This window comes from Poecile atricapillus, chromosome 6, assembly GCF_030490865.1.
Source record: "Poecile atricapillus isolate bPoeAtr1 chromosome 6, bPoeAtr1.hap1, whole genome shotgun sequence".
In the NCBI taxonomy this organism is placed as follows: Eukaryota; Metazoa; Chordata; class Aves; order Passeriformes; family Paridae; genus Poecile; species Poecile atricapillus.
This window is the reverse complement of record NC_081254.1, coordinates 8,501,528-8,785,342: the sequence shown is the minus strand read 5'-3', so window position 1 is coordinate 8,785,342 and position 283,815 is coordinate 8,501,528. Positions and strand designations below refer to the sequence as shown.

Genomic DNA, 283,815 nt, shown 5'->3' with positions numbered 1-283,815 from the left:
CATGCAGCCAGAAGGGTCATTCCCATGTTCTCAGCAGGAAGTGGTCCCACAGCTAAGAACAACACCCAGTAGCTCTGCCTAGGCACCAAGAGCCTGGGTGTGTTCTGAAGAGTGCATGTGCAATGTGAGCATGGAGCTCCTGCAAACCAATGGTTCACTGTTTGAAGGGGACAGAGCATTTTCTCATGCACTGAGAAAAATTCTTCCCCTGGTGCATGATAAGGAGAAGTAAGGTCTGTAATGATTCACTTTCAAGTTCTCTTGATTGTTGTTTCCAGTCCTAGCCAGAGAATTAGTGAGAGCTTCCTTTCAGCTATTAAAAGCTGACTGTTCTGCTTTGAACACTGAAGGAATTAGTGAAGCATTATTAGTTTTACCTTTAAAAAAGTATTTTGATTCCTAGTTATGTCCTTTCTTATTTTATTCCTATGAAATATGACTTTTTTGTTAACAAAACTTTTTGAAGTCAAAATGTCCTTTATTTTGATACATAAATCCTTCTCTCAAGACATTATGCTAATGTCACTGTTTCCCTAGTTTTGAACTCAAAGGTGAGAACAGAACTTTTGAAGAGAGCTATCCATATAACAAAGAGTATTTTAAATACTTTTCAGTGTAAATGTGTTATTGGCAATTTAGCATTGTTTAGCACTTCAGACCTAAATCTGAGGGCTGCAACATTCCTGCTGTAGTGCTAAACAGAAAGGGACTAACTGTGGTTTATATTAAGACCAATGCTAAACAAAGACTTTTGTCCGTAGCTCTTTCTCTCCCAGATTTTGTAGAACCTCTTGGAAATGTTAAAGTGCTTTGAAGATAAGAAATAGTATAAGAACCTCAAGTTTTACTGTGATGATTTGTTAGCAGTCAGTCTTAGAACATATGCATAACAGCTGAGATAGTGCAGAAATCCAGTGAGCGAAGTCCAAATCCCACAAATCATATTTGTAACCAACTTTCTGCTGAACTAAATAATGCACCCAGTAAAGAGTAGACCTCGGGATTTTTGGGGAATGGGAAGGAGGATGGTTAGGAGACTGGGGGAGGGAAGATGAGTAAAAGGTAGACATAGCATCTCTCTAAGCAGTCGGAGTGTGAGTTCTGACACAGCATATGAACATCGAATTGAAGAATTCTTTAATGTCTTCAGAATGTTAATATGAAATGCAAAACATCATACTTTGGATAGATGGGTAGGAACAAAATGTTCAGATGCAATATGGTGCATTAGGAACAGTCTCCATTCTGTATTCCTGGCTTTCCCATTGGTTTAAAACAGGCTTGCTGTTTCTCCAGTTCTCTCATGTCATGTGGAGTTACTGCTGTAGTCATCTCTAAAAATAATTATGCTGTCATTCCTGGGACCTACACTTGAGGCTTTGATATTACTATCTTTGAGGTTTTTTGGGTTTTTTTGCCACATTGTTGATCTAACAAAGTTCTTTACAATGCATATACATAGCATAGTTCCTAACAGGTTCCCACCCTACAGAGCTCTCAATTTAAATCAGATAGATCTTGTAGAAATGAAGGGAAGATGTTTTGTGTTCTACCTTGTCTTCCAGAGAAGTGGTGGGCTTCCAGGGGCAGAGGACAGATGAAACAGTATAGTTTCTCCTGTATAAGGTATAATAGTGATGCTTTTTATCATCTTCATGGCAAAATCCTGGTCTTTACTAGAATTTTATAATGAGACAGTGAACAACTAGTAATTATCCTCTGGTAAAAGAAAAGCTCTATTTTCAGACAGTGCTTTTTTGCATTACACTGACAGTGTGATGGAAGTTTAGATGGAAAGCAGCTTTTCTAGTAAGAAGCTGGCTTGAAAACTATGGGAAAGGAGACAAAAAAAGAAGACAGTTTTTTACCTGTTTTACATGATCTTTTCTTCTCAAGCCTTTCTTCTCTTCTTTTGCACCAAATTTGATTTGAATTTGAAAATATCCACACTGCTTCCTTACTAAAATTGTAACTGCCATTCGTAGAAAAATTGTTTTGCCAGAAAAGCCACTGTGAGTAGGCTTCATATATAGCTTTTCACAAGTGTGAATAAGACATTTTCTTTAATAACCTACACTGCCAACCTGACCACAAAACATGGAGAAAATAGTCTCTGGCCTGTTTCAAGCAGGCTCTTCAGCACATGATCCAGCTGACCACTCAAACATACTCATCCAGATGGGTGTGTTGTACTTACCTGAAAAGCCTCTGGAGCACAGGTTTGGCCTTGGGTTGACCCAGAAGGATGGCGAAGATAACCACAGCTGGCACTCTAGGGATGGCTGTGTGTCCAAGGTGAAATCCCCTCTGCTTCTCCACTACCCTTCACAAGGAAGAGACAGCAGTGACAATACACTGTGCTGCTTGCCACAAGCAGCTCCAAACTTAATGTTTGGAATGAGCATTTCAGCCCATTTTGTTGTGGTATTTTAAGTGTGCAGAGAAAACTTCAGGCTCTAGCAGTTCTGGATTCAGATCACATGTACCAAATAGAAAAAAAAAAATAAAAAGAATCAAAGGATAGTTGCAGTGACTCATGTAATTGCAAGTTCCATTCAGATGCAGAGCCTTAAACAGGACGTGGAACTACTAATGCTGCAGAAAGAACGGAATGTAAAATATTTCCAGAGTAGAAACAACCTGACATTTTACATAGTAGACTGCTTTAAACACAGTAGTGCTACTTTAAAGCCTGTGCTGTTGTTGACTCAACAGAGCATGCACTAAACAGAAGGTTTGTTCATGCAGAATTCCTCACTCACAGAGTTGCCTAGGCGTGCTGGGAGTTGTGTTTATTTTGAATGTGTTTTTGAATGTTTCTGACTCAAAGAACAGAAAAGGAAAAGGTGAGTTTCTACAAGCATCCCAGCGAGGTAGGGTAGGGGGAACAAGAGGGGAGATCTGTGGCCTTGACATCAGGAGGCTGTGAGGAAGAATGGTCAAAAAATGTTATTCTCCTAAATAAGTATGGTACTTCTGTTTTCCTGGAGAAAGGCTGGTGGCGCTATTATCACTTCAGGATGCTGATTTGCATGGTCATTCATGATGAAGGAACTCTGGAGGTTCCTTTCAGCACCTTTTAAGGTGAGCCTATTCCTCTGCTTACTGCAAAGGTGGAATCTGGATTTTGCCTTCCTTCACTGAGGTTGGTCTACATGAGTATTTCAAAGTTTTCATTTCTCTTTACAGCCATTTCTGAAGAACTTTCATGCATTTTCCTGACATTTGAATCTTACATTTTTAAACTTCAGCCAAGAAAATTTTCTTGTCTATTTTTATGATTGTATTGATTGTCACATAAAAAATACCTTAGCAGAGCAGGATCCAAGTATCCCAGGTTGCTACCTTTGGCATTGGCTGTGGGAGATGCTTAGCAAAGGACATAGGAACAGGGCATCCTAAGGGCATACCCCTTCCATGGATTGGTGCTTTAGAAACTTGTGGAGCCAGAGTATTCACCCATCAATTGAAATTGAAGGAGTTCTGTCACAGTGGGGTTCTGAGACCTCTCTTTCCCGGTTTGGCTGGGTTGAGCATGGTAAAATAAATTGGGACAGGTACGATGGAATGCCAAAAGATAGATTTTAATGTTCACAGAGACCATGTGGTCCAAGGGGCTGCTTCCAAAGACCTGGGGGTGTGGTTAACCTAGAATTACATATGGTACCTGAGGGCAGGGTTCCAATCACTAACGCAGACCAGGGAGATGACCTATTATGGAATGACTCCACTAGCATCCTCCCAGCACTCCACCTCCCAAGGCTTTAGGAACCTGGTACAAGGTATTATCTATCCCAGCTAATTCAGTTCTCACATCTGCCCCTACTCTTCAAATTGAAAAGACCTTCAGTTAAGATTTCTGAAAAATCCGTAACAGACAACTTTTAAAACAGGGTGGCAACATAAAAACAACTACTACAAAAATCAGTAAACTCGTTTTGACTAAAGATAGAGTCCAATTAGATAAGTTCTCTTTTCTGAATACTCCATTGAACCAGTTGCTATCATCTTCTACTTGCAATTTCCTGACTCCTTCCTTGAGAATTGTGTATGGACTCACTGTGGTCTGAAAGATTCATGTAGTGCATGCCTCCAAAATCTTCACAACCATGTCCTTGGGCTAATAGCAGGAATTTTATTACATATTGCAATTCTGTTCTGTAGGGTGGCATACCTGATGCTATTAACATTCAGCAATAGCTTAGTCAGTTCTCAGGACATAGCATTGGTTTGCCTACTCAGCCAACACCCAAGATCTTCCAGCATTTTTAAAGCTTTTGCTCCAGCAACCCCAGGTGCCAATACTGAGGCTGCTATTCTCTTTCCTTTACTTCAAAAGTTAATCTCATCTTTGCAATCAGATTCAAATTGGATTCAATGGACAAATCTCTTATGCTTATTCTTTTAGTCATGAATTCTGGAAATCTGAGGTGGTAGCACAGCAAGCCTCCTCAAGCTACATGGTCTGCCCTTAAGGTGAGATGGAATGGCAGGCCATGCTCTATCTCCACAAATGAGAAATGTTACAGATGGTATCTGTAATGAGAAATCACTGGACCAGGTTTAAGTGGGGAGTATGGCATGGATCAGGATGGGTACAGCAATCAGGAGTCCCTTAAGGAGTCATGTCTGGTGGAATAACCTGTGGATAGGACTTTAAATATTAATAATGCTTATAGAGCTAAGAAACTGGTGGTATTAATCAGCAGTGGTTAAGAGACAAGAGAAGGCTATCCAAAAGCCTCAAGGTATCTTTTCTGCAGATTCTTCCTGGGGTTCCTCCTGTTAAACTTCTTAGTATTCCTGTAGAAGCTGCAGATATGGCTTGATATTTTTTGCTGGAACCCAGAGAGGTCCTTTATCTGTAGAGACACATGCATATCCCTTCCCCCAGGAAATCAGTGGGAAAGGCCCTAAAATTTTGCTGGTTTCTAGATGTCTAGTTAGGACTAGGTCTCTCTTTTAACTGTGCTTGGGTGATATTGGAAAAATGTCTGATAACTGGGGGGTTAAACTCCAAAAATGAGTTGTTCAAGAAATTAAAAATGTATGTAGCATTACTGAGCCTCCCTGTAGTGGTTGTGGTCTCCATTTTTCTTTTTCTTGTTCTCTTAAAAATAGAACAATCATCTACATGAAACTGAACAGAATAAACATTAACATTAGCATGGTCTAAATCTCAGTTTCCCATGGCCTAAGATTAAAACTATCCTCATAGGCCTGTGGAGGGGTCCCAACCAAACTTATTACATCTTCCTTCTGTTGGACTAAAAACAATGAACATAAAGAATTCCTAAAAACTTTTAACATACAGCTTAACAGCATGGTAACAACATTAACATTATAACAATAACTAAAAATATTAACAAATTTACAAACTGTTATCTAACTGCACAAATACTTTCCCTACTAAACCAAATTAGTAGCTCTATGTTTGCTTTCTTTTCAAGACTTTTCCATGTTTCACTGAAGTTGCCTTCGGTCTGAAAGGGATTGGCAACATCACGTATGCTACCCCCCTACCAGGCAACCAACTGGGTCATTCACAGGGTATTAGAAGTCTATGCCTTGGGTTTTACTCTGCATATTTAATAGGTTTCTTGTCAGTGTTGTTTCAATAACCTTCTAAGCTTTTAGAGCTTTGTTTGTACCCTTGGCTGGTTTTCCTAGATTTGTTAATTTGCCAGATAAACCGGAAATAGCCAACAGCTCCCATCCTTGAATATGTTAACACAATTTTTAAATGACTGAGAACAAAACTTAATTTTAGATTTGGAAGTCACATAACTAAAACGGTAAGATTTGTGGAAGAGGAAAATAAGACCTTAATATTTCTTTTTATTTTGAGGGTATAAACAACCCAGCAAGTCGCTGTGAATTTTATACAGGAAAAATTATTAAGTTAAATTAAGATCCTTAAATATTACACAGTATTAAACTGAAATTCAATGCACATTTGAAACTACAGTGTCTGGGACACCCCTTCCTGCTGCCCCCTGGCCTGATCTTTCCAGCACATCTGTAATGCACCTGACTAGGCTGCAGACAGCTGTTGCAGGGTTTGTCGGCGGTGGCGCCGGGCCCGAGCCACTGCAGGAGCGCAGCCCTGCTCTTCTCTGTTTAAAATTGGCCTGGCTGCACCATGGGCCCACCCCACTGCAGCTGCAGGAAGAAGAGACAAGATTCTTGGCAGCCGTCGGAAGAGCGCCTGGCACTGGGGGCCAGGGCAGCAGCGCCAGGCGGGGGCAGATCGCAGATGAGGCGCTCACTCGCTGCTGGTGGCTGCCTGGAGTGGCACGGATTGCGCCACGCCGTCCCCCCCGAGCGGCAGCGGCAGTGCCCCGTGAGTGCAAAGCTGTGCCGCTGAAAGTGGGGAGATGCTCACTCACCATCTATCCCTGGCTGAGGTCCCCTGCTCCCGGCACGCTGGCCACCGGCCATGGCTCGGTGTGGGTGAGCAGCCTGAGGTGGGAGGGGTGGCGGGGGGCGGAGCGGGGGCTGTGGACAGGGGCAAAGCAGGTGTGGCACAGCCCACCCTGAGCGGGAGAAGCGTCGCGGGCAGGGGTGGAGCAGAGGAGCTGGCACGGACGGAGCAGGCCCTGTGCAGCCTGCCACAAGGGCGGGCAGGGACAGAGCAGGAGCGTGACCCGGGGCACGGGGAATGGGGAAGCCAGAGGTTGGGCTAGGTGAGGAAGCCTGAGACATTGTGGCTGTAGTATATTGCAGAGAAGGAGCAGGGTTCTTAGCTGGCGTTGTTTCAAGTGAATAGTGGGGAGGATGGGTCATCAAAGGTACTGGGGTAGAGGAGAGGGACAGGGAGGGGGGCCGAGGGTTGCAGATAGCGTGGCCAGAGCCATCTTGAACTTTCGGTGTAGAAGGCAGAAAGAAATACATAGTAGCAGAGTAAAAGGGCAAAACTGATATTTCCTCCAAGTGCAGCAGCCTTTTCAGCCCCCTATTCCACTCCAGGGCAGTCCGAGGGGCAAGAAGGACGAGGACACGAAAGGACTGGAGTTGCAAATTGCACGGGCTCCAGTGTACATGATGATTTTTACTGTTGTGTTCTTATTCCAGGGTTAGAAGGGTTGGAAGCAGCCTGGGGTTGGGAGGTGGAGTTGGAATTTCGCCACTTTATCTCTTCGGCTTTAAGGGTGTCAAGAATCACGTGGAAGACAGGCAACAAGCAAGAGGCTTGCAGGTCCCTCGTTGTTAAGTCACACAGCCTGATTCCAACTTGTGATACTTGGCATGAATAAATTCGTGCTAAAGTTATAGTAATCTTGTCTGATAAAAATCCTAGTATGAATATTTGTTTACAAAAAGTGTATTTCCAGGAAATCTTCATCTGACGAGATTACAGTGATATGCACCAAAACCAGCATGAATATTCGTCTGTAAAAAGTGTATTCCAAGAGATTTGTCAGGCACCACGATAAGGAGAGGAACATGTACCAACATGCAAAAGAAGACAAGACCAACAGAAGAATGCAAAGGACCCCCAAAAAGCCTGGGAACATATAAAAAGGACCTTGTGATAGTCACATTTTGTGAAACACAGTGGAGCGGTGCCAGACAGACCCCCCCATCTCACCCAGCACTATTAGCCTGGTTCAGTGCCGATCTGATTTTTTTGCTTGTGGCTTTAACAATTATATTTTAATTATGGAATAAATTCTTTATATTGATCGAATTGGTTATCCATTTATAACACCACTGAATCTCAAAAATCCACAGAAAAGATAACACAGTCTGAGCGGTCTCCTGCGGCACTGTGTGGAGTGCCAGTGGCTGGGGATGCACTGGGGAGGTGGCAGCCCTGGGGTGGCTGGTGCAGGATGGCCAGGAAGTTTTGCAAGACCCATTTTAGCAGGGTCTTGAGCTTGCGGTTTTTAACCTTCCCGTGGTCTGCTAAAAGTTCTTAAAATTGTCCATATATGTCCCGTTCTAAATTGGACAGTCTTAGTCCCATCCTGCTAAACTGGGATCAGGGGGGATGTACCCTCCTAGTTGGGGTAGGTGCGATGGGAAGGTGTCCCCTTTCTCTGCTCACTTGCGTTTCATGCATGAGTCCTCTGAGACAGCTGGTTGTCCTCCCATGGCTGCTTACTTCTGCGTCAGGTGTGACTTATACCAGAGCAGAGTCCTATTGGTTTGCCAAGACCCAGCAAAAGCGAGTCCCCTAGAGGTCTCAGTATGAGGAGGTCCCTGTTTGAATGCCACGTGTCACAGTGGGGTTCTGAGACCTCTCTTTCCCAGTTTGGCTGGGTTGAGCATGGTAAAATAAATTGGGACAGGTACGATGGAGTGCCCAAAGATAGATTTTAATGTTCACAGAGACCATGTGGTCCAAGGGGCTGCTTCCAAAGACCTGGGGGTGTGGTTAACCTAGAATTACATATGGGTACCTGAGGGCAGGGTTCCAATCACTAACGCAGACCAGGGAGATGACCTATTATGGAATGACTCCACTAGCATCCTCCCAGCACTCCACCTCCTAAGGCTTTAGGTTTATTCCCTCCGTGTTAGGAACCTGGTACAAGGTATTATCTATCCCAGCTAATTCAGTTCCCACAGAGCTTGTCTAGTTGTTTTTTTTACCTCAGCTGTGCTCCTGCCCACCATGCTATTCAGTGGCAGTGAGTTCCACACTGTCATTTTTGTGTTGTTGATGAATTCCAGTGGCAGTGGATACTGAAGGCTCAAATTTCCTCAGCTCAGTGGCTTTCAAGATCCTCAGCTGTATCAGTGGCTTGTGTCTTGAGAGTGGATAACCAGGAAGACACTGGCTTTTTGTGTACAGCAGGAGCAGCTGAGATCCAGGTAAGAGAAAGCATCTGTCAGTCTCTATAAGACCCAGACAGTAGGTATGCACTGTAACTGTTTATCACTTCTTTTTGTGCCATATCTAACTTGGATTAACCCTCCTGAGCAGTGATGCGTCATTCAGTCTTCATCTGGGTGTCAAGGGACACACAAGTGGCCCTGCCTAAATGGAATGATACTGACAAAGGGAGGTAAAATGACCATCTTTGGTCTGTCAGGCAGACAGCAAAGAGTTTGCTGTTCTAATCATCAGAGCAGCAAGTTTCCTTGGAGCGTGTAAGTCGTGAATTACCACACAGCTCTGAAAGGAAACTTTGCCCTTTGATTGTTTTCTAAAGAAATGTCCTCAATTTCTTTTCTGCCAAATTCACATTACAGATCATGGTAACAAATTTTCCCAAGCCTTCTTGACCTTCTCTCTTTTTTCCAGTAGTAAAAGAAATTTCACTGATGGCAGGGAGATGTTGAAGATTGTTAAATTTTGCTAGTTCAGGAACTGAGTGAATGAAACAAGCTTAAAAATATGTAGATAGCACATTTCAGAATGCAGTTAGTTCCACTGGTAGGACAAATGAAACTTGTAATAATTCTGCTGTTTGACAGTGTGTTAGAAAATTGCCTGCTAATGGGTAGGTGGGAGGGGGGGGGAGGGTGCTGTACATGCTCCCTTATGATGAGGGCAGAAATGTGTATATGGCCCTGGGGAGCCCTGATTTGGGAGGATATTGGTTTTAGTTTATTTTTCTCCTTATTTTTCCCAGTAAATCTGTACCTGCTCTTGTCGAAGTAAGGCAAGGCAACAGCAATGCTTTGCTTCAAACAAGGTGTTTTACATTGATTGGAGCTTGGGGGGCTCAGTGTTTAGTAGCACCACTTCCTCTGTTACTGACTCATTTGTAAACAGCAGAGTGAGCCTGAGAGCCCTCTAGCCTGAGTTAGGATTTTGGGGTGTTTTCTGAATGAGCAAGGTGAGAGGAAGACACCCCTTTGCTGTACTTTGCTGCTGCTGACAGTTCCAATATACAATTGTCACAGGGCAGTTTTGCCACTAACCCAAATTTTTCACTAGAGTTTTCTAACCCAGCATCTGTCTGGATAAAAGAGGGATGCAGATTTTTTGTGTTGGTTTTGCTCTGAGATCATTCCAGCCTTTTTTTTTTGTCACATTTCAACTTAACAAATTGCTGGATCATGCAGCTCTGATGCCCCAGAAACCATTTTCAGTGACATACTACAGAAGCAGGACTGATACAGATCTCCTGACTGCATTTCAAAGACATACCTTTGGATTAAAGGGTTGCAGATGACTTTAATTCTGTAGAACTCAGTGGAAAGGTGTTCATTTGCTGCCAAAGTCTCTCGCTTAATTTTTTTATCTTCTACTCTAATTTTCTTTGAGTAATATAGATATGGGGGCTGATCTTCTATTGAAGTAAGGAAATCAATTATTCAAGTGAATTCTGTTACTATCAATGCCTGTATTTCTGTGAAATTATTATTATGTAGGGCTACATGAAGGTATGTCTTTGTTATATATGTCAGCTTTCAATACTGTCTCCCATATAAATTATGAGGATGATTTTTAAGCCCGTGATCTCAGATTCACTAACTCCCTACTCAGACAAAATGCTTCTTGATCTTGCTAGGCATATTTACCATGGTGTGAATCGTGTGACAGAGCCGGGCTGGGGCTGGGGCAGCAGCAGCCAAGTGATGAGCCAGGGGAGCTGGGCAGGAGCTGGGACAGCTGGGATGAACCCCTGCTCCTCCCACATGCTGAAAGGTGGCAGCTGGTGCTTCCAAACCGTGGGGAAACCTCACTTCTCCTCTCTGAATAAAAGCAGTTTTAAGCATGAATCCATCAGGCTCAAAGCAAGAATTGGATCTGTTTGCACATCCCTGCATTGTGTTCTGAGCAAGTTAAACGTGTGTGTGTGATAGTATTGAGAAACAGAGTGATTTAGATGGATGCACATTATTCCTCAACTCTCTGTCAACAATCAAAAATGAGCTTTTGGATTTATTAGTTCCCAATCCTGCACCCATCTTAAATCATTACCATATAATAAGGACTCTATATGGTGCATTGTCAATAAAACCTAATATTGAGAAGATTACCAATCGTCTAGTGCAAATGGAGAGCACTGTAAATGATTTAAAGAATACGTGTCAAACATTAAAGCTGTCTAATACCTTCTAAAGTAGGATGATACTCATAAATCTAAGATAAACGACCTGTAAAACCACTTAAGAAGAAATAATACTCATTTAATCAGGCTTCCAGTGGGAAAGACTGGGTAGGAGAGCAATTCATAAAGAATTATGAAATCTCTTCTAATTCAGGACTTTGTTGATACAGAATACATTTGAAACATACAGTTGATAAACTATTTTGGTTACTTGAAACTACTCTTGTAGTTTTAAATTATGTAAAATTTAAACTAAATTATGGCCCCACTGAAAAAAAGAAAAGATCAAATGGCATTTATTTTATGGTTTATTGAGCTCTTGTTTTTCCAGATTCATCACTGTGTGTGTCAGATATAAAAAGTATTAATTGGAAATCAGTTCTGCTTAATCACAAGGGATGTAATGTTGGATTGGCTTCTGTCGGTGTGGCTGTCCATACTCACTGAAAACAGTAGATTCATTATTGCAATTCCCTGGGAGGAGCAAGTCGTCATTTACTGGGACAAGCCTGGTAAAAAATACAGTGAAACAAACCCCATGTTTTCACAGAGCTGAGTGGTAACTTGCACTAACTTGATCTGTTTAGTGTCTTTTCTACTTTTTTTTTACCCCCAGTCCCACTTGAAAGGTGGAAATGTATGTGGCGGAAAAGTTAGGTCATGATTTTCACTACCAAAGGTCTAATTCTTCAGTTCTTGCGCAGACAAAACTTCCATTCTCTTCAATATGTTTTAAGGCCACTTGTTAATTCCTGTTCATTCTTTTGGCTTTATGAGTGCCCAGAGCTCAGTGTCACTGCCAGCATTTATTAAAAGCTGACACAGAGCTTTTCTTGAAGCAACTGTAGTGGTATTTTTAGCCATGGAGCAATCTTTCCAAAGAGCACTGTGCTGTGACTCATGTGACTCCACTGCTCTGCTGACCCTAGTGGACTTACTCATCGTTTACATAGCGGCAAACAAGATCAGGTTCTGGCTTGATGCCTTATTTCCCTTGATGCAATAAATGTGCTACTTGCACATGCATTTTACTTCAGCTCATGTTTGTTTAGATAAACTGAGAATCCAACTTCTTTTGTCTTACTGTGAAAAATAAGGGTGCTTAACTGCTTCTCTGAGTGGAATTGATGAATGAAATGCAAATGCAGCTCATCCCTGTGTAACTCATTTGTACTGCAAAAATAAGCACAGGATGGCATGGTTATGGTTAAAATGCTTTATCCATCACCTTCTTTCTCCCTTGCTCTCACAGAGTGTAAAACGTAGATTCGAGCACACCTGTGTGAAAGCTGTAGTCTCACCCAGTCATAATAGCAGTGGTATTTGGATTGGTTGGGTTTGTAATGGGTCAGGGGGCAACCTTGGCAGTGCATTCCCACTGGTGAGTTTTTGAGATACTGAAGTCTTTCTGGAAAAAAGCTTGTTGATTTACTTTCTCCTTTCTTCTCAGCTGGCATAAAGACTCATTTTACTAAAACACCAGTTAAACCGAGCGTCCGTTAATTTCAGAAATCTGTCAGCCTCGATAACCTTGCTTTTCTGTTTCCTGAGAATACTTTGGAGTAACTGGCTTTGCTACTCCAAAGCAGAACAGCTGTTGCATGTATATGTTGTATTTGCATTGTGTGGCAGGGTATTTGATATTAATTTTAAAAAATGAAAAATCAGAGGCAACAGCTGGACTGACTTTCACCTAGTGGTTACAGGAACTATTGTGTTTCACTGTTGAGAGAGAGCAGAGGAAAATTCACACATGATTGAGAGCTGGAGAAGCCTCTGAGAGCTGGGAGCTGAAGCCTTCAATTATGTAAAATGGCTTGTGAAGGGTGAAATTGCTTGGAGCTGATCAATTTTTTTTAGGTGTCAGTGCTTTTTAAAATCTATGGATTTTTTTAAACAAACTCTAAGGGACGATAGAAGGAGGGTGATGCTAGTTAACTGGTTATTAGTTATTTTATGGCAGTCAGATAACCAGTTAACCAGTTATTCAATGGCACTTAAACTGGGAGATGCAGATGGCTTGGGATTTGATGAGGTATCAGTAGCCTGTGTTGTTGAACCATGAAGAGCACTCAACAGGCAGTTGGGCTGGGGGCATCATGCACCAGCTGCAAACTCAGCCCCAAGGGGGCCTTAGAAGGACTGAGGACCTTCCCCTCCTCTGCCATGTGTGGGAGAGACCCCCCATTCCTAAATCATAAGCAGGCAAATCACATAGGCGCTCCTCAGTTTTTTTAATTAAATCAAAATCTCGCTAATTTGGCAGCATACCTATCATGTTCTTTCCTAGCAAGGAACTATTATTTCTTCTTTTATTCTTTTTTGCTTGAATCCCAAGCTATCAATGGTTTTCAAAGAAAAAGGAGGTTTTTTTCTTTAGAAAAAAATCTATTCATATTATTCATGATTTCTATCAAGAAGGAACCTTTCCTCTTTCAACTAGCAAAAAAAGGGGGGGAGTTTGATCTTCCTCAAAATCGTTTGAGAACCTTGTACCTTTCTTTCCAGAACTAAAACTTTCTTACAAAGCTTTGGATATTCAGTGGAATAATGCCTATTACATAATTGAAGCTCAATACAATACCGTGGGGCTAATAAATGGTCTCCTGATTCTATAGAAAATGTAACAAATCATAATAGTACTTACTGGGACTAGGCCAGGCACAATGACAAAGTTGCTTTTGAAAGTGAGTTGTGGCCAGAAATACTCTTGGACCAAAATCATTCTCTTGAAAGTCAGGAGGACGTTTGCTCCCTTTATTTTCAGCCTAGATTTTACGTTGATCCTGCACACTGAATAAAATCAAGCCTGACAGAGCTGCTACTGCACCTGTTACAGCTGTAAATGTGGAGAAGGCCATTTAAGACAACTCTGTTTCATTGACTATGTTATATGGAAAGTATGCAGATTATATTAAAAATAGCCTGATATGTCTTTATTGTGTGGCTTTTTTTTTTTTTTTGAGGAAGCAAAAGATTCTGCACTATTGAGCAGTTTATTAACATTTCTGATCACAGTTCTTTTACTTAGAAAATAATTGTTCTATTGTATTGTATTGTATGCCATGAAGCTGCCTGTAAACAACTGGCAGAGTACACTGGTTTGTATTCTGCATGAGGAAAAAATCAAATTCAATTGATTAATCAAAGGGGACATTCTTTGATGGAAGGGAACCTTTTGAAACTATTAAAAATCTTGAATAAGCTATGAGCGATCAAAGTTCATAATCTGAACTCCTGCTACTACTTGAATACAGTAAACCTTCAAAATAACTGATCAAGCAGGAGATGAGATGTCTAATAAAAAGAAATGCTCAGAATAGCCTATTTCCAAACCTCTGTCTTGATCTGGATCTTGGCTACACCATTGCAGTCCCACTGATTTTACTGGAGTCACCCTGTGTTTGCACTGGAGAGACTGGTAGTAAGTATTGAGCCTTGAACCTTTTTTCTGTGACCAATTTAGAAGTATCTATGAAAAGACTCCGTCTTTTCATTGAGTGTTTTTCTCTCATTCTGAAAGAAGAAATGAGATTGCAGTCAGCAAAGCTGAACAGCGATTAAAGATAATCTAGGTATGACCTGCAGTCTGATTGTCCCCTCTGCTCTAGGAAGAAAGCAATCATATGGCTAAATGCAGGATGGCTGATGGGAGTGAAGATGAGTGAAATGGAAATTCCCAGAGCTGCAGAGAAAACAGAACTCAAACAGGTGGAATAGCACGGCTCTATCTTGCAATCAGCACTGAAATCATGGGCCCTGTGTGAAATACATGTAAAGCTCAAGTGGGTTAGAAAATAAAGTGCTCATATTTAGCAGCAGGGAACAGTTACTGGTATTTTGATGTGAATTAAAAAACAAACCAATTGAGGATAATAGGATAACAATAACTGAAGGTATACAGGCTAAGTGTGAAGGAGAGCAAGCAAACACAATGATTGATCAGGGCACAGTAACTTAGTGTCATTTCAGCTGGGTCATGAGGTAGAGCACACTCAGCATGTCCATATTCTAGACAGATTTAGAAGGTCAGGCTGCACCTTGCAGGGGAATTTTCACAGCCACACCAGACAGGGAGATGGAGGTGGATACTTGCTGCCTGGGGTACCCTCTGGCTGGAAGGTGGGATGGAGAGCTGGGAGAGGATACCTGATAGTGCCCAGCACAGCCTGTCAAAGACCTTTGCTCTGAAGGAAGCAATTAATAATTTTTTTCGGAGTAGCACACCAGGCCAAATAGAGATTAAAAAAAAACAAACCAACAAAAACCTGAAACAAACTCCCATCCTGAGGGCTTTTGTTGGGGGAGGGTCTATCAGGAAAACCTCTGTCCCTTGTGGGCTCTTTGGAAGGGAAGCAGAGAGATTTGCAGTGAAGACCCTTTGACAGTATCCAGCCAGGGTAAATATAAAACTGCTAAAACTCTGATTAGTTGTTTGGGTCAAAAGAGATCATTCTCTTCCTACATGTCATCCCATCCTGTGCAGCACTGTTGTGGAAAGGCCTTATCCTAAATACTCCACTCTGATATAGCAGCACATGAAAAAGAAAAAATGACACTTTATTAAAAAAAGAAGCCCTTTCAAAGAGTGACAGATTAATGTAGTGACACATTAATATAAATTTTAAAACCTGAACATTATTCTCTAAGGGGAAAAAGCTCCTAAATACACATGCAAAACAAAAATGGCAAAGCAAAACCTCTGACAATGCTTTGCACAGAATCATTTACTAGGTCTGTGTAAGCGATTGTTAACACGAAACTTGCATTTAATCTAGTATCCAACCATTTCCTTTTATCTTCTGGCTCCATGTGTTCGTGGGAGACAGTGGTCCCTCAAGCTGATTTTTTCTCACTGGAGTGAATGTCCATGTGACATAGGTCAGAGAAGGGAATTTAAATAGCCCTTTTTCAAGCTCATCTCTCTGATTCTTGCTTAGTCCAAATGAGGAAAACTATCACCTCTGCTTTAGAGCTGAGCAAATTCTTTCCAAACCAAATAAACCCTCAGCTGTCCTGTCAGCAGTATAGTCTTTTGGGTCAAAGCACAGGGGAGCAGTGTGTGAGCTGGAGTGGGGTCAGGGGTGCACAGAAATATTACCTTCATTTCACTGTGTCGACATGCTCTTTCTGGGATGCTGGCAACAGCATGTGGGCTGGCTACATCAATTATTTACTTGAGCTGCTATTGCCAAAGCACCCAAGCAAGGGATTTCTAAACTAGCCCCAAGTATCTGCCACACAGTGATGTGTGGCCATCGCTGACATGGTTGCACTGTGAACTCAGCTCAATATCCTGGATTTCTGATGAAAACTTGCACACCTTGAGTAACATCTAAAGCCATCTCCTTGACCTGCTTCTAGGAGTACCTAGCTCAGGAAGGTTGGTATCATGTGAAATTGCCTCCCCTCTTACAAGAATGTGGCTCACTGCTTCTCTAGGCCATGTTGACACCTCTTGACAAATGTGGCTTGATGGCACAAGTATAATATTTACTTTGTGGGTGTCCAAAACTCTTAGTGTTTTTTTCCATGTGTATCCCTTTGTGATGCATGCCCAGCTGCCCCACCAGTCTGCACTGCTGATTTCAGTGAGTGACAAAAGCATTTCAAACTGAAAGGACATCTTTTAAATACAGTCAGGAACAACGTATGACTTCAAACAATCCCAAATTAAGTCCTTTGTTAGTTTCAGAGCACTTTCCCAGCTTGACACCTTTGCTTTTTTATATCCAATATGAAATTCAAAATGTTATATTCCAGGGCAGTATGTGGACCCAAAATATAAATATATTGAACTCCAAACTACTTTTTTTTTTTTGCTACTGCTTTGAAACAGGACCTGAAGTAAACTCAGTGTAAAGATTCAGAAAATTATCAAGAAAATTCTACTTATCAAACTTTTTCTCCCTGTGGTCTCATACATACAGAGCTTCCCTGAAGCAAGCATGAGGAGCTCTGATAACAGTGAGGGGCAGCCTGGGTGGGGATGGCTGTGGGCAGCAGCTCAGGACTGCTTGGGGATGAGCATGCTGAGATGCCTTAGGTGTCCCTTGCAAGGCTCAGAACAAGTCAGCCTTGCTGCTCAGGAGCAGGGGAGAGAGCTGGAGTGAGGAAGCACAGTCCCATCTCCCAGAGGAACATCCAGCTTTGTGCAGTGAAGGCCAACACAGCCCTGCAGGGCCTGGAAACTCCTGTTTCCTGACACGTTTTTCTACAATGCAGAAGTTCAGCGGAAATGGTCTGTTGTGGTTCTGTGCCCAAAAGGTTGATATCTGGTTTCTGCTTTTTCTTCTGCTAATTGCTGTTGTTACATGGCTTTGAAATTACCTCACAGTAACTGAGTGCAGGTTTGGAGCTTGTGTGTACACAGAAGTTGAAGTAAATCATCTCAGAGATGTTTGGAATAGGCATAGCTAGCAGCACGCAGCAAAGCGAATGGCTGGGTGAATTTGCATTTTGTTTAATACATAAAAAAAAAAGTTTTAAGCTGTGACTCGTAGAAGTCAAGCCAGGAGCAATAAGCTTGTCTGGAGAATTCTGGTCTTAGAAACGAAAGGATACAGAACCACATCCAAGGTAAATATTGACATGACTCAGGATGAACTTGTAAAATGCTTAATGAAGCTGAAAATAAGACATCTGGGATAGATGTTTATTGTTAAAAATGAAACATTTGAGCAAAAGTAGCATAGTGATGATGGAGGTTATTCATAGGGAAGCCAAGTTGGGGAAACAGTATCATCTGAAAAAAATTGACTCCAGATATTTGTGAAACATGGAGAAAAGAACTATAAGAGAGATAAAAACATAGGTGAATAGCAAGCACTTATTAAAGATATTCAGAGTGGATGTTGGAGACTGAATCATACCAAGGGAGAAATTACTCAGGTGTCCAGAATAACTCTTGGCTTTGACAGATTTCTTGGTATTTGCCTTTGTGTAATTGAGAGTTTACTCCCTTATGCCATATGAGAACTGAATATTAAGAAACTTGGAGGAAAAAAAGTTCTTTCATTCAAGTATCATTCTCTTGGTGACAGAGTAAGTCACATTAGCTTCACAAGGCATTTCAGGAACATATTAGGAGTTTTTCTGTTTCATGCAGCAGGAAAAGAAACAACCCTTGCCAAATGTGTGACAATAATCAGGAAGATTTCATTGAACAGGGCATGGGAATGAATTGGGCACCTATTTTGGAAGTCTTACACCTGAGTCTGTGGTGTTTCTGGAATGCTCTGTGGAAAAATCCATATTTGGGTGAGGCAGCACTACCTTCACATGCTCACCAGTTCTGGAGATACTGGGGAACTGATGCCAGGAGTTAGAATTGACTGTCAAGGTGTGCTCTATAAACCAGCTCTTTTCTACATTAGAAATGTAACCTTAACACGTAAGAAGTGATTGTGTGCAAAATGTACCTTTGATCTCTTCCCATTTACCATGCCTACAGTTGCAGTAGCACAAATCTCAGTTCAGAACTATCTGGTGATTATGCAGATGCACTTGCAGTCCCCCAGATGGCTTTGTAGTACAGTACAAGGGCACACATTCTTCCAGCCCCAATGCACAGGATAATCCACACAGCTGACCATGTGGCAGAAGGAGTAGAGGCAGGGGCACAGGAAAAGCAGGGATGGATGCCCAGGGAAGACAGTAAGTGGGAGAGCCTGTTGTGCTGAGGCAGTGCAAGTGCCCTTGCTCCTTGGCTGCTTCTGATGGATTCAGGAAAATTGTAATTGTAGTGTTCGGCTCTGCGCCATCTCTCAAAGTCTTTATCCAGGGACAAAGCAAATGATACAATCTCTCTCTCTTAGTCGTCCAAGCAGTCTTTTGGAAAGCTTAGGTCTAAAATAATTGAAAACTTAAAGTATAACCATCAGCTTCTTGGACTAGATTTAGAAAATCCACAGTCAACCCGTCCACTTCCTTCATCTCCTGTTCACTGAGGAGGTTTCCTTTGTCCAGTTTTCTTTTCAAGGCCATAATCAAATAGTAGTTGATGGTAGATTTTATTACTAACATAAACAAATAGCAGGTTATTTTGTTATTGTCCCAAGCTTCAAAGCTGGAGCTGGTCTTTGCATCAGTAGGCTCTACCAGTACTGATGTGCAATTGGAATACGAAGGGGATGTTGATAATATAAAACATACGTTGCTTATGCAAATCATTGAGCATCACTTCAGTGCTCTCTTCAAAGCTCCTCAGCCTATTGATCCTCCAGAAGCCTCAGCCAAAATAACCCAAGAGCTGCATGTTCTCTGAGCCACTGCACAGCAATGCAGCTGCATCCTAAAGGATGCACACCCTGCAGAAGGATGCTGACACAAACAGCAGGTATGTAGGATTGTATGCTGGTATTGCCATCTGAAACTCAGTGCAGAAAGGTCTTCTCTGGGCAGAGCAAGAAGGATTTAGTGGATATAAAAGCACATCTAAAGCAAACAAGGGATTTTTTACGGTAATTTATTGTCATTTTCCCCCACACCATTTTATTGGTTTTGTGCTCATAAAAACATTAGCTGATTAACTCATTATCAGAAAGAAAAAGCTGCTAACCAGAAGCTGTGTGCAAAACCAGATACATGCAGTGCCTTGATAGTGGTAGGGTGAGAATTCTCTTTTCCTGCTTCCTTACTTTTAAACCCTCGCCAATATAACTCTTTTCTGTCATCATAACATTTGGCACTATTCCCATATGTACAGATTGCAACATCTGCAAGTTTTAAAAATCAATATAAAGTTATGTAATTGTATAAGCCTTGCTCACTGTAATAGCTCTGAACGAGCAGCTCTGATGCAACCAAGATGCAACCAAGAGAGGAAGTGCTCTGCCTGTATCAAGCAAGTTGCTCCAATGAGGCAGGATGTCTGTGTAGTTGATGCTCATCTGGGTGATGATCACAGTGTAGGACTGTGCTGTGGAGGAACACAGAATGGACTTGAGTTGCTGGCACATAGAAATTCAGTAAGTTACTGGTAAGTGCAATCATGAGTGCCAAACTGCAAAACAATCACATTTGGTAGAGCTCATTTCTGTCACCCGCAATCCATGGAGATCCAGCACGAAGGTGTGAGGTTTCCTTTTGTCGATTTTAAAACCACATTGTACATGGCCATGTAGTTGACCTGTCATGGATCTTATTGAAAGCTGTAAAATGACTTAGTCATTACCTACCCCATAGATATGTTGGAAGTATATGGTTCAGTATTTCCAGGTTTGTTGAAATAATGGTCCCTTTTTTGTTTTTCTAGTGGCAGGCAAAGTAGAAACAGAGCTGTGAACAATAACATAAACCTTGCTGTTACCAAGCAGTCGGCAAGCAGTTTTAGGAATGCTTTACTTTTCCTGTGTGTATATAAAACCTTAGAGAACTCTGTGATTGTGGCATATTTCAGCATAAAGGAAGCAGAAATAAAATCAGGCTGTATAATTAATGTATTCAGTAATGGAGGACCAAAGCAGGAAGAGACAGGTGGTTTTCTGAAAAGAACGAAAGATCTCAGCAGCTGATTCATGGTGAAGAAATATGCTTTTAGCTGAGAATGTTTATTGTAGCTGAACCTCATGCCATCCCTCAAGCCAATATCTTAGATGAATCAGCAACTTGCAAGCTTTATCTCAGCTGTTCCAATAGAGTTTATAATATTGTTCTGTCAGTGCTATTTATACATCATCACATGGCTGACTGCTCCAGGCTGCGCTTTTTTTACACAGCCTTGGATGATGTCACTGTGGAGTAAGCAATTGTACTGAACAAAGGCTTTCTTCAGAGCAGCAACAGTTAAAGCTGATGGCAGAGTACAACACTGGAGCTGTTTCTATTTTATTTATTTTAATAAATACCTACTTTATTCTTTAATCTCTGTCTAGCCTCTGTTCTAGATCAGTGTCACTAGATCAGTGCCATGGCAATATAGAAACAAGCTCCCCAGTTTTAAGGTAGCTTTAGAAGGGCTTTCAGTCCTTCAGTAGCTGGTCAGACTGGGAAATTTCATGATGTCCTACAGCTGTCAGTGCCCACCTGGTCTTGGAAATGTGTCGGGAGCAGTGTGGTCTGAAGCCTGTAGCTTCCAGGGGGAGCACTTACTAACCATGTAATTGTTTGGGGAAGAAAGAAAGCAAGCTCCTCCAAGAAGGAAGATCTGAGGATCCATTCTTCATCATTCACTAAGAGAAACAGTGTCAGCCTGGAAGCCTGCAGCCTTGCCATGAGTGTCTTCCGAAAGCCAGGGGAATGATGTCCATTGTAGTATGAAGCGGTGAAAGGATGATTTGTAAAGGAGGAATTCAGCATCCTCAGTTGATTGCCTTTTTGTTTGTGATGTTCCAGTGAGCCTGAAATTCTTCATTCAATCCCTATTTCCCAGTGTATTGTGTGCCTTTCCAGCTGTTTATCATTATTCCATAAGGCCAGCAACATGTCAACATCAACAGCTGTGTTCTTCTCATCTGCTACTTGTATTGGAGCTCTTGGAGTTTAACCACCACCACTGTTGATCAGTGCTGTTCAAACATGGCATGTTGTCATGGAGTAGCTTTACTTTAAGACAGCTTTGAGAGCTAAAGAAGTTGAAGCTGCTGGTGGCTGATGAGAGTTTTTCCTCTTGACCAATTATCAGTCGTTTCTAAAATTGACAGCAGTCTTGACCATTAAAAAGTTAAGTCAACTTGTAAACACCCCCTTAAGATGTACAGTCAGAGGTCTCTTGCCCTCTCTTTAGTTTCCGGCTTCTGACAAGGTAACAAAGCTCTGTCTTGGCCTCCCCCCGCCTCCAGGCCGGACGGGGCCGCAGGGAGAGGCGGGGGCAGAGAAGCAGAGCCGACCATCCGGGCTTAGTTTTTCAGTTTCTGCTGCTGGACTGAAACCTGACACCATGAACCCTTGCAGCTTTTCTAAAGCTTTTAATTCTTTTACTACTTGAATAAACGTACAGATTACTCCTTTTTCTCAGAAAGACAGAAAAAGAGAGACAATCAACATGAAAAAGACATCATAGAACCACCAAAAACAGTGAAGAAAAGAGTCAAGTTTAAATAAGAAAGAGGGAATAAGGAGATGCTTTACAGCTGAAATATCTTTCTGTTAAAGCTATGGAGATAGACAATAGTAGTTTAAAAAGACTCCTTTAATTCATGATAGAGTATTAAGAGAAATAGAGTATTCAAAGTGTAGATTTTGAGCAAAGAAGAGAGTACTTGTGATACTGTGAGTTGCTGGAATTGAGTAGAGTGAAGATTTTAAAGCTTTGAGGGCAAAGAGAAAAATGTTTTCCAGGAAAGCTCACAGAGACAGATGAAGAGGACTTTTGCCTTTGAATGACTCATCCTTAAAATGACATCCCTAAACTCATAGCCCATACACACCTCAGAGTGATGTGAAATAGGAAGAGAAGATCTGATGGCAGATTTCCGGGCAGCTGACATCAGAGCAATAGAAACTATAACAGAAATAGTTTCCTTGTGAAAAACTCCATAAGTTAGCAGAAAGAAACTTCTGTTTCTCTACAAAGACTGATGAAAAGACTGTAGCAAAAATTTAAGACTGTTTTTGACCACCAAAGTTCTAAAGTTTTTTTGTCTCTATGTTGTTATGTGTACAAAGAAATGGTCAAGTGGTGAGAGATAAAAGGGTTTTCTAAAAGTTTATTCTACTGTTCTTATTCTTGTAGTTTGTTAATAAACTGTCTTTATTCCTTTTTAAGTTTTAAGCCTGTTTTGCTCTTGCTCTAATCCATATCTCACAGCAAGAAATAAGTAATTTTTTGTTACTGGTTTAAAACCATGACACATGTGTAACTCTTCCCTAGAAGCTGCTTCTCAGGAGCTCCCTCTGTATGTCCTTCAGCCAAGCCATGCCAAGCACATCACTGAGTCACAGATGGAGGAAAGGAAAAGGTGTTACCCCACACCTCTTCCTGTGCTTTGCAGAATGACTGCAATAAAAAGTGGTTTATTTCAGAAGTACTTGTAAATTGGACACAATTACTGGCTGTCTCAGAGACAGAGTTGCAGAGCTTATGCTGCAGGTTCTGACCTCCCTTGCTTTCCAGACATCTCCCTCCATTTTCCAATGCAGGTATAGACTCAGGTGTGGAAAAGTGCTGTTAATAAGGTTGGTTTTTCCCCATTCAGTTTCACAGATTCTCCAAGTACATTCCACAAACCCTCAGTGACCTTCATTTTCAGGCAGGAGAGCACTGGCCTACTCCTAGGGACTGGTCCAGTTGTTTTTTTGCTGTTACAGTGAACATCCCTCTCTAAGAAATGGCCATTCCCAGTGCTTTCACATTTTTTATATCTTAAAATTACTTCTTTCCAGAGCTTCCTTTCAAAGTTTGGCTCTGTGTGAAACATGCCAGCATCTGATAAAGGCTCAAAACAGAAACAGAATGGCATAAATAGAAATTAAGTAAATTAGGAAGAGATGCCAAAGCAGCAAAACCCTAGTGATAGCTGTGGCTGCATGTGCTGTGCAGCTTCCAGCCCCTGCCAGAGTGCCAGGTTGCCCCTCAGTATTCCTGGGAACATATGCATCCACTGTGTCACTGGCACTGCCTGCTTTACCTTGGGCTGCATCTTCTCATAGTCTCTAGAAAGTTGGGGTTTGTGCAGAGTTGGTGCCAGAGCCCCAGCCAAGCCAGCAGCAGCCCTCTGTGGCTGGATAATTTTTTCTCACTTGCTAAACTGCGCTTGTGCCATCTGGTCAATACAAACAGCCTTATCCCCTATCCAGCCACATTTTGTGGAAATTGTGGTCTACCTGCATCATCAGCTCAGCCATGATACTATACAGTTTATTTCCCTCAGGAGCCATAGGAAACCTGGGCCAGATTCCCAGCTGGTAAAAATCAACATGACTAAGGTGAAGTAATTTTGGACCATCTGATAGTCTTTGTTAATAGCCAGGGCTGGAAAGGTAGAGCACATTTTTTACTGCTTCCTCATTATTGATGCTGTTTTTCCATAAGACCATTGATCACAAGTCAACAGGAGATACATATGAGAGAGTTGTTCTCCTAAGTAGCATAACAACAGAGGGTTCTACACCGAGATCCTTCAAGAAATGGCTGTGTGTGGTGCTGTCTCTGCTCAGGTAGCTGAGTCCCTTGGCTAGGCTCCCACCATTCCCACAGAGCCCAGCTTGGTCCCCCAGAGCTATGTTGGAAATACCTAACCCAGCCTTATCTTGGTCTTGTTTTTTGAACCCTGGTTCTCTTTATTCCACAAGTTAGGACATTCTTAGCTTGAAAATACAAAGTTTTAGAAAACTTTTGGGATGAGAAGAAAATGCAGAGCCAGTTGAAAAGGGATGTAATAACCTGTCACTCTTGAGTTGCTCTGCCTATGCATATGTTCTTGGCCTTGCTGTATATTGAATTCTGGGGACCCGTGCTTTCGAGGGAGGAAACCTAGAAAGGGACTTTTATTAGGTCTTGCACAGAAATTTTTTTGCCTTTTGCTGCATCCTGATGCCCTTTCTCACCAGCTTGGCTTGCTGGTCTGTAGGAGGGGTGGCTCTGGGGCAAGGGAGAGATAAAATTTGCACTTCTGTGAAGACCTATTGGTCTGAAGATCACAGGAACTGCCAGGTATGAGCACAGTCAAACTGGAGTTGTTCTTCTGTAACACAAAACAAATGGTGAAGCTCTAGAGTGGTGGTTTAGAGAAAGATAATCTCTCCTGTCAAACCAGCTGACACACTCAGGAGAAAGGGGAAAAGTTTTGGGCACGTGGGTTTGTGTAATCAAAAAGACTGCACTGAATGAATGGGCCTGGAGTAATGGAGGCAAAAATAGAACCAGCCATGTATCAGTGCACTCCAGGATGGCTGATTGGGAAGCCTCATTGCTCAGCTGCTGAACGTCCTGCCTGTTTTTGTCGCGGAGTAGAGGCAGCCATAGCAATCTCTCCGCATGGGCTGGGCACAGCTCAGAACGATGGGGCGTCTGGGTGAGCTCCCCCAGTGCACTTCTGCAGCACCTGGGGTCCTGTTACGTGTGCCAGAGGCATCTCTGTCCTGAGGATCATCATCTTCCTGTGGTCAGGCAACTGGAGAAGTCCTCATGGCAGAAAAGGTAGGGAAGGACTTGAAGCAGGTTCATATCTGTTGTCTCCTCCTGCATGGGCAGGAGAATTTCCTTCACAGCCAACAGCCCAGCTGTAAAGGCTGGAACAGAGAGGAGGCAGCCCAGTTGGGGCTGTTGCATTTGTTCAAGGAGGAGATCATAACATTACTTTGAGACGTTACCTCTGCAAGTGGTAGTTAAGCATTATAAATATATATGTGGTGTGTATGTATGTAATGATTGATTTCATAGTCACCACACAAGTTGGAAACATTGCTAATGTGATGCTTATAGATAGGAGTTAGTCCAAATTAAAGGCAGGGAATTCCAAGGTATTGTTCTTATGGAAGCTGTGACAGTTGAATTATATGGGCTTGTTAAGGAACTAAAAATAAGCTCATTCAGAGTAGATAAAAGCATTATGTATGAGCAAGAAAACTGAATTACAATTGCAGTGGGAGCCATAAGTCTGAATATCTTGACTGTTGTGTGCAGTAAATGGAAACTCCACCATGCTGTAATATTAATTTGGTAGTTTTTATTTAGGAACAAATTTTCAAATTCTTCACCTTAAAAATCCAGTGAAGGCAATGGAGAGTTTCAAATACAGAAAGATCCAGACATGGGAATTCAATTCCTTGTTTGTAAAGGTAGGATGAACTTTCATCTTGACTGTTTCTGCTGTCATGATTTGGTGGTGGGTGTAACTGGGAAGTATCCTGCATTGCCTTCAGACTCATCAGGAGGAGACTGTAGAAAGTAAAAAAAAAAAATCTGGAATTTATTTCTTGCTGATCATGGCCTTTTCTGGGTCAAAAATCATGTCAGGATCTTGGAGAACAGAAGCCTGGTCTGGTAATATCCATGGCACCCCTCAAGGCCATGGTGCCCCTTCCCACTGCAGCACTGGTCAGCAGGGCACTGACAGGCTGTGTCCCACTTCCCACAGCTCTCCCTTGGGATGACCACTGGCATGAAGGACCATGGCTGCCACTAGCCATGCTGCTGCCCCCTTGCAGATGCCAGGCAGTTGGCTTGGCAGGAGATCTCTGGGAGCCCTTTGGGCTGAGGAGAGTATCCTCAGCCAAGTTTACTGCTGCCTTTGTTTGGGGAGCACTGAAAGACGCCCTGGGGTTCTGTACCTGCTGTCCCTGCTTAGTACCCATCATGAGGGGGCATACTGGCAGACACTAACTTTGCTCTAGGTAGGGATAAGCATACCTCTTCTGGCAGATTTGGGATGGGATGCTCTCCATTTAGCATCAAGCTGAAATTTTACAACATGAAAATCTGATAAAAACCCCCATATTTCACCTGGCCTTTCTTCATCCGGTATTTGAAACCTGGCATCTCTGTTGGCTCCACTTCTAAGACCCAGTGGAGCAGCTTTTGGAGATGGGTTGGGGCTAGACTGGGGCTCTGCCCCAGACCTGACAGAAAACAGTGGCTGGGTTTTCCAGAGTGGCCATCAGAGTTTTTCTGTAATTTTATTGTAACGTCTCTACCTTGACTCTAGTTTTCCTAAATTTTGTTGCCATGACATTACACACCTGGAATTTGAGACATTTTGCTTCTGCTTTGCTTTGTTTTAATCAGATTTGCTTGAAATGTCATATTGAAATGAGAAAAGCAGCAAGGCTGTAGAAATCTCAGCCACAGACTGCAAGGCAGTAACTGCATACAGAGCTTGGCAAGAGGCACTGGGGCTATCTGAGAGTACCTCTAATTACCACCTATAAATATCGAATATCAGTATATGTAGAAAAGGCAAGTGCAGAGGACAGAAAATAGTTTTACTCTATGCTGTAGTATGATTCATGCTTTTATAAAAGTCTCTGTTGGGTTCCAGACTATGATTTTATTTTCATTTACATCAAAGGATTTAAGAGCCTTCAAACCCCAGCATTTTTAAAAATAACTTTTAAGCATACTGTCTGGCAATGTGAGTCCCAGTTAGCATGGAAGAAGCCAGGTTCTCCTCATATAAAGCAAATAACCGAAAAATCATAATTTAAGAAATACCTTGTCCTCAATTTAACTCTGACAGCTTGCACTGTATTTTTGTTTCAGGAAAAACTTTATGAAATGTGGGCCTGCCTTGTAGCCAGGACATAGGCCTGGCTGATTAGCCCTACAGATCAGCAGAAACCATGCACCATAAAAGCCTGTGCTTTTACGCAGGGTTCAGAGCCTTAATTTGAATTTTTTGGGCTCGTTTGTATTTCAAAAGCAAAAGCTACTGAATTGCATCTTGAAAACCATATTTCAGGGCAGGTATCCTCAAAACAGAGCCCAGGTTTGATCAAAAGGTTCTCAAGTCTGCAAACCTTTTGACAAATTGAATGAATGTTTATACTTTCTAAGCAAACTCCAAACCTTAAACTGGCATCTTGCTGTGGAGTTTTTTTTCGATTTTCTCTCCCTTCCTCCTCCCCCCTCCCCTTCCTCTGGTTCATGCAAAAATCCAATCTTTCCTCTAGAACTGGACTTTCAAGATGGGAATTTTAATATTTTTATTGATAAACACATGAGCAGGCACAATAAATAAATATCAACATGCAAGCAAACTATTGAGCTGTATTTGTAAAATGCCAAATAAAAAACAGTTTTGTATTTTGGCTTTATTTAATGTCCATTCCTGTAGATCAAACTGCACAGAGTTCACTTGTCCAAACCACTAAGATAATCCTTACCACATATAAAAATAAATAGACTGTAATTACAGAGTGATAAATACTGTGTCTTTTTTTTTTTGCTGTATGCATTTTTCTATCAGCAGACAAAAGCTGACATTTATTTTACTGATACCCTATATTTCCTCTCCCTCTACCACCGCAGCAGAATTTCCCTTGCCTCAGGAAATTGAGAGGATCAGAGCACATCTGATGTTCCATTAATTTAAAACGGCTGCCAGGACTTGCATATTGTAGCAGCTTTAAAGTGATTGAATTCGGATTATTTCAAACTCTGGAAAGTCCTGCCTTGCCTGACAGAGGTGTCTTGAGTGACAAAATAAAATATGAATGTATTGTACCTGTACATCCTCATCCTCACATGCAGCATTGCAATAAGCACAATAGAAATCATAGAAAGAGCAACCCTATTTTTTTTTCTTTAATTTTTTTATTTTTTTCTAAATTTTGGTAGCAGGCCACTTTTTTACGCTGTAGCCCAGCTAAGTGGAGACACCTGGTGTTTGCTGCAGCAAATTCACTAAAAATATGTGAAAGGGGAGGAGGAGAGTGGGGGTGTCTGGGGTGCTGTGCCTTGGGGCACAGACAAAACATTCCTCTCCCCTTGCAGGGGCTCCTCCTGTGAATATAGCCCTGCCCTGACCACAGAACGGCTGCTACAGCCCAACTCATGTCCTGGGGGGAAGCTTCACCCTGTCAGGTGTTAAATAAAACACCAGCTTTTGGGCAGTATGTGTTTTGTAATGCTTAGTGGATAGCTTATGCAGCATAATTCCAAAAGCAGAAAAAGTTTATGCACGGCCAAAGGAATATTAAAGTTTCACTACAAAAGAAATATTGTGGCTGCCAAGGCCTGATTATTCATAAACCCCACAGCATTATCACCATCAATCACTGCTGAGCCTTAATGACCAAACTAAAAGGAGAGACATGAAAGGGGGGGGGGGGTGGAGTCGTTGTCGTTTCTTAAGAGTAAGATTCCCTAAATATAGGACCAATAGTAGAGCTCAACATAGTTTTTGACCAAAAAATCATTTGAATGAATCACAAAGCATATGTTATGTTTTGCTGTAAAAGCCATGAAGTTTGTGCAGTGCTCTATTATGGTGACTGCTTGGCTTTTAGTGCATTCCTAAATTACCATGTAATCTAAAACCTTGTTTTCAGCTGCTCTGTATTGGAAAGTCCCTTGCAATAATCAGGATGATTATAGTCTAGTGCAGAGAACAAAACTTGATTGTATTATTGTGAATAAAAATGTCATTTATCAGAAATTTTACCTTTTGAGGGGGAAAAAAAAAAATAAGTTTTCTCTTTTCCCTGGCTGGAAATATTTTAAGTATGGGATTAATTTTGGCCACTCTATGACTTAAAAACACATGGATACTTTGTAAAAAAATGCTTCTTTCCTGTTGGGACTTGACTCTTAATTGGTGTGTCAAAACTATCTCACAGAGATTTCAATTTCTTATCTACTTACATCATCTTAATGCGATTTTATTTTACTTTGTCAAAGTCATATTAATGTAAAAGTGTTCTTGATAGCAAACAGAGTTCTTTTTTCTGCTAAACAAGATTCAGCTGACTTTAATAAAACAGCTTGCAATCCATTAGACTGTAACTGTAATATAGTTATTTTGTTTCCTAAATAAAGACCATGTCAGAAAGCTGTATAAGGATTTTTGTCTTGTTTTTCCACAATAATTGCTTGGGTGGGGTTACATTCTGATCTTTAAATGAATAGTATCACTTGGAACAAACACTTCATATATCTTTTATCTTCCTCTTGCAATACAGTTCTGAGTTGTCTTTGAAAATGCAAAGCTACTTTTCCAGATAAGTCATCAAAATGTTTCCAAAGTATTTTAACTGCCAGATTAGCTGTATCTTGAATACAAAGATAGATGACTTACATTCTTTATGCAGAAATCCTGCCAATGCATAGCAACTAGCAACAAATTAATTTCTTTTGCAACAGTGGGAAGGAAATAAAAAAGAAACCCCGCTTTGCTATGCAAAGCTCAAAAAGGTAAATAGATATTTAAAAAGAAATTTAGGTTACTTGTTCTGAAAGGGTAATCTGTAAGCAAAGAACAGAGGATTAAACATACATTTGCTCTCTTTACAGAATCTGTGTTCCAGCCTTCTCTTAATATATTCAGCTAATTAAGGACTGCGGTGACCTTGTGGCAGATTCTGAAATCTAGGAATGTCTATTTTTTATTTTATTTTTATTTCTTTTAATGCTGCCTCTCCCACAGAGCTTAATACAATCTGTTTCAGGTCAAAGTCTGTTTATGTCAGCAATGTTCATACTACACAACTAAAATATTTTAATGCAATTATCAACTGAAAATATTGCAAACATTTAATTTCCTTTGATACAGACACAAAAAACCCTCTGCCTTCATTGCAAATTCTTGTTCATATGAATCACTCTGAGTAATATTTGCTTTAACTTTCGTGTGGTTCTACAAACAGCCTTTATATGGCTGGACTTCAAAGCTGGTAGAAATAAAGGTTAGAAATGTGATAGGAGTAATCTATTATTAGGCATGAAACATTAAACTACTTTTAGTTATAAGGCTTAAAACCTGAATAATATAGATTTTTAACTTGCTGCATATTTATTGTGTTTTCAGTTATTTAAGTCAGTTTGCAAGGAGGGACTGTTTGGAAGAGAAATATTTTCCATAGGAACACAGACCACAATTGTGTTTAATTTTTCCTAATATTTAATTTAGAAAAAACTGCAGTATGGTAACAGACATCTCATATGTCAAAGTTGAAACACTCTGCTTGGTGTTCCTTGCAGTGTAAAATTAATCTCTTACCAGCACGGTGACCCAAAAGGCAGGTTTTAGTGAAACAAGCATGGAGTGACAGGAGGGGTGTAGGAAGGGAAGATAAAATTTCCTTCAAATAGCAGGGCAGGGGAAAAAATTAACACAAAGGAATGTCATGGAGTCTGCCATTGACACCCAATGACATGAGCTGATCCAAATGTGTGTATGTGAGAGGGTTCTTTGACCAACATGCCCCATGTCATTGATGGTTCATCCCTGTCACCCCACAGTGGTTTGTGGGGTATCAGATCTGCAGGGGGACATTGCTGAGGAGGGGTGTGCCCATGAGCCCTCACCTTCACCCCTTCACTCCCCTTTTACATGCTCATGGTCCAAGAGGAGCTGGAGAGGGAGATTGCCATGGCTTTGGAGGACTTCAGCTTGTGCAGCCAATAGAGGCTGAACAGCATTGTTCTTGTTCTTGGTTAGGTTTGTGTACTAAGACAGGACCATAAAAATAAGCTGAAAACATGTAATAGTTCAAGCCAAACAGGTCAGCCAGAAATAAACTACCATTTAAAATCCAGAATTTTAAATCTTCATGAGCCTGGGAAAGAAGAGGGAGACAGCCTGGGCCCAATTGTGTTCCCACCCCGGCAGTGGGAATTTTAACATTGAGAACACAAGACACATTGCCCTTTTCTAAAAATCGAATATTTTTTCCTTAGGTCCAGCTCTTCCAGCTTGCCATGGCTGCTGGCTGCTCTGCACAAGGTGGAATAAGGGGATTCACTTGCTCTTTCCTGGTGGGTTCAGTAACAGCACAGGGACATCAGCCGCCTCTGGTCATATCACCAGGGAGACCTTGACAATGTGAAGGGATCCATTGCATCATGTGGAGTGGGTAATATCCAGATTTACAGCATGTGTGTGGGGCAGGTGGCATCTCTGAGCTGCCCTGCTCTCCCCTCGGTGTCACGAGGGTTTGAAGGATTTGGTGGTTTCCCTCCCAGCTGCCTGCAGGGCAGGCACAGTGGCACAGACCAGGTTCCACCTGGCCAGCTGTGAACTAGGGTCTTGGAACCTTTAGATCAGCAGAGCAAAGTTGTGAAAAGTGTGAAACTGGGGAAGCCAAGCAAAACCCCTCCAGCATGGAGTGGGGAATGGCTCACTCAGTGTTGTCAGAGAGTGGAAAACTCTCACTATTTATATTTTGGTCAATGGAAGAAAGGGTCACACCCATTAGTGTAAAAAAGCATTGACAACACCATAGTCCCCACCTTACCTTCTCCTATGCTTCTCCAGAGCACCTGGTCCTGTGCCAGAGGGTTTAATAGATTACTCTGCAAAGCCTGGGACTGTGGCGTTGTGCAAGGTTGCACATTCCCAGGAAGCATATGTGCACAAAGCTGTAACACACGCACACTAAGGAGCGATGGCCCTGGCTGGCAGTGGCGAGAGGTGCTAATATTGCTGGGAAAGGTGAAAACATAATTGAAACTGTTTATTTTGGGGGGAATACAGGACACAATGAGGCAATAGCTTCTGAGCAACAAATACCTGTAATTCACCTATCCTGGTCTTACAGACTTTTAATTAGCTCTACAAATTTGCAGAACATGTAAACACCCAGAATGGTACACAACAAACCATTAAACATTAACTTATTGTCGACTAAAAAAAAAACCCACTCATGATATTAAAAACATAAGGGGAAAGAGATGCCAAGCTGGTGAATGAAGCCAGCTGACTGCTGAGAAGAGGCTATGGGGTTTGCTCCATAGCTTTGCTGTTCTCAGTAATCTGACTCACTGAGATATTTTTAGACACAGTAACAAGTTCCATTGTTAAGTAATTTTTCATTTGATTTTTTCTCAAATTATGCTGTCCTCTTGGCCTGCAAATTCCTTTCTTCAGCAAGGCAGTGCTGCTCTCCACACCCAAGGAGGAAGGGGAACTGTGGAGGACTCTGATGATTTGGACCACGTGGTGGAACAAGATAGATCTCAGCATCAGGCTGGCAGGATATTTCCCTTTCTTCAAAGGTCTCCAAACCCAGCAAGATTTTCTTTGATATCTCTCCAAAGGGATTTATCAGCGTTGGGGCATACATTTGTTTAGATTGTTCCTGCAGGGTGGGTCTTTCAAAGGAGTAAAAGGTTGCCAAGTGCCAAATTCTCACCAAGCTCTCCATAAACATTTCCTTAGCTTCCTTTGGTAATGCTAGCTGTGCTCCCCATTGCTCTGTGCATTCCTGCTGGAAAGGTGCCCAACAGTACCCTCACAATGTGGGCATAAGGGATACAGGAAAGATTGTGGCATTTTAAAAAACAAGAGAAAGAACTGGCCTGAGAGGGAGGAAATGCATGAAAATGTGCAGGCTGAGGAGGAAATAAGGACGAAAAGGGAGACCAAATTCCCTAGATCCATCATTTTTCTTTTTTATTCTTCCTCTCTGCTTATTATTTCTCTCAGGTTTTCCCTGGCATGTTTTAGTTAAAACAAGAGATGAGCATCTACTGAGAGTATGCGCAGAACTCAGGCCCTGCAACCAATTGTGCTCATGCTCTGGGTTTGAGACACGTCAGAACAGACACAGGTGACCTGATGGCGCCAGGCATTAGTCTGTTCCCCCTCAGGGCTCCCATAGGAAAAGCAGATGCTGTGCCCTAGGACAGGGCCACAGGGAAGTTAGGGGTTTGGCAACTGGTTGTCTTATGTACTTTTCATGAAGCAGGGGCTAAGGCCTCCCTGACAGTAATGCACTGCCTCAGAAGTAAGTGGGAGATCTACAGGGGGCTGCATAGAGACATTCAGGCCAGTAGCTCCCAAATAACAAATTCACTGATGTCCAGGCAAGGACTGCCAGAGCAATTTGTTCTCCTGCCCTGGGGAAAGGGCCTGATGAGGGCTGTTTAGAGAGGATGTCAGAGAAGGAATTTTTATTTTAAAAGTAAGGAGATACAGAGGCTCTTTCTGATCTGTTATAAGTGCATTAATGGTTTGTGAGCTGCAGCAGGGTTTGTGGTCCTCCGGTTTAATTTTGCAGGCTGAGAAGATCCTTCCAAGTTCTCTAATACCATATTTGTAGTCATGTGCCTGGCTGTTTTTTTAAAACGGTAAGTACCTAGATTGCTGAGAGCTACAACATATCTTAAACTTAGTTTCTCCTTAATGCTTGTTGGTTTCTGTCGCCCTGAAAACTCAGCTTCTGAGCTTGCTGACATGGTTTTCTAAAGACTTTCCCAGGACAGTAACTGTAAACATAGATATGTGTACATTCTTTCTGTTACACGTCTTGTGATGGACATCTCTCATGGCCAGTGCTGTGAGAAAGTGTTATCCTGACCACCCAATCCCTGGCTGTGGTCAGGAGCCTATAAATCCTGGAGGGAAAAATAAACTCTCTCTTCTCTTCACCACACCTCGACCTGTGTCCGTGTGATCTGTTCATCTTCAGCGGCAACATCTGGTGAACCCCTACGTGTCTTGCGCGTGTGTTACAGGGTACTGTCTAGCCTGTGGCTATGGATGGTTTTGGGCTTCCTCTTACGGAGGGCCTGGTTTTGGAGATATGGCGTGCAGTGCATGATCAGAGAAGAACTGATGTTTCGTATGCTGACTTTCAGCAATTGTGTGAGTACGGGAAAACTGAGGGGTTTTTCCCTGTGGTTGAAGCGCTTTTTTCTCAGTCGGCTTGGGACTCTGTAGGCGATTCCCTGATCGAGGCTCTGCTGGTCGGTTATGAGCCCCGGGTGCTCCGGCTGCTCGGGATCTGGCGAAGGTGCGGCTTTCTGAGGCCGGGTCCCGAGGTCGCCTCCCCCGGGATCGCCGGGGCCCCCGGCGGGTTGAACGGGGCCGCCGCGGGACCGGTGGGCGTGACGCCGCCTCGGTCCGTGCCCCGGCGCTGTAAGCCTGAGCCTTGCCAAAGGGCCATCGGGGACGCCGCGGACCCGGGGGGTGTAACGCCGCCTCGGCCCGTGCCCCGGCGGTGTGGGCCCGGGGCGGGGTTGGATCCCTGCCCGGGGGCTGCCGGGGACGCCGCGGACCCGGGGGGTGTAGCCCCACCTTGGCCCGCGCCCCGGCGGTGTGGGCCCGGGGCGGGGTTGGATCCCTGCCGGCAGGCTGTCCGGGGCACCGCGGACCCGGGGGGTGTAACCCCTCCTCGACCCGCGCCCCGGCGGTGGAAGCCCGGGGCGGGGTCGCCGCCTCCGCGTGCCCTCCCGGCACAGACCGAGGGGGGGCTGCCTGAACGGGGGGCGGCGCCGGCCCTGGGGGATGCCTCGGAGTCCGTCCCATGTCCGTGCTGCGGCTGGGCCGTGCCCTGCCCCGCGGTGGGGGACGGGCCGGGCCCGGGCCCCATGCCGGAGTCGTGCGGCGGGGGCACGGGTGCTGCGGGTGCTGCGGACGCGGGGCTGGGTTCTGCCGGCCCCGTGCTGCCGGATTCCCGTCCTGCGAGCCCGGGTTGTTCCCTGGCAGCGGAGCGGGACGGTGCCGCGGCTCTGCCGGCTGTGCCTTTACCGGCGCCCCGGTCCCCCCCCGCGCCGGGAGCGGGCTGTGCTGAACTGCCTCCAAACCCCCCCGCCTCAGGTTCCCGGGCATGGCCCGAGCCTGCGGCTGGAGCGGGCCCTCCCCCGTCGCCTCCTGCGGCTGTGGCAGACCAAGGTCCTGCGCTGTTTACCACTGGCTCCGGTGGTGCTGCCGCGGGGGGGAAGGCGGTGGCCTTGACGGGCCAGGGGCCCCAGGCTGCTGGAGCCTCTTCAGCTGGCCTGTGGACTTTGTCCTCCTGTAAAATGACTGTGCAGCTGAGTGTATCAGGCATTCCATGTGCTTCCGAATGCTTTGGTCCAGTGGGTGAGGCCGTGAGTGCTCTTCTTGTGGCATGGTTGAACACCACTGCTCAAGGCACCATTGTTCACCTCGGGGACGTTGATTCAGATTTCCTGGGGTGCATTTCTGCCATGGGTTTCACACTCACCCCTCCTGTTCCTAGATTTGCTCACCTTGTGCCTTTTGAGTTTTATGTTCGCAGAGCTGAGAATCAGCTGCGGGGAGATGGTGGCTTCGGGTTCCCTGGACCTCCCTGGGTCACTGGACTGCTGTTCTGACAGCCAGGGATCATCCTGAACGGGTCTGCACCCAGTCCATCCTTGGTGAGATGCTGTCAGAGATTAGCTTCTGTGGGTTTTGACACTGGCATGGACATCACGATTGTCTGGTTTGCTGATGGACCCTTGGACCCGATGCTGAGACATTCAACACAAAGAACTTGAGACTGACTCTTTGTTCTGCAGATTCTGTTGTTCCTCTCTCATGATAGACTGGTCACCCTCCGTGACCTGATGCAAGAACAGTTGGATCACAGTGATCTGGAGTTTCAACCAGTCCCTGGGACATTCCTGTTTTCTGTATCAAGAAGAAGTCTGGGAAATGGAGGTTGCTACAACACCTCCAGAAAGTTACTGCTATGATGGAAAGCATGGGGATGTTGCAGGCTAGCATGCCTTCACCTGCCATGTTTCCTGTTGATTTGCTAGTCCTCATTGTGGATCTGAAGGATTGTTCTTTGCAATTCCTTTGCATCCCGATGACAGACCGAAATTTGTCTTTCTGGTGCCAGCTATTAATAATGCTGAGCCCACACAGAGATGTCAATGGAGGTTTTGCCATTTCACAAGGCTTGTGAAAATTTTCCGGCATTTGCCGATGATATGGGGCTCTAGCCCTCTCTGGAGTTTGCAAGCAGTTTCCTGTTGCTCGTCTCTACAACCTCCCTGAAATTATTTGAGGGGTAAAAATAATTTTGGGACAAACAGTCCCGCATTTGGAGGTGCAATTATTTATTTTTTAATTCAGTGCAGACACTGCATGAATGATGTCCAAATATTAATGGACTTTTACATGGTTGTGTCCTTATATGGGACTGACCACGACACAACTGTCTCCCTTGTTTGGTCTATTAAAGGGGGACTCTGATTTTAAAGTCACCTCTGACACTGACCCCACAGGTACAGTAGGTGCTGGAGGAGGTTCTGTGAGCAGTTTCTGCTCCTCAAGTTTATTACATTAATCTTTCCATTGATGTCGCTGTTTTGTTTTTTGGTTTTTTTTTAGAGAGTCATGAGGCTGGATCAGCCCAATTGATGGAATTACAGGCTGCTGTCATAGCATTTTATAAGTTTTCCCAGGCACCTTTCAGTTTGGCCATGGCTTTTGCTTCCGTGACCAAATTGAGAGCCATCCACAAGCAGGTGTTGATGTTGGACATTTGTTTAATTTAATTTTTTTGAGTTTTGTTGTTTTTCTGTTTCTTTTTAAAAAAAAAAAAAAAAAAAAAGTTTTTTTTTATAATAACGAAAGGGTGAGATATCACCCTGAAATTACAGCCTTCTGATTGTATGGAGTATTGTATTTTTCTATTATTTATTATTTTGATTGTTTATAATGTTGCTAGTTTCTTTGTTCATTTTTCTTTTTTCTTTTCTTTTTATTGAACCAAAAAGGGTGAGATGTCGCCCTGAAAACTCAGCTTCTGAGCTTGCTGACATGGTTTTCTAAAGACTTTCCCAGGACAGTAACTGTAAACATAGATATGTGTACATTCTTTCTGTTACACGTCTTGTGATGGACATCTCTCATGGCCAGTGCTGTGAGAAAGTGTTATCCTGACCACCCAATCCCTGGCTGTGGTCAGGAGCCTATAAATCCTGGAGGGAAAAATAAACTCTCTCTTCTCTTCACCACACCTCGACCTGTGTCCGTGTGATCTGTTCATCTTCAGCGGCAACAGGTTTCCAGATACAATTTAAGATGTTGATTTTACCCCCAAGCCCCCATGGCTTGGTGTTGCAAAGAAAAGAGGTTCTGCTAGAATTTGTCTCATATCATGAGCTAAGTAAACCTTAGCACATCCCTTCTCATCCTATGTTGATCCAAGGATTAGATGTCAGCTCCCTAATTCAGTGAGGACAGGGACAGAGCTGCTGCAGTAGCTCTGCCCGGTGCTTCTGAGGAGGGTGAGGCAGAGAGGTGACAGGGGCCCTTGAGTCCTTGTCTCTTGCAGAGAACTGGAGGGCAGAGGGAAGAGCCTGGAGAGACTCCCAGTTTGTCACTGGGGCACTGAACAGGGCCAGCAGCCAGCGTCCGAAGTCCTCAGATACCACCCAGGAATGGTTGTTGAAAATATATTCATTAGGTGCTCCTGACTGTAAGTTTTGGGAAATCAGAGTTTCACTATGATTTATTTCAAACATTCAGCTACCAAGAATAAAATAAGGACTTCTCATATGTGTTTTGGAGAGCTAATAAAACGTATTTACATGTCTGCAAAGTCCTTTGCCATGCACAGTTAAATCAGCATTGCAAATCTATCTGAACATGGTGCTGTGGCATTAGCCTCCAGATGACATGTAACATGTTTGCAATTTGATGGCCTTCACTCAAAAGGCTGGCTACAATTTTTTTATATTTAGATTTACTTTTTGAGTTTATGGTTGAAAGATTTTGGCTCTGGGCAGCCTTTCCCATGGCTTTTAGCAGCAACACTTGCAGTCATGTTTCACATAATTAAACAGCCAGCAATACTTAATTAAGAAATAAATAATGTCAATAAAGTAGTAAATAATTACATGCAGGCAAACACCAAAGACATTATCCATCAGGCAACAGCTCTGAGCATTAGTTTTGATTAATCAATGATGTTGTACAATAGGATCAGGAATGCTGGCCAGGCCTCTGGGGGGATCACCAACACTTTTCTAAGCAGCAAACATTGTGATTTTAAGCAGAACTTTCAACAGAATCTTTAATTAAAAGTAACAGCCAAGATCTCCTCCAGCAGCATTGCTGCACTTCTCAAAGCCCACTGAGCAGCTGGAGTTTAAAACAAGACCCATTTAAGGAATTTTCTGTTGCTGGGAAGGTTTCTTGGTATGTATGTCTGTGTTGGGGAATGCCAGTGGGGTACCACATCCATCAGCGAAGGCACTGTTGGGCTGAGGGTGCTTTGGTGACCCTCCTGGCAAGGAGCCAGTAGTGCCTCCTTGTGCCACCTGGGAAAAATGAGCTTTTGGCTCTGCCTCCAGCAAGGTGGCAGAGGGCATGCCTGCCGCACCTGCAGCTGGAGCCCACAGGGCCTCATCCCAGTCTGGGCAGCTCTCAGAGCAAGTGCCTCTTATGTATTTTGTTTCCAAATGTAAATACGGCTGAAATTTCCCACCCCTGCTGCAGCTCCTCAGGAATCTGATGCAGGCAGGTTCATGACAAAATCAGGAAAGCCTGGTTCATCCAAACTTCCTGGAAGAGGAGCCCTAATGAAGCTTCCAGGAGAAAAGGATTTCCTCCCAGGCATACCACTCTTGCTGAGTGCTCCTGCCACCAGCCCACTGAATTCTGTGGCACCGCTGTCTACTCGGGCAGGATCCCTGGATTGTGCTGAGAGGTTCCACCACAATCAGCCAGCCAGAGAATGGGCTTCTTCATTTCCTTTTTATTTTGTTGCAGCGTGGCAAAGGATATTGTTGCTGCTACCAGTCCTAAATGTCTCTTGAGAAAGCCGCTTGGGTTGGCACGGTCACTGTATCCAAAACTCACATGCACACCCAGATAAATCAGCGAAGAAAGACAGAAAGGGCCTCCTGTATGGTATTCCAGAGAGGTTTATTAGAACCCCACCAAAGGGATCCAGTGACAGAAAGACCAAGACTTCCTGAAGTGTCTCAGGTTAAGTATAGGGTCAGGGGTCAATAGTCTCGGGGCACAAGGGTGGCACAGGGGCAAGGCAAAGGTCACTGGCCTATAGAGGATGAGGTAAATTTACCCATTGTTGCATAGCACCATGTCTCATCCTAAGCAGTCAGGCTTTCTTGAAACCTGTGGCAGACTCTTCCAGAGCATCCGCCCAGAAATTCCCCTAGTAGGCTCAAGGGCTTCCTAAATTTTTTTTCCCTTCTTTAATATGTAAGAGCTTTACAAGAAGGTAAATAATTGAGAAAGGCTGATCACGGCACCAGATCCCAACTTAGATAAAAGGCCCAAGGTTTTATAGCCATTACCCCATTAAAGGAGAAAGAGAAGAAGGGACAGGAAGTATTTCTGGCATGTCAGGGGGCAGGTTTCCAGAGTCTGTGCCCACATCTTGATGGTTTGTTCCTCATGAAATCAATTGCTGATGACTTCTTGGCATCTGAAAAAGCAACAGCACCAACCACAATGCTTCCACCATGAGTCCAATGCTAGGGACACCTTCCCACCAGCAGAGACAGGAGCATGAGAAGGGAGTGAAGTCTGTAGCTTGTCTTGTCATGAACAAAACAGATGTGCAGACCCACTCCTGAAGGGTTACTTTAATTCTCTGACAGATGCACATAGGAATTTTGCAAGTGTAAGGCACATGGGTTTGTTGAGCTAAAAATGGCAAATCTCTGGAGAGGGATGGACAGGGAAAGCCCTTGGCTCCTGTTTGAGAAATGGAGGTTTGCAGAAGTCAACGGGGGAAACATCCGCATGACTTAAAAACTCAAACAATGCCCAAAGACCAGTCTTGAAGCCTTTTTTCCCAAGCCTTCTCAGCAGGAAAACCAGGAATAGAAATCTCACATGATAATTGCTGATACTGCAACAAACCCCAGAGGGTTTCCTTACCCGCTTCTCAACATGCAGGCACTAGTAAACTCCTGTGTTAACATTAATATTCCTGATAGTCTCTATAGGCTCCTTCTCCCAGATGTGAATCTCCTTAACATCTGTGAACCCAAAGCAAACCCAAAAGTAAATTTGTGGGCGTTTAAAGGTTTATCCTGTAAACTGGGGGGCTGCTCTCTGCTCACTGTGCCTCAGAGCACCTGCCAGCCAGGTATGGTAGCACTGACTGCACTTCTGGAGTCTGGCATGGCAAATGGGTACTGCCAAAACTACACAAATCTGGTAACATCTCAGATAATGCCAAGTGACAATTGCTCACATTTCTCCTTCAAAATCAGCAGATATAATTATGATTTCCTCCCTCCCTTGTGAAGGATATGTGGGGTGTTCCCAGGGGCACAGAGCACACATGTATATTTCTCTGTGAATGCTAAGGCTGGTGAGGACAAATTGACTGTGTTTATTGCAAAATAAAATCCCAGTTTCATGTTTTTAAATAATTAATACAGTGTAGGTAGCCTATAAAACTCATTGCTTTTCCTTTCCTTAGAAGACAGGAAAGCAATATCAGTAAGGCATAGGTAAGGGCAGGATTTGGAGTTCTTTTTTTTAGTTCTTTGTCACATTCATATTTATGGCAGATATTAATTTGTTCAATGAGATAAATTTCAAAAATACAGAAAAAGAATTAGTTTTTGGTAAGATATGGATCTCTTTCCAGGAAAGCAGCATCTTAATAACAGATAAGGTATGGACACAACTTCAGAGTAAAGACTTATTCTAGGTCCGGTTGTAATGTACCTTAAATACTACTTTTTCCTAACTGAAATAAGGCTTCTGCAGACCTTTTCTTCCCAAGCAGATAATATTTGGTGTCTTATGCACTGCAAAAGATAAGTGGATGATGTTCAGGTATTTCTCTCCAATCCTGTTATTCCTGCTTTTTTTTATTGAGATGAAGCTCTGGATTCCTAAACCTGGGAAGGGCAGATCTCATCAGGCCTCCTCCTTTCTTGCTGTCCTGAGCCTGTGCTTGCCACTGACTCTGCTCAGAATGCATTTTCCCCTGGGTTTTCTGGCAGTTTTGGCAGAGCACGGTGCCCAGTAGCCAGCTCTGGCCTCCCTGTGGTTGTCACCAAGGATCAGGCTGTCCTCTGGTTTCACCAAAATTCAGTGAGTCCTTTTTGAAGGACTGCAATTTTTGGATCCGTTTTTATTGCTAAGCTAGGTAAAGCACTTCTCAAAGTCATTATTCAAATGTTGTATATGTTTTGCTGTGAATTTTCAGTAGAAGTCTTTCCAGTGATTTCCAAAATAAATGAGACTTTGCATAGCACTTTTTTCATATTTAACGTTGCCTTGCTGGCTTTACGGCCAAGGCTTCCTTTTAAAGGCATGTGCATGAGATTATGCAATTGTGGTATCCGGACACCCAGAGTAATTAAAATAAATGAGACTAGGTGTAATGAAGATGAGCCAAAGCATCTGTTTCTCAAGAGGATTTTAAAAAACTCCACCAACACTGTCATCCACAGGGGCCAGAATCCATGGTGGTTAGACCTCAGAGATTCTTGTACTTCAGAAATGTGTCCAGCACTCACTTGGATAAGAAAAGGGGGAGCTGCAAAGAAGACTGTCAGGTATGGCAACTATCCCTGCTGCCTGGAAACAGCATCTGGATAACCCTGTGTGTTTGGCAAAGCTGGACTTGCAGATTAATTCCATTTCCCTTCTATTGTTTTAGTTTGACATGTGTACCTGGATAGAGAGGAGGAATGACTTCTGTATCCTCTCCAGTGTTTACCACACGCATCTTTTGTTTATAACCAGTAGTTATTGATGGTAGTGCCTCAGCAGGAGGTGCAGAAATATCCACCACCCCAATGCCAGTGCGAGGGAGCAGAGTGATCTGGGACACAGGAGCACTGGCTTATTGGGCCGCTTGTCCTGCGAGACAAGAAGGGGACTTCAGGCTGTAGAGTTGAGGTACCAGGAACTATTTTGATTTGTTTCCCTGTCCACTGCCACTTGGCACCAGGTGCCAAAAGCTGTTTTCAGGCAAAACCAGGAAGGGGGCAAAGTATGGAGCAGTCCACAGCAGGTTGTCTGCTGAGCTGCCTTGCTTAGGTAGGATGGCTCAAATACAGCTTAGCTAAATGTTAAATATTGCTAAACTGTACTGGATGATTGATTTATCACTGTTGTAACATTAGTAGCTCAGGTAAAGGATGAAGACATGGGAATAACTGCAGAAGAGACTGCTAGTGCTTAACAGGAAACAATCTTCATGCAAAGGAAAGAGCAAGTTGTGGCGATGGACACACCAGCCATGCAGGTAGTGAGGAATGCTTTCTCTGTGTCCATGTATCTTATCCTAGTGTTGGCAAGAAAGATCTCAATAACTGAGAGATCAAATGTTCTTGCACAAACCAAACTGGGGAAAATGGAAAAGCTCAATACCAAAACAGATGAGCAAGAGTTGTCATAAGCATTTGGGTGTTAGGAAGGCAGTTAAAGTCAGTAAGAAGGTGAAGTCCACTGTTTCCATTTGATGGCAGGGCAGAAAAAAGCAAAATTTAGCAAAATTTGGCTGGTGCATCCCCTGCCTGGGAAACCCACTTTGCCCTGACTTGCTCCTCAGCAGCACTGACTAGTCCCTCTGAGACAACTGCTTACCACCAAATTTCTTTTAAAAAAGGAATTTTCCCAGAAAAAAAAAAAAAAAAAAAAAAAAAAAAGACACGACAGCTCAGACCTGTGGAAAGAGGTCAGCTTGTTTACTTAAACAAATTTAAATCTGGCACACTGAGAATAGCAACTTGCTTTGACCACTGACTTGGGTAAATATGGCCTGGCATTTTTACAATGATATTTCCAGCCCCAGCTATCCTCATCATGCAGGGATATATATATATATATATATATACACACGCACAGGTATTTTTTCACTATGAACAGTTGAGGTAAATTATTTGACAGGAACTGGATGTGAAATGGCTGGTGTGGATTTACTATGCAGTATTTGGGAAGTGAAGCTCATCTAAAGTCCTACCAGGCAACGTTCTCTTCCAAGCTTTATGATTATAAAAAAAAAAAATAGTTCGGTCACATTTAGGAATATTTCCAGTGGAGAAATTTTTTCAGGATTTGGTGAGAAGGCAGCTATTTTCAGCAGGTAAATTAGCATATTTTCTGAAGTGATCCACACAGGAAAGGATAGCTAGGGATTGCTTGCTGGACAGTATCAGCGTTCTGGCTTTGAAATGACAATTCAGCCCCTGTAACATGAGATGAAATGATCTTCATCGCCTCGGTTCCCTCTTTCTTCCACAGCCATCCACACTACCACCACACGTAACAAGACATAATTTACATAAGTAGAAGACTGCTCTGAGCCAATATATGAGTTGTGCCTGATTGAATACTGCCATTTCAGAGCCACCATCTAATCACATTTTTCAGGCTGCGTGAACAAAATAATGTTGTTATAATTACACAGAGTGTTTGTGTGTATGTGCGCATGTGTATTATATATATATAATGACATTAGGATGATAATATAGCTGTTTCTATTAGCTCTGTGGTATTAATAAGGTATGACAGAAAGTTATTTGATACCATTTGAAATCCCACTTGCATTTTCATATTGCTCTCAGATGTAATTCAGGGACTTGATTTTTATGAGTTATGGCTCTGATGTCACTTGTATTTTTGCCCGTAATAGGTCCCACTAGAGCAAGATTCATCAAACTCAATTAACAGCAACTGAAAAGTGTATTTGGTTAGCAACTGATCAGGGAGAAATGGTGTGGGCTCTGTTTTAGCTGACCCATCACTCTGTGCCATTAGATGAAACCAGCTTTGCAGGCAGCAGTTAGCAGCCACTGCAGCTCATTTACTGTAAGAGTAAAGCAACTATTTTGGGGGCTGCTCAGCTGCTGGTTCTTCCTGTCCCATGGCTGCACACCTTGCTATTGGTCTCAGAATACTCTGCAAGCATCTGGACACCCTTCTTTCTGCATGTGCAGGTGATCTGTCCCATCAGTCACTATTTTATCTGTGAATATCTTGATATAATCAGTGATGATTATTTTCTTCAAAATAATTTATTTTATTTAAGCAGCTTCATCTGGGAGCCCTGAGGCAATGGGGTGCTCATTCCAGGCATGCTGCTAGCTATGGGAAACTTAAAAACACAATGCCAGAGCCACAAAAAGAAATGCAGGGTAAATTAAAATAATTTATAATTATATATAAATTATAATTATAATATAATAATGCACATATGAATTTAAGACTGGGGTTTGAAAGCTAATCTCATGTAGGGTTTTCTGTTCGGTTTGGTCACTTATTTGGGCTGGTGGATCTTTTGAAGGGAAGATAAATGCCCTGACTCCTGGTATTATTAATGGTTTGAGCTGGTGATTTGTACATCTGATCTAAACGGCTCCCAAAGTGAGAGACTGGTCCCAAAACCTGCTGAAGTGAACATGGAGCCTCATGGCAATTTCACAGGGCTTTACATCCCATCCGGTGTGCGGAGTGGGAACGGGGGCTGACATCACCCTCACAGCTCCTGCTCCTGCTGTGACTCCGTCTCCCACCCTCCTGAACACTCGTCATAAAATTTCTCCATGTCTTAAAATCCTGGAAGAGAAAAGCTGTGAGCAGAGAATCAGTAAGTGAACTGGAGCCTTCCAGCCTGCTGCACCCCCGCCCTGGGCAGGCACAGCACCATTGCAGCATGGATCAGCCTGTGCTCCCTTCCAAGCACAAAGCTGGGCTTCAAGACTCCAATTGCTTCCTGTCTCCCAACATGCCTGACCACAACTATTTTTAATTGCAAGGCATGAAAATAAAATTATTTAATAAATTAACACTTCAGATGCTTTTTAGTTCAACTTTGGCTGTTTATTAGGACAACCCTTATTTTGGCTTCTATGCAGTCATTTCCAGCTACCACTGTTTGATCACCATCTTATTTTCTTGGTAATCTACAGATCTTCTTTTCTTATTGTTGCTGTGTTTTATGGCTTTGCATTACTTTATTGACTCAGTATACTGTAGACTGCTTTTTTTTTTTTTTTTTCCCTCTTCACTGAAAATAGCCTTTTATGAGAAGCTTAAGCAAAAGCCTGGAATGTCCAAAAGAAGGCACAGCAAAATTACAACACTTTGCACATTTATTTTGGCCAGAGAAAGTTACAAAATATTCTTATGAAGAAACTTATTCAGTGCCTACAGGACAAAATCCAACTTTTGATAATACATGGATTTTAAATTTCTGCAATAAACAGGCTCTCTATTTTTTAATTTATTATTTTGAAGTATAAAGAGTTTTCTGGGGGGGAGGGGGAAGGCTCCTATAATATTCGTGTCAGAGCAATGATAAGTACACAGTGTCACTGCTGGGAATATGTACTCCTCTGCACTGCCACAGCCTCTACTGCTATCCCATTCCAAATGCTACCAATATTAGAAAATTTAACAGGATGCTGATGGTCCTAGCAGCCAGCAGCACCAAACGAAGTGACACCAAGGGCTGGGGGCTGGAGCTATGGGGATAGAGGATGAACCCTCCTTTTGTTCATGCTGGGCCCCTTCTCCTGCCTCATGGACGAGCTCCTCTACAGCTGAAGGTTGGTTGTGGTTTTGCGGGAGCTCAGTACATGTAGTAGTGACTTGGGTCATCCTGCATAACCGCTGCCTCGCAGCATGATACATGGATGGATAATCATCCCACTGCTGAGAGGACCAAAGCATACTGTTACCTGGTAATTCAGCTTCACCACCTTCTTCATAGTGATTATAACACCATGGCTTGGAGGGATGCTTGGAGGAAGACTGGCTGGTGGGAAGGATGGGGCTCTGCAACTATCAGAGCTGTGAGTGATGTTTCATGCAGTAGGGATGAGCTAGATGAGTAGGGATGAGGCTGGCTTAGAGGCTGCCAGCAGTGCCTGTGCCCCAGCTTCTGGGTAGAAGCAGAGGGATTTGGCCACAAATGGAGATGGGAAGTGCTCTTTGCTACTTGATTATATATTGTGGGAAAGGAGCAGCCCTACCTACCTGAGATACAGGCAACAAACAAATACAAACTTGTTTGTGCCCAAAATATTGCAACAATTGTTTGAGGATTGTTTTATCTGTGTGAGAATATAACCCTGATTAAACATGCCAAGGTCATTGAAAACAGAGGTGAATTGCTGAAGAAATGTGTGGTATTCTGGCCAGAAGTTCACTGGGGGTGAAATGGAGCAGCACTCCCTGTTTTGCAGGGATGTGTCAAGGTGTGGGTCTTACTTGCATCACCTCTGATACCTGTCCAGCCCCTGACAAACATCCTCCCCTGCAGGGGACTGAGCTCCCAAGCACAAAGTGACGAAATTTTAGTGGCCAAAAGGGCTGCTATTTGCAGGTCTCCTGAGCTGTTCTTCTGAATTTGCCCATGCAAGCCGAGCTGGTGCTGGATGGAAGCTACACCTGCTGGCTTCCTGCCGTCCTCAACAAGCATCCCAGGCTGTCCTCGGTGCTCTCAGTGTTCTCACCACTGTACAAGCCGTGAGGCCACAGACCGGACAGGCACTCAGGGCATCTCAGAAGGATGAAGGGCAGGAAAGGGTCTTACAAACTGTAAGAATTTGGTGATTCCTCTAGAGGAATCAGCAGAAAATCAGCCTGCCCCTGGAGAAGCACCAAGCACCCCAGCAGGCTTGAGCGCTTAAGTTGTCAAGGTGAATCCCTCACCTTCATGGCACCGGTGTGAACCTTACCCAAATTCCCTGGGCCAAGCGAGCCCCGCGCCTCGCATAGGGGTTCCCGCCACGGGTTCCTGCAGCGGGGTGAGCCCCTCGGTCCCAGCGGGATTTGTGCACCGACCATGGCCCACGGCCGAGGCAGCGGCAACCCGCCAGGGGGCGCCCCGGCCGCGGCGCCGCCGCCCGCACTTGTTGCTGCCCCCCGCGGCGCGCGCTGTGTCGTGATGCACGCGGCGCTGACGTCACTGCTGGCGTCATTATTAACGATTTTATTTATTTATTTATTTGCTCGTTTGTTTATTTGCGTGTTTAATTATTTTTTTTTATTTCACAGCACCACGTCGGGGCGGCTCCGAGCCTTTGCCCGCCCCTGCCCCCCTACCCTTGGGATCAGGGCCTCCAGAGGGGGCTTGGGAGGGGGAAAAAGCCAAAAATGGGGAAGAAAGTGCCACTACTGAGGAAAGAGGGGTGACGGGACTTGGTTCCCGCGGAGCCACTTGGTAGTGCTCCCTCCGTGCCCCGCGGAGCCGGGGTTGGCTGCGCTGGCGCGCAGTAATGGAGCCCCCGGGGAAAAAGGCGAGAAGGACAGAGCCCCCCCAGAATGACCCACCCGTCCCTGTCAAAGGGTGGGTGGATGGGGGCTCCGCGGGCGCGAGGAGCCGCGCAGCCCCCTGGCCGCAGCAGTAGCTACCTGCGGGGATACAGCTCCTAGAGCCCCGATGGGAACTTTCAGTGCCCGGCGCTGCGGGGCGGCACTTGCGCCGGTGCGGGACCGAGTGCGAAGGCGGCGGTGCCCGCCCCTCTCGCCGACCGGGACTCCCCGCGGCTGAGGCTCCCGGCGGCCCCCCGAGCTGCCCGCCTCAAGACAGCGGAGGCTGCGCGGGACGCGCAGAGCCGGCGGTTCCCCCCGACGTGGGGTGCCGCCGCAGGGGGCGGGCGGGGCGCAGGTAAAGGGCCGCCCCTCTCCGCGGGGCACGCAGCCACCTGTCCGCCGCCCCGCGCCCTTCCGCGCCCGCGGAGCCATCGCCCCACTGGCACATGCAGCTGCTCGCCCGTATCCGCGAGCGCAGAGAGCGCGCCCATCAACGCCGCCGCGCTCCCCCTCCCCCCGCGCTGTCTGTTCTGGCCGAGCCGCGTCCCTCCGCGCAGCGCCATGAATATTGATGTGTTTATATAATCGATAACCCACTTTCCACCCCTTCCTGGGGAACAGCGATAAATAAATTAGGGACGCGCCGCCCGCCCTCCGCGGCCGCCGGGGAGGCGACAGGGGGGAGCAGCCCCCACTCTGCTCTCCGCGGCTGCCGGGGGTGGGAGCGGGATCGGGCGGTGGGAGCGGGCGGTCCCGCCGGCCGCGCGCGGACGAGCAGCGCCCCTCGCGCCGCAGGAAATGGTCTTTATATTAGACATATACGGGCAGGTCCTGTCAGATCCGCAGCGCGCCCGCCCGCCCTTTCGGCCCCCCAAAAATCGCCGAGTGCGGACAGGAGCCTCACCGCCGCTTCGCCGCCTTCGCGCCGCCCCCCCGAGGCCGGCCGCCGCCCCACGGCATTTTTGCCGGACCGGGGCGGGCGTCAGGGGCCCGGCCGGCGTCGGGCGGCGCCGGCGGCGGGACGCGGCAGGGCGGCGGCGGGGCGGCGGAGCGCGGGGGGGGCGTCGGGGGGGGCGTCGCCGCGTGCGGCGGGGCGGGAGGCCGCGGTGGCGGCGGGGCGGCGCGGGGGCGGCCGCAGCGGGGGGTGGCGGGCGGCGGGGCCGGCTTCGCCCTGCCAGGACCTGCCGGGCTCCATTCACGCCAACAAGTTTGGGAGAATGTTGAGTTCAATCGCGCCGGAGCCGCGATGGAGCGCAGCGCACTGCAGGTACCGCGCCGCCCCGCGCCCCCGCCCCGCCCCGCGCCCCCCGCCGCTGCGGAGCCCCCTCCCTCCCTCCCGCGCTCCCCTCCCGCCGCCCTCTTCCTCCTCCTGCCCCTGCGCGGCGCGGCGCGGCGCGGAGCCGGCGCTGATGCCGCTGCCGTGTTGTTGTTCCCCGCAGTGGGTCGGCGCCCCGTGCGGCTCGCACGGCCCCTACGTCTTCTACAGGGCGTTCCGCTTCCAGCGCCGCGGCGGCGGCCGGGCGCGGGTCCTCTCCCTCGGCGACTTCTTCTTCGTGCGGTGCCGCGCGGAGGAGCCCGCCTGCATCGCGGAGCTGCAGCTGCTCTGGGAGGAGCGCACCAGCCGGCAACTTCTCTCCAGCGCCAAACTTTATTTTCTCCCCGAGGACACCCCCCAGGGCAGGACCAGTGACCATGGCGAGGTGGTAAACGCAGCGCCGGCCCCCCCCTTCCCCAGGGCCCGTCCCCATCTGCATGCCCGGGCTCGGCTCCCCGCTCTGCTGGCTCCCCCCACCCGCGTCCCCCTCCCCGCCGTGCGTGGCTGGGCATCGCGGAGGGGCCGCGCCGTCGGGGCGCACCGGTGCGCACTGACCGGGAACTTGTGCGGGCGGGGGGAAGGAGGGAGGGGGACGGGGTGCGGGGCAACCCCGGCCCGGCGGGCAGCGGAGTCTGTGCGGGGCTCTCCCTGTCCTTCTGCTTCCTTAACAAAAGAAAAACAACCCCAAAAAAGCCCAAAACCAAAACACACGGAAAAGCAGGGGGAAAAAAAACATGTTGGGGGAGATTTCGGTACTGTTCGGGGCTTTTTTTAAGTATTCGATATGTTTAAGAGGGCGGAAATTACGAAATGGAGGGAGATCAAACGCTCTCTTGCTCGCAGGGACGTGTTGAATAAAGTGATAAATGACAGGTACGGGAATAATACATTCAAATAACTTGCAGATATGCCTGGGCGTATTTCGGAGCCGCCGCGCTCTCGGCGCAAACGCGCTGCGCTCCGGCACCCTCCGCCGGCGGCCGCGCAGCCCGGGATGGGGCCGCGCAGCCCCGCCCCAGCCCCAAGCCCTCCCGTTATCTGCTTTTCAAATTCATTGCTTCAGTCTGTGGTCTGGGGTGGGGGACGGGTGAGGTACCCAGGCAGGGGGCTGCGGGAATGGAGACCAGGCGGGAGGGGGACGAGATGTTTTGGGGTAACTTCTACTGGAGATGCCGAGGGGGTGGGTCCAAGGGGGGGCTGTCCACAGCGTGGCTGTAGGTGCCGGCGTAGCCGTGTGCCCGCACACACGTGTACCCAGCCGAAACGCGTTTCAGAGCCACGTTCGCTCGCTTCCACCTCTTCACTTTAATTTTCTGTGCGTGCCGCTGAGATAAGGGAGCCTTTTCCTAAGAATCAGCGAGATGACAGTGAGCAATGGATGCTCTGAAATTGCCCGTGGTGACTATTTAAAACTGTGCCTCTGCGTGTCTTGTGTGTGTGTAAAATGAAAGATATTTGGAAGGGAGGGGGGCGGGGAAAGGGACACAAATCATTTTAATACGCCTTAATGATCAGCTCATATTACTGTGGTAGGAACATCAGAGAAAATTAGTCCTACCATTACGAGTAAAACACTGCTCCGGTACGAGAGTTCGTAGCTACATGTACCTTCCTAATAATACGCACAATTTTATTTATTTTTACATGCAAACACCGCTAGCAATTAGCCGTGTGATTATACTCGTGCATTTCATTGCGGTTTTAACTGATGTCATTCTGCATTATTCAACCATATGAAAACAATTTTCAATTAAGATAATGGCACGCCTTGAAATTATGCAAATGCTGGTCGTATTGTGTAGAATAATTATGACAAATGTAAAGCAGGTAAAAAGTTTCCTAATGCAGTTGTGTTTTACACCCCGGTGATGTCATTTCCCCTCTGGCCGAAGTTAGTCATTCATTAGCAGAGTAGCAGCAGCAGCAATAGCAACAGCTCTGAGTGATACTTCTCTGGCAGGGAGCCTACAGAAACCAGCGCTGAGAGCCAGGGCCTAGAGAGGGCAACATAACACTCCCATTAAGAAATGTACTTTGTTTTCATTTACTCCATTAACTTGTTTATAGACATAGGAATGATTTTTTATTATTGATTTTTAATAGTTTGGAACAATCCAAACAGTGCTTGAGGATGTGCAGGCAGCAGAGAGACAAAAGGCTGTGTGCTGGCTGGGTGGGTGTAACTGCTCTCATTGGGGTGAAGGGGCAGCTGTTTCCCCTTGGCACCCCAAGGTCCCAGACCCTTTGGTAAATGATCCAGATTGATCCCCAGATGGGCAGCAGGGCTTCCTGCCTCTGGACTGGGCTCCTTCTGCAGGAGGAGATGTGTCTCTTGAGTCAGATGCAGCTTACAGCCATTAGAGGGGACCTAATTTCTGGTGTGGGACTGCTGATGGGATAAAATACCTCATCTTGCATTCAATGAGTAGGGATGGAGTGAGCCTGTGCTTAAGCATGTATTGCAAATCTGTGGTGTCCGAGGCAAAGGGTGGCAGGAGTGCTTGCTGTCACTGAAATTGTTGGTGAGGGTAGCAAGTGGCTGAATCGCAGTCTTGTGATCAAACCCACCAGAGATTTAGGCACAGTCTCCAGCAGCTACCTGCGCTAGTGGCATGATTAATAGAAGCAGCTGGCTGCCTGTTGTCCGTAATAGCAGCACTGACACTATGGCAGTATTCAGCTAGTGGCTGTGAGGAGGGAAGAGAAGCAAGGAGGGATGTAATGCTTCTGTTACTCAGAATTTTCTGATGGCGTATTTTATCTGATTGCCAAATGTTTCAGCTAATCAGCAAGAAGTGTAAATATGAGTCTTTTTATAGCTAGCTGAATTCATCATCCAGATTGAAATATAACCCTGACTGCTGCTAAAACTGGATGTTTCCATGCACTGCCCAAATCCAGTTCAGTTCAAACCCAGGTGTGCTTCTGTTCAGTACCCTTCTCTCCACATAAGGCTCAGCATCCCCTTCACCACAGTGGAGAAACTCCCTTTCAGTGCCAGGGGATGGCCAGAGATTGTCTCCCAGGGAATCTCAGTGGATGTTGAATGTGGAATGAGGATACTCACATGCAGCAGGTATGCATGCTTCTGACCCTGATGCTCATTGCATCCTAAGGAGACATACCTGGAGAGGCTGGGACCAGCTCTGGCATCACACTCAGACCAGAGGTCTTGCTGCACAGGAACAATAGAGTCATTTTAGTAAAGAGCAACAGGGCCTGTGAGGCCACTGTTACATGAACTTGAAGAGTTTTGTGCTACTTCACTGAAAACTTTGTTGCTGCTTTTAAAACACTCTATCCTGAGGACGCTGCTTCCCATCTCACCATTAAGCCCACACACTGTGGCAGGTTCAACACTGGCCAGAGCAAGAGCAGCCTTCTCTGTCTTCCCTGCTGCAGGGGAGAAGTGATTCTCCTCCATCCCTACAGGGCCATTGCCAAAACAGTCTTTTGCTGGAGGAAGTCACCACCTTCCCTTGATTTTCTTATTCTCTCTGGTGCAGTCCCCTGTGTCACCTTCTGCATGGGTTGGGAAGACCTTGATGGCAGGTACCTCACACAGGGGTCAGAACAGGATGTCTGGAGGCCTATGAAGATCCAGAGGAAGTGCCTTTAAGGGCACCCCATTGTGTTTGAAACAGTTTCATGGGGGTGCATGGGGTAAGCAGGCCCGCAGCTTTTGCTGGCACCCAAGTGTGAGAAGCTGTGTGGTGTCAGAAAGTGTCTGCCTCGTCCCCTTGTGCAGTGCCCTGGTCCTCTGGCATTCAGGGGACATGAGCTGGGCTCACCCTCTAGACCACAGGGTCTTGGCCAAAGCCTTCTCCAGCTCATTTACATCTCTCTGCTCCAAGGGGTGATGTGGGGTTGTGGAATGACTGACCTTTGCAACAGCAGTTGTAGAGAAAAATGCTTGTTAGTGCCTTGTGCTTTTGTGTTTTTAAAGGTGTTGGTATTAATTAGTCTAGGCTTAAAAATATATTTCAAAGTTGATACTCATTAAATCCAGGTATGGTGTTTGATGTGATGCATACATCAAATACCTAATTAATTCCTAATAAATCAATTCCTAATAAACCCTAACCAAGCAACTAATTAATTTTGCATGGTATGACATCCCCTGCATTGCCCTGCATCGTGGTGAATGCTGCTTCCATTGAGGCTGGATTGTCAGTGGCGATCTGCCTTTGGTTCATTCATCAGGAGCAAAGTTTACTAGGAACTCATGTTGATTTCATCTCTTCTCCCAAACTGGGGATCTGATGCAATACTTTTCTCCTTGCAAATAATCCTTACTCATGCAAGTAATTTACATGAGTAAGCGTTGCTCATACAGAGGAGAGAGCTAGTTTCCTGTAATTATTTCCCTAAAAGTATTTTGCATTTTCAGACTAATTGGGGGAAAGGAAAAAACAGAAGTCACTCTATAAATGTGTGTCATTTATAATTGCAGAAGAGATTCTTCCAGAAAGTTAAGGGAATCAGTGAGTTTGTTCTCTCTTCATTTCAGGATAGATGCTGACAGCATCCCTTGAAAGCCTGGTTCATTTTGTAGGGGCTCTCCGCTTGCGAGGTTCCTACCCCAGTGCAGAAAGGTAGCATAAGCTGGCCCAGGCATGGTGTCTTATATCAACAGCGCTTTATGGCCACCCCCCTAGAAAAACGTGCTACTCCTTTGCACAGTAATAGATTTTGGTTTCTTTACAGACGTAGGATTCTGTATGCTCTTATTTGAAATAAGAATAGCCCTGTTTTAGTCTCCACGGTCTGTGCCTTATGCTCATATCTGTCAACACTGGTAATGGCAACACGTTTCAAACATGCAGATTATGATTATTAAAGGGTGCTTTAAAAATCATGCTAATAGCATCAATCTCCAATGTACACTTGTTCAAATTAATTCAGCTTTAGAAATCAGGCACACTGTAATAGCAGTGTTAGAGAAATGGCATTTGTCATAAAATATCGTGGGTTTGGTAATTGCATATCCACTCTGTATATTTTTATCTCTCTCACCACCAGTAGTATATGCTGGCAAAGAAAGGAGAGGGCAGTGATATTACTCAGAGAAGCCACATGTTGCTAGCCATTAGCCAGCAATCTGGAATATCTGGTCATTTAAGACAGGTTCCTTTAAAAAAACCAAACAACTTTTTATTTTATTTCCGTTCTTCCCTCCCCTTCCCTGTGTATTCAGACTAAAATACACCCACTGCTTTCCAGAGTTGCTGTTCCCAGTCTGATCAGTGGCACTAAACATTAAACTCTTGTCTTTGGAGAATAATAGGCCTCACATGGTACACCCTCAAGCATGTTGAGATACTGTGCAGGCTGGAAAATAAAAATGTTCTAATTGTGTCTTTTAAATAAGCATAGGAATGAATTAATTAGACTATATTTTGTCTTCAGTTGCTTAGTTACACAATAGTATCCTAAGTGCAAGTAAGATAAATTGGCTCTTTTTATGCTGTTTGTCCCTTAATCATAATTACTGTATTGCTCAGGAGAGTAACGCATACATAGGTTTTGCATTTTTAATAATATTCAAACAATATACGAATGATATAGAAAGTATGTTCTGGTTCAAGCTCTTGTATACTTTTATTTGGGAAGAAGTTCTACTGCTATGGAAGCAATATTTGCATTAGTTGCTCAGAGAAGTAGTTCTGGGAAATACATAATTGAAATATTCTTGCAATGCCTGTTCTAGCCCTTTCATATGCATTCAAAATAACAAAGTCTCTGAACAGTCATCCACTCTTGATTTAAAAGCATTTTTTTCTTTGTGTGTGTGTGTGTGTTTCTGTGTGTGCAGTGTGGGTTCACACCCAGTGTTAACCCTGCACAGCCTAGACTCGCATGATTCATAGTGTTGTATCAAGTTGAGATTTTTATTTGTAGCTAAAATGCAGTCAGAAGGTCAGATGAACATCAGCATTTTATGGCATTAATCCAATGACCTTAATGCTTGGCAGGCATCCATGTTTCTATGCAAAGATGCCAGGGCTACAGATAATAAAAGAGTTTGTTTTCATTTTCTGGATATTTTAATCTTTCTTTGAGAAGTGTTGCCTCAGATTTGGGGGCTTGGGGCTACTCCCAGGGGCCAAAACTTTAATGTCTTACTGGGTTGTTGAACGTTAGCTGCTAATGATGGGCAGATTGATACAGATACTGAACAATGGAAGGTTCTGGCAAGAAACCCCCTAGACATGCTCAGTGGATGTATGTGAAAATTGGCTCCATTGTTCTGCTTTATGAAAAGCAAGTAAATTATTTACAGATATTTGCTAATTAAAGCACATATTGTTTTACCAGCACAATAGAACACAATATAACAAAAGACAAAAGAATAAGCTTGCATAATTTAAACCTGCTAATGCCATGTACTCCTTGTTAAGAAAAAATATAATTATGTAATCTATGAGGAAAGCTTCTAGTACTGTAACTGTAGTAGACAAAATTAGGAATGAATTGCTTGTCAACTTGCCTAAACTAAAACAGCTCTTTGCGATCTGTGAGCTATCTGATGGGAAAACATTTTGACTGAAGCCTATTTTCTATTTGGTCAGAAGTTCTATCTGCAGTGACAGATATAAATTCAATTTGAACCTCTGGCTGGGAGTGGAAGGAGGGAGAATAAACACCCCAGTCACAAAGGAGGAGGTTCACATAGAAATGTCATGTCTAACTGCTCACAGCCATCCCTCTGTGCACCCATCTACACCCCACTTCTGGCCCCAGTGTACCAGTACCCCAAAAAGCACCCTACAGAGACGTGGTGTTCTGCCCCAGGTTGTTTTGCGTGTCTTGCTTTGGAATTACTGAGTCATGTGGAAAATGCTGCTTGCTAATACAAGGGAAAGCAAAAACCATAGGACTTCACATGCTTTAACCATGTCCTTTAACTTTTCTCTTGTTTTTTTCTCTTGGTTTTGGACTCTGGCAGAAGGGATGAACACATCAGTGTGAGTTTCAGACAGCTCTGTGCAGCTGTACTTAGGCTGGGGAAATACCTGTCATCTGAATTTAACAAGATCATTATAGCCCTTTAAAGTAATTAGGAAAGGATTAACAGATGAAAGGTTCTGCCATGGCCTGTTCAAAATTCTCTGGTGTGCCAGGTAAATTCCTGATCTATGCATGTTTCCCTTCTCAAAGTTTTCTCCATAGGTTCATGGGTGGAAAGCAGTGGTCTCTGTAGGTCCCTGTATGTGGACACCTCTGGGGTATAGGTCCAGACCCCAGTGGTCAGTTGTGCTCCACAAATACTTTGGGACACCTCTGTCTGCCCTGGGCTAGGCCATGCAAGGAGATGGCACCAAATGAGGACTCAGAGCAGGGTTAGGGGAAAGAGAGCTGCCCCTGCCTGTGCCAAGCTCTGGAGCCTCTTGTGAGGCTTCCCTGTCATTCAGTTATCCCACCTGCAGAGCATGAGGAGCAATTGCCACCTGGCAGAGCTGTGCCCTGGTCCCTAGGTCTGCAGCATGCTTACAAGGGTTCTGCTGAAAGAACAGGGGAGTGTGTGGCAGGAAAGTCCTTTGTGTGCCCTGTAAGGGAGGCTGAACAGAGCACATCTCAAAGCCAGGCCTCTTCCATAACACAGCAGGTTTTTTAGCCAGTTTGTGGTCCTGAAGTCTTAACTTCTCTATGTATTCCCAGCCCACCACTGGCAGAAGGGAGACAGGACCTTTTTGCTCTAGAGGAACTCTCTGAGAGCATATCAGTCCTGTACAAATGCTCTCTGCCTCTTTAGAGCTGGATATGGTCCCTGAAAGAAGTGCTGCTTTTAGGAGATGTTTCTGGAGACCTGGGTTCAGGTTCCTGAGTGACTTGGGGTGAAAGGGTTTCTGCTGCTGTCCCAGAGCGCTAATAGTATCTGTATGGCAGAGAAGAGCTCTAGACTACAGACTGTGATCAGGACCTTTTGTTTTGACTGTGCTGTCAAATAAAGCAGATGGTACTTCCCTCAAACATCCAGGTAAATGCCTTCCTACAGGAGAGGTGCTTATTGGCAACAAGCCCCCTCCTTCTATGTGTCTGTAGCATGACCTCCTGCTCCTCAAAGGAGTCTAGAGTAGAGAACGGGATTCCTGAGTCGAGAGCTGCCTTGTTACATACACATGGTATGGGAAGGTCTTTTACACTTAAATTGTGAAAACCCTAAAATATAAGTGGGGGTGTAAAACCAGCCCAGAATAAGAGAGGCCTTTATGCCCAAATGAAATAACAGTTCTGTTATCCCTAGTGAATGCAGTCCGTAAGAGTCATGCTGTATTTTTTGCTCCCACGGATGAATGTGTTTTCATCAGCAACGTACTGAGTTGTAAAATACGCATCCCCAGCTATCTACTGTGCTAAAGATTTCACAGAAAAGGCTTGAAGATGTTTTCTAATGCAAATCATACTGATCAGATAAATGATGTGCAGTGTCTCCTGTAATTATCAGCAGGAGTTTTTATAGTACATCTCCTGTTTCTCTCTAAGCCACATATTTTATGTTAGGAGACAGCCAAGCAGGTGTTTGACTCACTCATGCCCTCCAGAATTCCTTAAATGACCTGTGGAAGTACTGGAGTGAAAACAGTCTCAGCATGTCAAAATTTTGAGAAATCTCAGTTGCTGTAATTCTTTTAAGGCTGTCTCAATGTCTCTAAAATATAAATCTTTCCTACTTATTGGCAATGAGTAAGGAGTTGTGATGTACCATATGCGGGTGTGCAATCAAGATGTATGACCTACCTGTGCTCCCTGTGACTCCCTGCCTTGTAAGAGTTAATATTTCTTCTGAAAAATAATTATCTGCTTTAAACTATTATAACTACCTGACCTGTTTCCCTGAATATAAGTATTTCAACCATCTGCTGAGTCAGGCAATATAGCATTCTGTGCTTTCACGAGGCTGTGATGGTTGCTTAGACAACAGTGACATAATATTTAAGCATAATGGCTCTTGGGAAGATGCTGTCCTCTTCTCCCTGGATGACTTCTCTGGAAATGCAAATCCAGTATGCTCTTAAAAAACAAGAGGTGGATAAGAAGGGTTTGTGTCACCATCTTTCTTAACCATCTTCCCATTTTCTACTTGATAGGTAAAAGAATTTGCTTAGAAGTCTTGTAAGACATGCTAAAATTACAGGCTGATTAGATAACCATTTTTATAGAAGCAGCTAAAAAAGTGCCTCTTTCTATAGTCAGTGCTTATTTTGATATTTAGACAGCATTGTAGCTGGGACCACTGACTGATTGGTCAGGGCCAACTGATAAATCTCATTCCTGAGCAGAGTTGAAATCTGTGCTGGTTGTTTTCTCTTCTTGCTGTAGCAGGAAAAGATGGTAATTAAAGACTTAGCTGTGCAATGGATACCTCATAAACATGTCACTTCAGAGCATAGCTAATACATGATGAGTTGATTTTGTATAGATATATATATATGCACTGTTTGTGACGTGGGCGGTTCTTCATGTTTACCCAGGTTATACAGCAGATTTCTTTAATCTTCTAAAGGCTTGTTAGTCATGTGTCACCTTTTACCTGGTTTTTATTTTTACAACATTAATATTCCTCTGTCATCTTGTTGAAGGTGTTTCTCTGGAAGGGCTGTGGCAGTAGATTGTGGTTGATACCAAATGGGTGCAGGGACTGACAAAGCTCTTCTGCAGGTCCCAGAGCAACTTTTGTTGTGACACAAGGCTTAACCAAAAAGGAGAAGGACCCTTTTGTCACCTTTTTTCAGCTGTTGCTCAAAAAAAAACCAAACCCAAACATCTCAGTAGTTTGGGGCTGAGTGCTTGGAAAGGTTGCTTAAGAATGTGTGAAAGCTTGGCAAGGCACACTGACATTCCAGAGCTGGTGAGATAGTCGGGTGACCTCTCTTTGGGTGATGTGGCAGAAGGGCAGATGACCTCTTGTGTCAGCAAACTGCCAAGATGTGGGCAAGACAGCCCCACTGGAGCTGCCTGTGGCTCAGGCTCCTCAGTAAGCAGACTGGAGGCACCCTTGCCATGCCTTGCTGGGTGACAGTGTTTGTATGATGAGGCACTGGGGTAGAAATTCCCCTGGAGATTTAGTCCCACACTGGTGAAATCTATATTGGCAAAAGAGGACTGCAGTCTGATCTGCAGTGTTTGAGGAGTTGGGAAGAATGTGGACAATTCTGTGGGAATTGGGTCAAAAGTGAGTGGTGAGGGAAGGGAGCCAATCTGTCCAGTCCTGCTGTGTGACAGGCAGGGCAATCCAAGGCAGGCTCTGAAATGGTTCAGGTAATTTTTCCATTTCCCACCTTAAAATGGACTAGGCTGTGTTTCCCTTGTGCCGCTGTGGTGATCGCTGGCAGTACAAGGGGAGGAGAGGAATTTGTGGGCCAGCCTTATGCCCTTAAGGATGTAACTGCTGCAGGGGTGACCAGCTGTCCTTGGGGACAAAGCTGGTGTGGAGGTAAACCGGTGGCCCTGACAAGAGGCCATCACTTGTGGAGGGAGGTTTAGCCCAGAGCCCTTATCACAGCACAGGGACAGTGTGGACTCCTTCCGTATTTTGCGTTTGTGCTGGGTTGCTCCCTGGTGCCATCCTGGGCAAGCCCTTGCACTCTGTGGCTGTATTTGGAATCTTGGTGGCATTTTGCAAAGGGCTGGAGGGGAAATAGAGTGGTCTTTTTGCTGTGTCTTTCTTTCCCTGGCCCCTCACATCAATGTGGGGATGCTGAACACCCCATGTTCCCATGGCTGGATGTGGTGCTGCCACAGGAAACTCATGGCTCAGGTGTGCTTTCCCCAGATCGCCAAAAGGTCCCCTGCTCCTGCCTCTGCAGTTTGCCCTCCATAACAGCCTGGGCAGAGCGCACCATTATTTACCCTTGATGAAGTAGGGCCATTTTTTGGTTTGGTTTTTGGTTGTTTTTGTTTTGTTTTTGCTTTTGTTTTTTTTTTAATTCAGGGTTTTTTTTTTCTTCCTGCATATGCATCACACTTGTGTGTGCGGAGGTTGTATTCTCAAAAACAAGTTTATTCATTGATGATGTAATAGTGATTGTACTTTTCTTTTGGTTAATAAATTGTCTGCTCAGCTTACTTTGTATGCCAGCCAAAATTAGTCATACCAGTTCTTGGAAAGGATATGAAGAAACTAGTAATTGAAATCATAATCATTTGATCATGAGAACTGTTTGGAAAATAATATTTTAACCAGAAGCATGTCAGATCTCCAAGTCAGGTTTTTGTTGGGGTTTTTTTTGTGTTTTTTTAGCTGCTGCTAAGTAGATTTCTCTGGTATGGAGTATTAGAAATTGTGTAGTAGCTGGTGATGGAATTCAACATCCTAAGAGAGGACTTCATCCAGAAATTGCTGAGACTGTCTGCAGGCGGGCTGATATTTATATATATTATTTTTTTTTTCCATCCTGACATTTAATAATCACCATGTAATAGCTATAAAATGCATAGCAACTACAGCTTTTTTATTTCAAGTGGATGGTGTAATGAAATTGGGTGAATCCATCTATTGAAATTCTACTTTGTAGTACCCAGTGCTTGTTTACAAAGTATTGACATTTGTCATAAGCAGAGATTTGAAGTATCGCTGTTATTGTTTGTTGTTTGGTAGAGGCTCTTATGCTGTGCAACAATGACGGAGAAGATTTTATTACAAGCTTGCTTAGCATATAAACATGCTGTTCACTTCTGACCAAATATTTGTTGTTGCACTAAATGTAATGAAGGTGCCTGCTTATAAAAGGTTTTGTATTATATAAGGAAGAGTGAAATATCAGATCTTGTTTTTTACTAGAATTACTTCAGGTTTTGTATTGTGTGCAACTTGTCACAATAAAGCTTTTTTTTTTTTTTTCCCTTTTTTCCATTGAACAGTATTTATTGCCTAAGGAATGTGTTCAGTGGACAAAAAAACACACAGAGAGAATCAATTGTGCTTTTCCCTTTGTTTAATAACCCAAGTAATTTCTCTCCGCTTTGCAAATACTTATGTTTGTTTAAGAGAAAAATTTGATTCTGGTTTATTTATTTCAAGAATCTGTAACCTTAATTAGTGTTAGAAATGTGTGGTGTGCAAGGTGTGGTGTACAGCCAGCTCTTGTTACAACATTAATTATTTCTGTTTTAACCAAAAAATCTGGAGGTTATCTTGCTGGATATGTATGTATGTTTGTTTATTTTTTGAGTCTTTCTTGATCCTTTGCTCACTGGAGTCAGCTGTAAAATATTCTGCTTATTCACCATGACTGAGAGGAGTTGATTGTTTCCTGGAAGGTTAAAATCCACCAATTAGGACTGTTTAATTTGAGTGTATGTTCTGGAGGCTAAACCAAGTTTAAGTGCTCTTCTTAGAATGTATGTTTTAGAAGGGAGGAAAAAAATTACTGTTCTGATCTTGAAAAAGGTTTTAAGAAACATGAGAATGTGCAAGTTTCTTTTAGTGGGAAGCACATTTATGTAGTATTTCTTTTGGGATTACATCACAGTTTTATTTAATTTTAAGGACAAAAGTTAAATTCAGTATTTGTGTATAAGCCAAGGGAAAATGTACCATAAACATAGGAATTTTCTGGTGAGTCAGAGTTCCAAGAATCTGAGATTTACTTAGTCCATTTATTTCAGGACAAACTATAACCATTAGTCATCCAGCCATGAATTTTTATATTTGGAGCTAATTGTACCTAAAAAGCAAACTTTCCCTCAAGGCTTTGGGTTATACAAAATGTGATTTGGCAACCTGCATTTCAAATGCCTTTTAGGATCATTCCCTGGCTCTAGAAATTGTCTTTAGATCATGTATATTTGCTTCAAATAAACAACTCATATTTCCACTTAGGTGTCAAGAGGAATAAATTAAGCACTAGCTATTCTGTGATACAGAAAAATTACTTTTTAGGCTTTTGCAGGAGCCAGTGCAGAATGATATTACTGGTTTCTCAGTCATCAGGGAGCCCAGAGTGACATGTTGTATTCTCATCTGATCACTTCTTGCAGGATGAAGTTATTGCTGTTTCAGAAAAAGTTACTGTGAAGCTTGAGGACTTGGCAAAATGGGCACAGTCCGATTTCTCCAAGTGGAAGTGTGGTTTCCGGGCTGAGCCGGTCCAGCCCATGGATGTGGGGAAGAATGGGCAGAAAGAGGCCTTGACAAGATACAGACAATCCACACTGAACAGTGGCTTGAACTTCAAAGATATTCTGAAGGAAAAGGCTGACCTTGGTGAGTATCCCTTACTTTCTTTTGTGGGAAGGGGCCTGTGTGAGAGTGTCTTTGGAAGACAGATGAGCCTGATCCTGCCATGGCATTGCAGATTACCAAGGTATTTCTGAGCCTGGGACAGATGTGTGGCTGTGAGATACCTGTGTGGGATGAGTGGTGGTAGGGAGCTCATCGCAAGGTCTTTGCAGACTGGTGTGGGGTAACACTCTGATACCTGTTTACCCTGAGCACTGCAGCTCAAACCGTGAAGATGTGTATACGAATAGTTGTCACAGGCTCTCGCTGGGGCTCTGCAGGCTGGGGGATCAGGTCAGAGCTGTATTCTGTGGGGAGAGAAGGCTGACATGTCTTCCTGAGGCCTCCTGTTACAGGCAGGGATGAGCAAAGGCCTTTCAATTCCCATGTCCCATCTTACAGAAGCTCAGAGGTGCTTACCCTGACCCTGTACAGTTGGCTCTGTGTCTTGTTCAATAGGGATGTGTCCCTTCCATAGTGTTTCCTTGTCAGCTTTATGTTTCTATAGGGCTCTGTGAACACTCCACTGTTGTCTCCTGTGCTTTCTTCCTGTTGTTTTCAGAAAGGGAGTTGATAGCTCTCCTACTGCAGCTGTGGGACTCCTTTGTTGCATAGACACTCACACCTGTAGTACCTGTGGTGGGTTCCCAGGCCCAAGGGAGATGGGTCTCTTGTTGGTAAACATGCATGTTTGTGGTATTTGGACCTTGGATGTGTAACAGCTGTCAGAGATGGCACTTTGAAGTGCATACCAGAGACATTTCTCTCTTCTGCCAAGTTTTTATTAAATGTTCCATGTTTGAAGAGCATCAAGTTTAGGCCATAATGTGTGAAAAGGTAAGAAATTAAAAGCTAAACCTGAAGCATTTGAGGACATGCTTTTGTATCTATGTGAACAGGAGTGTAGGGCCAAGTTCAGTTTTATAGTGTTGTGACTAGGTTGGCATCAAAGCCAAAATACATGGAGCTTAAGATCTCTCTTGGAAGATTTATCTTCTGCATCTCATTTTTCTGATCTTATCAAATGGTGAAGTGATTTTGTCAATCTCACATTTTACCATTACCTATGTAGGTCGGAAGATTAAGGTACAATTGGAAGTTGATCTTATTTTTCATTACATGTCCAGGGAAAAAATAAGCCATGCAATTCTGTCTCTCTTTGCTTTTCTCTGTGGTTTCTTTTAGTTCATAATTACATGCGGTAATTTTCTCTGCTGTTGCCCTGGTATCTTCTTTACACACTACATTTATTTGCATTTGTTTGCTGTGTCAGAAGAATCTTAATGTTTTTCAGACAGAACTTTTGTGTGCTAATGTTTCCTTATTTTTGTTTTCAACAAAACACAAAACCCTTGTGGTAAGTTATGAAATTGCTGTTATCTACTCTAGGAGTTAGGGAAAATTATCTTTAAGCCCAAAGCTTATAGTTGGATGTTAAGCCTTTCAACGTAGGGGTTATACTAAAAATGCTCATGGAATGCAAACCTATATGATAAAATTTTGATAACCCCACATTCTGATGTTGCTGATTTTCAGTTGCCAGTGGCACTGGCTTTGTTGTTGGGTTGGGTTTTCTTTTCATTAGAAAAGGAAATTTTAGCTAATGTTTGGTTATGACTGCTTTTATCTTCATAATGACTGGTTGACAGAAGTGAAATCACAAAGACCTATAGCTGACTAGATACATTGATATAGACAATTGATCCAGCCTATTAAGGGAATCAAAGAAATTTCCTAAATCTAGTACTGAGATGATTTTTTTACTGTTTGAAAGAGCCAAGAATTTAATCTTGTTTTGCTTCCTGGATCTGACATAAAAACTCAGAAGAGTGGTGACCTTTGAAGCTTGTGGAGCAGCCCTAGTTGGTGTCCTGTAGGCAATCCATGAGCTCTGGTGTTTGTCTCATCTATGATGTTTAGCACCCATGAGAAGAAGAAGACTTACTTCTCTCATTCTGTGTGCTTGGTCAGGGTTGACATTGCTCTGGGAGTTATGTCTCTAGCTGGAGGCAAAGGCCAGGAGCATGATGTGCAGTGTCTGAGGTGTTTGAGCTGCTGGTGTTGTCTCTTCCCCGCTGTCAAATGGCAGCTTTACTGCCTATTAGGATGTGTGCCCACAGACCTTTTCCAATACTCAATGTCTCACCAACAGAGCAGCACTCAGCTGCAGTGATCACAAGATTAATTAGCAGTAACTTCTGCAGCAGGTCTCCAGCACAATGGAATGGGGTAGTCTTTCCTCTTAAAATAGGGAAAATAGGGTTGTATAGTGTAAAAAGAGCACAGTGCACTGTCATGCAAACATCCCTCATGTGATGCTGATGTTTAAACTTGGCTGTAAATGAGAAAGTTGCCAGGTGTTGAAAAGGCCTAGATAAACAACATCTTCTGGACCCCTTTTTTCCTATGAAATGGCATGTTTCCATTACAGAAAAATCCCATAAAAGTGAGTAGATTCTGCAGCTTTCCCTACTAGATGTTTTTGAATCAAGCTCTAGAAGGTAATAGGAAATTATATCCCTACAAAAGAGCTCAAAAAAGCTTTACAGAAGAAATAAAATCAGTTTTCACACACTATCCAGGAGTGGTGAGGAGTGAAATAACCTGGATTAAATGAAAACATGGCTGATACAGAACCAGAGAAGTGTCACTGTGCAAACAAACTTAAACATGCCGCTGGGAGTAGGGCAGATTCAAACAACAACAGGCAAAGTGAGGCCTTGTGAGCAATATGTTCAGTGGCAGTTGCTTAGCCAAAACTAAGGCAACACCTGGTTAATCCACAATCTGTAGAAACCATGAATTTATAACTGAAATTTGACCCAAATTCAAACAAGGTAGTTCTGTCTCCTTTTTGGTTCTCTCTTTATTCTCTTTTGTTCTCTTCCCCCTCTTTTCCCTGTTTTTTTTTCTTCTTTCTTTTCTTGTTCTTTTCTCTTTGCCCTTCTTTTCTGCAGAAACTGTTCGGTTTATTTTTTCTGTAAGATGCTGTTGTTTTTATCACTAGTGAATTATGCAGAACTTTTCCTTAGGACTGTATTAAATAAAAGATCTCACAATAGCATTTTTTTGTGTGAGCCTCAAGATTTCAGCCTGAAAAATGATTTTAAAGAATTATTTCTTTCTGCCTGTTGAGATATTTATGTTATACATTCTGTCCCTTTCTACAAATATGTCAATACTGAATGCTAGCAGTTTATGCCTTAAGACTATTTATAGCTTTCTGAATATTTCTTTCAAATGTTGGGGAAAAATAAAGAGTAACAACAATGCAGCATATAAAAATAGAGTTGCTCAGGAATGTATTATTCATAACGAACATGAGAACCTGTTTTTCCAGAAGAATTGGTCTGATAAAATCATTCACTACTGAGGCCGCTAGTTATTTATTTTTGTCTTTAGAATTATTTAGGGAATTTTTCTTTGTAATAAATGGACTTGTATACCCATATTTGGTAAACCAGTGGGAAGTCACCAAATGAGGAATTATTCCTTTTACAGAATGCTTAACAACTAAGCAGTGTAAACACTATCAGTTAAATATGGCAAAGTTGCATATTTGTATTCCTTGGGCTATAGTTTGAAAACAATTCAAATTATTTTATATAACATTGCTTCTTAGAGACTTCCTTTAAGTGAAGTATGAAAGCTGCAGTGTAAGCTTTATTGGCCTATAAATATGTCATTATAGTTGGACTACATTTATATGCTTTGGATTGTTGTTTAAGCCAGGAGAATATGTCTCTACAGGTTGACTTTTTATTGAAACCCTTTGAGGCATACAACAGAATGTATTTTAGGCCAAGGTTATTAAAACAGCATTTTCATTTTTGCAGCAGACTCATTGTCAATTATACTTCCACAAACTGTCTGTGGATAGGCAGTTATGAATGGTTTAATCTCTAAATGTGTCTTTAGAAAAAGAAATAAAAGATAGAGGAGTCAGAGCTGAAATTGAGAGAAGAGGCTGAGGGAAAAATGACTGAATTTAGTGCTCACCAGCTCTGTTGGTTTGGGTTAGGTGGGGCTAGGGAGCTGCCTGGGTTTGGCCATGTAACAAATGGCCTGTGCTGGGCCAGGGAGGTGGGAGCTGCTGCTACAGCCAGGCAGTCTGCAGCCCTCTGGCTCTGTCATAACTGAGATCTGGGTTTGGTCCCCAAGCTGGCATTGCCGCTCTTTTTATCCATTCTGTGTGAATATCATGCCAAAATGGGCGATTAAGGTTCCTGCACTGGCAATGTTAGTTAATGGGATGAGCAAGTTCTGGTGAACTGAAGGGGTTTTGCTGCACTTATTGTTTGTTCAGTTCCAGTGAGGGGAAACCCAAAGAAAATTTAGCAGTCAGTCCTGTCCTGCCTTTCATTTCCCACAGTCATGCATTTGAGGGTATAAAATCTGGATCTTTGTTCCCTGTGAAACCCAGGGAAATCAACTACTACTCCCAGCTGAAGTGTATATTTTAGTAGTCATGCTTTTCTAGTGTGTAGGTGGTTTCCCAGCAGTTGTTTCCTACTTCTTTCGTAGTAGCTCCTTTGAACTCTCCAGAGGAGCTTGCTGGGCAGAGCTGGGTACTGCAGGACTGGGTCACCCTCTTGGTTTCTCATCTTTACCAGTCTTATCATTTGCATGTCTTCACTTGGAAGATTGCAGTTCCTTACTAGATCTTGTGTTGCCACACAAATTGGCCAGTCCACAGCAGACTGCAGTGAGTTTGGAAGGATAGGCAGAGCAGGGGTGAGCTGTCTTTCTGGAAGATGCCAACCGCACAGTTACAGACCCCGCTGGGCACTGGGCTGTTGCATGGCCCTTCCGATTTAACTTGCCAGTGGCCTTCCAGCAGGTGTGACTTCACCAGATGAAGATTATCAAGTTATAATGTAGTCAAACTGTGACATTATCAAAACTGATAGTCTGCAGCTGTAGCATGTTCAGACAACTGCATTGACTTCTGGTCTGATACTGACTCTCCTTTTTTCACTGTTTGTTGCATGCTGCTCAGTTCAAGCTCACCTGCATCACTTGATGCAATAATTTTCTGACCAACTAATTGGCTATTTAGAGTACAGTCACTTTGTATACTTTGTGCCTAAGTCCTGCCTCTCTTCCCTTCCCATTCTCTCTGCACTCTTTGCCTCTTCTTGTGCCTTCCTGTCCACTTTGTCCTAGCTGAATGCCATTCTGATCTTGATAAAGCTCCTGTAAGTGTCCCATTATCCCATTTTCCCCTCTCTGCCCTTGTATACTGTATGTTGTTTTTTTGTCTCGTGTGTCAGACTGACCTCTCTAACTCATTTTAATCAGCCCAATTGATACAGTTCTTTTGCCATAGATGAGGCTAATACATGACATCTCTGTTGTGCTCCATGGAGCCTGAATGGAGAAGGATGGCTCCCTTGGGAAAAAAAAGAGGCTGTGGCTCATCTTTTTCTTCTGTGTTTGTGCAGCTTATAGCACACGCCAGCAGTACTGCTACAGGACAAGAATACCAGCAGGCTGTGGAGCAGGAAGCTCTGTTGGGATGACTATTCAGAGAGGCTGTGGAGCAGCAAGGCTTAATTTGATTTAACAACTGCTTTTGGTTTAATTACTGCTTACCTTTGGTGTTAACATGTTTGGGATCAGAGATAACCTGAGATGCTGAGCTGACAGACAGAGATAAATATTTGTTTTATTATTGGTCAACCAGTTGGTTTAACAAATACTTGTTGGCTTCAGTTGTTGGCTGCCTTTTAAGTGCTGAAAGGTGATGCAGTCGTTAAGTTCAGTGTCCTTCAGTAACTCAGTCCTGGGGATGACCCTATCTTCAGTAGCATTTTGGAGTCCTCCCTCCTCAGTTACCCCTCTCTCTTGAGCCACTGCTGGTTTCCCCTACATCTTCCTTCACCTCCCTGGAAGGAGGTTGGTGGGGTCCTTCTGAGGTTGTCTGTCCTTCTTGAGGCCATCTGTTTGCCTGAGCAGTGCTGAGATGTTTTAAGTGCTGTTAATTTCTCCCTTTCCCTGGGGAGAGCCTACTTCATTAGAAAAGAAAGCATATGAGGATGACAAAAATATTTTACTGTACAGCACTGGCTATGGAAGCCTTTCAGTCACCACTGGATTGTGTTGAGCCTCATTTATTTGTGATTCTTGAAAGAAGTTTTAACGCCGCACACCTCAAACTTCAAGCATGTCTTATCAAAGAGATCTGGATTTCTTATCAGGCTTTGACCAGAATTATAACTATATACCAGAACCTTTGAGCTTTTATAAAAAGGGAGTGAAATTGAGGATGTGAGTATTTTGTTCTTTGAAATGTGGAAGGTATGCCAAGAAATGTAAACAAAATTCCAGGTAACTTCCCTCTTGGTAGCCCCTAACTCACAGTGGCTTTTTACCACCCACCCTGTTCTCGTAGCAGGAAGAAGCTAACATGATTATCAGAATTGTGCTGGTAGCAGTTGTCACTGTGTCAGCATTTTCAATTATGTATTGGTATGACAGGGCACTTTGCCATTTGTGTAGAGCACAGCCATTTGCAATTGCAGTTCTTGTCTATTCAGAAACATCAGAGAAGGAATCACTACTGCAAACCAAGAGGAGGAGGAGTTAAATTTTACTGCCTGTGAAGCTAGAGAACTGCCCTGCATTCTCTTAAAGTTGAAGTTGCAGCAGTTTGCAATATCAATAACAGTTTTGTTGCAGCCTCTGGCTGGAACAGGATAGCCTACGTAATTACAAAATAAGTAGATAAAAAAATAAGGACCATTCACAGCCAGTGTCAAAGCAGCCAGTGTGAGACAGTATCCCTTTAAAAATGTTTGATGGCTTTTTAAATTTTTGTCTGTTTTTAGCACCAGGATTGACCTTGCCAGGCTGTGTAATAACCCACATGTGTCTGCTCTCCAGGATTTTTTCCCTTCTAGTCACTCTTGAATCTTGCATTTAATTCTTACTGGCCATGGGTTTTTGTTCCAGTAACTGGAAATGTGTGTGTCCTGGTGCAATGCTGCTGTGCTCTGAATCTGACTTTATCTCAGTGTATGCTTTTTTGGCGGGATTTTTTTTCCTTTCTCTTTATTTTTTAAAATAATTTGTTTAGAGGATGCTGTTTTCCTCCTCAGCCTTCTCTCTATCCTCCATCCTGCCCATACTGTTTTTGGGTCCCACGGGGACCCAGTTTGGGATGATTTGTGTTGCTGCGCTTCCCTTGCCCAGCACCATGGAGGGAGGTGATTAGTGGTCTCCTCTGTGTGCCATGGTTGCTGGTTAGATGTGATGATCCCTCACAGATCACTGATGCCTTTTTCCTGTGTTATATCCTTTCCACACAGCCAGCCAAAAATTCTCTGAGTACTAAAATCTGTAAACCCAACATCTATGTAATGTTGTGGTATGATTGGGTGGGCACCAAGGACATCCTCTTTTTCCTGTCTGGCTGCTTTCCTGTGCTGTAATTCTGTGCTGCTGGAGCCCAGGACTTAGAGTCTTGCAGTCATCTTTGACTCCAAGTGCTGTGTTAATCAAGTTGGAGCTGTCTTCATACCAGCCCATGAATCATGCTGGCTTGTGACCTTTGTGGCCATGCTGAGATGCTCAGGCTTTTCTGTGGGTTCTGTTGATACCATGGCCAGATCTGGGTGTCATTTCCTGTGTAGGGAGAAGAAGTAAGGTCAGAGCAAATTCATTCACCACCTCCCTTCCAAGTCTTCTTGAGTTGCTCTTTATTACTCCCATGCTCAGAAAGACAACTGGTCCTTTGTTTATAGGCACAGTGTGATGTGTCTGGCTTCTCAATACCTGTTTTTCTAAGTATCCTAGTCTGGTTCTGACTGTGTTGTTTTAGAAAGGCCAGTACTTTTTCTCTGAGATACACTATTCATCTTATAGACGACCTGTCTTGTGTTATGGGTGGTTGTCAAAGAGAGCATCCTTTGTGCATCTGAACTTGAAGATGGAGACTTGCATTTTATTCCTTTTCTCTTCTTTTTGTGAAACCATTTGGTAGGACAGAGGCACACAGGAGCAAAAGCTATCAGTGAATGGCCATGTCAGCATTTATGAAGATCTCAGCAACAGCAGGTGATGATGGCTCCTCAGGTTGCCAAGGTGGACCTTTGCTATGGCAAGCAAGGGAAAGTAAGAGGTGGGAACACTAGAAAGAAAAGGAAGTTGTTGGACAAGATTATGGGAAGGGGCTTGGCTACAGCAGCTGAGTGGGCAATAGCAAATGTGCCTTCCCAGCACCAGGATCTCCTCTAGCACTATGTATCACCTTTGTGAGCCCCAAGCAGGGTTCTGTGGGTACACAGGAGAAGACTATAGTTCTGGCAGGTTTACCTTTGTTAATTGAGTTTTAAGACTCTCAGTATCAGTTCTGACATCTTAATCCCTTTTGGTTAATTTGGGTCAGGCTTGCCTTTGCTGACTTGGTGATCCTTGTATGATGAGAGCATTGATAGATGAGGGTGTTTGGGAAGGAAAGGGTTAAACCTAGTGTGTGTACAAATTGCAGTGCAATTTCTGGGAGTGGGTGACAAAGAAACATATATTTAAAAACTGTAACAGCATGAATTGTAAGTTACTGGGTAGGTTTTGTTTTAGAGAACCTTGTGCCATTACCTTTTTTTACTTCATTTAGTAAAACCTGTACCATGTAAAGTAAGTTCCTCCTTAATTTTACTGCTAATAATAATTTGCTTGTAAAAATGAATCCTCAGCACTGTAAACCTTCAGCTTGGGTCTATCTTGCTCTGTAACATTGTGAAGGGCAAGTAGTTAATGGCACAAAGAACCTTTGTTAGTGATAGGTAATGTGTATGATTTTAGCAGGAGTATATTTTAGCAGCTTGTAAAAAATCAAGGTGATTTTTTACATCTGTGCACTGCTGCATAGTTGATATATGTAGAAGCTGAAAGTCAAAATAAGCTTCTAAGAGAGCCCACATTTGATTTTCCTAAACATTTAAATATATGTATCACACCCTCATTTTAAGATGCCGGTTAATGACTTTATGAACATGTTGGCAGCCAGAGCATTATATGTGGTTTGAGAAATGTGTCTGGATATGCTTGGTAAGCAGTATTGTTCTGACAGTGTACTAAAGGCCATCTTCAATTTCACTGTGCTCTACTTTGTTATGCTGTGAAAGAAAAAGGTAATTCAGCAGAGCTGAATTGTGCTGTCGGTGGGAGACGCCACACTTCAGAATACAAATATTACTAGGGATAAATGAATCATTAGAAGAACAGTAGCATAAAATATCTGATAAATGAACTCCAGGAGTCTGTGCTGGAATAAATTTAGCATTCACGGACAGTACCATAACATGTGAAATAATAGTATCAGTTCTACATTCAAATGCCAAAAACATTTATGGACCCAGAATAATTGTGAATTACAAGGCTATAAATACATAGAGAGGATTTGGTGATATCATAATAAACCATGAGAAATTTGCTAGGCTGGTTTCTAATGTTACCAGAACCTTGAGATATATTTACAGCCTTGTTCACACTCCTGCAGTTTTCGGGGGCAATTCTCCTCTCACAACACGTTCATCATTCCCATTAGTGACAAAGGGAGTTACGCATGTGTGTCATGAATGGAACAGATCCCCACACAATTCAAGGATCCTATAACGAACATCTCATTTAAGAAAAAGGTGGGAAACATTCACTCTCATCCTCCTCCAAGTTCCCCCACGTTCTGTTCTGCTCTTGTGATTGAGGCTAGTGAAGGGAATATAGGTGAAGGATGACAAAGTTGATGCTGTGTTCCTGAACATTTTATCCACAGCTTTATAATTTTTTCACTTTTTATTATTGAGAAACAAAACAACAAAAGCCCAGATGTTCTGGTCCCAGGTTTCTTTAAAGTGCAGGTCAGTGCATTTTAAAAGCATGTTATAAATACCCAGGGGAAGTCTGGGATCATCGGCCTGTCCTCCAAAATGAGGTTTCATTGTTGCGATACCAGATCCATTCCTGATAAGAGCAGTTAATTAGGAACTGGGGCTGAACCTGACATAGTATTCAAGAGCATGTTCAGCTTTCAGCATGTCCCACTGTCACCTGTTTGTAATTAAGCCTGGTGTCCCCTGCCTTGCTGAGTTGGGGTGGTGACAGTCTCTTGCAGGTACTTAGTGTCATTCACACCTCCTGATATTAGGTGAATTACAGCCCTTCAAGAGGGGAAGGTGCTTCAGGACCCTTCCCCTCCCAGCATGTCCCTGCAGCCAGCTGTGCCATGTTACCCGCCTCATCCTTCTCATAAGTCATTGGCAAAATACAGACATTCAGTGTGGTGCAGAGCAAGTCTGCTCAGTGATGCCATGTTCCTTAGTGCTGCAGGAAGTCTCTTGACTGACCAAGTGAGCTGCAGTCTTTCTGCTCATCCCTCTCCTGGCTGTACATCCAGCCATGCCAGGGGAGCATTTGTGGTATTCACAGTGGGAAGGGTCTGTGGCTTCATTTATGTCCTTCTACATGGTTCCTGTTTTAGTGTCTTGGTAGACTCACCCTCTATCAGTAGATGAAACACATCCTTAAGATGAATCCTGGACCTTCCATCCTTGTCAGCTGATGAAACAAAGGGAAGATAATTATAGGATCAAAAAAATAACAGCAGTGAAGTGGTCATCAGCAAGAGGGGTGTCCTTGGCAGCCTTGTAGGTGATTTGTAGGCTTTGGTGTGTCAGTGATAGGTCCTCACCCAGTTAGTCACTCAACCTTGCTTTGCTTTGATCACTGCCAGTTCATTTCATTGTCTTTCTCTCTTGAATTCAACTGTTTTTGCTGTGGCAAGGTCATGGGATTATTGATTATTTGTTTTTGTTAATTACTAGTGACTTGATATTCTTTGCAATATCTGTGTGAGCTCTTGTGGCAAACCCAGTAGACAGGGTACAATGCAGTCTTAATGCATGTTTTTCTCTTTAATTATTGTGAAACCACACTCTCCACTTTTCTTTCACACTGAGTATTTCCAAATTAAAAGCTTTGTGGAATGAAAAATTAAATGAGAGTTACTCTAAAAATCTATTTCAAGAGTCTCAAATGCTTCAGCTCCGTCTTTATTTTTAGTTTTCTTACTGCCTCAATGACCCTTACTTGTGACAGTGTTTATCACTATACACTTCCAGTCTTGTTGCACAAAGAAAATGGATTAAAAAGTCCTTTTATACTTGTGTTTTTAGTCCTCTGTTCAGATACATAAAAATGTGGCCCTGCAAGTTCTGTGGTACAGTAAAAAAGAAAAATAAACAAACCAACCCAAATAATTTTGGCAGTTCAAATGCAGAAACTAAAAATAATTTAATCTGCAGTGTGAACATATTTTCATATTTATACTAGCATCTGGCCTCAGGAATTGAATACTCCATTCTTTAAATAGCTTTACTCTGGCTCTTGAATATTTTGTGACTAGAACATTACCCTACAGTCATATACCTTGTTTACATATTTCTGTTAAAAGGCAAAAGAACTTACAGTACTTCAAAACATGGGTAAAAGCTCCCTCCTCCCTTCTTGCCTTGGAAAAGAGAAGTTAAAAAGAAAAAATGTGCAAGTGGTCTGAAAGTGCATTTTAAATTTAGTTCTCTCAGTTTACTACTGGGTACATATTTTACTGTCATGTGTATGAAAAACTGGAAAAAAAATTTTCCAAAGAAAATGTGTGCCTTTCCAGATACCCAGCACTAGTCAAACACAAATTTATGTACACTTTATTTGTCTGTTTGTTTTTAATCTGGCAAGTGTCTTTGTCTTTAAAATCACTTTGCCTAGAGACAGTGGGTGTTTTTTGTTACCTGTGTGACAGAAATAAAGATTCAGGTCCCTGCAAAGGAAAAATAGATAAGAATAATGATCTATTCAGAAAAAGAAAATTGTAATAATGTAATAAAAAGGTAACCACTATAAACAGGAGGCTAATGATTAGCTTCTTACAATCTTTAGGGACAAAGTATCTTTTTATAGTTTTATGATCCTTGCCCAGCCTGACTTTAGGAGGCACTGCATTTTCAGAATTATGTATTTGTAACTTCAGCTAAGCTTTACAAATTTAATAGATCACTATTTAGCGTCTGTTGGTGAATGTAAATCCGGCCTAATATTCTTACTGCTATTTTTTCGTTCACGTCTTGAGGTGAACCCAGGAGCAGAGGAGAGAAGATCCCATTTTTAAACCTTAATTCAGAATCCATTTGTATGAGTAGCTAAAACAAAATCATAGTGGTTTGGCTAAAAAAGGCTTCATGTCCAAAGGGAACATTCCTTAAAATGCTGGCACATTTCCCACAATGTTTCTTGAATGTGTTTTATATGTTGTCTTTGTGCTATTGTAAAACATTGAAGATTAGATGCTGGTTTTGGTGTGTGGGAGGCTCCTGGTATTTCGATGGACAGTTTGAATGAAGGCAGGGAGCATGTCCTCAGGAGGTGCTCAGCCCCCTGAGCTGCCTGTGCTGCTCTTCCTGTGGAGGAGCCTTCCAGCTCAGGTAGGGAGAGCATTTCTCATTCTTGTGGTAACTCTTCCATACTGCAGCATGGGCTTAGGCTTGCTGCTGTGGAGTTCAGAAACACCCTGCAGCAGTGTCAGAGACAGGGAAACCAGGCCTGTCTGCCTTTGTGAAAAAGTAAGTTGTTTTGTTTTTCCTACCCAGATATTAGAGCCCTCAACAGGAAAGAGCCTCTAGAATAATCATCCCACTTGGATTTTGGGAGGTCAGTGCTCATTTCTGTACATTTCAGACTAGCCTGGGACACTGGGAACGTGAATGCCAAGGCTGTACTCCAATGTAGTACTCCAGCTTTGATCCTCTCGTGGTGGAGTGAGAAGGAGGTGGGTGCAAAGCTGGATAGTAGCAGGGGTGAGGATGGTTGGAGACAGCAGTAAGGGCAGCTCCTCTGTTTTGCCACTGGGATTTTTGTTAGCCTTCTCTGCAGGAAGGGTTAATGCTCGTGTTTTACTTATTTTTTCAGACCTGAGCCCTCTGACATGCGTACAGTAGATGCAAATGGTGCAGGATTTAGGCTTTGATGACTTCACATACCATGTGATTCTAAGGCACAAAACATTTGATTTTTTGGGTAAAGCCTATTTAATGTCTTAAAAGCATAGAGTAGGAGATCAGATGTGAGCATAGCAGCCTTAAAATATGTTTCCTGACAACATGCTTAAGAATGTTTAGGTCTATATGAAATATACAGGAAATGAGGCCAATTTTTTCCCTGCTGTTTTGATGGCAGGGTCTGCAGGGGAGGCGGAAGGAGTGTGGACAGGAATTCATGTGTTTGATAATGTGAGCCTAGCATATTTGCACAAATGGAATAGGAACATTTTTCACCCTCTGCAGAAGAAACTATTAGTAGTTTCTCTGCCTATATGAGAGACTGTGACTTATCAGATATATCAACAAATCCATGTAAGTAAACCTGAAAAGTGATTCCCTCTTGTGTATGTGTATGGTGTTTGCACAGAGCAGTACCTCTGCCGTTTCTGGTGGCTTAGGGAAGCACAGAGAGTTAATTCTTAACAACCAGAGATGAAGAGAGGCTGCTGACCTCTATCAGACCCTTTTTCCCTCATCACCTTGTAGACCAAGTCAGTCTACCAATAAGAAAAGGTTTATTTACATTTACTGTGAAAATACTTGTTACATGTTCTAAATAGAGGGACTTTCATGAACAGTGAAGCAGAAAAGTAGTTGCCAGAAGGACTTGTAATGATTTCTGATCTTGCTAATGTCTGACCATTGTCTTCTGCTGCAAAATTAAATTTTCTCTTTTTTTTTTTCTCAAGAATGTCAGTCTGCTAAGTGTATGGCTGGTTTTCTTAAGCACTTAATTTTTTACTTTTTAGGAGAACAATGCAATTAAAGTTCTTATACAAAGAGGAAGATTGTGCCAACAGTGCTTGGAAATTATATTGTCCAGGCTATAAAAACATACTGAAAGCATTGTTTATACCTTGCTGGACATGTGGCAGATTTCCTACTTAGTCATGTAACACATCTTGAGCAGCAGATGTTTTTAGTTGGGCAAGTAATAAAAGTTTTGCAAATGTTTGTTTGGGTGGGTAGAAACTTGGAAAAAAACCTGTGGTTCAGTTTTCTCTAGTTATTACAGTGGTGTTGTCACTTATGCTTCTTATGGTTGTAGCACCTCCAGCGGCAGCACAAGCTCTCAGGAAACAAGCCCTTTACAGGTGGTGCAAGGAGTGCCTTAAGCTCAGTGGGACTGGCAGGACGCCTTTTCTTCATCACTGAAGGTTATTAAGACATGACAGAATGGGTTGGCAGTCATAGAAAAAATGGGATTCCAGTTTCCATTGTGCTTCTTTTCCCTCAGACCATGTTTGTATGGATTGCATGTGGGACAATTCTGTGTGTGCCTCCTTGAGATCTTTACTCCAACTATGCATAAGAATTTCTCACCGTGTCCATTTCTCAGTTCGTTAGCCAGGTTGCCCAAATCAAAATAGGAAACAAGGCTCCTTGAAGGAGCATTTCCTTTCACCTGGTAAAGTAACTCCAGGTCCATGCCAATGATTGCTGACTCCAAAGGCAGGAAACCCTCCTGTGTGTCATAGCCTGAGGGACACCAGACTTATACCAGAGAGGATCCTCAGTTTTCATTTGGTGCTAAAACTTCAGCCAGAATCTGTCTTCAGAATGACTAAGCTTTTCTTTTCAAATAGTTTACCTACATAATTGATATCAGAAGTGCAGTTGCACATAATAGTGTTGATTTTTCCTTTCCAGGATCAAAATGTTGAGGTGACAGTCACTGCTAGGTACTCTGAAGCTCAGGCCTTCCTGCCATAGTGTCTCAGAATTAATGTCCTGGTTTCTCATTCTGTATTGCTGGCTAAGTGCTGTGTAATTCCCATTGAACTTGGAGACTTAGTGCAGCAGAGCTCAGGTGATGTGCTTTTCCAGTGTTAATATATAATCCACAGAGCAGCAAAAAGAGCAGCTTCTTCAGTACTGTTGCTTGACTTGACTGTGAAGTTGGGAGTTTGCGAGAGCATTACTTCAGTCATTGCTTAACTGCCAGAGATAGTCACACTGAAGACATTGCTGTGGCACACTGGCTTTTGTAAGAAAGATTGGTTATTTGCCCTTTCCCTACTAATTGTGACTTTTCCAGATTTTGTATTCTGGATACCATCCCTTCCTGTTTTCAATTGATATTGTAGGCTTGAATTGCAAGAGGAGTTCAGCATCCTCAGGCTTGCCCTCATGCTGGTGCAGGATGAGGCAGCTCATGGGCCAGGAGGAAAATGCTCGGCATCTATCAAAAATTCCCATCTCACTTGTATCTGGTATAACTGCACCCTGCAGTTTATTCAGTTGCTCATCATGAACACTGTGGCTACTGTGCAGTAACTATTCTTCTGCATATTCTGTTCTTCCTGGGTATTGTAGGAATTACTGCATCAGTTGAGTACTGATGAGAGTGAAGTGTTACGGGTCATCAAACAAACAAACAACCCCACCTCCATTTTATTGAAGGTACCTATAAATCTCATCAGTTTTCTGCTTTATAGACAATTGATCAAGGATCTGTGTGAAAGGGCAGGCTATTAGCTTAAGGCAACTCAGACTGCTTTAAGTGGCTGTGAACTACTTTCACAGTGCTACCAGTCTATTTCATTTCCAGAAAGTGAAAGTTTGAAGTAGGTCCTGAATCTGGTTTCTCACATGTGAGATCATTTTTCTACCCATGACCTAGAAACCAACAATGAATGTGTAAATTATAGAGAAGAAAATTCAAAATTGACTGTAAGGTGAATGGAAGTTGAATAATTCCCTGAACTTCAACTGTGAAAAGAAGAAAAGATCACTGAATTTTAAAACAGATTTCAATATGGACAAAGAAAATGTTACTTTAGTATAGATTAAACTCATGACTAAGATATAGACAGATTATTGTATCTGTTTCAGATGTAATTTCATGCCTGAGAATTTGCATTGAAGGAAAACTGGTCTGGATCACATTAGTTAAGGCCCTGTTTTGCTGTCAGTTTAATTAAATGGAAGCTGCTGGCAAGGTGATCTCAGTAGGTTTATAGAAGCAGTACTATTTTGTATGTTGGAGCAGAAAACTGTTAGGTTTTACAGTTTGAAAGGGACACAGAAATGAAATCTGTGATTCATTCTTGTTTACAAACTCCCAGCAATGACCTTAGTAATAAATTAGCTGCAGTTACACATTATATGAGGTGAGCTTTACAATAGCTGCAGACTTCATGGTTATGAGAACCATGACCTTTGACAGGGAGGTTAGAACATGAAGTTTTTCCAAACAGTGCCTAGATATTCAAAAGTATTTGCATTTCCTTCCCTTTTTCATGTGAGTAGATTGACAAGATGTGTGGTGAGTGTTCTGTTTGCTTGCCACTAGATTGTTGTCAGGCAGAAACCGCCCAAAACAAAAAAGCCCACCCTTCAGGAGCACTGATTTATCTGTTAACTATGTCTGGCATGCTGCCTTTTGGCTTTGATTTCAGAGAGACACATATTTGGTTACTTTCATAGGCAAAAGCACTGAACCTGACTTTTAGGGGAAAAAATTGTTTTCTTTCCCTTTTTCAGTTCTGTTTATGAGATCCTGACGTACTGTATCGTAATTGTGCAGCAGTTCCAAGTTGGAGAAAAGAAAAGTAGAACTGGCTCCATCAGCCTTATTATTTGAGAGCCAGCTTTTCTGGGTGACTTAGTGGGACTGAAAGTGCATGTTTATGCCAGTTAATAACTATCCTGTGACACCAACTCAGATGATATAAAATGCCTTTTTGTTCTCAAGAATTGTTCATATCACCTATTTATATCTCCTCTCTTTTTTATTTTGTTTTTTTATCTTAGAAATTTTTGCTGAGCTGGAATTGACTTGCCTTTCCCCCCAGATCTGTTTGTTCACCTTTTTTTGCTTCTTTCAGATATACTGAAAGAGAAGGATTTTTTTTTTCCATATTCTTTGACCAAGGAAATCCAAGTCTTACCTTTTTTCAGCTACTTCTCCAATTTGATGTCACAGTGTGCAAGAGTAAAAGTTGAGAATTCGAGAAAGTTAAAATTTTTAATCATGTTACAGTAATTGTGTAATTTATTCTGTATGTACACACAAACAGAAGGTGATTACACAGACATATGGTGATGACTGCATAGTCACCTCTGGTGAAACTGCACATATCTCTTTGTGTGTGTACATGCAAGTGTATATGCTACTGAGCTCCAGTACCCATAAAGCACTTGGCCAAAAGATTGTGTTTTTGAAAGGCTTAACATTCTTCATGTAAGCATCAGAAGTAATAAAATACATTGTTTGAGACCTACAAAGATCAAAAGAGAAAGGAAGAAAAAGGGTTTTAAAAAAGACTGTAATAGCAGCAAGAGAAACAGAACAAGGAGATTTTTGGGAGACCTCTTCCCTGTGAATGCAAGTTTTTTTTTTCAAGGAAGCTGTAGGAGGAATCTGTGTTTGAATATTAACTTCAGTCATGCTGTAGCCCAGTGCCTCCAGTAAGCATGAAGCTGGGCATGGCTGGAAAGGTGGGTGGAGATGAGATTTGGAAAATGGTTACATAACTGTAGGTAAGGGAAGGGAAGAAACTCTTCAGTTGCCATCAGTGCTTTTGTCTTTCCCAGTAACACAATGCAATCCGTCCCAAAGCATTTCCTGGTGTTTCCCTACATGTGTGCTCACCTCTTCTTGGTCTTCTGCCTTAGCTGGGCGATGATCTACCGAGGCCCAACTACCAATGGCAGTTGCTTAGCAGTAATTAAAAATAAACCAACAAGCAACAAACTCTTTTCACATCCAGGGGCTGTCCATCAAAGCTGATCCCCAGCTCTTGCTTATGTGTGCTAGGGGTAGAAAAAGAAGAAAGTCTCAATTAGTTTTGATCCTGACAGTGGTGAGGTAAGGAGTGCAGAGAGGTTGGGGAGGAGTTAGTAAATTATTTTGTGTGGATAAGTAGCAAAATACCTAACATGGTGGGATAAAGAATGCTCAGTTTGCTTTGCTTCCACTGCAAGGAGGGACTTCAGCTGTCTCCCCCTAGAGCTTCTAGCTGGACACATTGTCCTAGGTGGCCCCTGTCCCATCAGGCGTTTGGCTGGCTGTAGAGAGCTCAGGTTTTGTATCTCTCAGCCTGGCTCCCTGTGTTACCCTGGTCTGCAATGCAGGTGCATCCTTCATACTGTGGAATTGCCGGGTTCCTCAGTACAGTTGTGTTGGAAAGCTGTAAGAAAGCAAAATCTTTGCGGAGGAAGTGCCTTTCATGGCAACTGGAAAGGAGAAAAGACTTTCCCAGTTGTAGTGGTGGTAAGACTCAAAGCTGGTAAAAAATTTCAGTCTCAAGAAAGTAAAATCAAATTCTTTAGCAGCTAGCTTATTTTAGTTTTTCCTTTCCTGTTCTGCTTCGTGACATAACTTTAAATACTTATGTTGATTTATGAATATAGGTATTTTAAATCTGTAGTATGCTGAAACAAAATTACTGTTTCTTGCCCTATCCAATTATACAATTGAATTTAGGCATGTAATAATGCATGCAACAGAAATATCCATCATGACAGATTGAATTTCATGAAGTACAACACAAGAATATTTATAGCTCCATTCTTAAAGCCTCTTCTGAATCAAAATATACCTCCTTGGTATGGCCTTTAAAAAGAGGAGAAAATCTGAAACATTTTAAGTTTAGCCCCAAACATACCACAACCCATTGCCTATACAGGAAAGGGGTGTAGGTTGATGATAAGCAGAAAATGATAGAATAATTATTTCTGCTAGAAACTGAGGATGTGACATTATTTGTACAGTAACACAAAGTCATTATCTGACTATGCCACTGAAATGAAACAATAAAGATCGTACTTAATTTTAAGTATTAATTCTGAGGAGATTACTTGCTCTCCCTCTACCATTTTAACTATTAAAACAAATTTGAATTGCTAGTCTAGTTTCCCACTGCTTTTTAGCAAGTGGGAAAAAACTCCCCTCCTCCCATCTCTGTTTAAATGTAGACCTTTGGCATTCCAGAAATCTGACCTTGTTTGTAGGGAATGGCTCGTTTTTTTATAATGTAATATGAAGCACTCTTGTGTTTTGATTCCATGAACTAGAGAGTTTAATGTTCCAGCTTTCCATGATAAGGATATGATCTGGTTATAGATAGAAACGCCAAAGGAAATTAGCTATTGTACTATTCTTTAACATATTTTTTGCCTAGCAGTTTCATTTAGAATCATTTGGAATAATCTTGGAGTACCTTTTTAACAGATTCTTTTTTTTTTCTTCTTTTTTCTTCTTTTTTTCTTCTTTTTTTCTTCTTTTTTTCTTCTTTTATTTTGTGGAGTTTTGTTGGTTTTGGGGTGGTTTTTTTGTTTGTTTGTTGTTGTTGTTGGCCTGGGTAAAAAGCAGGGCTTTACAATATTTCTTCTAAAATAAATGTGAGGCTGCCTCATTTATAGTCAGCGTGCCTTGATTACTTGCAGACATGCTGGAAATTTACATGTGCTTTTCTCCATTATAAAACACTGATCTGTTCAGATCATTAGCTCCCTCATGACTAGAGTTTGGCAGCATGCCAAGGTATGCTAAATCTGTAGCTGTAAATCGTGAGTTGAAATAGCAGAAAGTGGATTTCTAACTTAAAAAGTGTAAACAGTTTGGAAAATGAAGTAATTTTAGAGTATGATTGATTGCCTTAAGATTGCACTTTAAATTAGCCCAGGGTCTCCACTGCAGATACATGCACTAACTGCTCATTATATATTTTTGCTTTTCTTTGGAACAATAGCATTGTTGGTAGGCTTTGAAACAATGTATGTTTCTCCTGGAGTGACCTTTGAGGAGATGAATAGTTTTATTGTGTGTCCATTACTTTGCCTGAAACAACATTTTTGAGTTAATAATTTGCTCTGGTCTATAAATAAAGGAATCAAAATGCAAAGCAGCTGTATTATGCTGTATATAGTTTATCAAACTTGTGTTTAAACATCACTGTTTGAGATTGGTAATGCACTGTATTTTTTTTCCCCCTCTGAAAAGGAAGTAATGTTTTGCTTAGCCTGGAGATTGGTCTTTGAATTTCATAGAAGCAAAATTATTATTTTTAGCACAAACAATTGGTGAATGTTCTGCGGGACTGCTACACTGCATCCCTTCTTTCAAGGACTCTGCTTCACTTAACTGTGTCTGTGGGATATGGGCCTGTGAGCTGAAAGGGAAGGAGTCTTTGAAAGGCACATTCAGGATTGTGGAAAACGTTTGTTAGATTTGGAATGTTAAAAGTTTAGGGCATCATCTGCCCAGCTCTGTCTGCGCTGGTCAAGAGCAGTTAAGTAGTGGGTGATACAGCAGCCTAGTGATGGAAGAATGTAATATCTGGTGTCTTGTGGGCTCTGGCTGTTTGCAAATGGTGGCTGAACTATTTGCTGCTCTTTCCTAAAGAGACATTGATACTATTCCTGCCTACCCAGGATGTCTGAAGTCACAAAGGTTTCCAGTATGGAATATCACCTCAGCGTAACTTTGTGGGTGTGGGCACGTAACTTACATGTATGTGCTAAACATACAGATTATCTGCAGCCAGGACTGTGGGCTTTGACCATTCAAGAAATTAGGAATGTAAAGCTATTAAGCTGACATTAGTGGTATTTACAAACTACAGTAAATAGCTCTGACTGCTTTAATAGAATATATAATAAAAGCTTGTACGATTTGGTATTAGTGTGTTTTTCATCTCTTTCCATGTTCTAGATTTGGTATCTAGCATTCAGTAGATACATAGCTCTGTTTTGTTGTTCTTCTGGAAGCTCCTTTCCCAGACAAAATTTTTTCCCAGTGTTATTAGCCCTCCTTGATCTTTCCTTTCTCCCTCCACGTTTGAAATGAAGATTTGCACTTGTGAAAGAGGTATGGCTGAGAGGTCCGAGCACAGGTCTGGGAGCCAGGACCTGCTGAGTGCTGAGCTCAGTGACTCATTCCGTGGCCTTAAGCAAGTCAGAACATCTCTGATGAAGTTATTTCATATGTAAAACAGGGGAAATAAGACTTACCTGTCTACCTGCCTCATAGGAATACCCTGAGGACTAATTAGTGTCATTAAGTGCTTTGAAATAGTGCTATCTATTATTAAAACAAGTTCCAGACTAGTAGATAGTGGGTTAGGATTGTTTCTTACTTGGGAGCCTTCCTTTCTGCTGGGTGTGGGACCGAAGCCTGTTGGGAACAGAGCACAAGCCGCCTGGTGTTTCTGGAAGATTGGCAGGGTTCTGCCAAGCCCTTCCTAGGCAGTTTCATTACAGACTTAATGCTCTCACTGAAAAATTGGAAAGAGAGTTTGCCTAGAGAAAAGAGTGGGAGGATACTTGCTTGCACTCCTCAGCTCATAGGCATAACTTGTCCTGAAATCCTTTCTCACCCTGCCTCCACCTGAGGCTTTCTCTGATAATTCAGGTAGCACAGCTTCTCCTCTTTTCCAGGAATGGTTTCCTGGTCCTGCAGAAGAGGAAGAGAAATCCTGTATTAGTTCTCAGGAGAAGTGTGGGGCTGAGTTGTTATGCTCCCATCACAGGGAGCCCTTTCTTATTCAGAAAGCCATTCCTCTTTCTTGAAGAGCAAATGCTTATGTTCTTTCCCTTCACTGGATAACAGACTCCTTTGCACAGTCCTTAGAAGGCAAAATCTAATTTTGGGTATAGGATCCTAAATTCTGCAGGTGTGTGTCTGCTGAAGTCTGGGAGTCTTTCCATCATCATAACAAGGAGGGTTGTCATCTGACCGGCAGCTTCTTTTGTTCTCTGATGCATCTTCTCTCACTGTATATTTTTGTACCTCTCTTAGAGATGCCATAATAATCTAGTTCAAAGAACCCAGCCTTGTTCTCACTGAAGCCTACAAGCCTGGTCTTTCTACCAGTGAGACTAGGACTTGTTCCAAATTACCTGAGAGAAGCTTCCTTTCTCTCCATTTGCTCCACACGCATCTCTCAGGCCTTGAGTAATTTGCAATGAGACGGGAAAGCCTGAGTGAAATTTTCCAAGGGAATTTTCTCTATTTTAATAACATTAATGGAATTGCTTAACACTTGATCAGTTTTTGCATTGTATGTTGCTGGGATTTTGGTGCTTTCTGATTTTCCTTCGGTACCAGAAGGCCCTGACCTTAAAAATGGGACTGAGGGTGCATATGAGCATTTGGACCCATTGTTGAACCTCAGTCCTGCAGAAACGTTTTTGCACAAATATTGGTAGATATGATTTTGAGGAGGTTCTCTGCCTCTCTTCTTGTGCCTGCAAGAAGGGGAAGCGATCAGGAGCAATTGTCCCACAAGCTCTCACATGCCTGCAATTAATTCTTTTTCCATAGAAAATGAGGATTTGCCCCAGGAACACCTAATGAAACAGCCTTTGTCACACAGGAAGGCCCTGTCATTGCTGAATTTCAGCACAGTTACTTCGTTCATTTTATACTGCGTATCACTCAGTTTTTGGTCCCTGTATCATAAAAGGAGGTGTAAGTTAGGTCCCTCTTCTTTTAGACCGTCTTCCTATTACTCATTTTCAGCTCCAGTCCATTTTGTTGTGATGCAGAATAGGATTAAATGAGAAACCATAGATTTATGGGCACCCATAGACTTCCTCATATGCCTATAACAGCTTTTAAGGGTACATTAAAAGGCTGCATGTTGTTTATCAGAGCAACAGTTTGGGGGTTATTTGGTGCAACATCAGTTCGGTTAGCAGGTGAGGGTTTCCAAGTAGCTGGGGAAGTGTGGTACAGGGTGGTTGGGTAGTTGGCCTGGAGTATGGCAACTCCCATCTGGCCTTTCCTCATAGTCTTCATGTTGATTTTGATCTCTTCACCGAGAAGGAGGGGAACCTGAGTAGGGTTCTTTTGGGGAAGAGGTATGTGCTCCGTTGGGATGAGATAGAAGACAGCAAATTCTTGGAAAAGTATATATGACACGAGCATTTTTGTAATTGCTCTTTTAAAAAAAAAAAAAATGGCATCGTGTTTCCAATTCTGTGCCACTCCTGATTTAAGGAGATAATAACATGAGTTTATCTGTAAAATCCTTAAACTGTGATTTTTGTTTCCCAGCTTGACTTCTTTTTCTCTTGTTGTTTTTGATTGGCTTCCAAAAAAGTTATTAACATGTTGCAAAACAAATACAAAGGGCCACTGAAGCTTATTAAAAATGGTTTCTTTTGTTTATATCTGGCAGTTGACAAATTGTGTTGTGCTCTATCTTATCTGCTCCCCTGTAAAAGGTTACATGAGAAAATGGCTGCCAGTAAATTGCTATTGAATATTATTGAAGACTAAGCATACAGCTTCTCTATTAAGGACCGCTTTTAATGCTCTCTATTCAGTCTCCCCCCTGCATGTCTCTCTAACACTTGTCTGTTATATTATATTTGGCACAGAAGGAAACATTAAATAGAAAAGCAACATCTGACTGTGGTGTTTCTAGACCCTATTATCCCTCTGTCAAATGTCCACATGAGCAGGGTACAATTTTTGTCTGTATTGATGATGATTTTTGAAGGCTTTATGAACTGTCTTCATAGTGAAGTGCTAGAAACAAATGAAATTGAAAAGCATATTTTTACAGCTTTGGAAATCTTACTTAAATCAGTGTAATGAGCCGCACTCGGTAAAATGTAATTATTCTCACTTCTCCATGTGTCAGAGAAATCAGCAGTATGGTTAGGGAGAGGAGGGTTACAGTGAGCTTGTTATTTTTATAAAGAGGCAGATACTGCTTGTGTAGTAAATTGTAAATAGTAGTAATGCAGTTTTTATGTGTATTAAATACCCTGCAAGAATTAATGGGGTTGTTACTTCATTAAGGGTTTCAAAGAGGTCATAAACATCAAAAGCAGGGCTTGATTGTTTAAATCATTGGGCCATTTCCACCCTCCACCCCTCATGTTGGAGCTCTGGGACCAGCAGCTTCTGCCGCTGCTATTTCAAGGAGGGTGCAGTTCCTCCAAATTTTCAGAGTGATAATGAAAGAGCCCCGTGTGAGACACCAAAATAAGGCTTTTGACTCATACTTCTGGGTGCAGTGGAAAATGAAGGCGGTTGATTCTGCCGCAAGGAAAAGGTGATGAATCAGTCCCTTATACGTAGGGCTGCATTTCCTTGTCTGTCATTTATGTTTGAATGGTGTGCAGAAGTGAAAGAGAGAGGAGATGACAGAAGACCTGGTTAGTCTGGTATTAAACCCAGTAACTCGGTTTAACTCTCAGCAACTTCCATTTCTTTTCAGTTTTTCATGCCACACAAGTATGGATTTGTCGTGGGCCTCTTCAGCATAGGAGACAAATAACAGATCATGAGATTAAAATTCTTCAGTCCAGAGAATATTTTGAGGAAGAAACTGTTCAGTCCTGATTACTGGGTTGGGGAATCTGTTACATCTTTGAGCTCATTGTTCCAATGGTTAATTATCACTGCTGTAAAAATGTGTGCACCTCTCTTGCCAGGGGCTCTAGTTGCATGTTTCTCCGCCAGAGCAGAGTTCTTACTTCTCCAGTATTTTATCTCTACAGTGCTGCACGTCAGAAAGGGGGACCAAGACACACGATCATAGAAATAGTAATAATAATACAGAGGATGAGAAAGTGTTGTTGGGAAAGTTAGTGGATGTGAGGATGTGACTGCCCCCTCACAAGGGTGCTGTAGGGAATGTGTGACTTCAACCTCAGCTGTAGTACTTGTGTTCATAGCATAACCCCCATGCTCAAGTATTTACAGTATCAGGCTTTATGTGTAAGTACTGAAGTGTAGTTCAGTGGTATGTTGGATGGTGTTCAGAGATTGCTGAAAACAGTGCATTAAGTAGCACTTTAAATTGCAAAGTGCTGGTTCCATTTTTTTCTGTGAGAATGATAATGCTTATTATCTGATTGTTCCCTGTGCAAATCTTACCTCAGGAAAAATTAAATTATGTTTGAATTCAGCTAAAGCAAAGCATACAGTTATTTTCTTTTGTTATTAAAAGGGATTTTTACTATTGGTTTGTTAAAACTGGAGTAGCTGCCATGTTAGAGCCTGAGATGATTTAAAAGCAAATACAGAGGCAGAGCCATTTACAGTACAATTGGCTTGTTTAATGTGATTTAATTCCTCTTGTTGGCTTCGTCATATTACCAAATTATGTTTTCAGCTCCCCTCCCCTTTTTAATTCTCTCTTCTTTTTGTTGTCAGCAGAATTGAAGCTGCTTATCAGTAACCACGACAACCAGGATAAATACTTGTTTTAAAGCTGATGCACATTCAACCTGAATGGTTCGCATGACCCAGAACATTCAAGAGGACAGGCAGCATGTGCTCCCTTCTGCAATCAGTCTCCCCCTTCCCCCCCCACCCATCTCCATCTGCTTTAGAAAGCTAATAGGGCAGTTTAAAAACCTTTTATATCAGAGCAGTTTTCTGTAGCTGTCCATGGCTGTTTGGACATGGGCTGGCCCATGCTTGTGACCTGATGATTAAGGAGAGAAGGAAATTTTGGGAGGCAGTGAGGTGATTTTGCGGCCATATCACCAGTGTCAGCTTGCTTTTCTTGTGTTCCTCCAGTTGTCATGGCAGTCACCTGCCTTTGGCGGGAGGGTGAACTGCTGCTCTGCAGACCCTTCTTGAAGGGGGAGCTAATCCCAGCTGGACAACAGCTGAATAGAATTGTCCAGGACAGGGAAGATGATTGTGGTAAGAGAGAAGCCTCAGCACAGAGCCACCTGGTCCATGCCCCATCTCTGGCTGGGGCCACCAGAGGCAATTACTTCCCTTTTGAGGAAACAGGGATCTCTCACTTACCCAGAAATTTCCCAAGAAGAATTTCTGCCTGGCCTCTTTGCTCTCTCCCTTGCACTCTAAATTGTTTGATGCTGTAGAATAAATCCTTTAAGCTCTCTCTGTCTCAGTTTCTCTCTCTAATGGGGGATAATAATTTTTACTCATCTCCATAAAGCAGTTTGAGGCCTATGAATGGAAGGGTTATATAAAAGCTGGAAATTATGAGTGTCAGTCACTCTTCTTTTGAGTCTAGAAACACCTCAAAAGGTTTATGAGGCACTTCCTAACTTGCTGGAGATCCTGGGAGTGCAAGGTTGGAGCTGCAGTTATGAGGAGCTGAATATAGGATTAGGGTCTGGAAAAGGATGTGGAATACCTGGTTGGAAACTTTTGCATATTAAATTTCTTTTGTCTTCTTCAAAAATTGGATTTAAGATTTGAATTTTGAGTGATTTACTGAGATAAGTATTATAGAATATTTGATTATATGGACATACTGTCAGTCATTGATCAGGATGCTTGGGTTTGTCCCCATTAAGTAGGAGTAAAACAACTCTGATCCAAATGTTTTTCGTGCCATGTGCTTTAAGTAAGTATTAGGTGACGCTGTCTTTTTTTCTTTTTTCTAATGGCTGTATTGATGTTCAGTTGATCAGTAGTTTCAATCTTGAGTAGATTGTAAGTATTCTCTTTCTTTCAAATGTTAAACTAAGTTTAGGAATTCTTTGAAAGGCTGATGCTCTGCTGGCACTGTGACAGAAAACGAAGGGATGGGGAAGTGGTAGGAAATTCTGAGAATTAGCTCTGTCCCCTCCTTAGAAGGGGAGAAATATCTGACACATGCAGAAAGGCTGTACATTTTATTCTCTCACTATTGGCAGAAATAGTGAAAGGCAGAAACTTTGGCCTTCTGATCAATTTAAAAACGGAATCAGGCAGGCAAACATCCATGTCAGAATTACAGGCAACTTGCTAACACCTTCATTATCTGGTAAACATAAATGTAATCACTGTATTCCTTTCCTGCAACAGATTGCTTTTGTCTTGATTGCATTAGCATTCAAATAGACGGGGATTCTCAAAGCAAGGATGAGTAACATGGGTCCCGCTGACAATGAGGTATCCCCGTTGTGTCAATAATTTACCCAAATTTATTTAAAACCAAAACCACAGATTTCCTGTCCCATCTCATGTGGCTAAATCATTACTGTATTTGCATTTATCTGTGAGAGAAATACGATTCGTATATTAATGTTTTTAGATCTTGTGATTAATTAGCCAGCTGAGGCATACCAAGTATCTTTTCTGGAGTGAATAAAGACCGTGGGAATGAAAAGGCAGAGTGGATTGGAAGAGCTGTGTTTGAGAAGTCTTTCCTAACCACTGGAGAAAGGGTGGAAAGGGTGCTAAAAGTGTGCTTTGTGACAATGATGCAGCTACCTGAATTCCTCGACTGATGCTCTTAGTCCACAGCAGATTCCTACTGTGGGGCATGGATTCCGGCTGTGGTTCTTAGCTTGTGTCTGTGCAAAATTTTGTTGTGAGAAGTGGTCAGGCAGGAGCCAGGCATGAAGGAACCTCCCATGAGGGTTATTTCACTGGGAAAGCTCTCCTTTCCCACACAGGAGTCCCCAGAGGTGATGACTGTCATTGCTGCTTGGCCACTTGCAGTTATCTTGGAAGTTTAGAGGTGTTTGGCAGGTTATAGCTGGACTATGATATGGGAAGGTGTTCTCATAGCATCACTCCTCTTAAAGATTCCTCTTAAAGGTGTTGAGGTCATAAAGACCCAGTTTCTTATTCATCTTTGTGGTTGTTCTTTCATTGTTCTGCTGTTTCTCTTGCTTCTGGACCTTTTTAGAGATTCAGGGGTTTTAGGTAGCTGTGTGGTAAGTTCACTTCTGTCTGCTGAAAACTGTGCTCTCTTTCTTTGAGTTTTTATTAGAACGGGCAGCTCTAAGCTGTGTAGAGCCTATCTGACCAGCAGATACTGGTTTTGAAGGATGAGCTACACATCTTTGCTTCATCTACACTTGTGTTCTCGTGCCTATATTGCAGAAAGTCATTGCCAGAGGAGTGGAACAAGAGAAGGAGAACTAGACCTTAACAGCTGGAGAGTCTTGGGAAGTCAGTGAACATGCTGGCCTGCAATAGTCAGGAGACCTCCCACCGCGGAGGTCAGAACCATGTTCATTTAGCACTGCACCAGTCCCTCCAGACATCCAGATGTATGCTCCATTACCTCTGTATCACCAGCATATTGATTATCATGGTCAAAGCCATTGCATATCATTATGATATGTGAATCCTCTGGGAGACCCCCTTAGTAACGGAGGGTTATGAAGAAGGCAGAGGAGAGAGAGCACAATGTGGGAGAGGAACCTGATGGACAGAACCTTTCCACTTCCTTCATTTTTTCTCTGTATTCCAGATAGCTCCCTTGCTCAATTTGCTACCCACATGCCAAAGCAATGTCCCATTTTATCTGGTTCCCCGGATACTTCCATTGCTTATCTTACGAAAATCTGTGTGAACATTTATCAAAACAAATGGCAAGCCTGGGACCTTTTAAGTAGGCTTTTTTTCAGTTAATAAAAGCAATCTTCTGCTTCTGTTATGTTAAAAGTACATTATCTTTTTATTACAAACTCTCTACAGCTCTGTCTGTTTTCCTTCTTGGCAATTTCATGACTGCTCCAATTGATTGCTGTATGGAGAATTATAAAATCATCAAGGGTGGGGTTTTACCAGCTGAGTTACAATACAAGCCATTTCTGAAAATAACCACAACAGTGCAATACTGATGTGTAATTTACGTCACAGTGTGTTTTTATGAATAGTTTGTGGCATTTAGATCTAGAACTGAATATCTCTTCTTTTGCTTTTTAATCAAGCCTGCTGCTTTTTTCTTTCTTTTTGTACTTCCTTATATTTTCCACTCCAAGGCTTGGCTTTCCTCCAGCTTACCAGATACATGGAGGAGGAAAAAATTGATTTTTTTTGTTCTGTGGTTTTGTTTTGCTTTGTTTTGTTTTGTTTCATTTGCTTGCAATTTAACTGCAAGTGTGTTTCCCCTTTGATGTATACATTTGTGTTAACTACCTCAGAAGAAATGGTAGATGTGTGATAGAATATATTGCACGAAGGTAGAGCAGAGAATTGATAAGAGATGTAAAAGTTTGCAATTTCAAACCATACCAAGCAAGTGTTTCTATTTAGCTTCCTGTGCTGGTACATTTCCTTTTTAAAAATTACTTTCAGTATAATGTCTTGTAATTAGAACTGGAAATCACTGAGTAACTGTAAAAAGAAAAAGAGCACTTAAACTGAAAAGAAATTTACCTCCTGAGAAATTATATTCACAATTTTTTTTCCCTTTAATTTTCTTTTTCTTCCCTTCACATTACTGAGTTGTTAACGATAGTAACAGATGTACAGACCCTTATCTGTATCATTGTTCTGCTTGTGTTTTCAGGGGGGGCAGGGGGAAGTAATTTTCAGTAATACAAAAAATGAATGGACAGAAAATGGGAAAAAGCCTAATCACAAAAAAATATTCTGTGTCACAACAGAGTAGCAATTAAATTGAAACTTCAATATAATTATCAATAACAGTCGAGCCTGGAAGGGTGCCAGGTGCTTAAAGTTGGTACTCAGCCTTTATGTGGTTGCTAGGAGGATGGCAAAAAGTATAAAGCTTAGAGAAAGGAATGTCTAATGTAATAAAGTAACAGAAGGTAGCATAAATCATTGTGAGAGCAGTTCATATTGACATTATTTTACTTAAATTGGGTTGAAACTAGACATTTAGTCTTACAAGAGGCACAAATTCATATTTCTTCTGCAAGAATAACTCCGTGCTTCTGGGAAGAAGTGGAGTGTGCTTTCATAGCACCAGCCTCATACATATTTGGAATCTTTTAAGCAAAAATCTTAAAATGTTTGTTTCTGTTGGCATCCAAATGCATTTGCACTAATACGATTAAAAGAACTAAAGGGCAAAATACTTGGCAGCTTTTGCAGTTGAGGTAATTAGGTACAGGAAGAAACATGCATAGTTTTTCCATCAAGCTCTATAAAATCCTGGTGTGAAGGTATTTTTAAAGAGAAATAATGCTTACTGATGTTGAGGGTAGATTATGGCAATTAGCAATAACATTATAGGCTGATGTTTCTGAAACAGCAAACAAAAAGCATGTTACATTTTTTTTCCTCTGTTCTCTGTAAATAGTTCTAGCCCTAGATGGATTTGCTAGGAGTTCGTCCTTTTAACAGGCTTTTTTTTTGGGGGGGGGGACATTTAATTGTCTTGCCTTACGTATTAAAAATGGTTGTGCTGATTTGAAAAGTCAGTTCTTGCATAGATTCATTGTGTTTGGCATTTCATGCATCTCTTACTTACAAAGACAACTTGAAGAACATGTAATCCAACATAAATGTCAGGCTGTGCCAAATCCCAGCTCTCTTTACCCCTTACAAAGGGAACTGTTGGATTACATCTCTGCAGATATAGGCAGTGCTCAGAAGGCAGGGGTGGAACCTTGCTTCCTAATTACAGTTTCTCTGTTTTCAACCCTGAAATATAAAAATAAATGAAAAGTTGATGTTGAAGGGGGTTATTAAACCACACAATTATGATACAAGCTTAGGATTAGAGTAATTTCAGTTAAGCCTCACAAGCAGAATACTGTAGGTATTATCTTTTACCATGTTGTCTGTTGAAGCTAAAATGAAACTCAGAAATACAGCAACTTGGTTTCCGAATACCTCAGTTGTATGTTTATAGAAGTCATGTTGTTTTTTTAATTCTAATGGAATGTGATCCACATTTTGAGCTTTGTTTATCCTAAGAGGAAACTCTTTCTGATCATATTTCTGAAAATACTTGAAATATTCACTAAGTCCACCATTAAATGGCACGTGTGAGATTTTGATAAAAGCAAATAACAGTTCTTCAGGCTTGCATTTTATTAGGGATTGGTCTGCTTTGATTTCTCTTTTCTTAATGTAGGCGTGGTTGAGGAAAAAATCTTTGTTCCAGGAACACTGTGTTTGTCTTTCACTAAACAAATTTTCAGTTTATTCAGCCTTTGTTCATGCTTAGATGTATCTATTGAACCTGGAGTAAAAAAAAGGAAAGGAAACAAATGCATCACAAAATATGCACTGGAATTGCACAAGCATGTATGAAAGTGATCCTGTAAAAATTACTTGGTTTTAAATTATGCTGAGGGTTTGAGTTAAGTCGTCAGATGTCAGGGGTATGCAGTTTGTGTCATTTTAAGCAGGGACTTGCGGCACATTTGTCTAGAAACTAATGGTTTACTACAAAGGCATGTGGGACAGACATTTATATACACCCTGTTTAAAAAGCTGACCACATCCTGGCATAAGAAAAGTGCTGTCAGATTGACAGATTCAGCTCACCGCTATCTACACAAAGGTATAAAATAGTAATAACCATCAAACAGGCATACATTAAACTCCTGAAGGACCTGGAGGATGGATCGTGTGCTTGTTACTTCCTAGAACAGTTTTCCTGATCTGATTTTTAGAGTTTTCTAATAAAGAAGAGAGTACCGTATTCCCAGGAGCAGTTGGCTCAATTGTCCTGTTGTGCAAGCTTATGAGATACTTGTTGAAACAAAGAAAAGCATGACCACATTGTTATTGGCCAAAAGAGGTTTTAGGGTTATCAATCTTATTTTCTTAGAAAAGTAATGTCAGTGCTGTTTACCAAAATGCCTTTTCCTTTTCCTTTTCCTTTTCCTTTTCCTTTTCCTTTTCCTTTTCCTTTTCCTTTTCCTTTTCCTTTTCCTTTTCCTTTTCCTTTTCCTTTTCCTTTTCCTTTTCCTTTTCCTTTTCCTTTTCCTTTCCCTTTCCCTTTCCCTTTCCCTTTCCCTTTCCCTTTCCCTTTCCCTTTCCCTTTCCCTTTCCCTTTTCCTCCGCCCCCTTTTCCTCCGCCCCCTTTTCCTCCGCCCCCTTTTCCTCCGCCCCCTTTTCCTCCGCCCCCTTTTCCTCCGCCCCCTTTTCCTCCTTTCCTCCTTCCTCCTTCCTTCTTCCTTCTTTTTCTCCTCCCTCCCTCCTTCCTCCTCCCCTCCCCTCCCTTCCCCTTCCCTCCCCTTCGCTCCCCTCCCCTCCCCTCTGTGAGAATTCTGAGTTTTAAAAAGTTATGACTTTCAGGAGCTGTGATAGTAAAGATTGTGCTTCACAAGTCCTTTTGTCGTGTTGATTTTTTTAACAGCATTGCATTCATCTGCAGTGAAGACATTCTAGGTGATAGATCTGCTTCCAGAGACTTCTTAAAATTTAGCCTTTCATGTGTCAACATTTCCATTGCCTCACTTGAATCTAGATGAGTTTTGTCATCGTATTTAGTTGGGGAGAACTGATCTGACTTTTCTTTCACTGTCTGAAATTATTTTTACTTTAGGAGTAAGAATGATGATTTCAGTATTGGTAATGGGATTAATTAGTAGACCTTTTGTCTCTTGCAGAAGAAATAGCTGAGTTATTCAGTAATCAGAGTACAGAAGAAAACAAAAAGTGAATGCTGTTGCTTTCTCTTCATTGGCATGCTTGGAAAGCCATGCTCAGTTATGTACCTGAGGAGATAAATGAGCACAGAAAGAGGTGCTGTTGAGTACAGGCTGCATAACTGCAAATGAGTCATTTCTCATAGTTGTATCCCTAGTTGAGGTTGGTTTTTTTTTTCCTCTTAGGTTTCCTTCTGGTTATATGATGACACTTGATTGTGATATTTCAAAATCTGCCACTTTCATATGTGACAGCATCTAAACCATGGAGGAATGGAAAGCTCTGAGGTCTAGATTGCTTTATATTTTGAGCCTAGCAGCTCAAGCTGTTTGAAAATTCATTTGCTTGTTGTGCTCTGTAAGACTTTTATTGAGTCCTGCTGAATTTGCAGTTAATGTGAAGAAAGTTGCTTCCACCTCTTGGGGTTTAGCAGCAATGACCATGTCAAATCAGCCCACCTCCCCAGCCCAGAGGTTCTTCAGTAACTGCCAGTATCAGGTACTTCCAAGGAGAGGTAGTAGCTGTATGCTCTGAGGCTTGTACATCATTATTTTTAAAAGATGCTAGCTGATGTAAATATGAGTATAGTGGAGCTATATTGGGAACTGAGTAAAAATTACAGATAATGTTTCTATTGAAGCAGCCAAATTGGCTAAGTATGGAGGAGAACACAGTTTGATTCAGGCCCTTGGCCAGTTTCTGCAGAGGAGTGTTTTCTTGCTCATCCAGGTAGTCCTTGGTGGTAAGTATGGGAAAATGAACGGAAAGGCAGAAAATAACCTATTTAATAAATTTTCTTTAAATTTCTGTTTTTAACCTTTCTTTCAAGACTCACTGTGCTATAAAAGTTGGGTCTTGAGAAAAGACAAACTTACTTCAGAATAATTAATTTTTCTGAAATACTTGAATTATGGCTCTTGTTTTGTATTTTTCTGGTATACTAAGAGTATTTTTTTCTGTTTTTTCAGGTGAGGATGATGAAGATTCAAACCTTTTAATTCTCAGCTACCCACAATATTGTCGATACCGTTCCATGTTAAAGCGCATTCAGGACAAGCCCTCTTCAATACTAACAGACCAGTTTGTTTTAGCCCTTGGAGGCATTGCAGTAACAAGCAAGAACCCCCAAATCTTCTATTGTCGGGATACATTTGATCATCCTACCCTAATAGAAAATGAAAGTATATGTGATGAGTTTGGTAAGTCTCATTACAGCTATTTTCTTTTTCTCAGAAGTAAAGACATTTTTCATATTTTAAGTGTCCATTGATTTCCAAAGGGAAGATGTGATTCCTTTGAAATGAACCAATGCTATTTATGATTTAAATGTTCAGTACCAAATATGCTCTTTCTTCTCTAAGACTGAAGGCCTTTAGCCTCTGGTGATCTCAGTATTGCACTTGATTTCACAATCAAAGATAATGTTACATGGGTAGAGTGTAGTATAGTCAGGGTTTTTTGGTGTCAGACCATCCCAGTGATTGCAGACGTGTTTTGAATATGTGGCAGAATGCATGCTGTGTAGACACCTAGTAATGGGTCCAGTGTAGTTTCTTTAGCAGTGTACAGAATTATGTTTTATCCCCCATATCACCAGATGGATGAGTTCTGTGGCTAGTGCTTGCAAAGTCTGCTTGGTGGCGAGTATACCTTTGCATGCAAGACCCCTACATCTCTGCAAGGAGGCTCCTGTGGTCTCTTAGAGAAAAAAATTCTGCTGATGCCCTTAAACGTATAATAATGAGTGTAAGAGGGAATGTTTCTGCTGGGAGAGTTGTCTACCTGTTTTTCTGAACTCGAGCGCACTGGCTATGACCTTGGTTCCCAGCTCAGGCATTGTTGTGTCAGCAGAGAAACCCTGGCTCATCTGGTGACATTGGGACATTTTGTAAGGTAGTGCTCCTCTGCTGCTCTGCCACTCCACTCCCAAAAGGCAGATGAGATCCTTCCTCATGTGATGTTGTCACTGGAGCACATGACTGCTGGGAGTAGTTTTAGTTTTGTGCTGTCAAGATTTTTCAGACTCAGGCCCAAACTGTCAAGTCTGCTCACACTCACACAAAACATTACAGGCTTTGAGTGAACTGTGAATAAAAGTGTTGGTTGCTCTTAAGGGGTGGGGATGGTGAAAAAAATGAATTAAAGGCCCTGGAAGTTGGTCCAATGGCACAGTAGTATTGCGTTGGTTTTTATTTACTCTGAGCTCAAGCTCAGAATATAAAGTTCAGTTGTAATTGACTCTCCTTTTTATATGGGAAATATTATTTTAGGCTTGAAGGTGCTTGATGAGCCTACCATCTGCTTTCTGTTGAGTATTTTATTCAGGGTCATTCCTTGATTACAGGTTTGTTGAAATAGTTGGATCCATAATACAAGTATATCATGGAATATTAGTAATAGATGAATCAAAGAGATGTGGAGTGATGCAGAAACTATGCTTAGTGAACCATAGCAAGTGCTTTGTTCAGCCTCTGAAAGCAAACTATGCCATTCTCTTGACCTTTGTGAGGCAATTATCTCATTATCAACCAGAGCCACAGAAATCTTAGACACAGAAATTAATAATGTGTATTTAAACTTTAGTTTGGTTTAAGAAGCAGATTTTTAAAAAATCCTATTAAAAAAAGCCACAAAAATCCCCAAAAAATACTGTTTAAAAGTATTTATTATGAAAATAATGATGTAAAACTTTCAAGCCCTGTTGTTTTAAGAAGAAAAAACTGGGCAGTGTGTGGTTCCATATCTGTATTGCAAAACGTATGGTGTCAATTATGCTACCTTTTTGAAGACAACAGGCAGAGTAGTAGTTTATCCATTTCTTTGCTGGCAGGACAATAAAACATACTGTGCTTCATTATACAGTTTACATTGATACCGTGTAGATGGATGTCACATATGGAAAGTGATGACTGCTAAGGCTAAACAGAGGCAAGGTGGTACAGCAGATAAATAGATTACTCTAAGGCACTGGTATTTATCAGTCATATCTGAGGGGATACCAGATTACAAAAATGGTGAAAAAAATTCTGAAAAGGTGTCTATAAGGAGATCCAGACACATTTAATTTGAAGGTTTTGTCTCTCTCTTACCTTGCAAATGAAGTAAGTGTGCAGAGGGAACAAGATAGCATTTCACCATTTTTACCTGAATTTCTCCTAACTCTAAAGCAAATATGAAATTTGGGAAACACATTCTGGTGATGTCTTTATGTGGGAAGCACTGGAGCACTGGTTTCTGATATGGATGCCAAGTCGTCTTCAGAAGCATTGCTTTTTGAGGCAAGTCTTACACATTCTCTCTGTGCTGGAGTATTTTGCAAAAGATACAGCATGTCACAAATGAGACACCAGAAAAACCTTTACAAAGAATCCCCAGCATGTAAGCTGTTGACCTTGTTAGGCAGTTTTAATTGACCAAAATGTTTTTCCTGGAAATACACTCTCTACTGTCAATATAAATTTGTAACAAAAAAAAATTTGTTGAGCTCTGCCTTGTTCTCATACTCCTTGCCTCTTTTTCACTCTTCTGTAGGGTTTAATAAAAATAAATAAAGCTGGAAATGAGGAAGAGGAATTAAGTTTTGTTGACAATAAATAATGTTTTGGTGTAGGACTTTTTAAAGCAGATGTATGTAGATGCTGTCTGCGAGCTCCCACAGGTATGGCCGGAAGAGATGGAGCAAGGCTTTGGGGTTTGGATGTTCTGGGTTTCCATAAAGCCTGTGAGGCTCAGGCTGTGCTAAGTTTCCCCTCCAGCTCCAGCTTGGGCTGCCACAGATGCTACCATAACCACAGCTACCTGTGTTTGCCTCCACCCTGTGTGTCCACTGCTGTATTGCATGTGCCCAAGTGGTTTGGACAGGAATATTTAGGACCAGTTTTCTTGCACAGTCCTCTTCTGATTCTCGTCTGGTTTGGTTCAGTGTACCACAGTATCCCATCTAGGAGGCTGCTGGAGAAGTGGGCTGCTGAGAGAATGGGCTCAGCATCTGGAAGGCTCAAACATTTGCATGTATTTCTTTGCAGCCTGCCACAGAAGGACTTGCTCTACATTTACAGAGGAAAGACTGCTGGGAGTGGGAAGCCTCCTGTTCCCATTCTTGTTGACATAACTACTGATTAGTTAATCCAACAGCCTTGGAGAGTTTCCCTCCAGAATGCAAATAGGCTCAAGAGCTTGGTTCTGTTCAGAAAGCAGAAGACATAAACCATGCTTGGATGTCTTGGTAGCCCAACTTCCTGGCTATGACCACAGTCAAACTCCACACGTATCACTCTCCTGAAATAAGAGCAATTAGAGGTCCTCACCAACATGAAACAGTCCAGGTAGATTATGAAATGAACATGAGCAATAAAAATGAACATTTCTCTGGAACTCGAGACATTTTTCATAATCTTTTTCATTTATCAGCCTCTGGGGCTACTGTTACTGAGTAACTTTTGTAAATGCCTATCATTTACTGGCATCTGCTGTGTGGTCATACATGCTGCAAGGGAGAAGAAATGAAAAAATTAGGTTTCTAATAATTTTCATTATACACCAAAGTGATCTAGCTGGAGGCAAAACGCTCAAACGCCTGTGAGTGTTCAGAAGGTGTATCTGAAGGTCACTGCACATAAATCAGTGTTGCTATAGCAGCACACGTCCTCAGTGTTTGCTTGTCCAAAAAAGGTGACTTCAGTTACCAGGCTTGTGCCAGCTCCTTGGCATGGAGTGGCTTCTAAGGCACATCAGTGAGCCAGGATCCTTCTGTGATCCAGCTGTGGTCTGGGTGATGGTGAGTTTCGGCTCCATCAGCTTCAGCAGATAAAAATCTCACACAGAAGGATTTGTCATGGTTCTTTTCTAGATAAATGTTGTAAATCCTGTCTGGTAAAGATGAATCCAAAGGCTGTCTTTCATTCTGTGAGGATGGGCTTGCTTTTCTTTAAACAGGAGTGTGATATAAAACTGAATACCTTATTTCTTTTCAATTTTCAGAATCTGTTTGGTAAATTTTAAATAGTTCTGGATTATTTTTACAGCATGCTAGGTTCAATATGCCATTAAACAATCTGTTTGGTCCCTGGAGTATTATAAACACATATTCATGGCCAAAAGAAGGTTTTGGGCTTGCACGTAAAGCCCAATTTTTTTATGAAACATTTAGTACCGAAAAGAATCTACAACCTACTGTGGTATAAATACAATTTTTTCTCTGAAAAATTAATCATCTTAATTTGGCCATAACATGACCAATGCAGAGAGAAACTGCTCATTGAAAAAAAAAAAAACCTGAGCAAAAGGGCATTGCAGGCCCCACTTATCTCTTCTTCCCATCCCCCAAACCAAACTTAAAGATATATTTCTCACTAGGGGAGAAGTTATGTACATTAAAATGCAAACCTCAAAAACTTCAGCAGCTCATCTCTCCCTGTAAAACAATGTGAAGAAGGCAGTTTGTCTCACTTCCAGGGCTGGCAGGGAGTGGTTGAGAATGAGGGGTGACTTACCAGTCCTCCCAGCTGCTGGAGTTGCTGAGCCAACAGTTTCAGAAGGACTTACCCTCCTTCTTGTCATTGGCCAGGGAAGCCATGGAAGAGCATCATTGTGAAGGAGAAAGGACTTTTTAGAGATCATGTACCAGAAAAATGATGTGGCATGAAAGCTGGTTACTTCAGGATACAGAGTGGTACCATTCCCCTGGTATAGCTGAAATTTGTTCTTTGCTCTCATTATGCATCTTAGTTTACAGAAGTTTGTGACTCACAGATAAAATCAGTTGTTTGGGGGAAAAACATAACAAAATAAAACCTTGGCAGGGGATGAGTCTTTAAACAAACAAACAAACAAAAAAGACGGAAGAATGTTTTCAGTCTAAATGAAATACAGCTTTCCTGTTGGTGACTTACTTTATTTGTGTGAGTCAAAGAGTCTAAGTTGGCTTTTCTTTTTAAATTGTCTTCAGTACAAGAATTGTACTTGGGTGGACTGGGTGGTTTTTTAAAGTTTTTCATCTGATGTAAAATATCAGCATTATCGCTGTTGTCCGTTTTTGCTATCCTGCAGGGTAATTTATATCTGTGAAATTCAGAAAAACCTGAAGTTTCCATATAGATGCTTTGGGCTACTTTGTTTTAATATAGATGTGATATTGGAGTGGGATTGGTGCTCCTCTACAAAGACTTTTTTAAAACATTTAGAGCTGCAATAGGAGGAGTATGGAGACGTTTTATTAACATGGGTACTGGGAGCTCCTTAGATGGAGCTTTACAGTGTCATCTTCAACAGGCTGAAAAATATGCAAATTTTTTTCCAAGGTCTTCGGCAGGGTGGCTTAGCTCAATATTTCAAAATTTAGGTCTCTCAAAACAAAAACAGGATATAGCTGGAGGGGAAATAGTGATTAATGCATAATAGTGCTATATACAATATAGATGAATGTACGTTTCCTCTTCCTTCCCACCTCACCTCTGCAAACACAAGCTTTTAGCTTGTGTTTGCAGAGAAAGTGAATCTTTGCACAGAAATTCACTTTGCACAGAAAGTGAATCTGTAAATGTTCTGAATTCTGGTCAGATTTCTTTCTTATTTTGTTAATTCAACTATAGACAAGATATTAATGATCCCCAGATGTTGTTTATAATGATTGACTTTTCAGTTGTAAAAAAGTACTTGGAGGATTTTTTTTTATAAATTTGATATTTTCTAGTGTGTTTTGCACATTCGAATTAAAAGGCAGAGCTGTTTATGTGCCCAATATAATTGCTTCTGTTAAGTGATTTCTCCATTCTTAACATGTTTAGCTCTAATTGCTTTTTCCCCATACATCTAAAGATAAATATTTGCAGGTTTTGCATTCTTTCACTCATTGAAATGCAAAAAATATTTGTATACTCAAACCAAAAGGCACTGATAAGGGGTCACAGTATGCCTTCCTTAGTGGCGTAAATCCGGCATAACTCGATGCACTTCTGTGGCTGTTACTGAAGATTTTCACCAGTTAACCAAAGACAGAATCTCACCCAATGTTAACAGTAAGCTGTTAAGTAAACATAAGTAATGTGCAGTAAAGTAAGATAAAATACCTTCCTGTCTGCAAGAAGTTCAGTGGAAACAAATGCTGTAAGCTACTCCTTTCTGTTTTTTTAGTGCATTTTCACTAATAACCATTGTTGTAACCAGAATCAATAGTAAGATAGATTATTTTTCATTATGTAATCAAAACTCCTTGATGGAGAACACTCATTTTATTTGGGTTGTGTGTTCCTGCTGCCCTCAGGAAGGCAGCAGATGCTGAGTGGAAGGGCAGGTACTGCTTGAAAAACAGCCTCTGCCCATTCCCTCAGGCCCCCTGGCATCCCTCCTCAGCTGGGGCTGGTCATGGCTGTCAGCTCAGCACAGAAGAGCAGGGCAGCTGCCCGAGAGGCCTGCAGCATGCGCCGGTGTCACTTCGAGAGAGCCACTCCCATGGGAGAGTGCCTGGGAATTTGGTGTGGCTCCTTACTTCTTCAGGTGCCCTTGGGTAGCAGTCTTGGAGACATGGGGCTTGTGCCATGTGCCTGCAGTGACTACACGGGGCCATGACCGGGATCCTTAAGAAATGTCAAGGTGGTGAGCCATGGAGTGCCCAGTATGGCCTGGTCTAGGATAGCTCTGGGTTTGGGGCTCTCACTGGACAGGAGGTGAGAGATCTTCTCTCAAGAGTGCCTGGGGCCTGGGTGTGCCCAGAACTTTGTTTTATTTTTTAGCTTTGTGATTATGTGATGGTATTGTGAGGTTTACATGTTTTACCAGACAGAGCTCAGCAGAGAAATAATGTGTAGTTCCAGCAAATGAGGGTTTGCAAGTGAGCTGCTCTTCTGTGCCTGATAAATGTAACCCATAGCATGCATTTTGTCATCTGTTACACACACATCCATTTCATTGATGTGTTTCATTGATGTGTCCATTCAATAAATGATTGTAGATGTACATTAGTAATTCCTTCTATATAAGATTTCCCCTTGATGGCTGGTTTTACAATTCAGCTATCAAAATCATGTTTTGTGATCGTAGCTTAAAGTAAGCTGGGCTGTCTTCATCATATTTGTAAGCCATGTCCATCATAGGTTGTCTCATTTCTGGAGCCATCTCCTTTGCCTCATATGCCTTCATTAGCACATCCTTGTTTGACTGTTCCCCTGGTTTGCATGCCTCCCTTGGACCACCAGGCCTGCTCAGACTCTGGAGCTGTGCCCACTGGCAACCCAAGCCTCATGAGCAGCATCCCTGAGGTGTTGAGGCTCAGCAGTGGCAGTGATCAAGGGAGACTTTTATGGCCAGGGAAGGGCCCCTCTTCCCATACAACTGAAAAGTGAAGTGATTTTGTATCAGAATATGGTCACATTCTTCTGATTAAACCCACTCAAAAAAGACAACATTGTAATATTTTCCAATGACTGTTTATCATGAATTATGTCAGCCTTAGTTTAAATTGCTATTATTTCTCCTTAATGCTTCTTGGTGCCTGCGTAATTTACAACATTGGCAGCTGTGGGTCTATGAAATAACCTTTCACAACCGTCATGCAATAGTAAAGAACATGAAGTTTTTGTTGTTAATTATTATGGGACGCCTTTAACTTTTTTACAAAGTGGCATAAAATATTGTTGAGGTATTTATGGTTAAAACTACTTTTACGTGGATCTATTTTGTTTCTGGCTAGTTCTTAACTAAAATTTGTGGTTATTATGCCTAGGGAAATATTATGTCAGAACTGGTTTAACAGTATTACTATGCATTACATGTCAGCACTTGAGGCTGTCTTTCAATAAAAACAAATGTAATTTTAGTTAATGGTCTTTTAGGTATGGGCCATGTGTAAACTTACCTGAGTTCATTTGAAGGTATACTAAAAAGCTTTGTTCTCCACAAGTGCACTTAGATAATTTCATTTTGGCTTGAGATGTAATTTCCAAAATATTTATCATTATTTCAATCAGAGGGTGCTGCCTCTAAAAAGCAAATAGTTTCCCAGTACCTAGATGAATTTAATGTACACATTTTAAGGAGCTGTAACTGTTACTCATTACTTTGTTTACTTTTCTCCCCTTTGGAGCTCACACTTCCCAGGTTCCCTACTGGTCAGGCTGATAGGAGTATCCTGAGCAACTAAGCCACCTCATGATGATACTTTACTGTGTTGTTTAAATGAATAGTTTATACCTTCTACATAATCCGTGGGTATGTAGAAAAATCAGAGGAGGGAGAGAAATCAGAGGTTGAAGGTGAGTTTTAGGTTTCCTTGAAGTTGCATTTCAGATTTGGAAAATGCAAACTTACACGAAGTAAGCTTTGAATTAATGTGTCATTCCCCTTGGTTCCAAATACTGTGCATATTTTCCAGTACTTACTTACTTAAAGCAAGAAATTAAGCATATAGGGTGTGCCAGAAAGTTTACACAAAGAATGAAAACACATAAATGACTCATGAGAACTTTTTCTGTGGGTTTGTTTTTAGTTTTGTTTTTATTTTTATTTTGAGGGTTTTTTGGTTGGTTTTGGGTTTTTTTTTTCTTAATGTGTAGTTATTTAATTAGTGGTAGGCCCAAAAAAAAAAATAAAATGGTAATTTCTGTCTTTCCCTCTATCTCTGCCTGAGGACTATAAAAATGATCATAGCCTCTATTTGTCTCTAGTTGCATTTTCCTCCATAGGATTGCTGGTTTTGGTGACTATTGTAAGAAACTGAAACTCTGCTGGACAAAAAAATTCAGTAACTGTCCCCCCAGAAATGCTTGGACCAAAGAAGTGAAGATGTAAACATGAAACTGCAAAATCAAGCAAAGAGTGGGAGTGAGGATTTTGTGTGTTGCTAAGGTGAAATTTAATAAGAGGAACATAGAGCTAAACTTGCCTGGATGCTATGAGATTTTTTAATATTAGACAGCATGCTTGATTTCCCTGGAAGTGACTGAGAAATCTGAATTTAGAGTTGTTTGGCAGGGGGAGGGGGTGTTTTTCATTCTCTTTTTCAATCAGAGGCATTTCACAAGTCAATTGCATGTGAAAGGGGAATCTATCATGTAAGAATCTAACAAACTTTTCTGTTTAATGAATGAATATTAGCTATTTCAGTAGCCCATGGTAAAAAGATGGTAAAAGAGAGAGACAGAGCTGACGTCTGAGAGATTTTAATAAAGATTGAAGTTAGTAGTGAAAAGGTCAAAGTGCCATTTGTTGAGCCCCTGCTTCTGGCATGGTTTCAAAGCTCCCAGTGCTGACTGGGGGGCTGTGATGTGTGTTAATGAACAGTTGTGGCACTTAACTGAGATCATGGCTTGGTCACATGAATATATATAAAAGATATGAGTGAACATTTTACCCCTTTTTGCAGCAGCTTGGCTCTTAGAAGGATTGAACAATTAAAATAAATGTTTGAAATGCTTGAACGCCACATGAAGTCCCGTAGTCTGTAAGGAAAATGATCTATGAATAATAGAATACTGCTCTAGTTAAATATAATTAGTCAGAATTGTTTCTAGGTACATGTTATGCCGTTTTAGAAACTTAGACTAAATAATGTCAGATCTTGTTTGCTTTTTTAGTATGTTATTCATTTATTGAGAAATTCAAAATTTAAAACAGCTGGGAAAGGGTTTGGTGTTCACTAAGTAATCTTTAAATTGTGTACATTTCAGACTTACTCTTACAGGCCTGTTTAGAAATAACTGAATTGCATATTATATTTATAAAGTTCTGTAAACATACTCTACCATGTAGATGACAGGGCAACATGAAATAGGAAAATGAAATCATTTTGGAGCCAAATTTTGTGTGTTGCAGACTCGGTAAAACAGCAAATGGCTTTCTCAATTTAAATAATTTGTAACTTTCCAGGAATGTTCATGGTTGTTTTAAACAGTATGTCTAACATGGCAGCAGAAAATAATGTTCGTTCTCCTTTAATTCTCCCTTTGATGTTTATGTCAAAATGAAGGAGTTAATTTATCTAAGAATTTCACTGCATGAGTTGGACTGTACAAAACCAATCATGTAGAAATAATAGACTACCATTGGAAGTGCTGTACTATTGCAGTTTTAATAGCTCTTCAGTTCTGCTCAACAATTAGTCCATACATTTTATAGCTGTGTATTTAAGAAATTGGCACACTCAGCAAAATCACAGTAATTGGGAGATGATGCAATGTGGAGAGAAATAAGATTAAGAAAATTAATTGAAAAATAGTGTTTTGTTCAGGTTTGGGTTTGTTTTCTTTCAAAATTTTAAACACTGCAGTAGTAATTACTAGTGGGTGAGACTTCTGCAGAATTTAAATTCCACGTGGCTGGGATTTTGTGAATTTGCTTTTAAATCAAATTGCAAAAGAGGCATAATAGGTCATTAAAATTCTTGCTATAGTTTTCTCTTTCTGAAATAAAGTGAGGGTGTTGAGGGGGATCCAGAGTAGGGCTTTTTGTCTCTATTGACAATAGTGCTGTTTAAGTTCTCATTACCTGTCAGCATCTTTGTAAACCTGATTAAACAGTTCACGGGCAATTAGTTTATCATTTACAAGAATAGCTTGAGAGACCTCAGCAGTCTCTTTTTGCATGTGTTCATAGCCATTGGATGCTGGTATGTTTCTTCCTAGGACCTTGTTTTTGTGTGTAAGTCCTGAAAGTGAAGCTAATTTTAATAAAAGAAGTAGTGTGGAATTTTTTGTAGGTTTATCATCGGCAATTTTGACTTCTTTAGTGATTTTTTTTTTTTTTAGTTGATATATTGTCCATGATGGGCCAAATGTGAGTGAAGCAGTAATAGTTTATATTTCACCTGAAGTTTGGGCCTCAGTATTAGAGGGCCTCAGGTGTATCTTGGTCTTTTTGTGGTCTGGGAGCATTTCTGTGTGCTTCAGGGCTGTTGGGTTGGTCTTAATGGCATAAATTACTCGGGGGTAATGATAGATAACCAATTGACTGGAGTAGGAGAGCAGAACTGCTTCTTGAATTAATAAGCAAGGAACAGAGAGAGGAAATAGAGAGATGTTACTACTCTTGCCTCTCATGCTAGAGGAAATCATTATAAACCCCCTAAGAACTAACATTCTTGGTCAGTCAAATGATGATGGCTTGCTGCAAAAAGGGTGGTACAATTTCATGGAATAACTGCACTACCACTACTATTCTAAATGTACTATTCTAAACTATGGGCTTGTAGAGGAGCACAGAAGAGCAGAAAGAATTTTATTAGAGAGGTTTTTCCCTACTTCTATCTTTGTACCTGATTCTGATGCCTGTCCTTTGCATATTCAAGTACTGGACAGGGTTAAGGATGGGCCTAAAAAGCAGCTCATGGGACAGAAAACTTGCTTCTAAGTGAAAGACTAGAAAACATCACTCCAGTTAGTGCACAGAGGAGAAGACTAAGAAGGGGCCCATTCAGTCTGTTAGTACTTCAATAAGGGGGAGACCTGTGACAGTTGAGGTCTCTAATTTGGCAAACAGACACACAGCAAGATCCCATGCTTCAAAGTGGAAGCAGATAAATTAATGCCGAAACTAAGGTACAGTTACATAGCAGGGAGGGGTAATTAACCATGGTAACAATTTAGCTAGGAGTAGCATAGATTCTTTATTACTTGAATCCTTTAAATCAAGACTGCTTTGCAAAAGATGGGACCCTTACTCTAAGAAGAGATACTGTCTTCATCCAGTAGTCACTCAGCTGTATAGGCAGTATCTGCAGAAGGTAAACAAGGAGCTCATATCCTCCTAATTACTTCTGGCCTTAAAAATGGTAACTTTTTATTTATAAATATTTTATTTATATTAATACAAATTTTGTTAATATTAATATATTATTTATACTGTATATTATATTAATAATATAATTTATTAATATATGTCATTTATAGCATCAGGGCCAGTAAAGGCTATGCTGGATCTTGTGTCCATTATACAATAATTATACAATTATACAATACATTATATATTATACAATAAGATAAACCTTCAAAAATTTTTGTTTGCACTCTTAATTAGATGAGGCAGAGCTTTGCATCAGTTCTGTGGACAGGAGAATGAGGAGCAGGATTATGGAGGAAATATGGTATATTAGGAGCTAAACATCAGTGTCTCCATTGACCCACACTGGTGGCTGTTACAGCCTGTGTTTTCTTTGTTCTCCTTATCTGTCTCCATCCACCATGATCAGTTGCCTGCCTCAGAGCACTGACTGGGCAGTGTGCTCCTCTGCTCTGGTCTCTGGAGTCTGATGAATCCCTGGCCTGTTCTCTCTTCAGGAGATCGGCTCAGGGAGAATTTTAGGTCCATTTTAGGCCACTTTTAATAACTGCTGCCAAGGGCTTTCTCCTCAAGTGAAGAATGGAAAATGTAACTCAGTAGCACATCATTTAAATGTGGCAACACATTGCAAGATCTTCTGCTGACTTACAGTATCTACTTCATGAGTCTTCTCTGATGGGTCTTTCACAGACATCTCTGGTAACCTTAACTTTGTAGTAGGTTTAAAAAGATGTTAAAAAGATGTTAGAAATGAAGCAACTGAATAGTAGAAGGGAATGAATTTATTTGAAATCAGCAGTTTCAGGTCATAGAAAGGGTAAGAGAATATGTGAAAACACTAATGGTACTCATCCCACTAACGTAAGTGATATTCGCAGATGCTACTGCTGATTCACCAGAGAGGTACTGTGTGATCTTCCAGCTCTTTCATCACCCTCCTGTGTTTCACTCTGGATTTGCAATTGTAGTGGAAGGTGAACTCCCAGTGAAAAACAGCTGTTTGCTGTGGGGTGGCATGTTTAAGTAGGTGTCAATTCTGCTTTTCACTTCCCTGATTAAATAGGTTCCTTCACCTTCAAGTCTTACAAATCTCAGCTGAACCTTGTTGAGTTGAGCCTGTGTCCCACTATGAACTTTCACAGAGGTAGAGCACAAGTTTGAAAAATGGAAGAGGTTTTTCCTAGGGTCTTGAGCAGCTCTTAGCTCAGAACACCATGTTTAAAATTAGCAGCATAGTTGTCCTCATTCTTTTATAGCATCCCGATTTTGCAATGAACCATAGTCATTGTACTAATTTGCCAAAAAATGGTGGTTCTTCAGCGGGTTTTTGGTGCTGGTTGTTTTGAAGGGCAGCCTGTAATTTAGATGAATACGTGTACATTGTGAATGTTTAGTTATGATAGAGATGAGGTTTTTATTAAACAAACCCCCCCCCCCCCCCCAATAATTACCTAGCTGCAAATCCTTGAAGTTACTTAGTTTAGAAGTTTAAGTCAATTTATGGAAGTCTGTGTTTACTGTCTTTAGAGCATGATCATGACATTGGAATGTATTTTGGAAAAAAAGACCCTATAAAATGAAATCCACATTTATGGGTAAGAAGCACAGAGCACTTAGGATCAGCAGTAAGACTACAGCATCTCTTTGAAGTGTAGCTGAGAGGAGTACTTCCTGCTGCCATGTTTGGTTTAGAAGGTACTGAATCGATACACTCCCTACATTTTAACACTGTAACAGCAGCTGAACCCAACTCAATTAATTTCATGAAAATGTGGACTATGATATCCCAATGACAGCAGTCAGAAGATGAAACAAGATCTGAAGCACTTAATTTAAAATGAAACTTTATTAAAAGTCAGGTCTGCTAAGATGCTGCTTTTGTGCTGCGCTGCATGTGAGTAATCTGAGTGACTCATCTGGCCTCTGACATACTGCAGCCTTCAACATTCCCAGCCATGAGTGTTGCCCTTCATAAAAGAAATATCCTATTTTTGGTATGGCAATGTCCTCAGTTTTGAAGAATTTTCTTCTTTCAAAGTGCTCATACAGTTAATGTCTCATGCATGTATTCAACAATAGTTGCCTAGCAACCATCAGAAATATTCTGGAGAGCAAAGGAAGCCAACATGAATTAGCAGTAACATCAGCTCCCAGTTCAGGTGAGCTGGAGAAGGCATCAGGGCTGTCCTGACTGGATCTAAGCATGTAGATCCATGAAAATCAGACAGTCCCAAAGTAGCAAATACTAGCTCCAATTGGCATGTCAGTCAAAGGTAGAGATGAGGTGGGTCATGCAGCCAGAAGCAGTTGCAGGACGCTGAAGATGGACTTTCGCAGTTTCAGAAGCCTAGACCAAAGCAAGGTAATAATGGTTAAATAGATTACAGGAAGTCAACAAACACTCCTTAGTGGCTGAAGAGAGTTTTGCCACCTTTTCTTGCATTCCTGCAGCCAGAGAATGGGTGAGGTTCCTGCTTCCTTTGGTAGGAGCATTTGGCCATGGGTCTAAACTCCAGGCAAACCCCTTGGCTTGGCTCCACTCCTTCTCTTGCATTGCCCCTGGTTCCCACTTCTTGCTGCATTTTAATTCTGGCGTAACTTTTACCTCACATGAAGTTGTCTCAATCTACTGAGTCAAGTCCTTCATGCCTTTTTTTAGCACTTGAAGATGCCATTTAAATGAAATGGAAATTTTTTCCACAGTAACACCCCATAGTCACTATACGTCTGTTTGGGGTTTGGTCTTTTTTCCCCTTTTTTTTCTTTTTTTTTTTTTTTTTTTTTTTCATCAGAAAGGTTGAAATTAAATGCTTGGTCTGTGAGTGGAAGGATTAGATTTAATCATGGGATGACATACCCTCAGGGCTAATGCTGTCACAGCTGGTGCTAGTGTGGCTATGTCCTGTACCCATCCCTTTCTCTGGATGAGTTTTAGTGCTGTTCCACAATCTCCCCAGTGGTTGTACCATTACAGCAGCTGCAGCTCAGGGAACTCAATGCTCGCTATTCAAGCACAGGGCTTTGAGCCCACATTCATTTGGATGCACTGTCTTATCAAAACCATTTGAGATGAGAGTTAATCTGTGTAAGTATTTCCAGTTGTTTTCTTTTCATTAGACATGTTAAAATTAAAAAGCCTGTTAAGTGTTGCTCATAACATTTTTGACTGTCTGCCCGATTTGAAGAAAGTTATGAAATTCTGACATTTTCCTGTTGGATAGGAAAGCCTGATTTATGATCATCACTGCTTCAGAGGTAAAGGCTGGGAACAAGATTAGGATCTCCTTTCCACTCATGTAAATCCATAGGAGTCAATTACTTTGAATTGACAGTGCTGTGATTTAGAATCTGACATTAAAGCTTTTTGGGGCTTGCTCTTACACCCATTAGCTTCAGTGCCACTTGAGTGCTGAATCTTTGCTTTTGGTATGTGGTGGTGGTATTTGCATGTGGAAGGGTCTCAGGGGCCTCACATAAAACATTGTTTCACTAGTTTAATGGGATTTTTTTACATTAGATGTTAAAATGTTGAAGTCAAAATGTGTAGAGTGTGGTCGGGAAGTATCAGGTGCATAATGGTAATCAGAACGTGATTTTTGAGTTGTGGTATCTCATGACTTAGCTGAAAAAATCCCTCATGTATCTTGGAGCTCTGAGACTTTTACTCTTTGATTATAACAGGCATTTTATTTCTGGCCTTGATGGTTGATGAGATATCAGACTTAAAATATGCCATGATCCTATAATCTGGTAGTTTTCTGGCACTGGTCAGTGACTAAATATAGCCAGTTTAGAACTGCTGTGATAAACCTGGAAATAATGTTGAGCGGAAAATTCTCAGACAATTCCATAGATAAATGTGGAATATGAAATTACTTTTCTGGATCACATCTCATTTGTAGTATATATGCTTTTGTGTCCTGTGTCTCTCATCCCCAAGTTTTACAACAGCTATCCTACAAAAGTTCTGTGGTACAGCTAAATCTTAACTAAGGCATCTCAGTGGTTCATGTTGGTTCATGCTGAAGGAAAAAATAACATGGTTTTTAAACCCCAGCTATTTTATGCATTCCTTTTGGTTCCAAACCATTTTGCTTTGTTTTTACAAAAAGAAAGTTTATTTTAAAAAACCCACACATTTCCAAAAACCACTGATTGTCTTCCAGTGAGCATAGGCCAGAAACATGGAGATTCTTGCATTGTATTATAGGATATAATACACTGCAAGAATGAGTGGTATTCATCTGTTATGCATAATGTGGAGGTGATAGGGGAGAAGAACCTTTTAGAAAGGATTTTTTTGTTTGTTTGGGGTTTTAAAATTATTTGTTTGCATATATTTGTTTCCTTTCTCTTTAATTTGTCTTTTATTTTCTTTCTGGTTGTTGTTGTTGTTTGGTGGTGGTTTTTTTTTGTTTTAGCTACAGTTTCGTTTTTTTTAGTTTGAACTTCTACCAGGCTGTTTAATTTCAAGATGGTGTCTTTGAAACATAATCAAATGTAATGTCTTCCACAACCTCTTCATATGCATGACTGCATAAAGCTTGTGTAATAGTTTATTATTGTAATATTAGTATAGCATAGCATAGAGCAAACGGGACCCCTGGCCAGATGAACTGGGCAATGAATAGTTATATAAGGTTTTGAGGCACATGTGTTAGAACACAAGCGCCCTGTATTTTCTTCTCAATTGTCTGCTGTTTGTTAATGTTTCCCTTTCAATGTGATTGCATCTCAATTTAATAGCACTTGCCATTTCAGGGTTTACTGTGCCAGCGCTTGCACAGTTACATCCCCTCTGTGCTACAAAGCCTGCATGTATATTAAAACTGAACTAGGCATGGTTGGCTAATGGGTACTTTGAGAGATATGAACTTATAGAATTAAGTGATGTATGTAATTGTTAATTTTGTGTTAACAAGTTTGAAAAATGTGTTTCACCAATAATTGTAATGCTCCATTCTGTGCAAAGTGTGACATTTTAATTCTTGTTGAACAGTTTCCTACCTCTGCTCTGTGTTTTCATGGCAGGGTATTATTTTGCAATCAAGATAAAAGCATTATTTATTAAAGTTCTAAAATATTACATTGCTGCAAGTTATAACCTGCAGATCAATCTTCTCTCTCATAAAAGCATTTCATAGATTTTATTTTTTAATTGGCCTTTGAATTTAAACCAAAGTTCCATGTTATGAATTGCATATGATCCCAGAAGCAGAAAAATATTTTAGTGGAGACTTGATGCTGTTTTAAAGGCAGCAATGTACCTGTCACAGAACTGTGGGAAAGGCTTGCATTTGGCTTATGCAGCTTTGGGACTGTCAGATCCCAGCCTGCTGCATTTTTTGGCACAGGGAGCCCATTGACTTGGGCTGTGGGAAACCTACATTCAGCACTATCGGTCCTTGTGTCTTTCTTTGCGCCTCCAAAGGAATTTCTGTTAGAGACTTCACTTGGGAGTCAATTAACAACTCCTTCATGCTTTCAGTGGTGTGTGACAGCCTTTCCATGGTGAGAAGGTGCTCCATAGCATCTGGCTGCAATAGCCCAGATGTCTCTTGGTTACTCTTTCACCTGCCTTGGGACTGCTGGATTTAACTGCTTTCTGTATGTAATCCAAACACTCCAGAAGTGCAGATCCCCCTCGTACCTATTGCTTCAGTCCTCCTACTCTTCAGTTCCTCACCTTTGCCTCCCTTGGCACATGGTCCCATCCCTATCCCCATCCTGGTCCCTTTTGCCACACCAGGGCTATTTCTCCTGCGCCAGCCCTTGGTGGTTCAATCATATAATTTCACATGTGAGACCAAACCCTGCCTATTATTCCCTTCTGCAGTGAGTAAATTATTTATTCCAACCCTAGTAGGCCTCACTGTGAGACTGCACAAAGCAAGGCTCATGTTTTCCTTCCAGTCAGCAGGCATTTACTTCATTTGGCCCTTCTGTGTCATCTCATCAGTGTAGTCTGACCTTGTGCAGACTCACTGGTTGGCAACAGAGAGGAGAGGCAGTTGAGAAGGGGAGACCATCACCATCCTCCACAGAATTCAGAAGTGGCTGTGTCTTGGATTTGACTTCCCAGTGAGGCCAGTTTTTCTTACTTGCCAGTAAGATAAGGAAAGGGCAGAGTGGGATGAGCATAATAGGCTCAACACACAATAAAAATAGCAAAGGAAACAAACAGTTTGTGCCTAATTTGAAACCAACCAATCTCCATGGTGATTGCAACAAATCTGCTATGTTTGACTGTTTAGTGAAGACAAAAGGTTAGAAATAGGAATTCACCAGCTGTGCTGGACTGTTTGAATGAACATTAGACTAGGAGTGTTAAAACCTTCCCAATGACTGACTGGCTGTGTGAAGGTGCTAAGGGGAATTCTGGGAATAACCTCATTGAAAATCCAGAGGATGCAACTGTCTTCCTTCATAAAGCATTTTCGGAAAAATCAGCTTTTACAAATTACCTGGAATTTTTGCTTTCAGCAGCACTGTTGTGTGGAAAAGAGTCCATAACACTCTTGCTTCAGACAAAAGTAACGTGGTATAAAACCTTCAGAAAGGAGGCAGTAAGCTTGAAACCTTATATTAATAATAGGACTAATACACTTGCCACAGTGAATAATAGGACTCTAACTCCCCCAAACTCTTGTTTAGCGTTGTACCAGGGTAAATATTTGTGTGAAGCAGAAGCCAGAGATAAGATTTCAGTCTTAATTTACAGATATTTGAGACAGAGGAAGAAGGGTTAGTCCTTATCAAAGAAGAAATTCTGTTCAGGGTAGTCTGAAATACTGCTATATGATGAATCAGAAATTTTTTGTTGTTCACATCTTCAGCGTTCAGGACTACTGAGTTTTGGCATGCAGACTGGGCAGATAGCATTTGCAAATCAACATGTCCTTTTGCAGAGGCCATTGGCACAGAAAGCTTCCTATTTGTAGTGGGTGTGTTTGAGTTTCTGGTTTTTAAATATGAATTTTTGGGGGGAGAAGATACTTTTGCAGTATTTAGTCATAATGAAAAGATCTTCAGAGATAGCTGATGAAGACATTCAGAGTGTAGTGTCACACTGCATCAAGATTTAGAGTTTCTTGAATAAATATTGACCAATTTGACCTTTGATTTTCCTCTGTCAGCATTTATCTTTTGGGACAATGAATCTTCATATTCACCTTAGCTGAAGTCTTACTTAATAGTATACTTGGAAATCCAGAAGATATGATGATTTGTCTTGGTGCTACTTTCATCTGTTTAAAATTAGATATGTAGGTTTGGTCACCCATGTCACTTTCTCAGATTTCCTAAACAAAGTAGCTTCAGGTCTTGGCTGATGGGGAGGCTTCTAGGAAAAACGTAAATCCATCAGAAGGAAGAGTGAGTGAATCTGGAAATGGAGCAAACTCTTCATTGAAAATCAGGATGTGGGTTCCTGTACAATGTCAGAGGCCTTCCAGATGCTGTCAGAAAGAGAGGACTCACTAGGATTAGTCAACAAAATTCCAGCTGTGTATTTCATGAAGTAAGGAAGTTTTTTGAGCTTTCTGAGGTTACCACAGTCTTCCAGCAGCCTAAGCCAAGAGAGAACAACATCAGGTATTGTGCAGAACTATAGAAAGGTGGTGCCCAAGAGACCAGTCTGCAGACAGAGAGGGCAGTTGGCTTGCCAGGGGTCCCACTCTGCCCATGAAAGATGGGTCTGGGGGAAGGTGATCCCTGACATGGCCAGATGGTGCTGGGACCATACTATCCTCTTTATTATTTTAGTGGCAATTTCAGTATTTTGGGGCTCTGGCTTAAGTTGAAGCTGAGACATAACCTTCCTCTGAAAAGTGGGAGTGCTAGGGCAGCATGCATGCCTGGAACCACTTGGTCAGGGTGTCTGCTCAGGTCCTGCCACCTACTTGCCTGAATGCACAGGGTCACCTCTTCAGATTCCCGCAGCATCACTGGCTGCTGTTGGAATAAACCTCCTCTTACCAATTGGGGCAACACTTTGGACTAGAAAGTGTACTTACTGTGCTTGTGAACTCTGCTGTGAAAGAGAGAGCAAGAGATATGGAAAGTCCTGTTCAAGCAGTAGAGAAAGGTGGAGCCCTACAAATATCTGCTTATGCAAATCAAATAATTTGTCTTCTGAAATGTTAATTTTGCCTTTTCCCTGATTATATTTTCTGAATTGCCATATGTACTTCTTGTGATATTTCAGTCTTGTCAAATTAAGAAGAGAAGGCCTTATAACTAGGATATATACCAAATTAAATAATTTTTATAATTTTTACTGTGTAATCAGTCAATAGTATTACAGGTGGCTTATAAGTTTAAAAAAAATGAAAGTCTAAACTGTTTTTGTAACCTTACTACCATCAAAGGTATTTGTTTGGGGAGAAGGCATTGAGAAAGAAGAGAATTTTTAAATTACACAATTACAGTTTAAAAAGCAGAGCAGGCAACGTCATGTGTTTCTGAAAAGCACACTGTTTAATTTTATAGTAACAGTATTTTAAGAATGCTGACAGTACACAGGAAGGCAGTGAATAATTCTTATTGCAAAACCTTGATGGTTTGCTGTTCCCAGAATGTTAAAACTTAGTCAGGCCTGGATTTCTCTACAGAAGAACAGGACATTTGGGGGCAGGGGGGAGGGGAAGGCCAGTTGAAGCAGTAGTAATATATCATAGCAGCATTCAAATAAAATAGAGGTTTGGCATCCTTACTTAGAATAGACTGGAAAATGCATTTGTTTTCCTGTACCTTTTTTTTTCATGATGTGCCTGACTGACTTGTTTTAATACTGGTGTTATTTACATTTCAGGGATGGGCCTCTATTATGCAGGAAATTGCCCAAACCCTTACAGCTGTATTTTAAATTCAATTTTTTTTTTTTTTATTAAGTGATTGTGCAGACCTAATTTAGTAATCTATTATTAATTCTGTCGTTTCAGGCTGTATAAAGTCTTTATATAGAATGAAAATGGGCACATATGAAGATCTAGGCTATATATACACCTGGTTCTGTATATTAAATCTTTCACATATGTTGTCCATTTTCAGAAACAAATAAACTGCTGCTTTTGAAAACTCAGTTTCTCTTCCATATTAGGGAATTCTGCAGACACCCTATGTTCCTTAGTTTCAGTATAATGCTAAATCTGTTTGTACATGAGTCTATTTTTAGTTATGAATGAACTTTATGGAGTGCAGCACACAGAGTGATTTCAGAGATTCTCACTCATAAAACCCATGTGTCATGCGCGTCAATTACAGCTGTAAACATCATGCAAGCTCTGAGTTCCCTGGGCCCAAGCCCTGAAATTTCCAGGGGGAGAAAGCATCCCCATCCCCCCTCGCCCTTTTGTGTAAAATATTGGGCAAATAGTAAATCTGCCGGCGTGAAATCAGGTTAAATTGTGTGACCTTGGCGGTGGCAGGCGGGCTGCCTGACGTAGCAGCAGGGGGACACTAGAGGGCAACTGAGAGTTTTCTTTAAACCAGCCGAGCTGGAGTTGGTTTTAATATCAACTGTTTAAACTCAGTGAAGATTTATTTTCCCTGCAGATTTCACATAAGTAACCTTGGAGTTTCCATTGACAGAAAATAATAATCCGACTGAAGTTCTGTGGGGGGGAAATGCAGTGGGAGCGGGTCCGGAGCCTGCTTTTGCCCAAATAAGGCTTTTTTTGCAGACCCCATGGTTAGATAATGATCAACTGACAGTCGGTCATGAGTTAATAATGCTGGATGCTGAAATATGCATACCATGTGGTATACAACAGTTCTGCGGGGAGAGACAAACACAGCTATAATTAGATATCTGAAACACAAGGAAGTGTGTAAATTGTTTAATAGTCTTCCACTTAATTCACTCAGATAATTTCCTAAGAACCAGTATTGACTACAGAAGAATATTGCACAACTGACTGCATATTTAGTTTAAACCCTGCCATGCTCAGATAAATTTATGGATACAGCTCAGTTTTATTTGGATTTTTCTGAGTGCTAGAGATTTGATGGGGCCAAAATGCAGAGATGGGTTCAATTTTGTTTGTGTTGATGTTTGGAATGATTACACTGAGTCCATGGGGCTTGCACTCATTTAAACTGAGCACACAAACTTACAATCAGGACTTTAAAACCACCTTTTTTGGGGTGTTTGGAACTTACACAGATTCCCTAGCTGCTCTTACAAAAACTGGCAAAATTGCCAGAGTTCCAATTCCATGTTTTTCTAGTGAAAAAGTGTAGATCTCTTCCTGTGTTCAGCAGTGCTGGGCAGCATCCCCTCTGCACCTCAGTAATAGCACCCATGTCAGGTGAATGCAGATCTTCTAGGGTGCCAAGGCTTTATTCCCAAGATGTCTGCAGAAGAAGAATTGTCTCTGAACCCTTTGTTGACTCTGTGCGCTGTGGTGGGGGGGCCTGGCAAGCCAAGTGCTGCTGGCAAAGTTAGTGATGACACAGAGATGTGAATGGGTGCTGGGCTTAGGCTGTGGCTGCTGCTTCTGCCTCTGCCTAATGCCTTGTGGGGGCAGCTGAGTGTAGGCATCAAAGGGGAGAGTTTACCCTGTAGATTCTGCTTGTCACTTTGCTATATATCTTCACTAATATCTTCACGAAGATTGATTATGCCTAACAAATTTTGATTACTTTGCAATGCAATGACCAAGTGTGAAGGAAAAAAAAGGGAAAGGAAATTACAATATTCTTCCACCAAAAAAAAAAATCTTATATAATCAGTTACAAATCAGAAATGCAAGAGATTATTTAAATAATATATTTGTCATTTTCACATTATGCACAGCTTCCTACCTGACATTGTCATTCCTGAAAGCAAGGTCTTGGAAACTGTCCATTTTATCCTTCTGGCATGAATTTGTGCCTGTTTATAATCATGCACAGTGTCCATCAGTCAGTCCATCATATCCATCTATCTATGTGAATACAACTGGTTATGTATCTGTTGTATTTCTGAGGTATGTAGGTCATGTCTCCATTGGGTACTGCTGACTCTGCTAGACAGCAATTGTACAAGCACTGGCTTTTACTGGAGAGAAAAAGAAATGTTGTTAGCAAAGCTGCCCTAAAATTTACCTTTTATTTTCTACAGTCCTCTAATGGAAGGTCTTCCTTGAGTGTTCTGATGAGTTTTGATCAGACCAGGCTGACTTGCATGGGTTTGCTGTGCATTTTTACTTTTTGCTGCCCTGTTTGCATTGCTTTTGTCTTGGCTATTACATAGTCTGTTAGAATCTGCTCATTTGCTCACTTTCCTTTCTTTGCTTGCTTTTTTTTTTTAACCTATACTATATTGAGAAGTCAGACCTACACTTCTTGAGCATTGCTCTGACCCGCCAACAGAAACTGAAGCCCCTGTCTACTGGGTGCAGCTTCCCAGGAGGTGACCCTTGGGGATGGAGGACTTTGGGGCTGGAGATTTGACTGCAGATTTCTGAGGGAAAGGGGAGTTTGATGAACCCATGTCTGATTCTGTGATGCTGCCCAAGCACAGGGTGTTTCATGATCAGATTGGACAATTTCTTTGTTTAGGGCTTGAATGCTTCTTTCACATTAGTGACAGAGAGAGCCATGCTGGCTTGGATGTGTTCAATGCATAACACAGGCTCAGCCTCTAAAATGTGAATAGCCCGAGTTAGGTCATTAGAGGTCTTTGCATGCTCCGAGTCTTTATGAGTTAGGCATGTACTTTGCTGAATTAAGTCTTCAGCTCTTCATGTTCCTTGTTCTGCATTGCTCAGTACTTCACTGTGTTTGATCCTATATTCATGCAGTTTTTCACCAGAAGAACCACTGAGTCATCTAATCTGGTATGAACCCCAAGTAGTGGCTCATCAGCCAAAATTGCTGGCAATCTCTTTCATCCAGTTCACCACCTTTTTTCTAAAGGAGAAGGGAAACAGCTGTTTGAGCAAGGACCAGGGCCAGACAGCTGGACGCCTTGTCGTGCAGCCAGCCAGGCTGCTGCAGCTGCCTGCAGTGGCCAGGCTCTCCTGGCAGCAGCATGGGCTCAGCCCTTGCCATGCCTGAGGTGGGACACCCAGCTCCAATCTGATATCTCAACCCTCCAGGCCTTCAAATTCATGTGTTGCTTCCTGCACTGTGCACACCAGCTTGTGTCTGGCTCAGGCTTTTCCCAAAGGCCTTGAGAAAGCTGGTTTATATGTATGCCTCCATATTCTGGCACTGGATCAGGTATGGGGACTGCAGTGCCTGGGCATGCCTGGTTAAGCTTCCTCACTCCCAAGTAACAGCTTTTTCTCACCTTTGAAGCACTCCTCTTACCTAATAAAGTGACTTCTCAGTCATTTTTGCTCAAACTCAGCGCAGCTTGAGTTATTCAGGCCTCCCTGAAGGCAGATACCCATTGGCCACAGCATCTTCCTATCAGTGTATGTCGAATTTCCATTGGGGAGTGGCCTATGAATAGTCACCCTTGGTTTGGTCGATGGAACCTGTAATCCCTGTTTGCAGGTTTCATGCTGGAGGAGCATTGTGTTTTCCTGGTGTGTTTTCCTTCTGATTACTCATTTGTATGAGTCAGTCTTAGCATTGTGCCAGTCCTGGTATCAGTGTGAATGTAACTGTTAGGGGCTTTATGTTTATTTCACTGATGAAAATTTGTAATCCTTACAAGGTGAGGAGCAACCCCTGTGGAATCCTACCAGAAATCTTTTCATTTGGTAGAAATTCCCCTCTGATGCCTACATTTAGCCAGTTCTTAATCCATTCAATATACGCTTGAATAAAATTATGTAGTGCTGTTTAATAATCAAAGTATTATCTAATATTATATTAGCTGTCTTACTGAATGCAGGTAAGTTCCAGTGTGCAGCTAGTTTCGCTAACCCAGCTTGGAGTTTCAAAGTGTAAATAAGGTGCTTTGTTTTTCTTTTCTGTTGTTTTAAGATCTGTAAATCCAAGTCAATTGACTGGCTTTAATTATATTCTTTTGCAAGCATATCATCTGGCTTCTTTGCAAGTATGGAATAAATATTTACCAAACACCTCTGCCTCTCTGAATCATTAGTAATAATCCTGTCATCTGTAGCCAGTAATAGGCCTACACCGCATTTTTTTGTTGTTATTATTTTAATTTGCTCTAAGGTCTATTTCAGTGTCACATATTTGTCAAGTATAGATTTTTCTCTGAAGTCTTCAGGTTCCCTATTGCACTCCATAATTTCCAACACCTGTATAGATTTTGTCCAGAGGAAAAAAAAAAAAAAAAGCCACCCACCAAAAACTTTTCCATTTTTTTAAAACCCCATTAGTCAGCAGGCCATAAAGAAGTCCAGATCAAGGAAAAGTCTAAACATCCAACTGTGCTTAAATGAGGAAAAAGAGACTCCAAGCTTCATCTTGAACCTTGTCTACATCTTCCATGGAAAAAATAAACATACATTTTTTGGCAAAACTGGCCAACCTGATGTTTGCAGTGCCTCTAAATTTTCTGTTAAAAGTAAGCTAGTCTGAACTGTAATTCATGAAAAATACTACAATTTTGCTTTCTTCAGAGATTTAGTCAGGAGGGGGGTCAGAACAACAGTCTGCAGCAAGTCGTGTCTCCACATTAATCCACACAAGGAAGTGTCTGTTTCACTTATTTCCAAATGGGGAATGTTTTCTTTAGAGAGGTAGAAAATTGATTTTCCCCACATGAAACATGGGATATCTCATGTCCAAAACAAAACTTTCAGAAATGGCTACACAAGTCCACTCTTTCTCCATGTGGGTTTGAAAGCAGCATGATTCCTTAGTGTTTCCTGCAAGGTTGTTCACTACTGTGCTCTGGAGTTTCCAGGTCAGGCCTGGCATGTTCAGTTATAAAGAAAGGAATAAACAAGTGTTTCCATTTAGAAAAAGTCTAGTAAAAATAATTTTGGTATTCAATTTGTTTTATGTCAGCTTAAGCAAGCATGAGGGATGTGTGTATGTGTATACATGCAGAGAGGCTGTGTGACCTCCACATCTTGTTGAGAGATTGAGTTGTTGGTAGGTGCTCATCATTGAGTTCCATAGGTGTACTTAGGATCTTGTTGAGACTTTCCCCAGATTGAATTGATTTAGTTAGTTTCCTAAACACAAGTCTGGGGTTTTTTTAGCATAGTCTGATATTTTGCTTTATTTCCCAAGCACTTTAATTTCTAACCTTTCAGTGCAATAATAGGTTACTTACAGCTTGCTTCTCTTCATCAGTTCAGTGTGACTGGGCAATAAATGCCCCAAGCCCTCATTTCTGGACCCTGCTTCTGGTAGGCAAAAGCTTTTAAATCAACTTTCGGGGTGAAAGGAAAATAAATAAAATGTGGAGGCCCAAGGTCTAAATGCAGAAAAGGGAGGGGAAGGAGATAAAGAGATGGTGGTGATGGAGAAATCACGGAAGCAGCTGGGACTCTGCAAAGTATGCAAGATTAACTAAGTTTTGAACAGTTTTTGAGACTATGCTTAAATACAGCAGTACGCTTTTCTTAACTTTTAGATATTGCAGAATGCCAGAATCCCCCTAGAGGGGTAAGTGTTTAAGCCATTAAACTGGTTAACTTCCTATTCATTACATTTTAAAAGATGCAACATGTAACCATGCTTTTCAGCCAAGAGCTAACTTTTGCCAGGCTGCATTAGGGATATCCTCAGCAACCAGCTATTTGCCACTTGCTAACAGGCATGGTCAGTTTATGGATTTTGTGGAGATCTGGGGCCATTCTTCTCACCTTGACTTTGATGGCCAGGCACCTCCAGCTTCTGTTTGGCACCCAAATCATGAATATCTCTGGCTTCTGACACATCTTGCCATTTCCACCTGCCTCAGAGGGAAGATCTCCTAATCTGTTCTGTATGTACGGTTTTGCAGCCTAGGGCCAAGGATTCTGGTATCACAGCTTTTGTGCATGTGTGTGCAAACCAAAAGACATGTGAAGGACTGGCACAGTGCAGAAGGATTCTGTGAGGGGACACTGTGCAAGGTGTCCTTCAGGGAAGACTGGCTGTCAATGCATTTGGTAGCTGTGCTGCCACTGCCTCATGTCTCTTCTGAATCCAGCACTGTTCATCCCTGTTTATTCACTTCTTGCAGCATCCACTGCTCCACCTGAAGCCTGGTTTGTGATTACCTCCCTCTAGTACACTCTTAGCTCTACATTTAGAACTCACCTGACTCTGTGAGCCCACCCTAAATGTAGACCCAGACCTTCTGCTGGCCCTTCTTTGTTGATGGCCATGGAGATTTTTAGCAGTTTAGTTGATGGGGTTTTTTTAATTGATTTTTTGCATTTGGCAAATATGCTGTTGTTCTTCCTTCATCTTTCCACAGAAACATGGTCACAGAAAACAGCAGGCAGCCAGAAGAATCTGGTTGGCAGCATAAGTTGTAAGTCCATTAGCTGAATACATTGCTCAGCAAAATATGGCAATGGCCTTCTTTTTTCTTTTTTTCTGTTTTCTTTTTTCTTTTTCTTTTCTTTTTTTCCTTTTTTTTCTTTTTTCTTTTTTCTCTTTTTTCGTTCTTTTTTTTCTTTCTTTTTTTCTCCTTTTTTTGAAGTGTTTCTGAGAAACTGGAATATCAGCAAGCCAGGATCAAAAGTCATATCAAATAGGAAATAGTTACAGAGGTCAGAGAGGCCTAGAAAGGCAAGAACTTTGATCACAGGCATTACAATTCCTTAGATGTGCTCTAGAGTGAGAAATGTAGAGCAAGGAATTAAAAGATACATGTTTTAGGCATGAGTACAGTACTTGTTTACTTACATGGTTTGCTGAGCAGCCAATAAGGTCCAAGGTTATTTTGGGCTCAACATGAGTAAGTGATCCAGGTATGACAAATGAAGTAATGCATTCCAGGCACATTAAAAACTCTTGGCTACACCACTGACTTTGACAAAGTGCCAACATAGCTTGACCTCAGCTCTGTGAAGGCTACTATTTTTTTAACACCCTCCCTACAACAACAAATCTTTTGCATCAGCCAAAATCTGTGAATCTAGAGAACAGTCTTATTGGGAGGGCTGAACTCACTGGACTTCCAGTGGTAATCAGACTCATAAAAAAGAGGCAATTTTACAGTAAATGACCTGTTAAATTCAGGTACCCCAAAACCACAGCCATTATTTCTTGACTTATGCCCCTAGAAGTGGTCATGTGTACACAGTACGTGGCATTATCGGCATGGATGTAGCTCAGGTGAGGCTGACCTGATAACAGGAAGATGGTAAGCCCTGTGATCACTTTCCCATCCTGGACACATAGGAAAAGAAGGTGGCAGGTGGATGTGATGTCTTGTTATGGCAGCCTGTTTTTCCATTGTAAGTAGTATTACTGGTCATGGTTGACTTTGGCAACTCCCACTTTTGGGTACTTCTCTTTTCCCTGCATAGAACTTGCCTTTTTTGGGGTAAAACCAGAGCTGGCAGTGAGGCTTGGAAATGTTCCTTTTTCTCATGTCCTGTTGAGAAAGCAGTGTCTGTGAAAGTTGAACGACTGAGGGTGGTAGTGACTGGAGAACAGTAGCCACAACCTTACAAATTTTCTGAGTAGGTGAGCAGAGTAGCTACCCTCTCCCTCTCCTTCTAACCTGCCCCAATCACCTACAATATCCTGATGTTTGCAAAGATTGGTGAGAGTGCTGGAGGGGAAGATGTAATTTTTGAGCAGTGATGCTGTTTCTTGGCTTTATGAACAGAAAGAACTTTTGGCTTTGAGGAAACAGCTAGCTATCCTGAGCAGCATTATCCCTGACCACCTCTCTTTTCTGGGTGGTTCTCTTGGTGGGTCAGAGCCTACTACTGAGCTTATTGGCGATTCCTTGTCTTTAATTCTCTGCATGGATGCCTTTGAATTGTCCTTGTTTGATTACTGTAGTTCGTAGGCAGCTTTTGCAAGAGCAGTCTTTGGAAGCATCCTCTTATTGGGATATTTTTAGACAGCAAAGATTTGCCAGTCTACATCTTCTGATAATCTAGCTCATGCTATGCATGACACAGGCTTTGCATTTAACCTCTCAGGTGTAACAGTTTGGAGGCAAGTTGTAGGACATTTGGCAGTACAAAGCCCAGCCACAATTTGGGGACTCCTCCAGGCTCAAGGAGTGTTTGCTCATACTGTGTGCGTTCTGCTGCTGTGTTTTACCTCTCCATACCTGAAAGGTTTGCTAGGAGGCAGCAGGTAAAAGGAGTGGGAGAACACCACATGTTAGCAAACGGCAGTCACATCATCAATTACACAGGAAGGAAAGTTTTTTAACTGGTACTGTGTTGTCTCTCTCATACTCCTGTTACAGGCACTCACACTGAAGAGGTGGCAAATGATGCGAACTTTTTTCTGTATTTATTTTTTACTTCAATTTTCTTTGCTTATGCTCTCACCTTCTAGGAATATGCAAGTGGTCTTACTGCCACAAGTGCTTTCAGAAATGAATTTGAAAGCCGTATGCACAAACACATGAACAAAATGAATAATTTTGGATATTCTTAGGTAGTCATGCTAGAAGTCCTTCTCCACTAGAAAACGGAAAAAAACCCATAGGATACTCACTTAGCTGTCCAGTGCATACTGAATATCCAACGTCATCAGGAAAACTGAATGTAAATAGGCCACAAAACGTGTAAAATTGCTTTTAAATAATTATATTGAATTACATTACATTGAATACATTACAATAATAATTGAATTAAAAATTAAATAACAAATTCAAGACATTTGCAGTGTGCTCGTGAATATGTCAAAAAATTAAACAAAATATTGACAAAATTGAAACATGAATGTGACTTTCTTCAGTTGAATTCTTTCTTCAGTCATATATATTTCCTCGCTCACACGAACAAAACTAATGTCACTGAAATGCAATGATATTCAAATAATGCATTTATTTATAATGGTTTAGGGAGCAAATATTACTGGCTTTGTTTCAAGTGTGACAGGAACTACATCAAATGTTTTCTTTTACAGAGTAGATATTAGATGCCAGGACCTTCTCTTCTGATAATAATTCCTATTGCTGTTTTCTTGTTAATTGTGTGTCAGATCTGGAGTGGCTTTAGGGGATTTAAAATCATACCATGGGACATGTGGAATGGTCCTTGTGTGTGCTGCAGACAGACCTTCCCTACTGCAGCTCCTGAGCCACAGGGAGAATGCAAATACCCCATTTCATAGTGGGTTTGTGCCAGTTTTGCCATGGAAGGCTCCAATTCAAACAGTGTTTATATGCAAGCTCAATATACCTGGAATTTAGGAGAAAATGCCTTCTTGCTTCTAAAGCTTTTAGCAAAACATTAGCAATGCTTTATAGTCTGATGCAAAGTACAGTGGCAAAACTCAGGAGAACAAGTGTGTTTGAAAAACACTGAGCCTTGAACTAGTTCCTGTATTTGTTAAAAAGAACAGAATGAAGGAAAGAAAGAAAGGACAAATAAATCACATGCTAGTATATTTGATGGTAGCTCACCCACATGCCTCTTTGGCCATTGGCTGGGCCAGGCCTGGGGATCCTTTCATTCAGAGGTTAATCTTTTAGCATGTGTGCCAGAGTAGTAAATTGAGGGAACACTTCTATTTCCTTCAGTACCTTTTTAAAGAACCCAGCGACTGCCGAGGCAGACCGTGGTTAAGGATCTGTCCATCCCATCCAGGTCATGTGCCAAAAAATCCCTGCAGGCATCAGGAAGACATCAAAGGTTGAGGTTTATAAATAAGGCAGGGCAGCATGGCCAGAGCTGGCAGTCTGGCAGCCTGCACTGGAGTCCTCAGAGCTCATCCCACACTCCCACCGAGTCGCTCATCTCTGTTTATATGAGTAATGGTGCAGCTGGGGGAGGGGATTTGTAAGCACGGAGAAAACACTCTTGGTGTTCATTTTGTGTAAGACTGACATCCACACAAGTTGAGACTCCCAGCGACGTAGTGTGCAGTCACATGCTGTAGCATTCATGAGTACAGATATAAATCAGGCAGATGTTTGTCGACTGGAATGGGTAATAATTTCTTTCTCTCTTTGTTTGATTTTGCATGTTAGCCTCAAATGACAATTTCAGAATTGCTTTCTGCAGTACTTTTCAATAAGCAGAATGTGCTTCACTGGAGATAGATGGAGATATTTCTGTAGGGAGATGGATGTATTTTTAGATAGACACAAATATGGACTTACTCCCATATGCACATGCATATATATATACACATACAGATTTTTTTTTTTTTTATTTTTTTTTACCTTACACCAGTATTGGGGGAAGAAAAAGGATCTGACTTTTTATTTTAAACCCAAAGCTTTTCTTTTTCTCTGAGCAGACCAAATATGACAGTGTTACTCAAACTATAAAATCAAATTAGCACCATTTATTGTGTTAGCAAACTAATTAAAATGTAAAATGTCCTGAAACCACTGGCTTACTGTGTGACAAATGTAAGATTAGAAACAATTAGAAGATTCTCAAGAGGTTTGTGATGTTTAGGTTTCTGACATTGTTCTAATCATCCCTTTAAGTAATGAAAACAATGGTTACCTAAAACATGAAGGTTTAAGGGAAATTATCTTATTCAGTACAGTCATTAGTTAATGATTGTTTATCATTTTAAATGTTGCCATAGTAGTCAGAGGCTGACTTTTTAAATCTGAAAGCAGAGGGGACATGTAATAATGAGCAAGCATCTGCTTCATCTGTTATTTCTATATATGATAATAATTTATGTTGTAATAGCACTATTGAAAGATGAGCGTGGTATTTTCTATGATGATCAATATCCCATCCCTCATATGGCTCAGCACAGTTGGGATTTAGTCACTGTGTTATTTCAGAGCTGTTTTATCTTAAGAATTGGACAAAACTGAAAGTGAGTCACGTTAATTTGTATGTGTGATATGTAACCCTTATGAAAGAATCAATCACTTATTTCAGTACTTGTCAACTTCCAGAACTATTTGTTAAGGGGTTTTTTTGATCCATTTCAGGACTCAGGGTAACATTTTATTTTTTTCTTAAACTTTTTTAGAAAAAACTTTGACAAGAATGACGAGATATATAAACATTTCTTGGAACTGTAAGGAATTTCAGTATTTCAGAGCATTTCAAATGCCAGATGTCTCCCAAAGTTGAAAACAGCAGTTAGTACTCTGGCTTGAAGATTAGAAATAAAGACAGCAGGGTGATTAATGCAAAGTTGCCTATTAATATTAAATTTTGTTCTTTTTTGTACCAGGGAGAAATATTTTTGCTTTCTCTCCAAGTCCTTGGGAGACCAGTATTTGACTTTATATTAATTGGTTATGTGAAAGTAGAATAGATTAGCCCTGGGGGATATCCTATAGAAATGTATAGTGTGTCAAGATGTAACCCATAGAGGACAGGAAGCTCATAATAAGCATTTGCTGTAGACAGATGTATACATTTCTGTGACTGATTGTAGTGGAATTATTTATTATGCTTTTGGCTGTTAATAATCCAGTGTAAGACAATGTACTCAAAGTATTCTCCATTAATTTGCAGCGCCAAATCTTAAAGGCAGACCACGCAAAAAGAAGCCGTGCCCACAGAGAAGAGATTCATTAAATGGCATTAAGGATTCCAGCAATAATTCTGAAAGCAAAGCTGTTGCCAAGGTAAATTACTTAATAATACTCTTTTCAGCACTCTTCTTTTTTAGGTACAACCCTGCCTTTGTTTCCTAGCATGCGGTTTCACATTTAGAGTGTAATTTATTTTCTTGGGGAGATAAACGTAATTTTTTTCAATAGTTCTGTTTTTTCACTTTAAATCATGCCTGTTTTGAAAGTTACTAGCAATTATAATCACCTAACAACCTAACGCTATCAGCTTGTTGGTAACTGGTAGTGCTTAAGCTTTCTTGGCATCTAGTGTTAGTTTTCACATTCTGTGACACACAAACATAGTGTGTGACAGTATCTTTGAATTAAAAATAAACCTGGGAGCAGCTCACCCTGTTACAATGTACTTCTAAATATAAGTTTGAAGATAGACTATGAAACAAGAGCTGCCTCAGTAATGGTTTCTAAGAAGCAAACACCAGCGACATTACGCTAATGTTAAGATGTCGTCATTTTTAAATTGGAAAAAAAAAAAATAAATAAAGGCAGAAACTCAGAATGAAAGCTTAAAAAAAAATCTGGGCTGTTTCTTTAATACTTACTGCTTAGCTGCATGTTCTACAGTTTGCTAAATAATGCATGCTTTTACACAGTCTTCTGTATGTGCTGCAGTGCTTAGCCCATAATGCAAGTAAAAATTTGATTAGTGGTTATAGACTTAATCTTTAAGGTATTTATGGGTTTGTATCTTTTCCTTAGAATATTTTAAAACTGAGTTTCTGTAGTGTAAATTGCATCTTATTTTCTATGCTGTCTGAGTGGTTTTAGACAGGAATTTGGTTTTCTCTTAAAAAAAAGAGCATCACAAATGGCTCCTTTCAAGATGATTTAATTAGAAACTCTAAGATGCAAAGATGGAAAATTACTTAGAGTAATAGTTTATTTTTATCTGAGACAGAACTTTGTTGCTGATACTTTTAAACTAAACAGCTAAAGAGATTTGCGTATACTGAATTTTTACACCAACTCCTCCCAAATCTATTGTTTCAGTATATTAGATGGACACTTCCATTGTTGTGACCATCTCTTTAGGAAATACAGTGAATCTATAGATCCATTTGAGTTGGTATGGTTGTACACAGTGAATGTCCTGGGAGATTAGGAGGTTAAAGAGGTAAAGTGTTGTACTCTCAGTTTCTCATGGAACGGCAAATTAAATTCCACCTCCTCCTCCTCCCTAGAAGTTCAGTTAAAATTGTGCCTTCTGTTGATGACGATAAAAGAGGCTGAAGTTCATGATGAAACTCTACCCTTAAGTCCTTGTTTCTCTTCTTTTTATGCCCTATTGTGCTCAGTTGGAGTCTGTACTATCATATTAGACAGGCATGGTAAGAGGTGATGGAGCCTGGTGTGTTGAGTTGCAGGGTCCTGCAAGATACTATAGAGTTTGCCTGAATGTTTTCTCTGTGAAAGAATGTGCAAAATCATTGTGTGAAAATGTCTCAATTTGCCTCAATTCACCCTTTCCCCAAGCCATTTTTCGTGTCAAAATATTGCCAGTGCACTGAGGCATGGTGCATATTGTTAAAGCACCCCAGACTGTACCACAAGTAGTTCTGCTGCTTCAGCACCTGATATATAGGCATTAGATAATTCAAAACCACAGTAACACTTCATACCAAATTATTTATCCTCTCTGTTTATATTTGGGTTCACTCTACTAGTCAGATGGGAGGATATTTCAGATAAGAAGTAATTCCACCTATTTATCTAGTCATACTGTGCTCATCATTGTGCAGATATTAATAGCATTAATTATCTTGGCCAGCTTAATTTCATTATAAATAATAGACATGCTCATGGTATAATGTCCTTGCGTGTAGTCACACTGATTTCACAGTGGCTGTTCACATCAATCTATGTCTCAGTGCTGTGGATACACTTCCATGAGAGGAAGACAGTGCATCAAACCCTCTACAGCAGATGTACTGCACTTTGTGCGGACCTGTGTGTTAATGGGGAGGGAAGAGAAGGGTGTTTGGGGAAGGGGAGAAATAGAGATCCATCTACTGTCTTCTCATTGCTGGGAACTGTTTGGATCTGGTCATCTGAAGCTCCATGTTCGAGTTCACCATTGGCTGTCCTCTTGAGTGCTCCATGTCCAACTGATGCTGACAGTGAGTCCATAGAGAGGAGGATTGAACACTGCTCGTGTAAACAGGACGAATCCACTTGTGTCAGATGCTGAAGCGTTTAGCAGTCCTCCTGCCCATATTCTTGTCCCAGACAGAATCCCTTCTGACCAGAAATTGTGCTGCTTGCATTCTCAGATCATGACACTCAGTGTCTGGCAGCAGCCTCATTTCTCAGTGGTGGGGTGATGACTGATGGAGTTGCAGTAGGTGTATGGTTTGAATTGGGAAACAGCAAGAGGGTCATTCCAAAGGCTGTGTTTTTGAGCTTGTGGAGACCAATGCAAGCTGCACAGTTGTCAGATTTGCTGAATTTCGTGTTCTCAGCTGCCTGTGACTAGAAAGCTCAATTCTTAAAACCTAGTTCTCATCAGGCATGTTTGTTCTTGAGCTATCAGCAGATCGTTTTGAGGGTTCCACACTTACCTGACAAGGAAAAGTGGTTGAGTAGGAACAGCTCTGGGTCAATTCCAGTATAGGTAGCTTGTTAAAAATAGAGTGATAGCATCACAGACAATGTGGTGGACCTGCAGGTGCTGCCAGGAAAAATGGGTCTTTTGTCTGCCACTTCTTGCTTTTGCTGTCTTGATCTCTTTGGTAGTCACTGCATCAATTTTAGTGCCTCCTGGGGAAGATCCCAGGGGAGTTCCCTCCACAGCTGGGAAGGGAATACAAGGCCATCTACTCCAGCAGGATCAGCTCTCCTGGATATATCAAGCTCTTCTCTCAAAACACTCCTAGGACTGTGGAGGCTTTCATACTTGAAGTGTCATCAGTGCTGGTGGACAGGCTTTTGGGACTTGCAGGCTCCGGCAGATGACCCTCATTGTACCTGCTTCGTCTTCCGAGAGAGTGATTCCAATTCAAAATGTGTTCCAATGCTTTTTAAAACTGTCTGATCTGACCATTTTGAGGAACTGAAAGGATTAACTTGTTAAATACAGAAATTGTCCCCAAAGGAATCTATTAATTACATCTTCTAGTGCAAATGCTGAAGTAAACCTCTCACTTCATTTGTACAGCAAGATCTGAGAAATTAGTTTAAAAGTTGCAGGATACGCTTTTCCTGTGGCCACAGGTGGCCTGGCATGGTCTCAGACCTGGAGATTTATTCCCAGTGTGTCAGCCATTATCTGATGGAAACTGTAAAATGCAGGTCTGTTGTGGTCTGTGTTGTGTGTGACCTGTGGCAGGAGAAGACAAACACACAGTTGTACCCATGAGTATTCACTGGCCATGTTGTCACAGATCATCCACCTCTGATGGAACACACAGCTGGAGACATTCATGTTCCAGAGCCCATCTCATTGCACCCCCATTTTATCCAACTTAATCCAGCTGTGGCACTGGGTTTGTGTTTTGAAAGAGGAGGACAGTTGGTGGTGCTTGGAGCAAATCTGGCATCGTTCTCCCAATTCTCATCGATCTCTCATGATTTTTATATGTTTACGCTGGATTTACACTTGTGTTACCCAGAATGGCATTTGGCCCTTTTGGTTCTCATTTGGTTCTCATGACATTCATCCATATTGCCTGTCAGATGGTAGGGAGGTTCCAGAAGTGAGGCTTGGGCATCAAATGCTGAGCAGATGAAGCATTGTAGCCTTCACCAAAGCTTTGTTCAACCTAATGCTGCTTGGAGTCCACCCATAGCATTTTGACACCTCTGAGTTCCACAGGGGTTTTGACCTTACTTCTCTGTAGACAAAGAGAAGGAAGGTTGTGTGTACCACGGGTTTTTCCAGCTCCTGGTGGCTTTCTTAATATTACTTTGTCTCCTTTAGGGTAGTATTCCTTGCTGTTAGCTTGCTTGCACAGCCATGAGCTTTGATTTCACTTAAGAGTTCATGCCCACGTTGTTTTTGCAAACATAGTTCTGAATTGCCTGGTTTGAAAAAGAGAAGCCAAGCAAGTTGGTGACAAAACTGAAAAATTGTTCCTGGGTCCAGTGAATTTGTTTCAAATTTGCAACTCCAATAAAAAATCCTAAAATTATTGAAGTCATGCATTCCTTTTGGGAGTGTTAATCCAGTCTTTGGTGAAGCATTGAAACCTATGACAATGTAATCTAAATTTTGGAAGTTGTTAAATAATTTTTGTCAGGTGCCAAAGTAAAAAAAGTCAAGGAATTACAGCTCTGACCTGAAAAGTGGATGGGGAAGTCCAAAGTTCATTTAATCGGAAAAAAACCCAACCTATTAACTCCTCTGACTTTTGGATGAAACCTGTGATCTTAACAAAAGTTTAATCAACAAGCATATCTATCACTAAAATGTAAAGGATGGTATCTTGTACTATTGGAAGACAGCATCTCTTTGAACTGTGCAATTGGAGAATATCAAGCAGTACACTGGACATACTTCGGCAGCAAGTGATCAAGAAAAATCCTGCAAGAAATGCACCAGTCCCTGCTGCATTGCTTGGGAGGAGTGAGCCTGTACCCTCCAGTATGGAGGTTTTTCAGTAGCATCAGTTGCCATGGAAAATCATGACCACTTGTCCACTCTGCTTAGGAACTATCATTGCTTTGTCCAGCATCTGTGAAAAACTATGGAGCAGATCACCTGAACTCAGTACTCTAAGCAAAGTTAATACCTGGAGCAGTATAAAGGTTTTGCTTTCCCTGAGCCTGAAATGCCAGAGTATCTTTTATTAAGATAAAATAACTATACTGTGGTTGTGATCTTTCCAGTGGTATGTTTGTTGTTTGTTTACAAGCACTTATATAATGCTTTTCATAGCAGTTGCTTCCGAATTTTCAACAAATAACCAGAATGCACCTGGTTAAGAAGTGACAGCTCTGAAGGAGGGTCCATGGGTTGCTTGACCAAGAGTTCCTGCCTTCCTGCACAGCAGGATAACCTGCTCCCTCCGGGAGCACAAAGGACAAGTCTTTGAAAGCATTGAAGGAACAAAGAGGGCCTGCAGGATATAAGCCAGTATCACTGGGTATTTTTCCCTGTGTATGAATACTGGGGAGAGGTAAAGTGGTTCAAATATATTGATTTCCAGACTGCCACATATCTGCTGGGAAGTCCAGTGGGAGACCTGGAGATCTGGGACTTAAGTGCATTGGGGATGCCAGAGTCTACCAGAGAAGTCTCCAGCTACCTGCCTGTCCCTTCTGCTAAATGCTTAGGGCTGTGCTTAACTTTAAGCAGATGTTCAGATACACTTGACTTGAGTCCATCCTACAGCAGAACCTCCACTCACGTGCTGAGGGCTCTGCCTGGATAAAGGTTTGCATCTATTTAGGTGGGCCAAAGGAGAGAAAAATGTGTCATTTCAGAGCTGGCTGCTGAGCATTCCTGGAAGGGGCTGAGCACCCTCAGCTCCAAGGGTTGTCTGCAGGAGTTGACAATGCTCAGTGTCAATCCTGGAACAAGGGTTATTATTAGACTTGCTGATGGTAAGTGCATGTGAGAGATAGAAGCTGTGACATAGCAATGTATAGTCATAAAAATGCAGATCTGGAGAGCATTACCAGTGAGTTACAATGATTTAAAGATGTGGCTGTTTAAAAATGCTGTGTGTAAGATTCAGAACAAGACATTTAGCTTTATAAATAGCTTCCTTTGTTTCCCGCCAAACACAGTTGTATGGTTTGGCCTTCATTTTTTTCAGCAATCCATTCTGCTAGGAGAGCGTATTTGTTCCTTAAGTGAAAATTAAAGGTTACTCAGATCTGATATGACATCTTTTCTTTTCCCAGGTAAAATGTGAGGCTAAGTCAGCTTTACCTAAACCCAAGAGTAACAACAGCAACTGTAAGAAAGGCTCAAGTGAGGATAAATCAAAGATTGCCATAGGTGAAGAATGCAGAGCTGATGAGCAGGCTTTCCTTGTGGCTCTTTATAAGTATATGAAAGAAAGGAAAACACCAATTGAACGAATACCCTATTTAGGTTTTAAGCAGAGTAAGTATCCTTTTTCTCAATTTCTTAATGACATTTTAAAATGGTTTGGCTTCTCTGGAGAAAGCAATTGCACACAAAGCCTATTTTAAAGCCTTATGGATGGGGAGGGGCCATGTTTACACATTTTCCAGTTCAGGTATTTCACTGTCTTATGCCTAGATTTGCACCTCTTCCTTCTGGGTTAGTTGCTGCTGGATATTTATAGGTTTAAATCCACTGATTATGACTAGAAATAGGCATGTTGAAAACTCTCTAGTTTTCTGTTTTGTAAATCTGCAGTGTGTGTAATGCCTTCCTTCTGACTTAATAATATGACATATCTTTATTGTGCCCAGATGTTCTTTATGAAAGGACAAATATTAAAGGAAGACATTTAAAGGTGGCCAAGAAAGGCACAAAAGGGATCATATTTTTAAGCCCCAAAATGTGTTTATAGTTAATAAATTACTGACTTTGGAGAATAAAAACAGACTGTGTCTGCTTAATACAGAATGCAGTCTTTAGAATTGCTTTGGCATGTACAGTTTGTAATGCCACAGTCTGTAAATTAATTGTATGTGGAGAAGATACAGTTAAAACTGAAGTTTGCATAAATATTACAGCACAATGTAGATCTTTCACAGTTTCCAACAAAAGCTGTAAATGGGAGTATTGCTCCTTATCTATAGATTGAATGATACTTTATTTCCTTAAAGGGAAAATGTCATGAATTGAAATATTATTTACTCTAATTTATCTCCTAGATTAAAACCATGTGTTATTTTGATGAAGGATGTCAAACCTGTATGTTTTACATAACAATTTACATACCTAATAGCAATTGGCACTGATTGCAACAGGCCTCCAGCAGCCATTATAAACTTATATAACTCCAAATGATTACAGTGTTTGTCTGAAAACTGGCTGCTTGAAATGGGAGTAAAATTAATGTACTATGAACAGCTTCGTTGCATTATGCATTGATTCAGATTAAATCAAGGCCTAAGCAAAGCTCTTGATAGCTTTAAAGCAGTACAACGTTCAGTGAGGCTTTCAGAACATTCTGTGTTGGTCGAAGAATTTTTTTTTCTCCCCCACCTCCACATATTATTCTGCATTCTGTCAAGCATGGAGACAGGGTGGGCTTAAAAGACAAGCTAAAGTATTATTTCTAAAGTTGCCCACTGGGGATAGGGCCTGCTGCTAACATTTAGCTGAAATACATTGAAACTTCCCTGACATTCATTATGAAGTAGAGACCTGATCTGGCAAATACTTAAATACCAAGAGCAAGTATGCTGAGAAGAGCAGAAGTGTTTGCAGGATGGGGCTCTGTATTCATCTAGCAAGGCTTGTGCAAACATTGCCAATATAAATAGGTTGTTGGGAAGAGGCAGTACGTATAGTATAGCAGAACATCCCTCCATGGAGAAGGAGATCCTCTTCACCATGCTCCACAGCAGTACTGTTGACCTCAAATATTCTGTGGGGAATCACTATTGGTGGAATTGTGCATACACCTTTGATAGGACTGACATGGATTTTTCTTCTAATAATTAAATGAGATAAAATAAAAATTAAAATAAAATAAATAAAAACATAAAATAAAAAATCAGCAAGCAGTGGCCCCATGGGACAGGGGGCTGGGATGAAAAGCACGTGAAAGTAGAGAAGTTCTGCAGGAAATAACTCCTTCCCAGTACATCTTTTCAATTGAGTTGCCTCTGTGCCTCTGATCCCAGAGCCACAGGCAAGGTACAACCAGCCACAGCATAATTATTCCAGTAATGCTCATTCCTGCTCCATCTGGGTTCATTCATGCAGGGCCCACTAGAATGCAGCTTATTGTTCATTGATTATGAAGCCCATTATCTGAGCTGCAGTAAATATTGGATATTGTCTAATTCATAGGCCTGCTCTATAAGCCAGTGTGTGGGTCTTGCTTTCTTGCTAATGAAACTGGTATTAAAAAAATAATTAAAAGTAGCATTCTTCCCAGTAAGTAGTTCTTATTATCAAAGTTATAGAAACATGCTACAGTCATTATACTGTGTCTCTTATCAGAAAAGTCAAATGAGCCCATTACCTTTGTCTCTGTATTTTTCCAGTCCTGTTAAGGAATCTGTGTGTTCTCTTATATATAATTTAAAAATATATATAGTATGGGCCAATATTTACTCTTCGGATTATGTAAATACCTCTTTGAAAAGTGTTTCACAGGAGCTTTTTCAGGGGCTGTGAGCTTTTTTTTATCTATTTTATTTTTTAAACTGTTTAATTTACATTTCTTTGAAATATGTTGGCTAATGCAATGCTTATCTAAATACTTATTGTCCCTCTAACAGTTAACCTTTGGACTATGTTTCAAGCTGCTCAAAAACTGGGAGGATATGAAACAGTAAGTGTTTAAGTAACTTAAATGAAATAATTGTACAGTCTGACTTTTCCCTGTTAGAAAAAAAAAATGTAAAAGCAAACCATCATTTGCTGCATTTTAGGCTAGCTGTACTCATTGTGGGTTTATTGGGCCGTTTTTGGAAATGGTCCAAATTAGTTCCAGATCTGGCAAAATTGTAAACTTGTCATAAAAACTCCAAGTGGAAAACATATGTAACTCTTCTCTGTCAAGGAAATTAGTTAGGTATGTAATTTTTTCCCATGTTGAGAAAGGGCTATTATTGTACAACAAGCCAAGATTGCATAAAAGAAATTTCACTTGGCAACATCCCTGACATCTGTTCATGTCTAATATGGGAAATGTATTAAAGGCTTTCAAAAGTAATCAGCGTTGTCCATTAAAGAATAGTATGCTGCAGAATCTTCTCTTGTTCCAAGTGTAAAAGATTTTTATTAGATAAGGGTCAATACCACATAAACAGGAAGTTATCAAAGTAAAAGAGTCTCTGACACTTTATCAGCTAACCATATCTAACAAGAGCAGTGTATTTTTAGCTCACAGGAAAATTTGATGGCCATGGATTTTACAGCATTTATTTTGAACCAATAAAATATTAGAGCAACAAACTTAGATTAAAATCTTGAAATGAGAAGAGCTGCATTAATATGGCACATCAATATGACATCTGTAATAAAAAAACAATTGACATAGGAAGATGTCGTCACTGGAAATATTTTCTTCACCCACAATGATCAGATTAAGTTGTTCAGTTCCTGCCACAGTTGGATGAAAGAAATTACTTTTGCTTTGTTTATGAAGTAATCTGGGACATATCTGTGCTGTAGAGAAATGAGAAGAAGAAATACACTATCAAGAAACTGGAAGTCATTTGAACCAAAGTGCAAAAGTCAACTGTTTTCCTTCCATACAATAAAGTACATTGCTCTGTACATCAGCAGCCTGAGGTGCTTAGCACGGGTGCACCTGGGATTTTGTGAAACATGAAATCTAACATTCTTTAAAAAAATATATGCTATATTTGGCTTCTATTGTTGCTCTATCTTTCATCAGTACATACCATGCTTATGTACAGGGATGTGTGTAGGCGTGCTCATGGGTATGTATGAATGAATAGCTACCATAGATAGATCATTACAGCAATTATGAGCAAACAGTAATTGCTTGAGTTGTAAAGTGCAGTGAAAATGAGGGCTAAAATCTTGAACTTGATCCAGAGCACCAGGAAAGGCCAGGAGAAAGATTGAATAGAGAGTGGTATGTTCAGAGTGCTCAGGAAGGCGACCAATTTTCACAGTAATGTTTCAGGTTTGCTTGAGGGGAACGAGTACAGAAGCAAGGATGCCAAAGGGGTGGCTTGCTGGAGAGACCTGAGTTTTAGTGCCAGAGGGAGAGGGATGGATTTAGATGAGCTGGAGCAGGTGAGCCTCTGTACAGCAATATCCCAGTGGCACCTGTGTCGCATGAGGCCCATCCTGAGGCAGAGCAAGAGTAGGATTGTGAATTTGTGTCAAGGCCCCAGAGCCAGGTTTGAGAAAAGTGACAGGATCAGAGGGGAAGGATCACATTCATGAAAATGTCAGCCAGTGTAGCTTCAGTCCACACTCGTCTCAAAGCTCCTGTCCTTTTCTCAGTGACAGATGTTCTCTGTTGTTTAGGGGCATTTGTCACCTTGAATGAAAATGTCCCAGCAGTGCTTATTTTTCATAGAGAGTAAACTAAGCAATTGCTTCCTGTTCAGTAAATGGCAAGGCAAGCACAGCTCACACCCTCTGACATAGCCATGAGCCCAGCTTTTGCTGGAGAGTAACTGTGTCTGAAATTGTGAGCCTGATCCTGTTTCTATGATCTGAGTGACGTCTGTGCTCTTTGCAGGCAAGCTGAAGCTGGGAGGACTGTTGTGATGCAATTTAAGTTGTATACAGAGCATAAAATTTCCTGACCTCATTCTCTTCTATTAACAGTGTCATCCTCTAGTACAGATCTGCCTTTGCTTTAAATTCCCTGAGTATTGTATTGATAGCTGTTGCAATATTCTGACCTGTGCACACCCCAGGGTTTATTATTTTATGGCCAGTTAATATGCATTGAGTTTGTCAATTGCATTAGTTTGTATATATTTTATAATGGCAAACATTGCTGAGAAGCTTTTGTGGTTTATTTGTTTCATTTTTCACAAGTCAGTGGATGGTAGGGGTGACATGGTTATCAGTTCTAGGATCTTGGTAGGTCTACTTAGATGCAGAAATTTCAAGTGAGTTCTTTAATTCAGTGTTGTGCAGAATCCACCACCCTCATACACGGTGCCACCATCTATTGATGAGAAGTCGTGGAGTGGAACAGCTTTCTCAAATCTGCCTTGTTTAATACACATTTATCTCTATGGCTTCTTCCATCTGACTTGAGCAAACCATTACAAGGGCTTCATCATCTTTAACTGGTTTTAAAATTTCACAAGTTTCTGGTTTGTGCATTGAGATAGAAATAGGCCTTTTCTCTTGGAAGTATTGCAAAGAAAATAATATTTAAAAGTAGATGTTCGACTTCAACATGTGACAGCCATTTTATGAACAGGAAGCAGATAAAGGATTGCTTAAAATGATGCATAGAAACTTAAAGTAGTCAGATGACAATTTTTTTACAAGCATAGAAACCTCCCCAGTTAAAGCAGTTGCAAACTTTGCATCCTTTTATTTGGCAAAAGAGTTATAGTCTGCCCATTTTTAATTTTATTCACTGCCTTGTCCACTTTGTTCTTATATAGATGTGCTGATGCAGTGTAAAAAGCATTATTGAGAAACAAGCATGGATCATGTGCAGTGTTTTTCATCCTCTGCACAGAAGATTTTTGCAATATTTTTGAGTTCAGTCCTGTCAGTTAAGGATCTAAAAGTGACTGAGAACAGACAGGGATTGGATTTGAGATGCAGAGAACAACTTTCTTAGTCATCTGATTTTCCCCCTGGGGGAATGGATCCAGTGAGGCTTGACAGAGTATTACCTTTGCATATGGGATGTACATACAGGATATCTAATAGTGTCAAGACATGATTATGTGTCATATTTAAGTGCTCTCCATTTAGAGTACTTACAAGAGTCATTTCTCCTCCATTTGATTACTAATTCTTAGTTAGTTGTCATCTATAACTGTGCAATACCACACTCCCTTGTACTTGTTGTTGAACATAATACAGGCTTAATATAAACAGCAATCCATAGAAACTGATTTAAGACTTTAACAGATGAAGCTGTCTCTTTGTAGTTGGTAGAATCATATTTCTCTTAAACAAAGATATGTGAGATGAGCATCTTTGTTACTAATAATAGGAGAGTGCATTGGAAAGCACTCTCTATAGCAGACCTTCACAGTATGAATGATTTAAAATGTCCTTAAATCATTGGATGAAATATGTAATGATGCCATGTTGTAGGGGGCTCAGCTGCAGTGGCATTTAACAGCTGTTGCCTGGAATTTTCTCAGTCACCCTAAGTTAAGTGAATAATAGATGCAGAAGTTCATAGATGGGAAACTTCCAGGTCTTACCTAAAGAGTTGTCCTTGGCAAACTATGAAGTAGCATTTTTCCTTTTGAGTCAACATAAAAGGAATGCCTTGGCATGTTGCAGAAGGCTGTGCTGCTGAATGGACTCTACCTGGAGATGTCTCAGAATGATAAAGGATAAGAAGAAAATTAGGTGAAGCTTAACCTTCAGTATGTAGCAGCTTAGATTTTGTCAAAGGTCTGTGGGATGCCATTTAGCTCTTGTCTCCTGGAAGCAGCAATTAAGTACTTTAGTTTTTAAAAATTAGTGATTGACACATACATCAGTCCTGTGTCTGGGCAGGCCCAAAGGAACTGGTGTATCAGTGGAATGCAAAGCTAACTGGGTTTGTTTCATACAGAACTAATGCCCAGAGCTCTGAAGAGAGCTGTGAACATCATGTACCATGACTAGAATTAAGTTTGTATTATTAGTTTGTATTACCATGACCCATTATGTTTGCAGCAGGAAATAAGCAGAAAGCCTTTCACAAGGAAGGAGCTGGTAGCTAGGAATGCAGTGCAGAAGACCTTAAGATTTCTCAAAGCAGAAGACACCATTAAAAGCATGTTTGTAAACAGTCTTCTGCTTTAATATATAATTGCTTTTATTTGTTTTTTTCTGGACTACCAGTCACTGCATAATATTGTGCTTATAGGAACCAAATCAGATCTGCTCTTACATCCCTGGACAGGCCAGTCTCTTTGCTTAACTCCGATTTCTGGTGGTTGGGAAACATGCCAGAGGTTTTCAAAGGTGCTTGCTTCCAGTGGGCCCAGCACAGGATTCAAGGATTTTGAAGATGTAGCTTGGAGCAAATTGCAGGAGGGCTCTGCAACCCAGAAGGCCACTTTAAAACTAAAGCCAGTATTGGAATGTGAAGCTGTCAGAGATGACACTGGCCTATGAAATTGCCTCAGTTAATGGGTGAGTCTGGACCATCCTGCACTTCTAGAAATGTGGCAGGCACTGGGAGTGATATATATGCTATTAGGAGTAAGGAAAAACAAATAAAAAAACTAAAGCAGCAGAGGCCGACATTTTTGGTAGCAACCACAACCATAAACATAGCATTGCCAAGCATTATCCTTTCCTGACTCCTTGGGATATTTGGTCACTGAGGTGGCTGGGAAGAACTTGTATGAGAAAGGAAGGCAGTCTTCAGTTTGGATATGGTCAGCAGGGACATCCAGCTTGAGCAGTCCTGCCCTGCATGACAAGAGTACAGTTTCCTCAGTGAAGCATTTTGTTCATATTGTTTAAGGATGTAATTAATCAGTTCCTTTAGTCCTTTGAAGTTTATTAAGCATAAAAAATAAACTTTCCAGAGCAGGGAAAAACTCGGCCCCAGGCTTTGTTAGAATAACAATTGTTTCAGGGAATGTCAAATTTAAACTCCCTCTGTGGGAGGGTACAACTCAGTTAATTGCCAAGGAGCTCTGGTCCATTGCAGATGTAGAATTGGATAAAGCTGGGGAAATGTTTGTGAAACTACTATTATTCTAAGCAGCTGAGAAGAAAGAGACACAAAGAATGATCCATGGACTTCAAAGGGATTCACTTTTCCCCTTAGTTATGTTTACTAGTGTTCCAGCTTGACTTGAGTCAGCTCATGGTAAATGAGACTAGGGCTTTAAAGTTTTCCTTTTGAAAATGGAGACCATGCTTCTTAGTCACATCAGAATGTTTATGAGGGGGACTTACAGTAGTCCTCCTGCTAACTAATCCTTGGCTTTCATTTAAAGTTTCTGCACAGGGTTACTATTCTTAGCCAAGGCTTCAGGTCCTGGATAGCCTTGCAAGCCCAGCCAGGTTGTGCTTGTCAAAGGGCCAGAGCACAGACCCCAGAGCAGCTTCATGCACTTTCATCCCCCCATACATGAGCCTGCCAAAGGTTTGATTGCAGCAGTCCTCAAGGAATCTGTGATTTTTGGGGAGCTCCAAGAAGGCTCCGTGTCTGGCCACACCTCTGTCTGTCATGAGGACTGGTGGAATGTGGGAGGCAGGACCAGAGGTAGCTTCCTATCCAGGCATTCCTCCACAGCAGGATACTTGGTCCAACTCTCATTCGACTTTTTGGGTTGCACGAGGCACATCCATTCATATTCTCAGGATGTGATGTTCTTTATGGCTCATTAGGACTCTGGTTATTCAAGTACTTTAGTACTAATAATAATGTGTGGGTATCCTGGGGAAGAGACAGCATAAGAACTAACACAAAACAGACTTAGGATGAACCTTATCATCAGATGAGTGTTTGATTTGTATTTAAATAATTTGCTTGTGTGGAATTTATCCTTGAATTGCTTGAATCCTTGTGCTGGTAGTCTTTGGGTTTAATAAAAAAGACAGAAAATAAAATTAGTGAATGAAGTCAGTTCATTTAGCATTATATAAGGTTTAAGATAAAACACTTTTTTTTTTTTTTACTTTTTTTTTTTTTCCCCCAAAGTACCTATAGGTGCAAACTATGCTGAGATGTTAATAGTGAATTAAAGCTACTGCTGTTTTCTGGAGAACTCTGCAAACAATAAATTTAAAGAAATTGTATCATTATCAAATGATAAGACTCCAGCCATGCTTTTGGCTTTGAGCAAAACAGAAACACCTCTTACTCTGTAATATTTGATGATGGTAGCTATCTCCTCATTTAGATTAAAATTACAGGCTTCAGATTGCAAGTTGTAGTATTTGTTCTCTTCTGATTGCTGCCTTTAGCTCGTCAGTAAATGCCATTGGCTGCTCTGTGGGTAACTCCAAAGAAGCCTCCAGGGCTGAATATATTAAAATCCACAGCATTCTGCAGCAAATGACAAAATTCTCCCTAAATTGCCTGCACAGTTTTCTACGGGCCTTTTTTATGGGCTGCAGGCAAACAAGGGTGATCTGTTGTGCTTGTTCTATTCCTGTTTCTCTTCCTGTTTTAAATATAGCAGAATATATAAAATAATGAAGTGGTATTCAGAAACAATCCTTTTGCCAGGTCTTCCATCTGTTATTCTGTATAATCCTAATTCCTCTACAAAAAAAAACCAAACTAGAACCATGGTAGGCAACTCAATATGGTACAAGATGTTTATTTTCATCAGTATGGTCCAGTAAAGTACACAGCTTAAACATTAACATTGGAGTACGTTAAGATTTCATTAGTATTTAATCTATATATTTTACAGATATAAATAGATAAAAAATAACAGCTTGTAACGTATTTAGTTATGGACTATGGTTTTGCGGATCTACAGAATTCTGTGATGGATTTGGGTTTCACAGCAGATTTATTTTCTCTAATTCAGTTAAAATAACTATGTAATCATTATTTGTGCTGACTATGGTTTGAGCTTCATTTTCATAATTCACCGTGGGATTTGTCTGCATAACTTCTGATGGTTAATGACCCTGTATTGATTGAGATTCTGATTTCTGAGAGTGTATGGCTTGTGACTTGATAATGAATCAGTCAGATCACTCCATTTTAGAGAGAAAGAAAATAGACATAGTGTTAACTTAAAAAAAAAAAAAAAAGACACCCAAAGCTCTGTGTACCTGTAGGGACTTTTATAGTGCTTGTAGTACATGCTGTTCTGAAAGTGTTATACCTGCATTTGTTGTTGTAAACTCCAATGCCGTAGAATCTGTAAAGATGCAAGATTAAATTTTCCATTGCTATTTTTACAGATAACAGCCCGTCGACAATGGAAACATATTTATGATGAATTAGGTGGTAATCCTGGAAGCACAAGTGCTGCTACATGTACTCGCAGACATTATGAAAGGTAAGATAACAAATCTGAAATGCTTGTTTAATAATGAAAAAAAATTAATTTGGAAAGCGTTCAAAGCATTTTATAAAGAATTAGAAAAAAAGAGAGTCTTCTTAAGGATTTAGTAAATATTTCCCCAACAGTTTAATCAGATAATCAATCCATTGTAATTTTAACCAGAGTGTCTGTCTCCAGTGACTAAATAAATTAAAAAAGCATCTGATTTTCCTTTGGCATAGATCTTAATTTTTGCAACAGCTTTCCAGTTAAAGAAGCTAAAAAATTGAGAAAAACATACTCAAGGAAAAATAAGAAACAGCAGCTAATTGATGCAAACACTTGTCTTCTATCATTTTTTAGGAATACCAATTAAGCAAATTGTGGATTTGATCAAAATAATGCGGTGGCCCATAATGCAGGGTGCTGTTAATGTTGTAGGTCATGCCAAGTGTTGCATTCCTCTTCCTCATGGCATTCCTTCCCTCCTCCCTGCCTGCGAGCTGCTGCCAAACACTCTTTCTCTGCAAGTATTGTTGCTGGTCAGAACTGTTGAATTCTTATTCTTCCCATGTAGATAATAACTTCCAGGGCTTGTGAAGCCAGCACACATTGAGTAAAATACTGGAGCTGGAATGTTGTTTTGATTTGGTTTTAGAAACAACTCTTGGGGATTTTTCTTTCCTTTTTCTTTTATCTTTTTTTTGTTTCTTTTTCTTCTGTTTTTCTTTTCCTTAGACAAGCAAATGTGAATAAAAGCTCAGCAATTTTTGGCTCAGATAAGTAAATTTCAGTCTCTTCTTCCTGGGCGTAACCAAGTCACTTTGCTGGGCTCAGGAAGAGATTCTACTTGCCTGTGCAGAAGGTGTCACATCAGAGCTGTGTTCAATGGCAAGTTTCTCTCCTTACCTTAGTGCCTGATGTGTAGGCCTCTTGAAGAGAGATACTGCCGTCCTCATGGAGGGCGGGGGATTTGATCATGCTCATTTACAGGGGACATCTCCAGCAGAAGGGCTTGGGTGCACAGAGGAGTTGCATGTAATGAATGCCATTATAAATGCTAGAAGCTTTCTGGAGATTGAGCTAAGCAGCAGAGTGAAGTGAATGAGCTGCTGTGCATGTCAGCTTGCCTTCATGTTGCAGACAAATGTTATAAATTGTTTTATTGACTCATCAGATTGTGGGTATTTAGCTCTTCCACCCCTAACATTATAGCCCTGAGAATCTCAGAGCTTCCTTTGCACCCAAGCCAGCTGACAGGTTTCCAACTGGCAGTCTGGCTTTTCCCTTGCCAGATGTTCTGTGCGAGATGTTATTTGACAGGGGAGACCCAAGCACACATAAGCATTAGGTCTCTGTGGGTTTGGGTTGCAGAGGGAACATTGCTGAAAGCCTAGAGTCACTGAGAGAGCACATCTCTTGTAGTTGTGGAAAAATAAATGAGCCATTCCCAAATACTCCATGAACCCCTGTCTTTCTCTTCTGCTTTCCTGACAGTGTTCGATGTTAGTGGTTTGGTGTTTTTTTGCATGCAAGAGCTTTGCATTGCACTCCCATGCGTAGAGACTCATGAGTGACTGACTCAGCAGTTACTTGGATGTGCTCTGAAGTGCCACAAAACCCATTGTTTACACTTGAAAACCTGAGCAGACTCCTGATGCCTTCCAGATTGAAAAGCCTTTCCAGGCTACCCAAAACAAGTTCTGCTTGATTTGACCTAGTCTGAGGAAAGAGTCTTCTAGTTTATTGGTTGGATTGGTCTTAATACACTGAAGAACTCAAATCTGAGTTCATAGATGCCAGTCTATCATGTATTTCTATGTTAGGTCTGATATGAGACAGCACCTAATTTTCCACATCCCTGGCAGGCTATCAAAAGATGGCATTTGGAGAAAAAAAATATTCTAGGTTAGCCCTGAGCTTATCTAAAATGTTCTTCACTAAATCTGGTCTGAAAAACCAAAACACGTATACAAAAAACCTGAGTGACTTATCCAGCCTCTACTTTTCTAGTGTTAGATGCTTTTTTTCCCACCCCAGGAAAGCTCCTCAGTAAGCCTCAGACTCAAAAAATAAGTAAATTAAATTGTCATGGTTTGTTTCAGCTGGTAATTCTAACTACAGCACCTGTAAATGTAATGCTCATTTATACGCAAAGTGCTTAGGTGACATTTAATCTAAAACTAGAACTACAGTGCAGGAATACGCACACTCATGATTCAGGACACACATACATTTTCAAACCTGAACCTGTACGGCTCTACAGCTAAACTGGAAATTGAATTAAACTGGAAAGCAAATGCTGAGTAAATCTCCTGATTTTTCCTGTCTGAATCCCACTGGCCTTCCCATGCTTACTGGAGGCAGAACAGGCAGTTCCCTGACTTGACTGGCCCTGCTGCTGTTTGACTAAGCCTTGTCATTCATGTTTACAACTGGATCTCAAGGGCATCCATATTGTGTTAAGCAACTCCTTCCCAAGAGAAGCTACTGGATGTTTGCATCAACTTTAGGATATCAAGGCTATTCAAGTGGCAGCTGCCTTTCAATGACATCCTTAGGATTCTGAGGAGTGGAATGGTACAATACGTCCCAATTCAGGCATTGTCATCCCTCCTTCCTGCCCTCTTCTGTTCACCTTTGAAAGGTAGAGTTTTATACAGAATTTCAAAGGCTATTTCAGAATTTCAGAAAGAGAGAAGAAAAAACCTATTAACAACAACCAACCAAACAAACGAAAAAGCCCAAACACAAAATAAAAGCATTGTAGAGGGCAAAATTGTCTCTCTGTCTACCAAATCCAGTGAAAAGATACTGTTTTCTCTAAAAGTGTTTATAACCTCTGCAAAGCTACCATGTGTCGGCAGATTGGTGGTACAGGGGATGGCAAAAGCTGGAACAAAGCCATATTTAAAAGGCTTTGGGGAATGTATTGCTCTGCACCCCGCTGTTTGGAGCAGGGCTTGTGGTAGTAGCCAGTGGTGTGCTATAAGTAGGTAGAGTGCTTCAGTTGGGGCAGTGTTTTCTTTGTTCCACTGATAAAGGGCAAGAAAGGCTTTGTGTGCATTTTCAACTGATTCATTTATCATTAATACAGTTCATGTTTCCAGTAACTGTGTTCATTTTAAAATAAGGCAAGACTGCCAGTGTTTCAATAAGTGTTATTTGTATATTAGTTAGACAGCTTCTGTTTTATTAATGAGTATAATAATGAAACTGCATGTTTCTGAGTAGAACAAATGGATGTTTTTATTTAAAGCATAACAGGCATCATATAATGCCAATGAATGCATTATTGTCACTGTAGGCATGGCTGGTCTGGACCTGCCTGTGATTGGGTTATTTGAAATAGGCCCAAGCACGTCATAAAAATGTCTTTGTCAGCCTAGTTTTCCTTCCAAACCTATTAATCTCTGTCAGTTTTTAATATTAGTACCAGGCTCTTGGCTAGAGTCCATTAGTACTGTACTTAATTGCTCATTTTACAGATGATTACCAATATAAAAAGCATTAATGTTTTCCCATCATGATACTGTGGCTTGCTCTGTGCACGACTTGGACCATAAAGAGCTTATAAGGTGTTGTTGTTTTGATCGTTACTTTCTTCATTTGTGTTCCTCTAATGCACGTACCTGTCACGATCACAGAAAACCAGAGGCATGTGTGGTTGGTATGAGCTGATTCAGCCTCCACCATTCCTGTGAAACTTCTACAGCCCTTGTCAGTACTCAACATCTCTCTCTCTTACCAAGAAACCCTCTTTCTGCTACTTTTCTGCGAAGCACTATGCTCCATGCTGTCTTCCCATAATAAGGCAGATGTGGTTTTCACATGCAGGGTTTGAGGTTTCTTTTAGCTTTTATGCAAAACACAATTGGCAGCTTTAACTTTCTGTCATGAGCTGTGTCACGACTGTGTTTCTACAGTGCTGATGATGCTGTTGTTAGGGATTTTTTGTAAATATTACACTACTGCTCACTCCCCCCCCCAAAACAAACACACAAAAAACAAAAATAAACAAACAAACAAACAAAAAAACCCAACCTGCTAATTGTCAAGGTATAAAAAGTTCCAAATAAAATACATTGAACAAAACAGAAATACTAGTAATTACCTGTTGGGGCCTTTTTCTGTCTCCAGCTCTGGCTGTGATTCATATTGGTTTCCTCTAGTGCAAGTCCTGTGCACGAGCTATACGCAAACACACATGGGCTGAGGAACTGTGGTGTGCAGTGGCATGCAGTAACTCTCCTTGGCTTCTCTGGTGGACAGACATATCACTGTTGGAAGGTGCCCTTCCTGGCCTCTTTGGGTGCTGTGGAAGCTGGGCTTCCTTGGAGTCTCCAGCAGGGATGGACCCAGAGAGCCCCATGGCTCAAGTCCTGCTCTTCAGCAGCATGTCTCCTATGCTGGCCCTCACAAATTACTAGCATTTTGAAAACCAGTCTGGTCAGACAAAACTGGAGAGGGATTTATTAGGCCTTGTGCTCTCACAAAATTAAGGCAGCTTAATGGGAAAGAATTCTGCAGAGACACAGAGACCTGGAACTTGAGGAGAAGGTGAGATGGGTTGTAGTTCTTCACAATGGGGCAGGGTGGCTGTGCCCACACTTCAGACACTGACCTGCAGAAGATTTTATTCTGGCTGTGAGTGTGGCCCTTGGGCACTTGCTTGATTGACCTGCACCAGTAATGCAAAATGCCGTCTGTAAGCTTGTTCTGAGCATAAGGGAGTATGCGGGGACTCCATGGACCTACCAGACAATATACATGTCTGCCTTTAGATGTAGAAATGGTCACAATGGCCAAAACAGAGTCTTGTAGTGGTTTTGGTAGAGTGATCTGGGGAAGTTGCTCTATGCCCACCACCCTTCCTTTGACCCTTTTCCATGCAGTAAATCGGCACAAAAGGCAAGAGATTGGAGTTGTTCATCTTGCAGGGAATCCTGCACATCTACCAGGGGACTAAACTTCAGGAGAAGCAATGTCTTGTACAGTTTAGAGTCCATTCTGCCATTTTTCTTTCCAAATCTCTCATGTAAAAATTAAATATGATCAGAAGCACAAGGCAGGTCAAAATAGGTCTCTTATATGGTTTCCCTTTAACAGCCATAAAGTCTGTCTACCCTCAGGATATTGTGCAGTAATTCAATATGCAGGAGAGCCCTGTGTTCCATGCAAATGCTGTTTGGTTTTCTAAAGCGTCTGGATAACTTTCATAACGTGTGAGCATTTCAGTGGAATTCTGAAGAAAATAACATCCAGTCATTAGAAAGAACAAAAAGTAGCGGCCAGTATAGCATCTGCATGAAATTGCTTATGGTTGTCTTTTCATACACATTGTAATTAATAGAAGGTTTTGATTTACATTGTTAAGTGTGAAAACATCCCCAGGCCAAAATTAATCAAATGTTATGTCATGCTGTAAACTGCAACTGGCTCTTTGTTTGACCCAAGAAAAACTTGCCAAGCAATAGTATTTTCTCCTTGTTTTATTTTTGTCTTCACCCCACTTCCCTGCCCCCCTCACACTTCAGCTGGTCCCAGACTCCCAGAAAACTTTGCAAGTTGCAAATTATCTCCATAGTTTTCCATCAAGCACAAATTTAAGCCTGACGATAGATGAGGTGTCTCAGTTTTCTCTTTATTTTCCTAGGTTTTTGGTTTGGGTTATTTATTTTTTTTTCTTTTTGATAAATAGCAAGAGGTTTCTACTTATGATTTTCTGCCCTCAGGGCTTTATCATTAAGATTAAATAACTGTACTCTCAAGCATACCACTGAACAAACATCTTTTCAATTATGTGAGTAACAGATGCTTTAACAAAGGATCTATTGAAAACTTAGAAAACTTCCCCCCTCCCCAAAATTTAAAAAGTATCAGATGACAAAGGAATGTAATTGTTTACCATTAAAACAGATCCCTAGCTGTCCTTTCAAAACATCTGAGAACATGGATTTTTTTCAAAATTTCTGGGGTTTCAGCCTCAGTGACTTACTGGTCAGCACTAGAGTCAGCGGGAGTCCTTGAGTGCAAAATGCTGGACAGTCGGGCAATGCCTTTAAGTGCCTGCAAGCAGATGATCTCTCTCCTGGTGGGGAATTGTTTTACCACCTACATCCTTCCTTTCACCCAGGAGTTCATCCCAGCAGAATTGGGGCATGCTGTGTGCTGCCCAGTGCTGCTGGGTGTGCTGTCACCTGAGCAGAGAGGCTCTTGCCAGGTGTGCCCGCTGTGTGCCTTGGCGCTTACTGGCTGCTGAGGTCCTGCAGTGCCCAGAGCTTTGGGGTCCTGGCACTCCAGATCAGTGCTTGAAGTCAGTCAGTGTCACACACAGCAATCTATTTCTTGACATCCAGGAGTAGGGAAAGACTTGACATGAGGGGACAAGCCTCTTTTCCTTGCTGGGAGCTGAGTTGCCCCAGGTGGGTGCTGTACAGTGGGAGGTGTGCCATTCTCTTTTCCAGGAGCAGCATCAATGAGTAAGCACCAAGTAAGATCTTTTCCCTCAGATTGCCCAGTGATGCTGGGAATCTCCACCTTGTACTTCAGGATTTTGTTAACATGAAAGAGAATGCCCCTAGTTTGTCTGCAATATAGGTATAACTCAGAGCTCCCAGGGAAAGTCGGCAGGGTTTTGGAGTCCTGCCAAGAGACCTGCACCAGTAATGCAAAATGCCGTCTGTAAGCTTGTTCTGAGCATAAGGGAGTATGCGGGGACTCCATGGACCTACCAGACAATATACATGTCTGCCTTTAGATGTAGAAATGGTCACAATGGCCAAAACAGAGTCTTGTAGTGGTTTTGGTAGAATGATCTGGGGAAGTTGCCCTATGCCCACCACCCTTCCTTTGACCCTTTTCCATGCAATAAACCTGCACAAAAGGCAAGAGATTGGAGTTGTTCATCTCTCCCTGCTGAGCCCTAGGATCCTGAGCTTGCCTCATTGGGCTGTGCAGCTAAATCAACAGCTGTGTTTGCAATGTCTCTAATTTCCAGTTTACTTAAAATGAAGTGTCTTTGAATTCTCTTTGAGCAGCGCTGTTCCCACCTTTCAGCACTAAGTCATTCTCATTACCCACCAGCACTCCCAGTGGGCTGTGAGGAAAGTTGTTATTAAAAGTATGAAAGAGCCATTTCTGTAAGGAAGGAAAGTTCTTTGGAAAGAAAATTGAACTCCAGCATATTTTGTCTTTGCTGATAAAATACGTGCCAGTTTTGTACTTCAGACAAATGCAAATAAAGCCATTGCTATTGTGTTCTGCACAAAAGTACGTGAGGCTTGCTTTCATAACCCCTGCATTGTACAATGCAGTCCAGGGAAATCAGACTTCAGGAACACACTGCTGCATTTCCTCAATGTATTTTATATTCCCATTTTGGAAAACAAACTGAGACCTTAAAGTTTGGGGTTATTCCTCTCCCCTCTTTGCTGGGAATGTGTCGCTGGTGCTCAGGAGAGCTGCCTCCTGCTCCTGGCTGTCCCCACCAACTGATTACTGTTGAAGGTTTCCCTTGTTTCCCTTGCCTACACTGGACCAGTGCTCTAAGAAATATCCTTTTGAAAAGCAGCGGGGTAAAAAAGGCAAGACTTCTCTTGGGATCAGAGCTCTAGCATTTGCTGGTCCCTTAAAACAGTTGAATATTTTGCCACTGATTTTCTAGGGGAGAAGAATCAGGTTTCTCTCACCGAGGTTACTGATGGGGGCCTGTTTTCACCACAGGGGCTATCCCAGCCCTGCACTCAGACCCTCTGGCTTCAGGGGCTGCAGGCAGCTCTGCCAGGCTGCTGTGAGGGCAGATGGGTGCCCTCTTGGAATGAAAAAAACAGCTGTCTTGCCCTCCCAGTTCTGATAGTGCCTGCAGAGGAAGGAATTGGAACCACCATGGCCTTATGTGCTCAAGAGGAAAGCGTTTTCCAAATTTCTACCACTAAAGAGATCTATTGCCTGCCCCTTTTCAGCATTTTTGAAGCTAACAGCTTAATGTTCTCATGTTTTACATTAGCATCTAATCCTTGCATAATCTCACTAATCCCTTGGCCCCAAGATATCCATTGGCAGTGAGTTCCATGGGTTAACTAGTTGCTGTATTCATTTAGTGAAGCAAATTTAAATCATTTTCCATTTCTGTTGCAATTAACCTCCTTAACCTAGCCAGGCATGCAAATGGGGCAACATCTCCCAAGGAGTGGACTTTGGGATTTTAAGGCCTTCCAAGATTATTCTTGAGGCTGAGAGGCTCCAGTGGATCCTATTTTGTGTTTGGCTTGGATCCCTAGAGAAAATACAATGATGTCAATGGGAGACATGCTGAAATATTTTATTCTGCCAGAAGGAAAACAAAAATAAACACTGAAACAGTGATACAAAAAAATATTGTAGGGGTTGTGCTGAGTTGCCTCCCTACCTCCACCAACCTGTGTGTGCTGGGCATATGGTTCCTCTCCAAACCCAGAGCCCCATCATATCCATACACAGTAGGGAGAATTAAAGAGGAAACTGGCAACCTTAACATTTAATTTTCTTCCTCTTTCTGGGCTGGTCAGATCCTTTGCATTGTTGTAACTGTTTTTTTAATCATGCCTATAAATAGATGTGCTCTCATGTGTCCTGTGAAGCAGAGTCAGGCCAAAGAAGTCATTCATTCTGCATAATCAATATATGTAGTGGTTACTGGCTCAGATGAGAACTTGCATTGTTAGTTCTGTAGCTGGGGAAAAAAATGTTGACTAATAAATATTAAGGGCATTTTTTTATTATTTTTATGAAATGCTAGTGATGAAGACATGTTTGATATACTGTGAAATACATTTCTCTAATGTGAAGTTTCTGCTTTTTGTTGGGAAAGAGATTCAGTCCCTGGAGAATTTTTGAATATTTTGTAAATATAAAATTATCTGCTTCAGTGATTTTTAAAAAAGGGTTGGCAGAAAGCCAGCTTACTTACATTACTGTAATAGATTTGCTGACCTCTGACATCTGCTGCAGAGAAGTACATTGAATTTTTCATAATATCAGATGATGCAGATCTAAAAACTCGGTACACTGCACCATTATTTAATTCAGGACTTATTAAAGGAAAATCTTTTTTTGAGTAGCAAAAATACGTGATTAAACTTAATATTGCCTATTATAATAAATCAGGATTAGTATAGTACTGATTTGTTAATCTAACTTGCATTGATTTTAAGTTGTCTTTATTTAAAAAAAATAAAAAGAAAAAAAGGAAAAAGACTGGCTTTTCACAGTGACTGAATTTAATAAGAAGTCCTGTGATAGCAAAAACTCCCCTACTGTTTCTGTTCTTGGCTGGAAAATGTTATTCTTGTATTATTCCAGGGAAAAAAAAATACCTCATGCTGCTAAAAATCTGCTGCCTATGGAAAGATTTTTTTTTTTAATACAATAGTGCTTACATATTCTATTTATGTTAATTGACTTATAAATAATACATTTTATTAATCTTAATATTGGAATCTTGATCATGATAAAGACCCTTTTATTTGGTCTTCTCACAGGCTTTACAAGTAAATATTCTTTAGACTACAAAATATTCCCCCTCTTTTGCTTTTTTGTGAATACTTTTATTCTTCCCCCTCTGTAGGGAAGTACAGCCACAGTTCAAAGTGACTGCAAAAACATGATTGTTGTTTCCAGCATATGATACGTTTGAGGTATCTGGATCCAGTGTTTTGGACATTGTCTTTACCTCTCCTTGCGCAAAGATTGATTTAATCTTACCTGCACTGCAAATATTTGACAAAAAAAATACCTTGTGCTGGTTTCAGGCATGTCACATTCTGCTGAACTATTTGGCTAACAGCAGATAGCATTCTTCCAGTGTTGGGCAATATTGACCTTAAACTGGCTAAGCTGCTGCTTTCATGGCATGTGAGCCGGCTGCTTACATGTTGAGAGAGCTGTATTAGCTTTATTACTCCTGCGCTATAAAAGCTTCTAATAATCAAATGATAAGATCATATCCTGTGGGTAACTGTGTTGTACCATGACAGGATAACTGAAAAAACATTCAGTGAAAATTGCAACCGACGGAAATCTCTACGTGAAGAGGCAGTTGCTGGTGTTGCTCAGCTCAGTGCTGCTCCCTGGGGTCTTGTAGCCTGTGTTCCCGCCCGGCTCCTTGCCAGCCACCCCCAAAAGCCACCTCAGTCAGCCCTCCTTTGAAACGAGGAGGGGGAAAATCCTAGAACAAGCTATCCTTGTGTACTGACTCAGTTTTACCTTAGTCATGCCACCTCTCTGATACACAAAAACATTAAATTCCAGATTTCCTGCCACTGGCTCCAGGCCACTGACCGGCTATGTGAAATGTATTTTTACTGCTGTCGGCCTGCCAACTGCTGAGCTCAGTGAAAAATAACTAAAACGAAAACCTTGTACTCACACATGAACCCTTAAGATCAGAAAAGGGAATTTAAGCCACAGTTACTAATTAGCACCCAAGCTAATGAGTTCTGGTGAGGTAGGCAGAGGCTGGAGAGGAGGAGTTTGGGTCCTGTGCTACCCTACAAGGCTCGGCAGAGAGCATGGGAACGGTGATTAATCACGTTGGCCTGGGCCTTGCTCCTGGCCCAGCCGTAGCCACTGGGTTAATCACTTAAAATATTCCAGGGAAAAAGGCTCATTCCTGGGGCTGGGAGCATCTGTGTCTCCCATGAGGCACTGGACAGCATCTGAAACCTTTAGGGATGGAATATGTAGATTTTGAATGGGTGATGCGTTCCCATGGAAACAAAACAAAGTCAAACACTCCCCTTGCAGTGCTAACAATTACTGTAATAAAATGTGTTTTTATTAAAAGCGACTTTAAATACTTAACACATGGCAGAGCAGCCTTGGCGCTGCCCTATGTGAAACCCAACCTTGCTTCTAAGTGAAGTCCAGAGTGCTTTGTGCAGCATGGGGAGGAATTCGGTGTTTTCACTGATACTTGTGCTTTGCAAATGAAATGTAGCAGCCTCAAGTATGAACAGGATTCTTTTTTTCTTCTTCTGCTTAGTTATGCTTTTTATTATATAAACATTACCTGTAATATTACAGTGGGAAGCAGGTATTTGGCAACTATGTATTATTTTGCTAAGTTTGCATAGAGGGAGCAGTTTCCAGTTTTAGCAGCTGTAACATGTTTAAACTCAGTTTGTAATGGGATCTGAAGATGAATATTCCCTGTGGGTTCTGCTTAGCTTCATTACTGGAGCCCTGCCAAATTCAAGGCCAGAAAGTATTATTCACGCCTTTTTGCACATACCATGTCAGAGCATGCTCAGTTAATGAATTTTGTTTCTAATATAGCATAAATTAGGTTTATATTTTAACACAATTTATGTTGGATTTTATTAAAATATAAAATATTATGATCATGAGCAATCTAAGTCTGTTCTCTCAAGCACAAGCTGTGTTTGAACATCTAAGTATGTAAATCAAAATTGCATGCTTAGAAACTGATTCTGGGATAACAAACGAATATCTGAACCAAAGAGGTTTCTGCCTTGGAGTCTTAGATTAAAGATAATCAAGGATTCCTAGTATTTGGGTAGATTAATGTTGTTTATAAGCAAAGTACATTTTCTTCATAGAATCAGCTTCTTTTTTTTTAACAAATTATGTTTTCTGTAATAATGCTCATATTTTTAAAGTCTGAGTCTTATATTAATCCCACTGTGAGTCATTAATCATACTAAAATGCATTATAAAAACTTTAATCACTGAAGTTGAAACTGAGATTGTAATGCAATCCATCCCTTTTAATTATATCAGTTATTTTTCCTTTCAGATCAAGAGTTGCAAAGAGAAAACAGAGATTAAAACTCAGTGTGTTTGATACTTTCAGGGGATGATATTTTTTGTTTGTGTTTCTGCCTCGTGTTTTTAAGGCGATTTCATGCACTTTGTGGCAGACAGCTCCACAGTGAAGAATTCCTTCATATTTAACTCTTATCCTCTCCCCTTCTTCCTTAAAAAAGGCTCCCTTGTGAAGGTAGTGGTGCCTGTTGCTACATGGGTGCCTTGCACAGATGACACTGAGCTGCTGCTGGTGACAGCAGGGCAGGTGCTCTGCCCACCCCACAGGATTTCTGCAGCCCAGCTCTCCTGGCCCCTGCCACATTCCTGGCGCTCACCCTTGCAATCAAGGGAACTAGCAGCCTGGAAATTGTGTAGTTGTTACCAACTTGGCCGTGGCTTTGTAGGTGTTTTCCTGGGGCTTGCTGCATGCTGTTAAAGTTGGGAAGGGAAAATAAAAATAAATGGTGGATTTTTTTTTAAAAAAATCAGTCTAAAACATAATGGCTGATACTCTCATCTGATACAAATTGGTGTAGCCACACAAGCCACTGTGAAGTTACTGACAACTAATCCACACCAACTCTAACTCCACTGAATTTATTCCACATGATAATCTTGCCAAATAAATTGATTTCTTATACTTGTATTTACAGATGTAGAGTTTAAACTGTTGCTTTTATGGCATGGAAGAAAATGGATTTATTAAGTAAACTGCTCATAGTAGATACATTTTTTTCTTTGCTAGAGCAGCAAAACCTGATCAATTATTTGTTCCTTAATCCCCTAGATTAATCCTGCCATATGAAAGATTTATTAAAGGAGAGGAAGATAAGCCGCTGCCTCCAGTGAAACCTCGAAAACAGGATAACAGTTCCCAGGAGGGTGAAGCAAAAACAAAAGTGTCTGGAGCAAAACGCATCAAAAATGAAAACCAAAAGAGCAAGAAGGAAAAAGATAATTCACAGAAACCCCAAGATGCATCTGAGGTCTGTTGTTTCCCTGCTTTTCAGTTTTTCAATTAAAAATGCACAGCTTTAGTCACATCAAATCCAGTGATAAAATATATAATTTAAACTGGAGAATTCCAACCAGTTGGCTTTTTAGTTTGCTCAGCAATGGAAATTCAGCTGTTGTGACACTGTCTGTGCTGGGATTTTGCTGGGCTGCGAATGGCAGCCTGTTTGCTCCCTATTGCACAGTGGGGATGGCAGAGGACCAAGCTCTGGATCTACCAGTACCAGTTCGGCTCATTGTATTACACAGTGATTACCATTAACAAATCAGCAGGTGCCAAAGGGAAACCACACAACTACCACAGTTATTTCCTAATCTAAGTATAAGGTGCAGGAACTTCTAATATTGTTGATAATACTGTGGTAACTGTTGGACACAAGATGAATTTTATAATGGTAGCCTCTGGATCAGCTCTTCTGTGCTCACAGATGTATGCATGACTGTGAGAAAACATACTGCTTCCTAGGATTTTTATTACATTATACTAAGTTTCTTTTTGGACTAAAAGGTCACATTTTGAGAGAACCACCTTCCAAGCCCTGAGATCAACTTCCCTCTCCCAAACAGCAGATGGTTTTCAGATGAGGTTCCTATTTAGACATAATAGGTTCCTATTATTCTTCACATGGGCAGGTCCCAGTTTCCACATAGAGCTGCATTACTTGCAGGCATAGGACAGCCCTGTGGAAGAGATTTTATGATCACAGCACAGGGTAGGATTGATGATAGGACTCCTATTTGTCTGCAAATTAGGGTAAATTTCAAGTGTTGTTAAGTGACAAAAAGTCAATGGGGCTTTTGCTCCAGTGTTATTTAAGCACCTTCCTTTGCACATCTTCCCACTCTCTCTCCTGTTCCCTGCTTGCACCACATGTGAAGTAGGTGGTGAAGCTCCTCACACACAACCCCTGCAAAGCATGTTGTTTTTCCTGTCTCAGTCTGTCAGATCACAGCAGCCATCAAGGTGCTACAGTGAAAGTAAGTATTTAAAGAATGTTGAAACACATGAAATGCCCAACAGACTATGGCTGCTTCTTTGACTTTATTGCGTCTGGCAGGTGCAGAAGTCCTGTTTCTAAACTTGTTTGGAAATTTTATTGAGTCAGCTATCAACAATCCTCCTCCTCCTCATTGTTTTAAAAAAACAATGCAGGACCTGTAAACATAGATACCTCTGATACTCCATGTACCTAGTTTTGAGAACATAAAATTTGGAGTTTCATGTCCCACTGCCTCTTTAAGTTGTGCTTATAAGGACAATTTAATCTCCCATCCAAAGAAGAATTTGTGTTTTAAATACCAGTAGTGTTAATATCTAATTTAAGAGCAATCCCCAGAAAGAGTTTTTCTTTTTTTTCTTGCATTGTAATTTTAAAGTAGAGGGAGCCCTGTTTAGGTAAATTTTTTTAAAAAAAGAAACACATCAAGAGGAGAGTGCGCACAAACATGCTTTAGTCACTGGAAGGTTGCAAGACAACTTGCCCAAAGCAAGGAGAAGTGAAGTGAAAACTTGTGCTCCCTTCCCTTGTCATTCCTTCATCCCCAATTATTTATTGAGGATCTTGGATCAGAAAGACACATTACACACTATCTCTACCACTGCTGCTAAGCCAAACATAACAAGTGAGCAACAGAGCAACAGCTTTCACTTTGAATTTCCTTGGTTTTGTTGTTCCCTATCTCAAACTTCCTGCTGTTTAAACTGAAGTTATTTTTGTGTGGTTTGCAGGAAGAGTTCCTAAGATGTGCTTATCGGAAATTTAGGGAGCCTAGATGAGACAATAAAAATCTACAATTATGGCAGTTCCCTATTTTAAAATGCTACCTTTTTTATAGCAAAATTAATGTTTCCTCCCTGACTGGGGTGGAAGATGTGTACAGCCCCTATTCAATCGGGGTGGGCTATTAAGGACCTTGACCTCCATGTCAGTTACCATACAGGCCAGTGATCACACAAAGCCCAAGCAGTGAAAGGGCTGCAGGGTGGATGCTTCACCCCTGGGTGGGTGTAGGGCTCCAGAACTCATCTGTGCCTTGCCATATGGAGGGCTCCATGCCCAGGATGTGGCCCTTAATGGGGGTAGCAGGCAGGAGACGTTCAGATCCTTTGGGTGGAGCATAATCTAGGTCGGCTGCGGCCAGACAGAAGGTTGCTTGTCTCTTGCACTGCAGCCATGTCTTGGCAGTGGAGTCCCATTCCTGGGCCCTCATCCAGGCACAGCAGTGATGGGGTATTGCTCTGAGGGAGAGGCCTATAGTCACCACATAAATGTGTAGGCATGACCCCAGCCAAGCCACCACTTAAGCCATTTCTGCATGTGGTCTGGAAGCTGTGAGCTGGAAAAGCATAATCCAGTTAGAAACGTGTGGTTGTCTCAATTGCATGTTCGACTCGTGCACCATTAGAAGTATACAGGGAGAGAACATAACTTCAATTTATTAGGATTGCATTTGCCTTTGTGCTCTTCCCTGTTTTCCTGCCATCACAATGATATTGTCAGTGTAACAAGATACCAGACAAAATGCTATTAGCCTTAGACTGCACATTTCCTCACAATAGCTGAAACTTCAATCAAAGTACTGCTTAACAGATACAAAGAGAAGAATGTTCAGTTATTAAGTATGATTCTCTTTTTTTTCTCCTTGCTTTGCTCATCTGTCTGGTATTTGCCTGTAATTTTATAAGCTCAAGAGACTAGCGGTGGTACTTTGTAAAGGACCTAATGATGGTATTTGGCTGCAAAAGTCAGATATGAGTTTAAAAAGAAGTTGAGATGACTAACAGACACTGTAACTAATAGGCCAACCAAACAGACAGGAATATTTAAAAGCAGCTTAGAAGAAATAAAGCTCTGAGAGGGCTAGATTCGTTAGGACCGTCTCCTATTCCCTGCTCCTGTGACAGACCATAAAGCAGCATTTAGATGGTAACTTTCTCAGTGCGTCTTATCTTTACAATGAAGGAAGAAAGAAAACAATAATAATAAAAGAGTCGCACAATGCTGCTGTTTTATGACTACCTTCTACCACAACATGTCAGAGGAGAGTGACAGCAGTTTTGAAAAGGGCTGTCAGTCAGCTGGATCACAGATGGGATGTTCTGGTGACCTCTGCAGGTCACAGTTCAGCTGGCTACATAATGGGATGAATAGTGTGAATTGTGCAGACATTCTGTATTAATGGGGGAGCAGAGCAAGCCACGGTCCTATTGACAAGAACATATAAAAGCCGTGTTTGTAATAGCAGGCACACACACTTACTGAATGTAGACAACTTCATTTTAATCCGTTAAATAAAAAAAATGTGTGTCCTAGTTAAGTTGTGGCAGTGATTTGCTGCCTACAATAGGGATTTCTAGTATGCCATTTCTATCATTTTCACACTTTAATGCAGAACTGGGTGTGAATGATATCCTGTGTGATCACTGAATTTTAAGATAGCTGGATGAGACTTTAGGGAAGGAAAAGCATAGGAATCATGTGGTTTTCTTAGGTGAAGCTGGCTAGCAAGAGAAATTTCTATAGCCTTACTGTTTGTGTTATGAAATCTGCTCTTCTGCATTTGCCTAATAAATTTTAAAAGAGTAGATAACCTCAGCAATTAGCTATCTGATGAAGCCACCAGTTCCTCTCATCAGGTTACAAACAGCTGCTGTTTTGAAATGCCTTACTGTGACTCTGACAGGAATAGTGTATTTTTTAATATTTCCAGGAGATACTTCTTTTTGAGTCCAGTACCTGATGTTAGAGCCTTCACATGCCAGCAGGGTGGTTGGCAAGTCCTTCTCTAATAGTAGGCAACAGTGTACTATGCATAACCTTACAAACAGGCTGCTAAGAACATACTGTATTCCTACTATTATCTGTTGAATTATTTTATTAGGTTTCATCAGAACAAGAGAAGGATCAAGAATCGGCAGACCAGAAGAACTTCCCTGAACACCCTACAGCTGGAGAGATGAAACACCCTGTGCAAGTCCCTCCATCTCTTTTACCAGAGACAGCTCAGACACTGCCTCCAGAGAAGACAGACATGACAGAGAACAGCACCAACAGTGAGAAAGCCAAGAAGGAGGTTCAGCACTCATCCTCTTTCTCGAGTATATCCATGCCTGCAGAAGAAGACACTGTGCTGGATGCCACTGTTGGAAAACGATTACACCCCCCAGCAGATGCCCTGGAAGACACAAAGCCTGAACAAAGACTACACAAAGCTTTTACTGACAGCCTAGAAAGTGAACCTCCAGAAATGTCCTTTACAGCTTTCCCAGTCCATCTGCCCACTCAGAGCGACATGGAAGATGAGAAACTGCCAGGGATGGCCGATTACATCGCAAACTGCACGGTGAAAGTAGACCAGCTGGGAAATGAAGATATCCACAATGCACTAAAACAAACGCCTAAAGTCCTGGTGGTGCAGAACTTCGACATGTTTAAGGAAAAGGAGCTGTCTGGGTCCATGAACGATGACTCCACTTTCAGTTACACACCGCTACTGTACTCAAAAGGTAATCCAGGCATCATGTCACCCCTGGCAAAGAAGAAACTGCTGTCTCAGGTCAGCGGGGCCACACTCTCTTGTAACTATCCTTATGGTTCTCCTCCACCTTTGATCAGCAAAAAGAAACTCAGCAGCAGAGATGAATTGTCCTCAGGCGTATCTCAAGGTCCCCTTGCCCATAATACTGATCCTGTAGCAATTAATAGGCCCTCAGTCATACAACATGTACAGAGTTTTAAAACCAAGGAAGAAAGGAAGTCAATTAATGACATTTTTAAACATGACATGCTAAGTAAACCAGATCCTCAGCGCTGTGATTTTTCAAAACATCACCTTGGTTCTCTTGCCGAGTCATACCTACCGAAGTCGGATATCCAGGACTGCAAAGATAAAATAAGTGAAAAAAGGTCACTGCAGCACTCCCATGTGCCCACTTTATTGGCAGATTTTTATTCATCACCTCATCTGCACAGCCTTTATAGGCACACAGAACACCACCTTAATAATGAACAGACATCAAAGTACCTCCCCCGGGACATGTTCAGAGAGTCTGAAAATATTTCTACTTTTACCCAACACAAACACCAAGAAAAACTAAATTTAAATTATCACCCATCTTTGCATCAGCAAGAAAAAAAGGCAACAGTGGATGCTTCTTCAGATGATCAGCCAACAGATTTGAGTCTTCCAAAGAGCATACACAAACAGCCTGCTAAGGTTCCAGGCTCCATTCTCCCTCACTCATCCACAGCCCAGCAAGAATGCAAAAGGATCTCCCCATTCCAGGCTGGAAGTAGCCAGGCAGTGAGCCTAGACTGTAATCCCAAAGCTTGCCGCGTGTTCCCTATAGCATTGACAGCCCCGAAAAAACACAATGAGTTGCTCCATAGGTCTGGGAAGCAGCAGACCCAAAGGCTGGAGAACCTGAGAAAGATGGAGGGGATGGTGCATCCTATCATCAGCCGCAGAACGAGCCCTCAAAACATGGGGGCTACTCGGCCTCTGAAGCGGAGCCTGGAGGATTTGGACAAAGTGATTTCTGAAAAAAAAATCCGAGCTGTCTCTCCTATTCACTTACCAAAGGAGACCCCAGTGAAAGACAAGGTTCCCGACCAAGAGGGGGAAAGTAGCAAGTCAGTGCATGGCCTCCATTCTGGCAGCATGCTGGAAAGCCACAAATTTCCCCTATCAGCCCCCATCTTCCCAGGCTTGTATCCAGGAAGCCTGTGCACGGGGCTGAACAATCGCCTCCCACCTGGTTATTCTCATCCCCTGCAGTACTTGAAAAATCAGACCATGCTATCCCCACTAATGCAGCCTTTGGCTCTTCACTCCTTCATGGTGCAGAGACAATTCCTCACATCCCCTGCAAACTCCCAGCAACTGTACAGACACTTAGCTGCAGCAACACCTGTAGGAAGTTCCTATGGTGACCTTTTGCATAACAGCATTTATCCTTTAGCTGCTATAAACCCTCAAGCTGCATTTCCACCTTCCCAACTATCCTCTGTACATCCCAGCACAAAACTGTGAATGTCCTCTCTCACAAAAAAAGGTCTGAGGAGAAAAGTTCAGTTTGCGACATTCCTCCCCCTGTGACAATGTCTCACAGATTTAGCCATCTGTATTTTTGTCAACCAGGATGCAGTCATATCCTGCCTTGGAGTTTGATGGAGACAGGACTGCTTCTTTAATTCTGGTGCCCACATCAGCCCCCTCACCCTCTTTCCCTATGCTTACAAAAAAACCCCAACAAACAGAAGACAAAAAGAAGAAAAAAAAAAAGAGAAACAGAACAAAAAAGAATTTTTGGGATTTTGCATATGTGTTTTGTGAAAGGACTTGAACATGGTAAGAGCAGATGTTCAAAGGGAGCCGTGGAAACACCGGCCCAGTCCTGAGCTCACTGAAACCCCAGTGAGGGCTGCATTTGCCTTTCACTGAGGGAAGGACCAGAGGCTGTGCATTGGTGCAAATGAGTCAAGGACTTCAAGTGAACCTGGAAAAAGAAGTAGGCCGAGAGTCTGTACAATCAGTGGATGTACTTTTTTGGGTAACTTTTCCTGACTTTTAAAGATTCAATCAATGCAATGTATAGTAAAACGGCAATAGATTTTTTCATTTTAACACTATTAGAACAGAATGGTAAACACTGTTTAATTTGACTGTACATATCCACTTCATAAACTACCAGTGTCACATTTGATCACAATAATTTATATAGTTTTGTTTGTCCAGTATATTCTGTGCTCTTTATGTTTGTTTTTTTGTTTTGGGTTTGTTTGTTTTTTTTAAATTAAACAGTATCATTTTATCTGCAACTTTTTTAAAGGCTGTGGCTGTCCTAATTTTTTTTATTACGTTTGTAATTTTCCAGTTTCTTTGTACTTTTGGGCAGCATTTTTGTTTTGTTTTTGTCATAACGTTTACTGTTTACAAACTGAGGCAACTGGTTCAGATTAATCTTAATGGTTATAAACATACTGTAGGTGATGTTATGGTGCAAGGATGCGAACAAGGTTGCTTTCCCCACAGCCCACCCCTGGGAGGTGCTGAGCACCTCTCACCTTCCTCCTGTTGTTGCAATGGCTCCTCTGCTGCTTCTCCCCTCCCACTGAGCTTTGCGTTCCTGTATCGTGGTCTGTGAATTTGTCAGGCGTTGTACTTGATCTTACCTAGGCTGTGAAACCCTCCTGCCTACAAGAGAAATGGTCTAGAAAGCAAAACCTGCCTGGCTCAAACTGCTGAATGACAAAGGAGTGCAGAAAAGAGATTTGAAGTTTCTGAGAATGTTGAGAATTTTGGTAGTTCTGAATAGAGCCAGTGTCGATTTGAATCAGAGGCTTACAGGTTGTTTCTGTGCCTCACAATGGGTAAGGGAGGTCTGTGCTGTGGTCAGGATGGTCCTTCCACACTCCCACAGAGATCTCAGCCTCTCCCTGCACGTCCTTTTGCAGGGGGAAAGCCCAGGCATGAGAGGCTGGATTTTCCTGATGAAAGAGCTTCCCCTGTGGATGTATATTTGCTTTGCAGGACGTCACCACTACACAGCTGACCACAGGCATTGATAAAGTGTCACTTGGAGGCTTTATACAGTGTGAAAATTGGTTGTGGTTCAAACCATCTCAGTTACTGTTCAAAGACAGTGTACTTGATGCAAAAAGAAAAAACAAACTACTAAGAAATACTTTGCATGCTAGGCATGTCATTAAATTTTCCCATGATACAAAGCCAAATACAATATATAATGTATCATACTTAATATCCAAAGGTGGAAACCAGAATAATATACTCGTCTACTGTTAAAAATCCAGCTTCTTCAATTAAATATTTTATATTCCTGTGGTAAAAGTATATTTAATTGATTGATAAACAGACTAGTAGAACTTGGAACATAGATGTGCCAGTGCAGAGTATCCTGCTGCTCCACATACAGGAAACAGAACCGCAGGCTCATCTAGGCAGAGGCCGCAGTGTGGAGGACATCTCTAGTAAAGTTGCACTAGATTTGAATCACGTAAGAATCAGGGGTTTGGGGATGGGGGGGAGGAGGGCGGGGGAAGAGGGGATAGAGAATAAAAAAATCTACAGCAAACACAAACAGAAGCTTGTTGTGTGTTTGGCAAAGCAAATGCTTCTTGTTTTAGTTAAGTTGTGTGTTCTGGAGTTGTGCATTTGTTTACACAAAGTGTCCAACGTCCCTTTTGGTTACATCCTGTTGGAGTTTGCTGGTAAGCTTTTTGGAGCCATGCTGAGGCAGCACAGGGCTGGGGGATAGGGAGAGGGGAAGAAGGCTCCTCTCTTGCCCCATGAGACTGCCACTGGTAGCTGAGGAAGCTCATACTGGGCAAAACATCAGGGCTAAGGAAAAGAAATGGGGGCATAAACCCCCAACCAAAGTGATGCATTATTTGTTTAAGAGTTCTTTTAACAGAAATCTTGGAAATCTTTCAACAGACTATTGAATTCTTCATTGGCTGAAAAGTATTTTTTCCTCAATGTCTTAAATGGGGCTTTGTTTGCGTTGTTTGAGTTCAAGGGGCCTTATTATTGAATGAAATTGCACAAGTCTTTCTTTGTGCAATCAGACTATTGTTATTGGTAGATTTGTAAAGGAAACTGCAGGATCTAATTGGCAATAGAGTCATAAATCTATTTACTGGGAGCCAGTTCCAAGAAATGTTGCAATTCAAACGCACTATGTCCAGGATGCATTAGGGATGCTAAAGGTTGTGAGATCCAAAGGAAGAGGCCCAGCAGCAAATGGCTCATAGGTAGCCTCTGGCCACATTCTGAGCCAGGCTTCATCAAGCACATGAGAAGTAGGGCCTGATTCCCTGTGTGATTGTGCCCCTGGCCAGGCGGGGTGAGAGCAGGCCAGCAGTTTGTGGCAGGTCTGTTGTGGCTGTGAGCTGGCCTGCTGTGAAGAGCTTGCCCAGTGGGTTCATGCCTGGGAAGTATTTTGTCCCATCAGCAGAGAAGTTGGCTTGGCAGCAGCTGGAGCTCAAGCAGGGCACAAGTGCTGTGCCAGCAGCTCTGCCCCATTTGGGGAGACGGGCTGCCGCCTCCAGAGACCACCATGGAGGTCCCTTGTTCTCACCACCTGCTCGCTTCCTTTGCGGTGATCAGTGAGGTCACATCTGGTCCAGTTTCACAATCATGCTGATTTTGATGAGCAGTGGGACTTCCTGCACTGGTGTGAGGCGGGTGGCATTGGCAGCACTGCCATGAGCACTGTTAGCTGTATGTGTGGTTGATATTTTTCTCTTCCTCTTCCTCCCCTATTCCCCCAACCCCGCAGTTTAAAATATGTTCTAATAATGGCAGCATAATCTACTAGCTGTTTATACTTTTTTAACTTTCTTTTGTTGTAAATATTGTATACTTTTTGTGATTCAAGTTATGTAGCCTATATGCTCTGTAAGGTGATGATTTGTATATATAAAAATGGCCCAGTAATATTATATAGTTTCCCATTTAAAAGGTTATTGAGTAACCTTTGCATTAGTTTAAACACTACCAGAAATAAAGCTGAGCCAATTATAAACACTCAATTTTTGTATGTTTTCCAAATTGTACTTATTAATGCTTTTGATACTGTATTATGTGCCAATAGTTTCCCAATCACATAGCAGGCAAAAGATATTTTGTACTTTTTGATCCACTGTAATATTTAATAAAAAATGTTACTATCTGTTCCCTTTTGTGTTTGATTAATAATTCTGTAAACAGCCCTTATCGCATTGGATTACATATTATCCCATCTGACCTTTCAGCCCTCTTATATTGTCTTTTCTGGAGAAAGTATCTCCTCCTGCAAATGGTTAAAGAAATAAAAGTTTGCAATTTCCTCAATGAGGGAGACACAAGATCTTCAGTCAGTGCCCCACTATTTTTTGCAGTATACTTGCATTAAAGTGTGGCTGTGATCATGCCAACTATAGGAATAGCTTTTGAGAGGATAACTTACATGCTTAGCCAGTGGCTCCAGTACCAAATTTACTCCGTTTGCATCTCAGAGTAGGATTTTTTTCTACCAGTACTGCAGGCTTGAGCTGGGATCTGAAAATTGCCCCCACTTCCCAGCTCAAACATGGATAAGGTTCTGAAGTCTTGGAGTCAGATGCTAACTACTAATTTTGCTGCTAATGCTGAAAAACCACTAAGCAAACTTAATTTTTACTGTGTTTCTTGGTGCTTCCGAAAAGTCCCCGTAATTCCCATTATTCCTTAATTCCATGGTTCTGGGGAAGGTATGCAACAGGGAGGTTTCCCTCCCCATCCCTGGGCAGTCCAGAAGCTGAGGCCATGGGCGGTGCTGGAGGCTGCTACTGCTTCCAGCAAGTAGATACCCACTGTCTCTCTGCACTGGATGCGTGGGCAGGTGAGCACAAACCAATTTCACAGCACTGTTAGATGAAGCTTCCAAATACATGCTGCAGTCTCAGAACCAACCATTTCCTCTTCTGTGTGCTGGGAAATACCAGCTTGAGGAGGAGAGCCAGCCACTGGGCATGTGTGAAGGATGTAGCACTTGTATCAACTTGCAGTTGAAAGGGACCCATCAGGATCATCAAGTCCAGCTCCTGGCTCTGTGCAGAGCACCCCAGAAGTCACACCCCTTGCCTGCCAGTGTTGTCCAGACACTTCTGGAACTGAGGCTTGCTACTGTGATTACTTCCCATATGTAAAGCTATGGGAGAAGATGGGGCCTTCTAGCAGACCTTCTCCCTTATCCACTTCTCTCTTCGTCAAGCTATTATGTAACAGTCATAGGTTGGAGACAGGCATGACAGGACTCACCAAAGATCATGCAACAAACAGCAAAGATTTATTATGGCCACCCCCTTTTATAGGGGGATCAAAATTCCTGCACCTGAACAACAGATTGGTCAGGGTCTCAGCACTGCCCAGCTCCCTGGCCAATGATATGTGTGCATTCAGGGTTGAATGGGATTGGCTGGGGTCCCCTGTTTGAGTTCAAAGCCATCCTATCATTGCTCACCCAGGGTTTACTTCTTTTCTATAGGGAACTAGGCTAGCCAAATTGGATTTCTGTTATGCCCAGATTTAACTTCCAGCTAAAGACCAGCTGTGCTGTGACAATCCCCCCTTAATGTTTTACTAAAAACATGCAAAGTGTTCTTTGTCATCCTGTCTGCAAAGGGCCCTTGCAGGAAAGATAACAAAACCAGCATGAACCTAGTTCAAATGAGGCTTTCTACCCAACTCAACATAGTTCCTCCCAGCCAGTGATGTATCCAATGTACCATCCAAGAGCTGTCAGGCGAGATCACCAACAATGCAATCCTTCAAGCTAGCATGTCACAGGGTAACTGCTTAGAAATTACAAGTTAAAACTTAGCACTACAAACAAGAAACCATTCAACTTTAAGAATAGTCAGAAAAACTAAATAACAGAAGAAAAAATTTGTAAACAAATAAAATCCCTACATAAGCTGTCACTTCAAGAGTCCCAGATTTCCGTGAGGTAGGTGCACAAGTTGTTTCAATCACTGCTCCACACACAGCTCCACAATGTCTGTTGAAGGGCCATTAGGAGGGTGTTGCTTGTGGTCCCAAGCAGGACATAGGGCAGGATGTACACATATGGCAGGTATCCAACGTGTTCCAGGTTTGTGGAAACGCAAGCGTCTCCCTGTCCCCAGGTAATGAGATACCAAGGACCTTCCCATGTATTGGTGATAAGATCCACATCATTACCTTGGGCTTTACTAGGCATCACTGGATGATTTTAATGGTAAAAAGTGATTTAAAATGACTGAGTTCTTTCTGGGAATTTTCTAATACTGTCATATGATTTAGTGTATAGACAGCTTTAGCTATTTTACTCTGTGGGGTCTCACCACACATTCCCCCTTCCTGTTTATCAAGAATACATTTTAAAGTGCCATGTGCATGTTCCACGATGGCTTGTCCTGTTGCTGAGTGGGGAATACCAGTGTGTTGGGACACCTCAGAGCTGTAGGAATTGTCTTGTGTTTTGTGAGGTGTATGCAGGGCCACTGTCTGTTTTGATGGTATGGGGATACCTAAAGCAGCAAAGGCTGATTGCCAATGTGTGATGGTATCTCATCTCTTTTCTCCTGTGTGTACTGAAGCCCATATAGCTGATGGAAAGGTATCAACTGATACATGCACATATTTTAAACGGCCAGATTCAGGGATGTTTGTGACATCAGTATGCCAGATTTGCAAAGCATGCTGTCCACAAAGGTTTACCCCTATCTACAGTGGTGCAGTGTGGCCTTGGTAGTCAGCACAAGTGTTAACTATATTACAAGACTGCGTTTGACAGCCAGAATTTTTGCTGTAGGGCTCGAACATCTTGGTGGAAGAATTCATGTGATGCCTTGGCTTGTGCAAGCATGTTTGGCTGGGGTGCTGTCCAAGCAGGGCTAGCTAGCCAATCTGCTTGAGCATTGCCCTTTGCAATGAAACCTGGTAAATTTGTGTGACTTTTGATGTGTAAGATGTAATAAGGGCAAGTTCTGGCTTATATAGTATGGCATAGAATTTTAGTAAGTCAAATAGTGGTGCACTGTCAATTTCCCTTAATAGTGCTCAATGTAACCTCTGTGTAATATCAGCTATATAGGCAGGGTCAATCACAACATGTAGAGGAATATGGGGAAAACATTGGAAAGCAATTGCTACAGCATGTAGCTCAAACAACTGAGGTGATCCACTCTCACAACCTTCCAACATTTGCCACCCACCTTCCTCCTTCCATGTTACAATGGCTTTTCTCATTTTTCCAGAACCATCAATGAATACTCTAATACCTTTTAGGGGTGTGCAGCTACTCAGAGGTTTTAGGGATAGTTCAGTGGGCCCACTTAACAGTAATTTATGGCTTGGTAGATAGTAAGTCATTTGCCCTGAGAAATTTTGTAAGGCACTTTGTAAAGCTGTGCTGTTGGCAAAGTACCATTCAAATTGTTCTTCTGTCACAGGTATAATAATTTTTGAAGGATCTTTAGCATTCAATTGTAAACACCTGTGACAGCATTTGATAATTAACTGTGCAATCAGCTTGAAGACAATAGGTGCCAGCTCTTTTGGTTGGTGTGGTAGAAACATCCACTCTAGAATGTGCAAAGGATCAGGCCAGTATGTATTCCACTGTCCAATAATACCAGTAGGGTGAAAATCAACTATGAGAATAAATACAGTAATGCATAGATCTGGGCACATCTGGAGGACTCGTCTATTTGTTATGGCTTGCTCTACTGTTTTGAGACTGGCTTTTGCCTCTGGTGTTAATTTTCTCGGGCAAGTTAACTCAGGATCACCTCTTAGGAGGTTAAATAAGGGTGCCAATTTTGAGTTGGTCAATCCTAGATAGGGTGTGAGCCAGTTTATGGTATCCAGAAGTTTTTGCACATCATTTAGTTGTTTAGAGTTTGAATTGTGGTTGAAAGTTGAATCATTTGTGGCTGTATAGTTTGATTCATTATTTTGAGTCCTATGTATTTCCAGGGTGGTTGCTGCTGCACCTTTGCTGGTGCTACCTGCAACCCAAATGTTCTTAATGCTTGCAACAGGCTTGGCCAAATCTGTCAGAGTTCTTTTTTGGTTGGTGTTGTTGTCAAGATATCATCCATGTAGAGGTAACAGTATGCCCCTGGAAATTGTTCTCTCACTGATGAGAGTGCCTGTGCAATGTACCACTGACAAATTGTGCAGCTGTTTTTCATACCTTGTGGTAAAACTTTCCATTGATGCAGCATTATTAATGGATGGCACTGTAAAAGCAAGCTTTGGGGTCTCATCAGGGTGTAATGGAATAGTAAAGAAGCAATCTTTTAAATCCACAGTCAGAATGTCCCGAGTAGCAAATATCATGGTAGGAGATGGCATACTACCCATGATCTCACAATGGTAGCAGTGGTTTTTCTCAAGTCATGCAGCAACCTCCATTTAACAGATTTCTTTTTTTATAACAAATACTGGAGTGTTCCAAGGGCTTATTGAAGGTTCTATGTGACCTTGAGCTAGTTGTTCTAGTACCAGGGACTTTAGGGCATCCAGCTTCTCCTGAAGGGATCACTGTGGTACCCACACAGGCTGAGTAGTGAGCCATTTAATGTATTGAAGGGATGCTTCACACCCTTCAATACAGTGGCCCCTGTTATAAATCCATGCCCATGTGAACTCCCTATGCTGATAGAACATTCCTCCCCCACAAGTCAAGTGGTGCAGCAGTGATATATATGGCCAAATCGCAGCTGTCTGACCCTCCAGATTCTTGACTAACACAAGATTGCTGCTCAAACAACTCTGTGTGGTCCCTCCGAGGCCAGCAATGGCAGACCTGTAGGTGTGGTGGGCCACGATGGAAGCCAAGTGTTGGCAGAGATGATGGTGACGTCTGCCCCTCTGTCATTCATCCCACTGACCTTTGTTTGCTAAGGCCTTGCCTGAGGCATCACAACAGTACAAACCATATTAAGTCTTTGATCACCAACAATCTGAGTCCAGTACACCTGGGGCTAACCTCTTGATCCAAAGCCTTGGTCTCCTTGCATCCTAGAATCTGTTTTGGGGACAGAAGACTTGAATGAGTTGTGCAATTTGTGTTTTAGCATGGATAGTCACGGGTGGAGTAGGGGTTGATACCATAGCATGTATTTGTCCTGTAAAATCAGCCCTGATGACACCTGGGTACACAAAAATACCTTCTAGAGTGGCACTGGATCTACTGATAAGCAGAGCACTTAGTCATTTCCCTATGGGCCCCTGGGCCTTGAGAGGGATCTTACATACCGTTAATGAGCTTATAGTTGTTGCGACTGAGGTGAAAACATCCATTCCAGCTGATCCTCTTGTTCTTGCTGTGAGCTGGTCACACAGGCTTGCACTGGAGTGTGGGAAAATGTTTGTGTCATCGTGCATTTCCCTTTCACACTTGTTCTTCTGTTTCCCTGGTCTTTGTGAAATTTTCCATTAATATGAAATTTGGACTTGCATGGTTTGGTCGCATGTCCAGACGTACCACATCAGTTGCAGTTTGGATTTACACCCCTCTGTCCTTGAAACGTCCCCAGTGAAATGGACTTGCAGGGACAGTTTACCTTCAAGAGGCCTTGTTGTCCACATCTGTAGCAATGGGGCATCAGTTTTACCACAGCACATCATGAGTAGGGATGGCATCCTATCAGAACAGTGATGGAGCTGGAGCTGGGACCAGCAGTGTTCAGGGGCTTCTTCTCTGGGTCTGGCAGTAGTACAGTGACTTGGGTTCTCTTTGTGGGGGTCTTGTGTATCCATCAGCGATGTGGGTTGCTCAGGTTGCTCGAGCCTTGGTTGTAGGCATGGTGGGGTCATGGCAGCAGTGCTCACCCAGCATGGTGGTGTGGGGCAGCACAGCCACGCCTCCACCATCTGCTGGGATTTCACTGCTCTATGGAACTCCTCTGCCCGCTGCAGTTTGGCCACCCACAAGGATTGTGCTGCTTGTCAGGACTCCTCTGCCTGCCAGGGCTGTGCTGCCCACCTGGGCACTGCCAGCTGTGGCAGCACCACCTCGTTGCAGGTCTCCATCGCCCACCAGAATTGCTCAATCCAGTGCAGCAGGGCACAGAGCAGCCGAAGGGTGCCCGTTCAGAGCAGAGCGGGTGCAGCGCAGGGCGGCCATTCCATCTGGCCATTTCTCCAGCATGCTTGGTGGGGTGCTCCTACCTCCCACTGCCTTCTCCAGCACCCAGTTCTTGCCACTCATGTCAGTTTCTAACTGCCTCAACAAGTCCAAGGTAAGCTGCAGGGTTTTGTAATTTTTATAGCGCTTTCATCACCTTTAGATGCTTCTTCTATTATAAATCTGACAGTCCACACCCAAGTTTTTATATTGAGTGTGGCTTCTTTGGTTGTGTCCAACTCTCAGTTCTTAGTCCACATCAGCAAGGCTATCAAACCCTGGTTCTCATAATCCTTCCCCCATTCCCATTAAAAAAGGGTCCCTACCTTCATAGCTGGGTGTTCTTCCACCAAGATATACCCACGCATGTCTTCAGTGGCAGTTTTCTTCTATTTTCAGGGGTATGTGAAAAGGAATCTGAATTTGACCAGCTTTTTCCTGTAGTAAGGATGTCCTCGCTTTGGTTTTTGCAACCTTTTCGCTGTTTGGCAGCTCTCCTCACTTGCTGTCTGCCCACTCTGTATGCAGAATGATTGTGTCAATCACATTGGGAATTCACCCCTTATTACGTAATAGTCATAGGTTGGAGACAGGCATGACAAGACTCACCAAAAATCATGCAACAAACAGCAAAGATTTATTATGGCCACCCCCTTTTATAGGGGGATCAAAATTCCTGCACCTGAACAACAGATTGGTCAGGGTCTCAGCACTGCCCAGCTCCCTGGCCAATGATATGTGTGCATTCAGGGTTGAATGGGATTGGCTGGGGTCCCCTGTTTGAGTTCAAAGCCATCCTATCATTGCTCACCCAGGGTTTACTTCTTTTCTATAGGGAACTAGGCTAGCCAAATTGGATTTCTGTTATGTCCAGATTTAACTTCCAGCTAAAGACCAGCTGTGCTGTGACACCAAGCTGAGGCATTTTCTTCTTTTTATGTTGAAAATGCAGCCAGCCAGTGAAAGAGGTGGGGGAAATGTAGACATCTGGATGCTGGCCTTTTCAGGAGATGCAGAGATGGCCAAGGCACCTCGGTTTCCAGCACTGCATAGTTTCCTTAGCCTTAGAAGGGCTTTTTTTAGACCCTCCTGGTCTGTGGATGAATGTAAGTTCATGCAGTGCTGGAGGTGCCTGTTGGGCTGCCCTATGCACTCCTCAGAGTGGCTGGGAAGAAAACCCCAGGAGCAGCACCCTGGAGCTTTTCATAGCCAGACCAGCCTGGACTGTGAGTGGCACTGAGGCACAGCATCCTCCCACTCCCCCTCCCACTGGACTGGGCACTTCCCAGTGAGTTTGCTGGGGGTCACCTGGGGGTCAGTGCACCCACACCTGGGCAAGCAGTGGAGCAAAGTAGTTTGTGTTGACAGCAGCCAAAGCATTTGTAGGGAAACAGGCACCTCCGCAGGGTTCAATGCACCCCACCAGTGGCTGGTCTGCAGGACAGCTGAGCTACACCCAGGAAGAATTCGTCACCGTATTAGGAACTCCAAAGTGCTTCTGTGTTTGAGAGTGAAATGTCCAGTGATGTGAGAGGACAAGGGATGCTGTACACTGGCTTGCTGCAGACAAAGAGTTTGTCACCTTGTAACACCAGATTTTCAATTCAGTGGCCAGCAGCAGGGAATTAACAATTTTGAGGGTCTGAAGCAAAGTGGAGATGCACAATCTGGTGTTGCTGGCTGCAGTTTAGTTCCCTTGGCTGAGGGCTCTTAGCTCTCTGCTTTGCTGCCTCACTTTTCCACAATTACATGGCAGTACCCTGTGCCAGGCTCCTTTCAGAAGGACAATGTAATTGAATCTGGTCTCCTGATTTCTGGGCCACATCACATGCCCCTTGAGGACCTTGAATAATTTCTGCAAGCCTTGCACCCCAGCAGATATGGAACAGAGGGCACAGAGGGCTGAAAGCTAGTAGAGGTCCTGGGACAGGATTCCCCTGCTGTGGATGGATCACAGAGAAAGTGTCTCAGCAGCAGCTGCATTGCCTGGCATCCTTTTGGGGACAATGATAATCCCATGGTGATGCCAACCTGTTAGCAATGGGGCCCTTCCTCCATCTCTGCCTCACCAGCAGTGTCTCTGCTCCAGAATATTTCAGGAACATTTTTAGCAAAGTTTCTGCTGCTGGGAGGAGCTGATCACACACGGACATCACTGCTAATCCTCACTGGCACCCTATTTGCTCTTGGAAATTCAGCTCTCACCCACAGGCTTTCCAGGAATATCAGACACCTTTTGCTCTTCCCAAAGCAAAAACAATGGAGCCCGTATTCAGGCACACTCACAGCCAAGGGGCTATGGTTATATATTGCCTTTGCAACTGAAGAGAAACATGGAAGGATTGGATGGTCTTGAGGAAAGCAAAAGGAATGGCCCTCAAAGCATCTCCAGTCTGCTTGGAGCTGTGGCTGCTAAGGGATTGCATTTCTGCAGGAGAAGGCCATGGCTGTGGCCAGGCAGTATCCCCTGCTGCGTCCTGTGCAGGCACTGCATGTCCAGCAAGCGGGCAGGGATACAGCTTAATCTCTGCTTTCCTTTAGTTTTTCAGTTTGTCCTTTATGGGATTTATAAAGAGTATTCGCAATGTCAGATGCTCCATCTAAGTGCTCACCTGGAGAACGAGCCCCCCAGGTCACAGGCCAAGCCTGCGGCCAGAGGTGTCCTGTCCTGGTGGTTGGGGCAGTGGAGACAGGACCCACCATGAGAGCTGGCAGACTGGGCACAAATATGCCCAAAACTGGGTTAAACAAACTCATGAAGACTTTCATGGCTGCTGAAAAAGCAGCAATTTGGGTAAAAGTACCGCATTTAGGAGATCCACAAGTTCTGAATGGTGGCAGCTGGGAAGACCTCCCCATGCTCACAAGGGTGAGGGGTGCCTGTGTGTGCCCTGTCCTTGGGTGCTGCACCATAACATGGACACAAAAGTCCTCATAGCTCCCCCTTCCTCCTCCTGGTGCTGTTCCTGGGGACAGAGCAGCTCAACAGCTGCTTGGTTTTGGTGATAAGCATAAAAACATTTAACAAATTGTCTTGGATGTGGGGGCTGCTCTCCTGGGAAATGAGGTGGCTGAGGATGCTGGGCCCATAAAGGGCTTCATAATAAAGGAAGAAAGAGGAGGAAAAGTCACTGAACTTGCAAATGTTGCTCAGTTTGTTCTGCAGTTTAGTCAGGAAAGGAAAAAAAAGGGCATCCACATCCCCTCCTCTGCCACAGGCAGTGCCCCAAGCAAGACATGTGAGATGCCATCCCATGAGGGGTTGCCATGCCGTGAGGGGCTACGATGTTTTGAGGGGCTGCCATGAGGGGCTGCTGTGCCATGAGGTGATTCCATAAGGGGCTTCCATGTTGTGAGGGGCTGTCATGCCATGAGGGGGCTGCTTTGAGCCTGCTGCCATGCTGTGAGGTGTATGAATGGCTGCCATGCTGTAAGGGGCTGCCATGCCGGGAGCAGCCGTCATGCTGTGAGGGGCTGCTGGTCCATGAGGGGCTACTGTAAGGCACTGCTGTACCATGGGGGTATGCTAGGCTGTGATGCAATGTGGCAAAACTTCCCATCTTGCACAAGCCAGTGAGAGATGTTCTTTAGCCATTTTGGTGCCAAAATTGTTTGTTTGTTGAAATAGGTGTCTCACAGTCTCCAAGGGTTTGGGCAAACTGCAAATGCCTCCCCATGCTGGGAGACACCAGAGGGGCGATCTATGACCCAAATTTATTTCAGGGCCACCACACAGAGGTGTGGCAATTGTAGTGCAATTGGGAAATTCCATGTCCCTTCCATGAGGCAGGTGCCATGATGAGGCCAAGATATGGAAGTGCTGGGATAGGGAGCAGGAGGTAAAAATGAGGGGCAGCCATGCTGCACTCCCAGCATACATTCCAAGTACTAAAGGATACACAATGGACACAGTGGTGTCTCATGCCATGAGGATGAAACTACTGCACCTCTGTCATTCTGTGGATAGTTCACAGATACACCTAAACAGAGATAAGTTGAATTTGCAGGCAACCCAGGTATGTGTAAGCAAGGGAACAATGGATATCTGCAGTGAGAGGTGCTGGCCGGTGCTGCTCGGAGCAGAATTCAGTTCCTGTAACCTAAACACTTTGTGTGCACCCAGCTGGGGTTCAGCCACTGCTGGTCTGGGGAGGGAAGGCCAGAGAGTGCTCTGGATGTGGATGTCTACACCCCACTCAGGTCCCATTGGGGTGGCTGGGACCTTGACATGATCAGCTTGTGTAGTTACATGAGCAGGTGATGGCCATGTGGCTCCCTGGGCCAGTCCCTTCCATGTCCAGTACCAGTGGGAGGAATTACCAAAGTGTGCACAGGATGCACACACAGCAGCCTTGGCCTCCCTTGGCACTGCCTCCTGCACCTCTTCCCAAACCCTCCATCTTCTGCAAGGCTCTCTCATATTTCTTGGCAGTGGTTTTGTCTGAAAGCTCCCCGAAAAAACAGCCAGGCAAACCAAACTGTCTCACTCTGCCCCCCACCAGTGTCTGTAGAGCTCTCGAATGACGAATAAAGCCATTTGTTTCTAATTATATTTGGCAGCCACTCAGAGAATTGAGGATTAAAGCACGCCATTTCTTTTGCTCGTGATTAAAGTACTTGACCTCATAAGCAAAAAGCAAAGATTTCAACACACTCCCACAAGTAGGCTAGGAATGAACTACAGAGAAAAGACCAAAAAAGAAAACTCCCTTTGCTCTAGATACACAGAATAATTCATTATGAAACAAAAGGCAGAATATTTAGTTCATTTCCCGAGTTTGCCTAGGGCTTAGCTAACTGCCCAATTACTTTTAGAGTTCTTACACCAAGCAAAGGCACACACAGTGAAGCCCCATATGCCCCACTGAGCCTGCACATGGCCAAGTTCCATTTGCTGCCTGCAGGAATAAAGTACCTTTCTTGCCATGCCAGCTTTCCTGGTCCCTGTGCCCAGCTGGCAGGACACTGGGATAGGGAATAGTGACAGTGGGCACGTGAGTTGTCATCATCATCATCTTTTTTTCCCCCATATTCCCAGGCTGAAATAGTTTTTGCCCATCAGGTGCAGCATGCTTGGTGCCTAATTTTAAGCAGCAGCTGCCCTGGGGTGGCAGAGGGTGGCCTTCCTGTGCCTTCCACACAGCAGCATCCAGCTCCCATGTTTGCTATTTTCCCTGTCTTTAAGATAGCACAAGGATGTGTTGCAACTGCAGAAGAGTCAATTGGCTCCCAGCCAAGAGAAATAGCAATGATCTTGATGGCATCCTTTAAAATAGCAGAGAAACCAGCTCAGACAAAAATTAATTACCCTGTGAGGTTCCGTGGTCCATAAAATACTTCTCCCGGCTCCGTGGTTTTAAAATAACATGAAAGAAATGCTTTCCATAAAAAGTAGTTGACTATCATACAGATTTTTTAGTCGTAATTCAGAGAGTCATACCCAAACAAAATAGCTATATAAGCATTAAATTATACATTAAAGAAGGCTGATAAAGACAGTGAATTACAGAGGTACCAGATAAGATTTCAGATATACAGATAACAGCATTATTAACATTTCTATTAAAGGTGACCTACAAAAAAGGGACTAAAATAATCTGCCATGCTTCTGATTTCTCATGATGCAGGAGAAATGGCTCCAGCCCAACTGCCACCTAGTCTATGCTATCATCCCTGCTCTCCTTGCTATCATCACTGCTTCCCCTCTGTCGTGGTTTTAAAACAGTAACTAAAAAATTACTTATTTCTTGCTGTGAGATATGGATTAGAACAAGAGCAAAACAGGCATAAAACTTAAAAGGAATAAAGAAAGTTTATTAACAAAACTACACGAATAAAAAAACCCACCAGAATAAACTTCCAGAATACTCTTTTATCCCCCACTACTTGACCATTCCTTTGTACACGTGACAACATAGAGACAGAAAAACTTTAGAACTTTGGTGGTTAAAACAGTCGAAATTCCTGCTACAGTCTTTTCACCAGTCTTTGTAGAGAAACAGAAGTCTCCTTCTGTTAATCTATGGAGTTTCTCACAAGAAAACTACTTCTGTTATAGTTTTCTATTTCCCTGATGCCAGCTGCCCAGAAATCCTGTCATCAGAGCTCACTCCTCCCATTTCACATCACTCTGAGGTGTGTATGGGCCATGAGTCTAGGGATGTCATTTTAAGGATGAGTTATTCAAAGGCAAAAGTTCTCTTCATCTGTCTCTGTGAGCTTCACTGGAAACAGTTTTCTCATTGCCTCAAGCGGCCTCAAATCTTCACCTCACTCTGTTCCAGCACCTCACTGTATCACAATTACTCCACCTTTTGCTCAAAATCCAAACTTTGAACACTCTATTCCTCCCTATATACTCTGTCATGAATTAAAGGAGTTTTTTCAGAACACTATTGTCCATCTCCATAGCTTTAACAGAAAAATATTTCAGCTTATAAAGCATCTCCTTATTCTCTACTTTTTCTGAAGCTTAATTCTTTTCTTTACTGTCTCTGATAGTTTATAAAGTCTCTTTACATGTTGATTACTCTCTTTTTCTCTCTCTGGATAAAAGGATTAATCTGCAAGTCTCATCTGGATAATGAAAGGGTTAAAATCTTGCCCAGGCTTTGTAGATGGTTCTGTGATCTCTGCTGGAGCAGGAGCTGGAGCTGTTTTCAGTGAAAGATTCTTCATGGCTGCTCTGCAGAGTGTGGTCACTGTCTCAGCATGCCGCAGGTCAAGAGCTTTTTTTTCCTTTCTTTACTCGTCAGTCTCTGGTGAATTCAGTCACAGCAAAAACTGCAGCCGAGCCAGGGACCGGCCTGGCCCAGCCAGAGCCCCGGGGCAAGCCCCGCAGGCCCCATCTCCCGGCCGGGAGCCGCTGGGCCCAGCCCAGCCCCTGCCCGGGACACATGGGCTGGGCAGGGAACGGGAGGCCAGCTGGAGCTCTGTTACCTTTCACAGCCAGGAAACAAAGAGAGCAAAAGTGCTCTGACTTTACATCTTAAGGAGATGTTCACAGGTTGACTTAACTTTCTAATGGTCAAAACTGCTGTCAATTCTTAGAAATGACTGATAATTGGTCAGGAGGAAAGACTCCCATCAGTCACCAGCAGCTTCAGCTTCCTTAGCTCCCAAAGCTATCTTAAAGGTAAAGCCACCCCATGACACCCTCCCCATCCTCTCCTCCAAAAATTAATGGAAAACAGAGGGTTGCTTTCTGCAAATAGCTAGGCTAATGTTTTACCTGCAAAACTTCCTTGGATGACATAAAATGGATGTTTTTCTCAGTGCTTACCCAAAATCTCAGTGGGATGATGAATTTTTAGTGGAGAAGTATTTTTTTTCTCTGTGTGTGACAGGTACCAGGGTTTGACCATGGCAAACAAAGGCAGCAATGGATACAGGTGGCTGCAGTGGGGCTGGGGGGTGGTTCCTCATGGAGGGCTTATTCTGCATCACCCTCCAGTAGTTCTTGCCCTGGGGGTTTCCCAGCACCTGTGAGGTTGGTGTGCTGTGCTTCAGCTCTCCCTGGAGTGGGGGTACTGCCTGCCTTTCCCCTCCAGCCACCTCCAAGGTTTCATAATGCCTGTGGCAATATAAATTATATAATTATAAAGATATATAATGAAATGTTAAAGCTATGTTTATATAGGTAGATATAAATACAAAAGTATAAATAAAATATTAAAATATTTTCTGTATTTCTAAAAATATTTTTTCTGTAGGTTTATATACTTATATTTATATAGAAACTATATACACTTTCATTGTGTAAATATAATTAACTCTGCTGCTTCTCTACTCCTGGGATTATCAGGTTATTTGGTTGCTCTTAGTTTCAAAATTTATGTGTAAGTAACTGATGAACAAATTGCCACACACAGGTACACACAGAAACACAGCAGCCCTGCACAAGCAGCACATCAGTAGGTGACCAGGCTCACAAAATGGCGATGCCCAGTGTCTTGGTTCTAGAAGACAGATGTCTGCTAGGGAGAGCAAGAGCTTCCCTTGGGATGAAAGAATGTAGACCCCCCTCCCTCCGAATTATTATAATTTTGAAATCAAGGGGCTTTCAGGCAGAGATCTGGGGATAGGAATAACAGTTCTTTACTAGTATAGCCAGGCAAACAAACAACAATAACTACAGCATTAGCAAGAAAACAGAACCAGGGACCCCGGGACAGCCTTCTCGGCTGAGACGGGAAGGGATGGAGGAGAGGCTTTGTTTCACAAACCCCTCGGGCTGTCAGTCCTGGTGCTCCTGCGGGGCTCTGAGCAACAGTCGGCTGGAACAGCGGGGATGAGCTGAGATCCTGGGCTGGTGGATGAGGTGGAACAGCAGGGATGAGCTGAGATCCTGGGCTGGTGGATGAGGTGTATCAGCAGCTCCTCAGCAGTGCCTGGCACTGCCACACGTCCCGGCAGGACAGGGGGTGCGAGGCCACCAACCAAGAGGGGAGAAGGAGAAGAAGCAGCAGCTCCGTCTGGGTGATGGCGAAATTCCCTTCTCTCCACCGCAGCAGCTCCGCGACCCAGCAAACGAATGTCTTTTTCCGGAAGCTGAAGAAAGCCTGCCAAAAACTGTCCCCACCCTCCTTTCCTGCCCCCTTCCCCCCCTGGGCCCGGCCACTCTTTGTCCTTTATCAATCACCCACTAAATACCCACAGTTAGGTTGTCTCCGCAGCTAATGGGTAAAAATTCCGTGGGCAGGCCAGAACGACAAAACAAAACAAATAAAAAGGACACCTAACCCTCAACACCCAATGTATTTGATCTTTCATGCTGCCGCTGGGCTCAGCTGTTGGGATACTACCCTGTTGGGGTCCCCCTCAGCTACCCTTCCTATTTGAGCCACTTTGGCTGGATGGGATCTGAACTGATGGTAGAGAAAAATTATTGTTAAGGACTATAAACTATAGATTTATATAAAATACCAATATGCAGAGGGGGGGGGAGAGAGATCATGTGTGCATGCCCTGAAGTATTGAGAACTCAACATTTACCATCAGAGCAGTGGGGTTAACAGGACTACTGGCAGTTTTGCACCAGAGTGCCTTTCCATGAGGACCTGGTGATGGTTTCTTGTGGCAATACTATCCAGAAATTAAAAATTTGGCTCTATTTTTCCTGATCTTTTGGTACAGTTGCGGCAGGCTTGAGAGAAAACAGGTGAGGAGGATTGGGTAGAGGTGGTTTACTGTGTAGGGCAGCTCTCAACAGAGCCCACCCAACTTCTGCTCTTGCTATGCCCTAAGACTGAACACCAGCACTTTGGAGTAACACACCCATCTATGAGTGGTGTCCACCCTGCTCTGTTGCTGTAAACTGAACACCTCTTCCAGCTTGAAGCTGGAATCCCATACTGGCTCTTGGTCTGTGATGATCCTGTCCCCACAGCCTGTCCATAGCCAGGGTTAGGGGCGCTTGCAGAAGTGTGAGGGCTGGGTGATTTTGTAGAAGCTTGTCTGTGCATTTGGGCATTAGGTTGTTATTATACAATGACTCCAGATTTCCAACTGTAGCCTGTTTTTCTATATCTTTAGTATCTGCTTTGCTGTAAGCCACAGGGCCCTAGGGTGGCCATGTGGCCCGCCCAGCAGCCTGCCTTCAACAACCATGAGGAGTCCTTTGGAGAAATACCCTGTGATGTGTGTTGTCCAGCACTTCTTCTTTTCATACTTACAAAATGTGTCCCCCATCAGCAAATCCAGAAAAGGCTGCTGACACGTGCTGCGGCAGGGCAGCCTGTGGAGATAGAGCTGGCTGGGCATCAACTTAAGACTGTGGGATGATAGCAAGCCTTTTCATATAAGGTTATGTTTCCAGAATGTTCTCAGTTTTCTCCCGTGATTAGTTGTCCTTTACCACATTATTTTTAATATTCCTAATCTCAGTTTGTGATTGGAACCCTGTGTTGGAGTCTGAGACATAGAGTGTGTGCACTTGTTTCTGATACTTAATTCTAAGATCCAGAAAAACACTGACTTTCATATAATATGAAATTTATGAGCATGTTTTCATGGTGATACATGAGAACAACTGTTAAAGTTAGAAAAAGCTAAAAGTGTGAGTGTGTAGATTAGAAAGTTTTTTAAGTCGCTGGGTGAAAAAGTTAAAGTTTAGACTTTAAAACAGTTTAGAAAGCAGAAGACAAGATGGAGGATTTAGACTGTTGTTTCTTTTCCTTCTTTCTTCTTCATGTTCTTCTTCTAGAGGTTTTTGGGTAATAGTAAGTGATTGGACAGAAAATGCTGAAGTGCAGCACACAGGTGTTGGGTTATTGGGTCATTAAGAAAAATAATATACATGTCTATAGTTAATTAGATAAGAATGAGTATAAAGATTAAAGAACTGCATAGTTCGGGGCCATTTTGAGCTTTCAAAGCCAAAGTGAGCCACAAAGTGAGCCACAAAGTGAGCCACAAGGCCATTCTGTACCATCAGAAGAAAATGAGCCAGATTGCAGTGAACTGAACTTGTGCAGATAGTCTGAAGAGACCTGCCAAGTTTTGTGATAACATCCTAATAAACACGAGAAACAAGATCGAGAAATAAAGCCTAACAGGCTTTGGAGTTTTTGTCCTGACCTGGAGGACTGTGATAAGCAGGACTCCCCATGAAGGAGTATCCCAAAGGAGCTCAGCTCAGAGAAGACTGAGAAATCCAAGAGTGGAAAAAAAGTACAGAAGAAGTGCAGCGGAATCAGAAAGAGAAAAAAGAAACGAAAAATAATTTTTTAAAAAAGTTACACCAGAATGTTCTCCGTTTTCTCCCCTGATTGGTTGTCATTCACAGCATTATTTTTAATACTCCTAATCTCAGTTTGTGATTGGAACCCTGCCTTCAGAACCACCCTCAGATGCTCTGTATATGTACTGTTGTACCCACCCTTTTCACACCATTTGGGGTTGACCCTATACTGTGTATTCATCTTCTGCTGTTTGTTATTTTGCCATTAAAGCAGTTTTACTTTTCAGGTCACCCAATCATGCCCATCCTGTTATTTGCCACACCACTCCCAGCTGGCCCAGGTCCAGGGTCACAAAGCCAAAACGCGACAGCAGCCATCTGCTTTGCTGCCACAGTCTTGCCTCGTACATGATAATCACACCATAAAATCCTAGTACCTGCTGAAGCACAAGGCACAAGATGTACAGTAAAAACTGCTTTGTCATTCTCTTTTCATTAACTGTTACTTTAGAATTAGACAAAACTCCTTTTTATCTGATGTGAAAACAAGAAGCCAGCATTACTACTTCAAGAGACGAACAAAAGTGGATCACATTTTCCCATCTGGAATGATACTGCAGCCCAACATAACACTACCCATATGATATAAAATAACCTTGAAATAATAAAGGCTGACAACAACCCATACATTATGAGTTTACCTGTGTGATATCAGTCAAATATCTTTTGGTGTGGACTAGTTTCTGATCCAAACCAGATCTCCTACAAGGCAGTTGCAGATGCTTCTCTTCTCCAAACTATTACAAAATACGTAAAAATGGTACTCAAGAAGAGTCTGAACTACAGCAAAGGAGCTGGCTTCAGAAGCAAGAGTGAGAAGACAGGAGTGCCAATTCATTAAGAGGTTATGTACATCAATGAGAAGAGGATTTTGCTCCTAATAACTTTGGAGTGTGACATGAAAGGCATTCAGGTTTCACTCTTTAGAGTACTGCTGCCTTGTGCAGCCATAGACTCTGACCCCACCAGTCTCCATCCACCATGCCTTGTGCCACCATCTGCCCAGGTCATGGGGGGACTCTGAGAAAGAAGACATCCCCACCATCTCTCCATCTTCCCCTGCATATCCTCCTTTCAGCTGCTAATGGAGATGGAAGAGCAGCTCCAAGACTGGAGCCACCAGTTGTATTTTCCACTGGCTGCAGTTGGATTGTGTGTTTTTTTAACCCTTTCTCTCTTCACTGGTGCACAATAGCTCTGCTCAGAAGAAGTATCTGTTCTTCATTTAAAGCCAGTGTTGAGCTACTTTGCTACAGAATTGATGGAGCCAGAAGGAGGTCAAACTTGATTTATCCAAGTTTGGAGATAGTCCCACTAAATAGCTAATAGTCTATAGCACCTATTGATTATTTGCCCTCCTCCTTTCAGAGGAATTATATGGATCTAAGAACTGAAATCCACATGATAGCAAAAAGCAGCTCCCTACTCAGTCCAAATTTGGGCTTTTCAGACGAGCCCTTTATAAGGCTGTGGACTGAAAACCACAGAGAAGACTGAAAGAGCTGTATGCTATTAGAATAAGGCTACATCTCCATATGAATCAGGCACAAAGGAATTACAGCTGCATGCTGGATACTTCAAACAAAGCAACAAGGTTACCTGGACTAGTTAAGTAATTTTTTAGTTACTGGTTTAAAACCACGACAGCTTCTGTGATCCATCCTGGGCAAATGCAAGCTTGTGCTGCCTACAAAGGTGAGCATGTAAGAGCTCTGCTTTGAAGTGACCTGGCTTCTCCTGGCTTTTAGCATCCAGGTTAACCTCACTTATGTTAAAGGGAGTTTGGCAATGAGGGAACTACTTTATGGAGAGTGCAGGGATATTATTCACATCCAGTGTTTAATATGAGGACAATTCATTGCAAATGTCTCACTGATTGAGGCACTTCTCTGACAGACTCTCTCCAGAAAAAAAGATCTGCTAAGGACTTCCAATGAGGTCTAATTTCAGGCAGCTTGGAGGCACCATCAGTGCAGTTTGGCTTGTGCTCACCTCTGCAAGAGCCTAGGAAGACCACCTGTCCTCAGCCACAGTGAAAAACCTGATCAGAGATATTTAATTGATTTCTCTGAAAGCTGGGAGGGTATGGAAAAAAACTCACCAGGGCTACAGTGAACACTGTTGAATGTGAGCTGGTCAACCTTCCCAGGAAAACTTGAATTTATCCAATTGCTGTGCTCCTGGAGCTGCAATAAAACAGATTTCACTGTAGTACCCTGGTACTGGTCCCCACTCCCCATCTGTCCCCATGCTGTGTGCTGCTGCTCTGCGTGGTCCTCCAAGCCGTGCTGCAGGCAGGACCCACCTCTTGCACCCAAAAAAACCCTCCAGCTGGTCCAGAGTTACACAGGCCTGACTTTCTGGCTTTCTGTTTGCTCCGTACTTGTGTGAACAGGCCTCACCTGGAGCCTGCAGGCATGGAGGCCATGTAAATGAAAACGTAAACACGGCCATTCTCATTAAATGTGCTGAGTGAGGTGTGCTGCAGCTTATGTAATCCTGCTTTGAACAACTGTGAGGAATTCATAGAATTCTCATAAATCTTGATTGTTTCACTTTCATTGAGGGTTTTTGTTATCTCTTTTTAAATTTTGTTTACTTTTTTTTTCTCCCTCCATTAATTATTCTCTTGTTCCAAAGTTCCTCTCTCTAGTGAGGGAGAATTAAAAACCTCTGATTGGCAGACCCAGTGAACCACACCAGCTGCATATTAACAAGGATGAGGATGTCTCTTGATCAACATGTGGGAAAAGAAGGGATGCATCCACTGGATCCAGTGTGTAGCCTTCCAAGAAAGCTTGGATGCTCTTTGTCAGCAGTGCAGCTATGCAGAGTAACCTGGTCCTAACCCTTGTCTTACCGGCTTGGGGGATATTATCGTGAACTTCATGACATTTGGCCATCTATGTCATCGTCTGGCTGCTGCAGTCCTGTAACCAACCATGGTTTTGTGTGTATGATCTATCTTCCAACTACCTTGATCACTTCAGAAAGGTCCAGTACCTTGAAACACTCTTAGGAAACCATTGTCCTTAGTTACTACACCAGGAAAAGTGGAGGTGTGGAGGGGAGGCCGACGGAATAAGAGACACTGTGACACCAGGAGCCATCCAGGGGGAATAAGAAGAGTGGGAGAGGCCCTGAAGTAATCGACAAAGGAGATGAACCTGGAAGGGTGCTGGAGCAAAACCATGGGATAAAGTTGCAACTGTGCCAACACTGAAATACACAGGGTTTTATTTTAAACAGGCAACTTGCAAGGTTGTGTCTAAAATCCCCTTATTCACAGGGCTCAACTTCCATGACAAAATAGTCTTGGTGGAGAGAAGCCTCCAAAGTGTGACCTACTGGACTGAACAGCCAAAATGTCAATAGAAATAATATTCTATGACTTTCTTTAAAGGCAGCTGCCTCAGTATTAGGATCTGGGGTTGGCAAAGATCAACTTTCTTAGCAAACAATATTTATGAACCTGCTTTACTAGCACATATGTGGTAGCTCTGCAGTCCAGGTCAAATGCTCAGCTTGTGAAAACCATTGAGGAAGGAGTATGAAGCTGGAGTCCTGCAGAAACCCATTATGTTTTATGGTAACGGAGCACCCTGAATGGTGGGGTCAAGGCTGCAATGGGGCATATGGACCACAGCCAGCCCTGGGGCAAGGATCCCAGCCCCACTCTGTCCACGGCTCCAGGGACCAGTAGTGTCAGCCCCCTCCTGAATTACTGGCTTCTGTTACATGTGCCACAAGGATGTGAAGACTGGCAGCATTCAGGGAGCTCATCCTGGGACACACCAGAAAAGATGCTCTGATGAAAGCTTTACCTCCAGTGCCATCCAAAAAGCAAACAAAAAACAGCAGGTTTGGGCTACAAGCAGCAGTGACCTCACAGGCTCTGACCATGCAGAGCATCACTGGTGCAGTGGCCTTCACAGGTCCATTGTCTCAGAATTATGTACTCTGATCATCTTTTTAACAGTAGTTAGGTGGTTAATTACCTGAAAGTTGCAGGCTGAAGTCTTATTTTTCATATAAGACTTAGTAATTAAATAATTAAATTAGCCTTGTTGCTATTACATAATGTAAGAAACAGCTACTTGATTTTAAAAGAATAGTCAACTTTGGCAGACAGTTCGAAGTAATTTCATTTTATATTGGAGTCTAATGCTAAGAGATTGCACAAAAAGCAGAAGGCAGCTACATGGAATAGTCTAAAATAAGCATGTGGTAACCAACAACTATTATTATTGTATTACTGCTTATAATTCCCAAACAAAGAATTGAATTTCTGTAATAGATACAGCTTTTAATGAAAACAAAAATAAAAGTATTTGCTTTTTCTGTCAAGGAAAACTCTTTTAGGAAATTATACCACTGAATGTACATTTCCCAGGGGAGGGTGGAATAAAAAACCACCAGCCTTGCAAGAGTCTTTTGCACATGGCTTCTGCTTTCCACAGATTCCATTACAGGATTGTCTCAGATTTCTTCTAAAGGGTGTGCAGAAAGAATATATTTATTATTTAGAGATAAAAATGAGCTAAATAGATTTTTGAGCTATAATACATACTCTCTGTAATTGCATTTAGGTTGGTAGGTTGGAATTTAACATTCACTTGACAAAAAATTACATTCCCTCTTCCCCACAGGTCAATGAGCCTGGGTGTTCCATTTCTGCCTCCTAATGTGTCTGACCAGGAACAGTAAGGCAAATTACAGGGCTGGTGAATAAGAACATAGGATCACATTTCAGGCTCTGGGAGTTTAATATTGGCTAGTACATTTTTAACCTTAATTTTAACAGGCTTTTACTTCTGCATGTCAGTTTATATGGGAAGGCTGGCTCAGGCATGGGGACCTGGGCACTAAGCTGGTCTGTTGGCCAGACCTAAAAGTAACTCAAACAATGCATTTTTAATTTGAAATGCTTGATGACTAATTTCTTGTTTAATTAATGATCTACACTTAATCATTATGAATGGTAAATTGTCTATTTCAGCATCAATAGGAAGACTTCCTATGGGAAAATGTTCCCCTATAGCTTTAATTTAAATACACATTTTCTCATCACACTTACCATATCCTTACCTTTATGCTATCGCATGATTACAGGTCCATTAACTAATCACACTTGACAACTTGTTTATTGAAGGGAGCAACTATTTTACATCTCTTGCCTGGGAAAGTAAATGCTCTAACAAACAATTATTCAGCAGCTGCAATCATGTAACACTGAATTAATTGCTTTGAAGATCTCAGTCAAGAAGATCTTGATAAAAAACCAAAGAAAATGTTGTTTGACGGAATGCATGAATGAGAGTGCCAGAAGGAACCCAGGCTTGATAAGCTGCAGCCCTGCTCCAGGGAGCACTCTATGAGGACCTTGAAATATTGCACTCAGAGGAGGAGGAGGCTGTGGAAAAGCTCATATGCTTATTTGTTCTTTTGTGTTTAGTTTATCAGAACCAGAACTTACACATACAATTTGATTATAGGATCAGGATGCTGCTAAAACAGGCCAAAAAAACTGAGCACAATCAGGTCTATAAAGGCTGACACATGGATATCTCATATGTGTAACCTCTGTGAATGATTTCTCCTGCCATTCAAATAATTAACCCAAAGGGTACTGTGAGGCTTAATGATTAAAAAGCACTTTAGAAATTTCTACCAGTGGGAGCTGCTGTAATTGTGCTGGAGTGGGATAAAAAGCAGAATAAGGCATGTGGGGATCTCAACTCTGGACCTGGCTGGGCAAAATTGTCTTGGTGCACCTTGGTGCTGGGGAAGTCATTCACTCCCTAACAAATGTTCAGGACAGTTTGTATCTTGAGTGTGCAAGATTGGTGCTTTGTTGGGACTAGAGCATTGTAGAAAATAGTGGGATTGCTGCTAAAGCTTGATGAAGGCACTGAAGACATCAACAGTAAAGTGGTTTCTGATCTTTCCAGCTCCTTTATGACTGCTGCTCCTTTATCAGCCTGAGGAGGACCAGTGTCTCACATGAGACAGTCCCAAACTCTGCTCCACAGACAAGTCACAGCCTGCAACACACTGGCCAGTCCCAAGCCATGCTTCCTTCTTTCAACTGCTGCAACCTTGTGTGCTTTGCAAGTCAGCTGAGATGAAATATGTTTCTGCCAGATAAGACTAATTCCTACAATGACACTGGGAAGGGAAGGAGAGCTTAAAGATTCAAAATTCTCTGTAGTAAAGGGCTTCAAAAGTGAAGTACAAGGACTAAACAATATCGTCTCTGAATATTATGTCATTATAAAAAGCTGAAAAACCTTCCCAGTAAGCTGAAGGGCAGTGATAATGTCAGGTGGCTTTTCAAAAAACATCCTGTTTGGGCTTTTTGGTCACATCCCATAAGTAACACAGTCAGTTTTCAAAACTGCCTTGTTCTTACATTAAGAGTTGCTAACAGTTTGCTAGCATCATCTGTCTAGGAATGAGGAGAAATAGAATTCTTTTCCCTTTCCTGCATGCCCAAGTTCAGAGGGTCTGTGAGGATGGCAGTATTAAGTCAGTCATGAACATGGCACTATTTTGCCAAACCCAGCACCCCTAAGGACTAATGCCCCAAAAAGTGTGATGGAAACTTCTGACACAATGGTTCATATTTAAAAGTGAGGGTCAAGAAGCTGTGGCCCCTCCCTTGACTCTTGTTTAATGTCAGTGAGAGCCTAAATTGAATTTATACACCTGTATATACCCTGATTTAAAGAATTGTTTCTGCAGCAAGCCCTTGGCTCTCTTTAACGTCGGAAGAAGCTGTGGCTTCCTCCCTTGTTGAGTAGCAGGGTGATTTAAAGGGGCCTGTAGGGAGTGCGGCAAACAGGAGTAGGCAGATAGGGGCGTGGCACATCTCTGAGGGTGTTTGCGCAGCAGTTCAGGAAAGCAGGTAGGGTTGCAGGTTTTCTTGCTAGTAAGTTTAGCTGTGTGTTGTTTGTGGTATTTCTGTTGGTTGGTTGGTTTTGGGGTTTCTGTTTGTAACTGTTTTTATACGATGAAAAACTGTAGTTAGTAGAAGTGTATGTAACCAAAGGGAATCCTCCAAAAAGGGTGCATCTGTACAGACCAATTCCTGTGCAGAGTGTTTGAACTTATCAGTGGTACCAGGGGTGCTGTGGAAGAAGCCTGCCTGCAGTGTGAAAGGGTTAATGATCTCCTTTCACTAGTGGCCGAGCTTAGGGAGGAAGTTGAAAGACTAAGGAGTATTATGGACAGTGAAATAGAGTGGTGGAGTTCTGCCCTTCCATCCTTGATGGAGGCCCACCAGGAGTCAGAGGACTCTCTTGCCTTGCACTGTCAGGCAATAGAATTACACCTGGTAGATGAAGGGGAGTGGAAATGGGTCCCTGCTCAGGGAGGTAATCATAAAAATTCCTCCTGACCCCCATGCCCTAGCCAGGTACCAATTCAGAATGAGTCCCTGGATCTAGAGAGTCAGCCAGATGATTTAGAAGAAAATGATCTGTCCAGTGAACTTCCCAATTATGATTCATCTGTAAGATGGATCACAACCTCTAACATCAAAAATAAAAGAACGTTCATCATAGTGGGTGACTCCCTTCTGAGGGGAACAGAGGGCCCCATATGTCAACTGGACCCATCCCACAGGGAGGTCTGCTGCCTCTCTGGGGCCTGGGTACAGGATATTACTGAGAGACTTCCTGAACTGATTCAGCCTTCTGATTATTACCCACTGCTGATACTCCAGGCTGGCAGTGATGAGATTGAAGGGAGGAGTGTCAAGGCAGTTAAACGGGACTTTAGGGCACTGGGTCAAGTGATTGATAGGACAGGGGCACAGGTAGTCTTTTCCTCAGCCCCTTTGGTGGCTGAGAAAAATAGTGAAAGTTATAGCAGAGCTCACATTATCAACAAGTGGCTCAAGGGTTGGTGTCATTGGCAGAATTTTGGCTTCTTTGATCGTGGGGCAACTTCTACAGCACCTGGCCTGCTGGAACTGGATGGGTTCTATTTCTCTGTTAAGGGCAGAAGGATTTTAGCTCATGAACTGGCAGAACTCGTTGAGAGGGCTTTTAACTAGGTTTGAAGGGGGAAGGGGATGCAACTGGGCTGTCTGGAAGCAGGCCCAAGGGTGGTAAGCCCAAATTAGGGGTGAAACCCCAGCTGAGGTGCGTATACACCAATGCATGCAGCATGGGTAACAAACAAGAGGAGCTGGAGGCCATGGTGCAACAGCAAAGCTGTGACGTAGTCAACATCACAGAAACGTGGTGGATGAATCACATAGCTGGAGTGTTGGGAAGGTAGAATTAGAAAGCAATTATAAATATGACTCCTTAGCCAGAAAGGCTAAGGAAGAAATACAAATGAAAACACGGTTTGAATAATTCAAAGAAACCGGTCTGGTATGCCAGAACACATTCTTTCCCCCAGTAAAACTTAGCTAAGACCCCTCTTCCCAGCCTTATAAGGAAAGGTCTGAAGGACCCTGAGATAACTAAAAATATGCAAAAGCAGCGATTTCTATAGGTCGCACACAAATGTTACTGTATTAGTATACTTAGAAAGATTGGTTAGTGAAAGAATAGAATATTCATATGTATAGATTATATAAGTAATTGTAAAAGAGAGCTCGCTCTCTTGCTATGCTCTCTCTCCCTTTTTTCCTGGCTCTCTCACTTCTGTTCTGTTACCCTCTTTCTAAGCAATCTTAAGTCTTGAACTCATGTATTCACATTTTACCCCCTTTTGTATTGTTCTCTCTGAGCCTGCTTTGAGCTCTATCTGCTGGCTCATAGCAGGCTCTCTCTCTCTCTCTCCCGCGCCCTGAAATAAACTACTAACATCTAACTTCATTATAGAAGTCTCTGCCATGTCCCAGGCCATCCAGCCACCCTGAAAGCGTCTCTTACACTGGAGCACTGCCCTGGATGGCTACAAGCTCTTCAGAAGAGACAGGAAAGGGAGGAGAGGTGGAGGGGTGGCCCTTTATATTAGGGAGGCTTTTGACACCATCAGTATTGAAATTAATGACAATGGAGTTGAATGTCTATGGGTAAGAATTAAGGGGAAGGCCAACAAGGCTGACATCCTACTGGGAATCTGTTATTGTCCACCCAGCCAGGAAGAAGAGGTGAACAACTTATTCTATAAGCATCTAGAGAACGTTTCAGGATGATGAGCCTTTGTTCTTGTAGATGACTTCAACCTGCCAGATATCTCCTGGGAACTTAATACAGCAGAAAAGAGGCAGTCCAGGAAGTTTTTAGAGTGTATGGAGGACAACTTTTCGTCACAGCTGGTGGGTGAGTCCACCAAGGGAGGGACTATGTTAGACCTTTTGTTTGCAAATAGAGGTGGGCAGGTGGGAGATGTGGTGGTTGGAGGCTGTTTGGGGCACAGTCATCATGAAATTATACTTTTCTCAATATTTGGTGGAACCAGGAGGAGCATCAGTAAGACTTTTATGTTGGACTTTGGCCTATTTAGGAGACTTACTCAGAGAGTTCCTTGGGAAGCAGCCCTTAAAAACAAAGGAGTTCAGGAAAAGTGGGTGTGCTTCACAACAGAGATCTTGAGGATACCGGGACAGACTGCCCCTGTGTGCCAAAAGATGAGTTAACAAGGCATTCCAGAGCCTGGATGGGCAAGGAGGTTTTAAAGGAGCTTAGGAATAAAAAGAGGATGTATCATCTTTGGAAGGAGGGTCAGATCTCTCAGGAAGTATTTAAGGGGGCTGCTAGAGCATGGAGAAAAAATTAGGGAGGCCAAAGCTCAGTTTGAGCTTAAAATGGTGACTTCTGTAAAGGGTAATAAAATATGTTTTTACAAATGTAAAGCACATCCAGGGATGGTGACTCCACCATCTCCCCAGGTGGACCATTCCAATACTTTATCACTCTATCTGTGAAAAACTTTTTCCTAATATCCAACCTATATTTCCCTTGATGCAGTTTGAGACTGTGTCCTCTCGTTCTGTCAGTTGCTGCCTGGAGAAAGAGACCGACCCCCATCTGACTGCAACCTCCTTTCAGGAAGTTATAGAGAGTGGTAAGGTCACCTCTGAGTCTCCTTTTCTCCAGGCTAAACAACCCCAGCTCCCTCAGCTATTCCTCACAGGGTTTGTGTTCCCAGCCCCTCACCAGCCTAGTTGCCCTCCTCTGGACACACTCAAGCATCTCAATGTCCTTCCTGAACTGAGGGAATTCCTGATCCAGACCAGGATGCCGTTGGCTTTTTGGCCACCAGGACACACTGCTGGCTCACGTTCAGCCAGCTGTCACCAGCACTCCCAGTTCCTTTCTGCTTGGGCACTGTCCAGCCACACCGTCCCCAGCCTATAACACTGCAGGGGGTTACTGTGGCCAAAATGCAGGACTCGGCACTTGGACTTGTTAAACTTTATCCTATGGACACTGCCCATCCATCCAGCAGTTCCAGGTCTCTCTGCACAGCCCTCCTACCTTCCAATGGATTAACACACGCTCCCAGCTTAGTGTCATCTGCAAATTCACTAATGAAAGACTCAATACCCTCATCCATGTCACCAATAAAAATATTGAACAGGACTGGCCCCAGCACAGACCCCTGAGGGACACCACTGGTACCTGGCTGCCAGCTGGATGCAGCACCATTCACCAGCACTCTCTGTGCCTGGCCTCCAGCCAGTTCTTTACCCAGCAAAGAGTGTTCCTGTCTAAACCATGAGCTGCCAGCTTTTCCAGGAGTGTGCTGTGGGAGACAGTGTCAAAGGCCTTGCTGAAGTCCAGGTACACAACATCCACAGCCTTTCCTGCATCCACCAGGTGGGTCACTTGGTCATGAAAGGTGATCAGGTTGGTCAAACACAACCTACCCCTCCTAAATCCATGCTAGCTGGGTCTGATACCCTGGCCATCCTGTAAGTGCTGCATGATGGCACTCAGTATAAACTGTTCCATTACCTTACCAGGTACTGAGGTCAGGCTGACTAGCCTATAATTAATGAATTATATATTATTAATAATTATTAATTATAAATTTATATAATTAACTACAATTAATTAGTTATTAATAATTAACATTAATTAATGAATATCAGCGGCTCATTTATAAAGCCACCTTACAAAGCAGAGAACAAGATGTAAATCTGCTTCATGGCATGTTTTCCTGCATGACTATGAGAGAAAAATGATGTGACCTGAAACTGGATGTTTCATTTTGGCACATTTGTGGAAAAAATGTGCATCTCAGATAACTGAGATTTCTCAGTTTACCTACTCAGACAGGGTGCTGTCTGTTGGATTCACTGAATGGCAGACAGGATTGATTTAACTGAAAGTCAGTTAAATGGCTTTTTCTCCAGGTCAGGAAAGGCTGATACTATTTGCTGTTGCCAGTATGAGCCTATGGGGGTACCTTCATGGCAGGCCCAAGGGAAAAGTAGCTACCCCTTAGCTCTCTCATTTTACAGCAGCCATCACACATGGTTTATACACTGGACTAAAGCTTAATGTAGTTCCAGATTGAAGAAAATTACACCAAAAACCTTTTATTCTAGAAACATTTTTATTTCACTTGCATATTTTAACAGAAATACAATATGCTAGCAACAAAAGAAGAGGATTTCTGTTCTAAAATTTCTCAACACATCAGTGCTCAAATTTCCATTTTCCTATTATGGCAGTTTGCATTAATTAAAAATCCACTGAATACTATGGCAGTATTTCCAAATACATACAAGCTGCCATAAAATAACTATTAGTATTATTACCATGGGAAAATAAAAATCACAATCCTAGTAAAAATGTAAGCATTTGAAGGTAATACCTTTAAAACCACAGAAGGTACCATCTACCATTCCAAGACCAAGTAAACAGTTGAAGGCATTAGGTAAATACAAAAAGTTAATAAATTAAGTCTTTGTTCAGTCAATATTTCAGAAGTTCATGTTCTGTGAAATTTATATTCAAGTTTGAACTAGCAATTACTTTCAAGTTGAACTTCTTATGAGAAAAGTTCAGGCTGACTCCTGTCTCTGCCCCACTTCAAGACTGCATCCAATCACTTAATTCCGGTTTTAAGCAGCATTAATTCATCCCAGCAGAGAACAAACAGGTACAGTTTTCAGAGCAGGCCCAACACATTCCACAGAAAAGTCTCTAATCCCATGCATAGTTCAGCAAGTGCTACCAACATCCTCCCTGTGCTACACTGTATTGTTTAAGCCATTCCTCCTGGGAGATGTGTTTCTCAGTGGACTTCCCTGCCAGGTGATAGTATTCCAACTTGACTACACAAATGCGAACACGAGGGAATGGGGCAAAAAGGGCTGGGAGAAGCCACAGGTCTTCTGCTGTCCTCCAAGCCTTATCCCAGCAGGAGGCTGTCAAATGACTTTTGGGTTTTGATTACTGATATTTTGAGTCATGCAATTAAAACATCCTCATGATCAAATGCATCTGCTAAGATGGTGAAACATTACATTCTCCTCTACTGCCAGGGAGCAGCAGTTCCTTGAGGGACACTGACTTTATTGTATAGCTGAGCTCTGCATTTCCTGGTAGCTGCAGGTTTTATTGGCTAAACCAACTTGCTTCACAGAAGATGCAAAGGCAATAATAGCAATACAGAAGGCAGGAGCAGACAGGGAAGAAAAGAAAGATGAAGTAACAGTAAATACTAATACCTGAAATCAACAATCAACTCATTCTTCAGAATAGGGATTATATAGTTCTGAAGCAGATGAACAGAATAATTAATGGCCTTGTTTGCTTAGTGGTGGTCATTGCAATATCACGAGCTGGCTCACATGAGTCTAATTTAAGGATCGATATAAAATATTGACACAACTTCACAGAGAATAGGTATTGAACATCAGGTTACATTTTACTCTTTGATATATTAAGCTTGGCTTCCAAAGACACCTGCACTGAGGTGTTACCCACAAGAACCCCAAGTAACTTTCTGAAAACAAGATGAACATGTAATTTTCTTTAAAATATCATAATAATATCATAATAATAATTTCAAGAATTTCAAGCAAGAAATATAGCTGTTTGCCACCTTACTCAAAGTAGGTAAAGGCTCTGGGATAAAAGGGACAGAAATCAATGGCCTGTCTGTTTGCTTTTCCCCACCCCTTACCTACACATCACTGCCGTAATAACAACTTACCACCTCTCTCTCCAAACCTTGCCCTGCATTCAATTTTAAAAATCAATGATATATATGATGTATGATATATATAATCAACTGTGAAAATCATTTGCAAAAAATTTGCAAAGGAAATGCAGACTGCTGGAGTAGTAAAGAATGAGGACAGGTTACTTACACAGAGCAATCTGGATCACTTCATGAGCAGTATTTTAATGCTGGCAAAATACAATGTGTGTTTCCAAGAAAATATAAGGTAGGATAATAAGAGGATGATGTACCACATTCTTGAGAAAGACTCTGAAGAGGACTTGGCCCATAAAAGTTAGCATCTAAGGCAGTGCTTCCACCAATAAAAAGATAATGTAATTTTTGAGGAAAGAAAGTGAGCAAGATATTAATCAGAATAAGAGTATCACATTATGGCTCTATACAGTCCTGATGGATCACTACTGACACGTGTCATCTAATTCAGATGTCACCCTTACAAATATTTCTATACATGAGAATTACAGAAAAGAATGTGAAGATTAATTAGTCTTGGATAACATTCACTGCCATAGGAAAGTTAAGGAATTCAGTACATCTCATCAGAGAAAAGGTTAAAGGGGACATAATCATGATTTATAACTACACACAGGCAATTAGAAAAGCTGATACTACAGAGATCAATATAAGCAATCAAAGGCATAAAAATACCAAAATAACCTAAGGTGGAGCTAGAAATGCAAATAGAAAATCAAGTGAAAAATGTACCTAGGGTAGTTAAGTATTGCAACAGGAGGTATGAATGCATTCTCATCACTTGAAGACTTCAAATTAATATTAAATGCCTTGCAAAAATATGTTTGTTCAGTTCAAAACAAAGCCACTGAATTTAATAGAGAAACTGCTTGTTGAAGTTAAATGGCCTGCTGAATTTAAAAAAAAATCCTTATTATGGTGCCTCGTATATATGCCTCATATATTTATGAGTTTTTTTTAACTACAACTACAAAATAAAAGGGGGTTACCAATAAAAGGTGGGTTTTTTTTTTCTTTCTGAGCACAGAAACATTTAAGGCTAGATTTAAAGCTAAATAAACTGCAGTTGAATTTTGGAAAATATGATTCCCCCCATGCCCAAATTTTTCCCATTTCTTGTTCAGAGTTGTACAGTCCACTTAGTTCATTGTCTGATTTACATAATCATGTAGTTTTTCTTCAGTTTTTCTGTTCCTATTTATAAGCTCTTCACAAACCATCCACTTAAGTAAGAGCATGATTTATTGTAAGAATGATTATGGTTGTTTCAGAGGGAAAATGGAATGTGATTAAACAAAGAATGAACGAGGACATTCTAGAACAAAAGGCCTTAATCCTGCAAAAGGATTTGTAAATGAAACTTGCCTTGAAACCCCATCCCAAATGAACTACTGAGGGAATTCAGCAAATACCTTTAGAACCGTGCAGCCAAGAGCTTAGCAGAAGACAAAAAAATTAGATAAAATCAACCAACCATGCCCACAGTGTCTTCTGGAGAAATGGTAAAGCTCCCAGAGTCATCCACACTTTGGAAAAAAAAAAAAAAAAAAAGAACTATATGTATACAGTTGCTTATATGACCCTCTCAACACAGGTCTGAGCACCAAGACTCCAGAGGGAGACCTGCAAGCAGACCTTTGTCTTTGGATAAATTCCAGCATCTGAGACAAATGCATCAACCAAGGAAACTGTTGGGTATTTAAACTGTGGATCTGAGAGCATACAGCTTTTCCTTATGCAGTAGATGTGCTGGAGGTGCCACAGGAACCCTAACAACCCATACTTCTTACAGAAGTGGTGAACAGTCTGATGAAAGAATATCGAAGTTCAGTATCTTCACCTGAAGTGCTTCTTCTCTGCTATTGCAGAAGAACAAGTGGTGAAAAACCCATTTACTTACCAGTAACACTGCCTGTTTACAAACCAGTTCACTACCAGGAACAGCTGAGAGGCTCCACAAAGGAGGAGCTGTGTTACAGAGCCAGGTTTGTCAGGAGCCAGGTTTGTCAGGAAAAGCAACCGTAAGATGAGCACATGTGCATACCCAGCAACTGCTTTTAAACCCTTGTCTTAGCCCAAAATAAACAACAGTGATGGATCACATCTTTGCTCAAAGACCCTGGTACATTCCAGTAGCACATGAACCCACAGGAACTTGGGAAATCCCACACTAAATTGATAGAACTGCCTCAGAAATTCATATGGTGTTACAGAGCCATTCAGAACAGCACAAAAGCTTTTCATACTTGATTACCATATAAGCAGTGTTTCCTAAACAGCAAGGGAGAGAGAAGATGCAGCAAGCATGAAGGCCAAGAAAATCAGCTTTGCAAGATCTGTGCTGAAATATGTGTGAATTCCCACTTAAGTAGTCTGAGGAGCTGTGGCTGGGCTAGGCTGAGGGACTGGTAGGAGGCACTGGTAACATCCCTGCTGTGGGGCCAACTGAGGTTACCCTGAACACTATGGTTTTTTTCAAGAGGAAAGTACTGAACTATTGTTTTCAGAAATAGCACTGTTACTCCAGACAGAGACATCCCTCCACCCCACTCCCCCCCGCAATTATTTAGATGAGCAGTAGTGAATACAGCTGAGACTGCAGCTAACAGTAATGCCCTGGATTACAGGAAACACTTGAGCTATATGCTAAAATCTACTTTTAATGAAGAGTATTAGGAGAATGCTGAGAAACTTTAAATTCCAAAGACTCCTTTAAGCTAAATATGATGCCTATGAATGCATCCAGGACCTGGGGTCTAGTATTTCTGTGATGCCCTTCTGTCTAGGGGTTGGTACTGGTTTAGTTTCAGACATGGTCTTGCTCAGCAGAGAAATGGGATTCCCCAGGCCAGCTAAAACACTTTTTCCAGAACGACCAATTTTGCGAGGAGGAGCAATAGGGGTTTGAAGCTGCTGCATTTTTGTAGATAGCACTGACTCAAAGGAAGAACTACTGGCAGATGTATGGTCAGGCTTCCTCCAGTTTTCCTTGTCCAGTTGCTCTGTGCGCACCTGTGCTTTTGCACTGTATGGCGACTTATCAGAGGGTGGAGATGGAGCTCTTTTCTTTCCTCTGCTGCCATTAGGACTTGTAGTATATCTTTTGGGGTCCAGATGCATGTTTTTCTGAACAGTCATCTCGTGAGATCCATCAAAGAGTGATGCCCACAGGGCAGATGCAGACTCTTTTTCCTGGCCAGGCAGGAACTCACCATCACTCTCTTGAATTTTCCTTTGTATGATATCAGCTAAGCCCTCGTGTTTTACTGGAGAATCAATGCCTGTAATTTTAAGGGACAGCAATTAACCCAGACTGAAACACCACCAATGATTTAGTTATTACTACTCAGAATACAAAGATGTATTAACTGTCTCACCAAGTCTGTACTACTAAGAGTATTAATGGATGAAATGGAAAATATTACGTTTTCTATCCAAGAGAGAACTGAGGTGGCAGGAGGGAATTAATTTTGCGACAGCTGGCATTGAGGCAGCAGGGTAGGCACTGGTATTTCTATCCAAGTAAAAGAAAAAAGAGTGTATTACTGGGAAACCTGTATGTATTAGTTATTAAACATATTTTGTTGTATAGTGCTTTGAAAATTTTGTTTCACAGGAGGCCCATGAAAGTCTATGACTAAACATTCTTGTGCTGCCAGTGTGTAGAAAATGTGACATCTTTACATAGATCATTTTTCTCTAGGTGCCTTGAGACTGCCTTGCTCCGTTTCTTATTCTTACTGAGTTTTCCATGTATACTGCAGTAGTACCAGCCTCAAACAGCAGCAGTATCTGATTTTCAATAGAATCACGGAACAGTTTAGGTTGGAAAAGATCTTTAAAGGTTCTTGAGTCCAAATGCTACCCCAGCACTGCCAAGTCCACCACCAACCCATGTCCCTAAGCACCACATCTGCATGTCTTTCAAATACCTCCAAAACAGTGCTCCTACCACTGCCTTGGGCAGCCTGTGCCACTGCTTGACAACCCTTTCTGTGAAGAAATTCCTCCTAATATCTGACCTAAACCTCCCTCAGGACAACTGTTTCCTCTTGTCCTACCACTCGTTACTTGAGAAAAGGGACTGAACTCCCCTGGCTGCGCCCTTCTTTCAAGGAGCTGTAGAGAGCCACAAGGTTCCCCCCCAGCCTCCTTTTCTCCAGGCTAAACACCCCCAGCTCCCTCAGTCACTCCTCATCACACGTGTGCTCCAGAAACTTTCCCAGCTTCATTGCCCTTCTCTGGACACGCTCCAGCCACTCAAGGTCTTTCTTGCAGTGAGAGAGTCAGAACTGAACACAGGATTTGAGGTGCCTCACCAGTGCTGAGTACAGGCTACTACAAATACTATATATAAGCCATGAAAAAAAATGGTATATTGAGAGTGAAACAGAGTTTGTGTTCTGCTCCTCACTGAGGTACATGTGTATCAGTGGAATTATGCTGCCATGTTACCTTTGTAAAGCTTCTGTGTGGTTCATTTAATGCATTTCTGCTCTGCATTCACAACTTAGATAAAACTTGGCTGTTCACTGCTCTGATGCATGGTAGCTCAATGACCCACATGGCATTTTGAGCATCATCACAGCTCCATCCCAACCAGCAAGCAGTCAGGCATTTAGAGTCATTGTGTTTCTCAGTCAATAGTGCATTGGATCCAGTAAAACAAAGTGACCTACTTTTTCTAGTCTGTAAATATTATTTCTGTAACAAAACCATAAAAAAAAAACCTGCTGCATTTTTCTCTGCAAAAACACAAGTCACAGATACACTCTAGCTAATTTTCCAAGCATATTTTTCAACATCATTATCAAAGACCAAAAAACTAGGTAAGTTATGCTAGGTAAGCCTTCAAATAGCTGTAAGAACAGCAGATTAATTTCATGCAATTGGTTTGTGAGCTGGACTATTTTACCTTTACATTTTTTGAGCTGTATACTTCTCTTACCATGAATGTTTATTTCTAGGGACAGTTTTTTGAATGTGTTCAGGGGCAGATTGCAGATTTTTTAGCTCAAGGTATAAAAATGTATTAATTATTTGCACTATTACAAATTCAGATTTAATACAAACTCCTTGGTATGCAATTATGTTGCTCTTTCATTGTCTGAATTGTCCTTGAAAAACTCAGTGTTTCAACACCAATGCCAGAAGCCATATGAATTCAGACAACGTTGTTTCTGTTACTCTGCAACTTGAAAAGGCAAATCCTACTTACTCATATCATGGTAGACAGAGGTCGCTTCCTTTGTCAAGAACAAAGGTGGTTTCCGTGGTGACATAATCTCAATTTTCATAAGTTCCTCACAACAATGTTTCCACTGGCCTGAGAGAGAAAAGAGAACAATGACTGGAACTTAAACACTTCAGCCTGGAAAAAAAAAAAATGGAAGTTACTAGATTGTGTCAGGAAACTATCTCCCAAAGTAATGCTAAACTGTGAGCATTTACTTTTGTTTAGCAGGAATGCTCATGATGTGTTTGTATTTTCATCTCTGTATTCATTCTCTTAGCACAATGGTCATAAGATCCTAGCTGGAATTTAAGCATCCTAGCATTACTGTTATACTGTGATGGCTAAAGATTATAATTTGCCTTCAAATCCCCAAAAATAAATCCAAGGGGAAAAAAAAAAAAAAAATAAGGTTCAGGAAGCTTCATCAAGTTATCAGGGACAACCTCCAATATACTGCAAGCTGTATGTTATATAGCTATGTTACAACGTTATGGCAAAGGAACATTCTGTTTTTAATAGAGGATAACTTGCCTTTTATCCTTTAGCAGACAAGGAAACCTCTTTTTCTATAATTGATTTTGACCTTAAGGAAAACAAGACACAGTAAAATTACTTTGTTCATACCAATCATTCCAAGTTTTCTGAGCACATTAATTTTAAGAGAATTTTAGAACCAGGGAAGAAAAAAAACCATTTAAATGCCAAGTGACCCATTTTTTCTGAATCCAAGGCAAATGTCTCAAAAAATCTGTGGGTAGTGTTCTATGTATAATGAATAAGAAGTAGATCTTTTACCCTACTCTAAAGATAATTTAAAGAGGATGCCCTAGTTTTTGCTTGGTGTATTTCTTTAATTGATAGTGCTTTTTCTCATTGTAAATCAGAGCTAGGAATGGCTGGAAATACAACTACAATACTGAGTTTCCACAAGCTCAATTCAATTATTTTATTGGTGTTGTCTCTGACTAATGACTGATATTTTAATAATTGACCTGGTTTTGTTTTCTGACCTGATAAAAATGCCTATCAGGAAGCAACTCTACTTTGTCAATGGCAGCATAAAAGCTGACAGTCTCTACTCTCAGTAAATCTGTGACTCAAGCAGAAAGCAGAGAAAAAAGACACATGCAAATTAATCTATGTCGTTTTTATAATAAGGATTTAATAAGGAACACAATACACTACTTCAAAAATGTTTAACACCAATAAATGAGTTCCCTCTCCCATGTAAGATCAGGGTTGTTCCAGAGGTTTGCCAAAGGATTGGGGTAACACTTTATCACCTGTTACAAAGGCTGAAGTACAGCTTTTACCAGGTCCAGGTAAGCAGAATCTTATTTGCCTGACTGGATGGAGTGTGGCTGGGTGAGCATATTCCCGTGTGATGAGGGCTACCAAAAACTTTGAACTACAACACAATCAAGCAATCACTGTTATAACAATTTGTAATTTAATTTATCCATAATACTGCTGAGCAAGGAAACCCCAAGTTTACTTCCAAGAGTTGTCTGAATCCACATCCTAGCCAAGGCCCCACTTGTCACTAAGACTTGTCACTAAGGATTCCAGCATCCTCACCACTTGTCACTAAGACTTCCATACTAAGGTTTCATACTTGCAGGATCTCACCAAACCAACACATCACTGGTGGGATGCCCAGGCAGAGGTAGACTCTTCCCACTACAGTGGGAAAGAGGAAGAGACGGTGAGAATTTATCAGTCTATAATAACATTATCTAGAACACTGCTAAGAGAACAAGTTTTTTTGAGATTGATGGACATATTCTGCCTGTGGTTTCCTGCAAGAACACATGGACTTTGGTTTAGTCCAATATTTGCCCTCCAACGACTTAGACCACCACCCAGTATTATCCCAGAGAATATATTTCTTTTCGTTCTTGCAAACAAAGGCTTATGAGGAAATTCCAATTCAAATTGCTCAAAGATGCCTTTGATATTACATAAGCCCCATTCAGTGGGCACACTGCCAGCACTGGCTGCTTACTTACTCAGATCATAAAAGTGCTGCCAGAAAGCCTCCATCCATTTGTGAAGTTCATTCCTACTGTCAGTAGCAAAATGCTGCGTCACACCCTCTCCAGACACGGGGTTGATAACAGAGAAGTTGTTAGCTCTTCTCTTGGAGTCCTTACCAACAGCTTGAATCCTGGTTTCCTACAAACAATAAACTGTGGTAATGATTTATTGCTTCACACTGGCATTAACTTATGTCCAAGGACAGTGCAAGGAAGGTAGAATTTCTCTTTTTGTCTACTTCAGATTAATACCCAATTAAAAAAAAAATATGAGCAGACAAGTTGAAGTGATTATAAAAATGTTTTCTCATAAAACTATTAAAATGGCATAAAACATGAAAAATAAGGGAATAAAGCACAATTATCATCACAGTTCTGAATGCATTGTAATTCAGTGTTCCCTATCTTCACCAGATCATCTCATACTGCTCCCTCTTCTCCACAGCAGTTTAGCGAATAATCTGCAATAACAGCAAACAGTTCCTTTTCTCCAAATAGTTCAGATGGACAACCACATTATTACAGCTACTACATACACCTCCTACTGCACTTCTGTGGGCCATTATTTACCCACTGTATTGTCAACTTGTATCCATTTAATGTTCATCTTAGTGCATCAGGACATTCAGGGTAATTACATTAGTGACAGTAAAATCAAAAATAAACTTACCTAGGCCATCTTTAAAGGGGCATTTGTAGTAGTAACCCATACAGTTCTACTAGAACAAGATTTTGCTCTAATAGAAAAAACCCCAAACTGTTTCCCATTTAAAAACAGACATTTTAGTTTTAACTTCATTATGGAGAGCTGCAGAGAAATAATTAAACGTGTAGATATATATCCAAGAAGTATAACAGGTCTATAAAATCTCTTCAGCTAGAGTTAGCAAAGATCTCAGATTGCACAGCAGCACTGTTAGAGCCAAGGTTTCTCCTTCGGTTCAGGGACATAGTTCAATTGCGCTAGACTAGATCCAGTGGTATTTCCAGACTATTTCCTTTCTTTGTTATGGCATTACTACAATTAAAAAAAACCAACACTTATCCCTAACTCAGTGATGTGTGTGCGTGTGTGTGTGTGTGTGTAAAATGCTGAAAGTTTTAAGTCTAGTTAAAACACAACTAAAAGTTCCAGAACACAACTGGTTAACATTGCTGCTCATCACAACATGATGAGCAAATTAAAAAATTAACATCACTTTATTTACAGAAGTAAAGCAGAAGTCCTAGAACATGCAACTTGACCTGATTGAACAAGCAACAGTGCATTACAACACTGCTCCTCAGAAGATTTCTGGCATACCCAGAAGAGCAGAGTAATGAGTTTTGGCTCCCTGCAGCTGGCCAGCTCTGAAGACTGGAAGGACATGAGGGCATCTAACACACAGCAAGACCATGCACTGCCCGCCTGCCACACAAGTGTATTCCTGGCATGAGCAGTATCCAGGACATGAAGAAAGCCAACAATCACAGCCAGGGCGGTGTTCAAGCATCTGTCTGGATAGACAGTGAATATGACCACAAAGGTGGTTCCTCAAAATACAGTGGGGACAGAACAACCGGTTCCCTCTTACACAATTCAATCAAATGTCAGATATCTGCTAAAGACATTAAATATACACCTACAGAAATTAAACTTTTGCATGGGATCCCACAGGGATAAGCCTAGTTCTGATACTCAGAAAAACAGAAGTTATTCTACAGACCACTCTCCAGATTTTAAATGCATTACTGAAGTAACCATCTGAAATACCAGCAACTGCTTGTTGCGTATCTGATAGATATTCTCATTTAAATTCTTCTGTCTAAAAATAGGAGATGAAGTAATTCATCCATCAGTGCTCTATATGCCATTAACTCAGGTAACCATAGATACCAGCAAAAAAATGAAATCAAATAGATTAACATTTGACAGGTAAGAACGTCAAGCATACCATACACACAAATTTATTTAATGATGTTTGCTGCATCATAATAATACCACAACTGTGGTATTATTCAAAGGAGATAAAACCTCAAGCAATAATCTATACCTTATGCTTGAATATTTCCACAGTCATACAAGATACCATTACAGCAATGGGCTGATGAATTTGTCAAGCTTGGGTGAATTACATGACATGCCCAGTTCCACTTAATAAAAACAAAACCCAAAGCCACAAAAAGCCACTAAAAACAAAACAAAACAAAAAAACAAGCAGAAAAACCACCCCAAAAAACCCAACAAAAAGTGTTTTAAATTACCATGTTGTAATAATATCTTTCCTCGTCTTATAAAAAACTGAACCAGTTCTGCTGTAGCAGTTGTAAAAACCAGAACGATTGGTGGATGGCAATAGGAAAACAATTGAATCTTGAACTCAAGTGACTCCTCTGGGTAAGCTGAAGCCACTTTCATATTCTTTATGTAAAAGATTGTTTCTCTGAAAATGGGGAAAGACTAAAAGGGAAAAATATATGGTATTTGTAACTACCAACCTTATTCTCCCCACAATATTCTCCCATTTTTTCCCACTATTCCTCCCCACAAATAAAATCTCTTTGCCTGATAATACCTCTCTGGAAAGCTCATATTTTCAGCCAAGAAACAGAACTTTTATTGCTGAGGTACAACATTTTCCTGATAAGCCAGTCCTGATAAGCCAGACACACTAAGAAGCGCTAGTTATAAAGACCATTTTAAGGCATCAAAACAAATTACAGTTTTTAAAAATATTGAATAACCTTGAGACCCAGTTCTGTATATCTATTTTAAGATTAAACAAATCAAATCACATATAACAAGCTCCCTTCATGTTTTTAGTACAAAAAAATAAACCAAACTGAAAATCAGTACAACACTGGAAACAAGTATAATCTGTAGATGCATTGGTTTCTGTTGTAATATTAATAATTTCCATGAAGTTTGTTTTAGGCAAGCAGGAAAAATGGCAAAAATTCAAATTATGGCTTTCAAACACATTAATGCAGAAGACCAAATTCAGTCTGTCAGATAATATTTTGTCCCTTCTGTGTTTTGTGAGCTTGTACTAATGTGACATCCTCATGAGCACTGGCTGGTCAGTACAATATGTGAGTATGACATGGATAAGCAATATTAGGATATCTGTGCCATTGATCTTGGGAGCAATACAGCAGCTGAAAACATGGAAAAAGAGATAGCAATATATGACCGGTAAGCAGTTTGTGAAGCATCAGAGGGCCAATAAAGCAGCTTTCAAAGTGCTCAATTTGAACATGTGTGCTACAAGGATCTGGATGTTCTACCTGCTTCCCCCACATGCATCTACCACCTTTTTCATGCAACTGCAAGACTAAACTGAGCAATGGGATATGAGATACCAGTCATTTGGAGGTATTTTTTCAATATATTTTCACAGCTAGAAGGCTTTTCTAAGCCAACTAGTGGGACAAAGTCGTTACTACAGGGAATACAGATATTTTCAGGGCTTATCTTGTTCCCCCATGCTGGAGTTCCACAACACATACAGTGATTATTGCTCATGTTGCTGGCTCCCTAAAAGCTCACACAGTCCAGAACTCACATCCATATTCCTCTGCTCCAGCCCAAGGATGAACTCCCTGGTTCCCTAGAAATATGCACGGTTCCCTTGAAGTTGTGCTGCTGCAACTATCGCCACATTTTCCAACAAAGTCCTGTAGCTGACCTAGCCAGAACAGCTGTACTGCCAAGGACTGTCATTCAAGTTAATTCCAGATATATTTTGGCCCTCTGCTCCTGCTGCACTGGTCAGCAGTGCTCCCATGAACCCTGAGCCTGTGCCTACAAACACTTGCCCCTCACCCTGCTCCCCTCAGGGATCAGCATGAACACAGAAAGAGCCTGGGCCTACTGACTGCAGGGCCACGGGACAAAGACTGCCTGGACAAAATATGCCAGGAAGAAAATCATGGGACTACAGTAATTTGAAGCAAGATCCCAGAATTCCTTAAGCTTCAGACAACCATGGCACAAAAAAAAGTTTTATAATCTATGAACCAAACATAGTAGATTATGTATTCCAAACACTGAGCAACTAACGTGAACTGCTGGCACATGCACCAATATGCTAAGTTATCACGTGTAGGCAAGGCCTTTATTTTTCATTTCAAACTAAAAAAAACTTGAAAAAAGAACAGGAACTGGCCCATAAAGGATATTTCTTTAAATTGGATTCCAGTAAATTTTCTTTGCTACAGAAAATATAATTTCTTTTTTCCTACTTAGTTGTGCAATATAATATGTTATAATCACATTTAGCTGGAACAATAACAGTAGCACCTGCATAATAGGAACTGCAGAACCATTCTTTCTCAACAGCAGTAGGAGTGAAGTCATCTAAAGTTGAAGTAATGACTTTGCTGGTCTTAATGGCTTCTTCAAGTCTCAATTCAACGGGAGTGGGAAATACACCTATCAGTGTGAACATTTTCCAGAAAATTTCTCATAAATCCAAATGATTTCATTACTTCTCAGAGAGTATATTTAAATTTAAAGATACATGTAAAGGATTCACGTTAGGAATGAAAATGCCACATACGCAACCCAAAGAGATTTTAGTTAGAATGTCTAGAGTTGATGCTCAATCTCAACTTTCACTTCGAAATTGCTGTTTCTATAACAACATGTAGCAGACAAGCCCATATGATTAGTCTGCTTTCATTTAATCCATAAGAGAATTTTCATAACAAAGGAATAAAAAAAAATCTGCAGGCATTAAGTTATTTTCAAGAGAAATTGTTTAAGTAGTAAAGGATCCAAATATGTTTCCAATTGTATTTTTTTTTCTTGTTTTAATTTCAGTTGAAGAAGGATTCACAGTCATTCTCCATCAGCCTGACATTTTTGTAAAATGGTGTAAGATACCTAAATCATGTACCTTTTACATGTTAGCTTTAAGGATATTCTGCAAACATAAGGACAGTCTCTTAGCAAAGACTTATCAAGCTAGATTTCAGGTTCTAAATGCATTGGTTACTCAAAGGAGCAAAATACCTTAGCACAATATAGTTATTTTAAAACGAAAAACAAAATTAGGGTTTAGACTTAAACAGAGAAGTCCAAGGAAAGATAAGAGCCAGCCTGACAGATAATTAAAAAAAAATATTCCTGTCATGTTTTAGAATGATTTAGTCATTCTATAATTTACTAAAGTTTACCATTTCTTAACTGATACTGTGAACAGCTGAAAAACAGAATTATAGTAGAGGCTGACTAGTGAAATTGAAAGTGACTAAAGAAGTAAACCTACTTAAATATATATCACAGTATAAATATTTCTTTAATGTAAATGTATGAACAGTTGGAAGAAAAAATAGCACGAGAAAAAAAGGTAATTTTATTTAAGGAATCAGTTTAAATCTTAGCAATTAAAAAAGACATCCTAACACCAACAGGTCACATTTTTATGACCCATTTAAATGTTTGGGTTCTACAGCAGTCTCAGTCTGAATGAGAATGTAGTAATCTCTCCCAGGAACACTCAAGCCACCAAAAGCTGATTCTCCTGCTGAAAGAAGCATTCTTTTTCACCCCATGCCCCGACATGTTCCCAGTCATAGCCTGTACCAAACAAGCATTTGTGCAGCCATGTAATGAGCTGGGTAAGAGAATTGATTAAAGGGAAACACAGTTGAAGCCAAGACTCCTCTTGCCCCCCAGATGACCTAACTTTAACTCCCATAAGTTGCCCTGTGCCTGCCTGGCATGGCGCAGCAGCTGAACAAGCAGCTGGGCCCTGGAATGCTTCTCAGGATTGGTGTTGGCACTGAGAGCTCACAGCAGCACAGCAGCAGAATCCAGAGTGGCCTGTGCTTAACACAGCTTCCAAATGTGTCTATTTACTTATGTAAGATGAACCCAGCTATGGTGATAGCAAATAACATTTAATTCTTTTGCCCATCCTTATAGGATATTAACCCTTGATGCCTACACCAAAACCAGTTTTTGAAAGCATTTCTTCTCTCTAATGCTTGCCGTTCTAGAAGATCCTTCCAATAACACTGCTAATTTAATTACTTCAGATTAATTACTGTTTCTTTGGCCAAAAAGTAAGCAACATTTTAAATTTACATTTTAAACTCAGGCATGAACAACAGCAGTAATGTAATCCTAGACAACAGAGCTTCCAAAGTTATTATGCTCTGGACAAAACCAGCATTAAGAAAAGCAGCTTATTTTAAGGTACTTAAATATTTTGAAAAATTTTCCATTTCTCCTTCTAATTAAGACTGTAGCCAAATAACACATAACAACAAAAAAACATTTGTTGGAATTCCACCTTGCTGAGGACAAAAGTCTACCAGAGCATTGCTAGGGGACTTTAAGCAATACATTTCCAAGGGCTGTCTTATAGAACTGTCATATAAAAGGTTATTACTTTTCCTATAGAAAAACACCCTTCTTTTTGCAATAGAAGGAATTTACATCCACATCTAAGGAATATTATGTTCCTGCTGGGGGACTGCAAATTTCACTGAAGTACATCCGACCCTTATTTTACCTTATTCTACCCATAAAGCACTCTGCATACCAGCAGCTTAGAGCCCTAATGACTGCATATATTTCTTAAACCAAAAAGAACGTCCCCCAAAATAATAAAACAAATTTTAAAATCCCACAAAAATCCCCATACAACCAATTTTACCTTGTTGATGGAAACTGTCAGTGCTGGCTCCACTTTAGCCTCAGTTTCTTCTGGTGAGTAATAACAAAGGAGTTTGCCACCTCTCAGTATGCAATACAGCCTCCTCCAGCTCGTTACACCTCCTACCATTTGCTAAAGGGAAGAAGTAGTCAGAAATTGCCAAACATAAACCTAAAACAAAATCATATTGCAATGTATACACATATCAGCCCTGAGTGATCAAAGCTTAGCCACACCAAATTCATTCCTACAACAAAGACCTCCTGTTACAGAACATTTCAATCATTGATTCCTGAAATGTTCTCAGTACTTTAAATGTCTTATGGTGTTTTGCAGTTTTTGCAGGCTTGCCATGTGACACTAACAGTACAGAATCTGCTGGTTCACAGAGAATGAAATTTAGATCTGGTGTCTACAGTAAAAAAAGAAAGCACCTTTATTAACTACAGCAATTGCACAATAATAAAAAGAGTGTTTCACTTTGGAGATACACAGTGCATTCAACAAATGTTAAGCAAAGACAATTGTTGAGAATTTCCATTTTCTCAAATGAATTTTCTGAACAGCTTTCATAAAACCATAACAGTTTCACAACCAGTTTAAAGCCTGTAATTCAGCACTCCTGACAAATGACCCAGACCCTCTGGCCCTCCACTATCACCTTCTCATATGCCAAGTTGTGCAACCAAAATAGAGAAGAGAGTTCACATGAATCATTTCTGAAAGGATGACTTTAAATATGGCTCAGTTCACCAGCCTGATTCGCCATGCTGTGATAGGAACTCTTGTGTCAGCACAACGAGGGGTACGTACAAAGATGAGAGCCATAGGATTATTAGGACTGATGCCATCAAATACCACTGCAAACCAACTCTGAAACAAGAGTTTTACTTGACCTTTACTAACAGCCTACATCATTCATTCCAAGGAAACATTGATTTCTCCATGCTCAGCCACTGAAGGCACCTTTTGTAAATATAGCTGTGAGAGTTTCCCCCTTGATCTAGGTAGAACAGGTAAAAAACAGTTCTCAATACACCACTTCAGGTAAAAGCAAATGTTTTAACAATTGACTTAGTGACAACAATTAACAGCCCAGGATGCAAATACAAGCAAGGTCTTCTTACCTGGTGATTTAGAAATCCTGCCATCATATCCTTGGACATGCAGGAGGGCTGGACAACTAAACGGCAACACATGTTTCCATACAGGGGTAGCCAAAAAGAGGATTCCTCTGGGGGAAAGAAAAAGGCAAAAAACAGACAAACACTCAGTTCTGAACAATTGCCCTAAACATATAGTTTTAGCTTTCTACATCTGTTTTTACATTAAGGTCATGAGTGTAAATTGGCATATTTTCATATTTTAAAAAAAGATATTTAATCCTGAAGGATTAGATTAGAAATTATTTTTAGTCTTCAGGAAGTGTTTTTTTAATTGAAAAAAATTAGTAAATTCCAAAATAATTTCAAGTAAAAATAGCAATAGTGTTCTGCTAAAAAGAGTTGTTCTTACATAAAATGTAGCTCATTCCAGACCTAGAAACTGAAAGGTAAGTACACTGGCTCTCTCATCTGGTATGATCCCTGAGCCCATTCCATTGTTGCACACAGCTACATTTATACACGAGCACTTTGCTTCAGAATGTTTTAATAAGCCTTGGAATTTGTATCTACTTTTGCCTTCAGCACTAGAAGAGCATTTAGGGTTCCAAGGAGTTTCTAATGAATTGGAATCGCTCAGCTCTGCTATGCAATAGGTTCTCTCTTCTGTAATTAGAAGTAGGTAATGCAATGTTCCATTAATGTGACTCTGTCTTTGGTCAAGGTTTAGAAATGCTTTAGAATAATATCCATGTACATACTTTCTCACCAGACTAAATTATGTAAATTAATGTCAGAAAAAGGAACTTCAAGAAGAAAGGATATGAAGTACTAATAAAGAAAGGCTTACAAATATCAAGGGTACTCAGAAGTATTCAGCCAACACCTCAAGAAATTAATGCTCCATAAATCTTCAAACTTGTACTTATTCAGAATTACTGAAATGTAAAGAAGGAAACTCCCTTTGAGGTCAAGTTTATTCCAGTAAATGATTTAAGTTCCCAGAAGCAACAGTGAAAGTCCCATGCCTTAAGCTAACAATTGGAGGATGGCTTATGGGAGTAGCTATCCTTGCAGAAAATAATGGACAAAGTACCAAAGAGTGAAAATACCACCATCAGTTGCAGTATAATCAGTCCCCTACAGCATCAGCATCCAGGCTGACTGCTCCCAACTTGTGCTGCCCCAGAGCTGAAGGAGCAGCCAGCACAGACTGCAAGCATATACACGTACATCCCGTGTTAAATCTGGGCCTCAAACAATGTCGCCAAACCAAAGCAATTTTTCTTCTTTCCTTATGACTACAGAGGAACAAGCTGTTGTTCCTTCTGATACTCATCCTTGGTTGTGAGGAAGGGGAAATAATTTGTATATATAACTACAACTCACATAAGATGGAGATGCAAATGACAGAAAAACTCCCAAAATAATAAAATTTTCATCTGGATTGAAATTTTACTCAACTTAAAGTTTACTCAGCTGTGTACAGATGCCTGGTTTAGAGCCATTAAATATTTTATTAAAGTTGTTCTATATTGAGTATCAAGAAAAATAACCTCTTTAGGATCTTTAGTTTACAAGAGTTTCATGCAAATCGTTACTGGATTTTTATTTCCTTAAATTGATATCATATGTACTTACCATTTCCTGTAATGGTAAGGCTGTGGGTCCTGAAATTGTTCTCAGCACTTTCCAGCCCCAAAGTGGTGGATGCTAGCAAACTGTACTTTGCTCCACTAAATGTGAAAGAAAAGGCAAATTTAGGATATTTCTGCTTCACATTGCTCAAGCAGTAATTAAAGGGAGTCTAGACACACTTGAGACACCACATTTGAGTAGAAGGAAACATCAAGGTGCACAGCAGAAACTGTCAGTGACCACACATGGTCACCTCCAACCTCTTCCCACACAAGTCCTGTATCTCTGGCTCTCTTTGTAAACAAACACATGTTCCATGGTCTGTTCATCTCCTTCCTAGATCCTTATCTCCTGTCTCCATGTGTGTACCTCCAGTTCCTTCCACCCCACAACTTCCAGGCCAATGCCATCATTCATTACAACTCTTTCTGTTGCTTTCTGGGACCTGCGGGCTAGGAGACTTCTCATGTGGTCACTGCTTTGTGCTTCCTGAAGAGCCAGCGGCAGCCAAACACAGGCATAAAGGCTGTGCTACCCAAACACTCTGCAACCTGTGGATGCTCAAAGCATCCTCCTCTAGTCAGACACCAAGTAACTTTCAATAGTTTTACAGCTTTTATTCCTAGGCCTAAAGCAATTAGATTTGGTAATAGGTTCAAAAATTCTTAAAGTTAATAGAAAACTGCCGACAAACTTTATCTGAAAATACAGGTTAAAAATTAAAAGGCATTATACTGCTTCTCCATGTTGCTCCATTCTTTGCTTTGCCTAGGCAGACTACACTTTATAAACCAGTTGTTTATATATGTATTTTTAATAGGATCCAATAGATTGATTATTCACAGGCAGAAATCTGTACAAAAATCCTATGGTCAATTTTGTAGCAGAAAGGATTTTTTTCACTTGGACTTACAGGTTTCAGAACCTTTTATCTTAGTTTTGTATTTTGCCTAGGGAAAAAAAAAAGTACCGCTCTTAAAATTCAGCACAGTGCAATTGTGGAATGCAATTCTTGGAATAAACTGGTATAAATTCAGTACGTTTAACCTTTTCTTTAAAATACTCATCAGACCAAGTAACAGATTTACAGTCCAGCAATGCAGTAATAATCCCTCCTGGCTAACGGCAGTTAGAACAAAGTTCACAGGTTCCAAATCACTAACTGCTCTCCCCAACAGGATCCAGCACAAGATCCTTAAAATATCTTCAGTAGAACATAAGAAAGCTTAGTGGTGTAAAAGTTGAGAAGACACTATTGAACTAAGATCACCAAGAATAGTTTTCCATCTTAGTATTTTTCAAATTTTATTCTTCTCACTAGTACAGTGGGAACATACAATTTTCAGACCTTTGGCTCTGCAGTTAAACAAGTAGAGCGTCTATCTCCCCCTAACCCTAACAAAAGAGAAGAAAGAAAAATAGGAAGGTTGCTAAAGAGGAGATCTATTACATACCTGTCTCCAAGGAACAAAGAGAAAATTAAATACAATATAGCATCCTGGGTGAAAAACCACTGCTATGAAGCATTTCAAGAGGGCCATCTGAACAAAAACTCAACAGCATTTGTATGTATTCTCTAAACTGTTCCCTAACAAAAGAATCTCCACTGATGTTTGACCATGCAGCTGAGCAATGCATTACCGTTCTATCTAAACTGTACCATAAAGTTCAGTTTCTTTTCACAGATAAAACTTCAGTGCTGATTCTAAAGTTACTTTTTTTTCCTAAAGTATGACTAATTGCAACAACAACCTTGCCAGAAAAAATAGCTACTTCACTTTTAAAATATGCTTTACAGTAACATTTTCATTCTAAAATACAAGCCATTATTTTCAGGCAGCCGCAACATAATTTAGGAAAGTTTTATTTACAGATATTTTTCAGATTTAATGGAAAAAAATTGATATGCTCACCTTTCAATCACATCTTAAATAATAGACAGTAAAATGCAATATAATCTTCGGGTGCTAACAAGGACCCAACCATAAGAGTGAGCCCCACCAGATTAACTGTGGACTTCCACCAAAATATCACTAGGGATTTGCCACATCAAACATAGGACATGGAAGCTGCTGCACCTTCAGCCCAGTGGAGGACAAACATCAAACATCAAACAACAACCAGTGCATGTGTAGGCCAGTTCTGCAAACAGACAAACAGGCACTTGAGGGAGATTCTACAGTGATTTATCCAAAGAGCAACCTGGTTACACTGGAATTTATTAGTAAAACTGTACTGAAATTTTTTCTTCTATGAAAAATGTAAGAAAGAAAAAATAATATTTAAGCTAGAATGTCAAAACTAAGCAGGCAAAAGACTGTTTAGAAACTAAATTAGGTATAATTAAGAGAGAATATCAGTATATTTCAAATTAACCAACTTAAGCAACATATCAAGCCCTTTGACACTAAGCCTTTTCAAGAAGTTTCAAGTCTGACAGTTTCCTCACTAACCAGAGAGATTTCTAAGCCAAAAAATTTGAAACAGAGGGATCACAGAGTTTTTGGAAAATGGAGAATTTCACTCGTGTGCACTGAAAAGGAAAAGGCTTGTACAAATGAAATCTAAAGAGAAAAGGTATTCACATAACATGGAAAGTTCACTTTTTTGTTGCAGTTTTATTTCCCCTGCTGGACTGATAAAACTCTGGGAATACTTGAAAGACCTCTTGTAATCTTGCAGTATCGTCCCTTTAATAAGGGCTACATATCAAGGTCTAATATAAATCCTAGGGGGAACCTATAAAAAAAATTGACAACTTATTTTCTGCCTATAATAACCCATTTATTTCCAATCAACTATTTTAACCACACAGCAATGCCTTAAATTATTTAACACTCATTTAACACTTAATTGTTCATTTAATTGTGTTAAGAAAGCAGTAGTCACTGTGAGATGATTATCTACAGTAGAAACAACAAACTTCCAAGATAGAGGCAAGGAAAATTCAATTGAGAAACCAAAAGCAAAACCCAGGGAAGAAAGCAGCTGTTTAAATTGCCTACTGGTGCTTCCACCTTAAAAGACAAGCAATCTATATTGAAGCAAAGAAGCCAGTGGTTATATCTGATTCTGTGTCTAATGATAGTGTCTCATCACCAGCTGAAGCTGGTGGAAAGCACAGACACCTGACATGATGCAGATTGAAAATACATTGCCATTAGAATTCACTGGAAAGTTAGTGATAAAATTTGTTTTGCTCTGTGGATAAGATCTCTTATCTCTCGTGGATGTCTATTTTTGAGTCAAACAGTAAAATCAGTTTATAGTTATATCAGTTCAACAAAGACAGAATATACTTGAACGTTTCCTTTTAAAATCCCAGCAAATAGATATATGAAGCTAGACTAATACTAGACTCAACACCTAGGAAGAATTAAGCATTGATTCCTTACTGTCAGCTGCCAAAAAAAGGGAATTCCTTGAAAAAATTGTTTTCTAAAAAAAAAACTAAATAAATAAAACAAACCAATGCTATTAATATTTGCAAATTAGGTATTTGGCCTGCTTAAATCCCAATGAAATTAAAGTAGCTGGAAAATATTAGTAGGCAGTTAATTTTTAAAAGATAACAGGTAAATTATTGGGAAAACCCCTTATGCCTGTGAACTCTGAAAACCAGTTTACTCATTTTAAAATGTTCTGTGCTAAAGTCAATTCAGAAATCTCCTGTTAAGTAGTCTGTAACCATAAAGTGCCTTTGGCAGTGCAGAGTTTTACTGAAAAGCTGGCAAGTGGAATCAGGGAAGAGGGTACAGAAGTGGTTTCTCCTGCCTACATAAACACCTTTTCCTATTTCACACAACTTGTAACTTTTAAACATATCTACCTGTCAAGTATGAGCAATACTGGCTAGGTGCAAAAATAGTATGGGGGAGGAAGTAAACAGGGAAAGAGGAGAGATAGATGGACAGAGAGACACAGACAGACTGTACAAGTTCAACTTCCTCTAGAGATCAATGTTTGCAAAGAACAGTGGATTTACCAGCTGGATGGCTGTGGAGCACAAAGATAAAGGCTGCTTGTGTGTTTCAAGATCAGAACCAGGCCCCAAGGCTCAGTGACATGGCTGGAATTCACACCTACCTTCTCATTTCCTATTTAAATGCAAATTTTTTCACTTGTGCAAGTGGAGAAAAAAACAGTTTCTTGGCAGTTTGCCAAAAATTTACAATTATATTTTACCTATTTCTATTTTAAAAACTATAAAACCAGAACATCAGTATACATGGCTTACTGAATGACTGGGTCAGCAGGCAAAAGGGGTTCAATGATGTCTTCCTCCAGTGCAGCTTTGAGTTTCTTCCCAGTAGCTTTGCTGAGGGACATTTGAAGTTTCTTTGCCAGTTTCTTAGGAGTGTTTGTTATATATAAAGACTCCTCTATACAGCAGCTATATACTTCAACCTTCACCTGGAAATCTGGGCTTGCTTCATCACTGAAGTGGGGGAGGAGAAAATTTCAGTGTTAGCAGAGAGCCATGGAATGCTGCTGCTACTTTATAAATTAAATCATATATTTCTAATCAAGGGAAGCAATGCCAGAAAATTTAGGTGCAAATATACATTAATATGGAATTAAGGACTAGAGTACACAACAGTAACTTAGCATTTGGGTCATGAGATGGATGATGGCACCATAAAAAATTATAAACAGGAAATTCAACTTTTAGGTTAAAAACAGAAAAAAACACTGATGTTATGGAAATACACAGTCAAGACATTCAAACATACTTAAATCTGCCCTCTACTGTTTCACAGAAATCACATGATTGAAAACCTATCTCTGCCTATGGTTCTAAATCAGATTGAACTGTTTTAAAGATATTTTAGCTGCACTCTATCCCCGTCAAATTACTGAAAAGAAAATGCTATCTAATAAAATCTGTTATTTACAACTTAACTACTTACTGCTGCATCCTCTGGCCCAAAGCTTTTCACAGTTTCCAGTTCTACTGATTCTCTTGCTCTCAAGCTTAGTCATCAAGCCAGAAGCCTAACCTCATCTTTCAGATAACAATTATGTCATTACACACATACCATAATAAAATAATTCTAAAAGCTTTTATATCAATTCTTTCTACGTCTTGTGGGGTACAAGGCAAGTTAGGGTGTTTTTTCTCCTTTTGTTGCAGAGTTTCACAGAAAATTATAATGGTCAAGTCTCATAACTTTGAAGAAGAAGATTTAAACCTTTGTCCCCACTTAACTTGACTGGGGGTTTAAGAAAATTTAAAATTTGATTTAAACTCAGTTTTCAGGATTTTTATTTAAAGTTTTTGATAGTTCTAGTTTTCCAGTCTTTCTCAGGAGATAGACTCTAAATTGTTGATATAAAAGATAAAGGCAGGGAGTGGAGTCAAGCACATACTCAGGTAGGTGTAACAGACATGAGGAGTTACATGAGGAAAGAGACTGTAACTTGCTGGACAGGATAACAATGCAACACTGAATGCAACATTTACACCTATATTGTCATAATGCTTTCAGGTTTTTAGCATTAATTTAATGCTGTCCTTGCGATATAAGTTTGTTTATCTCTTTATATAAAGAAAAATGTTTAGCAGGACAAAAATGAAAAGAAATACAGATTAACTAGCACATCTGCAACCAGCATCATTTTGTACACAAAAACCAGCCTTTCAAAGATGAGAATCCTCCACCCATTAAAATGAACAGTTTTGTCCACAGCAAAACCTAGTGGACCTCAGCCAATCTTATTCATAATCACATCCACCTGCAAAATAAAACAGCAATATTTGTACTCCATTCAACAGAATTAAATTATACTCACAATATGGTTACATTTTCAAAACAGATATCTGTTATTGCTTCATCCACAATAGTCACTTCAGTATCAAAAACCTCAGCCCCCATTCTGAATAAACAAAACACTGCATAGCGCTGTGATTCTGGAGAGAGTCAAGAAAGCTTTTATTAGCCACATTGCACATCACTATACTAAACACTGCCAGTAAACAAAACTATATAAAAAAGTAATTCAGACCTCTAAGGAATTGCCCTCAAATTCTTCCCACCAGAAATTTTCATCATAGGATTTTATGATAATTGACCTATCAAAGCTGCTGTAAAGGCATACAATATATACAAAGGAAAAAAATGCTTACCTCTATTAGGAGAAAAAGAAAAAAGTTGAGTAATCAGGTATAGTGTTCAACAACATTAGTAAAAATGTAATTTTGTTTAGTAAAATTGGCTTTACACAAAAAACCCACATTTGATCCAAAGTCTGTATCATTTTATGAATGTGCTACATAGGATTAGACTATTTTGCCATGCTTTGCATCTCTGACCCTATTGAAAATCAAAGTTAAATCAATTCCAGGTGACAGCTGGAACAGATTTAGGATTAATCTCCATGACACAGCAAAATGCATGTACTTGAAGGCTATCCAATAATACCCTCAACACCAGCAGTCAATTTTCATTTACATTTCTCTTAGAAATAGCCTCCATTATACTCTCTCAAGTGCAGACAAGACATAGAAAGTGTTTAATCAGAAGTTTCTCTGTTAACCATTTAATACAACATTTTTCTGTTGCTTACTCTGAAATTCTTCCTCAGGCAGACTTTAGAGAGTAGGGTTTAAACAGAACCACGGGACTTTGAACTAACTCAGCTTGCTACAACCAGCAACTTCAAATTACAAGCATTTACACAACAAAGAGTAAAATATGGACCTAATAAAAGGTGAAAAAAGGGGTTGAAATGAGTATGAACTTCCTCATTCAGTTTAAATTTACAGACATAAGCAATTGTTTATCAGAGTAATTCATTACATCCTACATACTTTCTTTTTTGCTGAAGTGGTCAGAGCGTTTCCACATTAATGGTATTCGAACATCTAAAGGTAGAAAAAAGAAGGAAGGTAGATTAGTTATAGTCAATATTGTAGATCTGTGATCAAAACAAATCACAAAAAATGTGTTGTTTCTTTTTCTGATGTTCTGGTGGTAACAGGACCTTTCTCCCAAAGAACAGCATAACTATTCCAAGTTTATGATCCACATCAAACGAAAATGCAATAATTAGTTCAACTTGAAGTGTCATTTCTGTTTAGAAATTATGCTAGAATAAAGAATATTTTAAATCTCACTTGAAAGTACCTGAAATAACATTTCAGAGAAGCTGTGTAACAGTACTGAGAGGTATTCTCTGAGCCCATTATTATGCACAGATGTAAACCAAAATCCTGCTTGCCTTGTGCTGAAAACCACTCATCCCACTGAAAGAGGAAAATCTTCCTGTTTTAATGAAAAGATACTTATACTGCAAACAGTTCAGTCTTGTTTTGCTATCCACAGAAAAATACCACTTGTAATCACATTCCCAATTAGCACTGTCTTAGCACAAGAAGAGTTTAGAAATCTTTTTTCTTTTAACCCAAAAATATCCTTCTAGTTCAGGACAATAGTAGAGAGGCAATTACAAAACCATTATTTTAAATCATGTCTGTCATTTTCACATTAGGAAAGTATTTTCTTCACTAAATTTTCCAATTTACCTATTAAACTCAACATAATACTAAATTACATTTTCCTCCAGCTTCAAGGACTCATGTTAAGACATAATGGCTTTTATTAGTGTCTCTTAAAAGAAAAAGTTGTGAGGGCATTATAAATCTCAACCTGGTTTCTGATGTACAGGGGTGCTGTTTAAAAGTATATGCAGTATATTAAGTGACACACGATGGCAGCAGCAAACAGCATAAGCTCAGCTGTCTCGTGACAAAAATCTTCAGTATTGTTATAAAGCATTGCTGACTCCACTGTTGTTTTCATATGAGGCTGATGGAAAAATCCACACTGATTATGCTGAGATGCAAAATGGTGCCAGTATTTTGGCATCATTTTGTCATGTATTCCTACAGAGGTTTACCCACAAAACTTGTTGATTTAAGTGAAATCACATGTAGTCACTCTGTCTCAGAAGTTAAATGAAAAATTCAAATTTATGAGACATCTTATTATAAAAGCTATTTCAATATTGAAACTTTCAAATTAATCTATTTTTAAGTGTCCATGAAAACAAATGCACTCTCAAGTGAACTGCCAGCATACAGATTTAGGCTTCTAATTTACAAAAAAAAATACATCACTATGTTCTGAAACTGCCATTCGCTTCTCAAGATGCATTTTCATAGCAAGCATTTCTAAAAATAGGGGGTTTTACATAAAGAGAAATAGTTTCATTAAAATCATTACAGAAGTCTCAAACTTTTAATATATATATTCATCTTTGTCAGAGGCAAAGCACAGAACATTTCTTCCCTAAAATACAAAGGTCTCAAATCTACATTCATACATGAAAACAGTTACAAATAAAAGCTTTTTCTATTTTTAATCATAGCAAAATGAATGACAATTTTAATGTGTTAAATAGACCTTGTTAGCAATTAGAGTACTACATTAAAGATCACTCCTGTATGCCACTTTCAATATCTTCCTACCTGAAAAATTTACACCTTGGTCAGAAAATCATCAGGGTACAGATAATCAATCCTGGAACAAGTTTAAAATGATACTTGTAAAACAGCTTTCAATTCATTCTTGGACTGAAAGAGCTGTCATTTATCAAAACCAAAGATCAATTTTCACACACCTTAATTTCAGTTACCATTAGCTGTAAATCTATGGATGCAAACTGGATACATTGAAATACTACAATTAATCAAATTTAAGCCAAATGATTCCTTGATAAAATTACTTTAAATTACACTCTTCTGACAAAAAAAAATCAATTGGTACAACAACATAAATTATATAATTTATTCAAAAACATAGGGGATAAGTAAAAATTATAGAAGTGCAAAAAACTGTGGACTAAGGAATGTACTTCCCACACAGTATTTGACATAGCTGCTTTCTTTAGGAGCATATTCCTCAGTAGTCCTGCATAGCTCCTCCTGAACTTTTGCAGCTGGCCACGATTGCCCTATTTTTTGGTAATTGTCATCTGGCATGACAGTAACTATATGGCATGCTAATAAATTTATAAGTGGATGGATTAATGAGGGTAGAATATCAGGAGGTAATAGCAGGTGACCTATAGAAAGAATAAACCAGCAAAGGCTAAAACCTACATTTAAGCCTTTCTGCTGTAAACTGGACCTGGCCAGGCTTCCTGAAACAAGTTTCTGAAGAGGGGTGAGGCATGGCAGCACCCAGCACTCCCAGGCTGGACTGCACAGTGAGGCAGTTGATTCTTCCTCCTGTTCACCTCGATCTGTGCCACACTTCTAAGGACATAACCTCCAGTTTTGAGAACTACTGTGTTGGCAACAGGGCAGAATCATTAACAGATGGCACCAGATACAAGGTGGTGTTTTTCACCATTCCATGGTCTTATTCCATCAAAGGAAACAAGCTGAATCTTTCATATCCTGAACAAGGTTTTCATACGATAAACAGAGTCCTTGAAAAATTCTGATTTTCTAAAGATAGTAGAAGTGTATTATATGACCTTAAAATCTTCACTGCAGATAGCTCTCCAGATTTGAAGAAAGGTGAAACCACAGCACAGACAGGCAAACAGATGCTTTCATCCAACTACCATAAGGAGGAAAGACAGATACACATTCTGCAAACAGCTGTGCTGGCAAAAAACATTATTGAACAATGTGCTCATCACTCTTCTACTGGAAGTTACCTTGCTTAAAGATATATTAAAATATGCAAAATTAACTGAAACAGTTTCAGTAGTGAGCTGTTCTACACGATTTTATTCTTAATGAAGCATGTCAGGAAAAAGCTGGCAGAACAGCCACAGGACTGCTGAATGTAGTAACTACTGTCACAGGCAAACAAAACAATAAATAAACAGTGCTGAAGTTTGAGAACAGGCTTGAAAACAGCCCACTAGGAATGGTTGTTAAACGTCATTGTTACTAGCCTGCACTGAAGCTGTGCCACTATACCTTTGCTGCAGTAATGTAATCTGCATTGCCTAAATAACATTTGCATATTACTTATAATTCTGCTCTCAATTTTTTTAGCCATGCCATGTACTATCACTTCAATGTCTGGTATTGTGAGGAGAAAAGAAGTTCTCAGCATACTCACACTTATTTAGCTTTGAAATGCATTCAGTGTTTAGTGGCAAACAGAAAACAAGTATTTCCCTCTGTGGAATGTCCTGTGACAATGGAAATAGAAGGTAGGATCTTCAAAAGCCCACATGTAACTTAAGCACAAGTCCCCTTGCAGCATTAGAGGATTGATGCCTCCAAACCACATACACACTTTAAAAAGATAACCTTTTAAATATAATTTGTATTACAAGATACTGTCCAGCTAATTAGCTTCTGTAATTAAGTGACTACCTGGTCTCTTACCTGATATAGCAATCTTTGCTCTGCATGCCATCCAGTCCTTTGTCCCATTTTCTGAAGACCTCCAAAAAAGAAGAAAAGAAAAAAAGATATTTGAGATCTGTGCATTTAGAAATCTAAAACTCAACCCTTTAAACACAAGAAGTGTCAGAATTTTCATATTATAGCTCCTTTCAAATGCTTTTCTTTAAAGTTAATTTTTATATCTCTGGTTTAAGATATGAGTCATTAATCTCTTGAGCATAATCTGGAAGGAATGTACACCACAATTTTTAAAATTCCCTAGAAGACTTTACTCCAAAGCATATGTAATCTGAGTATTAAAAAACAAATAGATTCATCTTCCTTGTCTTTTCCAGCTGCAACAGGATCAAATACATTATCAATTTTTCCCTTCATGTACATGTCAATGAAGATGCATCTTAATTTATTGGTTCTATATTGCTTAAAGAATTGCTTCCCCCTCCATTAAAGAAATGAAAATTTCTAGCTGCTACCAGTATCATGACTTCCAGAGGCAGTTAGAATATCTTCAGAACTCACAGATGATAGACTCTAGAAAACACTAGAATTTTCTCTCTCTGCCATGATTAAGCCTTAAACAAATTCCAGTCTGAAGCAAATATCAAAAGAAAAGAACTCTGAATGGACCATCAGCCACCAAAGATACAATTTAAATGATAGAAAAATAACTCTGTAGCATGCATCTCTTCTAATGACCTCCACAGACATCTCAAGGACCCCTAAAGACAGAAATCCAAGTAGTGCATGGCAGTCACAAATCGAGTACACAATACAACTGTTCAGATACATGCCCAAATATCTCTGCCCTATTCTGGACATGTGCCATCACCACTCTGTGCTCACTGACGTCAAAGACAAGGAGTCAAGTAAAACAGCACATATACACATTTGTCATTATTCCATCATTAAAAACATAAATAAAAGATTAATCACTACAATATTCCTTATTGAATTAGGAAAAAGCAATACAAATGCAATAATTACAGAATACCATACGTATTATATGCTATTTTTCAAAATCAGCTTCAGAATAGTGGACAGAAAATGCTGCTGTTTCCTCCAACACATTTCACCTATAAGGCAACATTTATGAAACCAAAATGTAGTGAAACTGCTCCTATAGATACAATTAACTGGAGCCAAGCAGGTACTCAAAGAGTTTCTATACTAAACTGCAACATAACATTTAATGAAATTACTAACCTGAGAGCAATAGTGTTTCTGCACCCCGATTCTCAACATTGCATTCATAAATTTTATTTGGCCCAAAAATTTGTAACATTATTCAAATAAAACATACGTACTTTAGGTCCTTCAAGACTTATAATGTGAGAATATTTTCAGCTACTTCTCTTCCCACTGAGTTACATTTATCACTTCGCTGTAGTTAACATAAGTGGCCAACAGAGGGTAGCAATTAACCACGATGGGACCATTATTAACAGACCCTTGATAACAATAGAAAGAATGAAAAATACAAATAGCTGTATTCTGACTTGGACAGCTTTGTTTTGTCCCGTTAGACTTGGCTACGTACTTTTTGTATGCTAAGGATAATCAAGAAAATATGTCCACTGTGTTACTTGATACTAAATTAGAGTTTAATGTCAAGAATAAAATCTACCCAGGAAAATATGACTTGTATTTAATTTTCTAAAGCAAAAAGAAGATAATGGAATTATTTTAAAAATTAATGCTTTAAGGGAGCAATAATTTATGTTTAAGAGATAAGAAAGGATTTAAATCCACATTCCTAGACAGACTGCTAAAAATTCATGTAAGTAAATGAATTTCATCCTGCTCCCTCTGAATTTGAGTTGTTACTCACTGGTCTTCAGTCCTTCCCGGACTGGGGTCCTCCTTTCGGCCCTGCAGCTCTGCCCCGTAGGCCCGTATGCGAGCATTGCAAACCATCAGGTTCTTCACCGCGCGCAGGAGCTGCTCCTTCTGCGTGCTCACTGACAGCAGTTTGCAGATGCCTTCTCGCATGTGGACCTCAAAGTTGATCTTCTCTTGAGTGTCATGTTCCTAGATATGCAAAAAAACCCCAAAGGGTTAAACGAAAAATCAACTAACAGTATTCTAAATTTTTTACATCTTCTACTGTTGGGATAGAGAATTCTAAGGTTTTAATTATAAACCTAGAATTATAATTATTATAGAATATATAATTATAATTATAAAATTATAAATATAAAGTTATTGTAACAGTTACTGAATGTAGAATAGTAGTTCTCTCTTCAGGAACAAATGAGTAAATCATGGGACAAAACAGATTTACTATATCCATTATACATGCAAATTTCAAACTAAGATTAACTCACTGTAGCATCTGAAAATTACTAAAAAAGTTATGTGCCTCCATATGTCATTTACAGAATAGTAACTAGAGAGAGCTAACTGAACAAAGTTTATAAATTAACAACCCACTTTTCACAGTGACCCCCACTAAAATACACTTTAAACTGAAGTAAATGTCTGAAATATTCTAAATCAGAAATTCAATCTCATCACCTCTTTGGCTGGCTTTAAAAAGGTGAAGAAAATCTGGGTTTTTTCACTTATAATTGATAAGCAATTGAGGTAACAGCAGAAGCAAAAAAAAAAGGAGACATCCCAATACTCAACTGCAACAGTCAATGAACTGAAAAGTCAAACAGCTATGGTGCCTTCAAGACTATACAGGCAGCATGTCAGGCACCCTTTTCATTCAAACTATGAAGTAAACTACATATGGCTGGAAAGTCACTAGAATTCACCATTACTATTTTTTTAAGGACTGGGGGATTTTTAAGGTTTTATAAAAACTGCTGGGAAGCCAACATTTTCCTGCCTACTTTCACCAAAAACATTTATAAATGTGCATTATTCCTCGACTTCAAAGAGGTCAATCAACATGAAGCCAGAAAATAAATAAGGTGAAGGATCACAGACTGTTTGGTGTCTCCCAAACGCCTACTAGATGCCACTGATGGTTGATGATGTGATGAACACTTTACATTGTTATATGGCCATCCCCGGCCAAACCAAATATTTCTGACATGTGAAGAACAGAGTGAATAACATAATGTTGTCATGGCATTGCAGGGTTGCATTGCAAATAGTCTGCAGGTCAGTGAAGAGTGATGATTTCTCATTACTAAACAAGAGTATCACAACTACCTCTGGAATTAACAAGTTCGTGGTTGGTTGATGGTAAATGGCTCCCAAAGTTCACATCAGAGATATTTTCCATAGTAGTTCTGCTGGTTTTCTCTACAGCTGATATATGAAAGCCTGAGACCCTATATGACACAAACAATGCCATTTTTAACCCTCACAGGTTTGCTTTTCAAAGTTTCAATCACAGCCAGAGGGGGATAAAACAGGGCAACAACACCTCTGCATTCTCAGCACCTGCGTTTTTGTTCACACTTTTTCCTAGGACTCATCAAAGAAAAAAGGAGAGCAGTAAATAGCTTTCATCCATCTTCTCTTCTTCTAAGTCAAATTTTACGTGGCTGTGAAAGCCTAAGCAAGGCCATACACACCTGTCCCTAAGAAATAATTACTTACTCTCTGGGCCTAAACTAATAAATCAGCTGCTACAAAGAATGACATCCTACTTCCCCCTAATAATTTCCAAGAGAGCAGGCCTCTGTACTACCCTAGCTCCTCTCCACATCTATCACCTGCTAGAGAACTACAGTGAGGAAATAAACACTCCTATTTGGGGCATCTGCATGTATCCATATTAGGGCTTTCAAGAATTACACAAGGCATTCTCCACACTACATCTCAGCCAGGCTCACATAAAATATTCTGGACTAGCAATAAATGGCTGTTGGGCCAGAGCTTAAATAACCACACCATATAAATCTCATCTGAAGGAAGGACTTAGGAGCCTAATTTGGGAATGTATGAAGTTCTTTGTGCCTACCAAAAGAGACTGGTCAGCTTTCCCCCTCTCCCCCTGCATTCTGTCTAAAAATATAAGCACACCATCTGGACTTGGAGGACACAGCACTGTTATGCCATATGCTGTCTAATGTACTGTTTCCCTTGTGGGGTCCATCCTTCCCCCACCAGTGGCAGCACAGTCCAGACAAGATTATTAAAAGCTGCTGGATTTTCAGCCCCACACTCAAGAACTACCTATGCAACACTTCCAAAAAGTGTCTTTGTATTCCCTACCTAAGTATACTTAGTATAAGAAATTTCAAATAGTTCTAGTATTACACAGGTAATGCAGTGACAAAACCACAAAAAAATAACAACAACAGCAGAGAAAAATTATATGGATACTGCTGAAGGTAGGACAGGTAGAAATTTTACTTCATTTAATTGGTAACTTCATCACAGGCTATCAGAATCTTATTCCAAGGTACACTTCTGATTTACTGCCACAGTGGCTTACATTTAAACCCTATAAGTATAGTATATCTATTTAAGATAAGCAAGTAGCCAGGCAGTGGGTGTCACTGTTGGACACGAAATGATTCACATGGACGCAGCTCGAGGTGTGGTGAAAGAATAATCGTTTATTTGTTCTTTCAGTATTTATAGGTTTTCGACCACGACCCGGGATTGGATAGTCAGGTTAGCACCTTCCCGACCGCACTGGCCGTGAGAGACGTCTATCAAAAGGCATATCTTTAAAGGAATGTATAAACACCTATGTTTATAGTTACTTTCCTGGGAAAGTGGCTAGAACTGTTGAGAACAATACCTAAAAGCCTGATTCTCAGGGCGACACAGTGGGTACTCTTCTCAGTGGGTGCTCTTCTAAAACAGGGACTATGAAGTCAAGACACCAACTTGAGCATTTTGTAGCTAGATAGAAATGAGCGTTTGCTGCTAATAACAGCCACAGTTTCACAGGCATTCCCGAGTTCAACAAATAAGTAGGCTTTTTAACTAAGTCGAGGTGTAAAAAAACCCTCATGAATCGGAAAACTCGTGGCTGAAAGATTAAAGAGGTGCAAGGGAGCAGCTCCGAGCCTGCGGAGGAAAGGGTGAGCGGGGGACCCAATTCGGCCCAGCCCAGAGCAGCAACTCTGCCAGGGCGGCCGCCGCGTCTCCCGGCGAGGTCCCTCAGGAGCGCGACTGCACCGCGGCCATCGGGCCCGGTGCGCGGGCAGCACGCGGCTACCACAGGCTCGCCAAGCTCGGAGACAGCGCAGCTTCCGCCCCCCCCGGGCCGCCCGCAACCGCGCATCGCCCGCCACACCGCCCCCGCGGCACCGGAGGGTGCGGGCCCGGTCTCCTCTGCCCTGCCTGCCCCGGCACTCACCGGCCCCGCCACGCCTAGCCCGCCCGGCCTCTGCCTCCTCTTCCTCCTCGGCGGCGCCGCCATTCAAACCTCCCGCCCCGACAACGGCCGTGGCCGCCCCGCCCCCAGCGCCACCAGCGCCCCGAGGGACAGCGGCTGGCGAGGCTCGTCAGGAAACACTGCAGATACACTTCGGTGCCTGTGGGCGGACTGTTACTGACGGCAGCCCTAACCACCTAATGTTTAGCCACAAAAGCGAGTGCCAGCAATAATGGCCAGGACAGTACCTTTCTTGGCTTCTTTCTTCCTCATTAATTTTCTTTCCTGAAACCAGCCGGTGCCCCCTCTTTCTGGTGAGTGCTCTTATGGGGAGCGGGAGGGAGCGGCTCATGGCAGCTTCCCGGCGGCTGCACAGTGCGCAACCACTGCTGCTCCAAAGCATGCCATGAATTTTTAACTATGTTCTGGGGTTCCTGCAGTTCATCTAATTATGCATCTTTAGTATGATGGTAATTCAATAGCTGCACTAGTAGCACGCATTGTTAAAAAGTATACTGTTATATAATGAGTAAAACTGCATTGATTATTCACTGGATTGACTGAAGAGGAATGGGAGTCATCTCTCTCTTCTGCTGTCAGTTTTGCAGCTGTATTTGTTTTCGGCAGATGAAACAAATGAGCCAAATAGTGTCTCCCATCTATTGCTCATCCCCGATTTTTTGGGTTTCCTCTCTGAATTCCTCCTTGACAGGTGATGGTCAGAAGCGCAGATCCTCATTGCTTTGCACAGGGCTGTCAATATTTGTGGGAAGTAAAATGTGCTGGAATGACTGAGATATACAGTGTTGCTAACAGCTTTCTACAGAAGACAGAAGTCTCCAGGCTAACATATGCTTATTTAAATTATAAGAAAATGCAGTAAGAAGGGAAAATTTTTAAAGCCTCATTGCTTCATCAGGATTTCATATAGGTACTTGGCAGTTCAGCTGGGCCCCTGACATTTACAATTGGTACACAAACACAGCAGGCTAGCCTTGAGGGAAAATCCTGAACTCCTGGACCAAACATACGTATTCCTTGGTGCAAGGCAGAGGACAGCAAGCTCCGCTTCCCTGCAGAGCAAAGAAATGTCAGAGGCAGCTGTTCAGGAGTTCCTGTCTCCATCTTGGACCATGTTTCTTAGGGCAAGGAGAGGCATTCAGATATTCATTAAATACCTTCATGCCATCCTGAAGTCCTCTGCATACCACTGGCAGGGCACATGCCACAACTGTAGGCACGTACCATGTAGGGAAGCCCTACACTGTTGTGTGTTATTTTGTAAGGTACCTTTACCCTTGCAAAATCATAGCTCAGGCCTGTTAATTCAGCTTAGCAGAAAAGGACTATGGGAAAGTGACTCAGCTGAATGAGAGGTAGGAAAACAAATTATATAACCATTACATGTTCATATTGTGGTTTATGGTGGTTGGTTGAATTACATTTGTTGTGCCTAATTGAAATGTAACTGACGCCCATGTAACCAAAGGCCTAACTGCTTTAAAAGGTCTGATTTTTGCAATAAAGAACTCTCTCTTGCACCTGCCTGGGGAGTCTGTGTCGCTCTGCTTTGTAACTGCCGCAGGTTATATATTTATGGATGCTATATTTTCTTCTGTTGTTTATAGATACTCCCTCCTGTTCTTTAGGTACTGTGACTTTCCCAAAAGAAGTCTTTGTCCAGTTCGTTCAGTGGAGAAATCCCATCAGGGAGCCAAAAGGCTTTTGCTTAATCAAGGTATGATACTTAGAGCTGCATATGGACAGCCAATATATCTAAGAGAGGGTTTGAGGGAAATTGAAAGGAAAGGCTCCACCTAATTGTGGTGCTTCGTGTATCCAGGATAAGCCTTGGGTTCCTGCCTCTGCTGCAGAGCTCAGGATTTTGGGTATAGCAAAAGCAATCCACCAAATGAAGGGAGAACATGAGATGACAAATTTTGCTTTACAGTATGGCCTATCTCTTAAAGTGGGGTCTGGCCTCTCCTGAATCACTCAGGGATGGGATTTGAGCCTCAAAAATCTACAGGTAATTTTCTAGGCTACAGAAGAAAACTAGAAACAGTAACATGTCATGGAGTGGAATTGAACCAAAGAGGTGAAAATCTCAGGTTAACTGAACTGTATTATCATTGAATTGATGTTTGACTGAAGTTGAGTGAGGCTACAGCCTTGACTGAATGGCTGAAACTCTTTGATGAGTTTGAAGTAAACTGTGGGAGCAGGTGGAAATAACAACCTTACTGTAGAGATAAACAATAAGAAATAAATTACTCTAACTCTGCCTTGCCAAAATCCTTTTAACAACTCACCAAATAGTGCATTAACACTGAAAATTAATACAACCTGTGAAAAAGACACACTGAAACACTTCCTATCCAGCATCATCCCAAGCAGTTCAGGTTAGACTCTAGAACAAATCCACTGGTTCAGTCTTTGCAGAAGCACTGCCTCAAAGACTCCTGAGAACAGCTCTTAGGTATGCACCAAGAGGGTTTTCTCAAAAGCCAGGATGGCTACGTGGATACACTAAAAATCACTGCAGAAGGAAAAGTTACACCCCAAATTATTTCAGGCAATCAGCATCTCTAAAACAATTTTTTGCTGGTAATGTAGACAGCTCCCAGGAATCTGTGGCAGTTGTCCAAGAATTTTAGATGCTAATTAGCATGGTTTTGCAGTACAGTCTGTTCAGCAAATCTGAGTCTTAATAAAGTCCCAAAATGTGACTGCTAGCAGCATAAAGAGCCCATGCCTGCAATCCTTACATGCTGCTACTGACACTGACTTGAATTGGAACCCTTAAGAAATCAGTGGCAGTTAAATGTGTAGCTCTCAGCCCTAAGCAACATGAATAGTATCTTCTCAAGCTCAGTGCATACCTGCTCTTCAGCTGGTCCAAATGACCAATTATCCAGTACATTAGGAACATGTTTCTGCGAAGTCTGGCTTCTCACATTCTTGCACCTGCTTCTGCTTTGGTCTTCCGTTGCTTTCACTTTCTAGAGATGTTAGGTTTTTTCATTATAAAATCAGGCTTCATGATTCAGTGGATCTATCAGATACTTTAAATTAAACATTAAACATTTAAAATCAAACATGTCACCAAATTTCTAGTATTAGCTTTTAAGGGAATGTGAGACTGAGGCTTTAAAAGACATTTCTACAGGTTTAGAATGAGGTGAGTTCTTTCCACACTTCATGTCTAGTTCCAACAAAGCTCTCCTGCTGCTGTTACAGCACACAAACTAACTTGAAATGAAGGTGGCTTTATGCCGTCTACATTAACCAGAGATACGGGATTCAACTAGTAACTAGCTATTCTGCTTGCTCCCTAACTGAAGAGTAAATGCAGCAGACAACAACAAAAAAAGGAAGCATTGTAACCATGATGTTTCCCCAGACAAACCTCTACTGAATGGCAGAGAAACCCAAGGCACAACCTACGAAACAAGGAAAATCCTGCACAGTCACAGCTGCTAGTGCAGAGCAGTCAGAAGTGGGTAGAGTGACTTAAACAGGGGATCTATATGCTGCCTTCTGGGGTTTCTTATATGAAACTTTTTTTTTTTCAGATGAATCACACCATTCTTTTATTTGCCATTTAATTTGCATTGCAAAGCATTTGGCTTCCTTCTAGAATTAGGGAAACTGGATAGCAGAGAAAAGATCATTGTCTATCTAAATCACTGTTCTGCTCAAGTGTTAGACTGGCATATTATTTTAAATGTTAGGCCCATCATTTTGGTTTAACAGGTACAAAATGTCTACACCTACTCTTGACAGCACTGCAGTATTTTTCTTAATTTCTTAGTTCCCACAGCTTGCTACACCTACTCCTTGAATATCATCAGTGTGCCAGTAGAAATGCATTCAATTCCTCTTCAGATTTATCCTAAATGGAAAGCTATGAAGATTTGTACTGGACACAGAGGAAATAATTTGCAAAGGATTTTTATAACTGTCTACTTATTTAATTTTAAACTGAAGAGTAAACTGTTCCCATTGATTACCACTGGCTTGGATTGCCATGGTATGTGACCATTATAGATCGGTGAAATCGGCAGAAACTCTGAAATTTAGGGTGTTTAGGAGACTCAGTAACTCATTTCTTTATTTCAGCCTGCTGAGGTCTGTTGATAGTCTTTCCATTCTCTTAGCTGGGCAGAAGGGCAACATGTAGTCCTACAAAACAAATTAAATATGGGTAACTACCTTATTGTAATGCGCTTCTGGTTCAGTTTTAATTGGATAAGGTCAAAATTAATCATCTGTCTGACAGTGAGCTAAAGCCTAACCCTATCTTGGTTGAAGTTATAGCAAAAGAAACCTTTGTAGCCTCCATGTTAGCTAATTGATTAGTGTGAAGTAGGTATCTTCTCTAGGTCATGGAGCCAGCCATTGAAGATGTCATCCTATAGCATGCAGGTGCCTAAGTCAGCTAGGATGCATCACCCGTATCTTTCTGCAATAATCAGACAGAATTTTGAATAAACTCTTACTTATTACAGATTAATTTTACCCTGAGAGCTTGTACATCTTCTGCTCAAGATTGTTTGATATTCTGCAGCTCTTCTTCAACTGCTTCAACTGCTCCCAATGGCACCAGGATCACATCCCTGTATGATGCCATCACCTAAACATTGATACCAAGGTGCTTCAATGAACTATTTTGTTGATCATTGCATGTTCCTGTAGAATTTCTAAAATAAACTGTATAAGGTTAAGAAAGTACAAGAAATTATTTTTCTTTTTCCAGATAAGAGGCCAGAAATATATTCCTCCCAGTATTCCTGATGTCAATCCTATATTGAAATGCCTTCAGATTAAATTAATATAGACTTTTTAAGTCACCATATGAGATAAATGCAGTCCAAATAAATTTCATAACAGAAATAGTAACACAAAATCCATCCCCATATGAAAACCGTTCCTGAGATCAAACCAGAAAACCTTAACAATGAAATTAAATATTGCATGACTTTAAACTGCAGTTTGATCATCCTTTACATCTTAAAGCTGCCCGTGCCCAAGACAGTGGATGAGTGACTAATATATACCAGTCACATGTATTCTTCTGGTTCTGCGTGGGAGACCAGGCGCATTGGTTTTGAAGCCAATTCACATGCGGTTCCCACACAGGTACAGAATCAACCCCATCAGAAATATGCTGTTGGACAAGGATCCTCACAGGTGACTGACAACTTCACTAGAAGCCTTTCTCTGGCTGAAAAGACAATGTGGATACACAGTGTCTAACAAAGCATAAGTTTTGCAGCCTTTCCCTAAGTTTAGAAATTTATGTGGTCTGTCTTTTCTATTCCACTTTCTGTCTTTACAGGAGTTGAAGAAATGAGGTTATCTATAATTCCATTCAAAATCAAAGGTGGTTGAAATTGGCTGCTTGGATCCATTCCAAATAGGGGGACATTTATACACACAGAGAAATAGCCACACAAAAATAACACTGCTGTTTAAATGCAGAGAGGTCCTTTCAGCTTCATATTACAGAGACATTCCATACAGGAGGGTTTCCTAGAGATTCTACACTGTCACTTCCTTATCATGTCTTTCATCAGGATTCCTTTGTTGGTTACAGAGTCCTGGTTTGACTTCTTGGGCATTTACTGAGGGTGGCATTTGGTGTATAAAATATCCATCTGAGACAGCTGCATCCAAATGTTTGCTAGGCAGTGTGCTGGTAAAGTCACCAGTTTGTGTCATAGGAGAATCTAAGTGGGCAGTCTATGTTCTGGTTAGGATATTTCCCAACTGATCTTGCACAGGCAAATGCTAAGTCACTAGATCATTTAATGGATTGCCACTTTGAATCTGAAATGGAGAATAAGTGCACTGAGAATATCACAAGTCTAAAGCTAAACTCCTGTCACAGCTACAGCTGGTCTGTAAGCTGAACAGATAAATTTAGCCATTACAAGTCACTAGATTTGGCCAGCCTGGTTCCTTATAGAATAGAAGTAAACAAGTCCCCAGGTGAGGCAATGATAGGTTAAATTCAAACTCAAACAGAAGACCCCAGTCAATCCCATTCAACCCTGAATGCAGACATATCATTGGCCAGGGAGCTGGGCGGTTCTGAGACCCCGACCAGTCAAATGTTCAAGTACGGGAATTTTGAACCCCCTATAAAAGGGGGACACCCAACAATAAACTTCGGCTGTGTCGCATAACCTTCAATGTGTTCTGTTGTGTGCCTGTCTTCAAAACTGCAACCCCAATGTAATAAACTCCTATATGAGAAAATAATGTCAGAAAAGCATCTTCCTTTTGATAGACAGAGGACTTCCACCTATTGCTGTGAGAGCAGATGTAAGCCCACTTCTGATAGCAGTCACACAGGTAAAAGGGGAAATTCTCCAGTTAGCTCTTGGGATTGGCATAATCTTTTTCTTTCCTGAGGGTAGATCCAGGCTGAGTATTTGCAGATGGTCTCTTTGTTTTTCCCAAACAATATAAAATATCTCTGTAGAATACAATACTTGGAAACAATCTCCTTCTGAAGCGAGTTTGTAGTTTGCTCTGATTTTTCCAAGTACTGGAATATAGGTATCAAGGGAGAGAAAAATGGCAAAGCAAAGTGCTCTGGAGACCAAGCAACATTAGCTGCCCTCTGTGCAGCTACCTGCACTCGAGTTCCCCCTGCACTGCAGCATTGCTAAAGTAGCAAATAGTGTCTTGCCCTTACCACCACACATCTTGAGGCGACAGCTGTCCCAATAACTGAGGCAAAATAGCCCAGTGTAAATTAATTTCTTTGCATTTCACACACTATTTAGATTGTTTTGATCCAGTCTCAGGGAGGATATTCAAAGGAGCATGGATAGGGATCTATGCTTCACTGCAAACTCTCACTTTGCCATAAGAAATGTTTCTCATTAATACAAGATTGGTTTGTCTCAATAGTTTTCCCACTTATACTTGGGGCTATGACCATCTGCAGATCCTTAGTTTTTCCTGCTTTGCCATAAAGCTGTAATTTTTCTGCATTTTTCTAAGTCATGAGCTGGGTTCCAGCTGCATAAATGGGCATTTGTCATATAGATCAGGCCAAGAAAGAGTAAGCCAAAACAAGAATTAAGGTAAATATTATATCATTAAAATAGCACAGTTAAAAAAAAAAAAAAAGTCTCACTACTATCAATATGTTTATTGATATGTGCAGCATAATAATAATTTCTGTTGGAAACTTCTGTCAGAGGTTTTAAGCCCCTGGTCATTAAGGAAAATCCAGCTTGCAAATTATGTCCTGTTTCTTACAGAAATAGATACTGAAAAACACTGAACACTTCATTCACTCAAGTGCTTAGATTAAAGAAATACATCGACAGGGAAAAAAAGATTTAAGTTTTTAGAACTGCCAGGTAATTTTTCTATTCTCAGCATTCCTAGTTGCTGTGCCTCCACCAAACTTCTCCCTAAATCCAGTCTCTTCCTCTGCCCCTCAGAGTGTAATACCACTGTGAAATAACTTGCCTCCTTGAAACCTCAAAAGAGCCATAATGCAACAAGAAGTATTTGTCACATCACAGCCCATACTGGGACCCCAAGGGGGAATATAAGGCTGTTCCTGGGGAATAAGCCCAGAGTCAGACTACATTTTTTATACAGGTGATATTTTTTTGTGGAATCACTGCAATGTTGGAAATTGTCCATTCACATGTAGGAGGGACTAAAATATAATTTTCATAGAGTAGAAGTGTCCAAGGGAAGAAGTTTGCTGCAAAGGACCCTGCGGACACTCCATGGCACTGAAGGAAACCAGCTCAGCTATTATTTTTCCCCTACTCCAGTTCCCTTCAACGTTAAACCATGGGGAGGGAATGAAAGGCTGTGCAAGTGTTCTCCTCAATGTGAGATAGAAAAATTTCTTGCTAATGATAATATTTTTTGCCTAACAAGATGACCCATTTTCACTCCTCATTACAAAAACTGGGGGTTGAGTAGCAAATATGAGTAACTACATTTTACCTGAGGTTGGTGTTTCAGATATTTCTATCATCCTTCTAACCATTTCACAGCCTGTTAAATGAGCTGAGACAACACTTCATGTCACTGTAAGCATTTTAAATTAAAACTATGGTAACAATAAATAGCACCTCATGTTTTTACAGACAATTTCATCTAGAAGAGTAAAAATAACTAGTTCTGCCTGGATGCATGCATGATTTGCACAAATGCACATGTTTACCTTCTTATCTAAAAATCAATTTGAGTTTTAGGAGGCTATTTCTAGCACTTGATTCTAACTGTGTGTTTGTACAGTATCATCCAAAAGCAATCAGGATATTTTAAAAAAACCACAACAAACAGCAAGCACATTTCTTATAACAGGTTCTTTAAAAAGCTAATGCAGACCCAGAGGGGAAGTTATTCAAGTCTGTCAGAGGGACACCTGTTCAAGATAATCCCCAAATACGTTTTTGCTAATCATGTTTGCGCACTGTGGCTGTTTTAACCAACAAATTAAAATCTCTGCTTTCTTTTATTCCATCCCTGTTCAGGAATATCTTCCCCATCCATCAAGAGTCTCTGCAACACTAAGTCACCCTATTTACATAGATAAGGCATTGTATTTTGTAAGAGAAAATACCAGCAAAAGCAAGCCACTACCTAACATGAAGACCATTTCTTAATTTATTTCATAGTGCAGATACTCACAATAGATTTTTAATTTTTTAAAAGTACACCTGCTCTCTCATATGGTCCCCTTTAGAAGTGTATTCTTCCATCTTTAAAATACCAGCCCAGGAGAGAGCTTTGAAAGACACAAGTAAGCTGTTGCTTCTTATCTGCCCTTTGTGTTGCTTAAAGTCTCTCTCCATAAGTTCAGCTCTCTCACACTTTTGTGAGGGACAGGTTCTTTCACACACACATATTGCTACATCTGCCTGCTACACTGGCAAGTACATGCTCTTGCTGAATTGATTTAAACAGCCAGTTGGCAGCAACAGGCACTGAAGCACCCAGAACTTTATTGGCAGCTTTCGTGCAGGCAGTACACACATTACTAATCTGAACAGGTTTTTCTCATTACCACCCTAGTCACGCAATTTTTTAGGCATTCCTTTCAAATTATCTTATGACATGACATCACTAGGTTGGTGGAGAACTTCTTTGACAATTTTAGAGGTAATAAGTTTCATACATATTTGGCACCATAACAGTTTATGTACCACCAAGTGTACTCTCTACTGGCAGTCATCTCAATAGCTGGCTAGAAAGTCATGCATGGCAAACAAGCTTCTCCAGGCTATGTCTCTGAGGCATCAGATTTTTATAAGGAATAAACAATTCTCTTGTTACTAATCATTTCACCTCTGGGTATTTCTAAATTAAATTTACTGATCTAACCAAATAGCCTGAGTTTGGGATAAAATGTTTCAAAAGAGAATGGGCAGCGTACTCTAATTGTGGGTAACATTGCAGCTTTCATATAAGCCTTGAAAAGAAATTGCATGGCAAATTTTGCATGCTGGGAAGGCTCACCTGAATTTAACCATAGGCATGAATCAGTTTGGAGATGGAACCAAGCCCTGTTTGGATGAGATCAGTTTGGGCTCTGCTCCTGCTCCTTGTGGGAGGATCCTTGGCTGCAAGTTATATAAAGTTAGCAGCCATCTGGGGGCAAGAAATTTGAGGAAAAGATAAAAAACACCACAGCACAATACATTTTCTTCCTTTGGTGAACACATGTTCTTTCAGTTCCCATCCTCAGATGGAGCTAGAAGTGTCTGGTCACACAGCCTTCAAGACCTACTGCGTGAGATATAGGTGTATGTGTGAAAACATCTGTTTTCAGGAATCTTTTTACATATTGACTCTTACCTATCTTTCAAATTTAAATGTATCTATGTTTCACTGCACATGTGGCAGTTGCAAGAGCACAGTATTTCCCAAGGACTGGCCTTTATTTCTTCAGTTTTTCCAAGGATACATATTTGCTAAATTATCTAGAGCACAGTTTGTTTATTTGTTGGTACCTGCACACATATCTTTAGTTCATTGCACTTTTTAGCTCCTGTGAATAAGAATATGTCATTGACTTCAGAGCCTTCTTTTGAGAAGATCTCCTTTGTGCATAAAACCATTTGACAGAACCTTCTTGCATGCTCACAGGCAGGGCCTTCAAAGTGGTATTAAAGACAGTCCACCACCTTGCTCTGAACACTGCAGATTTAGCAATTGCAAAGGGTAGCATTATAACAAGAGAAATAAAATCGTCCCTCGAAGGACAACAAACTCACCTCAGTTTGCACTACACAAGTGATTGCTTTAACATGGGCCATTTGGCACAAAATACCAGACATAAATAGAGGCCCATTTCTGCAGCAAGACACTGCCTAACACTTTCATAGTGAGTACCAGTTAGAGAAGAGCAGGCCTGCAACAAGAGACAAACAATGCCTTGCCTTCATGCTCAGGTGAATTTCACCCCATCTAATAGATTTCTGTCCTTTTCACATGGAAACTGCTGCAGAAGAGGCAAAGGACTCCAAAAGAGCTGTGCAGCTGTATTATTTTTCCTGCCCAGTTTGAGGATTGCTTGGCTGCAATCTGAAAACTGCACCAGCAAAGCTTACCATCAAAGCTAAAACACTGGAGAACACTAGGCTCTTTCATCTCACTACCATAATAGGAGTGCTCTGTATTTTTCTTCTAAGTTTGTCCCTTTTTTGTAGATTGTGTCTTCTCTTGATGACATAGGAAGCCTGTTTGTTTAAGTGAGCCCTCTCCAGTAACTTTGAAAGCCTCATTCATCCCCACATTCAGAGTCTTACCCAGCATAAGCCTTCAGTCAATTCAGTTATTCTTCCAGGACAGCAATAGGTGATTCCCCAGACCTTTATATGTAATGCAAATGTGAAAGTGAACTGCTCACAAGAATATCAGACAAGAGGAAAGAGTGTGAAGGAATAGAACTGTCCCTAACCATCCAATAAAATCAGTATACATTCAGATGACATTAAAGATACAAGTCTGAACTGTCTTCTGTGTCCCTGTGTGATATTTGGGATGCAGGTATCCTGAGCAGAAGGGAATTTAATATATGGAATCATTTAATATATGATATCAATGTGAAAAGCTGCAGAGCCAAGTTTTCTCAGGGAATAGAAATTACTACACTCAAGCTACAGAAAAGTTTGTAGCATTCTACTAAATTTTGTCAGCATTCTTCTGAATCCGAGCTAAGGTATCCCTGTTGGTTTGAATTTATTACCATTGTATAATAGTAAACAGATAATAAAATACCTTTTATTGCCCAAACTGACATTTTATTCCCTTCCTCTTGTTTTGTATTGGTTTTCCTCCTTTTGAAAGGACTGCTGTGTACTGTATGCTTCACAATCTGGGTATTTTTCAGTGTACTTTTCTTTTGTGTTTCTTCTGAGTTACTGTATTATCATATGTAGAAAATTGCCTCAAATGTAGTGGTCCTTAAAAATCACATTAAGATTGTTGATATGTGACAGCAAACACCAAGCAGCCCATGCCAGTAGGAACCAGAAGTAACATGGCAAATTCTCAGTGGCATTGAAGTCCCTGGCCATAGGAACTGACATGAATTTAAGATTTTACTTAAGAAAATTAAATAAAATAATTCTAAGTCATATAAGTATGGATACTATATAGGAAATGTAATGGTATTTTCTTCATGATTTAAAAATTCTTATCTGAATACAGAAAATGCCTAAGGGACATTTAAAATTGAATTGAAACTTGAAATAAAATTGAATTTGAGTTGAAAGGACCACAACACAGAACGCTTCATTTCAACCAGCATTTGGCAGTTGTTCTGCTAATTGAAACTTCAGTGGATACATCATTTTGCAAAAATCTATCATCATTCATATTGATATTTTAATTTCCAGAAAGACAGTAACAGAAGAACTGTGAGCTTTGTGCAATTAAATCGATGTGGTTGTATGGCCAGATGTTGTGTGGAAACTTCTTTGCTTGTGTTGTTACTTCCTGTTGATCCCAAAACCATTTCAGACTATGTGATAGCATTACCTGGCCAGAATATGGGAACAAGCAATGTTTTCAAATAAACTGAAACGGGATGAGCTGTGGATTCTTCTCTTCCATTACTCGGACTTTACTATCAGCCATAATAGAAAGTGCTCCCCCCAAAAATATCTTAGCTGTAATAATAGATTACCATTTGCAATGTATTTTGATCTTAAAGCTACAGAATCCTCATCCATGAGACAATCTCTAGTAATTTCTGACAAAAATGGAATATCTTTGGGGTAATCTCAGACAATATCTGCCCAACTGCTGCTGTTGTTGGGCATCCTGGTGTAGCACATGCCACCAAGGGCCACCAGCCTCCAACATGAGCAGGACCAGGCAGGAGGGTGACTTGGAGGAAAAGCACTTGCTTCCTTAGGTTTCCTGGGTGCCCTTTGGAGGAGGACAGCCCCAAAGGTGGCTGGGCTTTCCCCTCCAGGTAGGGCACAGAGCTGAGAGGCAGGAATGTGTTTCCTAGTCCCTGGCGGTCTTGGATTAAGTGTGATGCTCAGGTTATCATGGTGCCTAAGGGTCTGAGCCAGCCTCATTATGAACTGTGCCCAGAAGTTCAAGAAAGGGTTTTTAAGAATTGGATCTAAGAAAACAAACCTCTTGACTCTCATTTGGCACCTGTGTGTTAAACCTTTGGCCCTAGATGACCTTTGAGCTCTGAATGACCTTTAACTTTATCAATGACCTTTGGCTTTTTGTTACCTTTGACCCCTTGATAATGGTGATACTTCTCCTTTCTTGTGACCTTCGACATCTGTAACAACATTTAGCACCAGGACTTTTTAAACCTTTGACCTCTGCATGACTTTGGCATGTGACCTCTACATTACATTTCCCTATTGTGGCTTTTGACTCCCAGGTGACCTTTAGATTTGTGATCTTTGACCTTTAGATGGCCCTTCACTTCTAGTGGCTACTGAGAGGCGACTTTTTTGCCTCTCAGTGACCACTGAACTCTTGGAGTCCTGGCACAGATGCCAGGGATGCAGCAGAAAGGGGAAGCCCAGCTCCACTGCCTCCCACAGGGTTTGGAGCTGCTCTCCCACAAGCTAGAATATTACAGAGGACTGAATTTGCCACCACACCTTTACACTGTTCTTTTTATGTCAATTAAGAACATTTAACACCTAAGCACATAGGACTAGGGAACAGGTCAGCTAATTAGATATAGGTGGCAATTCTCAGGCTTTTTTTGGCCATTTTGGGCACTTTTTCCAGTTGGGAGATTAGTGTGGTTTATTTTGCACATAGTTCCTCAAATGTGGAAGGCATGTGATACAAACTTGTAAAAGCAATGTTCCTTACCATGTGGTACCCATTGCAGAAAGAATGCCATCTCAATAAAATAGCTTGAAATTCTGCTTTGATGGCAGCTTTGTGCTTTTATTTTCATTGGAGAAAAATGTCTATATTTTTATAAGTTTCAATGAGGGAAAGGCTTTGCCATAGGGAGAAATCTTTATTTAGAGATATTCTGATACGTTTTTTGTAATTTTTCAGTCTCCTTTTTTGAGTGGGGCATCTTCTTTCAAAAACAAATGACCCCTTTCTCCTGCAGATTTCATCCCATTTTGAAAGAGATCTGGGAAACAGCAACCTAGTAGCTAATCCCACTGCTAATCCTGAACGGGAACTCATGTGCTGCAGGGAGCTTGCTTACATCAGCCCAATTTGTTGCAGCCATTCTCTTCAGAAAGTCATGCTAGGTTTGCTTCTTGCTGCTGCCAGTGATGTCCTGACCCTCTCCAGTTGCTGCTACTTGTCCTGGAATACCAGACCTGACAGCCCCAGTGCTGTAGACAGACATGCTTCTACACTGTGGCTGCTCACATGAGGAGCAGGAGTGAAATGGCTTTGTTAAAAGACTGCTGTTTATTCTCATGAAATGTTACAACTCAGAGCTTAGACTTTCAACCTCTGAAAAAGAGGCACTGGGAACTCGGTATGTTCTTCTTCCCTTTCAAAATAAGCACAGTAAACAGTCACTTGGCTGGAAGGCAAGTCCCCCCAGCTTTTCCTCTCAAGAGGTGTTAGTTATACTTTCTTTATCCTCCTAACTAATTGAAGTCACTCTTTTGGAAGAAAAATCAAAATGGCTGAAGTTCCAGCCATATCTACCACTGACACTGTCTTAGTTTAGGGCAAATTAGGGAGGAAAACTCTAAATGGGGATTTTTCTAGGGAAATGCCCCCTCCCCACTAACCGGTCTGGGAAAGGGAAAAAAAAAATTCTTGGAGAGAAGTGGAAAAAGCTGTTTATTTAACAGAAAATTGAATAATATTAAATAATAAAACTTCTTGCTGTTTGATGGGATGGCAAGTCTAGGAAGAAAAGTCCTTTTCATGTGGTGTAGCTCGGTTCACTCAGGTTCTTATCAGTCCCTCCGGCGCTGGAAAGTGCCGAGGCCCAGGCCCCGGTGGGCCACAGGCGTGAGCTCCCGGGGTTTGGCTGGGTGTTCAGTCCAGAGCAGGCTTGCACAGATCAAAGAAAAAAGGAAAAAAAACAAAGGTCCAGGGAACTCTTCTGCTTCAGCTAGCTAAAGCTAACTAAAAGCCAGAGAGAAGCTCTGTCCTGCTGTCTGTCTGTGCTGCAGACACCACAGTCCAGGAGCGGGATGTGTGGGAGTGATGTTTTTCTTTAACACAAACTGCGCGCTGCTTCTTCCCCCTCTCTTGCTCTCAAAGCCAGTCATAAAGGTGCAGAACTTAATATATAACATAAACCAGACGATTGGGGATACCAGTATCATGAAGTCACCCCAGGACACACTCCTCCCCACAGCTCATCTTCTGTCTTTTGGAAAATATGCCCACAGCTATCTCAGGCCTGAGAACTCTCACCATGTATGCACTAAATGGTGCAAATCAACCCATACAAGAACCCTTTATTCTCTATTTTCCCATAAGAGCATGCAACAGTATGGGTAGAGAAGAGGAAAGCTCAACATCTTTCTGAAGTCAGCTCCAGCCAGGGGTTTCCTATTGGGACAAAAATGAGTTTGGAGATCCTGCATGAAGGCTGGAAGCTGACTGTAAACCAGGCAGGATAAGCTGCTGCAGGACCAAGGGCACTCTTGCAGCATGGTGCCTCTCTTGATTCTGTGACAACTCATTTAAAAACATAGACTTGACTTTATGTATGATTTCAAACGATGGAAAATTGACATTCAGATTGAAGTTCCCCTCAAAACGAGGAGAAAGCAACAACTAACCAGCACCAAACAGTCACCAACTCAACACATACATTCATGTTCTCCTCCCTTCTGTTCACTCTCCCTGCAAGCAGAGTGCTATTCAATCAGTATGCTAAAATGCACCACCAAAAGCCTCTTTCCTACCGTGTGGGTATGAGTGCCAGAGGCAGCAAAATGAACATTGTTGTATCTTTGAGGATTCCTGAATATATCTACATGAAAAGGTAATATGAATCCTCAACTAAGGCCCCACTGCCACATAAGTCACTCAAATACTCCTTTCAAGTTTCTAAGGTCTTTCCTTAGATTTTACTACTCACTTCTTACTTCCTCTCAATAAACAGGAAGATGGCAAGTATTAAATGCAGGTAAGATTCAGCTGCTCAAGTTATGTACATCTGTGGTTCACACTCAAACACGAAGGAAAACACAGCACTTCCCAGCATACAAATTAACTGAGCTGAATAGGCATACCTATTTTGAGCACAGCTTTACAGAATGAGAGGACTGAGCTAGAGCCAAACTCCCAATCCCATCTGTATGCAGTGGTAACGGATATGTAGCTGTGTGTTTTTATATAACCATATATAGTTCAGGCAAACCTCCCCAAAAGTAACTCAGTGCAAATTCTAATGTCTCCTATGAACTGGCTAGATTATGCAATGAAGACCTGCGTGGGGAGCATGGGTGTGAAGGGGAGAGACAAAAATTTCTGACACCCCTTTTCAAAGCAAACCAGTACACAAACAAGGAAATGAGAGCCTGCTGAATGCAGCCAAAGTGATCATAGTGAATCCAGTTCTACACCACATAAAAAAGGCTCCCACAAACAAGTCAGCATTGAGAGCCTGAAGGGCAAGTGAAAACAAAACTGACTCACCTATGTTCCTCACTTAGAATAAGAAAAATAAAATATCAGTAGATAAACAAGTACAGTAACACCTGAAAAGAAAACCCGTTTTATAATACCCCCTTTTCTACCTACCTTCAGTAAAGTGGAATCATCAGCTTTAAGGAAGCTTTAACCTATTTTAAGGTCAGATGGGACCCTGTACAACAGATACAGACCACTACCTGAAAAAAGGCTGAATACTATGAATATTCCTCCTTCTTTAGAGCATCAAACAGTTTGGTACATGCTGTTTTCATTTAAGTAACTTTTATCCTTCTGGAAATTATACTGCAAAGTGTTTAAAAAGATCTTGAAAGAGAGATGTATACAAATAAACTGGATAACGCCTCCCCAGCAGCTGGCAGAATTTCACAGTCCTACATTATGGCTGTGTCAGTTTGGGCTTTGTGTAAGTGACAGGGGTAGATTCTACCCACTCCAGATTTAAATCGGAGAGGATAAAGCTCAGACATATAATGCCTGTTGCACATTCTCTGCTATAAAATGCACCATTTTTAAATGCACTATATATTAAAGGGAGTCTATTCCTATCCAAATGCTGAGAGAGTGACTGAACTGAGCATTCAAATGGCAGCATCAGGAATCTAAAACTGAAGACATGAGGAGCTGGATGCCAATCCAGCAAAACAAATACTTGGAGTGCAAGTAAACCCTGAGAAATCTTGAAAGAAGAATTGGTGGGGCTAAATGGTTGCCTGATTTCAGATCTAACTGGCCAAAACCATGTAGCTTAGGCTGCATAACAATGGGATCCTTCAAAGTCATCAACATTTTCCGTTCCATAAGACCATGAGGGCTCTCATTACTATCAGCTGGATAGGGCAGGTGGGCATCACCTCTTCTAAATGTGGATGAAGCCTCAGGTAGCAATCTCATCATGCCAAGTTCACTGCACTTGTATAGTATTCATCTGCACCTTGGAGCATCAGCACCGAATACCTGTGATATGGAGAAGGTAGGAAGGCAATGGGCACAACAGAGAGAGATAATGGACATTAGGGGACAACAGCCAAAAAGTGGGAACCAAAACATTGTTACATTCTGTCAGTGTTGGCCTCCTACAAAGACATAATCAAGAGTCCCAAATTTAGAGGCAAACATGGTTCAAAGCTATTCCTTCCTGACCTGCTTTCTGGGTTTTGGAACTGCTTGATGACAAAAGAAGGGCAAATTACCACATTTAAGCAAGGTAATAAAGGACAACTATCTCATGCAAAATGTTGCAGCCTGGATGGTAGCCCACGCACTTCAGAGATTAGCTGAAGCTCTGAAAAGCTATTTGAGTAACATCCTTTGATATACCATCTGGTGAATAATTTACTGGAAATGTCTTAATCACATCAAAGGTATCTATCAATGTGCTCAGATTTTCTCAGTGTTTAAGACTCTGCCTGTATATTGAACTTGAGGAACAGGCATATTAGTACAGAATTAAACTTTACTGCAGTACTCCCACAGTAATTTAAAAAAATAAAAATCTGCAGCATATTACCAGTAAGGCCTGAAGGACTAGGTTTAGGAAGAGCAATATTTCACTATTACCTCCAAAAGACTGCTACTCTACAATCAGCCTTGCTCATGTTTCCAAAAATGTATAAAATAGACACATATCTATGGCATAAAAAAAGTTTAGAAGCACATCTCCCTATTCAGAGGACGTATTGGCAGGGCTCTCTTACATCAATCACATGGGTTTAGATCCAAAGTAGATTTAGGCTAGATATAAGAAAGAATTTTTGTGCAATGAAAGCGGTGAAACACTGCCACAGGTTTCCAGAGATGTTGTGGATGCCCCACCCTTGGAAACATTCAAGGTCAGGTTGGACAGGGCTCCGAGCAGCCTGATCTAGTTGAAGATATTTCTGCTTGTTGCAGGAAGATGGGACTAGAAGGCCTTTGAAGGTCAACCCAAACCGTTCTATATGACATCTATTCATCATATTCTAAACGGAAGTATTATTATTATTGGTTCCCCTCCCTAAATACTGAGACTAAATTGGGATGGGTCAAATTGAAAAAAAAAGCTAAGCAAACAAAAAACCCCCAAAACTTTCTGTCTCTTAAATATAGGTTTAAAATCGCACAGTTAATTATATTCCCCGAAAGCCAAGGCCAGATTATATTTATTCGCACGTGCCAGTCCTGTCTTGCTCCTTAAGTGTTTTAAATCGAGTTATCCTTCAGCATCTCCCCAACACACCCCGCGCAGCTCACTCACTGCTTTGTTGTGTTGATAGGAGCCCGCAAAGCCCCGCGAACGCCCCCTTCCAGGTGCTCACGGCAGGGGGGTCAGGAGGAGGTCGCTTCGGGGAAGGGAGCGACTCTGGCCCCGAGATCATGCCCCCGTCCGCTGCAGACACCCATGCATGCATGCCCGCCCGCCCGCAGAACTCCCCACGCCTCCGCATCCCAGCCGCTCCCCACTCCGCATCCTCGCCCCGCCCGCCCCGCCCCGCGGGCTGATTTACGGCTTTGCTGAAAACGCCGCCCCGCTGCCGCCCCCAGCAACAAGTCGGGTAAGTGCGGCGACCTTGCGGGCGGCCGAGGCCCGCGCCGAGCCGGGGCCCGGCTCCGCTCCGCTTCAGCAAGGCTCGGGCGGTGGCCGAGGCGAGCTGAGCCGGTGGGGCCGTGCGGTTGGAATACCGCGCCGGGTGGGCGCGTCGCCGGGCGCCAGGCGGAGATGGCGCGGTACCCCTGAGGTATCGCCGGGAAAGTTTCCCAAGTTTCCCGTGGGGCGCGGACGCGGTCTCTTCCCTCCCGGCGAGGAATGCAACAGACAGCCCGGGATGAAGGCGGGCACCCCTGGCCGGAGCCGCTTGGCAGCGTCAGCCTCCCCTTCCGCTGCCCGCGATGCGGCGATCACACCAGGTTCCGGAGCCTCTCCTCACTGCGGGTGCACCTGGAGTACAGCCACAGCTTCCAGGAGAGCAGCCTCCTGGCCAGGAGTAGCCTGTTCTCCCCGCTGAAGGACACGGAGCTGGTGTCTCCGCCGGAGCCCGCAGCCCAGGGCAGCCCGGAGAGCCCCGGCGGCTCTGCCGCGCAGCCCGCGGGGCCCTACCTGAACTTGGGCGGTGCGTCCTGCGGGAGCGGGAAGGGCGAGCTGCCGCGGGAGCTGGGAGCGGAACGGCCCGGATCCTACCTGGCCAGCTATGTGTCGGCTGAGTCTCCCAGCAAGGCTTCCAAGCCCGGCCTCCCGGCCGCTGATTCCAAAGCCTCCTTCGAGGCACATGTCAGAGAAAAGTTTAACAGGATGGTAGAGGCCGTGGACAAAACGATCGAGAAGCGGATCGACAAGCTTACCAAAGAGCTGTCCCAGAAGACGGCGGAGCTGCTGGAGGTGCGGGCAGCGTTCGTGCAGTTGTCCCAGAAGAAGCAGGAGGTGCAGCGGCGAGAGCGGGCCCTGAGCAGGCAGGTGGATGTGGCGGTGGAGATGATCGCAGCCTTGAAGCAGCGACTCAGCGAGTCCGAGGAGGAGCTTCACCGGAAAGAGGTGTAAGTGGGGAGGCGAGAGCCGATGGCTTGGGGAAGGCTGGCCAGCTCCTGCGTGAGTGACAGCCTTTGGGGGAGAAGAGAGGGAATGGCTCAGTTGCTTGCTGATTATGAAGCTTGGAGCTCACCAGCTTCAGATCGCTATATTTCCAGAGTTGTAGCCCATGTGACTATGTCCTCTGCAAGGCAGTGGACAGCTCCCTGAGCAGGTGGTTTTCATGTTTGACTCCCTAATGACTAATGTCTGCACTTTCTAATGCCTGTGTTGTGCCTCTGGTTTCATGGGGGTAGGGAAAAGTAGAAGCTGTCATCATCATGTAATCTGATTTACACTGACACCTCTAATGCATCGTCTTTTTAAGAAGATACAGGTGGATAAGTGGATGAAGTATGTGAGAATACTAAATAGCACCTCTTCCCTTAAGCCATCTCACCATGGTCACTCCTGTGGAGTGCAATAATCTCTTGTGCATCAATGAAGCTTTACTGGAGACAGTGTTGAAAAGGCCATGTCCATGTAGTTCATGTCTAGTGTTTTAGAGGGACACAAGAACTGTGGAACAGGAATCACTTATATGGGATTGGGAAGTAGATACCAGAGTTCTGACTAACCTAAGCCATCTGAAAATATGTTCATGATGCATCCATTAAAAATGTAGCGATAGCTGATTTATAATTTATACATGAACTACTTAGTTTATTCAGCACTTGCTGAAACCTTTCAGGCTTTTCAGAGCAACACAACTTATTTTAGAGAAATGGAAATAAAGAGCCTTGGTAATGGTGTGTCTCTAAAGCAATTCATCAGCTTACAAAGGGAAGATGAGAAGTGGTAGTTGCTATGACACTGATCTCACAAGAAATAAGGAAGGTGGTGTAGGAGTTCAGTGTTGGAAGTTTGGAGGGCTTTCATTACTCCTTCCTGTAGCCTAAGGACAAGAAAGAAATCCACAGCAGTAGGAGCCATCTATCTTGAAGCAAACTGTAGATTTTCCAGAAGAGGGGATACGTAAAGTTGGTGGAACTTGAGCTGCTGAGAGCTTCCTTGAAGGGATATTCAACAGAATCCCTTATTTTAAAGTATTGGGTGATCCTCTGGGAAGAGAAGATTGAAGACTTAAGCTGAAGATAATAGTGTAACTGAGGCAGATTTGAAAGTATGCTGGGGGGAAGCCATGAAGATAACATAGTTTCAAGTAGTTTTGGTATTCTCATCTAGCCAGACTTCCTTCCTGAGCTCTTTCACAGTGTGAGTCATCCTATTCTAGAACAGTATCTTAGAGCGGAAGGGATTTCTCTATGAAGGTCCTTCTTCCCTCTGCAGACTACCCAGAGACCTCAGGTAAGCAGCTGTTTTAGGCTAGATGCAGAATTTCAGTGATCTCAAGTTAAGTGGCATGAATCTTACCCCAGACTAACAGCAGAATGTGTTTTTAAAAACCAAGACTATGATCCCAAATGGAAAAACATGACTGTTGAGAGAAAGAAACCATTCAGTAGAACAAACCCAAAGTTCTGCAGTGCTATAGAAGAAGAAAAGACCTTGTGGGAAAAGAGGAAAGGGGTAGTTGAGTCATTCAGGTAGAGAGAATGAGTATGATATGGGAGGATGGCAGGACACTGATCTTTGAAAAGAAAAAGACAGCTTAAGTTGTGATTTTTAACTGTATTAGGAAAAGGAACAAGGAAGCGGCCAATTGCTCTTTGGCAGACTACTTAGCAGCGGCACTGTCAGGCTGGTGTTTTGAGACCCAAAAAGACTGAATACAGAATGAGAAGTGGGAAAACATTGTCCTTCAAACTAGGACATTGTCAGGCTCAGGAAAGAGGCAGGAGCTCAGGTGATTGCTGTTAGAATTCTGGTCTTGAAAGAAGGAGGGTGAATGCATAAACCAATGATGAGGTAGCTCTTAAGTTGGTATTACAGGGAAGGCTGAAGGTTACTTGGCTAGTAAGAAGCACTAATCAAAAGAGACTTCACAGAGTACAGGATATTGCTCTTTAGGGTTTTGGTTCCACTTTGAACAAAAAGACTTGGAAGCAAGAGCAGCAATAGGAATAAGTGAACAGCGCTTACACAGTAGTATGTTAATTTCTAAAGGTAAATGTGCATAATGCGTGGTAGTGGGTAGGACGGAAAAAGATCATCCCTGAGTACCAAGGGGGGAGGAGGGGAGTCAGGGTATGCTATTGCCTGTGTCTGTGCCCAGCCCCACAGCATTGCCTCTGAAGTTTCTCTGAGGGCACTGGGAGGAGGGTAGGGTGTAAGAATAGGTTGAATTCACTTAGGGAAAAACTGGAAGTGTGCTGGGTTTTTTCTCATTTAGATGGTTCCTGCATTTCCCATCTTGGAGGATAACAAGGGATAGTGCCATAGAAAAATGCACTGTTTGGCTTTCCAATTGAAAAGTCGTATAATTTGCAAATTGGGAAGGAAGGCAGGTATAAAAAAATGCTTTGTAAGAACAGGGCTGATAGTTCTAGAGCAGCTTTTCAGATTTTAATCTCTAAAAATCTCTAAAAAGCTAACTGGGACAGTTAGCTTTGCTGCAGCAGCAGGGAAGCACTGGGTGGTGTGCTGTAGTAGATGAGAGAAAAATGTGTGTTCATGACTTTGGTAACAACAGTTACACTTGTCTGGCTTTCTCATGGGCTGTGGGTAAACTCTGAGACCTGTCTATATATTAAATGCTTTGTGTGTTCAGAACTTACTTGGTGTACTAAGAAGACATTGTCCTTCAAAAACGGAGGATCTCAAGATTCTGGAAGAAGTCCAGATGATTAGAAAGCCAAACAAGGCTCCCTTAATGGAAATTGCAGAAGCAGTTCTCACTGCAGATTGTGGAAAGTCAAAGGCATCCCTTAGGGACTGCTTTGATACTTGCTGACCTTCAGAAATAAATGCTTTCATCGGTTTCTTTGGATTTTTTTTTTCATAAGCAATCTTGTGAATATAGATAACTTTTCCTAAAATTAGCATTGGTGTTGAGCTAGTGTAGCCGCAAATATTTTCCTCTAAGCAGCAGAAAAAAGAAAACACCTTCCCTGAAACATCTGAGTGTTGGTTTAGACCATCAGCAAGAACAAGGCTGCCCATTTCAAGGGCTTATAGGATCAGTAGGGTTATTACTTTAGACTTGTCAGTTAATTATTTTTTGTTTGTTTTAAATAAGGCAGTCCAACAAAGACAGCAATGAAGATACCTTTTTCGTTAAATTTTCTCTTAGTTCCCTTACAAAAATGGCAGTGCCAATGTGTTGTGTTCTGTGTGTTCACACATGCAGGTGTGTGCTGTGATACTGGTGTGAGGCCCTTCTGGGTGTGTTGAGGGGTAGGACTGCTGGAGGTACAACACTGACTGTACTAATATGTAGTTGAAATAGTATTACTCTAAGAACAGAGCTGCTGAGCAAAGGAATTATTTAATTAGAAAATGTGCCCTGGAAGGGATTATTCAATGTTTGATGAAGGAGAATCAGAATGAGTACTGTGATCTTAACGATACCACAGAAGCATGCCCAAAGGGTGTAAGACTTTGTTGAATAAGATACCAAGAAAGCCATTGAAACAAAAATCAGCTATGAGCTTAACTGATAGAGGATTGTTTCTGGATGTTATGTAAGAAAATTGAATCTGTTAGAGTTTGATTTTCAGTAAGTCTGAACAGGGTAAGCATTGGAAGCAATGGTCTTTGGCTGGAATCTACCTTCAGTGGTAACTTAAACATTTTCATTTTGTCTCCTAATGATAGAGTAAGATCATTAATGTTGTACCTTGCCATATCTCCCACAGTAATTTCTCTAACCAGTCTAATGCATTTGTTTTGAGACTGGTCATGCCTCTGCTCTGACATAGTCTGGAATGCAAGGATTATTTCAGAATAGCTGTTGTGGGCAGTAGTTGTTCTTGCCAGTGGCTTCACCTTAAGCTTGCAATTAATGAAATTGTCTGTGCAGATAACATCTTGACAATGGCATTAAGAGCTGGCTTTTAGAGATTGTGCAATTTGTGCTTTAAAACAGCTTTCCTTAAAATCGGGATTTCAATTGTACATCAAAACAGTTTTGATTTGCTTTAAACAGAGTACAACTACAATTACACTTTGTTCTTCCACCCTCAGTTTTAGGTAATCCTGCTCCCTCTGTCCTGTTTTCTTTCATCTTCCTACTCAAGAGATTACTCCCCCCCATGCAGCTGTAAGGGTTTAAGCTTAGCATGACTATCCCACAGAATGGCTCTGTGAAATAAAGCTTAAAATCTTCAGAGTCACCCCAGTAAATTCAGGGCTCAAATCTAGAACTCAGCCCACTGAATGGCTGCAATAATTTTCTGAGGGAGGAGGTGTGAATGTCTTAAATGTGCTTTTAGTGGTGTGATAATGTGAAACCATAACCTAATGAATAACAGCAGTCTTCAGGCAAAAACACCAGTTGGGTTATGGATAAGGTCACTGGTGTTAATACTTAATGAATTTACATATTAAATATTTTGACAAGTAAATCACTTTACTACTTGTTGTGATAGGAATTTTTCCACCTTCAGGTAAAATAATGTGTTTGGTTTTCTATTTTTTTAGGCAGTTATGCTAAATGTAATTCTCTAAAATGATTTGGTATGGGGTGCAGAATCTGCATGGAGCCTCATGCTTATCTCCACCTACAGAACAGCTGCAGGTGTTAATGTTGCCGTGCACAGTCCTGGTGCCAGTGCCATGCATCCGTGGGAGGGCTTGATTGCAATGTGAGAACTCATTAGCCCTTCTTGTCAGGTGCAAGGAGCTGGAGCTGTCCCACCCTCTGCATCTACTCAGTGTATCACATGCTTAGCTACTGAAAGTCATATAAATACTAAGCATATCCCAGGATCTCTGTGCTGGCAACTGTTCCAGTAAACAAGAACTGCAGCTTGCTCTTCCTAAAGGAACGCTGAATAATCTAGTGGTAAAGGCAGAAGAATAAATGTCACCTAGTCAGCCTATGATTTATAACTTTATTTACCACATCTCAGCCTCCATAAAGAAGTTTTAGGGCTAGGCTGAAGTTAGGATGCAAAATGCCAAACTACTTAAGTCTAGTTAACTGTAACAAGTTAATTCCTTGGCAAAGTCAGATTAAAATAAAAGTTTTGGCAGCAACTCTTTCTTACTTACAGTGAGTTCTTCACCCTGCACTTGTTTTTTCAGCTGAACACCTCTGAGGTGCCTGCTGTACTGCAATAAACTTCCCCATGACTCCTCTGGCTTTGGGAAGAGCTTTCTGACACTCCAGCAGTACAGGCACCTCCTGCTCCTCTTGGATACCTCCCAGGTTGCATCCTCCTTGTCTTTCCCTGTCACTTGCCTCACCTTGTTGCTGGCAGCTCAATACATTCTCTGCTCACCGGGCAGCAAGAACAGTTCCCCCTTCCTGAAAGGTTTCATCTGACAGGAGCACGCCCCCAGACAAAGCAAGAAACTCACCTTTCTTCCTGCTGCCCGGTCATAGCCCTGTAAGCATTTTTCATACAGTACACCTTAGTATTGGTAAACTATGAACAGATGAGATTACAGAAATTTAAGAGATCTAGGGTGCACTACGCATCATCTACACCACTCAGAAAATGTAGTGTCAGGATCTGTTGCTTACCCTTACAAGCAAATGCCAGGGTGCAGAGGTGGGTGAAAGGGGGAAGGAGTCTGCTGGGGAGAATAGCAGAGCAGTAAAGAAATGATGATGAGAGCAGAGGAGTTCTCAGGGGGAGTTAATAACTCCACATAACTGTTTCTTAATATAACAGAAGTGCTCCAGATGTAGAACAGTCAGTGCAGGGTAGCAGAGACCTCTTATTAGAAAGGGCAGCACTTCAGGTCTGAGACAGGCTTTAACAAAATGATTCATGTTTCAGGTGAATGCTGCTGACAAGGCTGTGCTGTCAAGACACAGAGCCCAGTGGGCCCATGCTACTATGCTCTGGTTTATGCCTCTACCAAGTAGGCCGCACAATATTCACAGCTTCAGCTTCCCCCTGACTTCATGAAGAGCAGTGTCAGGCCTCTGTGGACATCCATCTTTCCACAAGCATAAGAATAGAGAGTGAAAGACAGAAATCCTGTCACATAATCCTCAAAAACTTGGCAGAGGTCTGGAGAAATAAATTTAAAGTAAACTAAAGAGCATAAGCAAAAAATCATCACGGCTATCCAGAAATAAAATTGAAGGGAGAGTGTCATCAGTATGGCTAAGAAAAAGTCTGGGCAAACTACAAGAGACAAGAAGGGCAGTTAGACAGATAAACAATAGCTGCAGGAAGCTACATGAGTTTGTTGAATCATCTCCCTATTGTTCACAGTGGGAGGAGGGTAAAAATTTTTCTGGGAACTCCCTTCAGGTAACCAAGGCATAGCTGTGGCATGGAATGAGCTCTCTGAGGAAGAAGTGATGGAGCAAGTAGAGAGACCTATTAGCCGTCACTCCTCAGGGCTTGATCTTGTTCTTCTGAGAAATGAGAATGAAGTGGAAACAAAGAAAGTAGCTGAGCTAACAGAAGTGCTGCTTATCAGTGCAAGGTGTGTGACAGAGCCCTAATGCGTGGTTGTGTTCTGACTCCTGTCATTCCAAAGGAAATTTACATAGTGTATTTAAGCCCAAAGGAAAATTTTTAGATTAAAGTTGTTAAAGGCAGGTTCATAGGCTGTACAGGGGCAGCTAAACAGAGAGAAGTTATGGATATGCTACTACTGCTGCTAATAACAGTTCCTACAAATAATGGCATGTAGGATGCCAAGTTATCTTTAGTCTAGAGAGCAAGGATGATACTAGGGAATTTATTGACATTGAGTCTCCTCTCCTGATGCCTCTCCCTGGCCTCCTTATGGCATATTGAGATATTTATAGGAAAAGAAAATCTGTTGGTGATATTTGTGCCATAGAATAGGCAATTAATTAATTCTTATTAATTACCTTTGCTGAGACAATTTCAAATGTTAGCATTCTTGAAACTATCACCCTTTAAAAAAAATGCCAGTTACTCATGTTTGTGGCCTCCTGCTGCAGCAAAACTCAGCCACTTACTGTGTCTCTGGGAGGGACATCCTCATGGTGTCCCGGGCTGGCAGCTCCCCACTCTCTCATCTCCCCAGTGGAGGGTCAGCAGCCAGCCAGGCTGTGCACAGCTCTTTCTTACCCAAAAGGAGAGGGATTTGGAGCCAACCTGCTGAGTTGCTGTGCTTTTGAGATCCCTGCCCTGTAAAAGAGGACCCTGATGAAGCGGCAAAGGCTTCAGATTGCTCCTATGTTAACCCAAAACCATCAGGAAAGCAAAGAAGTTAAAGTGTGATTACAATAAAGCCCTAAAATTGACCTTAATGAGTTTAGATTGACTTCTCCCTAAGCATTCCTCGGTGGCTCTTTAGTATAAGGTTGTTCTGGGCAAGATAATAATCACTAAAACTGTTCAGAGCCTTGAAATTAAATGGATTAGCTGATCTTAACAAACAAGTTACCTCTCTGTTTCTTAAGCCATATTTTATGGGCAAGTTAATATAAACTAATATTCATCGGTGCTCTTCATCCAAACAATACGTGCTTTTACCTCATTCCTACCATTAGATCAACCATGTAAACAGAACTCTGCTGTAGTATAGAGCAGGCAGGCAACAGCCTGAATCCTAGGTGAATGTCCATGGCTGACCACTTGTGCCTAACTCATAGCACAAATCAGCTCACTCTTGAAACAACTATTAAACCAATTACCTACAACTATGCTGAGTTAAAACAGCAAAATGCAGAGGAACTTTGGATTTGTTATAAACAAGCTAAGATTTGAAAGGTTATTTCTGCCACAAACTGTTTCATAGTTTCTACTTAAAATGCTTTTTCCTCAGGCGATTTCTACTGAGCAATCATGCCCTTTCTTGTTTGGCAAGCACTGGTTCCCTCAACTCCCACCCATTTTGTACAAAGCAAAATTTAACATCTCTTTATGGGCAGAGTAAAAAAAATATTTATCCAGGCATTTATTAACCAGGGAAATCCTACATGCTCAGATTTGTCTTCTTTTGTAATACATGCTTCAATCTATAACCCAACTTCCACCCAACTAGTCCTCTGATAGCAGAGGTGCAAATGGTGTCCTGATTACTGACCAGCAGATACAGCTGTCTCCATATACCTTGAGAAGTGATGCTTAATGATATTTCTACCCCGTGGACCACTAAAGACTATTTTTCCAAGACACCAAGTAATGTGAGAAAACCCCACCTTAAACCCACTGCCCATAAACTTAAATTCAGCATTCAGGTTTCCAGATCTTCACATTGTCCACAAAATGTTGAAATCTGATAATGGTAAAGGAGAGTAATTAGCCACCACAGGCTATCGCCATGACAAACTGAAGAAGCATGAGTAATTTTTGACAATGGTGAGACCAGGAACCTGCTGTTATTTAAATGTGGCCTCTTTGCAATGTTTCCATCTTGCAGAGAAGTTGTTACTTTCAACCACTTCCTGGAAGAAGCAGCAGAAAAAGAAGTGCGGGGGAAAGCCAGGCTCCAGCACTTCATTGAAAACTTGTTGCAGCGTGTGGATCTGGCAGAAAGGCAGCTAGAATATTACCAAAACCAGCAGATACTGTGCAACCACACCAATGTCAGCGAGAATGTGGTAAGCCAGCCGAGTCCTACCCTTTACTATCACCCTCCCCCTGGAGCCAAAGTACTGGAGTTTGAATACAGGTGGGCTCAGTGGCTCATGCTAATTGCTACTGCTGGTTGATGTGCATTTGTGAAATGTTTCTTTAGGTGTGTTTTGTTTGTGTTTTAAACTCCCACTTTACACGAGGGAAAGGAGCAGATAACATAGGAGCAGCAGTAGCCAAAGGTGATAAAGGGAGAATGGAGAGTAATGAAATATTTGATAGATACTTAAATTTTTTCCAGCTTTGCCTATTGCTGCTGTTTCCTTTGCCGTGAACACTTTTTTTAATGTGACTTGGCAGTCTTTTTGGGTTGCCTAAAATTTCCTATCTTCAGGAAAGGCATAGATCCCTATAGGTGATATATTAGCTTGCTGGCAAATCATCTTGCTTTTAGTAGTTACCTATCATGGGACTCTTAGAAATGGTGAATGGATTCCCACAGGCCTATACCCCATGGATTAGAAATCCAAGAATGTTACTTTTTAAAATACATTATTTCTTTAAAAGCCCTCATTTTAAATACCTAAACCCAGTATTTTCCTACAATGCTTTACATTTATATGACAAGTTTTAGGCACAAGACTTCCAAGGAACATTTCAATTTAATTGAATACCCTATGCTGCCTGTACTAAGTAGTTGCTTACCGTGGGATGTGAGAAGAAGGCATTTGATCATGCACAGCACTGAACAGATATGCAGTGGTGGAAAGGAAAGGTTCCCAGAGCTACTTGGAAGACAACAAGCTTTAGGTAAGACCTGAATAAATGTAGATGAGCTGAAATCCAGTGCAGGCATCTCAAACAGTATCTGTGAGAAGATTACGGGGCACCAGTCAGACGAGCCTCAATATTAAATCATCTCCCTTTCTCTGGATGTATTTATCATGATGCCAGGCTTAGTAGTGTCCCTTGGGGAGGGCTCTAATTTTTAAGGCACCTGCCCCGCTTTCTGAGTAACTTCAGCATTCCTCTAAGGTCATCCATCCAAATATTGACCATCCTGACCTTCAGGAGGTACAGGAAAGTATACCATGAGATGGCTCCAGACTCCAACTAAGAGAGATGACAAGCAAAGTCAGGCTAGGTAAAAATCCATCTATAAAGTGTGGACAATACCAGGGACAGAAGGAACATTTACAAGAACATAATAATTTTCAGATGCCAAATTTGACTTGCTTGTCTCAGTGACTTCATTACATGATATTCAAAAGCTCAGTGTAGAAGCTCTGATGAAAGCTCAATATAAAGAATTTTTAGTATTAAAATTGATTTAAACTTAGCTGGCATTAAACACCTTTTCTGACACCCACCAAAAGAGGGACTAGACAGTGTTTCCACACTTTGAACCAAACTTCTGTAAAAAATGAAGCCATGCAAATTTGGGCATTGAAGCTATGCTGACCCTAGTTGGTCTCAGGATTTGCAGGAGTGGGAGAGAAATGCTTGTGTCCTCACCCTCCACCCTCCGGTGTAAATCTGTCAGAGCCAAGGGTTTGTACCTGGACTTTCCTGGCCACTTGTGCAAAGGAAATGTATCACTGAAAAATTAAAGGATTTGAGAAAAAGTTAATTTCATACAGTTTATTCAGCCACTGCCCTTTATTAATTATCTTGAACACAATAATTACTTTTCATTGTATCCATACTGTTTAATCTTATGTGAAAGATCTCTGTTCAGCCCACACTTCTTTAGCAATTTACTTTGATTATAGTTTCAATAAAAATAATGGGAAAAATCCAACCACTAACAATTCACACATTATGATTTTTAAAACATGTTCATAAGATGGAAGAGTAGAAATCTGTACAAAAGAGGCAGCTTTTTTTGTTTCTTTAAATGTTCTAGTTTTAACAGCATGTGAGAATGGAAATACAATTTTAAAGATTGTGTATATTTTATCCTTGTACATTAATTACTTGAAAATGTAATAGTAATAACCTGGTTTTGTTTTCTTTTCAGTTTACAGACATTTCATTAAATAAGAAACCCAGATGCCTGTATGTATATCTCCCTTTTTTTTTTAACTTAAATACACTAAGCTGACATGCTTGCATTTCTGCTTTTACATTTTACCTTATAGGTTGGGACCTGCATGTGGTCTATATTTATGTCATGTAATTGAGGAAAAACAGATTTCTGTTAAAACTACACTAAAATCAGATATTCTCTGAAGAAAATAAAGAATGCTGATTTTCTGTTAAACAAATTACTCCTTCCCGCTGACTATAATAGCCTATTGCAAAGCTACAGAAGTTCAATCTTTTTGGCAAACACAGTTCAATTTTCAGTTGAAAATGTCTTTAACATTCTATAGGTGGGAGAGAGACAGTTGTCATTTCCTAACTGACAGTAACAATCATAAAAAGAAACAAGTGCCTTGACAAAGCATGGGCACTAACAATCTCAGCTTACTCAAGCAGCTGTCCTGGGAGCAGCAGAACTAATTGGGGCTGGTCTCCCATGTCTTTGTGACTTGGTCGTGAGTCCCAGCAGGTGGTTTGGAGCATCATGTGCTGCTTGGCCAAGTTGACAGTCAGACAGTGCACCCTTCTTCAGGGCAGCCTTTCCTTGTGGGGACACCAGTTTAGGACTTTTTCCCATTGCATCACCACAAGTCATTCTCCATAACACAACAGATTAGGAATATGGGTGAGTAGAAGTTCAGACTCTCTTGCAGTCACATACATTATGGAGCTGCTGCTTTGAGTGAAAAAACCTTTCCAACATCTGGAGCTGGCAGCTTTGCATTTTACATGCAGTGACTTGCATCTTCCTCCATCTTGATTACTTTCTTACTTTGACTGTGAAATGGGGACAAACATCCATCCTTCTCTACCAGAAAGTCATTGAATTTAAATACAGTTTAGCCCTTTTAGGTAGCCCTTCAGATCGTATTGACCTTGACCTGGTTTTAGTAGCTTCATTCAGTGCAGCAGAGGACTGCCTAATATCACCTGCAATAATGCCTGTGTATGCTTTGGGAATAAATGATGTAGCTTCTTCACCATAACAACATCTGAGAAAAACAGAATACTGCATCTTTAAACAACAACTAAGTAATGGACTGTAAAAAACAGTACCCAAGAACTGATGGTAAACTGGAGTGGCCAACACTTGTGCATATACACAGGTCATTCCTAACCCCCAGCAAGTGATCAGAGCCCAGGCCTGCACTAGGCCAGGATGACACAGTGCCTGCAAGCTCCAGCTTGGACCTGCACAGCATTTCATCCTCCTAAACCTCCCCCTAGTGAAATCTGTTTAGCAAAGCTGCTAACCAGGTAATGCTGTTACATAGGTAAGGCTTAGTTCCTGCAATGTGAGATGGCACTCACTGCCTCCTACCAACAAATACAGACTTCCATGACACCCTTCTCATCTTCCTAAAGAGCAGGAGAGGCTTTACACTGTACACACGTGAGTAACCACAGCTTTTTCCAAAACTGACCTTGTCAAGGGTGCAATATGATTTAACTCCCAGAAGAAGTAATACTATAGATACATGTTTTTCAGAAATAAGAGGCTATGGAAGATAGTCCTATGGGATCCCTTAAGAGGTTGACTTGTACATCAGCACATCTGCTCTTCACTTCAGTCACAGGAGCTGGGTAGACATGAGCTGGTGCCTTACGTTCATAATTCTGCTGTTACACTACATCTATCTACTGTAAAACATTTCAAGATTGAAAGGATGTTAATGTTAAAAATTAAGTGTTAAAAAGGATGATAATGATCTTAGCTAAACTGTGGAACCAGTTTAGATGTAATATTTCAGAGCAGAGCGCATGGTTCAGCCTTTGCAGCACTAAGCACTTTGCTGTCACTCCAACTGAGCTCACAAATTCCTGCAAATCTTGCTGGGCTTGAACCATCACAGAGAGAAAAAGAATCCAGCTCACTTTGGCCTTTAAGCTTTCATGGCCTTCTTCCCACCAGTTTTTGTGTTCCCCTTTCTTCTTCCAATATAAATCAAAGCCTAAAAGGGAGCTAAAGTTTCCCTGGATGGGTGGTCAGAACAAAGGCAGAGCATGGAGTTTCCTGAGCTATTGGCCATTTGTAGCAGCAGCTCCCAGGGTGCAGTCCAGGGCAGCACTACAGAGATTCCACAAAATCTCTACAGTTCCTCCATCTACTTTCTACGCTTACTGGTGCTATGTGGTCTTCCGAAGACCAAGGGGTGTTCATTCTTTGCAGAACATTGATGTGAACATGTGCATCTTTAAAATCCCTGCAGATCATGAAGTATAGACCTCAGTAAGGTCTCAGCACTCCAAAATCAGCAGAATGCTGATCAAAATAAAAGTGTAGATGAACACACATGAAGAGTGCACCAGTAACACGTGTAGGGGTTATTTTACTGAGGAATGCTTTTGAATACTGAGAAATGTAATTCATCTCAACAGAGTTAAAAACTCTGCTTTTAACATGCAGCCTCATTCTGTAAAACAAGAGTATGTCTTCAAAAATGGAAGGGTTTGGGATATTTTGGGGACCTATCAGTTTGCAAGACTGAATAATAGTTATTAATAATAACTATTAATAGTTATAATTATAATTATTGTTATAATTATTATATTAATTAATAATATTTCTAATTAATAGTTATTAATAATGAATTATTATTAATTTCAGGAGCCGAGGAAGTCAACATGCTTCATATAATATCCCTGATGCAAAGCCGCATTCCTTTCAAAAAGGAAGGATCTTGTTGAAAAAAACAAAGGACGAAAAAGCCAGCTTGCAGCCAGTGAAATGCTTCTATGAATCTGTTGATTGCCCAAGAGAAATATGGAGAGCACAAAAGAAGGGTGAATCAGTCTGCTGTGCCAGGAAAGTGAGTGCAAAATCAAAAATGGGTAAAAAGGCCAAACCGCTATAGGAACGGTGAGCAATATACAGCAACATAGGAACTTGTCTTCAACACAGCAAATATTGAATGAAGTCAGTCATCCTGCTTTTTCCTATCCACCTGGCCATGCCAAAACATATCAGATATAATATACAGAAATATATACACATGGAAGTTTTATATTATTTAGTTACACCATTCCCTCTTTGGGCACTATAAAATAAGTGACATTTTATTCAGTTGATACGGAGGTTTTTCTATTTCTTTATGTATTTATTATTTTATTTAGTCACTTATAGAGCTTACTTCAAATGACTGCAGTTATCTTGCTGGGCAGTACTGTGGCTGTGTGTTTAATTGTTTTAGTGGCAACATGTGGCCTGGTAATTTATTTTCCATCTGTGTTATTCCTGAAGTTCAGAGGAATCCATTTAATTGGCACCTAAATATTCAATCTTTCAGCATAGGTAGGTGTAAGATCAGTGTATAAAAGACCTACTTAGATGCAAAAGACCAACTCAAAGTTGTAGGAGTCGTTGAAGGCTGTTTACAGCAGTAGATTGCTACCCTGAGTTTTTGGCTATAAGCACACTTCCATCTTTTATTAAATGCATTAAACTACTTGATTCTGCCAGCAGCCACATTGTCTATTGGTATAAGTTTGGGCTCCTTTGAGGTGTCCCTTAGCAAGGAGACCAAAAGCTGCCCTGACAAGCACAAGCCAAATTGGGCCAGAGGAGGAATGTCAGTGCTAAGCGCCAGCAGCAAGTTATCTGCTGTGGTACAGCAAGTGACAGGCTAAAGCAGTGTGTTACTGCATGGCATTGTGTTCAATGTCTTTGCTTGGTCTCAGGCATTTGAGGCCCAAATAACCATGATTATAACCCAAATCCTTCACATTTTTATCTCTGAAAATTCTTTACAGGGCTGAGAGATTAACTGACTTTGAAGCCAAGTGCAAGGCAGTTAGAGATGACTGCAGAGCAGGAATGTATGTGTTTACACTGGTTTGTGCCAATTAAAAGGATCCTTATTTATCAGAGAATTTATTTATCAAGATGATTTTTTAAGTGTACAGTTTTTTGGTAACATGAATCCTCATGTCATGTTTACAGATACAAACATCCTGATGATGTTACTGATGAGATTTGTTTTCTCAAGAAATAGAAAAGATAGGTGAGACAGGTCTATGTGATTTATTTTTGAAACGCTCATAACAGATGTAAATTGTTTATGTGGAAGACGATTTTTACAGTATGTGTACAAGGATTTGTGAAAAATGTTCTTCATTTTTTATAATTATGTCTGTAAGCAGAACTGAGTATTAAAAGACAATGTATCACTATGATTACTGCTGCAATTAGCACCCAAGTTGCAATATTTTTAAAGCAGAAGATGACCAATCAGTCAGCTAGGATCAGGTAACTAGAGATAGAGAACATTTGTCAGTGTACAGAGCTCCCAGAAAGTAGCAGAGAGAAGAAAGAGTATTATTCCTCACTTTTATTTTAAATAGTGTGTATGGAACAATCAGATACAGTGTTTCAGTAGCAAGTCACAGTGTAAAACCAATTCAGGTATTTAGGTTGTAATGATATTTCAATATTTATTTAACTGTCACAAGGCCACACTTGGCCTTATGCTAGGCATTGTGTGTGGTGAAAAGGAGTTGTTCATCGTGTTGCATGGGCTTGGGTCAGATTGTGTGTTACAACCTTTATAGGCAAGCTAAAATTGAAGCATTCTTGAGTTTTTTCTATTTCTTCCCACAGCCTTCCATAAAACTGAAAAAAGGATCTTTTCTGAAGATAATAAAGGTGAACATTAGAAAGATAGTAAAATAAAATATATTAATTTGTTTCTTTAGCCACTTGACACTGAAAGAATATTTTTATTTTTAAATGCTTATCTATTCTGTTAGTCACCAAAGTTCTAGCAACTACTAGTTCACAAATGAGATGTTTATTTTATCATTTATCATGCCAACATCTTGACTGTAAGTTGTCCTTTTGGGGGGAGGAAGAGGAAAAGAGTAAGAGAAGTTGCATGTTTTTAAACTTTTCAAAGCTTAATTTACCCTTAATTGCTAAACAAATGCCAGTTTAGTAATCAGAAAGAAATTGGATTGTACTGTAATTGCAGGTAAAAGCTTTTAGAATATAAACATTCTAATAATAAATATATATTTCTCAGTTACTTTGTCATTTAACTCTGTGAAATACATCGTTTCTTACAAAACCCTCTGAAACAGCACAGAAAAAGCCAAGCAGCAGCAGCTTGGGCTTTGTTTTGTTCCTCAGATAAAGCATGGCATTGAAGTCAGGTTGTGACCCTTCCCAGCAATTAACCTGCAGACATCTGTTCCATCTTCCCTGCATAGCTCACGTTACATGCTGCTCTCTTACTGTACTGGTGCTTGAAAATCATTTTTGAGGTGACCCACAGGGTCAGATAACCTGCCCAAAGCTGAGGGAGAGGGATAGAGGGAAGGGTCAGGCAGAGGAAATTAAGGGCAGAGGGGCTCCCAGGGAATGTCAGTGAGGGTGTCTTCTCCACACAGTGCCAGTTGCAGAGCCATCATTTCATCAGGTATCTCCCTGGTTAGACTTGGAAAGAGATGTTTTCCCATGGGGGATCCAGGTTCCTGTCTTATTAACAGACACAATATTTGGGAAGAGTAGATACCTGCACCAGGCTGAGTGTAACCAGCTTGAGCTAGTGGGGACTTCTGAACTGAGGAGATGACAATTGTAAAATATTTTTTAAATCTGAAAGTGTTCTGACCAAGTTGACCACTCACCTTTGAAAATGAATTTGAAGCAGAGTTATCATGTTTCGCCCTTTGAGATACTTTGAAGGCACCTTGATAGGTTGTATGCTCACATCAAAGTGAATTTCATTAGGACCTGGATGCCTCATTCCCATATACATCTTTAAAATCCTACCTCATTTATAACTAAAAATATCTCAGAACAGTATATGTACTGGCTGGGCCTTTACAGGTGAGCTTTCTGCTTAAAACAAAATGTTCTGACAGACATGTGACATTATAGACCAGGAAAACAAGACTAATTGAAACACAGACCTTTAATTAGAGCTATACATAGAAAAAAACAATCACTTTGGGATGCTCCTGCCAGTTGAAGAGAGAGTATGTTTTCAGAGCACTTAATGACATCTGATTCCTCCCCCCAGCTCTGACTCAGCAGTAACAACAGCCTCCCCCTACCCAGAGAAGAGCTGAACACGTTTTGTTTCATTGAGAGTTACTGCAAATATTCAGTGAGATATTCATATTCAAAGAGATGGCCACCATTTAGAGCAGGTACTAGGTCAAACAAATTGTCACTTCTGTCATCCTTAATAATGCCACTGTCTCTTTCAAGGTACTTGAGCAACAATCCAGTTCTTCTTTCTCTTTATTCTGCGTCATCAGATAGTTGCCTTTATTTGTTCTTACCTCAGACTAATGCTGATTGTTTCCATACATCCTGATTGAAGTGGCTGAAGTGGACTATTTAGTACTCTCTGCAGTGAGCATGGGCATTATTTTTTATTGTTTTTTAGAAAAATTAATCCCAGAAATGATTTTACTACATGAAGCTCTTAAAAATAGATCCTGCTGCAACACAAACAAAATGTCCTTTCCCATTTTGTTGCTAATGACACCCTCTATCTAACCATGCTCTTTTTATTCTGATCTCTTGAATTTTCATTTGTACATCTCTCCAAGGAGAAGGAAAAAAAAGCAGCATTAATTAAATGCAGTTGTTGGTCTGACAACCTTTTCCCTTCTCACTGTCTCAGTCCTAGCATCTCACACTGCAAGCTGGTAAAAGTTGGCTTGAATTTTTTATAAAATCATGAAAAAAAGTATATTCAACAGATTTTGAGTTCTTTAGAATGTTATGAAAGAGGAGGAGACTCTGCTGAGCTGAGAGGGAAAGAGGAAGAGAGATACTCCACTTCCTAGAGAAGTCACTTTCAAAGATAAATGTGACAGGTTGGAGAAATTTAGTGTATGCTGGTATGAGATGAGGGAAAGTCAGAGTCACACATAAGGCAGCAGTGGAAGGATGGGGGCTGTCACTGTTGGACACGAAATGATTCACACAGATGCAGCTTGAAGTGTGATGAAAGAAGAAGAACGTTTATTTGTTCTTTCAGTATTTATAGGTTTTCAACAATGACCAGGGATTGGATAGTCAGGTTACCCCCTTCCCAACCACACTGGCCATGAGAGATGTCCATCAAAAGGCATATCTTTAATGGAATGTATAAACACCTATGTTTATAGTTACTATCCTGGGAAAGTGGCTAGAAATCATGAAAACAATATTGAAAGGCCTGGTTCTCAGGGCGACAGGGGGCCTCATTACTGCCTGCTGTTTCTTAGGGGCTTTGACCTACAAAACATCAGCATAGATTCATTCAGTCCTTAAATCATGCTTTACACACGTTTTGCAACCTAATTACTAATTTTGAAGTAGTAGACTTTAGCACTAAAGTTTCCAAGAAATTCCCCAAACTCTGTTCATAGTATTTGTTCAACCTATACATATTTGCCTTGCAGTGGGAACCTGTGCTCTAGAGGCTTGTCAGCAGTGAGGGATTTCTCTGTGCTCCCAGTCCCTGCTGTCTCCTGTCTCTTCTCAGTTACTGATGGCAGCTGGCTGAGTGCCAGCAGTTCTGCTGGACTCTCACCCCACTGACTGCATGCTGGTTCCCATAGCAGTGCTTTCCTTTACAGAGCTTTGCTGATTCTTTTGTCTGTTTCCATACCCTAGTTACCTCCTTTCTACCAAATCAGTGTCTTTAACATGAAAGAAGGCTCATGCAGCAGCTGTGTTCCCTAACTTCAGCCTGCTGGTAAGTCACTGCATCGCACCAGAGACACTTGCAAAATGCTTTCTGTGTCAGCCCATGGGCAGCTGCTGCACCAAGGTGGCACATTCCCGCTTGTTCTGCTGGCTTTGCACTGCCCGGGTGACGAGTCTGCCTGTCGCTATTCGTGCTTCTCATGCCTCCTGGCAAACAGGCGATGGACTGACTAAAGGTCAGAGGGGTGTGTTTCTGAGAGGATGTCAGCAGCCCATCACCCCTCAGCTGGAGAATGAGCTTGGCTGAGTGTCCTACACTTCAGAAGTATTTTCACAAAAAATGTTACACACGTGGTACTTGGTCTTTGTTGAAGTACAGCTCAGGCAGGTGTCACAAACCTCTGCTTCTGAAGGCATTTTTTATCTCCCACCAGCCAGCATTGAGTGGGGTACTTTTGTAAGAGAGGGGAGGCTGAATACTGGTCATATGAACAGCACACATACATACTCAGGTGTGCACACTACAAGAGGGTCAAGAAAACAACCAAAAGAAGGTTGGTTTTGTTTTGATTTTACTCTACATTAATATTATATCACTATTAGTGAGAAACCCCAAAAGAAACCTTTCAAAATAAAACTACCAACAAGCCAGTCCAGGAATTGCATATATACCTTTCCCTGAAAATCCCTTCTAGCATCACAGAACATACTCATCTATAGCAAATTTCTAGAAAATTTTCCTCCTTGCAGAAAATAGTAGGCTCCAAAGATACTTTTAATTTTTTTTCTCATGGGGAAAAAAAAAACCAGGAAAAAAAACCCCAAGTATTTTATCATGAACTAGCATCACCCCAAATCCACAAGGTTTACACAAAGAAATGTACCGAGTAGTGAGCCTGTAATTGTTTCTCTGTCAGCCTGCCTTGCCTACCCACCCTTCTCAGATCCAGGCTATAGAGGTGACCTCCAAAATATGGCATGGTTTAATTACCCTACCCTCTCAAGCTTTGTGCAGGCACCTGTTTAAGAGGAGCACATGAAAGTCACTGGTATTGCATACTGCCAAGGTATGTCATGGTGTTTGCGCTGCCAAGCTATGCTGGGGCCACCCCCAGGCAGAAGCCCTTTGTGGGGATTAGCCTGAGGAACCAAGGGATGCATTAGGCATCTCCCAAAGCCTGGCAATGGCAGGCAAAGCAAATGGGATTTATGGGAGCTAAACCCATTTCTGTGTCAAGAGCCATGACTCTTCTGTGGCTGCCAGCATGGCTGTGCACTTCCCAAGCCTGCCTGTATTCCCCGCCAACCCCAAGAAGATTTGGGGTAATGGATGGCATGGGGATAGGTTTAAAAACTGTTGCACACAGCAGCTTTAAAAAAGGGTTTGAAAGGAACAGAGAGACAATCTCAAAGGGCAGTTTTTGAGCTCATACAAACTCTACCCTTCTCTGGTCCCCCAGAGGCAGAAGAGTATTTCAGCCATGCTGGGAGCCAACTAGTTCAGTGATGGGGCAGAGGGAGGCTCCTCTGCCAGCAAACACCTTGCCAATGTACTTCTTAAGGGCATCAAACATCTTATCCATTAGAAAATAATGGAATTAAAAGAATAATCACAACTAAATGAAGGAGCCATAACTCCCATTTTCAGTTAATTTAATTGCCACAGTGAGAACACTGAGCTGTCGGTGACAAGTTTTATTGTGGTCCCTTTCTAAAGAAAAGGTTGCCAGGCATTATCCAGATTTCATCCGTACACTCCCCTCCAAGGGAGCAGCTGAGTGCAACAAGCAGAAGACAAAAACCTGAGTCCAAGTGAACAAGGAGGAACATTTGCCAGGGGAGAGGCCTAAGTTTAAGATTCCAGAAGCATGGGTGGGGAGAAGGAAAATGAAAATGCATCTGAGGTGGTTGAAACAGACAGGGCCTGTGTTAATGAAAGGACCAGGACAGCAAAATAGTTTCTATTCCCATTTTTTCCTTAGTGGCCTTCAGTAAGTTTTTAGTTTTGCTAGCCACTTTTTAATGAGGAAATGGAAGTGCCCTTGCCACCTCAATACCACGCAGCATCACCACCTTCATTTTCTAGGGTACACCACTAAAAGATTTAACTAGATTATCTTTTATTTTGGGGACAGAGGTTTATATTCCTTTTATGTAAGTAGATGAAAACCTACACCCCAGATGCCCTCCTCCATGGATTTCAGTATTGTTGCTGTGAATCTGAGTGTGAGTCTGGGTGATGTCAAAGGTCAGTTCACTTTCTAAGCAAAATGTAAATAAAATACTTCCATTTTAATTGTGTACACACCTGAGGCGTCCAGGAGACAACATATATGAGTCAGCTTAGATGTCAGTTTGCAGTGGACAGAAGTGATTTTCTGCACAGAAGAAAATCTTGAATATAAAATATTCAAAATATAAAAGCTGGTATGAGTCCAGGATAAGAATGACAAATGAGCACCCTTTTTGAAAAATCGAATTTTAGGCAAAAGCAGCTTTGCAAGAGACACGTAAACTGGCAGATGAATCCATACTGAGCCTTTTTGCCACTAGGTGGTGATGGTGGTGCAGGATGCTCTCAGGCTGTCTCTCACCCCAGTACGGTGGCTCACACCCCCTCGCTATTCCTGTCCACGTCCTGTCCACTGGAACGCGCCCTGCTGTTACCACAGACTAGCCACTCCATCTAAACTCAGCCTAAGGAACACGTTAATTAGAGGACTTGACATGGAAGTATCATTTAGTTAACTGGCAATGGTGAACGAAGAGGAGACCACGAAATGACATGCCACAGGTGATCACTTGCAATAGAATGCTCGCAACGAAGGTTATCAGTAGCCGAGCCAATTTCAAAATCACACTAACTGAACATAAATGATCAACATTTGTTTTTCCAACAGAGACAAATCTGCATAATATCCACCCCAGTTCCCTGGGAAAAAGCAGGATTTTCAGAACAGCGGCTGAAGGCAGAGGTGCCAGGCAGGCTGTAAAGTGCAGGGATTACAGCACACGGAGATGAAAGCCTTGCTGCCAGAAGAGGCCAAGCACATCTCGCCAGCACTGTCCCAGTGGCACCAGACAGCGACTGTCCACCCACAAGTCCCTTGGGCTGCAAGGACACCCATGAAGCCATTGTGGTGCAGGGCCATACTCGACATCATGCCACAGCAGGCCCATTGTCCCTTCCACAGCCCATCCCCCTCCCAGAGTTTAGCAGCTACTGCCTTTCCAGCACTTGACATTCTGCTTCTTCATAACCCTAATTTAGGGGCTTTATTCTTATAATAGAAATTAAGTCTACTTGAAACAAAATAGCAATTTTCTGTTATAAAATGATGACTTTCTGAAAGACGTAAGAGGACTAATGCACTCAGCAGCAGCTAATGACTGCATGCCAAAAGGTCCTTTGCTTTTAGTGTGCATCAATCTGCTTATTACTGCTCTGCCATGGCCCACGTGTTAGAATCTACTGAGGGTGACCACAGGTACCCCTGAAAAGGGGGCTCACAAGGACCCACCCCCTTCACAGGGAGATGGCTTAATCCCACAGCCTGCCCTGCCAAGGTGGAAAGCCATGGGAAAAGGAAGGGAAAGGGAGAGCATACAAATCACACATGGGTAAGAACCACAGCAGGGGATGTTTCAGGCAGTCCCATGCCTGGGGGATACAAAATGACCGAATGTATGGTAAAGCTCACCTAGGAGAGGTATTAACACTGAATTCAATGTACCTATTAGACCTCTCACTATTACACTGATCTGTTCAACATGTACAAGCCTGACAATCATCTGTCTCCTGCCCTAAGGAAGATCTTGGGGGTCTTTAGGGTTGCAAATATGTATTATAAAGGTCTTTTATTTTTTCCTGAACAATATCAGGTGACCTAAAAAAATGTTTAAATCCATTTGGCATAGTTCCTTTTTCACTCCAGTGTTGCAGCGTGGGGTCAATGGTAGGGTGCCGCAACCTTCCCAGAAGCGTCTCCGGGAATGCAGCTTTGGTCAGCGCCACACACCCACACAGACAAGAAGTGGGACAGATATTGTTGGAGTCAGCAGCAAGGAGTAGAGAGGGGCTTTTGTGTGGGTTCCACGAGGAGAGTTTATTCCCCCTAGCTTGTGAAGGGTCCAGGAACAAAGGGCCCAGAGCAGGGCTGTGCAACATCAATTGTTCTAGGGGTGGAGAGCAACTGGGACCAATGAACTTAGGGCCAGGGGGTGGTACAGAGGAGGGTCCAGGGTGCCAGAGCCAACCAGTCTGAGGTGGGGGGGATCAGAGAACTCAGGCTAATAGGGGACCAAGGACGAGGGAAGGTTCTAGGGATAAGGGAGGGGGTCTGAGGAAAGGATGCAGGGAAGGAACCACCCAGGGTGAAGGAAAAGGGGCTGGCCAACAGGCCAGGGGGAAGGGTAGAACTGGGGTGCAGGCACCATCAACAGGGATGGACCATAAGGGATGCCTTAACCATTAAATTATAGTGGCATCCCTCCAAGGGGATTTACCACTCTGCGGGGCAGGGGGCTCACAAATCCCCACACTCCAGAAATTATTCCAATTCTTTCTTGGATTGTTTCAAGGGCAACCCTGCCTTTCTGCACCTCAGCCACCAGTGCCCAAGGAGGGAGACAGGCATGCCTGGCTGAAGTCACCAGTCACTCACAAGCAGTGAGTACAAAAAGCAGTATTTGCCACTCTCAGAGCAATCCACAAGCAGAAATTTGTTTTTATGAAACATTAGTCATTTTAGATAACAACAAATTGGTACAAATCCCATATTTACATAAATTATCAGCTTTGAATAGTTGACCCACTTTATAGCTAATCTTGGCACAAAATCTTGACTGAAATTTGAGGCAAATTTCTTTCAGTTTGGTCAACTTGGAAAGAAAGAAATGAAAAAGATGTTCATACAGGGCTCAGAATGAGGACTTCTTTTCACTAGAACTGAAACAGTCTCAGTCTTGCAGCAATATGGGGACTAAAAATCTTCTGCAATTGTCCTGTTTAGATTATCTTAGGTTTCTACCAGAAATAAATTCTAGTGATGGACACAGCTCAAATCTTTCATTTGAGTACTGTCTTAAAAGTGTGGCAAATACTGCTCTCCCTGTGTATGGGTTTTGCACAGCCTGCTTTGTAGTAGAGGGGGGCCACAGAGGTGGCTCCTGTGAGAAGCTGCTGGAAGCTTTCACCGTGTCAAGCAGAGCCAATCCTACATGGCTCTGAAATTGGACATGCTGCTGGCCAAAACTAGACCAATGAGAAAGGCTGGTAACACCTCCATGATGACATATTTAAGAAGAAAATCAAAGCAAAGTCACATAGTTTTTCTTCTACTCAGAGAAGAGGAAGAAGTGAGGGTGGTAGAGAAGGCCAGTGAAGAAGGAGGGGCAGGAGTTGCTCCAAACACCAGAGCTGGGATTCTTTTCTGCAGGCCATGGTGATGACCATAGTGAAGCAGCTGTGCCCCTGCAGCCCACGGGGATCCACAGGGTATGCAGAGATCCACCTGCAGCCCATAGGGGAGGTGGCCATGCAGGAGCAGGTGGAGGCCTGGGGGAGGCTGTGATCCAGTGGGAGACCTGGTGGAGAGAAGGGCCCCTGCTTCCAGGCTGGAGCAGCCTGTCCTTGGTGGACTGTACCCCATGGGAAGAGAGACCCACATCGTAGTAGTTCTGGGAGGACTATGTGCCCATTTGGGGGACTCACATTTGCAGCAGGTGTGGTAGGGCTGCTGCTCATGAGAGTGGACCCACTCACAGAAAAATTCATGGAGGACTGTCTCCTGTGGGAGGGACCCCATGGTCTCACAAGAGAAGAACTCCTCTCCCAGAGCAGCAGAAGAAAATCTCGGTGATGAACTGACCCAAAATCCCCCATACCCTCTCTCCCTTTGCTGTTGCTGGGAAGGAAGGAGGGGCTTGGGGGGAAAAGGTGTTTTAAGGGCTTGTTTTACTTTTCATTATCCTCTCATGATTTTGTTAGTAATAAGTTCACTGCAACCTTAAGCTGAGCCTGTTTTGCCCTCAAAGCATTTTCTCACAGTCCTTATCTTACTCATGAAGTGAGTTAATTTTTTTTTCTCTCTTCTGCCCAGCTGTGGCAGAAGAGAGTGAGTGAGCAACTCTAGTGGGTGACTGGTGTTGGACTAGTGTCAAACCATGTCACCTTGCTACCATACTCCCAATCCAGTATTCCAGAACTCCACAAAGGGACTGTTATACCCTGGTATGGGGCAGTGCACACATTTCTGAAGACTGCATTTAAGTAGAAAGGGTAACCACTTCATGCCTGGATATACCTACTTATATATTCATGATCTAGTGGGTGGTATCCCTGCCCATGGCAGAGGAGTTGGAACTAGATGATCTCTAGGGTCCCTTACAACCAAAACCTTTCTATGATTTACACTTCTTGCACCTAAAACACTAAAGTGTTTCTCATGTTAAGTAACCTGCCAAATCCCTGGGACCACAAGCCCTTGCTGTTTAACAAGCCTCTGCAGCTGTTCCAGGGTTATATGAGCTGTCCTACAAATTCAAGGTGCCACAGTAAACCTGACTATTACTGACTTCTCGTAGAATTTGAAACTGGAGCCATTAATTTTGGATGTAAGCCCTGTTTAAATACATTATTTCTTAATGAAAGCATGGGCTAGTGGGAAAGTTAAGCCATATCCTAGGGATGTTACAAACAAATCAGAACAGGAGATTTATATCACAAGTTGGCCAAAAATTCAGCTGAGCATCTGAACATAGTCTAAGCCAACACCAGCTTGAAAAATAAAACTCACTAGAAAATAAAACTCAGTCTTCTGGAGACCAAACTCTAGTCCATCACCCAGTCCTTCTCCAAAAGGATACCAAGATCTGTTGGAGTTGAGGCATAGAGTGTGCCCTTGTCTCTGATACCTTGCTCTGACCTCCAAGAAAACATTAAATTTCATATAACACCATGAAAACAATTGTTATAGTTAAATAGAAAAACTAAAAGTATGTAGATTAGAAAGTTTTCTTAAGTCACTGAGTGAAAAAGGGTATAAGCTAGTTTAGAAAACAGAAGACAAGATGGAGAGTTTAAGGTGTTGTCTCTTTTCCTTCTTCCTTCTTCATCTTCTTCTTCTAGAAGTTTTTGAGTAATAGTAAGTGATTAGTTAGAGAATGCCGCAATGCAGCATACAAATGTTGAGTCATTGAGTCACTAAGAAAAATAATTTACGTGTCTGTAATTAATTGAGTAAGAATAAGTATAAAGAATAAATATAAGAATAAAGAATAAGAATAAAGTATAAAGATAAAAAAGCTGCATATTTCAAAACCATTTTGTGCTGTTAAAACCAACTTGAGCCAAGCTATAGTAAGTTAAACTTGTACAAAAAGTCCGGAGAAGAGTGCCAAGTCTTTTGATTATATACTAATAAACACAAGAAACAAGAAACTAATGAACCTTTTAAAGAATCCTTCCCAAAACAGAACTAAAATAAACTCCTCATGAAAGAGTATCCCAAAGAACTCAACCCTAAAAAACCAAAATCTCCAGCAACAAGTAGTGCAACAAAGATCCATCATTGTGTCTTCCCCACTCACCTCCAGCTTCAAAGAAACATGCCATAAAGTTGCAAGCTGTCAGCAAACTTTTACCTTCTCTGTTCTGCTGAGGATTCAGCAAACTTTTAATCAGCAACAACACTAGTGCAGTATGTAGAAAATATTTTCTTTTTAATAACACACAGAAAGAGGACTGAGAGTAAACCTATTTATTCACTATGACAGACCATAATGTCTCTTTTACAAGTGTGAAATTTCTGGATGGTAAAGATTTGAGGTGACAGAATATAAGCAGACAACTCCCAGATAACCAGAAAGGAGAGCCGCACACAAAAAGTAGGTCTAATATTCAGAATACCTACACACATCAACAATGTAATCCTGTCACTAATCATAGTTTGTAAGAACTCTGGCAATAGGGTTCTTGGAAAATGGATAGACTCACATAGCTTGTTATTTTAAATAAATAGCATAATTGGTACAGAATCCCAGCAACTAAATTATGAAAAACAGTATGAACTAGCAGTTTTTTATGGGACAGAAAGAATTATCCATAGCTATCCAAAGGCTAGTTTGGCTTTCATATACTTATATTTGAATTTAACGTCATCTTGCCTCCAACTTTTTGTAAAATATAGAGGTTTTGTTAGTAGTGTTTCAGCTAACTGCAGGTATTCTAGGCTTAGTTTGTGGAGAATGGAAAGAAATACTAAACTTTTGCTTAAAATGAGAGAAAAAGTAGATTTATATTGATAAAAGAAGAACAAGGTGAGAAAGCAAGTATAAGCAATGACATTATGAAAATCTTAGTATCAGATTCTAGAGGAGAGAATTATGGATATTTCTTTTCTTATGGTAGACAGACCCAGTCCTGCTCCAGCAGGGAAAATTCAGGTGATCACATTCACAAAGCCCCAAGAGGCACTGCAGGAGCTACTCCTGCACACAAGCAAGTGTGATGGATTGGCATTTAAGAAATAAGGGGAAACACCTAAGGAAGTTAAAGCTGCTGGAGGCTGTTGGGAGTTTTTCTCCTGGCCAATAACTGACCATTTCTGAGAACTGACAGTAGTTTTGACCATTGAAAAGTGAGATCAACCTGTGAACACCACCCTTTAAAACCTAAGTCCAGGAATTTCTCTCTTGGTTTGGTTTCCAGCTGTAAGAGGTGACAGAGCTCTGGTTCAGCCTCCTCCCCCCAGGCCGGATAAGGCCGCGGTGGGGGAGCGGGGGCTGGCTGGAGTTCTGCGGTTCTTGGGGAGGATGGAGACTGTGAAGTGACAGGAGCCCCTTCCCAGAGGGGCTGAGCCCCTCGCAGGGCTCGCTGGGCCTTGTACAGCAGGGCTGCCAAGCCAGGCTGGTCCCCGGCTCAGCTGCAGTTTTCTGCGGCTGCTGGGTTTCACCAGAGACTGCCGAGTAAGGGGAGGGAAGGCTCTTGACCTGCAGCATGATGAGAGAGTGGCCACACTCCCCCAGAGCAGCCACTGAAAATCTTCCTGTCTGAAGACAGCTCCAGCTGGTGCCCCGGCAGAGATCACGGGACCATCCACAAGGCCTGGGCAAGAGTTTAACCCTTTCACTAGGCAGATGAGACTTGCAGATTAATCCTTCTTCCAGAGAGAGGAGAAGAGAGTGAACAACATGTAAAGAGACAACATAAACTATCAAAGACAGTGAGGAAAGGAATTAAGCCTCAGATGGGAAGAGAATAAGAAGATGCCTTAATAAGCTGAAATATTCTTTTGTTAAAGCTATGGAGATGGACAATAATGTTCTGAAAAAAACTCCTTTAATTCATGATAGAGTATATTGGGGGAATGGAATATTTCAAAGTGTGGATCTGAGCAAATGGTGAAGTGGTTGTGATCCTATGAGATTCTCGAACAGAAAAAGAGAAGTGATAGTTGTTGAAGATTTGTGGCCCTTAAGAGACAAAGAGAAAACTTCTGTTTCCAGAGATGAGAGACAGATGAAAATAATGTTTGCCTTTGAATAACTCTTCCTCAAAATGACACCCCATGACCTATGGCCCATGAACACACCTCAGAGTGGTGTGAAATGAGAGGAGAGAACTGATGGCAGAGTTTTCCGGGCAGCTGGCATCAGAGAAATAGAAAGCCATGAGAAAATGGTTTTCTTGTGAAAAACTCTGCATAGATTGACAAAAGAGAACTTCTTTTTCTCTACAAAGACTGATGAAAAGACTATAGCAAAGTTGAGATTGCTTTAACCACCAGGTTGTTTTTTTGTGTCTATGTTGTCACATGAACAAGGGAATGGTTGGGTAGTGGGGAAAGAGGGTTTCTGGAGGTTTTATTCTGGTTTTCTTATTCTTGTAGTTTTCTTAATAAACTTCCGTTATTCCTTTTAAATTCTAAGCCTGTTTTGCCCTTCTAATCCGTATCTCATAGCAAGAAATGAGTAAGTTTTCTAGTGATTTTTTAGCTAATGCTTTAAAACCACAACAGCAAGCCAATATCCTACAGACATGTACTGCTTACAGAGCCACAGTATTTCAAGAGGTACAAGAAGACTCTGGTGTTATGGCAGTGTCCCTACTGCTTCTCCTGACTTCACACCTGATACCCCAAAGGAGAAGCAGGGAGTGTCAGGAAACCTGGCTCCCACCACCTGCCCCCTCTGATAGGTCATTATCTGTTTCACCTCCCTCACAAAAATAGAATAACAAAATAAATAGAATAACAATTTCTCCTTTGAACAATTTCAGACCTTTTGATGGCAGTTGCTACAATTACATTATTATTACATGATATTAGGAAAGCTTCATTACTCTGTGGTGGAGTGTCCAGATGAGCAATTTGTCCATTTTACAGACAAACTCAGATATTGAGATGCTAGCACAGTAAGTTGCCATAAGAATGGTAAAAGTAGATGATTCACTTTCATTTTCTCTTAGAAGCTACTAAATGATCATGGGAGCACAGAGGGCCCATCCTAAAAGCTGCCTTAAACGTTAATTGTGCTCACTCATCTTAAAGAAACTTATGATACCTTGTTGAACACTATATGCATTTCAACTTCTAAAACCAACACCAACTCCAGTTCTTCACAGAGACCTGCCAGCAGCTGGCAGGGAGCTGGCTGCTCCCACTGCCAAAGAGGATTAATGCCAAATAATGCTGACTGGAGGTAGAAAATCTAATTCTATTTCCAGACATACTAATATAAAACCAGAGTGTCTAATGTCCACAAAAGACGGGTGCAATGGTGTAAAAGGATTGCAGTTGGAGAGTATCAGGTTCAGAGGAACTGAATGTCGTATTTTTTTTCAAGGACATTCATGTTCAGAAACTAACAGAAATGTTAAATTTGCTATAAAGATTTCCAGTGGAAAAGTAACACTACTTCCAATAATCCTAGCCCATGTAAATAATGTAAGTAGGACACATTTAAATTTGTTTGAAAGTTACCCAAAAAAGTTATTTACAATCTGTTATGCTACCAAGAGTTATGGTAGCACATTATTTCATTAGCAGCAAAACAGGCAAAATATACTGCCAGCCAAAATCCCTTTTTCCCCCCCACCAACAAAAATTATCCTAACCCCTTATACTAGAATAGTTGCAGTAGGAAAAGGCCTCTAAGGGGTTTGTTTGGATTTTGGTGGTTCTTTTTGTTTTCACAGAACAGGAGACATTTCCCAGTCTGCTATGTATCATTTATCTTTAGGCAACCAGAGCCCAGCTGCACAAACCCTCCCAAAGAGTGAGCAGGGCCAACAGGACTCAGCTGCAGCACTCTCAGGGGTCTGAACAGGTCACCCCAGCTCCCCTGGCATGTTCAGGCCACAAAGCATCATCTGGACCCGTGTAAGTATCTCTATTACACAGAGTAGTTGCACTGTGAGTAGGGATGAGGCTGAAATAACCAGTTCAGAAACAACAGCTGATGGGATCAGCATCTAGAATCATCTGGACCACATTCTCTGCTAGCTTCTTTTCTGGAGATTTTCAAAGGAAAACACTGCTTTCTGAATTTGCTGAGATTAAATTGCCTTTCTTTGAACAGCTCCAGGACAAGAATTTGTCTTCAGCATGCCCTGGTCAGCTGTGAGAAGTTATATCCCTGGCCAAGTTCTTCTCTGACCTTCATCCTTCCCTAGAGCAGGACAAGACACCCATAGTGATGCTGACTCTGTGAGACAGGACTGCACACACTGCCACTAGGTTACGAATTCAGGCTGTTGCCAGACACAGCTGGGGAGGAGCTGCTATATGGGCTGAGACTGCAGGGACAGGGACTCCAGTTTTGCCCTTGCTGTGCTTTCTGCCAAGGAGGCAGCCATCCTCTAGTAGCCCATATACTGGGAGAAAGCAGAACTGAGTGTCAGTCTGGATCTGAAGAGACACACTGACCTGCTTGTAGATCAGAAAATGATTTGGTTGTATTTCACAGTGACCCTTCCCTACTAGTAAACTAAACCTAAATACTTTATTTCTTCAGTTTCTTCTCACTGATCAGTGGTGGACTCAGTCAAGAACAGATTATGTTGCAGAGCAGGGCAGAGTACCTGATGTGGAATCTCATCTGAACCTTATAGTGCAGCCTCACAGGCCTGCCATGAATGTGCTGATCCCAACACTCTGAGCAACTACCACAAGGACAGACTGTGGGATGTAAAACTTTGGATTCCCTCCTAGACCCCCTCTAAACACTTTCAGTATCAGGAAATCAATAAAAGTTAGTAAAATAAAGGAATACACAAAGGACTACAAATATCCCCTTTGTTGTATCTGCTTTGGACCTAGAGTGTTTCCCAGCTTCAATCAAGCCACTTGATAATCTGAAGTGGGGAACACCACATGAATTACTCATTATTCCCACAAGACGGGCTGTCAAAGGCTGTGGAAATCAGTTCATGTTCACCTCACCTTTCTCTGCTTGCTCTTTGCTGTTACTTTCCACTCTGTTAAGGTCTTTTGCTAAAATTTTTGTCTCAAGACGCTAATGCTAAAAGAGACAAAGAAAGAAGGAAATAAATAAAGAAACCCTCCACAAGCATCCTGTAGCTGTACTTTTGAACAAAAATCCAGAAGGACACAATGAAACCCAAAGCAATTGTTCTTCCTCCATGAGCTCATCATTATACCCCACAGCTGTCAAACAGCCTTCACAGCCTCTGCCTGCCTGGGGTTGCCACCCCAGTAGAGACACAGGTAGCCAGCTCAAAGACTCCAAGAAAAACACATATTAATCCCATCTCTTTTCAGAGGTGATCCCTGAGAAAAGGCAGCTGTGGGACACAGTTTTTTCATTTCTTGAGTTGCAGCAACTTGTAGTTATTTTCAAAGCAAATCACAATGTCATAATACTGTATAAATACAGAGTCCTACTGCTTTGCTGCAGCTTCTGCTCATCACAGCTAGGAACTCCAGCCTCCAAGCCACTCAGCCCAGAACTTGGCACCACAGCTAAAGTAACACCTCATTTTTATTTTTATAAATTAGTCATAATTATTAGATTTTTCCAAGCAGTTGCCAGAACCTATGTTTCTGCCTGATCCTCATTCCTAAGGTTTCCTGTTCATTTTTGTTTCCATTTTGCAGACAGCACAAGTGGCTGAGCACTATTACTCTTGAAGAAGATGTTTTTATATATACCCCAAACACCTAGAAGTGCTCATAGCCCTGTGAAGGCAAGCCCAGATACTGGGTAGCCCTATAAAGCCAAATGTTATTTCAAGTTAACAAATGCTTCCTGTCATTGTTTTTTGGGCCAGACCAAAGCCCTGGAGTGAGCCATCCCTAGGGCTAGGAGAGACAAAATTAAAACCCAGGATGAAATCCAGAACCTCAAGTTTTTCTTGCAATATCCTGATGTTTCCAGCACACCACTGGCTGGCACATCTTGGCACAAGCTGCTGCTGGTTTGCTGTGCTGCACAGCACCAGGCAACACTTCCAATTTCTCTGCAACTGCAGCAGTGTATTACTGTCTAATGCCATATGTTCCAGGCCCTGTATCAAAGGGTATTTGGCACAGTCAGGAATCACACCAACCCCCTCCATCTGTGAGGCAATGAGAATCTCAGGACTCAGTGAAAAGCCTGGAGGTTAGGGGTTCAACCCAGTGCTAAATCGCTCAGGGCAGTGGTAGTAACAAACAAGCCAGGAGAGAGCCCTGTATCTCCCTGTCTCACCAGCACAATCATTATAAAACCACTGCATGATGGCTGGAGCAGCACTGCTCTCTTTTTCTCAGTATAGATGTGGCAGCCAAGTGTGGACAGTTTAGTTTTACTCTACCATTATCCATCTAGATGTATGGCAGCTCTGAACTATGCACAGTCAAAGAAAAACAGGGTTGGAAAGGCCCCACAAAGATATTTACTCCAGTCCCTCATCCTCAAGGCAGAATCAATTTTCCCCTCATCATTCTTGGCAGATATAGAAGAAATAGAAATATAGAAATAGAGAAGAATAAAGAAACCAAATTTCAGGGAATTGGGGTTCAGCTATAACTACAAAAGTGTAGTCTGGACAGGAATAAGGCTGAATGCACCTAGTCTAGAAAACCATACCACAAAAATAGTGTCAGGAACTTGACTTTATTATTTTCTAAAATAAACAAACACATCTGGAAGCTTTAAAATCAAGGCTATGGGTTGAGAATTATTTCATAATCCTTAGTCACCTACATAGTCAACCAATGCAGAAATGCATCATATCACATCCTAATAAACAGTATGAAAATATTTTTGCAATCAAATGCTAATGATATCAAATATTATTAATATGCCATTTGGGACACCACTGTAAAAATTACATTTAACTAGGTATTAACTGGAGTTGTAGCAAATGATGTATTTAGCTAATTGTATACAATTAAATTAGAATTAAAAATGGGATGTTTCATAATCTTCTTTGCTTTTCACTAAAAATCTAAGCAGGGAATTTAATAAATAAACGCTGCTGGAAAATCACATGAAACATCGAGTACTGGATATTAATATAACACAAGGCATCATATGTTGCTCATCTAAGTTTACTAGAAACCATGCTAAGTCTAAATCTTTGCACACTTTATACGGAGCTAAACTTAACTCTTTTGTTTTCCCCAGTTCTTCATTCTATGTATTATATCCCCCAGGCTTAGATCTGTCGCATCATTATATCCAGAAATGAAAACAAAACAAAACAAAACAAAACAAAACAAAACAAAACAAAACAAAACAAAATAAAATAAAATAAAATAAAATAAAATAAAATAAAATAAAATAAAATAAAATAAAATAAAATAAAATAATTTTTTAAAAAATCATGCCTGTGTTGAAATTCATGTATATCTGAACTGTGTAGATAATGCATATTCAGTACAATACTTCATCTTGAATAATGCCTCCCTATAGCATGCACATGTGCTCCTTGCATTTGTGTCAATAACTGGTAACATACATGAGCAAAAATACAAGTGTTATAAACTGCAGCATGGGCTGCTTTAGGAGTTTGTTCTTTGCTTCCCAGTTAACTCCTTACACAGTTTGTGTTAATATTAAATGCCTGGATGTGTTCATGCTTTCAGAGAGAAAGACTGGGAACTCACAATGTGGCCAATCCTTTTTTGGACTTAGTTATTTCAAGGATTTCTCTGCAAGCATTGATCCAACTTTGTACAGGCAACTGTCCTTGCTGTACTTTTAACTAAAAAGGACTTGTGCATACAAATTTGGCCACTAGTGATATAAATTAACAACTTATTTGCACATGTAAACAAAAGACAAGACCAGTTGCTCATGCAGCACCATTGTATTAATTTTCTCAATTGTTCTGGGCAGCATACAGACCCCTCTGAATACAGGGATGTACACCTGACTCTACTTGTGGAGGTTGACCTTTGCATTCACCCCCTCTCTCTCTCTCTCACACACACACTTGGGCAGCCCTGCCCTGGTTTCTGCTGCAGTCACAAGTGGTATCATGCCCACTACAAAGGAAGTTGGATAACTTTACCCACCACACATTTCAGACTGAATAGTTTCAGCCTAAAGCTTTGGCAATGCATCAGGACTTCTCTCCTAATGACTCTAGCTAACTTAGCTGCTGTTTCTACTATTTCATGTAAGCATCCATAAAAGTGGAAAGCTCTGAACAAATTTTAACTTTTGTCTGGGCATCATTCTTTCCATCTACAGGGATAGAAAGGTCTGCAGAGGTCCACAGCCTGCTGGTGTGTGGCAACTTACCGCCTGCATCCAGGGATTTCTCCTCAGACTTAAGGACCAGCAGAGACAAGTAAGCTGCTTTGTCTGCTTATAATTTTTTATTTGCAGCCAAAACTGATTATTTTTTCCATGTCTATGCTTGCTACCTGCCAGAGGAAGGGGGTGTTATAAGGATGTGAGAGGGACAGGCATTTGCACAGCAGGAACCTGCAGAGGAGTCCTCTTGTGCCTGCCTCTATCCATGTCTGCCAAGGCAGAAGGCTTAGGCCTCTGTGAATGGGAACACACAGTGCCCAGAAATTAATAAGCACAGAGACCAATATTCTGTTTGTTTTTGTCCCACACTGCAGGGACAGCTTGAGGATCCCTCATTTTAACTCACTGTTATTTATTTAGACATGAAGGACTTGCTTCTGCTTTTAGATGCTTACAGCCAGAGTGTTTTAATTCCTAGCCCAGTGGGCATATCAGATAGTGAAATTTATAAGATCAGGTATTATGATAAATATAACATTGGATAAAAATTCGTGAAAGAGAATAAAGAATTATATGTTATATTTGTAATACTGTAAAGATACAAAATGTAAAATAACCCAGAGATTTCTTCCCGAGTCGGGTAGTAATCAGGAGCTATTCCATATGTGAAAGGGACTCTGCTCCGTCGAGATATCCATCTGCTCCGCACCCAAACTGAACACTCGACCCTGCAGGCCCCGACCAAAGGTGCAATCAGGCTAAAACAATGAGAGGAGCCCAGCCGAAATACCCATTGGCTCCGCACCGACCTGGACACTTCACCCTGAGAGCCCACCCGAAGATACAATCAGGAAGCACTCAGAACCTTTCACATGCGAGAGGACTCTGCCCAACTGTCTATTGATTCAGTTCGCCCGGTTCCAGGAAATCCATTCAACCAACCATCAAGACTCTTTGTTGAACGGTGACTGCTCGGAGTTTGGCCTCAGGGCACAAAACCCCTATAAAAACCCCCGGACAGACAACTCTCCTTCGTGGATTTGGGAGCTCGGTACCTCTGGGTACAGATCCCTGTCCACCCGGCGCTGCGCTGATCTATTTATTGTGGTTTTTCTCTCTCGTTGCAGGTGCTTAAATTGTTTTATAATAAATCGCTTTTTATTAACCTTATTTTGCCATTGCATTTATAACAGGTATCCTATCTAAATAGAGGAACTGCTTTCATACACCACTGCAGTTATAATCCAGGACCTGCTGGAGCTGGTGGGAGAAGCTTCCATTTTCCCTCCTGGTGTTGGCAGGGGTTCCAGGTCTCCGCAGTTCCTGTCATCCCCCGCCTCACTGGCATGCTCTTCAACACCCTTCCACCCAACACTGGCAACTCAATGAAGCACTGCCACAATTTAAATAGTTATTTGCATTTCATTAACAATGACAACATTTATTTTAATACAGTTAAACCAGAGTAGCATTTAATTTAATTTTAACAGGATAGTTATTAAGCTAACCAAATATCGATTGATTGCTGAAGAGACCACATTGTGAAACAAATAAGTTGAGAAATAAATCTTGTTGCCAGGCCATTAATGTCAAATCACATAAATAATAAATGTCTAATTAGGTTTTCTCTAATGAAGAACTCCAACTGTTCATTGACATTCTCTGAGACGGCTGGGGCCTTTCCAGGTTGGCTGTTAGGGGAGAGGGGTCTGATCCAAGTGCCCAGAGAGCTGGACGGACAGACCCAGGTTGGGCAGCTGGATTTGAAGAGAAGCTCAGCCTCCCCATGTGTTGCCTTGCTCTTCACCCCTCCAGGCACTGGGGGCTCAGAGACCTGAAGCACCTCACTCAGGTGTGTGTGGGAATCCAAAAGTCAGGAAGCACCAGGA

The 283,815-nt window shown here is 41.5% G+C and overlaps 3 protein-coding genes and 1 long non-coding RNA gene across 12 annotated transcripts; 3 read left to right on the top strand and 1 right to left on the bottom strand.

Moving 5' to 3' along the window:
* The first annotated feature begins 48,696 nt into the window (after positions 1-48,696).
* On the top strand, positions 48,697-163,191 carry ARID5B (AT-rich interaction domain 5B). Of its 6 annotated transcripts, XM_058841132.1 has the most exons (10): positions 48,697-48,821; positions 48,994-49,254; positions 61,854-62,079; positions 95,397-95,627; positions 127,686-127,798; positions 133,649-133,853; positions 136,178-136,230; positions 143,466-143,563; positions 156,144-156,342; positions 160,253-163,191. In XM_058841132.1, exons 1-10 carry the CDS (start codon positions 48,801-48,803, stop codon positions 162,401-162,403), a joined length of 3,558 nt encoding a protein of 1,185 aa, XP_058697115.1. In that variant the 5' UTR covers positions 48,697-48,800; the 3' UTR covers positions 162,404-163,191. The 6 variants fall into 6 exon arrangements, with proteins under 6 accessions (XP_058697115.1, XP_058697117.1, XP_058697118.1 ...); XM_058841135.1 differs by lacking the exon at positions 48,994-49,254 and having other exon boundaries at positions 48,712-48,821; XM_058841131.1 differs by lacking the exon at positions 48,697-48,821 and having other exon boundaries at positions 48,964-49,254.
* Positions 163,192-194,356: 31,165 nt separating this feature from the next.
* Positions 194,357-228,279, bottom strand: RTKN2 (rhotekin 2). The gene is made up of 13 exons (XM_058841375.1): positions 228,217-228,279; positions 224,773-224,972; positions 222,924-222,982; positions 219,381-219,434; positions 218,363-218,480; positions 216,807-217,007; positions 212,573-212,667; positions 210,956-211,062; positions 209,829-209,960; positions 203,155-203,320; positions 201,128-201,235; positions 198,922-199,190; positions 194,357-195,321 (listed from the first exon to the last, which is right to left on the bottom strand). The coding sequence occupies exons 1-13, from the start codon at positions 228,277-228,279 to the stop codon at positions 195,313-195,315; spliced, it is 1,581 nt and encodes a 526-aa protein (XP_058697358.1). The 3' UTR covers positions 194,357-195,312.
* An 83-nt stretch (positions 228,280-228,362) lies between these two features.
* LOC131580600 (uncharacterized) lies at positions 228,363-232,956 on the top strand. The gene is made up of 3 exons (XR_009277901.1): positions 228,363-228,548; positions 229,884-229,972; positions 232,805-232,956. It is a non-coding gene; the product is annotated as an uncharacterized LOC131580600 (long non-coding RNA).
* A 13,913-nt stretch (positions 232,957-246,869) lies between these two features.
* On the top strand, positions 246,870-263,590 carry ZNF365 (zinc finger protein 365). Of its 4 annotated transcripts, none has more exons than XR_009277899.1 (5): positions 246,870-247,878; positions 256,334-256,514; positions 257,186-257,298; positions 258,509-258,546; positions 261,182-261,268. XR_009277899.1 is itself a non-coding variant. In XM_058841982.1 (5 exons), exons 1-5 carry the CDS (start codon positions 247,154-247,156, stop codon positions 263,240-263,242), a joined length of 1,218 nt encoding a protein of 405 aa, XP_058697965.1. In that variant the 5' UTR covers positions 246,870-247,153; the 3' UTR covers positions 263,243-263,590. The 4 variants fall into 4 exon arrangements, 3 of the variants coding, with proteins under 3 accessions (XP_058697965.1, XP_058697966.1, XP_058697967.1); XM_058841982.1 differs by lacking the exon at positions 257,186-257,298 and adding an exon at positions 263,171-263,590 and having other exon boundaries at positions 261,182-261,383; XM_058841983.1 differs by lacking the exon at positions 257,186-257,298 and having other exon boundaries at positions 261,182-263,590.
* Positions 263,591-283,815: the final 20,225 nt, after the last annotated feature.

Bases quoted from the DNA above. Each gene is read 5' to 3' on its own strand.
- ARID5B (XM_058841131.1), top strand. From the start codon at position 48,964: ATGCCGCTGCCGTGTTGTTGTTCCCCGCAGTGGGTCGGCGCCCCGTGC. The intron at 62,080-95,396 runs GTGAGTATCCCT...CTGTTTTTTCAG, and splicing joins GAAGGAAAAGGCTGACCTTG to GTGAGGATGATGAAGATTCA. The intron at 136,231-143,465 runs GTAAGTGTTTAA...CTATTTTTACAG, and splicing joins AACTGGGAGGATATGAAACA to ATAACAGCCCGTCGACAATG.
- ZNF365 (XM_058841984.1), top strand. From the start codon at position 247,154: ATGCAACAGACAGCCCGGGATGAAGGCGGGCACCCCTGGCCGGAGCCG. The intron at 247,879-256,333 runs GTAAGTGGGGAG...TCCATCTTGCAG, and splicing joins GAGCTTCACCGGAAAGAGGT to AGAAGTTGTTACTTTCAACC. The intron at 256,561-258,467 runs CCAAAGTACTGG...CATTAATTACTT, and splicing joins CTATCACCCTCCCCCTGGAG to GAAAATGTAATAGTAATAAC.
- RTKN2 (XM_058841375.1), bottom strand. From the start codon at position 228,279: ATGGCGGCGCCGCCGAGGAGGAAGAGGAGGCAGAGGCCGGGCGGGCTA. The intron at 211,063-212,572 runs GTAAGTACATAT...TCTTTCCCCCAG, and splicing joins CCTTACCATTACAGGAAATG to AGGAATCCTCTTTTTGGCTA. The intron at 209,961-210,955 runs GTAAGAAGACCT...TCTTCCCTTTAG, and splicing joins CAGGATTTCTAAATCACCAG to CAAATGGTAGGAGGTGTAAC.